Source organism: Natator depressus, chromosome 1 (assembly GCF_965152275.1).
Source record: "Natator depressus isolate rNatDep1 chromosome 1, rNatDep2.hap1, whole genome shotgun sequence".
Classification (NCBI taxonomy): Eukaryota; Metazoa; Chordata; order Testudines; family Cheloniidae; genus Natator; species Natator depressus.
In genome coordinates, this window is record NC_134234.1 from 249,160,405 (window position 1) to 249,393,119 (window position 232,715).

Sequence of the window (232,715 nt, forward strand, 5' to 3'; positions counted from 1 at the left end):
CTGTCACCTGATTCACAGTGAAGCAGGAACTGGAGAAACAGTCAGTCCACAACACCCCTTAAACCCTCAGTTCAGCAGAGGCACAAGTACGAGACGGCACAGGTGCAGACCAACAAACACTGCTATTGAAAAAGCATCCAGTCTCAGGAACAGGGAGCACATGTACACCCACAGTGAATACTCTTGAGGACCACACATCTCAAAGAACTCTAGTTACTATATGGTAAGTAACCTCTATTTTCCAACCATTGGATCTCATGTCTTTTTCTGCTAGATTAAAGAGCTCTCAACTATTAGAAATTTCTTTCCTATATAGGTACTTGTAGACTGATCAGGTTACCTCTTAGACCGAAATTCTTAAACCTCTCAATATAAGGTATGTTTCCAGATCTCAAATCATTCTTGTAGCTCTTTGCTGAACCACTTCTAATTTTTCAACTTTTTTATTTTTTTAAAGTGTGGACACCAGAACTGAACACAGTATTCCAAAAATGGTCTCACTATGCTTTATACAGCGGAAATATCGCCTTCCTACTCCTACTTGATGTTTCCATGTACATATCCAAGAATCCCACTCTACTCCCTCTGACAGATGTCAGAAAGATTAGGTATTAAAACTGAGGTCACCATGTGCAACTGGAGCGTTAACTGAACCCAACAAGAAGTTGCACAATCCTAAGTGTGACTGACACTCAGACCAACCGTGTGGAAAGGATCCTCCCCATCCCAGGGTTAAGAAGATAAGAAGAAATTGAAAAGAAATCTCACCAAGATTATATTTCCACTTCTATTTCTTTAATATAGTAACTATAGATTTTCTTGCTAAGTTTATACATTCTAGTGAGACCTCAAGTAACCATATTTTAGATTGTAACTCCTTTATAAATCCAAGCAAATTAGCCAAAGAGAGACTGAAAACAATACCTTTAAGCAATTGTTTTTAGTAGTCTACAATTGTCCCTTTTCAACCAATTCATTTGAACAAGAGTAACCAAACTTTTAAAGTGCCTTAAAAACAAGTGCATCCTTGAAAGTGGGATAAATGAGTTAGATACTAAAGAATTTACGAATCGATGATCATAAGTAAACATAGTAAGAAACCTTGATAATTTGCATCATTCCTTGATATAACTGTTGAGCCTCATATCTGATAATTGCTTGCAAGGCTGTATCGTGTATGTATAGTACACACCTACAACATTGGTTTGGTTACACGAGTGGTCAACAGTTGATTGTATACTAATGTGCTTCTGGGTGGATTAATAAGTTATTGATTAGATAAGAATAGGCAAGTGTCCTGATTTGAGAATAATGTTCAAGTTAAAAGTTGATCTGAAAAGAACCCAGTATTACTGTTAGTTAGCTAACACTCCCAGGACTCAGTAAAAAAGGGTTATTCTATTAAATTCCATTCTGCATTGGCTATAACACTTATTCAATTGACAAACCTAGTTTGTTAGATTTCAGCAAATAAATAAAAATGGACCTCCTTTCACGCTTACATAATTTTGCAGAAAGGAGGACTAGTATACATTGTGACTCCTTGTTACTGGCCATCAGGGCACAGTATTACTACCAACTTTAGGACAGTGTACACCCATTGATTCGTTTACCTCCTGAAGGAATAGAAGTCAGTAGCAGAAAGATTTTGCAGAGGGTCACACAGGTTTCAGGCATGATCTCCATGCTTCATAGGAAGTGTCAGAAGGGGGTAAGAAATCACATCCATGATACTATTTGTTATAATTAAATATATATGACTTATTAGTGTAAGTTTGGCTAGAAGTTATGTTTGTTCTGGACGTTCACAACAGTAAGATGTACAACTTTTTGAGAAACCTTCATTAAAGTAAGTTTTTCTTTCTGTCTTTTATACTTATTAAATCATCTTAGTGCTTTTATTTTTACTCTTCCCTTCTTTACATTTTGAGAGAGATTTCTTAAAGCAGCCCATACTGAGATGTTCCACTGTTCAGCCAAAAAAAACCTGCAAGCACACACACCAACAGGACACTCAAATCCACAGTGTTTCTGCCTTTCCCGTCCATACAAGAACAGCAGCTACACTGAATTATACATATACATAAACAGCATTATGAAAAAAGATGATTTGCTGACAAAATTTCTGATGAGAAATCTAGCATAACTGCTCATAAAAGCAATAGTAAGCAAAGTTATATTTAACCTCGTCTGCAGATACCTTGTATATATGCACATACAACTAGAGAAAATATTTAAAGCATAACTCTGTAGTATTAAATGTCCACTTAAATAAAATTTTTTTTTAAAAAAGCTAATTAATTCAATGTGGTGGTGCTACAGAAAATGTAAAGCCACTGTACTAAAGAGGACTTCTGAGTCTGCAGAGCATTCTGTAATTGTAATAATTTTTATTACATTAATCTTAATAAAATCTTATTAATTTTCAAATTCCTAATAACATTTCTTTAGACAGGGAGCCAATATGAATTATACTTTCAATAGATTTTAAAAATTCTTACAGAGTAATCAAAATAAAACATTTATATTTGTTTGAAAACAAAAATACAAGGAGTTTTAACGAATAACTGGCTGGATTTCTGATAAACAGTATTTCTCAATTATTTCTTACATACAAGTTTTTTTTTGTTTTAAATAAATAGAAATAGATTTACAGGACTACAGCATTTCATATATGGACTTTGGGTACAATTTTCAGAAGTGCATAAGTCCGAGTGACTTGGCTTCCTAAATCACTTAGGAAAAGGAGACTCAGGATCCTAAGTTATTTAGGCACTTCTGAAAACTCTACCCTTCATGACTTCAATATTCTATGGTCATTGTTGTGAAGTATGAACTTCGCTTGATGTTTGTTTTAGACCCAAGAGTTCCGTTTTCAGTTCTCCAGGCTTAGGCGGCATTTCAGGTATAGTCTATAAAATAAATAAAACAAAGAGGTGTCAGTGCTCAAAATCTGTGACTGATATATAGAAAACTGAGCTAAACAAAACCGAAAATTAGACATCCCCTGAGAGGCAAAAAAGAACACTACATTCAAGTTACAATTTTGTCTCCCTCTTTCTTGAGCTAATTGTAAACTGATCTCTAGCATCAACCAAATTTCTTTCTAATTCAACTTCAACTTCTTGCATCTGGCAATTTGACTTTAGTCCTTTGGAATAACTTGATCTTGGGGGAGGTGGAGAATACCTTTTCTTTTCCAAGGAACCCTTCCCACAGTACTAAATTCCATTCCAGGGATGGAGAAGAGCCACTGAAACCTGGTTATTTTATAGAACATTAGAAGTGTGGATGGCATTTTAGTTACTAGAGATCTCGAGTGGACTGTTTTTTCACCATCTCCCTTAAGAATAAAGCTCAAACTGATGTATCCTTCCCTTAATCGTCATGTATTGCCACATGGTTTCCTGATAAGCAGCTGTCTCACTTCAATTAAGTCATCCACCTTTGTAACTGCCATTCCAGTTTACCAGATCAGGGTGCATGTGCACAAGGACTCCCAAAGATACAATTTGAAAATGGTGGGAGAATATGGGAAGTGCTTGGCCACAGGAACAAGAGCCTCTTCTACTCTTCAGAAGAGGAATGTATCTGTATTATGTGGCCAGTATATATTTAAATTGCCAAAGGGAGCTTCAGATTATACTCCAAACCTGCATGGGTGATTGTGGAAATTCTCAACCTCACCAGCCCTCACACTGGTCTTGAAGATGAAACACCTACACTGGGGGTGGGGAAAAAAAAAATCAACCCTTCACATTATTTAACCTTTGCTGCTTTTAAAGCTATAAGCTTTTAGAGTCTTCACTAGTTTAAATAACTACAGATGAGCATTTTGTACAGCTATACATTTTGTCATTATATGTCAAATAAACCATTTCATAAAATTACTATATACTTCCTAATTACTAATCTACTGGTAGGAAAAGTATCACTCTAAAACTGTGGAAAGATTCTTTAAGAATAATTTTTCTTTTTAAAGAATTCCTATTTTGAAAAGGGCATTGTGAAACCGGTCTTTTGTTTCCTCTACTAGAGGGCAGATCTACCCCACCACTTTTTGAAATAAAGTTACACAAGTTTAAACAACAAAAGCTCTAATACAGATGGAGTGGGATGGCTTATAGGTTGCAGAAGCTCTAGGGCATTGGTTCAAATTTAAACCTGGTCACCAGTTACCATCCGATGGCTGTTGGATTAAAACAATCGGTTCAAATGAAACCCCCCTGTACCTAGTGATTGCAATGTGGACGCATCTTCTATCACTGCAACTGGTACTTTTATCAGCAGCCTTATGAGAGAAGCCAAAGTTCTAATAGGCATGGAAACAGAAGTTACCCCCTCTCCCCTCAAAGGATTGCCTCCAGATCAGGGAGAAGACATATGGGTGGGACACTGTGGGGTACCTTGTGCTGGTATTGCCATAATTTCTATTCTGTGGAGATAACATCACTCTTCAGGACTGCAGATTTTTTTTTTTAGGTATTAAATTCAGTTTCTTTTTAACAGATTTGTTCTTAACAGCAAAATTTTGATTCTATTTCCTCTACATTTTTGGGAAAGATGGAAGAATAAATAAAAAGAGAGTGTACAATAGCTCCATCTGAGAAGATAATAAAAGCTCAGTTACCACTGCGTTAATAAGACAGCAACTGTTTACAGCGGAGCCACATAAAATACTTTACGCTCTATGCAGCCACACTTTGCATCTGCACAGGTATAGTAATAGTAGATTATGCTAGTGTATAAATAAGGCAACAAAGCCATGTTAATTTCAGCTCCATTTTTTGAAGCGAAGGAATATTGTGGGAAGAGAGAATGGTTTTCCTAATGTAAAAGGGACAAACTAAGAAAAAAAAAGGTTGTAAGAGTCAACAGCTTGGGAAAATATGGAAGGTAAAAAGCAAGCTGTAAGACTCAGATGTCAAACCATTACAATACTTTTTTCAACATTTGATTTGCATGGATTTTCACCCCTTGAATTTCTAGACAAAGTGAACTACAAATCTCTACCAAGACTGGTTTCAAAGTAGCAGCCATGTTAGTCTGCATCCGTAAAAAGAAAAGGAGTACCTGTGGCACCTTAGAGACTAACAAATTTATTAGAAGCATTTCACCTGGTTTAGGATTGAATTCACAAAAATGTCACATGCTTTCCACTCAAATCATAAGTAGATCCAACTTTGCCCAGAAGTTCACTTCTGAGCTTTAGGCCTTAATAAAACAAGTTAACTTTTTCCTGGTTCTGTGTCCAATTCCTTTAAAAACAAAGGTTTATTATATACTTTCAGGTCCTGGAAAAATTACTACCTCCGCATGTGGTGTTGTGTTACTACTACAATCTGCTTCCCAACCAAGCTGTGAAAGCAACTAACTGCTGACTCTGATTTAAGAAAAAGAAGAAAACAAAATATATCTTGTAGATATTACCGACTTGGGATTCTAGCTCTTCTAGTCTAGAGCTGAAGAGAATCTTTTAACTCCAGAGAAAAGGTAACTTTGACAAAAATACGCTTAGAAGAGTGCCAATTTTCATTGCACTCTAATACACATTGTCCTTCAAAACTGAGGGAAAATCCCAAGACATGACTTTCTAGCAGCTTCACATATTTGCCTCTTTTTCCTTATTATTGTACTTACAAACAAGCATATCAACCTTTTGAAATGGAAGTGTTTTGGTATTTTTGCCACAGTGACCTTAACTATGTCCACTGAACAGCATTCCTATAGGAGAAATTTCAAAACGCATATTACTTAGCAGTTATATAAGTGAAATGAAAATCAAAACCTTAAATCACTTACAAGATCAGGTCTGTAATATCTATGCACAACTTCTGCACCTGCAAACATAGCCAATGTACTTGCACTGAGCATTTTCAAGTAGCGAGGCCAAGATACCCCAGCGGGCATGATGAAGAGCAGACGGCACGTGAGATTGGAATACTCCAACTAACTGAGTGAAGAATTAGGGGAAAAAAAGTTGCAATAAATTAGTATGCCAACTAGCCCACTCTGAAACACAATTCGCCCTATTGGAATCTGTTAACAAGAAACTACATCCACCTTCGGTAGGAAATAGAGATGGGGTGGGGAAGCCTTTTGCAATGGAGCCTCACTTAAAAAGTTTAAAAGCAAGTAAACAAGAAACCGTGCTTTTAAAATGTTCAAACCGCTTAAACACACTATAGAGGTAACAGCTCCCCCCGTGGACATCAGCCGACGGGATTCTTTGTCCTTACCCCAAAGGCACCTCCACAAACTCTGGAGAGAACCCCACTGCCCAACCATGCTACACACATCATCCTTTGCCGGTGATTAAGGCATGGAAAATGCACCTACCTGCATGCAGCAAAGCTCCACTACGCTGGTCTGACAGCGCTTGTGCTCTGTCCCGGACACTGAACATTAGGAGGAGGTCCCGGATGACAGGCTGTCCGCTCAGAACAGCCCCAAGGCCCCTGGGACAAGCTGGCCGAGCCGGCCTTCCGCAGAAAAGGAGGAGCCGAGCGCCTCTCATCACATCATGTGACTCAGGGCAGGCCGGTCATATCTCACGTGAGTATAGCGGCTGCTACGGAACTACGTCCATTGCCCGTCTGCCCTCGCCTCCCCGCAAATGGGAGACCCCCATAGGGAGCCGCTGCTGCGAGGCCCCCTTCCAAACTGGCTGGGGAGAGAGGATGCTGCGGTGATTAGGGAGGCACCCTCACTGTTCCCTTGTTTGGCTCAGTAAGTCTGTGTTCATTCATATCCCTGAATGGCCTAACGCATCCGTCAGAGACTCTCTGCTGTATCCGTAGTACACGGCAGTGGCCTAAAGGCTTAGCCCACTGTAACAACCCACCCCCCCGAGGTAAGAGTAGCATTAACTGAGTGATTGCCTTAACAGTAAAATGCTGTCGTAATAGGATAGTAACTCCTAACGCTAGGAACTGTAGTTATGTTAACAGTCCGGGAACAGTATTAGGACTTGCCAAGGGTCAGAATGTTTGGTGTTTTTCATTAGTTGTCCCCGGTTCTTGGCGTTGTGCGCTTATGTGAGCGTCTCAGCTTTTGGGGTTGTTGGGTTTTTTTAGGTTTCTAGCCCTCGTGATTGTGGGAAGAAAGTTTGGAAATGTGACAACTACAGGCTCAAAGATAAGGCAAATATTCTTATGTCTGTCTCATATTTGGGGCCCGATTAATGATTTTTGGCATTTTGTGGTAGCAGAATTGTAGTTCTATGGTAACACTAGTTGCCTTGTTACAATATAGGCCCTACTCTTGCAAACATTTACATGCCTTCTTAACTTTATACGTGTGAACCATGATCTAGCAAGGCACTTTTGCATGTGCTTAACTTTAAGCATAAATAGCCCTGTTGGCTTCAATGGGCCTAGTCACATGCATATAGGAAGGCATGGGTATAAGTGTTTGCATGATCAGAGCTGCAGTAGCCATATGGAAATATACTAGTCCTCTGTTGTAACTCTATAGTAAGCTGCAGCGTTAAGAACTGTTACTGTGGAATACAGTGGTAGTTTCTTTTAAAGGCTTTGGAATGCCCTTTAACAGTTACTAGAGACTGCTTATTGGATTTCTTCCCTCCCTTGTGTTATGTTACTTTTCGGGCATGCACTTGCATTGATGTGCACAGAGCAACCAGTAGTATGGGCAGGTTTGATGGACTGTCTGGCAAACACTGATCACATTCTGTCTTTAGTCTCCCCAGTAAGAAGTACATAGGCGCTTTTTAACGTCTTATGGTCAGCGATGCCTTACCTGTGACCAAAGCCCAGCCTCTCATCGGCGTCCGACTTCACTGTGGCTCAGTGCGAGAGCCACGCTTCCTAGGAATGTCAATGAGCAGATTGCGGATCCCCTCTCTCCAGCCCCAGGAATCTCAGAGCGTCCCGCGTTCTGGGCTGGGAACCTGTCTAGCGTGGACCCAGTCGCGAATGTTGCCCAGTGACCAGCCCCCCTTGCACTGCCAAGAGAAAAAGCCGGAAAGTGGGAGGGAGTCAGAGAAAACTGGAGCCATGAAACAACCCCGGCGCATGGCAAACGTCCTGGGTCTGTCTGTCTGTCATCTAACAGGCGGCGGGGTGGAGGCAGTCATCCAACAGGCTGCTGTGGTCCCTGGTGGTGGTGGGAGCAGGGAGACCCCCGCCCCCTTTCACCCGATTTCGCCTCTTCTGCCTTCTCCCCACCTCCGCAAGCCTCGTGGTCATGGCTTGGCGGGTGCCTGATCCGGATTGGCTGCCGTTCCCCACGTGACCGCTCGCTCGGCGGGCAGGTCGGCGGCGCTGTGTGCTTGAGGCGGAAGGGGCCGGGCAGGGGGGGGCTGCGCGGGGAGGGGGAAGCGGACGGGTTCTGCTGCTGGCGCTCGCGGAAGCCCGCTAGGCCGGACGCACCAGCGCCCGGGGATGGAAGCCGAGGAGCCGGGCAGGTACACGGGACAGCCGGGCCTGGGCCTAGGCCTGGCGCGGGGAAGGCCCCTGCCCTCCCCATATCCCCCCGCCCCACCCCAGAGCCGGCTCCCCGGCTCCCAACGGCCGGGCCCGGCGCATGGTGACGTAGGCGGGGCGGGGCCTGGGGGCCGCCGCCGCGGGGATGGTGCCCAGGGGGTGCTCGGCCAGTCTGTCCGCGCGTGGCAGGGTGTGAAGGGGGGTAGAGCGGGCGGGGACTGTGGATGTCGTCGCGGTGGGGGGGGGGGTGTATGGAGCAGGGAGCTGTGTGTGCGGATGGGGGGGGGGGGTGTCTCTAAGGTGCCACAAGTACTCCTTTTCTTTTTGTGTATACTAAGGGTGTGTGGAGCGGGGGGAGGGGAGTCTCTCTGTCTGTCTCTTCAGTTGCATCTGAAGAGTTGGGTTATTTTACCCCCGAAAGCTTATGTCCAAATAAATCTGTTCGTCTTTAAAACGTCACCGGACTCCTCGTTGTTTCTCTGTTTATACTAAGGGCGTATGGATCAGGGACCTGTGTCTGTGTGGGAGTTTGTGCCCATAGATGGGGGTTGTATTGAGCAGAGACCCTATGTTGGGTGGGTCTATGAGTATATATGGGGAGGCATATCTGGAGTAGGCGCCTCTGGTGTGCGTGGGTACGGGTTGCAGGAGTGTCTCTGATGTCACTCGCCAGTGTTTGGTACAGTATTGCTTAAAGATACAAAACAGTGTGCGCTATGCCTCAAATCACCTAGGCACCTATAACATCTTGCAACCCAGAGTGCTTCACGCACTCTGTATGTGTTAGATAAAGTTAAATAATTTGCCAACTTTGAATTTACTTAATCTTCCTTCAAAAGTCAGGTAATTCTAATTGTTTTATGCAGTGTTGTTGTAGCCATGTCGGTCCCAGGATACAATGTAGTAAGGTAATACCTTTTACTGAGCCAACTTCTGTTGGTGAGAGAGACAAGCTTTCAAGCCCACCTAGAGCTCTACTTCGGGTCAGAGTTCTGTACAGACGCTCCCCGACTTACGCAATCGTTCCGTTCCAGAAAGCCTTGCATAACTCAAATTTTGTGCAAGTCGGAAATGTATACCCGAACATTATGCAAAAAAACAACCCAAAACCCTCTCCTATGTCTAGCTTACGGAACTTTTTCCGTAAGTGCGAATTTGCGTAAATCGGGTCTTGCGTAACCCGGGGAGTGTCTGTATAAGCTTGAAAGCTTGTCTCTCTCACCAGCAGAAATTGGTCCAATAACAGACGTTAGCTCATCCACCTTGTATCAAATAATTCTAAGGCTTGGTCTGCAATACAGAGTTAGGTCGTTGTAAGGCAGCTTACATCAAGCTAACTCTGTAAGTGTCTACACTACAATGTTGCTCCCAATGATGTGGGTCCACCACTACACTGACCTAATAATTCTACCTCTGCGAGAGGCATAGCACTTAGGTTGATGTAGTTAGAGTGACACAGTGTCTGTGTAAACGCTGCGTTACTTAAATTTCCCGTAGGTTGTCAGCTCTGCACAGGACTCACCGCTGTCAGTGCCCCGCACAGGTAAGCTGGTGGAAGCGCTCCTGGTAAGGATGTGCACCACAGACTTAGGGGGCGTAGTGTGGACATGAACCACCGCAGTAACTACTGACTTAGGTCGACTTAATTTGGTAGCATAGGCAAAGCCAAAGTTAGTTGGATAATAGCTTTAACTTACCTAGATTGCCCACATTCTGTGTATTTGACGGTATACTTTTAAGAACATAAAGTGTAATGTGTTATAATTAAGGCTAAGATTTAGTCACAGGTATTTTTGGTAAAAGTCATGGACAGGTCACAGGCAATAAATACAAATTCACGGCCCATAACTTTTTACCAAAAATACCCGTGACTAAATCTCTACTTCTGGGGTCCCACTGCCCCCGGGGGGGCCTGCTGGGGAGGTGGGGAGCTCTGCTTCAGTGCTGGGGGTTGACCTCCCCCCAAACCCTTCTGGCTGCTGCTCCCGGGGACCGCTCTCTGGACTGCTGCTGCTCAGGCAGTCCCCAGGGCACCCCCAGGACCGCTGCTCGGGCACTCCCCGGGGAGTCAGCCACACCGGCTGTTGTTCCAGTGGTCCCCGGAGCCAGCTGCCCAGGGCCGCCCAAGCAGCAGGTGGTGTGACTAGCCCCGGGACCTCTGCTCAGGCGTTCAGCGGGGCTGCCCCCAGGACCGCTGCTTGGACGGTCCGCGGGACCAGCCCCACTGGCTGCTACTTGTGTGGTCCCAGGAGCCAGCTGCCTCCCAAGCCAGGGCCTCCCGAGCAGTGGCTGGAGCAGCTGGCCCTGGGTCACTCCAGCAGCAGCCAATGCGACTGGCTGTGGGGTGCCCAAGCAGCTGGCCCCAGCTGCTGCGAAAGTCATGGGGGTCTTGGAAAGTCATGGAATCTCTGACTTCCGTGTTGTCCGTGAAAGAATCACAACCTTTAGTTATAATTGTGTTATAGAAAAGTGGAAGAAAATAAGGCATATATTTAACATGACTGTAATAATCTGAATATTCTGATTCTTGTGTGCTTAATATTAAATTAATTAAAAAGAAGATGGGGTGTTCAGCAATGCTTCTGATCACATTGACCATTTATTTAATGGAATTGGATATTCTACGTGTTGCTGTAATAGACTGTAACTGGAGAATGTAACATGCAGTGTATGCCAACCCTGGTTAAGAATGTCATGATTTTATTTTGATTAATGTACTGAACAGGTTATAAACTTAAGAAAATTCTGAAAGATTAATGTTATATGGCTAACAATACTAACTTTTTTTCTTTTTAAGATATTATTCTCCTCTTCAGCAAGCTCAAGCATTTTATACATTTCCATTCCATCAAATGATGACTGCAGCTCCTAACATGGAAATTATGAATGAACAACAGACTGTAGAGGGCATTCCAGATCCAGACTTTGCTCAAGAACCTATTCAAGGTAGTGTGACCAATTAATATAACTTAATAAAATTTAAAATCTTGATTAACAAGGCTGAAAATGAAATTGATACTTAGTAGTTGATTTTCAAGGATGATTTGTCTTAATAATTTGCTTCTCTAGTCTCCTGGTTTTTCTCTTTTTGGCACTCTTTGAACAAGTGTTCAGAAACTTGTTTTTTGTAACATATTTCTAAAAGAATAATGAAAATATTGCTGCATGCATATAGGAAAATACAAAGCAAACCCTGGTTGTAGTTTTGACATTGGTCAGTGTTAGGGGCTTATTCCTTCACCCGCTTACTTCCCTGGTCCTTCTTGCATGAACAGAGAGCAACAATTGATGTTTATTGGGGTGAACTTCCAGCAAGCATGATTTCAAAGAGCCCAATAGCACCTTATTTCAGTGTAACTAGTTTAAAATGTAAAAATGTGACCGTTCGCTTCCCAGCTTATGGCTGCCTCTGCTGCTTAAGAACCTAAGAACAGGGCCTCAAAACTGTCACAGTAAAAAAAAAAAAAAAAAAAAAAAAAAAAAAAGGCCCTTACACCAGCAAACAGTAATTTTAATTCTTTCTTTTATACCTCTATAACTAGCTAAGTAATAAAAATACACCTAAATTCTTAAAGTATAGGCCTTTACAAACAGGCCTAAATATCTATATTCTAACACTCAGCCTTGCCAAATTCTGATCTTTCATGATGAATGAAAATTTTCATAGGTGAGTAAACTACGATTAGTTGATTTTGTGTTGTGGTTTTTCTAAATCAGTCATTGTGGTAAAAGGCCGGCAGCTAGACTTTTTTTGCTTCAGCTAGTAAATGTTCATAGCAATTTTGTAAAATTAGCATAGTAGGATCTTGTTTTACTGAAAGTCTTTATTAGGGATACATATTTAATTACTGTGTTTTTGTGGTGCATTATAATCATCTGAATTTTTAATTACTACTTTAAAAACGAACTTTAACCCACCTACAAATATGAGAAGGCTAGAAAACACGTCTTGAGATACATTCAGTTGGGTGCTCTGAGCATTTCTAGGTAGCCCCTATTATCTTCTTTCTTTAACCTTCGTATATATCTTCCCTTTATTAGTTTTGGTGCTAAGTATGCCAGAATGGGAGCCTGTGTAATATTGTCACCTTATTGCTTACTACTTGTAATGTCTGCCATACTTGAATGCTAGTTCTAAATCATTAGTAACTGCACTTTTCCACTATTTCACAATTAATCCTTTATCCATATTTTGAATATAAGTGTCTCTCTGTATTAACATAATGCAAGAATGTTAAATCTGGGATGATGGTATCCCAGGCCTAATTGTGTGCCACATCTACATAAATATTTACTTTCACAATAGTTGCTGTAACCCTTGGCAAGATTAAATTGTATAGTTCTCCATCTTCTAGTTCAAGCAGTAAATGCTCTGGTCACTCTAACAGAGACACTATATTATTCACTACAGTTAGTGCACAACTGTAGTATTGTATTTAGTACAGTTAGGCGTCTCGTGTTGTGTTAGGTGTTGTGATGAGGAAACAGTGTCTTTTAATTACACTTCCATTTTGCTTTAGGTATTCCAGTAGTGTTCTGTTGAGCTATTCCAAGTCTTGCTGTAAACACTGAGAACTAGGTGAAGTCTCCTCAGGCTCATTAGCAGGGCTTGAAAAACTAACCAGACACCTACTAACAAGAAGACTAAACCTACTCTCCGGAGATAGATATGAAAGATCAGGGTGGTGTGACTCCACTGGTGACAAGCCCATCAACTCCCAGCCTTGGGAAGGGAGAGGTTGTTGGGATTTCCTGTTAGGATGCTGTCCCTGGACCCTGTTTGGGAGCTCCATCTGTAGTGATAGTCTGGGTAGTAGGTGTCTGATAAATTTGAAAATCAACCCTGTTTTTGCTGCTGGGATTGGGAAAGACCTTGCTCTTCTCCCTTGAGAGTCTGCCTACTGGGAGTAGGGGTGGGTCTCTTCCATTCTGTGACTACTGGCAAAGATTTCTTGCTCCTGCAAGGAGAGGAAGAGGGAGGGAGATCTGTTGTTCTGTCACTGCTACAGACTTCAATTTTTTGGGTCCTCCTTCCTTATGAAATAACTCAGTGCCTGACTGCTGTTGCTTTTAGCTTTCCTAAATAGCAGCAACAAGAGTGTGAAATTAACATGATTCTTGACAGTTTTGCTGTTGCCCTCTGCAGTTCTGCATAGCAGCAGTGAAACAGATTACGGTGGTGCTAACTTTGTTATGCTACTGCTTGGCAAAGTGCCACAGATGCATCATGGATGTCTGCAGACTCAGGAAGGCAGTGAGTCTCTATTATATTTTTCTCATCTCCAAGATTATTCTCATGCTGCAAGTTTTTAAAAAATAAAATAAAAGCTTAAATTTTGCATTAGTTGATGGGGTTAGGCTTATCGCTTGCCATTGTTAAATGGGCATTTGAGTTTTTCGAGCCCTGTTCATTAGTGTCACAATGTTAGGATGTCAAGAATCAGAGGGGTAGCCATGTCTGTATCCACAAAAACAACAAGGAGTTTGGTGGCACCTTAACGACTAACAGATTTATTTGGGCATAAGCTTTTGTGGGTAAAAAATCCCACTTCTTCAGACATTTTTTACCCACGGAAGCTTATGCCCAAATAAATCTGTTAGTCTTTAAAGTGCCACCGGACTCCTCAGTATTAGGATGGTGGGTAGAAAGTCGTCACTAGGATCACATGTCATGACCAAAGTAGTGTCAGAACTGATAGTAAGTATAGAAATTCTATGCTAAAGTTTATAAAGATTTTTTTTTTTCCTCAACTGCATGAATTACTTTCTATTCATATATATCCTGGATAACAAATTCCCTTCTGGTCTCACTTTGTCAAATGGAAAGGATAATGGTGCACTCAAGTTTTAAGTTATGCCTCACTGGGGGATGTCTATTCAGAGAAGGATAAACTCTAAATAGATTGTGCAGTTTTATTTAAATTTCCTATATATGCTGTATGGCTGGGTTTGTGGTATAGGCAAGCTTATATCTTACATCGTATGTTATTTATCTTCCCTCTTTCTTTTGATACACCATTCACCCAGCACCCTGAAGTATGCTAGGTGCTGAGAAACTGATCTCTAGTCATCAGCCTTTGCATGTATATATAAGCTGAAGTCCCCTATAGCAGAGTAGAACTTGCAGTATTATTCATTTGAATTTAGACTTTACTGCTTCTGCCTCCACCCACAAAACAAAAGAAAAGCTTATGAAATTTTCTTGCCTCTTGAAGTGTTTCCATATATGGTGTACTGTATATGGCATATTAGCCTAAATTATCTGTGTGACTACTGCCATCTTGATTTGTGTTCTGTAGCCACAACATTGTAGTTTCTTCCACCGTGAGAACTGAAGTAGTGGTAGTTTTGTTCAGAGTGGTTGTTTCTTTTTTTTTTTCAATTTATATTGACTCCCCCCCCACCCCCCAAAAGAACTGGAGGGAGACAAAAAGAACAGGAAAGGAAGGAGGGCATGGTGGGGAAAGGAGAGCAACATCTCAGTTTCCATCTGCTTGGAATTACTAAAGATTTTTAGAAAGTCGGACCAAATATTTTCAAATTTATTTGAGATCCCTCTTCTCTGAAATATTACCTGCTGCTGGTCAGCAAACCGTGGAGGCTGTCTGCTCTGCTGTCTAAGCAATATGAGTTGGTGGCCTTTTTTGTTTTTTAAATAAATTACTATGCATTCATAGTGGCTACTCTGATTATATGTGCATGTAGTTTTTGCTCTGCATGTATTTTCAAAATCGAAGAACTTTTTAAAGGTTTGGTTTTGTGTGTTTGAACAATTCTCAAATAGTGAGACAAGATAGGGGCAGCTAAGCATATAAGGAAATAGGAAAAACTCCCAGTATTTACTGTGGCTATCAAGCATGTAACTCTTCAAGTCAGTTATAATTTATAGCTGAACTCTGACATGTGCCTATAAAGGGTTATCTGCAAAACTTAAATTCTCTAGTAAAGTCCCAGATGGCCAAAGAATTAGCAATAAACATAGTTAATTAGGAGGTATGGTAGGGAACTTTGTATATGGACTTTTCTTGAGCACATCTTAAATTTTCTATAAAGTAACCATTTTTGTGTGTGATGTTCATTAAGCCAGAACCATGGTTTTGATTTAGGTGATCCTGTCAAGTGATATTCCCAGTGAGATAAAGTAGCATTCCATTGGACAATGAGTCTAATTTTCATCACTAGCAAATGAAACCAAATGCTCCCCTTTTACGTGTCCAGCAACTGTCAAAGCAAAATATGCCAGTACTGTCTGTCTGTCAGTATGAACCTAAACCTCCACAACATCACTTTCTGACATGGGCTAGTGCTGTTCACAGACCAAACCTGGAATTCAGAGCTTCAGCTGAAGGGTGTTTTATGTAAGGATTATTTTGCATGAATATTTTGAAGATGAGAACAGTTTTTAGTACACAAGTTTAAAATTTGAGCAGCATATTTTTGTATTAATGTTTGACATCGATATTATTAAAAAGAGTTCTACTACACTTTTAGAAAAGCCATGCAAAAAGGAAACTATTACTATGTGTTTCAGAAGTTACAAAGGGAAGGAAGAGAAAAACCAGATCAACAGAGCCAAAAACACCAGCTGCTAAAGCAGCTAAATCAACTAAATCAAAAGGCAAACAAGAGAAGATCACAGATACATTCAAAGTGAAAAGAAAAGTGGACCGTTTTAATGGTGTATCCGAAGCTGAACTTTTGACCAAGACTCTTCCTGATATTTTGACCTTCAATCTGGATATTGTAATTGTAAGTCATACATTTTAAGTAACATTTTGAAGTCCGTAACTCATGAATTATGATTTACTTTATTGTTTATCTAGCATTTTCATGATGAGGTTTCACAGGATAAAGTAACATCCAAGTTGTTGTTTGTGTACAGTAGTTTCACGCTTTCTGCCAAGGATTATAGTAACTGCATTCTAGTTTATGGAAAAAATCTTAAATTTAAATATGAGGGAAGGTGGAAACTGTTCATGCTATTATTCAGTGTTCTTTCCTAATTGTTTTCCCCCTAAGTGCTACACCTAACTGTTGTAAAATACATGTTGCGGTAATGCTGTAAAGTTACACCTATAAACTGAGATCTTGTCTTAAATTTTTAAAATCTTGAAATAATTGAAAATTGTTAATTGAGCTCTGATTAATAGGTTTGACAAATGTATTATTATGCATTTCCAAGTAATTAGATCAGTTTGATAAACGTATTCCCTTTTCCCTTCATTATTTTAATCTGTTTTTGAAGCTACAATTTACTAATGCTTTGCTCTGTAGATTGGCATAAACCCGGGTTTAATGGCAGCCTACAAAGGGCATCATTACCCTGGACCTGGAAACCACTTTTGTAAGTTTATTGTTCTTTTCTTTTTATTGGGATTTGCAGAAATCTGTCATAAGATGACAATTCAAATGAGGCTGTTTGTATTTTTTAAACACTCTCAGCATTGTCTGTAATTTAATGACAAGCACATACTACTATATTCTATCATGTAAAGCCACACACACAAAACAAAGATGGATCGTCAGTGATTCCTCTGGTCTTGTTTATAAATGCGGGTTCAGAATTATGTAAACATAGTTACGGATTATATAATTGAAAAAATGACTTTGTTTAGTCTTAGTTTATTACAGCATATAATTAAATCAAAATCAAATTACAAGTATTTGTGTTTTCATGGTTTTTTTTAATAAGTCAGCGGTCACCAACTTTCAGAATAAAAACAGACCATCTTTCCCAAATACAATTTTCTGAATGCCCTACCAAGTCTGTAAAAAGAACAGGAGTACTTGTGGCATCTTAGAGACTAACAGATTTATTTGAGCATAAACTTTCATGGGCTATAGCCCACTTCTCAGAAACTGCTGAGCTTGAATTAATATGCAAACTAGATACCATTAACTTGGGTTTGAATAAAGACTGGGAGGGGCTGGGTCATTACACATATTGAATCTATTTCCCCATGTTAAGTATCCTCACACCTTCTTGTCAACTGTCTAAATGGGCCATCTTGATTATCACTACAAAAGTTTTTTTTCTCCTGCTGATAGTAGCTCATCTTAATTAATTAGTCTCTTACTCCACTTTTTCATGTTCTCTGTATGTGCTCTTATTGTATGTTCCATTCTATGCATCCAATGAAGTGAGCTGTAGTCCACGAAAGCTTATGCTCAAATCAACTTGTTAGTCTCTAAGGTGCCACAAGTAGTCCTGTTCTTTTTGCGGATACAGATTAACACGGCTGCTACTCTGAAACCTACCAATTCTGTATTTACCTCTTTATTAACAAACCTCCTAGATGTCTGAATAAAACACAAACCCCTTCCCCCCCACCTTCCAATCCCTCAAACTGGTAGTTTCTAACATTAATGGTACACCATATTTGAGGTTTTAAAAAAAAAAATACTGCTATATCTTTACAACTGCCTCATATTTATTTTAATAATTCTGGACACTTTTTTTCATTTTTCATCTGAATGTTGCTATTGGGGTAGAAGGGAGAAGTACAAAATTTGACTTAATTTGTGATTCACTGTAAACAAACTAGGGCTCATTTACCACTTTCTGTTGTAGGTAGGTGCATAGCTTGTTTTCTGGGTTCTTTATAAAAGACTGTCCGCCCTTGATCTGTGTGAGCACCTGTTAACATCAACAGGAGTGACAAGTCCAGATTAAAGGCTGTGTATGAGACACAAGTCTGGTGCCCACATCTTGTATTGGGTTTTTGTGTTAATGGATTTTTCATTTATTTTCCTCTGAAATGAGTGTGACACTGTCTAGAATGGCTCACAACTTTGAGTGCCTACCTCAGGGCAGACACCCCAAACTGGCCATGTGTTCTATAATTAGACTTCACCAAGCCAGTAACAAATGTGAACTCCTGGATTATTACAACAATCTTAACACTTAGTCACAGACGGTCCCCTTAGACTCTCCAGCCTATTTTGCCACCCAGACAAACTGGACTTAGTGAAAAATGGTCACTTATCAAAAAAATCACACCACATTCAGGTTGCTTCCAGTCGCATGAGACCAGTCACTTATCCCAGATTGATTGGTACCCTAGCTCTCACACCAAAGACAATGCCTGTAGCCAATCCTGTAATAAACTGTCTAAACGTTTATTAACTAAGAAAAAAGAAAGAAGCATTATTTACAGGTTAAAGCAAGCAAATGTACACACAAATGAGTTTCCATCTAAATCTTAAGAGTGACAGAATTGTAGTGATCTGTCTATTCAAATTGTCTTTCAGGGCAGACCCTGGAGGATCTCTGGGGATGTCTGGCTTCAATTTAGAGTCTCTGGGCCCTTCAGAGTTCAAAAAGCCAAAAAGATAGTTTCTTCTTGACAGGGATTTGTATTCCTTTCCCCCAGAGTACAAGATGTTGGGATGAGTTTAGGTGGAGGGGGAGCAATAAACAGTCTTTTGTCCTCTGATGTTCCACAGTGGTTTGTCCGGTATCTATGGGCCTTCTTTGGTTGGCAGGCGACAACACCTCCTGTGACAATCTAGTATTTCACACTCGATAATGGTTTTTCTCCTGACTAGGGAGATTTACATTTCAGAGCAAACACTTAAATACTAACTTGATAATATGGGCTATAGATATTATAAGTGAGATTAATGCATGCAGCAACATACAAGCATTTCATAGAGCCTAAACACATTCTTTTAAGACTAATACCTGTTCTGAGCAAAACAAACATACAGGTGACCTGGTCTAGTCCCCAACTATGAGGTTGTCAGTTCTTAGCTAATGCATGCAGCCTGGGCAAGAACTGGCATCTAACCTGCCAGCATCACAATGAGCATTTTACTTAATGTGTATTTTATCATGAATCAGTCCAAATGTGTGCATGCTGATAAAACCATTTCGTAGTATGAAGATGCTTCTTTACAGTGAGACAAACTAAACTTGTCATTTTAAACTTTTCATGCTACATCAAAAATTGGGGAGAGGTAGAAATAGTACTAAAATACGTAAGATAAGAACTTAAGTACAAAAAAAGTAAGTGTGCTTACTTTATGCCAAAGAGCTCCGTGGCAGTATATAGCACATAACTCAAATAAATAAAATGTTAATCTACTTATTAAAATTCAAACAATCCATGTCCAATACAAAAAGACAAGTGATGACAGGATAAGGTAGTATATTAGACTAACAGGCATACCAAAAAATATAAGGGAAAAAACAACTCTGAAATGGTGGTAATTGGTGTGGGTTTTTAAGTAGGGGGAGAATAACAGATGAACATCAAGGGGAGTAGCTTTCATAGTAAAGATATGATTGGTTGCTGACTGAAGACATGATATCGAGATCTGTAAAAGTCAGGGGATGTGTTGAACATGCGTAGCAGTTCAGAGGAGCCTTGAGGAGATCTCATACTTAGTCAGGGCTTGCACCATTTTGGGTTCCTAACATGAACAGTGTCAACTTGCTTAATATTGGAACAGCCTAGATTTTTGAAGACTTTCATTATAAAGTTAACTAACCTTTCAACTTCGTTTGTTTTGCTTGACCAATATTACTTTCTTTTCATGCTCTTTGTTTTGAACCTCTGGTAGTCTGTAGTGGTCTGTCGTCTGGGTTTTTTTTGTTGTTGTTGTTGCTTTTTGTTTTGGGAGCCTTTTTTTTGTTTTGTTTTTTTTTTTTTTATAGCCCTTGCTGAAAATGTGTTCTCTCCAGCACCACAATGAATTCTCCATATCTAGGATAATGTTTCTAATGCTAATTTTGTGGTCCTGAGCTTCACAAGAGGAACCAAATAGAATAATGTGGAAATAGATATTGATCAAAGTTGTTCCATTTTTACTTAAGTCATAAAATTTAAAGCTACAAATTTAACTTTTTTAGGAACAAAGCCCTGTTTATGGAAACAAGGAATCCCGTGGTGGCATTACATTTTTCAACAGGGATTTTCTGTCTTGAATCAGTATAGAAACAATGCTCACTATAAGCAGTCTTTAAAATAAATAAACATAGACAAGGCAATCATCTTCTGAAATAAATGTTTGCTTAACATGGAGTATTTCTTTAGCATTCCAATACTATATACTGGGCAGTCCCTTTTTTTAAATAGCTTTCATATTTTTCTTCATTTTAGTATCTCCTTAGAAATAAATACTTCATTATAGTATTTTGGCATCTTGAAGTATTTCAGAATGCAGATGAGTAAACTTGTATCTTCTCTCTTCACAGGGAAGTGTCTCTTTATGTCTGGGCTGAGTGAGGAACAATTGAACCATATGGATGACCACACTTTACCCCAAAAATATGGTATTGGATTTACAAACATGGTGGAAAGAACAACACCAGGTAGCAAAGACCTCTCCAGGTAGGAAAATGCAGGATAGTACCATATTTAAACAAGGATTGGTAGCCAAGGTCTTAATCTCAAATGCAATTGTTTTTTTCTCATTTAGCAAAGAGTTTCGAGAAGGAGGACGAATTCTGATGCAGAAATTGCAAAAGTATAAACCTCGCATAGCAGCTTTTAATGGAAAATGTGAGAATCTTAATTTTGAATCATTCTTTTTCCAGCAGCCTTCTATGTGGCGTATAATGATCTATCTTCATTTCACTTTAGGTATTTATGAAATTTTTAGTAAAGAAGTTTTTGGAGTAAAGGTTAAAAAATTGGAATTTGGATTGCAGCCCCACAAAGTCCCAGACACAGAAACTGTAAGTTCTTGCAAAGTTATTTCAACACTAGTGAAACCAACGAAACCCACTTACACCGGTGGTGAATTATTCCCAAAATGTGTGTGGGAAAGTGAAGGGGTCTTATTTAAACAGAAAAGAATGGGATTGGGCAAATATAATCCTTTCCTCAGCCAGACTTCTGTAGGGGTTTATAGGTTTGCTTTTGGAAATGGTGTATTATTGTCAGCAGGATAGATACATGCTGAAAAGGCATCTATAGTCTGAATAAAAAAATTATGTACCATCATGAATATCCCTAATTCACCCACAAATAGGATATTAAAACTTGACAAGAAGTATACCATTCAGAAACTCAAAAATCCAATCTAAATACTACGGTAACAAACCCACCCACCCCCCCCACACACACACCACCTTCTCTGTTAACAAGGAGGTACTTGAGCATAGGCGCAGACTCCATGGGTGCTTCAGGGGTGGAGCACCCACTGAGAAAAATTAGCGGGTGTTTAGCACCCGCCGGCAGTCAAGCTCTCCCTGCAGCACCTCTCCCCTGCCAGCGGCTCCACTGGTCACTCCTCCTGCTCCCTCCCAGTGCCTCCTGCCTGCCACAAACAGCTGTTTCGCAGCATGTAGGAAGGTGGGGGAGGAGCGGGGACAGGGCATGCTTGGGGGAGGAAGCAGGGAAGGGACAGAGCCGGGGTGGGAAGAAGCGGGGGCTTGGGGGAAGGGGTGGAGTGAGGGGTAGGGCCTGGGGCGGAGGGGGGTGTCGAGCACCCCCTGGCTAGAGGGGAAGTCAGTGCCTGTGGACTCAAGGATGACCATGACACTAGCCCAAGCATGGGGGAGGGAACATGTAGTCAGGCACTGTGCTATTAGTGGTAATAACAAAACTGCTGTATCTGGGCATGCAAGGGGAGCAGTAGTCTTAAATGCAGCCTTCTAAAGGTGACTTTCAGTTGCACTCTGTTGAATTTTGATGTTTCAATACAATTCTTTGAGAAAGAGTGTTCATGGTGGACTGTAAGTAATGAGTGGACCATAAAGTACTAGCATGGATGGAATATACATAGACTTGATCCACAAACTGTTCTTAAAATACCCCTTCGATGGACACCTTGAATTTTAATATTGTAACATATTGGTTGTGTTCTAATTCATAAATATTGCAATAAATACATAAACTCAAATACTGTATTATTCATAAATAAATATTGTAATACTTTATTGGACAAGTCACTTAATTTTTCTGATTTCAGAGTAGCAACCGTGTTAGTCTGTATTCGCAAAAAGAAAAGGAGTACTTGTGGCACCTTAGAGACTAGCCAATTTATTTGAGCATGAAGTGAGCTGTAGCTCACGAAAGCTTATGCTCAAATAAATTGGCTAGTCTCTAAGGTGCCACAAGTACTCCTTTTCTTTTTAATTTTTCTGAGTTAGTTTTAAATCTTAGTTTTTCTAGGGCAGATCCTCAGGTGGTGTAAGTTGTCATAGCTCTGTCAGCTGATGATCTTACCTCTCTGTCCGAGGTAAGATCCTCAGCAGGTAAGCGAAAACAAGAACGTAAGTATTAGCCAGTCTCATGAGGATTAATAAATGTTTGTACAAAAGCTTAAAAATATAAAGGTGGTTAAGTGCTTAGTTATTCTTGAGGTTTTTACATATTGTATGCTTTACTGACCTCTAATTTAGCATTGCTTGCTTTTTGTTGTCTCTTTTGTAAAGCTCTGCTATGTTATGCCATCATCCAGTGCAAGATGTGCTCAGTTTCCACGTGCACAGGATAAAGTTCATTATTACATAAAGCTTAAAGATTTAAGGGATCAACTGAAAGGCATTACGCCAAACACAGAGGTGCAGGAGGTGCACTATACGTTTGACTTACAGCTTGCACAAGGTATAGTGCTTTTGGTAATCTTTTTCTTAAAATTTATATGGTAGCCATATCATCAGGTTTGATATGAGACAGATAATATATAGAACCAGCAGTTATCAGGGTAGAAGGAAATTAAGAATTATAGGAAACACATAACTATATATTCTCTCTAATTTACAACAGACTGTGTAGAACTAAGCATGTTACTTATGTCATCTTTTCTTAATCTTAATCACCCATTATCTCATGGAAGGTGGGATAAGAACTTTGTTTAAAGTAAAAATACATGTATACAGTGTTGTGTTGTGTGATGTAATGTTCATGGTTTACTATTATCCTGAAGATTAAGATATTTGAGGCCTTTTTCTCCAGAGGATGCTAAAAAGATGGCAGTTAAAGAAGAAAAATATGATCCAGGTTACGAAGCGGCGTATGGTGGTGCTTATAGTGAGAAAACCCCCTATGAGCATGAACAGTGTAACTTTGCTTCAAATGGAACAGGTAAAAAGTGATGCTTGTGGCTTTTAATCCCCAAGTCGTTACATACTAGGATTATTTTTCTGCATTTCTACCATTTCAGGCAGCTTCCACACTTTTTGTTTAAAGTTTTGAAGAACAACATTTAAACTGTTAAATTTATAATTTCTTTTATATCATTATATCAGGACATTAGGGCCCCCTTTTCTGTTTGGGGGGGAAAGAGGGGAGACTTTTTTTCTTTTTTCCTGGACACTCATTTGTATTTAAATAAAATATCTTCTGTAACTTCAGCAACTTTCCCAAAATCAGATTTTAGGGATTCTTACACAAATCTGTTGTGTAAAAATAACTAACCATTTACAAGTCATATATGGAATCAACCTAGTAGAGCATCATAATTATCATTTTTTGCCATAAATTTACATAGGGCTTTTCAGTACAAAAGAAATGGTCATTACCTCTGAATTTATACTCTAAGAATAGCAAGACCTGACAAGTGATAAAAAAAGAGAGAAATAAGGTTATCCCGTTCATCTTGCTACTGGTGACGGAGGATGTATTCAAATGTATTTTTCCTGTATCAGGATGGTTTGTGGTTCCCATATAACTTCATAAATTGATTTGAAGGCTAGTGTAAATGCACATTTTTGTATTAATACACTGTTAAGACTGAGAAATAAAAAAAAAAACCCCACCAAAACCACAGACTGTGTAGTGTATCCCATTTAATGTTGTGTAGGAAACCTTAACTTTTGGTATTCCCCAACTTTGAGAACATTGTCTTAACTTTACATCAAAACTAGGTTTTGCACTTAACTTTTTTGTGGATTTCTAATTGTAAAGAGATATTGGGTGTTGGGGAGAAAAAAAGAAACATAGAGCTTATGTATGCTGTGGAGCCTGAACGTTTCTTGACCTGGGACAGAGCTGCTATCTTGCAGATCTTTCACAAAATACACAATTTCAGCCCCAAGTGAATTTGAGAAAACTATTAGCAACAGAAAAAACTCAAGGGGAGAATAGAATGAGAGTTGGAACTCTGACTGTAGCAGAATAGCCATTATTAGGAATTATGGTTGTCATTTCAAACCAAAAATGGAGGAAGTCCCATTGGTCACAACTGAAGAACAGGTTTAAATTCTATATAGGTGAACTAATGAATAATTACCAACTTCTGATAATGGTCTTTAAATTTCATGTCCTAGTCTTGTGCTCTGATGTAGATTGCTTCCTATATTGCTTCCTGTTCATGATCTTTCGAGTTCGTTTCTTATTCTCATATAATAGCTGAAACACAATGGGGTTTGGTGTGGTGTTATGAAGACTGGGTAGGCAGGATCCAAACAAAATTGAGGATTTTTACATGTGTTTTCTGTGTGTTCATTGCTAATGAAACAACTAATTTCTGCTCAGACTTGCTCAGTCACAATTCAAATAAACATAAGTTATTTTTTAGGAAGTTAACATGGATTACAGAGTAATCAAAAGAAAATATTGAAAAGGAGTTAATGTAAAAACTGAAAACATGTCTCCGCACCACAGCTAGCAGAGCGAATAGAAAAATGGGGGACGGGGGGAGAAATGCTTGGAAAAATTTTTCATCAAAAGCATCTTTTCTGAAACTTTCCTACAGGTATGATGCCAGCTAAACTATTGTTTGTTTTTTCTAGAAGTGAACAATCTAGACTACAGTGGGGGGTCATCCTTCGGTGACGTTCCTAATGGACAGTGGATGATGCAGTCCTTCACAGACCAGATTCCAGAATTCAGTAACAGTGGGGCACAAGAGCAAGAAGAAAGCAGTGTGTAAAAGCTGCCTCTTTGGCAGCTATGCATAAATGCTGCAGTTTTAATGCAGTTATCAAGAACGGTACCTCAGTTCTCTAACTGAAGCATTTTAATAGTATTTTACTTGTTATTTTATTATAGTCCAAACCAATTGTGTGGTAGATTTAATCCTATGAAGTAAGTAATTTTTAAGGGAATGTCCAACATTTAAAAAAAAAAAAAAAGTAGCCCTTTTTGTATATGAGTTTTATATTTAACTTACACCATTTCTTGCAGTTTGACAAACTGCTTGCTTTCTTGTATGTGAAGACTGATTTCTTTTGGGGTTACTTTAATTCTGTAATTTGTAGTGCAGTAGTTTGTGGAATTCTACTTTTTACTGATTCCTTCATATGGGGGGATATTTTAACCCTTTTATATGCAGAGAGGAAAATGGGAACATAAAAGCCACTTGCTGATTAAGATTATCACTGTTGCTTGACAGTGTAGCCCTGCTCTCACAGGGAATAGGGTTTTAAAGTCAGTGTAGTTACATGAATTGTGCATTTTCAAGGCCTGCCTTCTGTTCTCTGCCACAAGTGAGAGTTTCCCACTTTGCTTTCCAAGCTCCATCCCCATTTAGCTCATTTGCCATTTGGCACCTGGAGCTCTAAGAGACTTGAGACCTCATCTCCCCCACCTTGTAAAAGGGGGGAGGAGAATCCAGTTTGTTGAGTGGGGGCAGGGCTTGAAGACTCCTGCTTAGTTGTCTTGAATAAGGCTGCCTAGTATCAACTTCACCCTCTAAGAAATGAGGTGGAGCCGGTTGGGCTCTGTGGAGCTGAAGTGCCCTCCCTCTCCTCCATGGCTGGTCTCTGACTTCCCACTTGGCTTACACTGAGCAGCTCCTTATAGTGCAACAGTAGCACTAAATGGGGAGAGAGCACACCTTGGTACTGGCCAGCTTAGAGAGCATGCTTTCAGACAATGGGGAGGCCATACTCCCTGTAAAATATAAAAGCAGACACCTTATTTGCACATGTCACCAAGAGGGAAAACTAGCGTGGGGTTGGAACAGGGGTTAGGGGGGTTTCTCCTCCTTGCTTCCTCTTCCCCCCCCCCCCCCCCAAATAATTATGGTATGAAGTTAAAGCCACGGGCAGCTGCTATGTGAATATAAAGTCAACCCTGGAAAATAGTCTTCTAAAGTACTTTAATAGTTTGTGTTTCTAGACAAACTTTGACTTATGTGGCCAATGTAATATTCAGGGAGTGAAATGAGTTTTCCATGCTTGTGTATAAAATATCACTCTCTTTCCCTCTTTTGAATAGAGAGGGGAAGATATGTCTTGAAGTAAAAGCAATAAGCTGATCAAAACATTTAATGTTTTGGTGATCTTATGAGAGTAGGTGCTTTGTATACTTGAAATATGCACAAACTGTATCTTCTTAATCCAAACTGGTCAGACATTACACTACCAGAGATTTTATCCTTTCTTCCACACTTTGGCAGTTGCTGTCATGGATTGAATGGAACCAGGCAATGTAGAACCTAAGCCTGCTAACAACTTTGGATCTCACACACCCAGGTAGCACACTGCCAGCTCAGTGGGAGGCAGGCATGATGTTTACAATTCTCTTCCCCAGTTGTGTGTCTTAATCCTAAGAGAAATTTTTAAATCAAGACAAAATGTGCATTGTGGTTCTGATCATGTTTGTTAGCCTCAGTGTAAAGCTGTTCATTGTATGGTCAAAGATATATGGAAATTGTTCGTTTGTTATTTAAAATGTACTGTATCATGTATCGCTGTTTACATGGACATGTTCCTGCAGGTGCTCAAAAGTGCCTTGCATCAGGGATTTGTAACAATTCGATTTATTTTTCAACAAAAGTATGTGAAGCATGTAACTACTATTGCTGAGTAGATAGTGCAATAGTACATAAATTCTGTAAAGGTGGCTTTTTAATTTGAAGGGAAAGTTCTGTTCTTTGACAGAGGTGCCTACTAGATTATGTAGGGATAAAGTAGAGTTAAATGTACAATGACAGTTTCATTAAATATGGCAAGTAATGTGTGTGTTCTCTCAAATTGGTGCTGTAACATGGAGGTTTTAAACCCATCTTGAAAATCTACCGGTGTTTCACAATAAAATCAGGAATTGTACTGGAATATCTTATTGCGTTAAAGTGTGATATTTTGCCCTCTGACTAGTGATGGGATCTGATTATGGTGCATGTAAACAGCTGCTGAATGGCTTCACTGTAGTGTTTTGAAAAGAGGCACTAAGTGGCTGCACTGAAAAAGAAAATTAGACCTATTGAAATGTTTTTCATTCATTTTGGTTTAATGCTGCTTAAAAAAACAGGACTAGAAAGCTAAAACATCTTGTACTCAGCACTAAGTACTGCTCGTATAGATTCAGCAAGCAACTGGAATCTTCTTTAGAGGATACAAAACATTGCATGAAAACCCATTCTGTTTAGTCCTGATTTTCATATTTGTAAACATTTTAAAATGTCTTTAATCAAGTAAACATATCTCACAATATTACTAGAAACTCAAGCTAATCTGAAGTTTGTATGTGTGTTTTACCCCCTATACCAGTACATTAACTCAACATTTATTTTTAGGGTGAAGCTTAAATACTTAGGGTTAGTTTTGTAAAATCAGTTACACATACAGTTTTACACAATAGTTATATTACACAGAAGATCAACTGTATTGCAAAGTATGGTATAGAAATAGAATAATCCATTACGATCTTGCTGGAAAGGGATTTATTTTTAAAAGCATAAGCATTTTAGATGTCTTTCAGTATCAGCTATTGGGACGAATCATTTTGAACTTCCCTGATGGGTCAGGGATAAACCAGTTTTCCCATAGGTCATTATGAACACTAGGGTAATCCCAAGGTTTATACCTTCCATTCCAATGAAGTAATTTAGCTTCTTGAAGAAAATGCTCTGAATACCTGGCATCGGGACTCCACCCTGTGTGGTTTTAAACATAAATAAATCTCTAGCTTTCATAAAGATCAGTATTGGAAGATACTATGCAATTAAACAAAGTACAACTTTTATTAAAACTGATTTAAAGAAACAATACACTAATTAGTATACTTTTTACTAGTACTAAACATGATGGGCTATTTTGTAAAAGAGTGTTGATAAACTTACTTCTGCGCTGCCTTCAGAGCTGGGTGGCTGCTGATCAAAGGCCCAGCTCTGAAGGCAGCAGCACGGAAGTAAGGGTGGCAATACCACACCAGGCCATCTTTACTTCTGAGCTGCTGCTGACAGGCGCTCTGCCTTCAGAGCTGGGCTCCTGGCCAGCAGCTGCCACTCTAGCTGCCCAGCACTGAAGGCAGTGCTGCCGCCAGCAGCAGGGCAGAAGTACCACAACCCCCTCCTACAATAACCTTGCGACCCTCCCACAACTCCTTGTGGGTCAGGACCCCTACAGTTACAACACGTTTCCGATTTAAATGGCTGAAATCATGAAATTTACGATTTTTAAACTCTCATGAAATTGATCAAAATGGACCATGAATTTGGTAGGGCCACACAAATGATATGCTGCTTTACAAACAGGAGGAGGTGGCCCCCTATTGCCAATAAGATCTGGCTAGCTCTTTGTGTAAAATAGCTATTCCACCTTTAACCCCAGCCCAAGGGCTGTTATAGGTGATTTAGCCTGCAACTGCTTCTCAGCCCCTGACTTTGTAGAGCTTAATACCAGAAGGACCCATCAGATCACCCAGCCTGACCTCCTGCATGTCATTGGTGGTTACATTTCACCCCTGTATTGAGCCCAATAACTTGTGTGGTTAAAGAATATCTTCCAGGAATGTGGTTAATTTGAAGATGGGGAGGGAGGAGAAGCTTCAAGTAAATAGCTATAGTAGGACAAGGAAAGCGATAAAGGGCTAATTTTGAATCTGGAAGGAAGGGGAATGAGTGTAGAGCAATGATGTGGGATCTGAGGCATAAAGTAGTGTACTGAGGATGAGCAAAATCATCCGTAGGGTCCTTAAATCTTATTTGTATTTTGTTCCAGCCCAGAGTGTTTTGAAATGAAACATACTTACCAAGATGTCGCACATGCCACAAGGGATTAATAGTGGAATATTTTCCATGGAATACAATGAGCATTGGAGAAGTGGCCACACCACCCCCAAGGGTGCTGCTGTAGAGGTTTTCTCTGTGAAAAGGCAAAAAAGAGCAGCTCAAAGTTCTGAAAGGAAAAGGAACTTTACTACAAAACCAGAAGGCAAAAGCAATAGTAATGCTCTACCTAATTTACTATTAAAATCTGCCTTGTATAGATTGAAACGCTACTTCTTCACCTAATTTGAAATATGCACCTTTTCACTGGCATTCCAACACTTACAGATTATTTTTCTTCTAATTGTGGACAATGTTTGGTGCTGTATAAGAAATCTTGCCAAAGTCTACCACTCTTACTCATGCTGAGTCGTACCTTACTCTGTAAGTAGTCCCAGCAAAATCAATGGGTTGCCTCAGGGTGGCAGAAATGTAATCACTGGGATTCCGCTCAGAATGAGGGGCTACTCAGTCGGAGCATGGCAGAACCTGACCTAAAATGAAGCCAACCCCTGTTCAGAAGTGCCTAAAGTTTAAATGACTGGCACAGCATTTACAGATACAAAAGGTAGTCCACGTGAGACCTGGAAGTGGTGTTTTTATTGGGGGCTCAAACTCCAGGTACAGAGAATGTGTGGGCACTTTAAAATGTAAAAACTCTTTGTTATATCTTTACAGCAATTTGCTTTAGTGTTCATGGGTATTTTTCTAAGCATTAAAAAGGGATAAAAAAATCAAGTGTTAGGCCAAATAAGACATGCAGAATAAGTGAGAGAGGAAGGAGGGAACTGGGGAAGGCTTCTGTTCATATGCAGTGTAGTTGTAGCTGTTGGTCCCAGGATATTATTCTTCCTCCCCTGGTTCTCTGTGCTTCCTTCCCCGGCTTTCATTTGCTTTCCCAGGGTAGCAGAAAACTGACAAGTGATCAACACTGTGATCCATTTTCATTTCAGCTCTGCTTTACTGCAGTTTGACTTACCTGCTGTACTCCACACAGGGTGACATTCAAGTTACCAATACACACTGACAATGGATTGATACCACAAATACTTTGTGAATAGACTCGTGTCATTGACCATACATTGGTTTTTAAAGAGAATGCCATAGTCGTCCCTCACCCCCACCACTTCTCATAGTGGAATTGCCACTTTTTACAGCTTCTTAGGGTTGGGTCTTTTTCTGATTTTCAGCAGTTTATGTAAATTATGGCTTATCTTTTTAGGAAGAAAAATGGGCTTTTCTTTGTGTTTAAGAAACGGTTCTTGGGTTGTGTAAAAAAAACTGTCCCCTTTCCAGTATTGCTGACATTGCAGTTTATAGGGCCCACTGCAAGAAGGAGAGATCAGCCCTGCCCCTAAGCAGCCTGATCCTGAATGGGGCTGATCATCCACAATGAAAACTACAGGTGCTCAGCACCTCTCAGGATTAGGCCTGGCTTGCTGAGTCAGCACAAGACTGCAGAGTCCCAAGTGGTCACTTTATGTTGTTCGTGACTGCACTTGGATTAGAACAGGTGGAAATTGTGCAACATAAGGTTATCTTGCCTTACGATCTGTGAAAGGAAGCACATCTTAAGTAATGGACCTTTGAAAAACGAACAGAAAATTCAACTTTAAACAGCACATTCAGTCAGGATAAAGTGAAGACTTTGATATCTGTACATACTCTACATTTCTTTGCATCCATTTTTCTAATTGCTTTGTAATCCGCTGGTGCTTCCATTCTGTCATATTAGCCACAATTACACCAGGGTTAAAGGAGCAAGTGCTGGGGCTGATGCCAAGGTCTCTAATTGTTTGCTTCCGGTAGTCCAGATATCCCATGTATGTGTTCTAGAGAGAAGGAAAATTATATATATCACTACTGTAAATCTAATTTTTGTCTAGATATACTTTGATGCAGCTGTATCTATCTCACGCACATGCAGAATACATAGGCATTGAACAATAAGCTCTGAGAACTTGATTTCTAGATGATTATTACCTGTCTTGACTTTAGTGTGAGGCACAAGGCTAAAGGACAGGATATTCTAATCATTATGTGTTAGCAATATTTCCATGGGAGTCCTACAGGGCTTTGTCTTTTGGCCCACTCCTCTTCTCCCTTTACACCTTACTCTAGGTGATCTAGCGTAAGACCAGTGTGGTTATCGTAAGGCTACTGGACTTTAATGGCAGTTGCAGATGCTCCGTACCACTCAGGATTTGGTTTTCAAACGATATCTTTTGAGCAGCCCACAAAGTTCAACCCTCACTCCCTCTCAGTTATCAGAAAGTCTAATATCAATCCTATCAATACTCTCTTCTAAATATGTTGCACATGTGACCTACCAAAACAAGAAGAAGAGTTTAGTAAAATACAAAACATACTGCAAAAGAATCAGGAGACAGCACATCTTAAGATGATTACTGGAAACAATTCCCCTTACTAAACTATGTATCTAAATCCAAATACTACACTTTACCCTGAGAAAACTTTCATTTTGGGATGAAGAAAATCATGTTAAATCTGTAGGTAAAAAATCCATCAACAATCTGAATTTAAAACTAACATCTTACCTGCATTCCTACACTTCTCACCATTTCATGAGTAGAAGGCAAATCACAGTCGTCTGAAAAAGCTGCAGCATGGCCTGGATCTAGCTTTGTGTCATACAGTTCCTGGATGTCACCTGATAATATAGAATTGGGAGTCTAAGAATGGTTTTGTTTCATTGCCATGTATCTATCCTTTGAGCTGTTTAGGACAATATCTGTTCTCAGTTACACTGGTACAACCCTATCAATTTCAAGGGATTGCTTGGATGTAAGGCAGGCAGAATTTTGCTCTGTGGGCATTGGTTTCAAACATAGGTCCTGTAACTGGAAGTCAAAATCCTATATTTGCATGTATTCATCTATACTTAATGTGCCTACATGCGGATTTGAAGGTCCAAACATGAGCTGTAGCCTGGGTGCACAGATGTGCATGTCTGTACCTTGCCTCTGGATGGGGGACTGTGTTCCTTTCCCCTTACATCCCACTTTGGTCCCCTGCACAATGCCCTTTTACCTGGGATTTTGTTCAGGGGAGCAGATTTTCTTCTTAGGGCATTATTTCGCTATATCTTATTAAGATACTAGGCCTCGCTGCTTGAAAAGTGGGCTCACAATATCCATAGACTAACACCAGCAGCTAAAATGTTCATAGTGCTCCTGGCTATACCAATGATGAAGTAAATCTGTTTTCATTTGCTAGGAAACCCAAATAGAGCAATATTAGCATGAGGTAATAAAAATCCTGGAAATGAGCAGGAACTACATCATCTTGTAGGGGCAACTCACCAGTTTGTTTGAAAACCTGAAATAGGATTCATGTCCCACAATGGGACGGTGTTTGAATTAAAGGGACACTGTTAACCTATTTATGGTTCAAAATTGACCTACCTTAAAATTGTTATGCTCTGGGAAGGAATTTCCTCTAGATTCTAAACAGCTTCTGTTTTGTGAGATGTAAAACAAAACAACAAGAAAATCAAAAGCAATGCTTTTGGTGTGACACACCAAAATTCAGTGTGTGAACCTCTTGTTGCTTTGCAGAAGGCACGTAACTAACAAATACTATTTCTATAGAGCTAAATCCTGAAATCCATAGTCAGTGTTTCCTCTGCAAAACTCCTATTAATTTCAAAGGGAGATTGGACTAGGCAAAGACTTCAGAATTTGTTCCACAGTTTAATATTCCTGCTAATATTATTGATAATAAAAAAGGCAGAGAGGTTGACTCCATTGGAAAGGTGTATGCAAGTGAGGGGGAAATCTATTTTTTCCCCAAATAGTATAAGGTGGAAGAAATTGCATTATCAAGCTTATCGAAAGGGAAGGGAAGGCAAAGAAAACAAATCCAACTTTAAAAAGTGATCAACAGTGCCCTTTTAAGTACTGCTGCTCTGAAATCTACATCTGAAGGCAAGAAAAACTGCACAAAAGCTGTTGGAAACAAAATGAACCAAAAACTCTTTGCTGTTGTAATTCCATTGACTTCAAAGGTGTTACTCCAGGGATTAATTTGACCCAATGTCCTTGGACGCTCTACTGCATATGGGTTTCATAAGGCTTAATTAATTAACATTTGCAAAGTTGCTTCCGAGATCCTTGCATGAAAGGTGCTATAAAATAACAGGGATGTGGAAGAATGCTGAAGGGGAAAAAAAGACAAAGCAAGAGAAGACATCAACACTAGCAGGAAGAAAGAACAGAGAAAGTGGCAAAGAAAGGAATGAACAGACTGAGAAATCCACCTGAAGAAGATAACTCTGCCTCTACTTAGCTTTTGCTGTATGGATGTGGAGGAATTTTCCAGCATTTGAATTGTTTCCTGATTTGTCTTTATTAACCATAAGATACAGTATCAATGAGCCTGATTCTGTGAGGTGCTGAGTGCCCTTAGCTTCCATGGATATAAATAGGAATTGAGGGTGCTCAGAGCAACAGGATCCAGGGTCTTTTACAACCTGATCTGAGTAAATTCTTCTCTCTCAAGAATAAGCAGTTATTTGGGGTAAGGATGGGGGGATTGAAGGTCATCTTCACATCTACCAAATAAAATAGGAAACGTCAAGTCCTTCTATTTAGATAGGAGTATCGCGGCCTGTTCTAGTGAAACCACGCTTCTTGAAATTGCCTTGTACACTCATGCACAGCAACTGATCAGATGCAATAAACACTGAAAGTCACCCACACACCGACGATCAGGATCAAATATCCAAAAGTAGAAATTGGCCCTTTGCTTTTCCTTTGTTAAATACTATGTAAGGGGGAGTGTGAAGCTGTCATAAGTGCAGCACTCCAGACAACATCCTCAATTTCCTGGTGAGCATTAAAGCAGCTGAATTTCCTGCGGCAAACTTCTGCTCCATTCCAAGAATTTTTGGATGACAGCTTACCTTGCACAATCACATCATCATCCAAATATATGACTTTCTCGTGTTTGTGGATAAGCAGGGGGAGATAATATCGAACGAAGTTCAGCTGTTAAAAAAAAAACAATCAAAATGACAGACTGTAAGTGGCACAATGGCTTAATGCAGTCATCTTGAATGTCTTTTTCAGGATTCAAATGTGACTTAGTCACCTCATCACTGTATATTGTCCAACGACCATTTACTGATTGCCACAATTTTGAACTTGCCTCCATATTTTCTTTAAGACAATGTCGTCCTGGCCCCACTGAAGTCAATGGGAAATTCCGCCCAATGACTTCAGAGGGGCCAGGCTTTCACTCAACAACTTTGTAAATATGAACGACAGATTCTCTGTCCAATGTTGGGATTATGCTAAACCACATGGGTCCATATTCTTCCTTAGTATAACTCAGATGAAGTCAATGGTGACACAACAGGCATGCATCTGACCCACAATGCCACAAGATAATGTTAGAGACGCCCCAGGAGATCACCTTTCTCCCTGTCTCAGACTTAGTCTGCTTACATTCAGAGATTTATCCTGCCACTTTAACTTTAAAAATGCAATAGGCCCAGTGGTCGGTATTTATTCACAATGGCCCAGATCTAGGTTTGCCAACTTTCTAATCACACAAAACTGAACACCTGTGCCCCACTCCTTCACTGAGGCTCCATCCCCACTCGCTCCATCCCTCCTCCTTCTGTTGCTCACTTTCACTGGGCTGGGGCAGGGGGTTGGGGTGTGGGAGGCGGTGAGGGCTCTGTCTGGGGGGTCAAGAGGTTCAGAGCGTGAGAGGGGGTGTGGGCTCTAGCTAGGGGTGGAGCTGTGGATGAGGGGTTTGGGGCACAGGAGGGGGCTCCAGGGGGTGAGGGCTGGGGAGGAGGGTTTTGGGGTGCAGGAGGGGGCTCTAGACTGGAGCAGGGGGCTGGGGTGCAGGGTGCGTGTGCGGGAGGGGGTGAGGGCTCCAGCTGGGGGTGCAGCTCTGTGGTGGGGTTGGGGTAGAGGGGGGTCCCAGCGGTGCTTACCGTGGCGCCGAGGAAGCCTGCCTTAGCCCTGGGCCCCTGGTGTGCCACCAACCGGACTTTTAACGGCCTGGTCGGCAATGCCGATCAAAGCCACCAGGGTCACTTTTTGACCAGGCGTTCTGGTCGAAAACCAGACACATGGCAACCCTACCCAGATCTTCCACTGCAGGGTAGCAGCTTTTCACAGCACTCTCAGTACAAAGCGTTCCTAAAGGCAACATAGCCAACCACAGGAGAATCACCCCAGCATAAGGGACTCCTCCCACAGTGGCACAGGCTTGGCATAGCAAATCCTACACTACACACAGTACCTACTGTGGGAGCAGGGGGCATTGCAGAGGAAAAGAGCGTAGCGAGGGTTGCCAGTTTTGGCTGGAGGTTTCTTTACACGACATAATCTTTAATTGAAGATTGATCTTTAATTCCTGGAAACTCCAGGACAATCCTGGAGGGTTGGCAACACTAGAAAGGGGACAAGTTTGCCGCTTCCTTGCATTTTAGCAGTTCTTGTCTTCCACATTAGTCGCTAGCAGTTGCAGGCAGCCAGTGGAATTTAGAGTAGCCTTCAGGCTCTAAATTATGCTGCGAGGGAGTCAGTAGCCCACAACATAGTCAGCTCAGGGTTGCAGCTGAGTTTAAGTTCTTAAAGTTACAATAATAAGCCCCAGGGTTAAGCTCCCAAACCAACAACATCCCCATGCAAGAAGATGGGCAAATTAGCAGGGACTTTGCTGCAATGATCTCCTCTCTTTGAGTAATGTGTCAACATTTAATTGTTGGTTCCTTCTCTGAGTGATGTGTAAGAAAAAAAATGTAATCCTCTGTTAGGAGTTACGGTCTCGGAGGGCAAGGCAGTAAGAGTGATTATTTTGATTACATCTCTACAAAAGTGTTATTTTTATGGATCTCTAAAGTGCTAGTTAAGCTTGGTCTCCCCGCTGGCCAGCCCAAGTATATGGCCTGGCCAAGATTTAACCCAGGTCAGACCAGGGATTAATCAAGTCAGGTCATCCACAAGGAAGGATGTCGTACAGCATATAAAGGGGGTTGTACCTCAGGAGATAGAGCAGGAGAGCAACAATGTGGAGTAGAAGCACTTGCCACAGGAGGAATGCTAGTCTAATAAGAAAACCATCCAACATTATTACCAACTGGTGTGGCGCCTCTAATACCCCTGTGGTTCTGTATAAAGGAGCAGAGCACAAAGAAGATTTGAAGTCTTCAATGTGCATTAAAATCTTGGAGACTATGACAGCTCTGTTTTGGTGATATGTGTGGTATGTGCTTACTCACAGGCTGGAGTAACTCAGGGCGTGATGCATCTGGTCTTATTTTTCCTTTTAGTACCATAGGGTTGAACTCCACAATTTTATACTTTATTTCTTTCAATTTGGTATTTTCAATCCATCTTCTGAGATGAAAGAGAAATGACAAAAGTGTGTTACAGAAAACCACAGAGATCTTCAGTATCAAATGTCAGAGTGCTTAATGGCACATGCCCTGACTATATTTAAGACTACTGGTTTTAAAACAAAACACAAAAAACTTTCAATGAAAAAAAATACAATTTTTTGTATTTTTTTCACAACTTTTTACTTCATTCTGTGACCAGCTCTATACGAGATTCTCTTCTTGAGCCTCATCTTGACAGGTATTTGCACCTTTTAATGATCTTCCAGACCTGGGTTCGAGTCCCTGCTCCACCACAGACTTCCTGAGTCATCCTGGGCAAGCCACTTATTCTCTCTGGCCCAGTTCCTCCAAGGTACTTAGCCTTGGTCTACACTGCGGGGGGAGGAAATCGATCTAAGTTACGCACCTTCAGCTATATGAATAACGTAGCTGAAGTCAACATACTTAGATCTACTTACTGTGGTGTCTTCGCTGCAGTAGGTTGACTGCTGATGCTCCCCCATCAACTCTGCCTGCGCTTCTCGCTCCGGTGGAGTACCAGAGTTGATGGGAGGGCACTAGGTGGTCGATTTATCACTTCTTCACTAGACACGATAAATCAACCCCCGCTGGATCGATCGCTCTGGAGGTAAGTGTACACATGCCCTCTGACTGCTACCTTCCATTGATTTAAAAGGAAGTTAGAAGCTCAAATACTTTTGAGGCTCTGGACTGCAGTTCCTTATGTGTAAAATGGTGTTAACAGGGCTTTTCTACCTAACAGATGTGTTGGGAGCACAAATACATTAAAGAATGTAAAGAAACTATAGTAATGAAGGCTATATAAAAGTGCTAAAGAGAGAGACTGCTGAATGAGTTTGTTTCTTCATTGAGATGGCCCCTACATTGATGGACTCATTCCTCCTTGGTATGCACCTGGGTTCAATCCACCCCACTTTAAACAATATCTGCAACTTTGTATGACCATGGTTGGACCCCATATCTATAACCTTTACCTCTCCTTTTTTCTGTGTTAGCCCCACTCTCTCTGTTGTTCGCCTCTGAAGTTGAAGGCGCAGCCCTAAATACGGAGCGGTGCAAAGCCACATTTTCCCAGAGGGAGCTTCAGGAAGGATTGTGCAGGAGAAACACACACACTGTACCATCTTGCAGCATGGCCTCCCTTTTACCACTAGTTGGTGCAGGGCAGTGGCCATCACCTGGCTTAGATTAGTCCCCTTTTGGGGTGGCTGGTGCCCCTAGCAGGCAGCAGTCCCTGTACCCAGGGGACTGCAGGATCTGTGACTGTGATGGCCTTTGCACAGCAGGGAGGAATGACTCCCTGGGCCCTGCCCCAATCCCTGTGCACCAATGCAAAGCCCAGTAACAATCTGGCCCTAACTAAGTAGCAGAATGAATCGGTTTTGGTAAATCCCGTTACCGGATATGTGGAATTGTGTTCTTTAGGCCAACAATGTAGAACAAAACATTAGCATCCGTGTTGCTGTAGATGCTGCTGATTGCTGCTATGGCTGCGCCCATTCTACCCGTAGCAGCACATATCACCACTGGAATTTCTTCTTCCAGCTCCTCGGGACTCTCCAAATCAACTGCATGTAGCAAAAACCCAAATTATTGTACGGTATTCAGCACCATCTTATAACAGACCTAGTCTCTGAATTGTGTAAACTAGAAACAGAGCAAAAGTGTTACAACACTCAGGAAGCTGCTAAGGGGTGAAGAGTTGGGGAACGCGATTAACAGTACTGCGATTGGTGCACATAAATACCAAAATAAACACCAAGGCTAAGTCTACACTAAAAGAGCTCTACTGATATAGGAATGCACCGAGATACTACACCATCAAAGCTCTTCTTGTGTGGATGCAGCTGTGCATTGTACATTATAATCACCTCCCACCAGTTAAACAAGCTATACTTCTAAAAACACGGGTTTCCCAATATAACTGTGTCCACACTAGGGGCTTCTGCCAACACACCTATGTTGCTCAAGAATCACACCTTTTCACACCCTGACTTATGCCAGCAGAAGTCTGTAGTTTAGACCTGGATTAAGATCTGAAGCCTTTCACCCCTAACGTCTGGTCTGCACTTAAAAGTTTTACTGGTATAATGATGTCATTTAGGAGTGTGATTTTTTTAATCAACATAGTTATACTAGTAAAATCCCTAGTGTGAAAGCAGTTATACCCTATAAAAGTGAATTATACTGGTACAGTTTATTCCCTACATTTTACACCAGGATAACTGCACTCAGTACAGTTAAAGCAGAAAAACTTTCTAGTGTAGACAAGTCCTTAGTCAGTGGTTGGCTGGCTCAGGTTGGTTATTACCTGTTGCCGCTGTTTGATAGCCTGTTGGAAATGAACTAGTGGTCTCAGTCTATTCCCAAGCAGGCAGATTCCCATCATTAAAAAACATCCTCACGGTTGTTACCAATAGACTTCTCCGTTAGTCTCTGTAAAAGTTGAGAATGTGACCCAACTCCCATTGATGTCAATGGAAGAATTCTCATTGGCCTCAAGGAGAGTTGGATCAAGCCCTGAATCACAATGGATATTCTTAGCCACTACTGACCTGGTATTATTCAAATCAGCTGATCTAGAAATGAACAGTTCTGGGTCCTAGATTACATCAAAATAACACAAGCGATTCTGTTATAAATTCCTATTTATCCTACAGCAGGAACAGAAACCAGTGCTCAGTTACCATGAAACCTGAATAGAATAAAATAATGAGCTACTTACTTGTTTCATTATTTAATGTAGATGGCACCTTGTGAACTTTATTATACAGAATGACACAGATGGTCAAAACAAGTAGGAATAATAAGATCTGATTAACTGAAATAAAGAGGACAAAGGTTAGTATAAAAATTAATGCTAATTGTTCATATATCTGTATTTTTATTTTACCAGCTACATGACTGCCATTTACTGTATTTCTGTATTTGTTTTGAAAATCTCATCTCATTTGCCATTTGACTGAATTAAAAACAGAAACTGCTTGTAACATTTATTTAGAAATTTGCACTGTAGCCTGTGTCCAGTATAATCAGGACTCTGTAGTCAGTTCTTTCCAGATGTTTTGGTTTTCAAGGATGTTCTGATTGCAAGTACTTCCAAAATAGGACAACTGTGAAATCGTTAAGCCTCTTATTCAAGGGCTACTTACCCTAGGAAAATTGCCTGTTGCTGAAAATGGTTGGCAGCCATAGGTTCTATCCCGATTTTCTCCTTAACTATTGTTGAAAATGATTTTAACTGCTTTTGTAGATGAGACAAATCCATTTTCATCATAGTTACAGAAAGCAAGATACAGGCTTGGTGGGGAATGGTCTCAAACACACTTTCTATAGTGGTGCTGCAAACTGTTTCCATCCCCAGAGTGGGATATTATCTACTTCATACCAATATGAGTATCCTCTGTCCCACACAGAATGCTGGTTCAGCCACCTTTGTGATTCTGACCTCACAGTTCTTCTACCCCTCAAAAAATACAGTCTATGGCCCAAACATGGGTGGGACTAGGTGGGCAGAGGGAGCAGTGGGCAGGTGGGGGACAGGATGCTGTCCATCATCCCCAGCGGACATTGCTTGGAAAAGGTAATACAGCCTGCCGTATATGTGGTAATAAGTACTATATTCAGTAATAACTCCTTGCAGAATCAGGTCCTAAGCTAAGGAGGAACTGACAACACAGGGAGGGGGATGAAAGTGGAAGGACGAGGAAGAGAACGTGATTATGAGGTCACTTGGAAGTCTAATACACATATCTAGAGGGTAACGAAAAAGTGCACCATTTTTCTTTGTTCGTATAACTGAATGTACTGATTTTAAAATGTGTAAAAGACGTATAAAAAGACGAACTGATTTTGGAACTTTTTTTCTGGCTACCCTGTGGTCCTCCAGTTGCCATAGGATTTCAGAATTAACACTACCTGTCCCTTTCCTTTACCTCAAACCTCTTTGGGTAGACCTTCAAACAGTGAAGCATTTTAGATCCTTTCAGTGAACTAGTTCAGCTATTCAAGGTCTATTTGAGGATAATTCTAAAAGCGTTACAAAAATAAACTCGGCATGCCACAGAAACTGTGCATGTTCCAAATATTTGTAAAGGTATAAATATTTTGATTCAAGTACTTTACTTAGCAAAATCAAAGCATGCAAAAAGCAAATGCCTTACTCTATATTTGGATTTTTCAGCTTCTACCAGAGTCTGTCTTGGACTGAATGCTTAAGCAATCTAACATAAATCACCCCTGACTGAGTAGGATGTTACTGGAAAGGCTAAAGGTAAATAATCATCATCATCATCAATGAACTTGCTGAACGTCATCTTCAATTCTATTTTGTTAGTTATGTAGCATCATAAATGTTCTCAGAATGGGCAAAATATACAAAAAACATAGAACACAGAATTCTGCCCTCAGTTACACCTGTAAAAATCTTTTGAGCAGGATCGTCAGCTGGTGTAAATTAGCATAGCTCAAGAATGTCAGTGGAGGTATCCTTGTTTACACCAGCTGAGGATCTCACCCATTGACTTCAGTGGGGTTGCATGGATCTAGTGAGGGCACAGTCTGACCCACTTTAGCTTGATCCTGAGGGGTATTGAGAACCCTGAATCCCATTGGGCCAAATCCTAACTATGGTGCTGAGCATCCACCAGAGCTCTGCAGGAAAGCTAAGCTCAGCACACGAAGGCACTAATCGTGTCTTGAATATGGAGCCCTCCTCCTCAGTAGTGGCCACAGAGCTGCTCCATAGCCAAAAAGATCCATCCATTCCCCCAGAGGCAGAATTCCAGGAATCCATCCCCTCTGCTATATTGGTAAGTGATGTCAAGTGGGAGGCAGTGCCTCTCAAGATGTTCCTGCATGGGGGATGGAGAGCAGGTGCTCTCCAGCTGACTGACAACAAGGGAAGCAAGTGGCCTATGGAAACAACTGATAGCATCACAACAGAGCTGTTAGCCAAGCAAGCAAAGGACTTGTCCACATTGAGGGTCGCCATGTTTCAAGAAAACTGGAATTTGGGAGCTAGCATAGCCCCTTCAAACTCCCAACCATCCACTTTTTGGAAGGCTCAGAGTGAGCCCCAGTCCCTGGATTGCTCTGTCTCACTCTTGCATACTGCTTTATGCGGTTTAATATTGCCTCAACACTGCAGTAGCTTCCATGGCTCCTCCATGGGGAAGACAGAAGGATCAGGTTCTGCAAACAGGTATAGGAGGAGGTGGAATTGCTTACATGCAAGAGCTTCTATAACTCCACCGGACCTAACTGTGAACCTGATGAGAAGCCATTCTACAGCCTCACTGTTCTCAGTGTCAGTCAGGCCAACACAGAGTGGCACCTCTCAAGATTTTCTCCATTGATTCAAATTCAGAACGGATGTGCAAGATGATGCAAGTTACACATCGATGAGCAGATATAAGACAGTCTACATTTGTATAATTTCCACACCGAAGACTGGGAGAGAGGCAGGTCATAGGAAAACACATAAAAGGAAAATGTAAGAAAGGTGTATGTTAAACTAGCCTCTTCCACACATTTTAATTTACTCCCCCTGAGATCTATTACCAGATACTCAGTATATAAATTACATCAGTTTAGACTCACCCACTTTTACTAACTTCTAATTTACACCACATTACACTTCATTTATGAATCTGGCCTTTTAACTTCAATGGAATGTGCAGGTGCTAAGCATGTGTCAGGATTAGATGCTGTCATTATAGCCTTTAATACAGCAAAGCACATGAGTATTCCCATTGACTTCAATGGGGTTAAGCACACGCTTAAGTGCTTTGCTGATCAGGGAAGGGGTTACTCATCATAAAATTAGGAATGGTTTAAGTGCTTTGCAGAACTGGAGTAATAAATTAGCATGCAACCCTCCTATACAATCTCCTGTAAAATTTTTACATGATCTTTATCTAGCTGTTCAAAAAAATATGTGAATCAAATTGATACTGAAATGTTCTGAATCTTTCTTACTTTTCCTTAACAGAGCCATATGTTCCTTTGGTTAAGAACTGTGATCTGTAATCAAAAAAAAAAAAAAAAAAGAGAGAGAGAGAAAGAGAGAAGTTATAAACACAGTGATGAATATTTCTTTAGTATTTTATGGGTTCAGTTTTGCACCATTAGTTTTGCCTTTGACTTGAATGGAAGCAAGATTGGATCCTAACGTTGAAAAGCTTTTCATGGAAACATATTACATTTGCAATGTTTTGAGCAACAATTTATGACTTTATATAATCCAGAAATTAAAACGCAAAAATGTTTTAAATACGTGAACCAGTTTCAAAGCTATATAACTATAGTGAAACAAGTAATGTTTTGATAAACTCAGTACAGTCACTTATACCAGCAATACATACATTTTATAACACAGATTTTTTTCTTAATGTAAAACAGAAAATAAAACACATGCAAATATACATGTTTACAAAATGCATCTGTAGGTATTTTAATCTGTTGAAATTATCCTTGACTCCTCATACAGCAGAACAACAAATGTAAACACCATAATGTCATTTCTAGATCTTGTTATAATCAAACACACAGCAACATAGATATTGCCATATTAAATCAGATAAAGGATCTATCTAGCCTAGAATCCTGTCTCTGTCTTGGGCTGTGTCTGCACTGACAATTTTAGGGAACTCTTCCACCACTGCGATAACATCAGTGTAATTTCACAGGTAGCAGCAACCAGGGGACAGCATAATTCAACAGGTCATAGCAACAAGGGAGAGCGTTGGTGTGGACTGGCCACGAGCGTTTTAACCACATCATCTATAGCACTGGAGCAACTAGAAGTTTCCTTAAAACTGTCATTGTCGTCAAGAGCTGAAAGTGGTCAGTATCAGATGCCTCTGAGGAAAGTATTAAATCCCCTTAATGGACATTTATGGAAAAATCCCACATTTACTTATATTTTGGAAGCCAAATTACCTTTTTCTTTGTACTTTAGGGGGTACAAATTTAGAAAATCTTAATAGTAAAAATCAGATTATGATTTATTTTTAAATTTATGGGTCCAAATTCATACTTGTCACAACTCCCACTGATTTTAATGATGGGCTCATCATACAAATGTTGTGTTGCATCATTTAAAAAACATAATATTACTTATTTTGTTTCTTCTCTGGACATAGGCCTTTAAAAAAATCCTTTGTAAATCGTTCTTTTTAAAAATAAAATACCCCACTAGGCACACATTTGGAAACAAAAAGGATGAATTAGTTTGACACTCCTGCAAGGGCTCTGATGACAACAGTTTGTTGTGTACCAGGAGCACAGCCAAGGCCTTTCTCCTGCCCCTAGTAAGAGCTGCCTTTGGTGCTAGCCAGCCCACATTCCTCGTGCTCCCAAGCACAGCTAGCCTTCTGGCCCCTCAACTACACCTATGGAGGGTCAGTCATAACCTGGAGCAATATGTTTAAGGGGAATTTCTTTTTACATTCCAATCTCCTGAGGCTGGTAAACCTATGAAAGCAAACTGAAACGTCAGGAAACAAGTTATTGAAGACATGAGATGAGATATCAAAAATTAAAACCAACAAGAACTACACAGCACCACAGGCTAAAAAGAAAACAATGTAGGCTTGTGACATTTCTCCCTCTAGCAATGTAGCTATTCATGGCATCTCAACCCCCTTTTTCCATATTTTCATGCCTGGAGATACAGATATTATGTTTGTTTTTTTTAAATATAATTCATTTTGATTAATTGAGAAGGGAGAGGAGGCTAGAGTGGTATGAATTCTTGAAAGCTGAGTCACAAAATACAGTTATGTCTTATTGGTTAATTCTGAGTTTACGGAAAGATCTCGAGTCAGTCTCCAATTTTGATTGACAAGTTAAATTCTAAACAGAACACATAAACAGAACAGTCTGTATGCATGTAAATATTGTGACTGGTTTGAAAAAAAAACAGGTTAATAAACATAGTGTAAGGTAATCGTTATCTTATCAGATCTGCACGGTTTATCTAGACTCCGATATTCTGCTCTCTCCATATGCACAGAACCCCCTTGATTTACATATGTAAGTAGATCAGGCAATCAGTCAAGAGAAGAGCTTTGCCTTTAGAAATCTCCTCTCTTGTGCACAGAACACAAAATATTTTTTCCTTTCTAGTCTGGAAATTTGAATCAGTAATTTTTGTAAGTGGACAAAATTCTCACTCCTGGGGTGAAATCCTGGCCTCACTGAAATCAATGGCAGTTTTGACATTGATTTCAATAGGACCAGGATGTCACTCTTGCAATTAGAATTTGTCCCAAACTGTAAATGTAACTTGCAGTCACTACGATGTGCAGCTGGCCTGTCAGAACCCTACACTAGCTCCAGAAATCATTAAAGCACTCCGAATCACTCCAAGTTTTTAATCTTTAAAATCCAAACCTAGAAAGACTCACATATAATAAAAGTTTTAGTTCAATATTTGAAAAGATTCTTAATATCAGTGGCCTGCATTCTGTAGCTTTTGAAGAAAGAAATGAACACGACTTGTTACTCTGCAAACATTTACCCCTAGTTTTCCTAAACGCGGATTACTGGAATCTGACGTCTTTAGACACAATTGCCAGATCATATAACAAAATGAGGGGCGGCAGCAGGGAAAGCTGCACATGAAACAGTGACATTACTGTTTAGATATTTCCTGCTTAATTAGTCTTTACCTTTCAAACGCAGCACAGCACTCACGGCTTCTTTCTCCAGAAGAATTACAAGGCGACAACACTCGGTTCCTAGCTCACCCAAAACTGCAAGTACTCATGCCAAAACTGCCGTGCCCATGACTCCCCTTGGAAATCCTAGGTACATGAGCCTTAAAGGGCCACAGTAATGCTTTTAAATTGGGAATCCTTTTTCAAATCCTTCAAGTGTACTTTGGTGCTGGTTTTTCTTTCCTTTTTCTGCCTCTGAGAAGCTGCTCAGAATCCAGACATTGCACTGACGGAGTGAAAGAGCCCCATAAACCACTTCCAGATGTGCTGAGTGATGCAGCCCCAGATCTGGCAAACTCCCCTCAGATCCTCCTCCGGCAGATTGCAAATAAATCCCATAGGAAACAAAAGTCCAGATGGGGGAAAAAGCAAATACCTCCAGAAGCAACTTCAACAATCACATGGTCTCGAGTTACATCTTTATTTAATTGTTATTTTTGGTAATCATGAAGAGATAACTACTGGTAAGCAAGAATCAAGTAAGAAGAATGGGCACAAATCCAATGTATTAACATAATACATGACTATTGTGAACACTAATATGACATCAATAAGTATATTAATTCTTAGAAAATACTCACAATTAAGGACAGCATGACATGTGTCTTTAACAATCGCTGTGGATTAAAGGTATTAGGCTGGCTTTTTTCTTAGCATCCTTATTGACAGGTTACATTTAAAAAGAAAAATAAACCAATTGTAATCTCAATAACAGCAAAGTCTGAACATTTGCAGTGAAATCTCTCCCCCGCCTCCCGCCAATGAAATCAATGGCAAAAATCTTATTGACTTCAACAGCGCCAGGCTTTTACCCTTGGAATTTTGCTGGAATCTTTAGTACTGATACTTTGCCACTGGACTACTGTAACAGAAATAATTTATTTTTATTTTTTGGATTACGGATTTTTTTCTATTGTTTTATCACAGTTTCTATTACAGTCAAGCTCAAGATGTAAAAATGTAATGTGGATTTCAAACGTGCTAACATTTTCAAAAGTGTTCACATCCATGATGTTGGTTTGTCCCTTTATAAAACTAGGGGACATTTACAAAATTCAGCTCTGAATGAGGGTTGTGATTTTGAACTCTGTCCCTCCCAAATCTTGGGGAAGTTATGGAATGGGGGTTTGGTTTGAACAAAAAGGGAATTTGGAATGTCAAAAGTGATTACTCTATGTGGATAGACCTTCCCTCCTGACACTCTCTTTGAACCTTTTCCTACTCTTTTTTCCATGTCTATTTCCATGCCACCTCTTGTGCTTGGAATTTCCTCTCTCCCCTTGTACCAGTCAAATGCCCTTTCCCCATTAAAATATTTTCTTTACAATAAAACCATGGGGCTTTCAGGAGGAAGTACTGAAAGAAGTATCATACTATACTACTATTCTATAGCAGTAGCATCATACTGTACATACTATTCTAAACTCTTTTTAAAGTATTAATACAGCTTGAGACAAAATGCAAGATTTTAGGGAGCCTCTGAAGATAGAATTTTTTAATTTCCAGGCAACAAACTAAAGGTATATGTAAACTTAAAGCACTACAGAGGCACTGCTGTAGCCCGTAGATGTAGACGCTACCTATGCTGATGGGAGAGGTTCTCCAGTCAGTGTAGATAACCCAGATCCCAGAGAGGCAGTAGCTAGGTCAACGGAAGAATTCAACCTAGTGCTGTCTACATCGGGGGTTAGGTTGGCTTAACTACACTTCTCAGGGGAGTGGATTTTTCACACCCCTGAGAGAGGTAGCTATGCCCCTATAAATTTCTCTTGTAGATCAGCCCTAGGTGGCTGATTGCCCATGAAGTGAGCACATTGGGTAGCAGGGCAGGAAGGCTGGGCCCTGCTCTGCTTCAAGCATCTGTCCTGACCTGGAAGTTTTTTGAGGAAATGTATCCGGAGTGGCTGAAAAGCTTCAGCCATTTGGGCCAAACAGCAGAGGGTCATGAGCTCAGGCACTTGGGCCAGTGACATTTCCCATGGGAGGGCAGAGCATGGCAGAGCCAGAGGGGACCAGTCCATGCCACAGAGAAGCTGGTCTCTGAGCCCCTTCCCCACTCACCAGAAGCGCTTGCAGTTGGGGACAGAATATTCCCCTAACTCAAAACACCCCTTCCTGCCCCGACTGATCTGTGGCCAGGCTCCTTCCCAGGCGGGGCGAGGGAGCTGAGCACACAGGTAAAAGCCTCCCCCGACACTGCCTGCAAGGGGAACAGCAGCCGGGAGCTCTGCCCCACACCTGGGGACAGCAGGCAGCTGGGGAGTCCCAGGCCCCCTCCTCCCAATGACCAAGTGTTCAGGTCCCCCCTGTGGTGTCTGACCCTCACTTGGTGGGAGGGGCTGCTGAGGAGCCCTCAGGATCACGTCACCCATATCCCCTCATGGCCAGTGTAGTATCCCCCCAAAAAACCCACATGTCAGAATTTGCTACCTCTCCACCAAGGAGAAAGGCAAGATGTAGCAAATTGTGACAGAGCAGCAAAAGAACATCTCTACTGGTAGCACAATCCGTCAGACAGCAATTTAGCGCAGGGGTGGCCGACCAGTGGCTCCAGAGCCACATGCGGCTCTTCAGAAGTTAATATGCGGCTCCTTGTATAGGCACCGACTCCGGGCTGGAGCTACAGGTGCCAACTTTCCAATGTGCCGGGGATGCTCACTACTCAACCCTTGGCTCTGCCACGGGCCCTACCCCCACTCCACCCCTTCCCACCCCCTCCCGAGCCTGCCATGCCCTCGCTCCTCCCCCCCAGAGCCTCCTGCATGCCACAAAACAGCTGATCAGGAGGTGTGGGGAGGGAGGGGGAGGCGATGATCGGGTGGGAGGTGCTGGGAGCGGGGGTGGGTGGGAGCTGATGGAGGGCTGCTGACGTATTACTGTTGCTTTTCGGCAATGTACATTGGTAAATTCTAGCTCCTTCTCAGGCTCAGGTTGGCCACCGCAGGTTTAGTATAATGTTACAAACTGCTACAGTCATAATTTGCTACTTCCCACCTTTCCCATCCTCAAATCCAGTGGTAGCAAATTAATGGATGTGGTTACACTTGGCACAATTTGCTACCTCTCACCCTTCCCTGTCCTTTGGTCCATGGGTAGAAAATTATGATGGACAGGGGTATACTTGTCAGAAATTGCTCTCTCTATCTTTGCCCATCCTCTGCTCTAGAGGTAGAAAATTGTGATGAATGGGGATATACCTGATACAATTTGCTAACTCTTACCCTTCCCCATCTCCTGATCGGGGGTAGTAAATTGCGATGGTTGTGGGGACACCCATCACAATTTACTGCCATTGTGAAATCTCTATTTTACATTTGGACACAAATAAAGAAAGGTATTTTTATAATTTGGAAAAGCATTCTACAGAGTTAAACCACAGGTCTATTATATGTAAAACCTTGAATGAAGGTATTGTATTTTCTTTATTAGTCTCTTTCCCCAGTGTAGATTAGAAACTGAATGGCCTACAGTAAACAAACATTTAATGTACACAAAACATTTAAACTATTGTAAAACATTGTGAACAGTATTTGAAATACTTAACGAATACATTTTAAACACAAGCTATCAGGTGGAAAATCCACTATTGTTCCTTATACAAACTTCGCCTCTGCCCCCATTGTCACTGTTACACACATTGATCAAGTTTTCAGAACAAAATTTGCACTTCTCTACTTTGGCACAAACATATAAGCATATTGCCCCCTGATTTTATTCTGTTTTCTTATGCCTTTTCCTCACTGCTCTAAAATCAAAGTGCCCTGCCCTCACTGTGTTTTTAACCTCAATAGAGATCCACACATTAGTGTTAGCCCATACTGAACAAAACAAATTTCACCTTTCTTAGCAGGGAGAAAAAAGCCTAAGGGCTAGATTCACAAAGGGACTTAGGCATTGCAATGCCCAGTTTCATAATGCCTAGCTTTTAAGCACCAGGAAAGTCACAGGAACACCCCTGTGATTCACAAATCGTGAGTTAGGTACCTAAGCTCCCTATACAATGAATGTGGAGAGAGAGAGAGAGAGAGAGAGACCTCAGAGTTGGATCCACAAAAGCCAACACTCTAGGTGGGGAGCTGCCTAAGCCAGCCAATTGGAGATGCTGACTAGAGAGGTGTGTGCTAAGCCCCACCACCTCACAGAGTTTGGTGTCTAAGTCCCCAATGAAGCAAAAGTATGAAGCTAATGCACCCTAAAGTCTCAGAAACAAAAAGACAAATTAAAAGATCCCCCCAATGTATTCATTTATTTATTTATTTTAATTTCATTACTTTCAGGTGTGAAATTCATGATTTTTGAATACTGGTGGTTATCAATCTATTGCAGGGTTGTATACCTATATTCAATAAAAATTACAGTAGAAATTTGCCTTTGAGAAGGATTTCATACAAGATAGTATAGCGCCCTTTGGCAGGGATGCTGGAACAATTTGTATAGTGGGGGTGCTGAGAGCCATTGAACCACACTGTAAACCCTGGATATGATGGAAAACACTTCAAGTCAGGGGGTGCCACAGTACCCGCAGCACCCCTAGTTCCAGCACCTATGCCCTTTGCCCCAGATTTTTAAAGGTATTTAGGCAACTAGTGGGATTTTCAAAAGCATCTAGGTGTTTTCACCCATTAAAAATCTGGCCTGTGGTGAATATTTGGGAACCAAGTTCTACACATAAGTGACTGTGTGAAAATTAGCACTAGGGTCCTGGATAAAGAGGCAAAATAATGGTTGACAAAGGCAATCCCATTGGTGGGTCAAAGGAAACGGAAGAAATTTTTACACGAAACCAGAAAATCAGTCAGCCTTAAAGTCACGTGATCCCAAAGAATAAACTTGTGATTTAAAAAGAAAAAAGAACAAAAATTTAGAATAAAAAACTAATGTTGCAGTACAAACAGGAAGCATTGCACTAGAAACACTGGGAGATGTGATTGCTGAAGCTACTAGCAACGATCAATATTTTCAATGATTATTTGCTATTAAAATATCAATTCAATAGCAAGACATCCATCTGCACAATGTTAATGATGAAGTGCTAAGAGTAATAAAAAATAACATTTTGAAAGGCAAATAATGTAAAGAAGTGTGTCAAGGTTCCTTCCCCACTCTGAACTCTAGGTTACAGATGTGGGGACCTGCATGAAAACCCCTAAACTTATTTTTACAAGCTTAGGTTAAAACTTCCCCAAGGTACAAACTATTTTACCTTTTGCCCTTGGACTTTATTGCTGCTGCCACCAAGCGTCTAACAAATATATAACAGGGAAAGAGCCCACTTGGAAACGTCTTTCTCCCCAAACCCTACACCCCCTTTCCTGGGGAAGGCTCGATAAAAATCCTCACCAATGTGCATAGGTGAACACAGACCCAAACCCTTGGATCTTAAGAACAATGAAAAAGCAATCAAGTTCTTAAAAGAAGAATTTTAATTGAAGAAAAAGTAAAAAGAATCACCTCTGTAAAATCAGGATGGTAAATACCTTACAGGGTAATCAGATTCAAAACACAGAGAATCCCTCTAGGCAAAACCTTAAGTTACAAAAAGACACAAAAACAGGAATATCCATTCCATTCAGCACAGCTTATTTTCTCAGCCATTTAAAGGAATCAGAATCTAACGCATATCTAACTAGATTACTTACTAAGTTCTAAGACTCCATTCCTTTTCTGTTCCTGGCAAAACAACACACAGACAGAAAGAACCTTTGTTTCTCCCCCCTCCAGCTTTGAAAGCATCTTGTCTCCTCATTGGTCATTTTGGTCAGGTGCCAGCAAGGTTATTCCAGCTTCTTAACCCTTTACAGGTGAAAGGGTTTTTCCTCTGGCCAGGAGGGATTTTAAAGGTGTTTACCCTTCCCTTTATATTTATGACAGAGTGAAACAACATTTACAGTGAATTACAAGAAAAAGACACCCCAATTCAGGTAACCAAAGCAGCTCAGACAATTTTGTGAACAGCTGCCAGACGTATCCAGACATAGAAATGGAGAAGGGATTCTTTTAAACACTAAAACATGGATGACAATTAGAATTTTTGGAGGGATGCAGTGCATGGTCATAAACTATTCCACACTGATTCAATAGTACATCAGGTGAGATAGGGAAGAGATGCCTTGCCTAGGCCTTTAACAGCACAGCCTTGGGAAGAGAGTACTAAGAGAGGTACCGTCCTACAGGGAGAGGGGTAAGAGGGAGCCCCTCTGCCCCTCACATCCTATTTTTGCAGCCATGACAGCTGGGTCTCCCCACTGGAGATAACTGTCACCCCCTCCCCCTGACTGGCAGTGTCCATGCCCAACCCCTGCTTCCGCCCATCCCTGATTCAGCCCCTCTCTGCCCCCTGCCTCCAGCTGTTTGTCCCTCCTGGGTGGTCAGCTTCCCCAACACAAACTCAGCCCACCCCCACTCCCCAAATCTGCTCCCAGCCTTCCAACCCTTGTGAGCAGCAGGGAGCAGATTGTCTGTCCAAGTGACTGTGAGGTCAGAGTCAGGGCAGCAGCTTCAGCAGATGTTACTGAGCATGCTCAGCACATCCGCGCTGCTGAGCAGCACGCTCAGTTAGTAGGCGTATGCTTAGCACCAGCACAGCTGCAAATTCTGACGGGCAGGCACCGGGCAGGGGTCGCAGGCTAGTCCCATCTCTCTCCCGGCTGCCCACTGCTCTGGGCTTGCACTGTGCCCTATAGCGCCCATGGGGTGGTAGCCGCATTCCCCTGAGAGGACAGAGAGGGCAGAGAGAAGGGGTGGCCAGATGTGGATCTGGCAGCTCTGGCCAGCTGAGGATCTCGCGCTGCAGCCGCTCATCCTGGTTTTAAAGCTGATTTTTTGGTACATAGGTGTATATGCAAATACGTTACCTTGCATATAGTGATTGAACAAGAGTAAGTGTCCTTATTTCCCTAATCCCCTCTCCCATACCGTCCTCTCTTTGCACAGATAGCTTGTCACAGACAGTGATCTCCCTCACTTCCTCAGGGAGCTGCTTCTGCTTGGCTTGTTCCTGCAGGTTACAGTAGCCTTTTCCCACTGTCATTTCCCCAGCAGTCTGTTATACAGTGGGCCTATTAAGAACTGAAATGTGAGCCACAAGTGGCGGTGACTGTAAAATGTATTAGAGTTAGGGAAAAGCTGCAGTGTGTGCAGTCTCAAAAGCATTGTGGTGGGGAATGAGAATGGGAAATGTGCTGCCTTGTGGTTAATGTCACGGGGGAGAGAGGGAAGGAAGGGAGGAGGGGAAGGAGTTGTTGCCCTAAGCAAATACCAAAGACGAGCTGTGTGTAAAACTAATGTTTCCATGCTTATTTAAACTGTCTGTTATGGCAGGATTGTTTGTACCAGTACAAACTAGACACATACACTATAGAAGAGCTAGATATTATGATTATTACAATACAAGCCATATCTGAGTAAGATTTGTGGAAAATGGGGGAGACATTTGTGTTACTAATGCCATATTCTCTGCCTTTTTAACTTCATTTGGGTTGTTCAGGATCCAGTAAGCAAAGACAGAAGTATATGTGATTACTGATTATCACAGACAGTGCTCCTCCATGTCACACTTCTATATTCTCCTTAATACTACTATTATTTAGACGAGGGTTGCTCAAACTTCATTGCATCACGACGCCCTTCTGACAACAAAAAATACTACATGACCCCAGGAAGGGGGAATCAAAGCCCAAGCCTCACCGCCCGGGCAGGGGGGCCAAAGCCCGAGCCCTGCCACATGGGGGGCAAAGCTAAAGCCCAAGCCCCGCCACCCTGTGGGGAGGGGAAGGGCAAAGCCGAAGCTTGAGGGCTTCAGCCCTGGGCAAGGGGGCTATAACCTGAGCCCCACCGCCCAGGGCTGAAGCTGAAACCTGATTGCCACTGCCCAGGACTGAAGCCCTCAGGCTTCGGCTTCAGCCCTGGGCAGTGGGGCTCTGACTTTGGCTTCAGCCCTGGGCCACAACAAGTCATGCTTCACAGTGGAGAGGGATTATAAGGTACATCTTCAGTGCCAGAGCATTCCCTGTTCCTGAAACCACCACTTCAGATACTCCTCCTCCTCTCAGTCCTGGCTGGGAGTCTCTGCTCTGTTATCCAGACTTCTGCATTATCCCAATCCCTTCCTTGTCCCCCAGCATGAGATGCATGTACCTCAGGCTGAGGAACAAGGAAAGGATTGGGATAATGCAGATATTAGGATAACAGGGTTTCGGATAAACAGGCGTATACTGTATCTCATTTCATCATTTCTCTACGATTGTGGGGACTTTGGGCAGTGGTGCACCTCAGTCCCTCCTATTCTCTGCCTATGGCACATAATAATTTAAACTCCTGTGGGCTATAATACTTTTGTCTAATTTCAGTTGTTGGGTTTAGTATGTGGGTGCTGGTGGCCTGTGATATACAGAAGGTCAGACTAGATGATCTGACTCTAATATGCTTTTCACCCCAAATTAGAAGCTGCACATTTGTGTGTCTTGTGAATCAGATAAACTGTCTTTCTACATGTGAATAATGTCTCTTTTTCTATTGTAAGCCTTACAGAAGGTAGAATGCTTATACAATCAAAATGTATCGACTAAATCCACTAGATTTAAAAGACAACATGGGATTTATTTTGTTGTTTTTTTTCTAAATCAGGGGTTCTCAAACTTCATTGCATTACGACCCCTTTCTGACAAGAAAAATTATTACATGAGCCCAGGAGTGGGGACTGAAGCCTGAATCTGCCCGAGCCCCACTGCCCTGAGTGGGGGGCCAAAGCAGAAGCCTAAGAGTTTAAGCCCCAGGTTGGGATCTGTAACCTGAGCCCCACCAACCAGGGCTCTTTGGCAAGCAAGTCTAATGCCAGCCCCAGTGACCCCATTAAAAAGGAGTGGCGACCCACTTTGGGGTCCCAACCCACAGTTTGAGAACCGCTGTTCTAAATGATGGTTGCACTATAGAAGTAGTAGGAGTCTCATGCAGGGATCCTAGAAATCTGTTTGTCATGGGAAAATGTGGAAAAACCATCCTGTGACACCCCCACAGGCTCACTGCTGGCATTGGCGATCTATCAGCAGCATGGATCTCTGGCCGAGTCCCCAGTGCATCCCAGCAGTGGGCCAGAGCACCTTCCCCTGGCTTGGGGTGGAGTGAGCTAGTGAGAGGCAACTGACCCCAGTGCTCTGCCAAACTCAGCTTCACCACAAAAAAAGTGACAGAACGGCATTCTGGAACATTCTGGCACGACTCAAGCCCTGGTGTCTCCTCATTTTCATGGTTGAAAAATTGCTTATATCTGGAATACAGAATCATTGACCTGAGGTTATAGAAAGTGGTATTTACCCTAAAGGAACAAATCCCACAGCATTCTAAGCTTCCTGCATGAATGATTTTTTCATGTCCCGCATTTTGGGTTGTTGTAGGTTGAGCTATATGGATTCCACAATCTAATTACAGATGGTTGCCTGTTTATTTATAGACATTCCTATGGCACTCATCAACTGTAGTATTTGAGTGCTTCACAGCCATGTCTGACCTAAGCCTCACAACACTCCTGTGAGGTAGGGAAGTATCATTACCCGAGGTTTCAGAGTAGTAGCCATGTTAGTTATCATTATCCCAGTTTCAGGTATCAGGAAACTATGGCAGAGAGAGACCCAAGGCTATACAGGAAATCAGTGTCATAGCCAGGATGAGAAGCCAGATCTCTAGCTCCCGATTCTTAGATCTCACCTCAAGACCTCCCTGAAACAAATAGCCTGTGTACTTTGGCTATTTGAGTCAAATAAAAAGTTAGAGGTCCTGCACAGCAAATTTAAATGGAGTTATGCTCAAACAAAGGGGAAATGTTTATTGGCAGGCCTTGCAAAGGGAGGGGATGGGTAGAAACAGATAGTGCCCCAAGGAGCTTGTGAGGGGGAAGAAAAATTATGTAATATACAATTCAATTTTCCTGTACAAGCCAGGGAGGTGGAAGGTGCCTGGGTGGTTACCAGTGCTGCTGCTGCTTGGAAAGGGGCTTGGGAAAATATAGTATTAAGAATGTGATGTTGGCTAGACCAATAGTTCTACAAAGATGCTGTAGGAGACATTAACCTGAAGACTCTTAGCTTGGGTAGCTAGGCTTTGGCAGAGGTTCCACCTTCAGCCAAGATTTTTTAACTTTTTATTTTTTCTCTCCGTTGTACATTACATCAGTGGTTCCCAACCTTTTCTCTGCCTTGGCATACCTCGATCTCCAGGGGCTCTTCCCCTCACCTCTGGCTGGCAGCTGCAGGAGGGAAAGGGAGGGGCAGAGGAGGTGACCCATTGCTCTGCCCCTGGACGTTGAGGGGCAGTGAGGCAGATGGCCAATCAGAAGGCGGCCTTTCCAATCAGAAGGTGGCCAATCAGAACTACTTGTTCTCATGTCGTTTTTAAAAAAATTCCATGCACAGCTGTTTGGGCCTGACCGCACACCGGTTGGGAATCACTGCATTACATACACATTTAGGGATTCTCCTGTGGGAGACTAGCTCAAGGGAAAAGAGAAGTTCAGTCTCGGGCCTATTTAGTCTTTTAGCCTCAAATCTTACATTGTGCCCGAAGTATTGCATTTGATGTAACAGTGCTCCTTGCCCTATTTTTACCAAGCTTTTGTTGGGACCAGGGAGGGGATTTCAATCCAGTGAGACCCTCTCCACAGTTGGAAACTCCATGGTGGCTTTCTCACAGACCCATTTGTTGGGGTTGAAACAGCTCTCAGCCAGAATCTCGTTCACTCCGCAAACAACACAGCTATGGCTGTCGCTGCTGCCAGTAACATGAAGCCTAATGGAAGAGAGTGTCAGAGACGTAGATTTTACTCCAGTGATGTGCTATTTGGGCATGTTAACAGCTTTCACTAAGAGAGCTTTCCTCGCAACCATTTGAGTTAAATAGATATTAACAGAAGCAAGCAGTTTTAAAAAGTCTGGCTAAGGATTTCCTGCTCTGCCCTGCCCTCACCTCAGTTATTCAAGTTTCACTCCTTTGGTATTTGTGATGTCATAAACCTACTAGTTCTCCCATTGTGCATGGAGTCTCTCAGTTAAGAGAGGGTAGACAAGACCTGAATTTCTAATGTAGGGGTGGAAATTTAAAATAAAATACAAAACAAAACCGGAACCCTTTCAGGCCACTTTTGGCAAGGGCCCAATATGTTGTTTTCTTTGCAGGTTATCTAGAACAAACCCAAGCACCTCTACACAACAGGTTAGGGAAGGAAAGGAAGAATCCTGTTTTCAAGTCAAACTACAGGAGGAATTTTAAGACTTTAAGCACTATGGGGCAGGGACCGCCTTTTTGTTCAGTGTTTGTCCAGTGCTAGCACTGTGGGGCCCTGGTCCATGACTAGGGCTCCTAGGTGCTATGATACTACACATAATAAGTGGGCAGAAAGTACTGATCCCAACTGGCATAATCTTGAGATGGACGAGAGTAAGATGGGAATGCAATATCAACTGATGCAACCATGGACATTACTAAAATGTCAAAATGCCTACAAGAGATCAGCTCTTGGATGAAGAGCAATTGGCTTAAGCTGAATGCAGGCAAGACCCAAATGATGCTGGCTGGGGAGGGAAAATGCTTTGAAGAACTAGATGAGACATTGTTATGACCTTCTACTGAAGGCACACAGCCCCCATTCTTCAAAGTGGTAAAAAAAGCTCGGGGGCCGGTTGGACTCCTTACTCAGCTCCTTGGATCCAAGGAGCATTAGTATCTGAAACTACCCTCTTTCACTGTTAGCTTGCTAGGAAACCTAGTTCCTTCCTTCCAGATGAGGACCTGGCAATAGTGATCCATGCATTTGTTGCATTGAGTCCGGGTTACTGTAATTCACTGTATCTATAGCTGAATGTGAAAAAAAATGCACAGGCTGCAGTTGGTACAGAAAGTGGCTGCCTCCCCTCTCCATGGTTTAGGCAGTTGTGAGTACATCAGGCCTGTATTCAAGCCCCTCCCTGGCTTCTAGTCAGCTGTCAGTTTAAGGCCTTGGTTACTATTTCTCAAAGCAATTAGTGAATTAAGCCCTAGCTTCCATTGAAGATCAAATTTTGGTCTATGAACTGCTGAGATCGCTGTCCACCTCTGGGACAATGCAGTCACAAATCCCAGAACTGCCCACATGACAGCTGGGCACAAAGTATTCTGAGCCAACGGGATGTGGCTGTGGAACAATTTTCCAGAGGAGACCTGGCAAATCAAGAGTCTGGCTGTCTTAAGGAAATGCTGCAAAACTTTCCTCTTTAAAAAAGCCTTTCTACAGTAAGAATGACACTCAAAACACTGACCCCTTAAGCCCCCACCTACTGACCAACCAAAATTAGGAAATTAACAAAATGTAAAACAAAACCCATTCCCCAGAAGTTTTAACCCCCAGAAGGGAGAAGTGCCAACAACTCCATGAAGTCCACAAGGGACTTTGCACTTGGTATAGGTCTTACAAGGAAGGCACTGATGGTCAGATTTCTAAAGGTATTTGGCACCTAAAGATGCAAATAGGTGCTTCTGAAAATCCCACTAGGCATCTATGCACCCAATTTCATTCACATCAATGAGAAGTAGGTGCCTAGGCACTTTTGAAATTCTGACTAGGTGCCTACCCACATCTTTAAGCACCTACATGCCTTTAAAAATCTGGCCCCAGATACTACAGTGGTGGGCAGCAGTATAAAACAGATCTATTTAATTAATTAAATAGAGGTGTTCCTCAAAAGGAATGGTAGAGGTGGTCACTCAGGTACTCCTAATTGCCATCCCCTTCCCTAATAACTCAAGAACACAGGAAAACACAGCAAATTACAAATGGATAAAATGAATTTTTGTTACACAAGACAGTTAACCTGGGGCACTCACTGCTGCAGGAGGTGAGAGCCTACTACTGTAGCTGGTTTTAAAAGAGGTAGCATAATTGCATGAGCAGTAACAGTAGTTGTAGCTCAGTATCTTGTTTCAGGGCATGAAATGATCACCTGTATGGGACAGAAGGAATTTCTCCTATGCACCGACCCCTGCTCCAATTGTGCAATGTTGAACATAGGATTGCATTCTGGGGGACTTTCACCTTCTTCAAAAGCATCAAGCACTGCTTTCTGCCACCAGGGCTGTCCTTAGGGTCTTAGTGTCCACCCTCCCACCACTTCCTATCCCTGTTCTAATTTGACCCTTCCTGCAGGCTCCCACCACAGCTGGCTGCTGTAGCCTGGCAAGTCTTCCTCCGGAGGGGATCTAGTACTTAAAAGTGAAAAAGCCTTCCAGCCTGCCAGACCTATTAGCACCACACTGAAACTGTTAAAGAGCCATTCAAGTGGTAAGGAAGCCATTTAACAGGCATTTGCCAACCCCCAGGTATACACTGTCAGTTTTACAAAAAACAGTTGTCCATTACTGTAATATTTATTCAGAACATGTTAGTCTACAGGACCTTAGTTTAAAATTTGCTTTAAAAATATTTCATTAGTGTGTTGCTGAAGATTATAAAATCAGATCTCTAAAAAATCCTTGCATAGATTTTTAGATGCACAATCTGAGTATTCATCTTTAGCCTTAAATGCTTGGATTGTCATACATATCATTTTTTAAATAAATCCTTCAAAAGACCACCCTTATCTAAAATACACATGTGAACCCCAGCTGCAGTTGGGCATAAGGGCACCAGTTTAAAAATACTGTATAGGGCCCCATAAATCCTAAGGATGGCCCTGTCTGCCACAGACAGGATACCAGACTAGATGGGCCAGGGGTCTCTTCAGTCCTATGATCTTTTCGTTTAGTGCAGTAAGGACATTGCATAAACAATAGAATCCTTATTTGATCCAAATAGTTTAAAATTAATAATAATAAAAGGGAATGGATTCAACATACTTCTCTGCTGGTAACCCAGCACCAGTCACCCACAGCCATCCGTCCTTCCCCTTACTGAGTCCAACCCAATAGTAGCCTTTTTCCATCTTCATCCTGTTCATAATAAAGGTCTGGAAGATACAAGACCAAAACTGTTTCAGATTGACAGGATAATATTAATTAAGGCAAAAGAAAGAAAGACGTGTAACCAGTTGTCCCAATGCTCTTATGGGAAATAATCCATAAATAAAATAATAATAATGTGCAGTTTCATGACACCTTCCATTCTAGAGCTCTTTATGAATATCAGCTAAGTCTTATTAACCCCATTTTAAAAATGGGGAAATTAAGGTACAAAGAGTGAAATTCACCCCTGTGCAGCAGGCCAATGAATGCCACTAAGTGGTGCTTAGACACTGTTTTTGACCTTCTGAACATAGGTGAATTTGACCCAAAGAGTTTAGGTAATTTGAAAAGTCATACAAGCTTGTGACAAGAGTAGGAATGGAATCCAGGTCTCCTGACTCCCAGACCTGCGTGTTAACTGCAAGACTATTCTTTCTGAGCCCATATTAATTGAGTGCAACACTCACTTCCCCTTGTAAAAAGAAAAGGAGGACTTGTGGCACCTTAGAGACTAACAAGTTTATTTGAGCATAAGCTTTCGTGAGATGCATTCGATGAAGTGAGCTGTAGCTCACGAAAGCTTATGCTCAAATAAATTTGTTAGTCTCTAAGCCCTGGTCTACACTAGGACTTTAGGTCGAATTTAGCAGCATTAAATCGATGTAAATCTGCACCCGTCCACACGATGAAGCCCTTTATTTCGACTTAAAGGGCTCTTAAAATCGATTTCCTTACTCCACCCCTGACAAGTGGATTAGCGCTTAAATCGGCCTTGCCGGGTCGAATTTGGGGTACTGTGGACACAATTCGACGGTATTGGCCTCCGGGAGCTATCCCAGAGTGCTCCATTTTGACCGCTCTGGACAGCACTCTCAACTCAGATGCACTGGCCAGGTAGACAGGAAAAGAACCGCGAACTTTTGAATCTCATTTCCTGTTTGGCCAGCGTGGCAAGCTGCAGGTGACCGTGCAGAGCTCATCAGCAGAGGTGACCATGATGGAGTCCCAGAATCGCAAAAGAGCTCCAGCATGGACCGAACGGGAGGTACGGGATCTGATCGCTGTATGGGGAGAGGAATCCGTGCTATCAGAACTCCGTTCCAGTTTTCGAAATGCCAAAACCTTTGTCAAAATCTCCCAGGGCATGAAGGACAGAGGCTATAACAGGGACCCGAAGCAGTGCCGTGTGAAACTGAAGGAGCTGAGGCAAGCCTACCAGAAAACCAGAGAGGCGAATGGCTGCTCCGGGTCAGAGCCCCAAACATGCCGCTTCTATGATGAGCTGCATGCCATTTTAGGGGGTTCAGCCACCACTACCCCAGCCGTGTTGTTTGACTCCTTCAATGGAGATGGAGGCAATACGGAAGCAGGTTTTGGGGACGAAGAAGATGATGATGATGATGAGGTTGTAGATAGCTCACAGCAAGCAAGCGGAGAAACCGGTTTTCCCGACAGCCAGGAACTGTTTCTCACCCTGGACCTGGAGCCAGTACCCCCCAAACCCACCCAAGGCTGCCTCCTGGACCCAGCAGGCGGAGAAGGGACCTCCGGTGAGTGTACCTTTTAAAATACTATACATGGTTTAAAAGCAAGCATGTGAAAGGATTACTTTGCCCTGGCATTCGCGGCTCTCCTGGATATACTCCCAAAGCCTTTGCAAAAGGCTTCTGGGGAGGGCAGACTTATTGCGTCCTTCATGGTAGGACACTTTACCACTCCAGGCCAGTAACACGTACTCGGGAATCATTGTACAACAAAGCATTGCAGTGTATGTTTGCTGGCGTTCAAACAACATCCGTTCTTTATCTCTGTGTTATCCTCAGGAGAGTGAGATATAATCCATGGTCACCTGGTTGAAATAGGGTGCTTTTCTTCAGGGGACACTCAGAGGAGCCCATTCCTGCTGGGCTGTTTGCCTGCGGCTGAACAGAAATGTTCCCCGCTGTTAGCCACAGGGAGGGGGGAGGGTTGAGGAGGTAGCCACGCGGTGGGGGGAGGCAAAATGCGACCTTGTAACAAAAGCACATGTGCTATGTATGTAATGTTAACAGCAAGGTTTACCCTGAAAGAGTGTAGCCAGTGTTTTATAAAATGTGTCTTTTTAAATACCGCTGTCCCTTTTTTTTTCTCCACCAGCTGCATGTGTTTCAATAATCACAGGATCTTCTCCTTCCCAGAGGCTAGTGAAGATTAGAAAGAAAAAAAAACGCACTCGAGATGAAATGTTCTCCGAGCTCATGCTGTCCTCCCACACTGACAGAGCACAGACGAATGCATGGAGGCAAATAATGTCAGAATGCAGGAAAGCACAAAATGACTGGGAGGAGAGGTGGCGGGCTGAAGAGAGTAAGTGGCGGGCTGAAGAGAGGGCTGAAGCTCAAATGTGGCGGCAGCGTGATGAGAGGAGGCAGGATTCAATGCTGAGGCTGCTGGAGGACCAAACCAGTATGCTCCAGTGTATGGCTGAGCTGCAGCAAAGGCAGCTGGAGCACAGACTGCCACTACAGCCCCTGTGTAACCAACCGCCCTCCTCCCCAAGTTCCATAGCCTCCACACCCAGACGCCCAAGAACGCGGTGGGGGGGCCACCGGCCAACCAGCCACTCCGCCACAGAGGATTGCCCAAAAAAAAGAAGGCTGTCATTCAATAAATTTTAAAGTTGTAAACTTTTAAAGTGCTGTGTGGCATTTTCCTTCCCTCCTCCACCACCCCTCCTGGGCTACCTTGGTGGTCATTCCCCTATTTGTGTGATGAATGAATAAAGAATGCATGAATGTGAAGCAACAATGACTATTGCCTCTGCAAGCGGTGATCGAAGGGAGGAGGAGAGGGTGGTTAGCTTACAGGGAAGTAGAGTGAACCAAGGGGCGGGGGGTTTCATCAAGGAGAAACAAACAGAACTTTCACACCGTAGCCTGGCCAGTCATGAAACTGGTTTTCAAAGCTTCTCTGATGCGTACCGCGCCCTCCTGTGCTCTTCTAACCGCCCTGGTGTCTGGCTGCGTGTAACCAGCAGCCAGGCGATTTGCCTCAACCTCCCACCCCGCCATAAACGTCTCCCCCTTACTCTCACAGATATTGTGGAGCACACAGCAAGCAGTAATAACAGTGGGAATATTGGTTTCGCTGAGGTCTAAGCGAGTCAGTAAACTGTGCCAGCGCGCCTTTAAACGTCCAAATGAACATTCTACCACCATTCTGCACTTGCTCAGCCTGTAGTTGAACAGCTCCTGACTGCTGTCCAGGCTGCCTGTGTACGGCTTCATGAGCCATGGCATTAAGGGGTAGGCTGGGTCCCCAAGGATACATATAGGCATTTCAACATCCCCAACAGTTATTTTCTGGTCTGGGAATAAAGTCCCTTCTTGCAGCTTTTGAAACAGACCAGAGTTCCTGAAGATGCGAGCGTCATGTACCTTTCCCGGCCATCCCACGTTGATGTTGGTGAAACGTCCCTTGTGATCCACCGGAGCTTGCAGCACTATTGAAAAGTACCCCTTGCGGTTTATGTTCTCAGCGGCTTGGTGCTCCGGTGCCAAGATAGGGATATGGGTTCCGTCTATGGCCCCACCACAGTTAGGGAATCCCATTGCAGCAAAGCCATCCACTATGACCTGCACATTTCCCAGGGTCACTACCCTTGATATCAGCAGATCTTTGATTGCGTGGGCTACTTGCATCACAGCAGCCCCAACAGTAGATTTGCCCACTCCAAATTGATTCCCAACTGACCGGTAGCTGTCTGGCGTTGCAAGCTTCCACAGGGCTATCGCCACTCGCTTCTCAACTGTGAGGGCTGCTCTCATCTTGGTATTCATGCGCTTCAGGGCAGGGGAAAGCAAGTCACAAAGTTCCATGAAAGTGCCCTTACGCATGCGAAAGTTTCGCAGCCACTGGGAATCGTCCCAGACCTGCAACACTATGCGGTCCCACCAGTCTGTGCTTGTTTCCCGAGCCCAGAATCGGCGTTCCACAGCATGAACCTGCCCCATTAGCACCATGATGCATGCATTGGCAGGGCCCATGCTTTCAGAGAAATCTGTGTCCATGTCCTGATCACTCACGTGAACGCGCTGACGTCGCCTCCTCGCCCGGTATCGCTTTGCCAGGTTCTGGTGCTGCATATACTGCTGGATAATGCATGTGGTGTTTAATGTGCTCCTAATTGCCAAAGTGAGCTGAGCGGCCTCCATGCTTGCCTTGGTATGGCGTCCGCACAGAAAAAAGGCGCGGAATGATTGTCTGCCGTTGCTCTGACGGAGGGAGGGGCGACTGACGACACGGCTTACAGGGTTGGCTTCAGGGAGCTAAAATCAACAAAGGGGGTGGCTTTACATCAAGGAGTATTTCAGGCAGGACTTCACGGAGGGTTCCAATAAGAAATGGAGCACCTAAGTTATTGTTCTTATTGGAACAAGGAGGTTAGCCTGGCCTCTGATTGATATATGGCTAGATTTACCTCGCTGCGCCTTCTCTGTGAGTGACTGCAGTGTGACCTAGAGAAATGAGTCCCCTAGATGGGGGAGGAGGCAAATGAGTACAAAACAAATCTGGTCTATTTCTTGTTTTGATCCACTCCATCTATCTTTTACATCTTTGGCTGGCAGCAGACGGTGCAGAAGGACTGCATGCCATCCACATCTCATGGCTGCTCGGCAGAAGACGGTGCAGTAGGACTGCTAGCAATCCGTATCGCCTGCCTGCTCACCATAAGACGGTTCAATAGGACTGACTGCAGGACTAAAGAGAATGACCTGGTAAAGTCACTCCAAATTTAGTCCCTGCGCCCATGTCTGCCCAGGCGCTCCCAGCCGACGCGGCCAGGAGCACCTTGGACATGACGAGGACGGCTACCAGTCCTATTGCACCGTCTGCTGCCAGAAGGCAATGGGTTGCTGCTACTGTGTAGCAATGCAGTACCGCGTGTGCCAGCATCCAGGAGACATACGGTGACGGTTACCTGAGCGGGCTCCATGCTTGCGGTGGTATGGCGTCTGCACAGGTAACTCAGGAAAAAAGGCGCGAAACGATTGTCTGCCCTTGCTTTCACGGAGGGAGGGAGGGAAGGGGGGCCTGACGATATGTACCCAGAACCACCCGCGACAATGTTTTAGCTCCATCAGGCATTGGGATCTCAACCCAGAATTCCAATGGGCAGCGGAGACTGCGGGAACTGTGGTATAGCTACCCACAGTGCAACGCTCCGGAAGTCGATGCTAGCCTCGGTACTGTGGAAGCACTCTGCCGAGTTAATGCACTTAATGCACTTAGAGCATTTTCTGTGGGGACACACACACTCGAATATATAAAACCGATTTCTAAAAAAACCGACTTCTATAAATTCGACCTTATTCCGTAGTGTAGACATACCCTAAGGTGCCACAAGTACTCCTTTTCTTTTTGCAGATACAGATTAACATGGCTGCTACTCTGAAACTTCCCCTTGTGAATACATAATAGTCCCCTGGGGAAGTGGTTAAAACACCATATCTAGAAACTTCTAAAGAAATGAGTTAGATAAAGAACAGTGAGCATATTTTGCAAGGAACAATACTGAACTGGCTAGTGGGGTGCGGGCACTGGACTAAGTGCAGCCTAAAAATAAAATAATAATAATAATAATAATAAGGCCTTTCCAGGATTCTCTGATGTTAGTATACTTTGGATAGAAATTGACAGGTTTCAGAGTAACAGCCGTGTTAGTCTGTATTCGCAAAAAGAAAAGGAGTACTTGTTACACCTTAGCTGTAGCTCACGAAAGCTTATGCTCAAATAAATTGGTTAGTCTCTAAGGTGCCACAAGTACTCCTTTTCTTTTTGGATAGAAAGATCTCTATTACTGTACTTTGTCCTTAGACAGAAGTAGGATACTTTGAAGGGACTCTGGTTAGCTTGTGAAGTGACATGGGGCCTTATTGGCATAATCTCACTTCCCCACACAGGAAGCTGCCTCAGACTGGTGGGACTTGGCCTGTGGGGCTAAAAATCACTCTGTAGATGTTTGGGCTCAGGCTGGAGCCTGTGCCCTGGGACTCTCCACCCTCACAGGGCCCCAGAGCTTAGGCTTCAGACTGAGCCCAAACATCTACACAGTCATTTGTCAACCCTGGAGCGCTGACCCAGGTCAGCTGACCCAGGTCAGCAGGTCAGCCGTGGGTTTTTATCCCTGTGCAAGCATACTCTCAGGTTAGAATAGTGAAGGCCCACAGATCCCAGGAGGTGGTGGGGGTGGCAGCCATGATGGTGAAACTCAGTCCTCCCCCGAAGTCTTTTTCTTTAAGGACTCACAAAAGGAATGGTGGGTGGGATAGTCCGTCCCTCATTGTTTTGTTCAGCAATTAGGCCTAATAACTGACATACCACTTTTAATTCATTAATATCTGGCTCCACATAATGTTTTAACAAGCATAATTTCGACAGTCCTTGGATTATATCAATGTGGTCTTTTTGGTTTAGGCTAATCCAGTCTCTCTGATTCTTTTGCACCCGCTTATAACATTTTTTTTTATTGAAAATAACTTAGCCTACTTTCCATGGTAATTTTCTAAGCAGGGAAAAGTTATAGACCAGTTGTCACAACAGGACCCCTAGCGAAAAAATCAGAGAAGACAGAGTTTCAAGGAAGCAATTCCACCATCCCCCAGTATAATAATAGGGCATTGTGGATATACATCCCACCAGCATCTCGCATTGACCATGTCAGAGACACGATACAGGGCTAGATGAGCCTTTGGTTTGTTCCACTATGGCAAAAGCTGAGAGAGAATAATGGATTAGATGCACAATTGATCTGATCCAGTAGTGATGCAGTAGATAAAGGACCCTGGACAAATGGACTCCTGGTCATGTCTGGTGTGCCAGGAGCTTGATACAGACCATACAATGGTCTGACCCTCTGTGGCAGGAAGTGAGCTACATTTGACTTCCTTCTGGTATGGTATTTCTTATGTTCCTTTGTTGGATCGCTCCCCCTTTCTCCATTAGAACTGTGAACGAGGTGTTTTCTCACCTTCTCCTCCTCATTGTCAATCACAGCGAGGCTGGCTGCCTGTGAGCTGCAGTACCACTTGCTATCACTCCAGTTTTTTTTCTTCTCCGAGAAATAGTAGCATTTCCCATGGTGCAGAACCCATCCAAGTGGGCAGTACTCACACTGGGCATGTTCTACAGGGTAAAGAAAGAGTCCTATAAAGAGATCAATGGAGTATCTCCACCCTCCTTTTTCCTCTCATTATCCAGCTCCCTCTCTCTTTCACAGACCATCCTTTCTTCTCAGATGTGGAGCTTGACATGGCAATCCCTGCCTTTGTCTACTCAAGGCTAGACTGCAGGAACACACACTACCTGGGGACTCCCTTAAAAACCAGCCAGATGCTTCACCTAATATGGAATGCAGCTGCCCGCTTTTTCTAAGTGGTGCAGAGCAACAGCAGCTTATTATACCCATGCTCCTTTCTCTTCCCGAGGTGCCAAGTCATCGATAGGTGATAATCAAAGCACTGATCATCACCTATAAGACCCTGTTTCTAGGCCCCAGCTCTCTCTCTCTATCTCTATCCAGTCATTGCACCTACGCTCAGCAGGAATGCTCCTGCCGCCTGCCTGAGCGGGGCTACTCATGGGCACCATAGACAGGATGTTCCAGTCCTCACCTCTGGAATTCGCTTCTGCTGGAAAAAATATCTGATCTGATCCTGGCTCCATTTGAAGTGTGATGTAAGATCCATCTCTCTGTTCAGACTTTATAGTAAGTGCAGGTTGTGGGAATGCCATTCAGACCACTAGGTGGTCCACCCCATGTCCTTTTTGGGTAGCCAGTTTGGTGCTGCAGAGGGCGATGGTGTATTTACTGTCTATTTGGGGGGAGGGGGAAATGTTTCTAAACCTGCTCTAAATTATTCAAAGTGCACCAAGATACTACAGTGATTGGGGCTTTATAAATGCCTACAGTCATAAAACTATGAACTATTATTAATAAAGATACAGGTTTCTGCATGCTTCAGTGATGCATAGGAAGGAGAATATCACATGAGGCTGTTACCTGCTTTCCCGCTCTCTAACTCCCCACAAAAATGTTCCCTTAATTTGCCCAGCATCATCACAGTACTTCTGTGAAGGTCATCGGACGTATTCTGGGTATTTCCACTGAGTTCCTCAGACAAATTCTGGGCACTGTTGAGGCAGCTGAGACTAGAGCCTTGAAAGACTTAAATAGAAAACACATAGATATATAAATACATGTAATGGATTAAGCAAAATGAGTAGCTGTGTCACACAGCAACCTTGCTTGGAGTGCCCTTCTACAGCAAGCCATAGCATGAGAGGCACATCTGCCTCAGTTTCCCCTTTCTCAGAGTCCCCAGTGAATAGCCCAAACTATCTTTGAGTACAACCATAGCCCTTGCAGGGTTAATTACCAAAGTCCCATGCATACAACCCATAACCCAAGTCCCATAATCATATTCCCAACATCAAATCAATCAGCGTCCTTCACCACAGGCTCTGGCATCCCTCACCATGCCTCTCTCCCAGTCTTCCGCCCCCTCTGTCCCTTCGGCTTCAGGTCTCTGGCTCCACGAGCCAGCAAGCATCTCCCTCTGCTGCTCTCAGTCTTAAGCTCTCTCCTGGCTTGTCTGTCTGGCTCAGGAAGGTCAGCTAGCCAGCCACTCCACTGCTTTCCTAATAATTCCCACCTCTTTCCAGGGAAGGCCTGCAGAGAGGCATCTGCTCCCTATAGGCTCTACCAGACAACTCCTCCCATCTCCTGCTCTCTGGAAGCTCTGACTGGCCAGGTTTCTCTCCCTCTCAGCCCAGGTGCCCTCTTTTGGGATGGTGTCCCTAACCCCTGTTTGCCAGAAGCTGGGAATGGGCCACAGAGGATGGATCACAGTCACTTGATGATTATTTGTTCTGTTCATTCCCTCTGAAGCATCTGGCATTGGCCACAGTCAGAAGACAGGATACTGGGCTAGATGGACCTTTGGTCTGACCCAGTATGGCTGTTCAGAGGTTCTTTTAAAACAACTGGGAGACAGCTGATGAGTCACAGAGGCACTGGCCCTGCTCACTCCTAAGGGCAGTGTCACCCTGTGATGAGCTATTAGAGGAAAAATGAGGCCCATCTAATATTGTCCTTTTTTTGCCACAGATGGCCTGATTGTCTCTCCGAATTGCCTGTGGCAGAGGTTTGCTTTTATGCCTCAGTCATTGCTTTACACTTGTCTCATCCTGCCAAATGGACAAGTAGCAGGAGCAGTGAATGAAAATGCCAAGCTTTTCTAAATGCAAACTCTTTCCCTCTTCAATGGGCTCTCTTTTCCTTCCATCAATTAAAATGGCTGAGCGCTAGAAATCTCTAGCTGTTGTGTTTCCAGTGTAATATTCAGGGCAGATGGATTAGGGATGGAAGATATGATCATGAAAATGGAGGTCCTATGGCATGTCTAACCCATTATTGAACTAACCCTCCCCTTCTTGTGACTTCTTGGCTTTGAAACAAGGAGCCAGAACTTACTCAGAACAGTCAAACCCGTCACAGTCCCAAGCAGAATGGTCACCGCTACTCCTAGGGATATGGTAAATGGATGGCAAAATGGAGAAGACCTGGAAGAAGCTGCAAGTACAGAAGGAGCTGTTAGCATAGTTTAGAATCAGGGGTTGGCAACCTTCGGCATGCAGCCCATCAGGGTAATCCACTGGCGGGCCACAAGGCAGTTTGTTTACATTAATCGTCCACAAGCACAGCCTCCCACAGCTCCCAGTGTCCACGGTTTGCCGTTCCCGGCCAATGAGAGCTTCAGGAAGCAGCGGGCTGCCACTTCCTGCACATCCCATTGGCCAGGAACGACAAACTGCAGACGCTGGGAGCTGCGGGGGCTGTGCCTGCAGACGGTCAACGTAAACAAAATGTCTAGCGGCCCGCCAGCAGATTACGCTGATGGGCCACGTGCCGAAGGTTGCCGACCCCTGGTTAGAAACAGGAAGACACCCACCAAGGCAAAGGCCAGCTGGGCACTTTTATTCATCCTAACCCATAACAGAAGGCAAGGGGGGCACTTAAAAGGAAAGAAAGTTAGAATTGCCCAACAGACGGCACTGATCTGGGTTACTACTGAGGCAAATAACTCTGTAGGAATTAAAATATAAGAATAGCATCTGCAGTGACTCTACAAGGGTTACATATTTCCCCCATTCCTAATGCTTCAGGGCATAAACTACTCTCTGGAGGTCAGGAAGAAATTTCCTTTCATGGTATATATGGTGCAATGGTGCTTCATATGGGGCATTGTGGATGTTTCGATCTCCTCTTTAGCTCAAACAGGAATTCATTTAGGGAAGTTCTATGGCCTGCGTTATACAGGTCAGACCAGATGATCCCAATGGACCCTTCTAGCTTTATAATCTATGAATCTAGGGACTAAGTATTTTGAACTATGAACCTATATACCATCAAGCCTCCCGTAGTCAATGAGCTTGTACCAGCCTCCTGGTTGGAGGAAGAGGACATTTCTATCTCTATTCTGTTCTTTGGTGGTTTACTTTCCGTGAATACAGTGTTGGTGAAAGGTGCTGGGTTGTGAGTCCAGGAACCTGAAGCTCTTTGTATATCTCTCCAAACAGGTATAGTATAAGCAGTGGCAGTACAAGTTTCCAACACACACATCAGCCCCCCATCAAAGTGACTTGATCATGATCTGAAGATCCCTCTTCCAGGGCTGAGTAGGGAATTCGGTCTCTGTAACCCATTCATTCCTTGGGTTGAATTAAGGGTAAGCAATCCCAGCCATGGAAGTGGGTTTTGTGATGTGGACAATTGTCCAATCAGAAATTAGACTGCAATCCTAAATAATTTCACACAACGCACTGAACAGCTGGCAGATGGGAATGATTTCTGATCACTCCCTACTGACCTGCATAGAACAGATAGGAACTGATGGCACCTAAAGCTTCCAGCCCCCCTGAATTATTCAATCTCCACATGCATAGGGCAAGATTGGAAAAGGTGACTTCTGCAGAGGTGAAGGCTCTATTTAACCCATTCCCCATGACCTGAGAGTGGATGTAAACTGTGCCTTAGAGATAAAAGGTTCTGTATGTGATCTCCTTGAGTCATTCAATCCATTGAGGTGGAGCTGCATGGCAACCCATTTCCCACTACTCCCAAATCATTCAGTCACACCTCACCCTCTAAATTCTTACTCTACATTCTCTAGGTCCATGATACAAATATACTTGCTTCCATTTTACTCAGAGATCAGATAAGTTACAGCTGCGGTTCTCAACCAGGGGTATGCAGAGGTCTTCCAGGGGGTACATCAACTCATCTAGATATTTGCCTATTTTTACAGTAGGCTACATAAAAAGCACTAGCGAAGTCAGTACAAATTTAAATTTCATCCAGACAAATGACTTGTTTATACTGCTCTATATACTATATACTGAAATGGAAGTACAATATTTATATTCCAATTGATTTATTTTATAATTATATAGTAAAAATAAGAAAGTAAGCAATTTGTCAGTAATAGCGTGCTGTAACACTTTTGTATTATTATGCCTGATTTTGTAAGCAAGTAGTTTTTAAGTGAGGTGAAACTTGGAGATATGCAAGACAGATCAGACTCCTGAAAGGGGTACAGTAATCTGGAAAGGTTGAGAGCAGCTGAGTTGCAGTCCTTTCCTTCTGTAAACTCCTCTCCAAATATATGCTAGATGACCACTCTCCTAAGAGAGCAGCGAAAGATGTAATTAGCTTTGGGTTATTCATTGCCCTAAAGCAGAGGTGGGCAAACTACGACCCACGGGCCCCATAGAGGGCAGGGGAGTTGTGGGGGTGGCCAGGGGGCAGGGATGTGGATAGAGGGCGGAGCAGTCAGAGGGCGGGGAACAGGGGGGTTGGATGGGGCAGGGGTCCCGGGGGGGCAGTCAGGAAGGAGAAGGGGGGTTGGATGGGGTGGCGGGGGACAGTCAGGGGCAGGGGTTCCGGGGGCAGTCAGGGGACAGGGAAAAGGGGTGGCTGGATGGGGCAGGGGTCCTGGGGGGGCAAGTCAGGAATGAGAGGGGGTGGTTGGATGGGGCAGCAGGGGGCAGTCGGGGGGGGGGGTCCAGGGGTTGTCAGGGGACAGGGAGCAGGGGGTGGTGGATGGGGTAGGAGTCCCGGGGGGGCCGTCAGGGGATGGGGGGGTTGGATGGGTCAGGAGTCCCGGGGGAGCCGTCAGGGTGTGAGAAGTGACGGGGTCGGATAAGAGGCCCCTAACTGGCTCTCCATACAATTTTGGAAACCCAATGTGGCCCTCAGGCCAAAAAGTTTGCCCACTCCTGCCCTAAAGTGATTTTTTTCTCTTTTTTTAAGGATCACATTTCTGTTTTGCTGCACTGGGATAGCACATGCCCACATGGTCGCTCGCTCTGTGGAGCTTTAGCTGATGTTTACATAAATGGGCAGGAACCTGTGGGTTAAGGCACCATTTTGTGATGACTTCCGGATATAATTACTTTATAAATAACGTATTAATTTCGCTAAAGAGTAACCCATAGAAGAGTGACAAATCCTATCAGTGGCTTCAGTAGTGCCAGGGAAAAGCTGTTACCCAGTCACTCTCTTCAAAAGTGTTTACAAAAGCAGCCGGTATAGGCTAGGCATATTAGACATTATCTCATGTGCAAATGGGGCTCCTGTAAGTCTGTTAAGACTCTTGGCCTGATTCTCCTCTCACTTATGCTGGTGTAAATCAAGAGTAACTCCACTGACATATGAGTGAAAGAGGAATCATGCCCTCTCTGTTCAACGTATTCTAATCTATCTGTGGTTATGGCATTATAAAATCTCATTAAAGAAAAATATAATGAAAATAAACATGCCTATGCACCCTTATAGTACTTTTCATTGAAGGGTCTCAAAACGTTTTATAAATATTAAGCTTCACCACATCCAGAAACAAGTACATTTTACAGACGGGGAAACTGAGATACAGGAAGTTTAAATAGCATGCTTAATTGGAGGTCATGCAGCAAGCAAATGGCAGAATTGGATAAAGACCGAAGAGGTACGTCTATATGGCAAGCAGAAATATGCGGCAGCAAGTCTCAGAGCCTGGGTCTGTGAACTCTGGCTCACACTACAGTGCTAAAAATAGCCTGAGCTCCAGCCCAAGCCTGAACATCTACAAAGCTATTTTTGCACTGTGTCATGAGCCCTGTGAACCCAAGTCTTTAGAGCCAGACTCGCTGCTGTGGGTTTCTGCTTGCCATGTGGATGTACTCAAGGAGTCCCGACTAGAGCTGGACAAATAACTGATCTTTTAGTTTGATGGCAGTTAAAAAAAAAAAAAAAAAAAACAACGGGGGGGAAAAATTGGTTCAGGTTGAACTGAACCTGATTTGATTTTTAAAATTTTTGATGACTCAATAAAGGGTGTTCAGGCTCTGTTCCAGAGCATGGATTCAAAGCCAGATCACCTGCATCCCACCCCTGGACTAAAGGTTGGGGGGCTAGCAGCAGCACCACCACCTCCGCTATTTTGTGACTAGTCAATATTATTTGTACCAAATTTGCACATACTGTTGGGTCAGTCAAAACTGTATTTTTCATCAAATAAAGCGTGCAGAAATTTTTGCCCAGCTCTAGTCGTGATTCCTGCTCTAGCCACTAAATCACAGGTTCTCAACCTTTTTCTTTCTGAGGTCCCCCCAACATGCTATAAAAACTCCACAGCCCACCTGTGCCACAACATCTGGTTTTCTGCATATAAAAGCCAGGGCTGGCATTAGGGCGTAGCAAGCAGGGCATTTGCCTGGGGCCCCACGCCACAGGAGCCCCCATGAAGCTACAGTGTTTAGGCTTCAGCTTCAGCTCGCCAGTGGTGGGGCTCAGGGCCCCGAGCTTGAGTCCCATGCAGTGGCTGTGGGGCTTCGGCTTTCTGCCCTGAGCCCCAGTGAGTCTAATGCTAGCCCTGCTTGGCAGGCCAGACCCCTGAAACCTGCTTGCAGCCCCCCACAGGGCCCCAGACCCCTAGCTGAGAACCACTGCACTAAATCAAACTATCTGGTGGTACATGGAACAGAAATAAACTCTGGAAATGTTATTCTTACTTCCATTCGATCTTTTCCTTCTTCCGTTGAAGCGTAGGGCTGTGTAACCATCCTCCCCCTCTTCCATCTCTAGCCTCTTTTGCAGAGTGAAACCAAGAGAAACAAACAACCCTTCCTGTCACAGCAAAAGCAACCATGGAAAGTTAGTAGGAAGGAAGGGGCAGTGAGAGGCTGGTCACTTATGAACTTTAACCAAAGTAAACCGCACAGGATGCTTGTATTTGAGTTCAGAGGACACAGCTTAGTGCATGCCTGAAAGGTAGGGCTTGTTTTTATAACCAAAAAAGAAAGAAGAAAGGATTTTCATGTAATGTGATTATGTTGCATTCTGTCACAGGAAAACTGCAATGAATGAAGGAACCCTACAGCTCCCGCTTGAGGTAGGAAAAATGAGGCCACTGTTAGAAGTGGAAACAGACCCTAGGCCTGCTGCTGCCTAGGCCTGCCCCTTAGGCACAAAACCATCCTTCTTGGCAGGTGGCCGAACCATTCAAGACAAGGCGTTCTAAAGCTGGGGCGAGCGTGCGGGAGAAGGCGCCTTTCGGCAAGGAGCTGAAGAACAGGTTGAGGCTGCAGTGCCACAGACTTTACGGTAGCTCTCCCCCTGGGGAGAATTACAGTACCGCGCGAGGAGGGGGTGAGCTCGCAAGCTCCTGGCCGCGATCTTGCTCGCGCGCGCCCTGGGGCATTGTCTGCCTAGAGTCAGCGCTGGGCGGTCGCGCGGCGCGCGCTGCAGCTGCGGTTGCTGAGCGGTCTGTGCGCGGGGTGCTCGGGCCGCAGTTCCGCAGGGAGCTGCTGCGTGGGATGCGGGGCCGGCTGTGAGCTGGAGAGTCTGCAGCCCACAGATCACCGACATAGCGAATGTGTGAAAGGCAGCGGGCGGGGCGGCTCGGCTGCCTTGCATTTTGATGTGGCCTGCTTGAGTGGGTGGTTTCTTTGCTTCAAATGAGCCTCCGCTTCCAAATCCAATCACTGTGAACTCCTGTGCACGCGTTCAGAGGTTGGCTGCTGCCTGACCAACTTCTGTTGTGTGCGTGCGGGCTTCAGCTATTTAAGTACAGCCTTAAGACAGGTTTCAGAGTGGCAGCCGTGTTAGTCTGTATTCGCAAAAAGAAAAGGAGGACTTGTGGCACCTTAGAGACTGACCAATTTATTTGAGCATAAGGTTTTGTGAGCTACAGCTCACTTCATCGGATGCATTCAGTGGCAAATACAATGGGGAGACTTATATACACAGAGAACATGAAAGAATGGATGTTACCATACACACTGTAAGGAAAGTGGTCACTTAAGATGAGCTAATACCAGCAGGAGGGGGGAGGAAGAAAACCTTTTGTAGTGATACTCAAGGTGGGCCATATCCAGCAGTTGACAAGAACTTCTGAGGAACAGTGGGAGGGGGGAATAAACATGGGGAAATAGTTTTACTTTGTGTAATGATACTCAAGGTGGGCCATTTCGTTGTAATAGGTGCAGTAGACAGAGAGATGGATTTCCATTTAGGCACAGGAGGCATGTGCCTAGGGGTATCTAAAAGTTAAAAGGGGTAAAAAGTGAGAACCTCAGAGTTACAGATACCTCGGGAATGGAGGTTGTCTGTAACTCTGAAATGTTCTGTAACTTTGAAGAAGAGGTTATGGACTTCAGCCACGTGGGGGGGGGGTGGAGAAACAGAACTGGGGCTTCTGACTCTTGGAGCACTTGGGCTCAGGGCAGGGGGCTCAGGGCTTCTGCCCTGTGGGAGCACTGGGGCTCAGCACTTTAGATGTCAGGGGACAAATATCCCTATGTCTGACCTAACTGATTACACATATCATAAAGGAGACCTGCCGAAAAGGGAAAATAAATGTGTGCTTTTATTTTGTGTTTTATGATATATAAAGGAGACCTGGAAAAGTGCTTTTCGTTATATTTTTAGTTAAAAATATTAAGATTACCAAGTCTAGTCTTTCCTGTTTGGCTGGAGGACTAGAGGGAGCTTTCTGAACCTGCAATTTAAGGGGCAAAGTGTTTAATCTTTCAGAGTTCTCTCCCAACTGTGTGAGTTAAATTAATGTTAACTAAAAATCTCTTCAACTGCTCAGGTTTCAGTCTATCAGAGGTGGTGTCATAATCCCACTCATTTTCCAATCATTCATATAGAGTTCCAGGCAAACAGAGAAGACAAGATCTAATATTTCTAATCTATCCAAGCAGGAAATGGTCTGGGGGAAAAAAAAAGCTTTCAAGCCTTCATGGTATTTTATGGGAAGTTTTTTTTTAGTACAGCATCTGCAACCCGCTCTTGTCTCTCTCAGATCACATTTAAAGGATAGATATTACATGAAACAAATATAATAATTATACTGAATTATGTGAGACCCAAGGAAAATGTGTTCTTAGGACCTCTTTAAGAGGGGAATCTTTATTAGAAGCACCTTTCATGGTATGGGCCTCATGGGAGGTGTCCTCGGGACAGCAGAAGTCTTCTGCGAGTTCTGACTCCAGCAGCAGGCTGGAAGCATCTGCCTCCTTTGGTGGCTCCTGCCCAACTGAGCTGCAGGGCCCACCTCTTATACTTCCTGTCCCTGTCCTGCCATTCCACTTCTGGCATGGTGGCATAAGCCTTCTGGGTTCCGCACACCAGGGGACGTCTGGCTCTCCCTTGCTGTCAGTCTCTGAGGGAGGGCACTCCCCTTTGCTCCAGCACCCCAAATACAGCTCCCAGAAATTTTTTCCTCAGTGGTAGCCGTTGGGTCAGCTCTGGTGCACACTCATAGCACATTTCCACATTCAGTGGAAAATACAGTGGGGAGATTTATATACACAGAGAACATGAAACAATGGGTGTTACCATACACACTGTAACAAGAGAGTGATCACTTAAGGTGAGCTATTACCAGCAGGAGAGTGGGGAAACTTTTGTAGTGATAATCAAGGTGGGCCATATCCAGCAGTTGACAAGAACTTCTGAGGAACAGTGGGAGGGGGAAATAAACATGGGGAAATAGTTTTACTTTGTGTAATGACCCATCCACTCCCAGTCTTTATTCAAGCCTAAGTTAATTGTATTCAGTATTCAAATTAATTCTAATTCAGCAGTCTCTCACTGGAGGCTGTTTTTGAAGTTTTTTTTGTTGAAGAATTGCAACTTTTAGGTCTGTAATCGAGTGACCAAAGAGATTGAAGTGTTCTCCAACTCATGAAAAATCTTGGAGTTATTGTGGACAGTTCTCTGAAAACATCCACTTGATGTGCAGCGGCAGTCAAAAAAGCAAACAATGTTGGGAATCATTAAAAAAGGGATAGATAATATCATATTGCTTCTATATAAATCCATGGTATGCCCACATCTTGAATACTGTGTGCAGATGTGGTCGCCCCATCTCAAAAAAGATATATTGGAATTGGAAAAGGTTCAGAAAAGGGCAACAAAAATGATTAGGAGCATCAAACAGCTTCCGTTGAGGAGAGATTAATAAGACTGGGACTTTTCAGCTTGGAAAAGAGACGACTAAGGGGGGATATGATAGAGGTCTATAAAATAACAACTGGTGTGGAGAAAGTAAATAAGGAAGTGTTATTTACTTCTTCTCATAACACAAGAACTAGGGGTCTTTGATGTTCCCCTGGTGTTATCTGGATCAGTGATCTGCTAGGTCACTCCAATCCTTTACTCTGGGAGCCAGCTTACCCTGCTCTGCTGTGACAGCCTCTACTCCTGGGCTGCTTGGATTGTGCAACTGAATGACACTAGCCAATATCTCCGATCCCAGACACAACCCTAGGAACCTCTGTCTTCCAGTGTCCAGTTATTCAGGCTGGACACTGCAAGCTTTTATGAGTTTGTCAGTTTATTAAATAAATTTATATGTACCAGGCTTGTTATCACAAAGGGAATCTCTAACACACTTCAAACCAAACGCACCGCTTCAGGTAGAATGAACAAATTTATTAACTACAAAGATAGATTTTAAGTGATTATAAATCAAAGCATAACAAGTTGAATTTGGTCAAATGAAATAAAAGCAAAACACATTCTACGCTGATCTTAACACTTTCAGTGCTCTTACAAACTTAGATGCTTCTCACCACACCCAGCCAGGCTCTCCCCTTTGGCATTCCCCTCCCCCCCCCCATTCATGGTCAGGTGGGCATTACCTCATCATAGTCCCTGACTGACCAAGGGAAGAGGGGTGACTCACTGGAGACTCCAACAGATCCTTTGTTGCTGCCTAGGCCAGTGTCCTTTGTTCTTGTGAGGTTGGGCTGGGTTTGTCCCATACATGCCCTGATGAGGTGTGAACTGCTCCTCTGTTCCTGGAGTTTTGCCTGTGCTTGTTTTAAGCCATGAGGACATTTTCAGCCCCATAACTATATACATGAAATTACAACCTATAACATTACTATAACAATGCTCAGTGCATCATGAGCCTTCCGAAGACACCTGACATGACAAGCTTTGCATTGGATACCACACAATCATCTTATAAGGATGAACATGGGAGTGCAGGGTATTCCCACGAGGTACAGAACATCACAGGGTCACCAAATGAAATTAATAGGCAGCAGGTTTAAAACAAACAAAAGGAAGTATTTCTTCACACAATGCACAGTCAACCTGTGGAACTCTTTGCCAGAGGATGTTGTGAAGGCCAAGACTATAACAGGGTTCAAAAAAGGACTTGATAAATTCATGGAGGATAGGTCCATCAATGGCTATTAGCCAGGTTGGGCAGTGATGGTGTCCCTAGCCTCTGTTTGCCAGAAGCTGGGAATGGATCATTTGATTACCACCTGTTTGGTTCATTCCCTCTGGGGCACCTGGCATTGGCCACTGTCAGAAGACAGGATACTGGACAAGATGGACCTTTGGTCTGACCCAGTATGGCCATTCTTATGTTCTTAATCCCAGGCCTACTGGTCCTATGGAGCATACAGCAGTTAGTTGGTCTGGACTCATAGAATTAAGCTTGTCAGAACTGATTAGCCATCTACACTGGAGTATGCCCAGCTCAGGCTGCAAGCTTTGGTGACTTTGCACTCTTATGAAAAGGTCACATTAAGTTTTGAGCCCCAGCTACTGTAATGTTTTTATAATTTGTTTTTTAAAAATAAGAGCCTGAAGTTAGGTTACATCCATATTTAGGCACTTGTCTGATTTTCGAGTGTGTTAAAACATGCGAGCTATTCGGTGCTTAGACCATTGGCATCAGATGCAGCTGTTTACAATATCTTTGCATCACCACTGTACCCTTCCATAAACACTGCCATGTAGTAATCCATACCCCGCAAGAAAGCATGAATAGGATCAGAATAATTGCAGGAGATATTTGTGTTAATTCTCAATTTCTCAGTCAGTTATGATAAAACAAATAAAGAGAGCAAGAGACAAGACACAGACAGACAAAAAAATATATACAAAGACATCATATAGCTGAGTTTTACATACAACTACTTGTTGGTAAATATTAATCTTTTTAGTCCTCTTTCTTGTATATTAAATTCATTTTCATATTAACTATTACCCCAGAATCTTTTATATTAGCAAAGACAGTCTTTGAATTTTAAGTCCCAGAGTATTGGTTCTTAGCCTGTGAGTGACTTGTGCTCAGGAATTTCCCGTATTGGGCTGTATCTCATTATTGCTGGTGTCTTCAAGCTTATGGGAATCTGAATGTCTAAGGAAAAGACCCCTCAAACTAATAGGTGTCTACAAAAGTATGTTACAAATAAGACTGGGTGATTGATAAGGGATGCCTATGCTCTAATTATGTTCTGTGATTAATAAGAGGTACTTGTTAGAGCAAATGTTTTTTGTAATGACTGAAATTAAGGACCCATTAAAAGATGTTTAACTCATTAAGAACTGTCAGTTGTCACAGATGTTATTAATTATGAGCACATTAGAACTCTTTTAGCTTATCTATTGTGTAGTACAGGAGGTGGTAAAATATGTCTTCTTTCCTGTATTAATCTGATTGATAATCTTTGATTAAAATAATTCCATTTGAATCTGTTATTTGATAATCTCAAATCATTATTAAATTCAAATATGCTGAACTTCTATACACAGGTTTTCTATGGATGTATCTCTGAAATTTACATTTTTTCCCAGACCATTATAAAAAAAGTGATCTAGGGTCTTTGATTAGATTTTTATGATAATAATTATTTCTGATAAGATGGTCAACTGAACTATATTCACCATACAGTTTGGAAAACAAGATATTTTAAAAACATGTATGGATCAGATTTTCAAAAGCACTCGGGTGCCTAAAGATGCAGATAAACACCTAGTGGGATTTTCAAAAGCACCTAAGAAGGTTAAGATGGGACTGAGTCAGAATTAGGCACCCAACCTACTCATGTGTTTTCTAAAATCCCACTAGGCGCCTACCTGCATCTTTAGGTGCCTAAAGGACTTTGAAATTTGGCCCCATGTCCAATTCTTTCCCAGGATGAGCAAACACTGTAGATACATAAAACAGAAGCCAAATGCCACCCTTTCTTTGCTACTTCTATACATTTTTGTCCCTCCCTGTTCTGAAAGATGCTTCACATTCTGAATTAAAAATAATGAATACATTGAGAAAAGCGTACATGATCAAGTTTAAAAAATAGTTATTGGTAAAAGGGTTGTGTTAAAAATATACAAACTTCAAGTATCCAACTGTTTAAAAGTGTCTAATACTGTCAGGTACCTTCAGTGGGACATGAGGATCCTAAACACCATACTACATCTATTCTCACATGGCCTTAATAGGCAATTTGGGTTTCTAGGCAGGTTAGAGTTGTAGGCTTTGCAGGTTTAGAATTGATTTTCCAGCTTGTCAGAGGAGCGTGATCCTAGCTTCCGAAGCATGTCTGGCAAATAACCCAGAAATCTAAAGCTGAACAAACAATTAGTAAAAATTATAACAATAGATTCAAGATATGGCACTGGAACTCACCCCTGGCTACACAGATTGATAACGGCAGATACCTGAGATAACGGGTTTTCAACCTGGGAGCTGTGACCCTTGTCAGGTCACAAACAAGTTTCAGGAAGTTGCAACCACCTTTCCCTTCTTTATAGCTAGATAGAAGGAGGATCTTGAAAATTGTTTCTGTTTTCACATAGGATCACTGTATAGAAGACGTTTAGAACCATTGCCTTAAAACAGCCATGATATAGCACTTAAGTTATAATTGGCTTTCTAGAGCATTTTATGTTAAGGAAGGCCCAGCAAGTGGGAGCTGAATTCTGCAACAAAACTCTTGTGTCTGTGGTAAATTGGAAATCCTGTTATAGATTCAAGTACATTTATAAAACAAACACACACACACACACCCCCAAATCACTGAAATGGACTGAATTGAAGTGGGTAACATGAACTTGAAATCTAGTCAATTTAAAAAAAAAGTGTAAAAGTTTTTCTCCCTGTTGTGTTGGGAAAATCCACACAAATTGCTGGGAAAAGAGTGAACATTAATTTACATAAAATGCTGTTCACAAAACAAAAGTTATTTTTCCCCTTAATCCCTTGTCAGTGTTAGAAATTAAGAAAAAAATCCAGACAGACTTTTTTCTGTTAACAACAAAATGAGGGTTTCAAGGGGTGAGTGATGTAGTTGAAGCACGGGGAGGAGGTGGTAGGAGCATTTGGGAAGAGCAGGGAAAGGTTATAAAGTCATATAACCAAGGAGCCAAAGGTTCTAGTAGGGTAAATGGTGAGGAAAGGGGAGAATTCCTAAGAAAAAATTAAAGATTACCAAAATTCCTAGTATGTAACTGTTGCCTAGCTTCTTAGAAATAATATCACTGACCAAGAGGCAAATGGCGTGAGATAAAAACTAAAAAAGTGACATGGACAATGGCTAAAAACAAAACAACAGGCAAGACAGAGAAGAGAAAATATAAATGGCGGGGAAAGGCTTATGCTGAGACTCTCTCTCCCCCCACATTGTGGGTTTTTTTTGTATTTTTTTTTAAACAATGTAATCTTTTTATGTGTCTGTAAATTACCTAAGTGTTAGACCTGTAATAGAGGTCTCCCTACGAGATGGGGAGCAAGCAGATACCGGACACAGTGTTGGTATATAATACTCTAAATGCTCTTCACTGATTACAAAACAAACCTTACTCACTCCACATTCACAACCCAAACACGCTATACCGGAGTCCAAAAGTCAGAATTCTCCCAATGGCCAGTCGAGGTTTCTTCCATCAGGATAAGATCATAAGATGCGGGGAGCTGGTGAAAATCACATCTATATCCACATGGTTCTCTGGATCAATGAACGACTCCGATTTGCAAAAAAAAAAGGCACCCATTCATAGTCCATTCCGTCGTGTCATCGGTCCTTTGCCTTTGTTTATTAGGCCTTCTACCCACACAACTCCAAAGAGAGAATCCTGGGTGGGCTGCCATGATCCAAGACATGCCATTTCCTCCAATTCTTATACAATTTTATATCAGTCCAGCTGGTGTTATTTCCTTTTCTGATGATTTTCAGTATTTTTCCTCGGAGCATAAGATTGTTTTTGCACAAAGAGTTCTAATAGTCCTTGACCTTAAGTTCTTGCTTCAGTTGCTAACTTGCAACACACGCATTCATGTCAAGCACGCGTCATTCGTACCAGGGCTCAATGACCTATAACGTATTACATGGACATATGAATCACAGTGTGTATGTATACACACACACACACACACACACACCAACAAAAGTACACTTTTGGGTGCTGACTCTTCAGGACAATGTCTTCATTGAGTTTGTACAGCATCTGGCATAATCCAGATCTTGACTTTGAACACTATCATAATACATATGTACGTATATATACACACGTACAAATAAATAAGTGCAGATGTCTACAGGAGCTGGATTTTGCTTGTGATGGCACATCAGCTACAGGCATACCCCAGTGCACCTTGCAACAGGCCTCCAATCACAGCACTTTAGATCTTATGTTCAGGAGAGTTCTATCTACTACATTTCTCTAAAAACTCTTGTTAGAATTTAGAAGTTGTAATAAACTCCACTGGAAAAAATCAGATTATGTTTGTACCTTGCACTACTAACAAACCCTTCACTGGAGATGAATACTACTCATTTGGATTCTTTGACACAGATCCAGCGTCTTGAAGATGTGCAATCTACAGTAACAATTTTGTCACTGTTTAGGAAAGAACACTTCAGCTTCGTGTCTTCATTTTCCAATTGGATGCTAGGGAGAAGAAAAAAAATAAATGGGAATGAATCACTTCTGTTCTGAAGATAAAATGTTTGTGAAAAGCCAGGATCACCAATCATTTCTACAGCTCCAGATTTATGCAACTAAAGACAGAAGGAATCAGCAAACAACCTATTTGTTGTTGTTGCAGAAGTTAAGTGTCTTGATGAATTACAAATAATTACATACAATGTCTCTCAACTCTGCTTTGACAGCAACTCATTTTCTTTCTGGTTTCAGTCAGACATATGCCAATACCCCCCACCAAGTTTCTAGTCACAGCTGAAAAAACATACACATCATTAGTAAATGGAGATCCATCATCCCACTGCCATTCTGCTGCTTCCTTTCTTAGCCCAATCCAGTAGTAATGGTTCTGTCTCAAGCGTTCGATGTTCTCCTGTAATTGAGAATAGCAGAATTTTTTTTTCCTTTGTGGCCCATCCTAAATTGAACCTCCCCTCTTATGCAATTTGTTCTACACAGGACAGGAATAGAAGCTTTCACTATTGATTTGAATTTTAAAAAAATACTTACCCATTACCACCAAAACAATTATTCCTTTGGGTAAAAGGGACCTCAGGCCTCAATACATGAATATATTTAAGAAAACTAGATTCCAGGCAGATGACAAAAAGACGTGCATGAACATTTACAAAGCAGGAGTCAACCAATACCAACTTAAGTCTCTGCATTTCCCTGCATAAGCTGCTAATAAACTTACTATTTTTACTGGGTATCGGGGTTGGGGGGGGTCAACTAAGGCAGCAAAAAAACCCACTGGATGCTATTCTATCATTCAAGAAGCCACTGTCAACATGAACATTTTTTCTTTGAGTGATTGCTCATATTGATTCCAATTAGGTGTGCACACGCCGTATGCACAGCCGTTGGAAATTTTCTCCCCTAGCAGCATCCATCGGGTTAGCTGCGGAGCCCCCTTGAGTGGCACTTCCATAGTGCTCAAAAAATGACCCTGCTGACCTGGCACCCCCTCAGTTCCGTGACGGTTGTTGGAACTGTGGCATCTTGCTTAGCAAGTTCTCCATGTTTTCCCTAGCTTGTTTCATAGTGGTTCTGTTAGTACACCTCTACCCCGATGTAACGCAGTCCTCGGGAGACAAAAAAAGGTCACCGCCTTATAGGTGAGACCGCGTTATATCGAACTTGCTTTGGCCCCCCCCGTTCCTTGTTCCCTGACCGCCCACTCCAGAGACCCCCATCCCTAATCACCCCCAAGACCCCACCCCCTACCCAACCCCCCTGCTCACAGTCCCCTGACTGCTCTGACCCCTATACACATCTCCCACCCCCTGGCAGCGGTGGGAAGTGGAGACCAACCCGCTCCACTCCGCCACCTCCCAGCCGCGGCGCTCCGCTTCCCGCCACCAGTGAGTGCGGGGAGGTTGGGGAAAGGAGGCCCTCCCCACACTCACCTGCGGCGGGAAGCAGAGCGCCATGGCTGGGAGCTGGCAGAGTGAAGCGGGCTGGGGCCAGGCTGCTCCGCTTCCCACTGCTGGTGAGTGCAGGGAGGTTGGGGAAAGGATGCCCTCAGCACTCACCGGCGGCGGGAAGTGGAACGATGCGACCCCAGCCCGCTCTGCTTTCCTTGCCCCGGCCCCAGCAGTGTTGCTGAGGGGGGGGGTGTTGGGGAAAGGTCCCGCACTCACCTGCGGCAGGAAGCAGAGCGGGCTGGGGCTGGGCTGCTTCCGCCGCTGCCGGTGGGTGTGGGGGGATCCCTTCCCCCAAACCCCCTTCCGCAAGCGACACGGCTGGGGCCGGGGCGAGGGAAGCGGAGTGGGCTGCTCCCGGCCCGCCGCTAATCCCCCCAGCCACTCTGGGACTGTGGGGCCCCCAAAAGTGCCCCCCAACAGCTCCTGTCTCCCAGACCCTGGGGGCGCGGGAGCGCCTGACTGCCCCCGAGACCCTCTGCCCCTTATCCAACTCCTTGGCCCCGGCCCGGCCCAGCACCCTTAACACGCTGCCCAGAGCAGCGTGTCGGAGCTTTACCACGTTGTATGCGAACCTGTGTTATATCGGGTCGCGTTGTATCGGGGTAGAGGTGTAGTAGTTCTTGTTTTCTTACTTATATAGTTAGTGGCAGTTGGGTTGCGGGGCTGGGGGTTACCCTCCACCCGACTGCTTTTCCTTGAGAGGGCTCTCATGCCCAAGTCCCCGGGATTCAAGCCCTGCAAGTCCTGCTCCAAGCCCATGCCAACAGGCGACCCCCATGACTCTTGTCTGAAGCGTCTGGGGGAGGCTCACCAAGCCGAAAAGTGCAGGACCTGCAAAGGGTTTTGTCCTAGGACCAAAAAGGAGTGGGACTTTCGCCTTAAGCACCTCCCAGCCTCCTTTGGTGTGGCAGGATCCAGCACCAAGTTCTTTGGTGCGCAGCGCCCCGGCAGCAGTAGCGGAAGCAGCACCATGGATGGACTCTGGCCAAGACCCGCAGCACTGCTATTCCCAGCACCAAAGCCGGTGGCATCTACCTGGCACCGCTCCCACTCCCCGGCACTGAAGCGGCACTGGAAGCAGGAGAAAAGTGGCTCTCCGTCCCAGAGACCCATCCCTCTGGAGCCGGCCGCTGTGGTGCGTCCCAGAGAGGAGCACCCAGGGGCAGTCTGTGGCCACGGCATTATCGACTTCGGCCCCACAGGGGAGCCATAGAGTCTGGTGCCCTTGGACTCCCCAACCCAGAGCACTGTGGATGTCCACCTGCCGTCCACCCCGGACACCTTTGCGACTGCGAGGGACCTCATTGCCATGACGGCACCAGGGTCTCCTCTGCTCCATGCCAAGCCTCCAGCGCCTCAGTATATGGCACCGTCTTGAGGTAAGCCAGCATTGATCCGACGGTCAGTACTGTTGGTCGAGCCTCAGCACCACTCAAGATCTCGGCACTGCTAGGAGTCCCTGCAGCGCTCCGCACGCCGGTTGCGTCAATGCTACCGGTCATGGCGCCGCTCCGCACACCAGTCGCCTTTGCGGAACAGGTCCCAGTACCGGTCCCGGCACAGCTCCCAGTCCTGGCACAGCTCCCCAGCCTTGCGGCGCTGCCCTGGTTCTCGCGGTCCCAATCCTGTTCCTCAGGGTTGGAGAGAGCGTCTCAGTACTCAGAGCAGGACCGGCGCCGGTTGGACCGTGGGTACCCTGATGTGGGAGCAGGGCCATAGCAGGGGCCAACTCAGTGGCCATTCTGGACTCCGTGGGCATACCACCAGACACAGCTTCCCGGTCGCCTGCCTCTGAACAGAGGGTGCCGGAAGCCTCAACCAGTCGGCCCATCTCTAGGGGTGCAGAGGAGGCATCATGCCTCCTTCCCCCCTTGGAACCACTTCCAACTCCGGGTCCTGAGCCGGAGGTGGTCAGCGACGCAGGGCATTGAGCTCCCAAAGAGCAGGAAGATTGGGATGACCCTCTCCTCCCCCTTGGCCTCTTTGTCCTCCTCCCCTGAAGAGGCTGTAGCAGGCACCCTCTGTCTCTGGGCCACCCCTCATAGACAGCTGCGCCCACCAGGACCTTCTGCGCAGGGTGGTGCGCAATATGGGCCTGCAGGCCGAGGAGGTGGTAGAATTGGAGGATCCGCTGGTAGACATTTTGGCTCCGGAAGGTCCGCCCTGCCCCCCATCAAAACCATTCAGGCCAATGCCAAAACCATCTGGCAGACCCCGGCCTCCATCCCCCCCTACGGCCAAGGGGGTCAAACACAAGTACTTCATGCCCTTGAAGGGGTATAATTATCTCTTTACGCACCCGCAGTCCTGCTTCCTGGTGGTTGCAGCCATGAATGAGAAAGAGAGGCAGGGTCAGCAGGCCCCGGCGCCCAAGTCGAAAGAGACTAAGCGGCTGGACTTGTTTGGCCGCAAGCTGTACTCCACGTGGGGGGCTCCAGCTCAGGATTGCCAGCCAGCAGGCATGCCTGAGCCGTTATAACTTCAACTCCTGGAACTCAATGCTCAAGTTCAAGGAGCTTGTGCCACTTGAGTCCAGGGAGGAGTTTGGGGCCCTTGTTGATGAATGCAAAACGGTGGCACAGATCTCTTTGCAGTCCTCACTGGATGCTGCGGACTCAGCAGCGCATACTTTGTCCTCTGGAGTTGCCATGAGGCGTGCCTCTTGGTTGCAAGCCTCGGGCCTGCTGCCTGAGGTTCAGCAGACTCTACAGGACATGCCAGGCTCCGGCTCAGGCCATTGCAGGCATGGCTCACCTTGGCCTACCGTCCGGGGCACAACAGCTTGAATTCAGTGGTCACTGTGCCGGGACAGGTGTTCACCTCCCTTCGCTGGTAGCTCAACCCCTGAGCGGTGTGCAATGGAGTCCCCTTCCACAGCCCCCAGCCTTCCTTGTCCCTGGTTACGGATGCGTCAGCTATGGGGTGGGGACCACATCTGGGGAACCTTCAGACTCAGGGCCTATGGTCACAGACTGAGCTCTTCCTCCATATCAACGTCAGGGAGCTAATGGCGGTGCACCTTGCTTGCTAAGCCTTCCAGGCCTAACTGCATGGTCACTGCGTGGCGGTTCTAACGGACAACATCACGGCCATGTTTTACATCACCAAGCAAGGGTGCGGCGTTCGTCCCCCCTCTGCCAGGAAGCCATCTGACTATGGGAGTTCTGCATAGCCCACTCCGTTCACTTGGTAGCGTCCTTTCTTCCTGGGATCCAGAACATGCTGGTGGACTGCCTCAGCAGATCCTTCCACTTGCACGAATGGTCTCTCCGACCGGATGTTGTACACCCCATCTTCCAAAGATGGAGGTTTCCCCAGTCAACCTGTTTGCCACCCGATGCAACAGGAAGTGCCCAGCATTCCGCTCCTTCCAGGGTTGCAGCCCAGGCTCCCTCACGGATGCATTCCTGCTACCTTGGACAGGTCGCCTGCTCTGCGCCTTTCCTCCGTTCCCTCTCGTGCACAAAGTCCTGCTGAAAATCCACAGGGAGAGGGCAAAGGTGATTCTGATAGCTCCAGCATGGCCTCGCCAGCACTGGTACACCATGCTGCTGGAGCTGTCTGTGGACATACTGGTCATGTTGCCTCTCCTTCCCGATCTACTCACTGAGGACCATGCTTGCCTATGTCTTCCTGACCTGCGGTCCCTCCACCTCACAGCTTGGACACTGCGTGGCTGAACCTCATGGAGCTTCTGTGTTTGGACCAAGTAAAGCAGGTCCTGCTAGGCAGCAGGAAGCCCTCTACTAGAGCCATCACATATTTTGTGTTGGTGTGACCAGTGCTGCACACCCTCACTGGTACCCCTCATTTTAGAGTACTGCCTGCACCTGAAACAGCAAAGCCTGGCAGTGTCGTCTGTAAGGGTTCACCTCGCTGCCATCTCGGCCTTCCACCTGGGCACATCTGGCCACTCTGTCTTCGCCTACCCTATGGTTGGTCGCTTTCTCAAAGGCTTGGACTATCTATACCCTCAGATCTGTTAGCCTATCCCTGCGTGGGATCTTAACCTGGCCCTTTCAAGGCACATGGGGCCCCTGTTCAAACCACTGGCCATGTGCTCCCTCCTGTATCTTTCTTGGTCTCCATTATGTCCACGAGACATGTCTCCAAGCTAAAGGCCCTCACCTCAGCACCGCCTTACACGGTCTCCACAGGGATAAGGTGCAACTCAGACCGCACCCAGCCTTCCTCCCCAAGGTGGTGTCGAACTTTCACACCAGCGAGGACATTTTCCTACCCGTCTTTTCCCCAAAACCTCATGCTCGTCCCCGGGAACAGGGGCTGCATTCCCTTGATGTCCGCAGAGCCCTAGCTTTCTACACAGAGTGCACTAAGCCGTTCAGAAAATTGACCCAGCTATTCGTAGCAGTGGCGGACCGGATGAAAGGCCTCCCGGTCTCCTCTCAAGGAATATCCTCCTGGATCATGTCCTGCATCCGCACTTGCTATGAGCTGGCTGAGGTGCTGACCCCAGGTCTTACCGCACACTCCACTAGGGCCGAGACCTCGTCAGCGGCGTTCCTGGCCCAAATACCGATCCAAGAACTCTGCAGGGCAGCAACTTGGTCCTTGGTGCATACCTTCACCTCGCACTACGCCATTGTCCAGCACGCCAGGGATGACACGGCTTTCGGTAGAGTGGTACTACAATCAGCATTCCTTACCTCCGACCCCACCGCTTAGGTAAGGCTTGGGAATCATCTAATTGGAATCGATATGAGCAATCACTCGAAGAAGAAAAAACGGTTACTCACCTCTTGTAACTGTTGTTCTTCAAGATGTGTTGCTCATATCCATTCCAAACCTGCCCCCCCTTCCCCTCTGTTGGAGTAGCCGGCAAGAAGGAACTGAGGGGGTGCCAAGTCGTCAGGGTCATATATTGAGAGCCATGGAGGCGCCACTCCAGGGGGCTCCACAGCTGACCCAACGGATGCTGCTAGGTGAAAAACTTTCTGACGGCCGTGCACGCAGCGCGCACACACCTAATTGGAATGGCTATGAGCAACACATCTCGAACAGTTAAAAAAGGTGACTGTTTTTCCCCACTCATTGCTATGGATCCCTGGGGGAATGACACTCCCTCACAAATCCTACTCTAGGTTCATGAGTAAGGCTAAGATTTAGTCATGGGTATTTTTAGTAAAAGTCATGGACAGATCAAAGACAGTAAACAAAAATTAATGGCCTGTAACCTGTCCATGACTTTTACTATAAATACCCATGACTACTGTAGCTGCTCTGGAGGGCACTGACCACCAGCCACCCACTGCTCCGAGGCCCCTGGGGCCACTGTTCAGGCAGTCCCTGAGGCCAGCCGCTGCTCGGGGCCAGCAGCTCAGGGGTCAGCCCCACCGGTCACTGTGGAAGCCATGGAGGTCCCAGAAATTCATGGAATCTGTGACCTCCGTGAAAGACTCACAGCCTTATTCAGGAGTATTGATTATTGGCATTATGACTTGAGTAAGTGGTATTTCAAACAAAGTAGTCTACTTATTAAAAAAGACAGGGGATTAATTTCTTCCTGTTCCTAATATTGTGTCCACGGAGATTTCTATTGAAATCCATTTGCTTCCTCCTTACTCTTTTCAGTATTTTATAGGGCTTGTAGATAAAAACGTAGGGATAAATGCAGTCTTGGAAGGCCGCCATTGTCTCCACAGATGGAATTAAAAAGATCTATTTTGAAGGGGAAGACTTGCACAACATAGAACTAACTTCCACTGTAATTTACAAAAAAAAAATCGTCATTTCCATCAACAGCAGAGGCTAATGAGATTGTTTCCACATAGTCACCACTTTATTCTAAAAGTCCTCAGAAAGCCCCAGATCCAGGGCTCTTACTACCATTCTTTCCTGCACATCTCCACAAATTTCTCTTACCCAACTGCCATTATTCCTAAATTTGCATCCCATTGCCCATACTTAGCTCTTGTCTGCGCTATAAACTTTGATTGTCATTTTATCACCCATGCATGGGAAAGAGATAGCCACTGGGCTTTTCCATGTAAGGATTATTTAAGAACAGTTTTTCAGCAGGCACTCACCCTTTAAATAACAGAGTTTCTTGGTTGACTGATCCCAAAAACACTATTAGGTCATTTACTGCATCTCCAAAGGGCCAGTGAAGGACTATTCCCTGTAGTTCATTTTCTAGTGTTCTGTCAGCTCTAGTTTTGAGGTTCTGAAGCAATGGGGTTGCCATCATTTCCCTTGGGGAAAAACTATTTCATATCCTATTATACCCCATACCCAAACATTCAGTCTCCACTTTCTTATGTTCATGCCATTACTATTGGCTCCACTCTGAGCCCCAATTATCCCAAGAGACATAAGTCATTGATTTCAACTGGAATTATTCATATCCTGCAGTGGAAGAATAGGGCCCCAGCTTAGCATGTTTTCTCCTCTGAATATTTGTTCCACTATTTTACAAGTGACTGTGAAGATAAGTCACCTATTAGTCCCAAATACCTATTAATCCTCTCTCTCACCTGCCACCACACTGACCTTCTGTTTTGACTTCCTGGAACATTCCCCACCTGCTCTATTTCTAGAGGATGATAATGCAATATTTTACTTTTAGACTGTGGGTGCAGCATTGTCTTGTCTATAATTCTCCCACAGACATTTATATTGCTGTACAAATAATCAATACAGGAAACCTCCAGAATGGACTTCATTAGGTACATAAGATAAGTCAGTAATGGGATGTTTGTTAAAACAGGTAAAATAGTTTCACATTCTCACCAGTTGCAGTTTCTCTTTTATCACAGGAAGTGTTGCATCATGTGAGGCACAGTACTCCTTACTGGCATCCCAGCTCTTTGTATCAGTGGAAAAATAATAACAGTTCCCTCCAAAACATATCCAGTCTTCTGGACACTGCCTGACCTGTGGAGAGAAGGTTCCTGGGAGACATAAGGCAAACAGCATAGTCACATTCTAAGACATGTTATTTTCTCCTTAACCATATTACAGGCTGCTGAGATAGAACAGAACACCTGAATATCACTAAACCTCAGTCTGAATATCATTGAAATTCCAGCTGAAATTCTAGAGTGCCAGTGGTCCTGGACAAACTAAATTTGAATAAGTACCTAGTGCAACCACCCTACCTGTGTCTTGCAATTTCAAAAGGGCACAATGTTCTTCACTAGGGGCTCTGCTACCCCAGTGATAAGCTGTGGTATGAAAGCCATAAAAAGATAGACCCACTTTCTGTCCCAAATTTTCTGCAATGTTGCTGTGTATTGTTAAACAGCTGCCACATAGCACTTACAGTGATAGCTGCATTTCACTGGTGGGAGAAATGATTCCTCTCTCTATAGGCTGTAAAGCACTAGTGTGTGATAGCTTCAAAAATCCAAATAAGAGCTTGTCTTCACAGGGAGTTATTCCAAAATAGCTGTTCCTGATTAACTCCATGTGTGGATGTTCTTATGCCAGAATAAGAGTGCCTGATTTTTCAGAATACTTAGCAGTTTTTTTTTTTATAAATAGTGCTTTATATGTTCAAAGCACTATACAGCTATTAATTAATCCTCACAACCCTAGGCAGGTGGGTGAATATTATCTCCATTTTGTAGATGGGGAAATTGAGACAGAAGAGCAAGTCATTTTCCCAAAGACCAGAAGACAGCAAGTCAGTGGCATAGTGCTCCCTCTTCTCCTTCTGAAGCTAGTAGCAGTGCTGCTCTCTGCAGGCAATTGAAGTGACCGTCATTCCCTCTGTGCTGCACACAGGATGCAGAAAGAACAAAATGCTGCATTTGGCAATCTGGAGCTGCAGTTAAGTCTTGACTTGTCTCCTCACAGACTAAAGGAGAAGGAAAGCAGCTTTTGGTTTTCCTCTGAACACATCTGGAGTTAAGGAGGAAGAGGGAGCATGGAGTGAGGAAGAAAGGACAGGAACGGAGGAAAAAAGGACAGGAAAAACTGGTTAAAGGTGACACGCAAAGAAAAGGGTGGGGAAGTTGTCTTTAGTTTCTTATGACATATAAAAACCCAGAAAAAAACAAACATACATTTTTTAAAGTTATTCCTCTGGCAACTTATCTTATGCATAGAGCGCACAGTATTTTTCCGAGAAAGCAAGAACTGAAGTTTTCATTTAAAAAACCAAGCAGAACAAACCCCTTCATTTAAAAATAATCTCATAGTCCTTCTCTATAAATCATAATGCAGCAGGGAATAAAGTGCCCATACCCCTTATTTTTCTTTTGCAGTTTACCTCTAAAGCTAAAAGGAAAAAAAAAGTGAAGAAGCAGAGTGGAGAGTAAAGCGTAATGTGAGAGAGAGAAAGAAAGCAGCTAATGAAAGGGAAAGAAAAGGAACAAAGAGATACAAAAGAAAGCATCAGATGGGACAGAAAAGTGAATACACTGAAGAAAATGAAGCAAGAGACAGGAACCAAATTCCAATCTCACTCATACCCATGTACTCCCACTGCAATTCCCAGTTGCTTTCATGTAGCATAAAGCTTTGGCTACCAGCTCCAATAATTTGACACAGCAACTACCAAAATCAGTTCAGAATTGAGAACTAGGAAGAAAAGGGATGATATTAATGAATTGTGTGATTTAAAGGCTTGTATCTACAGTGATGGCACACAACATTTGTTTCCGGCTTTCCATTGGCATATGCTGTTTATATAGTACAGCGATGTAGCTCTCTGCTACTCAGTTGGAGAATATAGTATTGTACAGGGAGAGCTTAACCACACCAAAGCACAACGCTAGTTGATGTGCAATTGAATCAGACAATGAGAACAACAAGGGCTATGAGACCAACCAGCACAGAGCGGCTGCCAGTCCTTTCAAATATCTCATCACCTAATTCAGGCATTATATTGCAGCAAAAAACCTAACACCACAATTGCCACTTTTCAAAGATATGTACAAGGCACCTCGCCACAACTCATCAGCAGAAGACCAATCTTGTACTACATTACCAACCATCTCCACAACAGATGCGATCACACTGTGTTGAGCAGAATGGGAACAAGTTGCTCCCTTTGTAAGAAACTCCTTCTACATCACTCATGCAGATCAGAGACTGCCTGGCTTTGAGCTGCCATGCTATCGCTGGGGCAAGCTCAACCAGTTCAGATGCAGGGTGAAGTGCAGGAAATGACCACACCTCGGGACTCAGAACAGCCATCTGTGTAGCTGACGTGCACCTGGAGACACCATACATCTACTGAATGGCTGCTCACCTTCTGCTGGTCTACCAGGAGACCTTTTCATACTCCATACTGCTGACCCTGAAGCTATCGAATGGCTAAAATATGTGTCATATCTACCTAGCTCTTTTGACTTTTTTATTTATACATTTCTGTTTTATTTCTCTGCTTTATATTTTGAACCTTTTCCCATCTTTATTGTACCACTTGTGCATTTGCTAATAATGGGCACTACCCTAAAATACATAGCAGAACTCTCTAGTCCTGCTGGTTTTCTAAGGTATCAGACCTCAGAACTGTGACTTGATTGTTTTCTAGACATTGATTCAGGATTTATATATCAGTTACCAGTCCTTGTAACTTTGTAGTTTTCAATCCTTTCTGGTTAGCTGCACGCAGAACACTATAAAACAGTTTGAGGGGACAAAACAACTACTGAATCCAATTAAGCTGATGAGGGGAATTTCAGAGAAAGAAAATATAGTAATTCAAGTTGGAACTAGAATGCTTTAAGTATTTTGGATCATGAACTGATAAACCAATTTGAATTCTGCTGCTGTTTAGAAAGGAGTATACAAAAGAAAAGAAAATGCCAAATTTGAACTCTCCTGAGAGTGAGCACACAATACAAATTAACAGGGAGCTGCTACAGTAAGAATTTAGCGGTCTCAAAAATCAACATTGTTTAGTGAATGGAGTATGGGGTGGAACAAACTAAGGTTGGGAAGCTTGAATAAAATGGAAATACCGATACTTAACCTGAGATAGGTGTTCAGATTTTAAATGTGTATCCGATAACCATGAAGTGTCATGCAAGTGCTATATATTACTTAATGTACCATCAGGAGTTTTGGCCAGGGATGCAAGGGAGAATCTAAGCCTTCTTCATATTGTGGGCATTTGCATTAGTTTCACTCTCACAGTTCTAGAAACAAGCCAGAAGATGAAAATGTCCAAGGAGATGTTCTCCCCTTATTCTAAAGCCCTTACCTGTCAGAAGCAACACCAAAATAACCACAGTCTGTACACCAGCTATTACTTTCCAGAGGATGTTGGAGTACTGACCTGAAATCAGAAGAGTCAGCACCAAGTCTTATTATTCTGAATATAATGCTTATGAATGCCTTGTCTTTTTACATTACTTTCCATTGGAGGTTCTCAAAGCACTTAAGGAATTAAAATGACTACATCTACTTTAAACAGTGACATTATTGTCTGAACATTGTAACAAGTAATCCCAATGATGATGATAAGTGAAAAATTAAAGAAAAATTTAGTTACTTCTATTTTTCAATATATTTTATTTATGTGATAGCACTCTTCATTGTCAGTCAGTCTCTGTGTTACTTTCAGACAGCAAGAGAAAAGAAAACATTTTAAAAACAGAAAACTATAACGGTAAAGTTAGATACAGTATCATGGGGACTCAAGATTAAGTATGGGACCAGGAACTACTTTTAAAGTCTTTTTTTTTTTTTTTTTTTTGAAACTGACTAAGTTTCAGGTTGGCAGTATCTCTGTAAGGCCTACAACATCCTTGTGAAGCAAATATGGGTAAACAGAGATATGGAGATTTAAATATATGGGAGGTGCCTCGCGACAACACATCAGCAGAAGACCAATCTGCACTATGTTACCAACCATCTGCATGGCAGATGATACATGCTGCAATGTGCAGAATGGGAACAAGCTGCTCCCTCTGTAAGAAACTTCTTCCGTATCACTCATCCAGATCAGAGACTACTTGGCTTTGAGTTGCCATGCTATTGCATTGTAGCTAGATCAAAGCTAGCTTGTGTAAGAAGTGCTGCAATCACATCTCCTGATTGCAGTGTAGACATAGCCTTGACATACCCATAGTCACTTTCCCAAGATCACTATCATGAGGTCAGGTCTACACTATAAGGTTTTGTCAGCCTAGCTATGAGGTCAGGGATGTGAATCCTCCTCCCCAGCAGACACAACTGTGCCAGCAAAACCCCCATCATAGACCCAGCTGTGTTGACAGAAGAGAGCTAACATCATGCAGGGAGGTGCCACTATGGTAGTGACAAAAAAATCTTCTTTTGGCATATCCTGCATCTACACTACCAGGCTCTGCCAGTCTATACCAGAACAGTTATGTTGGCAAAGCATTTGCAGTATAGACAAGGCCTCACAGTCAGTGGCAGAGCCAGGTACAGAACATGGGCCTTGTAAGGATAAATTCCCAGACTGAAGCACTAAACCAGTCTTTTTGTTGTTTAAAAAGGGACACCATTAGTTGAAATCTAGTCATTTCAAAAAGTTAAAAAGCAGATTCAGCTATTACAGGGGTTCTCAAACTGGGGGTCGTGAGGTTATTATGTGGGGGTCGTGAGCTGTCAGCCTCCACCCCCAAATCTTGTTTCGCCTGCAGCATTTTTAACTGTTAAATATAAAAAATGTGTTTTTAATATATAAGGGGGTGGTCACACTCAAAGGCTTGCTGTGTGAAAGGAGTCACCAATACAAAAGTTTGAGAACCACTGAGCTATTAGTTACTAGTTGTCCAAGTTCCATGCTTGCATGGAACAATTTACAGGACTGGAGTTTCATACATCTCTGAATTATTTTGTCTATTAGAATTACTAGAATTGAGAGATTAGAAGAAAAAAACCCTATTTTTTCAGATTTTTTGTGCATTTGCAATAACTTTGTACATATCTCCTTTGACAGTCTGTTTCTCCCTTGCTGATGGGACCACACACACACACACACACACAGAGTAACCCCTCAATTAAAGTCATCCCAGTTAATGTTGTTTCGTTGCTGATCAATTAGGGAACATGCTCATTTAAAGTTGTGCAATGCTCCCTTAAAACGTTGTTTGGCAGCTGCCTGCTTCGTCCACTGCTTGAAGAAAGAGCAGCCTGCTGGAGCTAGCTGGTGCGGGCTTGGAACCAGGGTGAACTGGCAGCCCCCCTATCAGCTCCCCACTCCCCTAATTTCCCTGTGCAGCAGCTGCCCAGCAGGCTATCAATTGCTGGCAGTTCAGTTGTCCCTCCCACCACTGCCATGTGCTGCTCCTGCCCTCTTCCTTGGAGCTGCTCTCCAGAGCCTCCTGCTTGCTGTGCAAGGGAGGGGGGAAGAGGGGGATTAATGTCAGGATGTCCCCCTCCCCCCTACTTCTGCCCCCTGCTTACACCTTCTCCATATAGAGCAGGATGGGGACAGGACAGGGGGAGTTTGGTGGCGGCAGCTGCTGTCTCAACTTCCTGATCGTTTTAAAGGCAAGGTACTTAGAATGGTGTCAGAATACTTAACGGGGCAATGTGTCTCTCTCTCACACAGACAGGGTGTGTGTCTCTGTCTGCCATGCTGTATCCCCTCCCTCCATTCGTGCCCCCTTGTAGAGTGTGAGGCTACATTAACAACGTTTTAACCCTTGAGGGCTCAGCCGAGTGCTAGTTCATCATTCAGCAGTAAGACATTTCCTGGGAAATATCCTACCCTCTAACTTAACTACCTTATCCAAGCTTCACAATCATCATTGCTGTGTACAGTATTAAATTGTTTAAAACTTATACTGTGTGTGTGATATATATAATATAGTTTTTTGTCTGGTGAAAAAAATTTCCCTGGAACCTAACCCCCCCATTTACATTAATTCTTATGGGGAAATTGGATTTGCTTAACTTCGTTTTGCTTAAAGTCGTATTTTTCAGGAACATAACTACAATGTTAAGCGAGGAGTTACTCTGTGTGTGTATACATACATACACACACACACACACATATATATATACACACATTCCACTGTAAACCAGAGTGCAAACTCAGATTTGAACCCAAACCTCCCTACCATCTATACACACACCTGTCTGACTCACCACAGCAAGCACTCAGGACCTGAGTCCTAGGACTTGCCCAGGGGGTGATTTGTAGCCCAAGTCCCACTATGACTTGGGTTCAGGCCCAGTCATTTTGCAGTGGGGATACAGGACAAGCCATGGACCTGAGTCAGAAGGTCTGTGTGGGTACATCTACACAGCAAAAAATAAAATAAAATAAAAAATCCATGGCAGCAAGGCTAAGAGCCTGGGTCAACTGACTGGGGCTTGTCCTGTGGGGCTAAAAATAGCAGTGTAGACATTTGGGCTCAGGCTGAAACCCAGCAAGTGGGGAGGGTCTGGGAGCCAAGAATCTAGCCCCACTAGCTATGCTGCTATTTTTAGCCCCACACTGTGAGCTGAGCAAGATTGAGTTAGTTGACTGGAGCTCTAAGAATAGCTGCTGAGGGGTGGGGGTGGCGTTTCTGTGTAGCTTTACCCATAGTGCGGTAGGCTCCAAGCCAGGAGCAGAAAAACCCCTTGTTTGAAGTAGAAAAGATTTAAAGGCATTTCAAGGGGCAGCTCCTCCTAGAATTAGATTTTTTAAAGCTACTGAACTCCCAGCCATTTAACCTGGGACCAGGGCCGGCTCTAGGCACCAGCAACACAAGCAAGTGCTTGGGGCGGCACATTTCTAGGGGCAGCATCCCGGTGCTGGCTATGCCGCCCCTAGAAATGTGCCCCCAGCTCGCCTCCGCCTGCTCCCCTGGGCACCCCCCCGGCCACGCTGCTTCTCCTCCCTCCCTCCCAGGCTTGCCCCTTTGGCGCGGCAAGCCTGGGAGGGGGGGAGGAGAAGTTGAGGATCCCCGGAAGCCATGGGGAAAGAATGCGGCACGCCCAGGGGAGAAGGCGGTGGGTCTGGGGATTGGGGAAGGAGCGGGGGGGGCACGAAAAAAAAAATAGGGGCATCCAAAAATTGTTTTGCTTGGGGCAGCAAAAATCCTAGAGCTGGCCCTGCCTGGGACAGTCCTCAAGGGGGACCCTGTAGGGATCCCCCTGCCCTCCCCAGGCGGGACACCCTCCCACAGGCCCGCCAGCACCAGGAGCGGGAAAGTGACCCCACGGAGCTGCCCTGCTGCCTTCGGTCTCCCCTCACCACAAGGGCGCTTCAGCGGCAGGCGCCGGGGGCTCGGAGTCTGTCCTTGCCCGTCGCTGCCCCGGGGGAGCCGCCCGCCGCCGTCGCCGAGCGGGGAGCAGCTGCCGCACGCAGGCGGCTCGGCCTTCGCCTGGAGGCTGCAGCCGGAGGGGTCTGCGCGTCCCTCCGCATCCAAGGCGGCGGCTGCGGGGCTACTGGGGCCGGAATCGCACTCGGCTCCGGAGAGCGAGAACTTTCCCACCACAGCCTCGGGCGAGTCCTGCCGGCGCTGCGGACGCCAGCGGATGCTGGAGTCATAACCGGAGTCCAAACCGGAGTCCGGGCTCGGCCTTTCCGCTGTCTTCTGTCCTTGCACAGGCGTCCGCAGCTGCAGCTCCGGAACCGCCTCCATCAGCACGGCCGCCTGCTCAGGAAAGGGAAAAATAAAAATTCAAATTTGGCGCAGGCGCCACGGCGGGGAAACTCCCCCTCGTGGCCTTGTGCCGCTTGTGGTTTACAGAGCAGGCTCAGTAACCCCCGCGGGAGTCGCCGCCCTTCTCCCTGCCCTTGTTAGCTCTAAGAGTCTGCGGACTGCTTTTTACAAGGCTGGCAAAGGGGGCAAATCGGAGGGGGGCGGCAGGGACTGAACAGGGGGCGGAAATTGACCGGTTGGGGGGGCTCAAGTAGCTGGAAGTAGGGTTAGGATAGTGGCTGAAGGCAAAATCAGGGATGAGGGGGGGAAAGAAGACGGAGTTAAACCCTGGGGTGAGGCGCTGCCAGAGGGTAAAACCCCAGCACAAGGAGGGGCAGAGGGGGTAACAGCTCCCCTTCTGGAGTGAGACACCAGTGTTTGTTTAAAAAAAAAATAGGTGTGTGGAGCAGAGGGGCTTTTTTGCACGGTCACACAAATTGAACATGCTCAGAAACATCTGCTGAAGCCACTACTCTTCACCCTGCCCTTGTTAGTCATAAGATTCTGCTGACTGCTTTTTACAGGGCTTGTAAAGGGGGCAAATCAGAGGAGGGGGGTGGCCAAGGTCTGAGCAGGTGGTGAAAATTGACTGGGGGGGGTGTCAAGCAGCTGGAAGCAGGGTTAGGATAGGGACTGAAGGCAAAATAAGGGGTGAGGGAGGAAAGGAGATGGAGTTAAGCCCCAGGGTGAGGTGCTGCCAGGGGATGTCAGAGGGCAAAACCCCGGCAGAGGGGGTAACAGTTACCCCAGTGGACTGAGACACCAGTGTTTGGCAAAAAATAGGGTAGGGGGAGCAGAGGGGCTTTTTTAGTTCCCCTCCCACAGACAGTACCTCTCAACATGGGCTTCCTAGGGCTGGGTTCTTAAAGCACAGGCAACTGAATGCCTAGTCACTGCAGCTCCTCTTTGATGTAACCTACTGAGGTGCTGCAGCAGAAGACTTAACTCAGTGAAACTGGGCCTTCCCTATACCCCCCCCAACCCCCCAGTGAGTTTCCACAATATGCTATGCATCCGATGAAGTGAGCTGTAGCTCACGAAAGCTCATGCTCAAATAAACTGGTTAGTCTCTAAGGTGCCACAAGTACTCCTTTTCTTTTTTCTTTTTACGAATACAGACTAACACGGCTGTTACTCTGAAACCTGTAGTTACAACAGTGTCGCCAATTTTGTCATTGGTTGGAAATTTGAATTGAAATTGAAACATTAATACATACTTTAAAAGCCAATACAACATATGATAAAATACTTGTACCTGAAAAAGTATAATAGGTTTGAAAAGTATGAAGAAAGACTAGCTTCCTCACATAGCTGTTGTTTTTTCTGACAATGTTGGTGCATTGGTTTCGGCAAATTGGCCAACCTTATCATTTAAAATTATGATTTGTAAGCAAGGTCTGAATGAACTCTCCCCTGACAGCTAATGATGAGCCAGGGTGGGGGGAAGGCTTCAGGACCAGATTGTATTTCCATGAACTCACCTACCTTTCCTAGGTATCCAGCAGGAAGAGTTGTGTTGCCCAAGTGATCAATTTTGGCTGGTGTTGGGAATTTCTGTACTAAACATTTTTATTATATTATAATTAATTTTTACATAAGAATATAAGAATGGCCATATTGGGTCAGACCAATGGTCCATCTAGCCCAGTATTCTGTCTTCCAACAGTGGCCAGTGCCACATGCTTCAAAAGGAATTAACAGAACAGGGCAATTATTGAGTGATCCATCCCCTGTCGTCTACTCCCAGCTTCGGGCAAACAGATGCTCTCAGAGCATGGTGTTGCATCCCTGCCCATCCTGGCTAATAGACATTGATGGACATACCCTCCATGAACTTATCTAGTTCTTTTTTGAATCCTTCTTTAGTTTTGGCCTTCACAACAGCCCCTGGCAAAAAGTTCCACAGGTTGACTCTATGTTGTGTGAAAAAGTACTTCCTTTTGTTTGTTTTAAACCTGCTGCCTATTAATGTCATTGGGTGACCCCTAATTCTTGTGTTATGTGAGGGAGCTTTTCACTTTCTCCACACCAGTCAAGATTTTATATCCCCCACATAGTAGTCTCTTGTCCAAGCCGGAAAGTCCCCCAGTCTTTTTAATCTTTCCTCATATGGAAGCTCTTCCATACGCCTAATCATTTTAATTGCCCTTCTCTGTACCTTTTCCAACTCCACTATTTTTTTTTTTTTGAGATGAGGCAATTAGGACTGCACAGTATTCAAGATGTGAGCATACCATGGATTTATATAGTAAAAGTGGAGGAGCTTGGTTTGCCAGACTGATCAGCAAATCCAGTGCTGACAAACTATGTGAAAAGGCTGCAAAACACCAGTCCTCTGGACTGCATCGACATGCAGAAAGCCTTATAAGCCAGGTTTCAGAGTAGCAGCCGTGTCATTGTTAAAGCCAATTTTAGAAGTACTTAATGAGGCTGTTAAGAATGCTGGAGACACAACAGTTTATGTGAACAAACATGGCTGTCACATCATACTTTCTCTTTAAGCAAGAGATACCACACTCTACAAACTGGAGGACAATGTTAAGTGCATTGTCATTTGTTAATCCAGAAGTTGGACACTGTTTCCGACCAAGACCAGCAAATGCTCACTATCTTTCTACAAGAAACTCAACTGACTGGTTAGAAGCATGCAGTGCCACAGTGACTCAGCAGTTGAAAAAGTGAAGAATTTCTCACTGCATTCAGAAAATGTGCATACATTGCTGATGAATGCACTGATGCAAACGGGTGTCAAGTATTAAGTCACTGCCTATGTTATCTTGATATCAGTGGTAGGTCAGTAGATGAATTTCTAGATGTTCAGGTTATAGAAGACACATCGGCTGCATCTCTAAAACCCACATCTTAGAAGAGTTAAATGCTTGTCAATTGAACGCCAAACAGATGGCTGCTTGTGCATTTGATTGAGCTGCAAACCTCCCTGGAAGACATAGTGGAGTACAAGCTTTGCTCGGGTAACTCTAATCTCTCCAATACACACTGCAGGGGGCCATCTATTCCAGCTAGCACTAGTACAAGCTGCAGAATCTTCAAAAGGCATTTCAAAAGATATAAATTTAATGTCATCATTATACTCTTTTTCAGAAAGGTTTCAGGGTGGTAGCCGTGTTAGTCTGTATGAGTGGGTTTTAGCCCACGAAAGCTTATGCACAAATAAATTTGTTAGTCTGTAAGGTGCCACAAGTATTTCTCGTTCTTTTTCAGAAAGAGTCCAAAAGGACTGAATGACTTGGAAAACATAGACGATACATTGGGACAGAAGTTCAAATGAGTCCAACCTGGGAAAATCCACTGGCTTTCTCATGAGCGATCCTTGGCTGTTGTCTTAAAATTACTGTAGACATTATTATTGGCTTTGGAAAGTATTGATCGAGACGGGACAGATCTAAGTAGTGAGGCTGGTGGACTACTTTTGCTACTAAGTTCAGAGAACACAATCGCCAGTCTCTCTTGTAAGTCTACTGTTGAAACCACTCGCATCATTAAACAATGCCATCCAGGCATCTGCTACAACAATAGTAGATCTCTGTCCAGCAATGGAAGTTACACTTGGATCAATCAGAGAGATATCCATTGAAAACATACTGGAAAAAGCAAAGACTTCAGTTCAGAAGTTGACTAATTAGGGCACTTGTATGAACTCCTTCAATGAAGAAGAAAAGAAATGTTTTTGTTAAGACAGCTGAAAAAGTAAAGTACACTGACTTGATTCTTACAACAACTTTTGGATTCCATCAACCTCTATGTAGCTTTTACAGATGCCTGTCTTATAAAACACTGAGAATTGAGTGGAGTGGGGCACTACCAGCAATGGGGCTGCCATGTGATCAGGACAGAATAGAACATTTGAACACAGACTGGAATATCATACGATGAACCAATGTAGATTTGATTTCAACTTCTTCTTTATCATCACTAATGGTTCAACCCAATTTTGTGCTATGTTTCCTGGAATGAAAGAAGTAGGAATTCATTCTTTCTACTCCCAGTCACAACAGCTACAGTTGAGCATTCTTTTTCCTCATTGAATATAATTTTGTATTCTGAAAGAAGTCGCCTTCTGCCCGATCACGAGCATATCATAAAGGATTGGAAGTATCTGACACATGATAAGCCACCAAAAATGAATGCACTGCATGCGAGAAGTTCATTAACAGAGTTGTGCAAAATTACAACAAGAAACCAAGAAGGATGTACATATAGTGCTTCATAGTAGGCTTGCATAGCCAACTTTAATTTGTGTGATGATTTAAAAACATGAGTTAAATCTAATAAAATGGTTGTGAAACATTTTTCAGTGTTTACTATGGTGCCATACAGCCCACCTTTACCCTAACAGTCTCACCTCTCATCAGTCCTCACCCCTCCCCCTTGTATTTTTGAACACCCCCCCACCCCATCTCAATTTCTGTGGAAAACACTGCAGTGAAATATTTTTTCTGTGCGATACTTGTTTACATCACATTCTGCCAACTGTAGTATTCAGCATCAATTATCCTCCTAATGTAAATAGCAGGGTAGGTTTGTTTATTTTGCTAGGCTGCTTGGCTGGCTCATTTGTTCGTGGGAGAAGCCTGAACCTCTAAAGAGCTATTCATCTCACATCAGTTTTTCAATAGAACTCTTTGCCTCCCCACTAAGGTTTCTCTGAGTTTGAGATCCTCAGTAGCAACAGTTATAATCAACCTATGTCATGTTTTACAGAGATCATGAGCACTTTACCAACTGCAGGCTCAGTTATGGCTCTAAAGCTTGAGCAATGTTGAGGAAGACGAGAAGGTGGTACATCTTCAAGCAATGGTGGTAGGAGAGGTGTTTGTGCTGGTGGAAGCCAGGGGAAGCCCTGGGGCCACCAGGAGCAGTGGGGAGTGCAGGTTGCCCTCACCAGTACAGAATAAGTGTAGCAGCATACACTTCAGACAGTGCATGGCTCCTCTGGGGTGCTCAGTATAACTGGCAGTGCCTTCTGCCCCTACCCATTCGCCATCAGGGTATTTAGGCAGTAGCAACATTATGGCTTCCACATGCATGGGAGTGTTTGGGGGAGAGAAAGGACTTTTTGGCCCTCTTCTCACCTCTGCCACCACTAATGCCTCTGTGTGATGGCAGCCATATTTTGACCCTGTAATAAATAGATAGGAACTGCTTCTGCCAGGAAAAATTTCAGGTGAGCATAGATGCTCCTCAGTAAGGGAAATAGGAAATCCAAAATACTTGTCTCTCCTTTCTACCCAGCCACCAGAGAATAAAATATAGCGGCATGGGGACAAACCCATCTGGCTCATATTTACCCTACAGACTTCAAAATCTCTTTCTGAACAAGCCCTTTCATCTCCAATGAGATGTTATCCCGGGAGCTTGCTGGAATCTACACTCCCTTTGATCAGAAACCTTTCTCAGTCAAGGCAACAGGACAAGTGACTTACTGTCTGTGCCTGCCTGCTGAGTTGATGAACTGAAATGGTCAGAGATCACACCAGCATAGAAGTATATTGAAGGTGAACCCTAATAAAATTAAGAGTTTAAATTATCCTCCACATGTCCCATGTCCCACTAACATGAATCCAGGCAGGGTCGTTTGGAAGCTGAACGGTTTATGCTTCCATCCCACACCACTGTCAAGTTTTAGCAAATTAGGACAAGTCAGCATGTAAGAACAATCATATGTATCAGTAACTACTAATGGTAACAATTCACTCCCTCTCCCTGCTACAGGTAGCAAATTCCTACCAATAGCAGTTTCACACATCCCCGAGTGTGAGAAACTACATCAGATAGCAGTTTTTAGTGAAGTAGGACCTGTTGCTACTATAGGTAGCACATTCCTACAGAGAGCAGTTTCACACACGCTATGGTGTGCGAAACTGCTCTCTGTAGGAATTAGCTACATCAGCTGGCAGTTTTTAGCAAATTAGGACAAGTCAGCAAATAAGAACAACCTTATGTTCTTGGTGGTGTTGGGGGACTTTAACTACCCAGACATCTGTTGGGAAAATAACACAGCAGGGCACAGATTATCCAACAGGTTCTTGGAATGTATTGGAGACAATTTTTTATTTCAGAAGGTGGAGAAAGCTACTAGAGGAGAGGTTTCAGAGTAGCAGCCATGTTAGTCTGTATCCGCAAAAAGAACAGGAGTACTTGTGGCACCTTAGAGACTAACAAATTTATTTGAGCATAAGCTTTCATGGGCTACAGCCCACTTCATCGGATGCATAGAATGGAACATATAGTAAGAAGATATATATACACATACAGAGAAGGTGGAAGTTGCCATACAAACTGTAAGAGGCTAATTAATTAAGATGAGCTATTATCAGCAGGAGAAAAAAACTTTTATAGTGATAATCAAGATGGTCCATTTAGACAGTTGACAAGAAGGTGTGAGGATACTTAACATGGGGAAATAGATTCAATATGTGTAATGACCCAGCCACTCCCAGTCTCTATTCAAACCCAAGTTAATGGTATCTAGTTTGCATATTAATTCAAGCTCAGCAGTTTCTCGTTGCAGTCTGTTTTTGAAGCTTTTCTGTTGCAAAATTGCCACCCTTAAGTCTTTTACTGAGTGGCCAGAGAGGTTGAAGTGTTCTCCTACCGGTTTTTGAATGTTATGATTCCTGATGTCTGATTTGTGTCCATTTATTCTTTTGCGTAGAGACTGTCCATTTTGGCCAAGGTACATGGCAGAGGGGCATTGCTTGCACACGATGGCATATATCACATTGGTAGATGTGCAGGTGAACGAGCCCCTGATGGTGTAGCTGATGTGGTTAGGTCCTATGATGGTGTCACTTGAATAAATATGTGGACAGAGTTGGCATCGGGCTTTGTTGCATGGATAGGTTCCTGGGTTAGTGTTTTTGTTGTGTGGTTGCTGGAGAATATTTGCTTCAGGTTGGGGGGCTGTCTGTAAGCGAGGACTGGTCTGTCTCCCAAGATCTGTGAGAGTGAGGGATCGTTTTTCAGGATAGGTTGTAAATCTTTGATGATGTGCTGGAGAGGTTTTAGTTGGGGGCTGAAAATGACAGCTAGTGGCGTTCTGTTATTTTCTTTGTTGGGCCTGTCCTGTAGTAGGTCACTTCTGGGTACTCTTCTGGATCTGTCAATCTGTTTTTTTCACTTCAGCAGGTAGGTATTGTAGTTTTAAGAATGCTTGATAGAGATCTTGTAGGTGTTTTTCTCTGTCCGAGGGATTGGAGCAAATGCAGTTGTATCTTAGAGCTTCGCTGTAGACAATGGATCATGTGGTGTGTCCTGGATGGAAGCTGGAGGCATGTAGGTAAGTATAGCGGTCAGTAGGTTTCCGGTATAGGGTGGTGTTTATGTGACCATCGCTTATTAGCACAGTAGTGTCCAGGAAATGGACCGCTTGTGTGGATTGGTCTAGGTTGAAGTTGATGGTGGGATGGAAAGGCTGCTCTAGATTTGATTTTGACAAATAGGGAGGAACTGGTTGAGAATTTGAAAGTGGAAGGCAACTTTGGTGGAAGTGATCATGAAATGATAGAGTCATGAGTCAGGAGTCAAAGGAATAGTAGGAAGAAGAACAGCAAAATAAAGATAAAGGATTTCAAGAAGGCAGACTTTAGCAAACTGAGGGAGTTGGTAGGTAACATCTCATGGGAAGCAAGTCTAAGGGGAAAAGCAATTGAAGACAATTGACAGTTTTTCAGAGCGACATTAACAGCACAAGAGCAAACTATACCACTGCGTAGGAAAGATAGGAAGTACGGTAAGAGACCATGCTGGCTTAACCAGGAGATCTTCAATGATCTAAAAATCAAGAATGAGTCCTTCAAAAAGTGGAAACTAGGTCAAATTACAAAGGATTAATATAAACAAATAATACAAAAACGTAGGGACAAAATTATAAAGGCCAAGGCACAAAATGAGATCAAACTAGCTAGAGACATAAAGGGTAACAAGAAAACATTCTACAAATACATTAGAAGCAAGAGGAAGACCAAGGACAGCAAGGTCCATTACTCAACGAAGGGGGGAAAAGAATAACAGAAAATGTGGAAATGGAAGAGGTGCTTAATGACTTCTTTGTTTTGGTTTTCACCAAAAGAGTTGGTGGTGATTGCATGTCTAACATAGTGAACGCCAATGAAAATGAGGTAAGATTAGAGGCAAAAATAAGAAAAGAACAAGTTAAAAATTACTTAGACAAATTAGATGTCTTCTGATGAAATGTGTCCTAGAATATTCAAGGAGCTGACTAAGGAGATATCTGAGCCATTAGCAATTATCTTTGAAAAGTCATGGAAGACGGGAGAGATTCCAGAAGACTGGAAAAAGGCAATTATAGTGCCAATCTATAAAAAGGGAAATAAGGACAATCTGGGAAATTACAGACCAGTCAGCTTAACTTGTGTACCCAGAAAGATAATGGAGCAAATAATAAAGCAATCAAGTTTGCAAACATCTAGAAGAAAATAAGGTGGTAAGTAACAATCAGCATGAATTTGTCAAGAACATATCATGTCAAGCCAACCTGATAGCTTTCTTTGACAGGGTAGATAGGGGGGAAGTGGTCGACGTGGTATAACTTGACTTTGGTAAAGTTTTGATACTGTGTTGCATGACCGTCTCATAAACAAACTAGGGAAATGCAACGTAGATGGAGCTGCAATAACATGGGTGCAAAACTGGTTGGAAAACCATTCCCAGAGAGTAGTTATCAGTAGTTCACAGTCATGCTGGAAAGGCATAACCAGTGGGGTCCTGCAGGAATCGGTTCTGGATACATTTCTGTTCAATATCTTCATCAATGATTTAGATAATCACATAGAGAGTACACTTATAAAGTTTGCGGACGATACTAAGCTGGGAGGGGTTTCAAGTGTTTTGGAGGATAGGGTTAAAATTCAAAATGATCTGGAGAAATGGTCTGAAGTAAATAGGATGAAATTCAATAAGGACAAATGCAAAGTACTCCATTTAGGAAGGAAATGACTTCCTAGGAAGGAGTACTGCGGAAAGGAATGGGGGGTCACAGTGGATGACAAGCTAAATATGAGTTAACAGCGTAACACTGCTGCAAAAAAAGGGAACATAATGCTGGGATGTATTAGCAGGAGTGTCATAAGCAAGACATGAGAAGTAATTCTTCCGCTCTGTTCCGCACTGATTAGGCCTCAAAATGGAGTACTGTGTCCAGTTCTGGATGCCACAATTCAGGAAAGATGTGGACAAATTGGAGAAAGTTCAGCGAAGAGCATCAAAAATTATTAAAGGTCTAGAAAACATGACCTGTGAGGGAAGACTGACAAAATTGGGTTTGTTTAGTCTGGAGAAGAGAAGACTGAGAGGGGACGTGATAACAATTTTCAAGTACATAAAAGGTTGTTACAAGGAGGAGGGAGAGAGATTGTTCTTCATAACCTCTGAGGATAGGACAAGAAGCAATGGGCTTAAATTGCAGCAAGGGCTGTTTAGGTTGGACATTAGGAAAAACTGCCCAACTGTCAGGGTGGTTAAACTCTGGAATAAATTGCCTCGGGAGGTTGTGGAATCTCCATCATTGGGGATATTTAAGAGCAGGTTGGACAAACACCTGTCAGGGATGGTCTAGTCTAGATAATACTTAGTCCTGCCTTGAGTGCAGGGGACTGGACTAGATGACTTCTCGGAGATCCCTATGATTCTGTGATGATACTTTGTCCTACCCTGAGTGCAGGGGACACATTGCTATCTCTAGGCATTTGCTACCTCAGGTAAAAGCTGTTTACAATAGCAGTTTCTTACACTCTGTTACCCATCAGTAACCGCTACAGGCAGCACAGGTTTCAGAGTAGCGGCCCTGTTAGCCTGTATTGGCAAAAAGAAAAGGACGACTTGTGGCACCTGAGAGACTAACATATTTATTTGAGCATAAGCTTTCGTGAGCTACAGCTCACCTCATCGGATGCTTTCCTATGAAGTGAGCTGTAGCTCACGAAAGCTTATGCTCAAATAAATTTGCTCGTCTCTCTCACGTGCCACAAGTCCTCCTTTTCTTTTACAGGCAGCACCGTCCAGCAGGGAGCACTTTCCCGCCCCACACTCTACGCTGGCGTGTGTCTGACGCAACTGAAGGGACGTTCCCTCGCTGCCGCTGCTGCGCGCGCAGCCCAAACTCCTCCTCTTCTCGCCCCCGCCGCGGCCACCCCTCGCCCGCGCGGTGCATTGTGGGAGTGGCGGCAAGATGGCGGCGGCCGCCGCCGCTGCTGGCCTAAGCTGGAGGCGGGTCCCTTCATCCACCGGGCCGGTGCCCCGCTCCCGCCACGGACACCGCGCCGTGGCCATCCGCGAGCTGGTGATCATCTTCGGGGGCGGCAACGAGGGCATCGCGGACGAGCTGCACGTCTACAACACGGGTACGGGGCGCGGCCCGCGACGGGCGGGCGGGGAGGCGGGTCAGGAGCCGCCGCCACGGCCGGGCTGGGCGCGCTGGGGCTGAGCGGATCTCCCAAGGGAGCCATGAGTGCGGGTGCATATGGGGGGGGGGAGGTGCACGGGGGTGAGGGCTCGGGAGGGATGTTTTCTGTCCCTGCTCCGCTGATTTCTGTGGGACGTGGGCTTCCAGCCCTGGGTGTCTGGCGGCAGCTGCTGTTTGTGCTGCAGGCCGCTGAGAGAAAAATCTGCCCTAGATTTGGGTCCTGCTGGCGTTGTGCCAGCATTTGAATGCCGAGGCTGGATTTACTGCCTCTTCTAAGGCAAAGGAAGTTACGTCCCTAGGTGTGAATCTGTCATAGCCTCCTCTTTAGCTCGGAAGGATTGGATGGAATTGACTGAGAAGGTGCCTGTTGAGCAACTGGAGACCAGTTTATTGCTTTTGTCTCTCCTTCATCCGCCAAATCCCACTTGTTCCTTCTGGTGGCAACTCAAGGCATTGAATATGAAGAGAAGTAGATCTGGGTTAGCAAAGTGAATGTGGCTGCATTGGGAGTTTTATCAGACAGCAACTCCTGAAGACTAATTTTATTCATGAAAGATTAGATGCTGAAACACTTACTGCACAGAATCCCCTCCGACTGGGATAGTTGTGTAGAATTTCAATGTGTGACCTGAGATGGGGACTAGGTAGGCTGTTCTGTACAAATCAGTTTTTGCTGCTGCTGGTTGGGATAAGAATTAAAGGACACCCAAGTTGAGAAAATGAGAGCTAGACCATCATTTTCCCTCTCCAAATTTAAGTACTATAGAAACGTATATAAATAGCAAAGAAATGGTTGTATGATTTTTGTGACTGCATTTTAGCTGAAGTCAGGATTGTGAAAATATTTTGAAGGTAGTTCATTCAGAGGAGAAATGTTAGATTTTCTTCTGAGCAAAATTTTGCCATACCAGCTTGCAGATATGACTTTGCTACACTTAAACAGGTGCAGTCAGTTTAAAAACCCCACTTTTTAAAATGTCCTAATCTACCGTATTGTTATAAATAACATGTGATTGGGGAAAGCGTTGTTTACATTTTTCTTTGTGTATTTACACTATTTCTTGTAGAATTAGTTTAATAGTTTCCCCTATTGTTTGTGAGTGTGTGTGGAATCTAACAGCCAAAGGGGAGAAAAGTGTTTACAATAAGAAAATTTAAATGTACATGTATTACTGGTTGGGGTAAATATAATGAAACTTTTTAACGCTGACTAGATGTCAAATTGATAGTGTCCCTTTAAAACACTGCATGGTAGTAAAAGGGTATGTGACTTTGACCTTTATTTCATTGTGACAGTAGAAAGATGTCTTTTCTTTGGAAAGAGTCAGTGTGGAAGTTAGTGAGTATGAGCAGTGTGAGAGACTTTTACTAGTTACCTGGGCCATGTCTTCACTAGGGATAATTGTGAAGAATTCCCTGCAGTTGTTAACATTAATTCAATTTCTGCACCAATCTAGCAAGACTTTGTCATAGCAGGGCTAGATGACATAGCGCTAAAGACAGTGTTAGTAATGGAAACCACATCTGCACTAAAACTCTGAATGTTGCTAAATTCGATTAATCTGAACTGGTGTTGGCAATAATGGAAATTTTTTCAAAAGGTTCTCTAGTGTTGACAGGGGCAGAGAGAGTGTGATCTAGAACTTAGTATAACTGTAGAGTAGCAGCCGTGTTAGTCTCTAAGGTGCCACAAGTACTCCTTTTCTTTTGCGAATACAGACTAACAGCCACCTTGTGGCTTCCTCTACAGTTATAAAAGAAAAGGAGTACTTGTGGCACCTTAGAGACTAACAAATTTATTTGAGCATAAGCTCACGAAAGCTTATGCTCAAATAAATTTGTTAGTCTCTAAGGTGCCACAAGTACTCCTTTTCTTTTATAACTGTAGAGGAAGCCAGAACTACTACTGTTGACTCTGCCAGTGGCTCATTGTGAGAGCTTGGGCAGGACAGTTACCCACTTTGACCTTGTATGCTTTGTCTGGGACAGTTCCACATATTTGTCATCTAAAAAGAATGTCTCGGGTATGAGAATCTCCCTCACATCCTCTGCAGTGAAGACTGATATAAACAATTCATTTAACTTCTCTGCAATGGCCTTGTCTTCCTTGAGTGCTTCTTTAGCACCTTGATCGTCCAGTAGCCCCACTGATTGTTTGGCAGGCTTCCTGTTTCTGATGTGCTTAAAAAATTTTAGTGTTAGATTTTTATGTCTTTTGCTAGTTGCTGTGCAGATTCTTTTTTGGCCTGACTAATTACACTTGACTTGCCAGAGTTTATGTTCAGTAACACCTGTTTCACAGAGCAGTGATCAATGTGGTGGTGTTTCCGTCGATTGACTTGCTTTTTATTTTATAACCTCTTTATTGTTATCCTGTCCTATTGAGAGCCACCTACAGTCAGTAAAGAAGAAAAAGTGTCTCTTGTGTGTCCCTCTTTTGATGGCAGAGTTGTTAAAGGAGCATCAATTCCCTCTGGGTGTTAAAAATTTTTTTTTTATACTATAGCTACAAATCAGTGGTTTCTTCCTGCTGTTAGAGGAGATATTCCTCCAGGCTGTGCAGCCCATGGATTTGTCTGCGATGGCACCAGAATACTAGTGTTCGGAGGAATGGTTGAATATGGAAGATACAGTAATGATTTATATGAATTACAGGTAAGAAACTCAATAAAGACCTTTCAGTTTTAAAGATTGCTGCATTTATCCATTTTGCTAAAAGACTGCTTCTATTTAAGTGAAATAATACATTGAGTTTGGAATGATCTGACAGGCTGCGGCTCTCAGAAAGCTGGTATGGATGAGCATTGTGTGTTCTGTTGAGGAGAGAAGAACTAAATCTTGAAAATGGAACATAAAATGAAAATGTTTAATGTCATTAGGTTTTACTTCATTAATTTATTATCAGTTGTTACTCAACTTTATTCCTGTTTGATTTAGGAGGGTATCGGGAAATATTCAATAAATTAATACTCAACTAAAGATTATACAGAAAATATGCAAAGAATAGTCCATGATGTTATCTTGATTCTCAAATTACACTTTATTGATAGTATGTGAGCAGATTTGATCTGAAGTTGTCTTTTTTTCCCTCCCCCTGCCCCCTTTAAGGCAAGTCGATGGCTGTGGAAAAAAGTAAAGCCTCAGTCTCCGTCTGTTGGTTCACCACCTTGTCCTCGACTTGGCCACAGCTTTTCTTTATATGGTAACAAGTGTTATTTATTTGGTGGCCTGGCAAATGAAAGTGAAGATTCAAACAATAACATTCCCAGGTATGCTGATTGTGTTTGATCAAAATATGTAAATAATAGATGTAACAAGACACAAACCAAAAAAGCTTCTAAACTGTTAGAAGAAGAAATTTTTTTTCATGTCCCAGATGATAGTGATGGAATTACTAGAAATGCATGTTAGGTAGTCTTTGCGCAATAAAGGGGCTTTGCTATAGTCTTCCCATTAGGCTTGTTGCAGGGATAACTGGCTAGAAGCTCTGACATATTTGCAGTGGAAGCTAAATAGAGTGCTGTTTTGCAGAACTCCAGGATTAGCTACTAAATTTCTGAACAGTAGTCTCTCTTTCCTTCGATCTCCTGTTACCCAAAAAGGTCATCTGATGTTTCTCTATGTCTACACTGCAATTAAACACTTGCTGCTGAACATGTCAACTGACTGGGACTCAGGCTCAGGGCTGTTTAATTGTGATATGGCTCAGACTGGAGCTTGGGCTCTGGCACCTTGCAGGCTGGGAGGGTTCCAGAGCCTGGGCTCCAGCCCAGGCCTGAACTTCTACACTGCAATTAAACAACCCCTTAGCCAGAGACCCACAAGCACGATTCAGCTGATATGGACCAGCCACAGGTGTTTAATTACAATGTAGCTATACCCTTACATATCTTTATACAGTGCTTTGGCATGCGAGTAGTATTTTTTAATTTAAATTACTTTAATGGAAGTTCCCATGAGTCTTCCTGCTTCAGTGGATTTGGGTTGGAAGATTTTGTTCACAAAATGTTGCGGAGAACCATGGAATGTGCTGCATATACAAACACTTCAAAGTACAGTTAATTTTAAATCAACACACATAGGATACCAAAGCTGAAAATACTTTTTCCCCCACAGTGAATGGCAGTTAAGACCACTTGCAACTGGCTAGCTGCAATAATGTGTCAAAACTCTCTTCTCCCTATTAAACAAGATTTGACTGAAACAAGTATCAGAACTCAGACCGTTCTCTAAAAGTAACTTGCAATAAGTGGATTTCATTTAATTCAACAATAAATGGTGAATTCTCTCTTCACTGGCCAACCTGAGGGCATTCTGCTCATATTCTGCTGATGCACCATATCATAGGGTATTTATCATTTACAGCTTAGCAAGCCGCTCTTCAGTTGCTGAGGAAATTTGAATCATGCTAAGAATCTTGGTGTCACTTTTGAATATGGCTTTTTTGTGGAATGCCAGATGTCAAAAATGGAATGAAAGCAGACTTTCTTCGATGTACAGTTTGTGCCTGAAATCTGCCCATACTTTGTCCCTCCTTACATTTAAATATCATCTCAGTATTTTTAAAACCTACTTTTTAAAATGAATACTGGCCCTGTGTTTAGCTTCCTTTTTATAAATTGGACCTTCCTCCTTTTTGCTTGTGTTTAAAAAGGATGCTATTTTGTGGAGTTTGTTTTTATTCTGTTTGTACAGCCCCTACCATCAAACGTTTGATGGGTACTGTAAAAATAAAATCATTATAGCCATCTGCTATGATAACCTTTTGAAAAAACAAGTTAAAGTGCTGGGGGAGGGGGTCTAAAATTCACCAATGTTCCCTTTTATAATCCTTCAGTTATATTTTTCAATATCTTCCTAATTTTACACTAGATATTTAAATGATTTCTATGAACTGGAGCTGCAACATGGTTCTGGAGTCATAGGCTGGAACATTCCAATGACCAAAGGGATCTTGCCTTCTCCTCGAGAATCCCACACAGCCATTGTGTATTGCAGAAAAGATTTGGGAAATCCAAAGATGTATATTTTTGGAGGGATGTGTGGCTGTCGACTTAATGACCTTTGGGAGCTTGACATAGGTGAGTTCAGTCAGTGTGTGAATCAGCTGAAGTGCATGTCTGGTGTTGAGGAAAAGTGAAACCCTCTGACAATTAGTGATCTGATATATAATTGTAATTAACACATGATTTAATGACATCCAGTGTATAGTCTTAATGCCATTTTATTCAGTGGGACAAAATGTGTCAGATTTCTATGACTATTACTTTTACCACTAACATGCTGCAACGTTCACTTGCACACCGAGATCATTGGTTTTACTAGGATATCTTAAATATTCTTACCAAAATAATTAAAAATTGAGTAGCCTTAGTGAAATTGGGATTATAATCTCAATTTCAAATTGGTAAACAGGTTTGTCAACCTATTATATAAATCTGAAACGGACAGTTAACATAAAAATCATCTTAGTGTGAAGTTACTAAAAAACTATAAATATGAAGATAGAGATTAGCTTGAAAGGGGCTACCTTCTTGCTTTGTTAAAATCTAATTAATAGTAGGTACATGCACAGTATTTCCTGAAATCTAGGAAATGATATGCACAAATAGCTGTATAGAATATATTTATTACTCTACTGAAATGCTGCTATCTTTTTTTTTTTTTTTTTTCCCCCAGAAACAATGACCTGGTCAAGACCAGAAACTAAGGGGACGGTGCCACTTCCTCGCAGTCTCCATACAGCCAATGTAATAGGAAACAAGTATGTCTGTTGTTAAAAGCTCAACTATAGAAAGGTACACCTAGTAGGAGAATGACGATATAGTGTTTCTGTGTTGGATTACCCTTACCCACCACTGTACAACATAAACAGCTTTGGCCTTGTGGAATGCTCCTCTGGATGTTGTGCTTTTGTGGAATCTATGGAGATAGCAATATGCCATCATCTAAATTAAGGCTGTTAGTGAATTTTAGTAGTATTACTACTATTATTACATCCTTCTCACGCCAGTGTTGGCGCACAGGGCAAAAATTAGTCTCTTCCATTCCTCTCTGTCATTAGCTGCTGCTTCTATCTGCTCTGTGGTGTTGAAATCAACTCTTCTGCTAAAGGGTGGTCTTAAGGTTTCTTTTGGCCACCCTCATTTCCTCACACCAGTTGGCTTCCACTTAACAGCATCATGTGGGAGCCTGCATATTGGCATCCGGAGTACATGTCCCAATTATGCCCAACGCATCCTTCTAATTCTAGTGGAGACGAGCTGCTGGTTGGTAATTTCTCGGATCTGTTTATTGGTAGACTGTAGTTTTAAAGCTCTGTCAGTAGTAGGCACATAGTCTGCTGTATTAACTTCACAGCTTTTTACCTCAAGCCATAACATTTAACAAATTTCAAAAACTCATGAAAATAGAGACTGCTTTTAATACATGTAAATAACCACCCATGCGCTTTTGCAATTGCAGAATGATAATCCATAAAACAGGGTAGTGTGATATTTGAACATATGGTAACACATACAATCATCTGAAAGATGGGTCATTCTATTACTTTGTAGGAACTTCAATGTTGTAGTATACTGGAGCTGAAGAAAGAAGTGAGAGAGAAACATTCCAGATACTGAATGAGAGTAGGGAGTCGGGGGGGGAGGGGGGGGAGTGTACGTTGAAATGCTAAACTTTAGAGTGATATTTTAAAAAAAGACTGATGTTACTTAGTAGTATAAATAACATTTAGCTTGAATAGATTTTTCCAGGCAATACTGCTGATAACAATTTAGGGGGAGAGGTAGAGCTTGATCATTACCCTTTCGTTTCGTAGACCATCAAAGTGCTGTGGAAATATATACGCACAGGAGTGTGCATGTGTGCGCGCACACACGCAACCCCATAAACTTCCATCAACAAAACTGAATTCTGTATTCTGAATCATGTAATCAGACTGAGTCATGCATGTATCTAATTCTTTCCCTGGTCCCTTTGTATAACTATACAAAATAGTACTTAAAACATGGAAAATTGCTGTATGTTCTTTTACTCTCTAGATCAGTGGCTCTCAACCTTTCCGAACTACTGTGCCCCTTTCAGGAGTCTGATTTGTCTTGCATACCCCATTTCATCTTACTTAAAAACTACTTGCTTACAAAATCAGACATAAAAATACAAAAGTGTCACAACACACTCTTACTGAAAAATTGCTTACATTCTCATGTTTACCATAAAATTATAAAATAAATCAATTGGAATATAAATATTTTACTTAATTTCAGTGCATAGTATATAGAGCAGTATAAGCAAGTTGTATGAAATTTTAGTTTGAACTGATTTTGCCAGCGCTTTTTATGTAGCCTGTTGTAAAACTAGGCAAATATATAGATGAGTTGATGTACCTCCGGAAGACTTCTGAGTACTCCCGGTGGTATGTGTACCCCTGATTGAGAACCACTGCCCTAGATTACTCTTCTACCAAGTAGCATAACTCAGTCCGTCAGATAGCTTTATCAAAGTAAATGTATTTGCTTCCAATTTATATCACCTTACAGGTTGTATATATGGGGTGGGGGAAGAAGAGTGCCCTCTGAGACAAGATCACAGCTTTTGATTTTTTTATTCCTAAAAAACGTTATCAGATTGTATTTCATACAACGCATTTCTAATTCTGATATCTGATAGTCTTTTTTAAAATGGTCTGTTGTGAACAATACATGGAAGGGCTGTAGAAGTTTAACTTCTAAATATCTAGCAGTTTCAGTTGCCTTTATTGAGATAAGAAATATACCAGAGATGTATTCATTTTGTAAGTGTCCTAGTGCATAATGTGGAATATTTCTCGTAGTTATTTTGCTCAACACTTTTGATATCTATAGACCTGTAACAGCACCAATTAGAAAGAGATTGTGGGGCATAAACAAACTCTTGTAAACTACGATTGAGACGCTAAAGTCCTGTAAATATTCTGTTTTGTCATAGAGTATATAATGAGATGGAACGATGCAACAGGCCTGGGAACATTGTTAATTAGCTTTGTCTTTTTTTTTTTTTTTCCCCCCATCCTTCTTCCCTTATTTTTAGAATGTATGTTTTTGGTGGATGGGTTCCACAGACAGTGGAGGATGAGATTTCTGCTTGTGATGGTGAATGGAAGTGTACCAGTTCATTTTCTTATCTAAATTTGGGTTAGTGTTTCTGCCCTTTTTGATGATAATGATAAATTGAACACTTGTTTTAACAGATGTAAACCTATGAGTAAAGTCTTAAAAAATATTCTTAGGCGACTTTAGAACTAGACACCAGTTTCACATCCCACCTGGCACATGTTTTACTCTCAAGCTCTCCATTGATCTGGGTGTACATTTAATTCATGAAAAATACTTTCTGGATAACAGATGTCATGTTGTAAATAGGGCTGTCGAGCAATTAAAAAAATTAATTGTGATTAAATGTGTGATTAATCACTCTGTTAAACAATAGAATACCATTTATTTACATATTTTTGGATGTTTTCTACATTTTCAAATATACTGATTTCAATCACAACACAGAATACAAAGTGTACAGTGCTCACTTAATATTTATTTTTGATTACAAGTATTTGCACTGTAAAAAAACAAAAGAAATAGTGGTTTTTCAATTCACCTAATATGAGTACTGTAGTGCAATCTCTTTATCATGAACGTTGAACTTACAAATATAGAATTATGTACAAAAAAACTTGCATTCAAAAATAAAACAATGTAAAATATAGAGCCTGTAAGTCCACTCAGTCCTACTTCTTGCTCAGCCAATCACTCAGACAAACAAATTTGTTTACATTTGCAGGAGATAATGCTACCCGCTTCTCATTTACAGTGTCAGAAAGTGAGAACAGATGTTCTCATGTTACTATTGTAGCTGGCATCGCAAGATATTTACGTGCCAGATATGCTAAAGATTCACATGTCCCTTCACGTGTCAACCACCATTCCAGAAGATATGCATCCATGGTGATGACGGGTTCTTCTCGATAATAATCCAAAGCAGTGTGGACCAACACATGTTCATTTTCATTAGCTGAGTCAGATGCTACCAGCAGAAGATTGATTTTCTCTTTTGGTGGTTTGGGGTCTGTAGTTTCCACATTGGAGTGTTAGTTCTGAAAGCAAGCTGAACACCTCGTCCCTCTCAGATTTTGGAAGGCACTTCAGATTTTTAAACCGTGCTGTAGCTATCTTTAGAAATCTCATATTGGTACCTTTGCATTTTGTGTAATCTGTAGTGAATTTGTTCTTAAAATGGACAACATGCTGGGTCATCATCCGAGACTGCTATTACAGGAAATACATGGCAGAATGTGAGTAAAACAGAGCAGGGGACATACAATTCTCCCCTAAGGCATTCAGTCGCAAATTTAATTAACACTTTTTTCTTTTTAATGAGCATCAGCATGGAAGCATGTCCTCAGGAATCGTGCTGAAGCATGAAGGGGCATACGAATGTTTAGCATATCTGGCATGTAAATACCTTGCAATGCTGGCTACAAAAGTGCCATGCAAATGCCTGTTCTTATTTACAACATCACCAGAAAGTGAGAAGAGGGCAGCATTATCTCCCTTAAATGTAAACAAACTTGTTTGTCTTAATGATTGGCTGAACAAGAAGTAGGACTGAGTGGACTTGTAGGCGCTGAAGTTTTACGTTGTTTTGTTTTTGAGTGCAGTCATGTAACAAAAAAAAATCTACATTTGTAAGTTGCACTTTCACGACAAAGAGATTGCACTACAGTACTTGTATAAAGTGAATTGAAAAATACTATTTCTTTTATCATTTTCACAGTGCAAATATTTATAAGCAAAAATAACGTACACTTTGATTTCAGTTACAACACAGAATACAATATATATAAAAATGAAGAAGAACATCCAAAATATTTAATAAATTTCAATTGGCATTCTATTATTTAACAGTGCAGTTAAAACTGCGATTAATCACGATTAATTTTTTTAAGTTAATTGCATGAGTTAACTGCGATTAATCGGCAGCCCTAGTTGTAAAAAGTCAGCAGCATTGTAAATACAGAACAATGCTGGGGTAACTCCCCAATAGGTTCTGTATTCTGTTATATTCCTGTACTATAAGACACGGTTGTTGCCTTTTAGTTATGCACACTGAACTACCTTAGGACCCATACCTTTTTACTGTACATTTCCACATGATGCAACCAAAGATCAGGAAAATGGCTTCAATTATATTTGTTTGCCAGGAGACACATTTGTAGATCATATATGATACAAATCAATTGGAGTGGAGGCTCAAATGACTTGTCTGCAATGTAGCTGATATCTGGTCTAACTTCAGAGGTTAGAGAATATTCGAACCATTAATGATTCAAATGAGTAAATATAAACACACACATAGTCTCATAGACAATCACTTTCTCTTTGACTAGTTAGATGGATTATTATCTGTATTTCTTGTTTTGAAAACACTTATTGAATGGTACTGATTATTTCAAGTTTCACTTACTAGATACCACGGAATGGATCGGTCTAATCTCAGATTGTCAGGAAGACAAAAAGAACTTGTTACCCAGGCCAAGAGCTGGACACTGTGCTGTGGCAGTCGGCACTCGTCTGTACATCTGGAGCGGTAGAGATGGTTACAGAAAAGCTTGGAATAATCAAGTTTGCTGCAAGGATCTTTGGTATTTAGATACAGGTGAGTAAGAACATAATAAAAGTACTATAATATGTTGTACATCTTGCAACAATATAGAAACTTGGCATCATACCTGCTCGGAAGTTTTAATCTATAGCAAGTTTAGTGAACTTTTAAATCTCAGGTTTTTCTAGTAAAATATTGTTTCAGTGTTGATGCATTTAAAGATTATTGTTATGGCTTTCTGCGGAAAAACAATGATCTGTTTCACAGGCCTCAAATCCCACAGGTGTGCAAAGATGTTTTATGAGGCTAAATTCAATAAAACCCCTCTAAGATTCTTGAGTACAAGATGCTAAAGAGCATATTATCTAAACATTTTGTAAGTTTTTTCCTGATGTGCACTTTTAAATTTTCCTTAATTTCACTTTATTGTTGCGCCTACCTCTTTCACCACACTAAACAATTGCTATATTTGGTGTTTGCACACTTCAGGTACTTGTAAAAGGTTGTGTTCCACTCTTAGTTGCTTAATGAAGCAATAATATTCTCACACTTTTTTTCATAGGTCGTCTTCTGCTGCTTAGCCATTTTTGTTGAATTCTGTCCAATTGCATTCAGTGCTAGAGATACTTAGACCAGTCTTTTGGGGGCATTGTCAATAAAGCTATCTAGGGAGCCTCTGTTCTCCATGATCTTTGAAGTGATGCCTCTGCATATGCAGCCTAGAACCTCATTGATTTTTCTGCTGGCATGAGACTTCAAAAAATGTGCCTTGTATGACACTCGAGAGACAATTTAATATTTTCTGGCTTTATTTTATAACTTGTTTGAAAAATGCTTTTTTGTCGCGTGGCCTATGCCATATGTATTTGGAGAAATGAGAACCGTTGATGTACTGTCATTACAGAAATATCATTTGAACTGCAATGAAAGAGCAGCTTTAAATATTCCAATTGTATTTAATTGGTGTCTTTTAGAGAAACCATCAGCACCATCGCAGGTACAGCTGATCAGAGCTACAACTAATTCTTTTCAAGTAAAATGGGATGAAGTTCCTACAGTTGAAGGATATCTTCTTCAGTTAAATGCTGATTCCCCAGCCCCTATGGTGACTGGTGGAACTGTGGTTCCTGAGACTGCACTGCTGAGTTCACAAGGTAGTACTGCAATATTTCCCTTAGATGAAACTACATTTCTACAAAGGTTCCTGTAGATATTTACATAGATACATATTTAACTATCCATTTTAAAATTAATGTAAGATAAAGACCCAAATCCTTGGCTGTGCCTAGGGAGTGCACACACTGCAACTCAAGAGTTGAAAATCTGGTTTTTAAACTACCCTTGTGCTTCCTGACCCCGAGTTGGCTGAATGATGGAGTGGTTCCTTGATGTAAGCTAGAATTTCATGAGCCTGGAAGTGCCTTACAGAGTGAAACATTTAATATGAGGCAGGAAAATACAATCCATGCTCAGAATGGATTTTGTACTTTGCTATATGATAGCCTGAAATCTGGCTGCGACTTTGGCCAGTACATGAAGTAGTGGGGAATGAGTTCAAAGGTAAGTTTAACATCCTATTTGTATGTGACTTTGAAGGAGAAGGTATTGGGAAAAGGATTTCCATTGATTTTGTTTGCTCTTACAGTTTCATTTCAGACTTAGTGCTACTGTAAGTAGAAACAGAGATTTTGACAATAAGACAAAGGGCCTGATTCTCATTTACACAAAAGCGCCTTCATACTGCTCTGGCGCTCACTCACTGGGATAAAATAGACTCCATATAAAGCATTTTAATGCTTCATAGAATCAATGGGTGTTTGTTTTTGTTTACCTGTAAGGTGGTTCTACTCAGCAGCAAAGTCTATAATCAATGACTATCATCCTTCCTCCAGGAATCAAGCTGGATCTTCACAGCCAAACAAATCACATGGTTCCTAATAATGTAAGTGTAAACTGAAAATTCTCAAATCAGGACAATGTTTTAGTGATGGTCTCGCTTCCCACCCTAATTTGCCAATTTTAAAAAGTCTGAAATATTTTTAAGCTAAAAAATTAACTGCTTAATTACATTACTTCTGTTCTAATGATGCTACCTCACTTCCTGATTGAATGGAGGGTCTTGAAAAGCCATTGTTGCTGATACAAGAGGGAAGCTGCAGTTGCACTGAGTACTTTATGGTAGCTGGGAGCCTGATACCAAGAAGAAAATCTCCTTCGTCCTCAAAGCCCCAGCAAAATGGGTACAGAGAGGCAGAGAGGATATGCTACTTTATTAGAGCCTTGGTGAAATTCCTTTCTTTGTAGCAGGCTCCTAATATGGTGTTTGGAAGCCTGTTAGTAGCAGTTGACTTCTAATATGGCCTTTGGAAACCTGTGAATAGGAGTGTGTGTACAGTTGACTTCCCTTCTGCCCTGTTACCAGTAAAAGAAGGGTCATTAAAAGAGAGATTCTGGTTAAAAAGGCTTAAACTTTCAAAAAATCTAGATTAGGTCATAACTGTTTAAGGCCTCTGAAAACAGGCGAACTTGTGTGGAATCAAAAATTGAAGACACTTAAAGACTACAACTTATTCCTCAAGACTAATTGGGGATCTTAATGAAATACAAGTTTTCTTTAATACAACTATATGTTGATATGAGTATGGAGGGGGGATTTCTAATAAAATGTCTTAATCTTTTTTGGAATATAGTTGAGCCTACATAATTGTACTTTATGTGATTATTTGCAAATAAACTGTACATGTACAGTAAATGTACATGATAACTTTTAATTTGCACTTCCATTTAAGAATACTAGTGGTCTCCAAAATAGAGCTTTGAATGTTACAAGGACACTATCAGATCAAATTTAGACTTTGTGAAAAGCTTGTTTTACAAGTTTAATTACTTTCTTCTTTATTTGAAATTCCAGTGGAAAGATTTTATGAAACATTTCCTTGCAATGTTTGCAGCTCAAATTGTAAACTCTAACAATTATTGTAAACAAACAATTGCTTTCTTTTTGGATAGGTACAAGTTACATCTAATTCATTATTAAAACTAGAAGCTAAAGAAAATATTACTGAACCTGAAAACATGGTTACACAAGAAGCTACAAAGAGAAACTATCTAGATTCTAGAGGATTCAAAGAGTCAAATGCCCCCTCACTTTTGCCAGCGTGCACTTTAGGTAAGAGTTTATTCAGTAGAGACTAAAGAAAAGTTAGAGTTAAAATCTTGCAAATATAGCAAAGTAAGAATATTTGTGAGGTTTCTTTTTAAGTTAAGCCTTTCACAAAGTATCTATTACTGTACATATTTATAACAGTGGGGAAAGATGAAACCATAATTTGTCCCTAGTTTATTGTGCTTTAAGAGGAATAAAGTGTTCACTTCTGTCATTATGATGACAAATACTTGGCTATAAATAGCTCTCTACAAGAGAAAAGTCTGTTGCTACAGGTTGAAAATTGGCATAGAAAGTATCAACTGAGAAACTAATTTCTACAGTTTTATAATATTCCTAGTCACTTAAATTGCATGGACTGGCAAAAATTTAGGATTTCAAGGTTGCAGATGTTTTTGCTACTAAGAATTGCTTTTAGATCAGTGTTTAAATTTTTACCTCCCAGATTTAATGCTTAGCAGAATAACAGAAGTTAATCAGATGGGCCGATTTTATCAGTCGAGGAACTAAGAAGCATCTTATGTACCTGTCCATAGTTAGGTGTTTTTGTGTTTTGTGTAAATATATCAACTGGTAGGGGGGAGAAATTGATATTAATTAAATTACACCAAAGTTGGTGTATGGCAGGGATCTAACCAGACTTATTCTAGTGTGGATCTGGCTAGCATCGATTCCTATAGCAGACTAAAAAACAACTAGATTAGGCTGATATTTATCAGTTGACATCAATATTGAAGTTGAGTTAATATTTTTCATATTGCAGGTCCTCAGACTTCAGCAAATGTAGCTGAATTACGTGACTTGGACATACGAACTGTAAATCCTGATGCTTCTGTATCCAGTACTGTCTCCAGCACACAAACTATGGTAACCCAGCAGGCTGTTAAAACTGAGTCATCAAGTACAAATGGGGCAGTTGTTAAAGATGAAACTTCACTAACAACATTCAGTTCAAAATCTGAAGGTTTGAAATGTGTTTCACATACTGTATTTTGAGCCATATTTATCTAAGGCCATCCAACTTCTAGTGTGGTGGGAAATTTTGTAATCTTTGAATAGTGGCTGGGATTGAAATAATGGTTGAGGCATTGATGATACTGAGCAAGCTGAAAGATCTCTGCCCTGGTCTCACTTTAAAATGAGGATAATCCTTACACACCTTTGTAAACCATTTTGATTTGTGTGGGTGAAAAGTGCTACAGATATTCATTACTAGTTGACAAAAATCCATCTTTTAGATAATGGTAGCCACGAACTTTGGTGCCTGTGCACGTTTGCGCGCTCCAATGTTTTTCTGGCTAAAAATGCAATATATTCAAATGGTGACCTCAGATCATATTAATTTCTTTCCGAATTGGAAGCCTCATACCGCAAATGAAATTAAATTAATCACATTTATTATTTTAGACTGACCACCTCCTAATGTATGATTGAAATGTCTGAAATGAGCAGGTTATGTAAACTCAATGTATAAACAATGCAAATACAAAATTTCTAGATGGAAGCGAATATGAACTATTTGCCATTGCCTGAGAGCAGTAACTACTGGTTGACCCTCTGCTGGTGATGTCTTGCATACACAAGCACTATTCTAACAATTTGACATGTAAGCACAGAATACAGATGGAGTAATTAGAGTTGTCTGAATCTTGAATACAATTATTATATAATGTAATGAATTAGTTATTTTTTCTCTTCCAATTGGTGGGTTATTTAAAAAATGTATTTTCTATATTCCTTGTTTAGAGTTCTCACATGATCTGTACTGATATGAATGAGTAAGGCTCAGGTTGTATGACTTCCAGAGACCTCTGTGACATTTTCCACTTCAGCCCTGAGGTGGCAGCTAGAGCTGTCAGACGGTGGGGGGCACTCCAGCACTCTCAGCCAGCCTGGGGGAACCCTGGCGCTCTCAGGAGCAGAGGGGGTGGGAAGCCATGGGTGCTGGACCTCCCTCCCCATTTTGTTACAGTGAGTAAAAGTCAGGGACAAGTCACGGGCAATAAATATTTACGGAAGCCGTAACCTGTCCCTGACTTTTACTAAAAATAACCGTGACACAACTTTAGCCTTATGCATGAGCAATACATTTAAAATTATTCATTGCCTAGGTTTAACATTTAGATTGTTCGTACTGGGTGGGCAATTTCTGCCCCAGTCTGATTTGTTTGTGTATAGTCCAATATTGTTGTAAACAGAATTTATATATGACTCTAGGCCATAACTATTAATAATGCCACTGCCTTCGAATTGTGTCTAGTCTAGTCTCCGTTGATGCTACCATTTTAACTGCAATGGCATGCAACGCCGGACACCCTTAGAGTTGTTCTGTACATTTAAAACCAACAGTTGGTTTAAAAAAGCTATTAAAATTGTCAGGTTGTAAATAGCACTGCATGTAAAACATACCAAACTATGTCTGAAATACTGAATAGACTTTTGCAAGAGACACTTGTCACTGAAATCCATTTACAAATTTTATAAGCTATGGAATTTGTCTTTACATGTCAATTGTTTTATGTGAACTAATGTTTTTAATATAATTCTTGTTTCTAGATGCTGAAACTACTTTTATAATACCTTCAACCAAAGTCAGCACTGGTCAAACAAATAACTTGACTGTGCACTTATCTGTAAGTATGTGATATTGCATAGTAATGAATGATGATCTCTGTTCTTAGTCTCAGGCCCCTCCAGATAGTTACATTTTGTTTGAAAGAAAAACATGATGCATTGCTTAGTAGGTTGCGGTGAATGGTACAGATGATAATTATACGTTGTATCCAGTCTCTCAAAAAATAACTTCTGTGTTGCAAACAATTTGGTTTGAGAGAGTGTAAATGAAACAACTACTCAGGAAAGGTGGGAGGAAACTGAACTACATTTCAACTCTAGGACCACATTTCTTATCACTCAGTATAGTACAACTATGTGTATATAGCTGGTATGCGTAATAGGGTCATAAATGCATCCTGTAATTAGTACTTTGATTAAAATAGAAGTATGTAGTCTTGCATACTTTAGATCAGGCATACTGCACAGTTTCAAACCTATAGGTAATTTAATTAAGTTCCTTTTGAACTGCAAGATGAGCTAATATAGAACTACTTGCCCCTTTAGAGGTGACAAAAAATCTAATGTCCTTCCTAGAAGAACCTCTTTTCTGGGGCAGTACTCTTAGAAATGGCATCAGAACATCAGTCTATTTGTATTTCTAATATGTTAGTAAAATATCTGTCTTGGCACATACTATCTGCATACCTTCCACCTCATGTGTTTGGAAATACCAGTGTTTTTAACAAGTTTAACCATTCAATACTTTAACTGCATTTGAGTAATGAATGTATATTTGTTCTTTGTAAGTACAACAAAGTGTAACTTACTGGAGTGACTGGGAGTTCTTTTTTCATATATTTTAGTTTTATGAACTGTGACTCTTTTATGTTAAAGTATGGGTGGTCTATATAATGTGTTCCTCAAACATTAGAAAACTACTCCACTAAGACAGATGGCAACAGTGAAAACAAGAGAACGACAGTGGTATGATGTGGGAATTTTTAAGAGCAGTAGTGCTTTGGTGAGCCAGTACTATTTGTTGCCAGAAGAAAAATCAAGCATCTCCAACAAGGTAAGTGCTATTCCTGTGTTCTTAATTTTGGAATGTGTTGCCCATGTGTATTAACTGGTTGAGACTAAAGGTTTGGGAATTTCCTGGTTTGGCACACTGTGGAAGGAGCTAGTGCTAATAGGAGTTCTGGACCCACAGTTAAAAAACCTAATTCAGGATGCTGGCAGATATCTTGCTTGCTTACGTTCTTTTTCTGAGGCTAAATCTTCAACCAGCCAAACAAAATGCATGACTGTAGGGAAGGCGCACTTAAGTTTTTACTAGTTTTATGCCAGTGTTACATAGGCAATAGCTCTCAAACTGGTCAATTTTCAAACCAGTAAGAACTTTTTGTGTGTGATCACTGGAGGTATGAAAACGTAGAAACCTGCAACTGGATTTCAAAATTAAGAAATTGTGTGGGTTACCTATACAGTTTTTAATATAGTATCTGTTTTTAAATACAACCTTGAAACTTATTCACTGAGGTCTCTTCTCCTTTAAATGTGTCTCTTTAATACTCATTAACATTGTTCGACATTACACATGTCCTTACTTAAACAAATGAATGAATTCTGTATTGGTTAGCAGCATAGTGACTTTTAAGATTTATTCAGCTTTATTTTTATGTCAATTCAAAGTTATAGCTCATGACTATAAACAGCAACTTCTGAAATAAAAAAAAGTTAATGGACAAAATATAATAGCTTGGGCATAAGATTGTTCCTTTTTTCAAATGCATAACTTAAAAAGCTTGCTTGTGCCATTCCCTTCACTGTCCAAAAAATAAAATTAAATTAAAAAAATCACTTACACTAATGCTAGAAAGCAATCAAAAAGCATTTTTCAGGAAGTGAAAATAGGGATTACAGTTTTAACTGTTTTTTACCTTATCTGTCATTCCTCTGCAGTAGGTCAGTGCTTTAATTAGTATAATTTTTGTAAATTACTGAAATAAAAAAATATATTTAGTTTGTTTAAAGAAAACTAATAGAATTGTGACACTAATACAAAGCAACGTATGGCAACTCCTGTGTTCCCTACCAAAGCAAATAATTTCTGTTTAGTCCAGTATCGTGCCTTTATCACTGACCATAATCAGATGAAAAAACAAACAAGCCATAATATGCTGTATTCAGTGTAACAGAGCAGACTTCACAGTGAAACTGTAGCTGAGGATTTCTTTATTCTTATGGGGATTATAAATTTCTCTTAAATGCTTCTGTTATAAGGGCTACTCTTAGCCCTTATAACAGTTTGACCTAACTTCTGGGGTCCACTGTGTATATACTGTTCACGCACACTTCTAAAATCACTTTAAATTTAGTTTTTTTCTTAAGCTGATCCTGCCACCTGCTAATTCATTAGGTTAGGTGTGATTTTTAGTGTTTTATAGGTAAACTTATTTACTTGAATTTTGCATTATTTAAATTTTCAGGTGGAAAATACAGATGTCCCAGACTACAGTTTACTTAAGAAACAGGATCTCTTTCCAGGCACTGTGTACAGGTTCAGGGTTGCTGCAATTAATGGCTGTGGTGTAGGCCCTTTCAGTAAAGTCAATGAATTTAAAACCTGCATTCCTGGTTTTCCTGGGGCACCTTCAACCGTCAGAATCACCAAGGTGAGAAAGCTGATTAGGATTTCACTTTGTGTAGTGTTGTTGACTCCCAAACCTAATCTGGTAATTTCTGGGATTTTTACTTTAAAAAACAAAACAAAACACAAAAACAAACAAAAAAAAACTGTCCTAGTATATAGTGTCAAAAGTTGATGGGTAAATTCTACTTGCGGTAACCTTTTTTTTTTTTTTTTGGTGCGGCCTTTTTGTTAAGAACCACATTCAGACACTTAACACTGAGATAGAGGTGTTGATAGAAAATATTATTACCAGGTAACACTTACTTTTCAGTTCTCTGATCAGTACAGACTTTGTTTAGTGTTGTGTTAAACTGTCTCTGTCCTAAGGTGCTTGCAGCCTAAAAGAAAAGGCCTGACAACACGTTAAAAGATCCAAAGAATGGTGATGTTTTAGAATGTTTTTTTATAAATCAGGCAGTAATCCTGTTAAAATGTTGGTCACTCTGAAAAGTTCTTAAAATGACATTGAAATTTAATATTTGTGTCTCAATGACTTATTAAATTTGTTCATTTACAAATAAAAAGATGGGTTTTTTGTTTTTTTAATGGCCAGCCCAACAAATTCAACTTGGAATCTGAAAATCAGTCTCTGCTTTTTCTGACTCATGTTATCTTACCAATAATACATTTTAAATAGTTTCTTCCATTATTTACACTTACACAACCTCATTCCCGCCAAAATATCCCCTTATTTGTACATCTGGAATCACGGTGTTTGTGTTGCTCTTTGTTTGTTTTGCATAAGCCAGAGTAGAAGTTTTCTGTTTTCCATACCTGTTTTAGCTCAGAATTGCTATCAAGAGTAAAAGGTAGTAAATGCTTGTGTATAGGTAAAGTAAGCAGATGTGACTCAGAACAAACATAAGGACCGGTGGTCTGAGTAAGACTGTGCCTTTTCACTCTCCATAGAGTATAACCACACTTAAATGGTAATGGAACTTTATGTAATGTACTTAATTGACAGTTGAGTTTCAACACATTGTGATACTATGCAGATAATGTTTCAAATTTTTCTCCAGAGTGTAGACTGCATTCATCTTTCATGGGAGCCACCTGTTTCACCTTCTGGAAATATCTTGGAATATTCAGCTTACTTAGCTATTCGTACCACACAAGTACACGAAAACCCAAATCAGCTTGTATTTATGAAAATATACTGTGGTCTTAAAACATCATGTGTAGTGACTGCTGCACAGCTTTCAAATGCCCATGTTGATTACACCTCCAGACCTGCTATAGTGTTCAGGATTTCTGCAAAGAATGAGAGAGGATATGGACCAGCTACACAAGTTCGATGGCTTCAAGGTAAAGTGGATACCAAATGTTGTGTTAAATGGGATTTATCTGCACTATGAGAAAACTATTTATCAAACCATTTTTCTGTTGTTGAGTCCATTTTTCCTCAGCAGCATGCATGAGGAAACTTCTTCTCCGTGAATGATCTGTACAGTTTTTAGAAACATTTGGTCTTTAAGTTCAGCTTAAAACTTTCAGACAACTTGTTCTATTAATTTGGATGCAAGTAAAAACTGAAAAGTGGAAAAAAAACTTAATCAATGTATTGGTTCACCCCACAGGTATACATTAACAGAAAAAACCCAAACTTTAGATTCTAATTAGCTTCATTTCAACTTCAAAATTTTTGTCTTGCTGACACTACCAACTAACTAGTATCATCCACTGTTTTGATTGGTTCCTTCTGTCCTTTTTCCTCTTTAGTCAGAGAGTAATTTGTTGCCCCTGTATGAGGTGCCCTGATTTTGTTCACCCAGTAAGGGCAGTGAAATCACTGCTTTCTCTTAAGGTTTCTAAAATTGTGTTAGTGTCTTGGCTTATTAGGACAGTGAGCCACTCATTACTACTTTCTAGCTTTTACATTTAAACCAGTAAAACAATTGCAGGGCTCAAACCAAAGGTGAACTATAAGAAAACTCTGTCTTCCCCCATATTAGAGAAACAGTTTTCAAGTGTGGACAACAATGTAGAAGAGTTCAGTTTGGTGTTTTACTGTTTCAGCCCTGCTTTGAGGGTTTTGGCAATAATCTATATACTGAAATCTCTAGATACAAACTTCAAGAATATGGTCTGTTTGAATGTGTCAGACCACTTAAATGTTCCATGACTTCATATAGATAATAGTGTGTCTCCTTCTTTTCACAGAAATGAAAACATCAAGTTCAAAATAGAAGCACCATAATAAAATTCAAGTTATAAATGTAGTGTTTAACATTTGTAATATTTTGTAAATGCCCCAAATATTTTATTTTTGCATTGTTTTTATCTTAAATTTATATGAACACTTTTTTTTACATTTTAAACATCAGCATTATGCAGCCTTGCTCAGGTTGAACTATCATATACAGAAATTCTTATAGTGAAGGTAAATAATTAGATACTGACTATCTTCTGTCAACAACCATTTTGATGATTAAAATTTTAACTATCACTGTCTTTTAAATCTGAAATTGACACTTGAAGCAGAATTTAAATTTGTTACAACTGCAGGTGCACAAGATTATCTGCCACTTGTGCCAGTTTTCAAAGATTTTGTAGATTGCCCGTGTCGAAATGTCATTGCACAGATAATGAGGCTTTACAAAGTTTTCTCTGTTCAGTAGAAGTTCTTATACCACAGTGATGAATGTGGTATCCGAGTGCAAGGCGAACATTTCCATTTATTATAGTATCTTAAAATGTATAGAATATTTTAATATATGTACTTTTTGTAAAGAAATGATTTTTCTACTATTTGTAACAAATATTTTAATCTTTAAAGGCATTCCCTGAAGATATGCAAATACTAGGAAACTGTCACTTCTGTTTTGAAAAATATAAATGTAATGTAAATGCACTACTATTACTTGGGTTATCCTTTTGAAGTTGTACAAATCTTAAATCTGTAAATATTCTTAATGTTTACAAAGAGACCTCTCTGGTCTAATATTAAACCCTTCATGAGGATTCATCCATTTTTTAAATCCATATGCTTTGCTTCCAGCATATGCTTGCTTTTTGCACTAATAAGAATTTAATGTACCTCATTCTTATGTTTGTAATCGCTTGTGTTGCTTCCATAACATTTCTGAAATATTTTAGTCTAAAAATTTAACCAAAGTCAAAATACATGGTAAGCAGTTTTGCACATATTATATGCTAATTCTTATGACATATTTATTCCAGTTAGTCTTCATAACTGCTTGTTTGGTAGAATATACAAGTAAAGCAATCAGTTCAATACTCCCATTTACTTATCAGTAATTTTTCATTAATTAGATAGCTATTTAGCTCAAAAAGCACTGCTGTTAGGAATAGGTTGATCCATTCCTGTGCTAAAGAAAATGTTTGTTCACAGTAATAGAACAAATGTAAACATTTCAATGCTATTTATTTTAAAAAAAATAATTTGTTTACCAAAGTGTAGAGTATAATGACTGAATTGTGTGAGGCCACTAGGTGAATAGATTTTGAGGCATCTAATAATTTTTATAAAATGAGTTACTGCACATGTGCAATGAAGTTTTATACTTGTGCACTTTAAATTTTTCCTTCAATGCCAAAATAATATACATCAAGGTGGAATTACTTGCCTTTTCCCCTAACATTTGTGTTAAGAACATGTACTGTAAATATGTAATCTTAAAAATTAAGAATGGACTTACCTGTTTTGTTTTGGTTTTGGTTTGGTTTGGTTTTTAATGGGGGCATAGATATTTGGCAAAAGATTCTCAATAAAAGATTGGATAACCCAAATATGCTGAAGTAAATTTTATGGCCAAACTTTAGACTTCTAAAAGTCAGGGTTTATAATGGAAGTGCTGGTACAGCCTTTTTAACACTGCCACAATCTGTGATGCCATGTAAAAGCACTGGGGACCTTACAAATCTTCATTGTAGAACCGATTGTGACATAAGAGTAGTAAAAATAGTTCTACTCATAACAATAGAAAACCTGACAAGAAAAAAAACTTGTGCATATAGTGTTGATTTCAACAGATTTGTTTGAAGCTGAGTATTCACATCATGAATTTTTATATAGGGTTTTTTCCTGCAGACAAAGTTAAATGGGCTTAAAAACATTAGTATAATGGTCTACTTCATCAGTTATGACCTTGACACTACCCAGTAACTAAAATCTCCACTTACACGCAGGCTGTAACTAGAAAAGTATAACTTTGCTTTTCTTATTAGTACTGTGAAAGATGCCTTTAGAAAACATTTATGGCTTTGATTTTTGTTGGTTGGTAGCTGTGATTTTTAGTGATATTATTTAAGAATAAAATCTGTTGGGTACGTCCATGGATGGAGTTTTTGCACTTGGTTTCATATACTTTGCACATTTTATTTTTTAAAGGATGTGTCACGATGACCAAAGGTAGAACTGTGGTATTTTTAATCAAAATATGATTTCTGTGTAAGTGTACTTACAGCTGGCTTTATGTAAGTTTTCACTCTCTTCCGTTATCCCAGTTGGGTAATGTTTGAATAGTGAACAAATGCAAATCTCCTGTTCCGTGCTTCGCAGTTTTACTTTAAAATTAAATTACGTTATATACACTGTGAAAATGCACATTGAGGTCTGCTTCTCAGAACTGTACTTGCAAAATGTCTAAATCCCACCTAAGTGTCATCTTAGAGAAACATTTTATTTGCTTATAAGCTAGATGTTGCACAAATATACTGAGATGTCTGTTCCAGTTTTTAAATTTATTTGATATGATTGCAATTAGCTGTTTGAGAAACTGCATCAGAAGTTCTCATTATTCCATATTTGTTGTTGTTAAAATACATGTAAACAAAACATCCACATTGATCAGAGTACAATATCAAATTTGTAGAAATTTCAAGGGGTTTGATAGACTTTTCATGAAAGTTCTGACTATATAAGTAGAAAAGTTATGCTAGCTGTGGCAGATATTGCAACAACTTAAGAATGTTTTTGTGAAATTTGAAATAAAATGAATGAGAACCTACATTTTGTGTTTTAAAGTAATTATAGCAATATCTTTGAATTTAGTTTGAAGTAGACCACGTGATGACCAAGCCAGAAACTTTGGAGATGTAGTTAACGATACTATTGTTAACTGGTATTTCAAGATGGTTGATTTGAGATGGTTATAGTTTTATGGCCTGTTACTGCAGTGATCTCTACAAAAAAAAATGGACGTTTTGTACAATGAAAAAATAATTGAATATATCTTATTTCAAAGCATTGTTTATTCTTTGTAATAAAGTGGTTGTCCTATAAAATGAGTTGTATGTCGGTACTTTAAATTGAGAACTATTTGTGTACAAATTTCAAAGGTCAGAGTCCTTTGAATGATTTGGTCTTTTAGGTTTTAAACTTAAGAATTTGCTTTAAGAGGTACAAGGAAGGAGGGCATGATCATGATACAGACATGAATGTCAACAGTACCTTTCTCCAGAACAATTTTAGATTTTGAAATTTCTGGACTATTCAAATGCATCTCTTCTGCCTGTCCCAAAGAAAATTAGTTGGATAAGGAAAGACAGATCGAATGTGAGTAAATTAAAGTGTCTTTTGTTTCTTCTTCCTAGTCCTGACTGAAATAACCTTCTTTTTAAAAAAGGCAGGTTGTCATTTATTGAAAGCAAAAGAGTTCAAAAAATACTTCCAAATTTGAATTCTTCTTTCTAGTGTAAGAAATATTTGTTTCCCAACGAACAGCAGATGTTCTGTCAATGCACATTTTGCAGTTAAGATTAAAATACCTTTGTTTTTGCTTATTAACAAACCTCAGGTGTTATGGTCAAAAATAGGGAATGATTCCCAAGGTCATCTCATTCTGACTTGGAAGCACTAGCAGCAGGGTCCTTTTTAAAATATTTTTTCAGTGGTAAAAATATCTACAATTTTTTTGCCAGACTTGAGCTGTTTGTTTCAGTTCACTTGACAGTACTAATCTGTCAAATCAGCCTTGTTTTGATGTGCCACAAGAGTATCTTAGTATTGCCAGTTATTCAAGATTGTTCGACTTTGAAGACTGTGTAGAAAAGTTGTTTTGACACTGACATTTAGAGGTGGTTTGAACTGCATATTTTAACGGCCTCTTTATAAATAAACAACAAAACACTGAAAGATTGACACATCACAGTGAGAAAAGATGTTAGTGAGGGACTCATCCCAATAATTGCATTGACCATGTGTATATGATTCAGTACTACTCACTAGATGTTCTCCAAACCCATGAGTGGTTAGGTTATCACTGAACTTAATTTTTCCTGGTCAATACCCATTATGAGTTTTTGTTTTTTTAGTGCTTATTGCCTTAGACCTTAGTCCATCCCGTCCTTTGCTGCACATTGGGCTCCCCACATTTGCCATCCTTGCCCGTCAACTGCCCTTCTCTCCAGATCTTCCCATTTCATGTTGAGGTGCTTGATGTCGTTCAGAACTGTTTGTTTCCATGTTATTTGCGGTCTTCCTCTCTTCTTGCGTTTTTTCTGGCTTCCATTCAAGGGCAGTATTTGGTAAGCGTCATTTACCAGTCTACTGGGGGGAGTTGAATGAGGAGAAAAGCTGCTAAAAATTACCAGGTAAGAAGTTTCTTGGTCTGTTGCACAACTTCTCTCCTCATTCATCATTAATGGGAAGTAGCCAGCAGTGAATCACAGAAGTAGGGGGAAAGGATAAGCAGGTTTAATTATAGCAGAATAATAGGCAGGAATGGAAGATCTCCCCTCCCTCTATATAAAGTAAGGAATTGTGGTAACCAGCCCAGAAGCATGTTCCTACCAAAGGCAGCTGCTGCTGCAGAGGAATGAAAATGTACTCATTCTGCAGGTGAGGTTACTACGCTTTCCTCAGTGCTACTAGGGCAGAGGTGGGCAAACTATGGCCCGCGGGACCGTCCTGCCTGGCCCTTAAGCTCCCTGCCGGGGAGGTTAGCCACCCAGCCCCTCCCCTGGAGCCTCAGCTCACCATGCTGCCAGTGGTCTGGGCGGCAGGGCTGTGAGCTCCTGCCGGGCAGCACGGCTGTGAGAGCCGCCAGGTGTAGTGCATTAAATTGCTCCCTGTATGAATGTGCTACTTTATGGAGCACCAGGACTGGCAGTTGTGAGTAGTACACCGTAAGTAGCACATTCTTACAGGTAGCAATTTAATACACTACACCCGGGTAGGGAAGGCGGTGCCTCCCCAAACAGCCTGTCCCCTATCCGCCCCCTCCCACTTCCTACTCCCCTTAGAACCTCTGACCTATCCAAACCCCCCTCCCCCCCGCTCCCTGTCCTTTGACTACCCTGACCTATATCCACACCCCAACTCCCTGACAGGCTCCATGGGACTCCCATGCCTATCCAACCGTCCCTGTCCCCTGACTGCCCCCTGGGACCTCCTGCCCCTTATCCAACCCTCCCCACCCCCTTACCATGCTGCTCGGAGCACCAGGAGTGGCAGCCGTTAAGTAATACACTGTAAGTAGTACATTCCTACGGGGAGGAATTTAATATACTACACTGGCCCTCTATACAGTTTTGGAACCCCGACGTGGCCCTCAGGCCAAAAAGTTTACCCAACTCTGCCCTAGGGACTCTTGTGAATAATTTCGCAGATGCTTAGCATGCCAACCGGTGGAGATTTTAACATCTTGTCTGCAACAACTTTTCAGCTATCAGGCCTTGGTATTTTGGATGGAATGAGATGAAGGCTCAGTGCCTCACTGATAGCCTTAAGTAAATGAAACAGCTAGAACTGGGCTGTAGTTCTCCCTCCCATTATGTAATAATGAATGCCTATGGATGAGCAAATCAGCAGGTATGTCACTATCTTGAGTAAATGAGGACCTGGCTGTTCCTGACTCAGTCTACCTAAAGAAAATGAGGCAATAGCATAAGCAGTCCATATGAAGTCATTAAATAATAATAGCTGGTATGCTTCTTAATGAAAGTGGTTGCTCAGGCTGAAACCCTAAGAGCAAGAACTGGGATATTAATTGGAGAAAATAGGGTTCTTGCCCTCCATGACTTAACCAGGCAACCTGACTCAGATCTACAAGAATGTGGACATTTACCCCCAAATTAGTGATGTTCTCAATAGTTGGAGATATGAAGGTGACTCCTGCATTGTACATTCCCAGAAAACTTGGAGATGATGAAAGTCTCTACCTATTCATTTCCAATCAGAAATTCAAGTACTGGATTATTACTGTCTTGTGGCTGCAAGTACTGAAACATATACCACTGGGGTATGTGAGAGGGGAAACAAGTTTATATGCAAAACAAAATTGTAAGCTTTCAACTGTTAATACTTTACCAACAGTAATCTAAAATCTGATATTTTGTGTGGGATGGCCCAGAGCGATTACCAGGGATGCAAGGGTTAAATTGTCAATGTTCAAGCGGTTTCCTTTTGAAAAATAGACTTTAGCCTCCTGAGAGTATTGTCTCATACAAAGGCAAAGCAGATAACATCACTTCTGATAAATGTAACGTACAGCCTGCTGTACTGTAAGAGGATATTCCAGAAATTGACCCTGGCAATGTGCCTGGAAGGGTTTCTGAGAGAGTGCATAGCAGAATCACTCTAAACACTGATGTCTTTTTTCTTTTAACTGCACTGCAGCCACAAGTTGGAGACAGTAGTTTAGTTTGTATGTACTGGGCACCAAATTTCAAAACTACCGTATGTGGAGGAGCAACTATGCTGCCTACCTAGGGACCACAGCTTTAGACAGCTGGGCATTGAACTAGCACTGATCTTTCCATTAGCTTTACAATTATCTTTACCTGCCACTGATGAAATATAACATGCCATTCAGTTTCATGCTGGCCTTGCAATTAACAAGTAAGTTGATCAACAGGCAGTTGCCTAAGATGTATAATTTACAAGTCTCTTGCAGTGTGCAAGTTCTGAATGGTTGCACCTGCCAATAAAAATGCAAGCTATTTCTGAAAAAAAACCTTTCGCTTTGGAAGGGAAAAGAAAACAGGCACTCTTCTACTGTAACAGTATGCCTATACTGTGAGTTGCAGTGGTTCTGATGTGTGCAATTCTGACTTTACTAGTCTAGTTGCATCCATCCTGGTTCACTTTACCTAGCTAGTCTAACAGTAGGGGTGAGGAGAACCTATTTTTCCCCCTGGAGTGGAAATATTAAAACTCTATTTTATTAAGTGTTTGGGCCTTAAACTAAAGACTGCATCTAAATGTATTTTTAAGATGAAAGTAATACAGAGAATAGGAAGAGAGATTAACAGTTATTCATTTATTTCTCCTCTTTCCTTTTTTCATTATTCATGCTAGAAATTTACTTAATATTTTCCATCTACAGTAAAGAGACCTCTACTATTCAAGTAAACTGAAATCTATTAAGAAAAGCCATCCCCTTCTTGCCTGCATTTTACCCTGCACAAAAAGAGCCTTAGGGATTCAACAGTCTAAAAACAGATACCTGATCACTTTAAAAAAAAAAAAAATCCAAGTCTGCTCAGATGAAATGGAACATTATTCCCTTCTAAAGTTGCTAGCATGCAAAGAATTCCACAACCCTAAATGAGGATAATGCTAGATGTTAGTGAAATAAGTTATTTCCCTGGTGGTGTTATGCATCAGCCTCTGTTGAGGTATCCCTCTGCAAGCCACTTGTACTGTATATGCTGCACTGCTTAGGTACAATGAACCATATACTCCACTCCACTGGAGAAAGGGGAGCAAAAATGAGTAAGATCATGCAGAAATTAAGGTGGCGCGCTTGGAAGAGAAAAGCCACTGTGTTTTCAGTTGCTAGCTGCCATTTGCCTGTCCACGTAGTTGACAAGTCACCCTATTTCCCCCTCCCTCCCACAGCACTTATTTGCCTAAACTATGTTAATACTATGCAGAGCGGTATTAATTACTTGCCCTACACTCTGTGAATCCCAGCTACTGAGGAAGCAGGGAGACCTGTAAACCTCAAGGAAGCTTGAGTGGAGACTGACTAATCCATACTGCATGCAGACACATAAGCACAGGTCAGTGACATTCTATAATCTGTTTCCATACATACCAAAAGTCCACTCTACACACTTTGACTACACCACATAATTCAATACACAGCAGAGACCAGACCAGGGGGAGCAAAGGCACAAGCTGAAACTATCAAAACACAAGTACTTAATGTTTGGCACCTAAATAAGTGGGGTGATGTGTGAAAGTGCTGAGCACCAGTAATGAAAATGGGAGTTAGAGGGGCCCAACAAGTCAGATCCCTTTTGGGTGGGGGAGGAGACTTAATCACCCTTATTTAACAACTTTGGCCACAGTAGTTTAACTCTCTTCCCCTTTTATATGTGGAAAGGGCCTAAAAGACCAAGTAAAGCAGAAATTTTAACCAAGAATTCCATTATTGGGTGGATTGATATTAGGCTGCCATTACATGCTTTCAGCTACAATAAGAAACTACTCTGCAAGCTGCATGAAGTGATCTTTCATACACTAGTGCTATTTTGAGTTAACATTAAAATGTGAAACAAGGTACCAAGCTCGATGTCTCTGGAAAGAATCAGGGTTACATTACTTCAGAAAAAAACAGTCAAACACAGGTTTATTACAGAACTGCACTTGGGATAAAGCATCAGATGACATGACCAAGTTGATGGCATTTTAGGGTTTTTGTTTGTTTGTTTTTTTTAATGGAAGGGAGCTGGGGAAGAGAGAAAACATACCTATCTAGGTTGTACTTTCTATCTGTAGGGACCCATGTAATTCAATACCATTGAATTCATCCCTTGCCAGAGCTGTGTTCTAGAATCTAAGCTTTAATTTAAAATAAATAAAATCTATCCCTCATGTTTGAGGACGTAACCCTGAAATGATGCAGCTTGTGTGTAATGCTGCAGTGTTGTCTTCCTGACTTCAGAAAGAATAGCACACTCCTCCATCTCAAAGAGACTTAACTCTGAAACCTAAAATGATGAGTTAAAGAGATTAAGTATCAGCATTAAAATATGTAATCACACTATCCAACTAATGAGCTTTTCCTGTAAGTCCAAGATCCCTTCTGTGCACTCAACAAGTGCCAAAACCTCTGGTTTGTCCCGCACACTTTAAATGTTACCCTTTTTCAGTACCAAATTCTGCACATCAGGAACTGGAAATATGGGACTGGTCTAAAATAAATTGAACATAAAACATTCAGGGCTCCTGTACTGCTTGCGTTGTTAATCTCATATTTAATGAAAAACTTGTTGCTGCAAAAATGACACCAGACTGCCAGAGCACCTGAGAACACTGCTACAGAAGATACGTCCATCTTGCCACAGAATACAGTGGACTTGTCCAGGGGCTTACCTTGACATATTGTTAACCTACATATAAATTATGACATTTCAGTTACCAAAGAAAGATACACCAAGACTTCTGGCCACATACAGCCCTTAATTCTGAAATTTCATTCTTTTGGTTGTTTTGTTTTAACCCAATTATCTAGTCCATTAAGGATTTAAACATCACATTTGCAAAATAGCCTCCAGGAAAATTACGGCACCAGGTCAAAGGTTTGTTTTTGTTTTTAAGTTAAAAAAAAAAAAAAAAAAGAGATGGGTGGCAGAGTGAGGGTTATACTAACTTTCAGCTCACTGAAATGCAAATAGAAATATTAAAAGTCTCCAAACTCAGCCTGAATAACAGGGATGCTAGTACACAACCACCCTTACACCAACACAGTCTAGGACACTGAAGTATCTAACAAGATTACTCACCCAATTATTTAAAAAACAAACCAAACCAGCAACATTACTAAGAAATAGCTCACTAAATATACAAAATTACATTATCTAGGTACAGTTTATTGCAAAATCAGGAAGGAGACAGCAAACTAGAAGTCTGAGTCTTTCCTTTCAGATTTTTATCACCTATTCACATTTCAGTCACTCACACATGCATATGCATGTATGCACGCGTGTGCGTGTGCACACACATGTACACACACCTTGTACACACTATTTCTGAAACATCTGAGCGTTCCCACACTCTTACAGGAAACCAAACCTTATAACATTTCCGTTTAAAAAGTTAAATTGAGGTCATTTATCACAGGACTATAAAATCCTCCTAGAACACTTGAGGAAACAGTTAAATTTTGGGATTTGGCTTTCCAAAAACCATGCATAAAAGGAAAGCGTATAATTTCAATAGCTCTAAGACTACTTTTAAATTTAACAAATTACTCTTCAGGAGTCTGTACAGAGTTATTAAGTTAATAGAATTGTAAAAGTAGCCTAATGAATGCCTGTAGTAGCTATCTCAAATAAAAACTATTGTACTATAGTAAACGCTGTTGATGGGCACCAAATCTCTAAATTTAAACAGATCTAACAATTGTTTGCTTCTGGATTAACATTAAATTCTAAAGTTACATTAAAAAACAATTGTAAATTCTTTTGAGCTGCTAGAGTTTCATGAAAAAAATCCCTTTCAAATTTTCAATAAATATATCAACATTAAAAATCTAGTTAAGACATGCAAGACAATTTACATAACCAATAACAATTCAAATTTTATAATAAAGGCAACTTGCATTCAAAATGAACTTTACCCTTATTTTATTCAAAGGGTAAACATGAATTAAACTCAGCTGTTTACTTGAATTACAAAAGTAACATGATTCAATATGAAAATAAGAAACTGTCTACAAATCTCTGACAGTAATAAATTGCAATATACAATGCATACAGGAGTTATACAGAGCAACAAACTCTTGTACAAAACAAAAATACTTTAATACCCTTAAAATCCAATTTTTTTTAAAATTCATGAAAAAAGATTTGAGTCAGAATTCACACCTCCATTAGTCAAGCCTCAGGTAGCTACATTACAGCTATTTAATGTACAAAGAGACAACTCTCTCCTCTGTCATTTTAAACTAATGTCTCTTCTCACAAGTTGTACAGCTTTCTTGTCTCTCTCTTCCATTCCCAAATCCAAAGCCTTCTTCAAATCATGAGAACTGAATTTGCTGAACACCAGAGATCTAGAGAGACGGGGGAGGAAGGGGGGAGGGAGGAAGAACGTAAGCTTAGTTTCAAGTTTCCATCCTCGAAAGATGTATCACATTTAGTAATCTTGCATGGTCGTAGTGTCAGAAAGGCATGACAAAGGTCTAAATACAAGTTATTCTCATCTCTTTCAGACTGGGGGATGCTGAAATAGGGCTTTCAATTTTAGCGACAGAAGGAAGAGAGTGGATGAGAGGATACTGTACCTGTTGATAAGATGTTGTATAAACCATAACATTTTGCTGTTGGCCATCTGTAGTTATTAAACCTGCTGGCAACTGGTTAGCTAAAAGAAAGAGCATTTTAGTTAAGGAAGTTAGACAAAACTGCAGGAGACTTAGAACCTTGTTTAAAAGTATATATTATCATTCACAACAGAAAGTTCAGTTATGGTCAGAGGGACTATGGCCATAACTTTCCTCATCATATCTACTCCTGGAGTACTATAAACTCACATCAGTTTACTTTACTAACAAAAACAAGTTAACTGCCATTAGCACTGCAGAGTTGAAACTGATTTTATTCTGCATCAAATCATTATCTGAAATCAGCTTGCAAAATTTTTACAGCTGATGATGTATGAAGGCAAAAACCAGCTGTACTTTCCAATCTGAAGTGGACTTTACCATACTGGCCGCTTGAATTCTAAAAAAAATTCTTAGAGCATTGAGCACATAGTCCATGCTTTACAAGACATGACAGGAGAGTAGGATTTGTTAGTGGAGAAAATGGGGCAGTGGTAAGGGTAATGGTAGCAATTAGAGCTGTGATGTAGGCTTGGATGGAATTGTGCAGTGTTCTGAAGGACATGACAAAGAGCTTGGACTTAACACACAGTGACCTACAGAAAGCCAGTTAAATGAATAAAAAAGTTTTTGACAAGCAAACTGACGAAATGTGGTGTGGAAGTCAAGAAAATAAATGGAGAACCTGTTAGGTAAACATTATTGTAATTGTGGGTCTAAGCCCTGTGATAATCAAAGAGTAGAATTATTATAGAAGTCATTAGGAAAGCAAAAGGTAGAACTCTGATATTCTGCATTTGGAGAGAATAAGGGGCTGGTTTGGAAAGTCCAGCCATTTCTATATAAGGATAAGAGACAAAAACAGAAAAACCTCAAGAGAACCCTAAATCAGTTTCCCATGTAAAAAAAGTTTAACCAAACTTATGACAGAGCTGAACAGCTTACATTTGAGAGATTAAATTTGGTCTCTACCATATTTGGTTAAAAAAAATTGACTTTTATTGAATTAAGCTGTGCCCAAACTAAAAGTTACATGCAAAAGACACATTAAGTCTGAAGTTAAACTCCTCAGGCAAGATAATCCTGCACATATAAAAACTGTGCTTTGCAAGTCATGTAAGTAAGAGATAGTGATTCTGTCTCCTAGTTCTGCCTCTGCTGGCTCTTAGCCAGGGCCTCCTGCTCCCTGCCAAGTCCTACTATTCTCCTCCAAAACTGCCATTTTTTAATGCTGGCATTAAAATGACATGTGTGAAGTAACTTTCCCAATCTCTCAAGCTTTGCATCATAGAATGTACTGAAGCCTCCAGAGCCTAGGAAATTTGAAATATGATTGGTGACCAGGTGTCAAGGCACTTCTTCAGCCTTCTGCTTCCAGATTAGGGAGCATCTCCCAGAGACCAAACTTGGGAAGCAGACAGCAGACTCACACAGTTGATGGGGGTATCCTGTCTTCACACCAGTTCTTGAAAGTGCTATACTATTCCTTCTAGTAAGCACACACACAAATGGTGCTGTTAGGAGCACATGCTTCCTAGAAGCATAGGAATGTTTCCTGTGAGTACTACATCAGTGCCTGCATAAAGGGGTCATTCATGCGGTTGAGTTAGCTTTCTCTCCTCCACCCATTTTTCTTTACATGAGTCCTTGGTAAATTACATACGACCCCTGGGTCATTGAGTTCAGTCTCCTGCTACTGCAAGCAACAGAGGTAGGATTAAAAATCCTAAAGGTTAGATCCAAACAATCAGGACCTGCAAGAGTTGAGGTTTCTCTAGCAATGTTAAGTCATTACGCACACAGTATTTTCTATTCCTGTTTACCTTGCTAAATGTATAGGACATACATTACTGTTTGTCTTTAAATGTCTGACAGAAAATATACAGAAGGCACAGCATGGCAGAGTTAATGTTGCTGTTGGAAAGTTACCCTGTACATTTGCTGACCTCTGACTTTAAACTGTGAATGTCAATGTTTCATTAACTGTGGGGGTTTTGCATTTTATTAAAATAACTTGTAAAATTCCACTGCAATGTCCCCATTTAAATTCTCAGAATCACGAGGCCTGCTGGAAACTACCTTTCTGGCCACAAGAGCCTCCAGAGGTTTTTCTACATTCTGTAGAGCCAAAATGGGATTGTATAGGAGTGCAAAGTGCATCTCATTGCTTCAGCAGGTCACCACCTGGTCAAGTCTATAGCTCATCTCTAACGCATTAGTTTAACAATAATTTTAATAGAGGCATTTACCAGGTATTTTTAAACTGGTCTGACTCTTGAAAGTGGTGAGAGCTCTCCCTCAACTTCTCTGCAACCACTTTACCACCACTACCCACAGGTACTTAAAGCAAGAACAGAAGACTCCACTGTTATTAAGACCTTAGTTCCAAATTTAAAAAAAAAATTGAGGTACCCCTATGAACCTTCAGGCCCCATTGCATGATATGGGGAAGTACGCTACAATGGAGCCATAAAGGAAAAGAATAGTTTCACAAGATTCTTCTTCCCTCGACCACAGCTGCCTTTTTTCCCCACGTCCACAAAGTCTGTGCATTCTATTTACAGCAAGAGAAAATAAGTGTTTTAGATGGACAGGAGCCAGAGAGGAGCCTCAATTTCATTTTGGCAGACTCTATGGCTCCACGCCACAAAATGTGATTTACTTTCTTTCCTCCCGTGCATTTTTGTAGGAAGATTGCATATGGGCTTGAATGGTTAGCTACTAAGGAAATAAGAAAACTTTAAAAACTGCATCCAATGAAGTGAGCTGTAGCTCACGAAAGCTTATGCTCAAATAAATTGGTCAGTCTCTAAGGTGCCACAAGTCCTCCTCTTCTTTTTGCGGATACAGACTAACATGGCTGCTACTCTGAAACTTTTAAAAACTATGTTCTTTAAAATCTAATGAAAAATTACAGCACTAGTTCATGCTCTCAAAGCACTTCACATCAGGACTAGAATGTAAACCTAGTGCCATCCGATAGGATTACCAACAGCAAAATTAATATCAAACGACTGATGAATAAATTCTAACCCTAGGCGCACAAAGCTTCCGTTGACTCCAATGAGTGCATCTAAATGCAGGTTATCACCAACACATCCCAAATGAAAATTCTGGTTATTTTAGATCCCACCCAGCTAGTCTGACCCAGGCTCAGTTACGAAGAAGAAAATTCTGATGATTAACATTTCCTCAAATCTGAAACCTTAGAGGATCTACAAATAAAGTAGTAATGAGATCTGAATTAGCAATTTAAAAGTTTACTTACTAAATGCTTCTTCTGTGAGCTCCTCACTAAGACCGTCTGCAGTTGTAACTGTTCCTCCAATCCCTTTCTCTCCTTTCATTGCCTTTAATGAAATACAGAAAATGTTTGCATTATAATAGTTACCTTAGATTGCTCATGATCCTAGTTTCCTAAAATGGGAACTTTTACAACTGCTAACAGAGCCTGTATGCAGCAAGGAGAAGTGTGACACTAACATCCAAGGACTGCAATGATACTGTTTCTTTAAAACACACACAGTATGTGAGCAAAGTACAAAGACTGCACTTTTATAGGAGATCCTTCAAATTCTGCAGAAGTAAGAGTTCTGTGGTAACTCACAAGAAATAGTTAGGTCTACATTTTGTACCTATAATCCACAGCAGACTGCAGAATTCCAGGAGTACTAAAAATGTGGCAAACGTATGTTGGTTACATAAGCTTATTGGTTGCATTTTATACATGGATATATACACTTTCTAGTATGGTTCTTGGGATATGAAGTCGGAAAGAGAAGATGTGGTGTTGGGTTGTTCCACTAATTTGTATGCTATAGCTTTAATGCCTTTTCTAATAGCTGTGGGAAGTAATTATGTACAGTGTCAATATCATACAATAGGAAGGTCACATTTAAACACAAGATAATGAATTTCTTCCCCATAGTATCCAATATAACCAGAACCTGGGGTCAGCATGATGAGTTAAGGCACCCAATGAACTGTGTGCTGTTTCATCAGCCAGGCTTTTTGTGAAAACATCAAGGCAAGTACTAACGTAATGACAAACTGTCCATACATTTAAGAAAAAAAAAGTTGAAGCAATTTCCTTTGTATAGTACTCTGAAGACAAGACTGGGAACATCATTTATAGCGGACAGGCAAAACCAGAGCCAACAAATCCAGATATTAAATGCTAGCTCCATTAGCCTATTGACACAGTTGGTAGTGTAACCTATGTCACTGTAAAGAAGAGGTACGTTTGAAGCCAAATGGGCTTAAACATTTTCTGAAGAGCTACTGCAACATACAAGCTGCAATTTGCCGTTTTGATGCAAGCTAACCTAGCATTCAGACACTGCTACATGAACACAGGGAAGAGGGTTAGCGTATAGGGTGTTCTGTGTACGGCGTGGGTGTGCGGGAAGAATGGAGGGATGTTGAGGAGGGGAGAAGCAGCTTATTAGCTGAAAGTTCCTCTAACTTGTTTGGACAGACTCAGTTCTTGAGTCAACGTCTCATGCCACTGTCTCATAGGAAAACTCCGACTCTTTGGCATAAATTGCCACAGAGGGATGGTGGGTGAAGGAACAGAATATACATTAATCTCTTCAGCCCCCCAAAGTGGAAAAAAGCAGAGGACAGCTCTATTTTGCATGAAATGAAAGTTGCTGGAAGGAAGGAAGAAAGTTCATGCTAAATTCTGAGAAGACTAGAGGATATGCTAAATCTTGAAGTATCTTCTGCAATAAGAAATGCAAATGTTAATGCCAAAACAGGGTATTGGAAAGTACTTGACAACCAAAGCAAAATATGCTCAAACAAGCATGTAGCTGACAAGTTTTCATGTCACCAAAGTAATGTGTTAAAAATATACCTTTCCCCTTCACAGATTAGAAATGCAATCTGATAGAACGTAGTGGGCTGGCTCCTCAGCTTGTGTGAGTAAGTGTAGCTGCATTGAATGTCGCTGAGGATCTGGCTGAGTTCTTAACAGGAGCACAAAAACTAATTTTTACCATAATGTTAGAAAGGTTCTTCAAAAAAATCAGTTGGACAATTTAGCTACTTTGGAACAGCGAATTTGCCAATACTCTTAATTATGTTTAAGTGTTTTTTATCCCATGTCATGTTCTATTCTGATGTAGACATGGATGTTACATCAGTCACTGGATAGTAGATTCTGGGGTACGGTGCAAATGAACCATTTTCAGCTGTATATGGAGATAATAAAAAAGAGCCAACACTGAACACAGTAAGTTTGTCTAAACCTGTGTGGAAAGATAGGCTACCAACCTCTCTGAATTTTTGGAGATACAGCTTCAAAGGTTCAACATAACTATCAAATCCCAAGGTAGACATGGCAAAGAGAATATCCTCTCCATTGATAGTCTTTCGTTTCTCTTGATGACACCTCTCACTTGCTTCAGATGTTATAAAGCTGATGAATTCACTTACACACTCTTGCACACACTCCTTTGCATCTTTAGCAATCTGGTAAGAAAAACCATTACTAAAGTCACCTGAAGTTTGCTTAAGCTTCACTGTGTTAATAAACTGCAAATTAAAGTTCTACTTACTAAGCCTGTTCCCAAAGCTCAGTTCAGAGATCTGATCCTGAAAGGTGCCAGCCAGCCACAACTCCCCTTGACTTCACTAGAAGTTAGAGGTGCCAAGCCCCTCTCAGGATCAGGCTTGTGGGTTAAAGCCCTTAGGCCCACTAGTTAGGAGAGTCTTGCAACATTACACTAAAAACTTGTAGAACCCCAATTCTTAGTACGGGAATAATAAACTAGAAGATATGGGGATGTCCCCACAATAATTATCCACAAGTAATATGCATATATGAACAAACTAGTGTGCATACGCAAAACAGTCACTGGATGTCACCACTGTTCCAGGTAAAATGCAGATAAAATAGCATTTTAAATAAACTAAGACTATTATGTTACTATTTCAGGTGACACTGCAGACCTCTACAATTTCTGTAATATTTCACAGCTGCATTTTGTACAAGCTGTTATATATGCACACAGTTTAGAGACACTAGTGGGTTGCATGCTTCCCTTTCTTCTCTTTGGACACAAGCCATTATATTCACAGTCAGATCTGAATTCATAAGTTGTAAGTGTAAGTGAATCTCACGGTACTATAACCTTCTGGAAATGGAAACTAAGAAAGGTACGGAATTGGAGTCATCATGATGAATCTGACTGGACAGCACTTTATAATGTCTTGTGGGACAAAGCATCTTCATGAATTTCTATTCTCCTTTAATTTGCTCAATCTGCTATGGAGCCTGTATCTCAGGCCTTCCAGAACTAAATTTCTGCAGTTCAGCCAGGGATATTTTATCCTGATCAGATTCATAACTAGTGCTTACTCGGTTTGCCCAGCAGTGGTTTTTAATATTCTAAGTTTTCTAAACAAGCATTCAAGTGAATAAACAGATGTGCTCCTGCCAAGAATAAATTAGGTGAGTTAAATTAAAGTTTTTATCCCGTTAAAAATAAATTAGGTGATTTAGAATAGCAGAGGGGTGCTACAGCTGAGTATTTTAGGAAAGTAAATAAACAGGAATCCACTGAAGCATTATCCTTATTTGATGCTTGTTCATATGTGGCAAATCTATTCCAGTTGGAATATGAAGAAGGAACCTTTGTATCTCAGAGTAATAGCAATCTTTATTCAGAACCCCATATTCTCTCAGACATAATTTTCAAGCATCCAGACACTTAGGGTAGCAACTCCCATTGTGATATTTGTGGCCAGATTTTCAAGACAACTTAGCACCCAATGTGCCAACTTCTTTGGAAAACCTGACCTCAATTGTGGGTGCTGAACACATTTGAAAATCTGGCGTAAAGGAAAGATTAATGAATCTAACAATCCTACACTGAAACACTCAGGGGTTTTGAAAGCATCCATGACTGCCATGGCTTGCCTATGTCAGGTGATATTTTAACGTCTTGCTAGCTGTCTGATTATTTTGTAAGCTGTACTCCAAATCCTATGTAATATTAGAGAGGACTCAGATGACAATGACTGTTTGGTTAAGATAAGTAGCTTAGAGGGTTCCAATACTTAATCAAATCTCAAGTCTGCAGAAGTGGAGTACAAGTCTCATGAGAACAAGCTCTCACAAGCCTTCTCATATCTTGTACTTCTAGTAAGGCCAGAAATTAAAGCCATTAGAACAGCCTATTTCATGGCATTTTGGCATCTTGCTTCTGGAAATACAGAAGTTCAAAGATGAATAACTAGATTTTTTCCTCAGATGATTGAGAAGGAAGTTCTTATTTCATCCAAACTGGCTCATTCATTCCAATTTCCCTGCACTCCAATCCAAAAACGTAAAAAGAAGAAGAAGAAATCTCTTTCCTACAAGTTTAACAGTTGTCAATATTTGATTGCCACCATGCCTGATAACTTTTATGAGTGAACGTCTGGTGGCTATTTTGAAAACATTCTTTGTCTACGTAAAGCATTGTAGACACTAGATAAACACAAAACCTACTTTGGACCCGGCTTTTACATTTGTCATAAAAATTTAGCAATCTCATTAGCCTGTTTAAGTGTGTCCACTCACGGGTTTGCATCAGTTTAAATTGATTTAAAAACAGTTTTAGTTAAACTGCTGCAAACTTTGTGTTTAGATAAGGTCTAAGCAAGCCAGCTCAAATATTAGCCTCTATTTTTGACCAAATAAGTCCGCTTTTATGTGGCAGTTATGCATAATCTGCATGTCTAGAAAAATACTACCGATCACCACAGCTACAGACTCCATAATATGAATGAATAAATAAATAAGTAGTTTATATTTTTTATGAAAAGAGCAGTTTAATCTTTTAATTGTTGGATTCCTGTAACTCAAATATAGTTCAAAATAAATTTTGGGAAAACCTGGCCAAAAAAAAATTGCTCCCAAAGAGCAAGCATGCAGTTTCAGCAACTGAAGATAGGGATGTTGTACTGGAACCCAACTTTGCCTAACCGAAGAATGAATGTAATACGTGAATATGTTCTCATTAGCAGAACAGCCCTGTTGGATTTAACCATGGATATTACCTTTCCTGTCTGGGGTATGGCATTTTTCATTATCCTTGCCACATTTGCAATTGGAAGATATATATCTTGTTCTCTAAAACTCTCTTTTGAGCCATTTGTGTCTTCATGATCATTCATACTGTCCTCAGTGTCTAGCAAAATAAAGAAAAGTTAGCATTGGGTGCATTTGCCAAGCACCTTCAATCACCTTACTTGTAGTCTACTTATTAACCAGGACTACTAACATTCCAAACCTCTGATCAACTTCATATAGCTGCCATTAAAAAAAACTTGCCACAGAAGTGCCCCTTCTTATCATCCCCTAAATGTAAAATTTCAAACCCCACCCGCAACAGCAAAAGAAAATGATACTGGTCTGAAATAAACCTCACTGAATACTGCCAGTCGTCTAAGATTTAATAACAAGGGTGGAAATGGGAGATTCCCAACTTCCATGTGAGTACCACACTTGCTTACAGCCCTGGAAGGCCCAGAGTTGTTAAAAATTAACACATGCGCCCATGACCTTATGGTGCCTAGGAAAGTTGTTTTCTATCACACCTCACCAATATGTATTCTTTTTATATATTACATATTGACACATCCAATATTGTACTTCCCGACACCAGCTTCTCAAATATTAAGATTTAATTTGTTTATTGAACAATGTTATAATTTTATTTATTTATTTTTAAAAAAGAGACATGCCTCTTCCAGCAAAGAGGCAAGCAACATCCTTTGATATTTAACACACACCACCCCATTACAGGTCAACATAGAGCATATTAGTGTGGATTACTTCTTTTTCCCAAAACACTAGATAGCATCGGAGCCCCTTTGAAAGCAAACACTAAAAGCTACAAACCCATTTTCAAATTGATCAAAACTGAATTGTATGCAGGGAGTCATTATGAATGCAGATAAATACCAATTCTTAGCTTCATGAATGATGGAAAATTAGTGGAAGAGCTAGACAAGAAGGTACAGGACATAGCATAATACTATTAAGTATGATAAAGTAAGACAAACTTCCACTTTAACTGGTAGGTTTCTTACCATCATGAGGCTGTATTACAAAGTGACTACCACCAATGTACTCTCCAGCAATTCCTAACTGAGAAGCATCTGTTGTAGAACTGTCACCATCCATCTATAACAAAACAAAACAAAATCATGCACTCCAGTATACCACAAATGCTACTGCTTAGCAGTAGATTCATTTAAGTTACCTTGAAGTAAGGGGCCAAATTCAGCTAGCATAAACAAGCACCTTCCTATTAAAAACAGTGTCCATTGCTCTTCAGTTAAGGCTGAATTTGAACTGAGATGCTTTGGCTTCAGTAGCTCCTTCACATTTAAATTTATAGGAAAGTACTTTTAGTGTAATACAGTACTGTTCATGAAAAATATTAAACCAAGGAAACATCCTTTATCATTCAAAGGTTTGCTTAATGTAGTCTATGAAAATGAAAGCTAACAATCCCTCTCTCCAGTCCCCATACAGGCAGAAAACAAGCCACAACACTCTCTCAGATTACAACCGGAGACTGTATATTCTCCTTTTAGATTATTAAGCAAAACACAGGCAGCCACAGGTTAAACTACAAGACCATGCTAAAAAGCTGAGTATTTAAAAAGAATTACACTGTTTATTTTGAAAAGTAACCAGGTGTGCTCTTATAAAAGAGTAGTATTTATGTCAATATAATTTTACATTTAGCTAGTGAGCCTTATATTAGTAGCCTCAGACTACCCATAACCCCATTTTCAATTGGTTATAACTTTTAAACTTTTAACTGCATGGGCTGAAGTTTTCCATGTTTGGCCTCTGCCTCAGACTGAGTTTCTGGAAGAAAGCTTCTCAAATGGTTGCAGAGTTTTTGCTGAATGAGAATAGGGAAACATAGGTAATTTTGCCAATTTTTAAAAAGAAATTCTAAAGCAGTGGTTCTTGATCCTTTGAGCTCAGGACCCATTTGTAAATCTTTATGGCCTGTCATGACCCAGTAAATAGTTTTAGTGCAAAAAACAAATGTTTTAGTAAGCCAGATCTTACCCACAATATATAGTATACATATTAAGTACTAAATAAGTACACTGTGTATACCACAGCAGTAGCTCCTGTCCTGCAGAGCTGTCTGGGCTCAGCTCCCTGCTCTGGGCATTGCAATCTCTGAGGCTGCAGTGCTATTCAGGTCTAGCCAGGCCAAATTTGTGAATGGTGCAAAGGATCACAGCACCACTTGCTCAAATTTGGCCTGGCTGACCAGTCAGCGTGGTGGAGGGATAGCTGGGTCAAACCTGAGTGATGCTGTGGCCCTGCATACCAGGTAGCAACATTCAATGCTAGGACCTGAGCTCAGCTGGCCCCGCAAGACCAGAGCTGTAGGATGCACCCCTACAGGGTAAGAGCAGTGCAAAAATCTGCAACTGCCTAGCCCACCACCTCCCAAACACTTCCTAACCCCAGAAGCAGGACCTGGCCCCCTCGCCATCCTTTGACACATACTGGCAACCCGGTTTTGGGCTGCAACCCACTGGTTGAGAAACCCTGTAAAAGCCTCATTGGTTAGGAGCAAGAACTCAAAATCTGATTGGGAGTTAGTCCTGGGGCTACAGAGGTGCCTTTTGCTGTCCCTATGAAAATATGTCCAGATTTGGCCAAGTCACACTGAAAATTGCCATTTGCTTATAATTTTCTGGATGTTCTGTCTGCACTATGTATGCGTCTTGGTCAATGACCCTCTGGCTTAATTCTGAAGCAGGCACACAGACCAGCAGCTCTGGGTTGTATGCAGACCAAATGGTTTCACCTCAATTTCTGTCATGAGCTTACCAAAAAAAGTAATTGAAATTTCTGCAAATTCAGAAGCATCTTTCATTCTGTTCGTTGTAATGGTTTGATTTTTCTGCAGAACTATTTTTAAATTGATTTTTTGATGATTTTTCAATTTTGGGGGGGAAAAAAAAACCCATCATGCAATTAAACTTTGCCTGGGAAACACTAGTGATTCCCTCCCCTCTTCCCCCCAGAGACAACATGCCAAAACTGAAAAAAAGATTTCTCAAAAACAAACAAAGTCTTTTCACTTAAAGTTTCCATCAGAAGCTTTTTTAAAAAATGGAACATTTTGAAAGTTTTTTTTCCATGAAAATATGCTCTTTGCATAAAAGGCTGAATTTCAATAAAAAATGTATTTGAAAAATGTCAAGCAGCTCTGGCTGTTAGTATGTGCTAGCAGCCATGACAGTAAGATTACATCTGTAATATGACTTACACTGCAAACAATGTAGGGTAATTTTAATCAGTATTAATAAAATGTATGAAATTCTAAAATTTAATTTGGCATTATTTCAAGAAATCCACTTTAGTAGAGTGCACAAGTGGTCAATTGAGTAACATTATTATTATACTAGGACTTCTCCATTGCTTTCATAGTAGGGAAGCGGCGACACTCATCTGTCATTACTCTGTTATTGAGGAATAGCGGAGTTCAAGGCAACCATTTTAGATAAAGTGTGATAGCAGCGATAGAGTCTATCATATTCACTTAAAAATTAATTCCAGTTATTTAATGTTCAGCAAGACACATGCTGTATCACCATTTCCATATCTGGGAATTAAAGTAAATGTTTCCTACCTTCAGGAGTTGAATTAACCTTGTTTACTGTGGTTTTGTGTGTTGTTTCTTGTTTAATCTTACATAGTCATTGGCTAACAAAACCCCAACCAGTCACATCTGGATTTCTCCTTAATGAGAGAATGAAAAGCAGTCTTACACCTGATCCTACAAAGGGATCCACCTCATGGATCTTTACAACCACAGAAAGGGTTTTCTTCAAGAGCATAGTCTATACCAGATTGAGTACCCACTGCAACCACCAGCAATACTGCAGATACTTGGTTGCTGTCACTAGTGTGAGTTATCAGGATGAAAATGCTTGAGACCTGTCTACATCAGCAGCTTAGAAGAGGTCAAACTGCACCAGTGTTGGCTGTTACAGTAACAAGGGTGCTAGTATATCTACTGTGGATGAATCCAAGATGAACTGAAGAAGCAACCTTGTAACTATGTTGATAGGAATTACAAGATTAATAATGTTGCTAGTTTAACCACATGAACCTGGCCTAGTCCCCCTCTCTGGGCAGACAACATTCTGTTGTGAGTGAACACAACTACTGGATACCACATGTTTCTAAGCCCTTTGGGTCTGGACAGTGACTGATCACTATTCCTAGCCCTGGGTCTTTAGACACTCCAAGGTGAAGATACTTGTCTGACACCTCTCTTGGGCACTTGGCCCCCACAGTCCAGTCACCTCACACTCCAGCCCACCTAAGCCTCAAGTGCTTATATATGCTCCCTCAGAGTTCCACGACACTGTGTTAACCGTTTCCAAGACAATGTTGTAGGCAAGCAAGGAATACGGGCTTAGTAAAGGAATTTTTTAACCGCAGACACTTTACTCTTAAAAAATCACTTGAGTTACAGATCTCTGAAAAATAACAGTCCTGAACACATTCTCCTCATCCCTGATCCCATCCCTCCTGCGACTCCTGGGTTTGATCAGCATCCTTAGGCTGAGCAGCCCTTCTTGCCTCTTCTCTCCTTAGCTTAGTCTTCTTGAGTGTGGCATTAGTCTGACATCCCCCACCCCTTTCACAGAGAGCATTCCCTCTTGAATAAAGTCTGACCCCTTTGGCCATGTGTCTAGGTTGGGATCATCAGCTACTTTTCCAGCTCGGTTTCTGTGTAGAGTTCATTGGTCTTCTGGATGGGCTGGTTGTTGAAGATTGCTCTGTGCCCTCTTCAGAGACAGTCATTCAATTTGTGTCAAGCCGGGACTACCAATGTTGATGCTCTAGTCCACACAGGAGGATGCAATACCACATGAAGGTCACACTCCAAAGTGAAGGTAGCAATAAAAAGTGGAGTCCCTGAAAAGTGGCAATCACACAAAACAAGATGGAGTTTATGATGACAGACTCTCTTCTCCTCCCCCTCCCCCCATCTGCACTGGGGAATTTTAGGGGAACCCCCCCCACACACCTTACTCTTGCTACCACCTGTATGACCCCTCTTGTGATAACAATGATGCAAGCATTCATATAGAGTGCACTAGACAGCCATCAGCATTTGAGGCAGTGTTGCCTAACCCTGCTCAGAACAAGTCTATTGGACACAGTGGGTAAAATGTCAGTGCCTATATGAGTGATTTTACTGATTATATGATTGGTACAACTGACTTTTGGTGGTGGTGGGGGGGGGGGGGGGAAGAGGAATTTCTGGGAAAAAATGCAAGCACAGATCAGACCCAAGAAGAGAATTTATTCCATTGTTGGAACTGGTGGAATTTGGACTTTTAAATTAGATGTTCTACCCAAAGACATCAAGAGTGCTCCTCATAGTCTTCTTACTTCGACAGAAAAATGATAAAGAATATTCCTTATTCATGGATGAACTTTTATGCTTAGGGTCTTGTATCTTCATTTTTATAAGAGTTAGATTAACAGCAGACATAGGCTCTGGAATTTTCCCTCATAGTTCAACTGGGACTTTCATTATCCTGTCTTAATCCAATCCCAAACCTTTCTGGAGTAAACACTATTTGTTCCATGGTTTTGAGGTGTAGAGGGAAAGAAATAAACTAAATTTCAATTGTTCCTTAAGCCATCTGGAGCCAGGTATCCAGAGAAGAGATACCACACTAACATGACACCCTACTAATGTTTCTTTAGGTTCTGTTTCTGGTATTAACATGAGCCTGTTTAAAGATCGCTGTTACTAACAGTTCTGTCACAGTGGATAGTCATAATAAAATACTGGAGTTTTAAATTCAGACTTGTTTAAAATTAACATTTACAATAATCTGTCATGGGGATTAAGATCACCATAAGTGTTTACTTAACATGCTCAAAGTCAGCTCAGTACAAGGCTCATACCCTATATAGCATGACCTGATTTATGCAACAATAAAGCACTGCGGTATACAGCTATGTTAACTGGCTACAAAATGATTCAAAAGCATCCAGTTTTAAACTGAAATTATTCTAAAAATGCACCAAAGTTCAATGTACCAGAGAAATACCCCCAGCATACAGTAATCTGACTCACTGACAAAGTGTGAGGGAGAAGGGCAGAGAGTCCTGTCAGACTGATACTTCTGGTAACAACAGTGCAACTAAGCCATTGCTGCAAGTGGGTACTAATTTTCAGAACATCAATGAGCCTCTAGAGGGAGAACTAGACCTTGGTTAATAATTTCAAGAGTGCCTATGCAAGTCAAGAGCCTATATCCCACTTTCAAAGATTACGTATGCATTTAAATTCTTTTTGAAAATGGGACTTGGCATCTTTGAAAACTCTGTCTTGACTTGAAGGACTCAAATCCTGCACAAGGGGAACTCTACTGTGTTCCTATTGAGGTGGGATTATATGATATAATTTTTAATAAAAAGGAGCATATTTCCCCATTTGCGTGGTCACATAATGGCATCATACATGGAGCCTCGAACACACTGAATAAGTATAATGGATTGCATACCTATCCAATCAAAATACAACTACATTCTACATTTCTGTTTGAAAAATGATTTGAAAAAACAGATTGGCTTGGACAGCAACACAAGCAAATGGAGTGAGCACAAATAAAGATAATATGGGGTAATGTATCAAATTGAGAGTCATGAATTGGGAATTTGAAGTGGTCAGGTTAATTCCATTCTTATTTGATATTGTCAATGATTTGGAAGTAAACAGCACAGTAATTCGCATGTAAATAGTCAGGGAAGTATTGCAAACACCACTGAAGACAGAGAAATATTGCAAAGAGATCTTGAGGAGTTAGAACTGGCAGGAAATACAGTGAAATTGCTGGGGGAAATGGAGATTAAAACACTTGAAGACAATTCAAGAAAGGGAGGTAGAGAGGAAGGCAGGCATTCAGAATTGTACTAAATGAGCCTCATGGGTAATAGTGGACAGCAAATTAGTTTAGATGTGAATTTACACTATCATATTGCATTTAAAAAAAATGAGGTTCTGGGCTGCACATAAAGATGTTCTGGAGCAGTATGCATTATTTCCTTGTCAGCAATGCCCTGTTGAGACTGCACCTAGAATACTAAACTCAGTTCAGAACACCTCAACACCATAAAAACTTAAATGGGATATAGGATTTACTTGGAAGGAAAAAGTAAGGCATATCTGTGGCTTGGCTCAGTGACAACTATGGAAGGACATAAGCCTACAAACTTCTGAGAAGTGTGAATACCAAGGAGAGGAGAGGAAATTTAGCACAGTACAATAAAAAGTCCATAACTAACAATAACAGGAAATGAAAAATTTGCCTTAAGAACAGGGAAAACTCCCTAGCAATGTGATTTGTAAGACTGGAATGATCTCCCACAGGAAGTTAAGCAGCAGGCCTTGTATGACATTTAAAACTAAACTAGAAAAAAATAAAACAAACAACATAGGCAATAATCCTGCACTGGCAGGGAAGGGACTAGAATAAGTTTGTTGAGCTTTCTGTATCCTCTTCAGTTGCTGCACTTGATTTAACCCAAATCCTGAGGTTCCCCCTTCATCTTTATTCATTGAATTTTGAAAATCCTAGAGTCTTAGTAATATAACCACTAGACAAAAGCTTGAATAGTCCACTCCATCAATTTAGATAAGAAACTTTGCCTAACGAGCATGTGCATGGGATGAGGACAGAGGATGTCATTCCATCAATTTCTACAGAATTACTTTATTAAAATGTTTAAAGTCTTTATACATTTGCAACCTGTGAATGGATGCCCTGTGTTCTTCCTGCATCTGAAGCATCTCTATTTGCTTACATGCTCAATGCCTTCCCTAAGAGCTGTAGAGTGACATTGACAAGACTGGACAGTTTTACTGCTGCTATTCAGCATCTAGGCTGTAAGGGGTTCCCTCCATGTAGGCCAGAGGTGGACAAACTACGGCCCACGGGACCGTCCTGCCCAGCCCTGAGCTCCTGGCCCAGGAGGCTTGCCCCCGGCCCCTCCCCTGCTGTTCCCCCTCCCATGCAGCCACGCGGGCAGCAGGGCTGCGAGCTCCTGCTGCTCTGAGCGGCATGGTAAGGTGGCGGCGGCGGCGCCACGCGCGGCAGTGAACGGGTTGGGTAGCGGGTCCCCGGGGGCAGTCAGGGGACAGGGAGCGGTTGGATGGGGTGGAGATTCTGGGGCGGTCAGGGGTCAGGGAACAGGGGGGTGGGAGTCCCGGGGGGCCTGTCAGGGGGTGGTGTGGATAGGTCGGGGCAGTCAGGATACAGGGGGGGGGTTGGATAGGGGGTGGGATCCCGGGGGGGTGAGGGTTTAGGGCAGGGGGTCCCAAGAGTGGGCAGTCAGGGGACAGGAAGTGGGAGGGGGCAAATAAGGGGCAGGGGCCAGGCTGTTTGGGGGGCACAGCCTTCCCTACCCGGCCCTCCATACAGTTTCACACCCCAATGTGGCCCTCGGGCCAAAAAGTTTGCCTACCCCTGATGTAGGCTCCTCCACACTATACATAAAAAGTGTTCTAACAGAAGCCCCTTATGCCAGTTAACTTGTACACTAGCATGGTTACAGTTGCAGTATGGACAGGCTCTAACAACAAATTTGTTGTTGAAACAGCCACTAAACTGAGTGGCTTGGTCTGAGTGTGGTGGGGGACACCAGGAAGAATTGGGCACAGTTTCCGTGATTTCTCTTGTGGGTTTTTGGATTTTTTTGGTGGGGGGAGGGAGGGCGAGGGAGCGAGCATGGGGGGAGGAGAGATGTGAACTGGAAAGAATCAGAGCTTATATAGGCTATTTAAGAAAGTTTGTGCAGTTCCACTACTTTCGCAGAGACTGAAACGGATAAGCAGTGCTCTGTCCTATCTATTCCATCAGCACAAGCACGAAGACACAGTCTGAAATGTTTTAAAGACACTCAATTAATATTTTAATAACTGTCCTAGTACCTTTACTTAAATAAAAATATCCTTCATTTTCTACTCTGATCCATTATTTTTGGCTTCCCCCCCATAGATTAGTTACAATTTTAAGTCAGGGCAGAGGCTATTTGTCCTTCCTTTATCATATTTAAAAATATTTCACATGCTTATGAAAAATAATTTCTTCACCTCAAGCAAAGAGCAAGTAGAATTTTACCAGACTAATTCAGGATAGTTTTATTTTCAACCAATACTTGATACTCGAACATGCTGAGCTATTCAGTTTAATTCTCACATTGTGGCTTATACATTGTGATGAACTCTATTTAGTAAATAAATTTTAACTTTCATCTGTTTACTTGGCACTAATCCTAAGAAGATAGACACTTTCTAAATAACATAGTTACAAAAGGTAATTAAAAATAAAGAGTCTGAATAAGGCAATAACCTCATTGCTTAATCACAGAAAGATTTCAGATCTGATACCCAACAATTAATTTTAAGATTAAATAAAAATTAGATTAGCAATTTTATCCCTTTTAAAATCCTGATTAAAACAGTTAAATTATCTTGATTAAAGTCAGGGATTAAAGCTATTTCTATACCACAGCCCACATCTTAGTCGAGTCTCATGGACCACTGTCCTCTTGCCAGCCACAGATCTGTAGAACAGCTTCCCCTATCCACAATCACACAGTCTCCTCTCCCACTGGCGATCAGATATCATTTATGTGGCAACTACTGCAATTATTTATATTGAAGGGTAATACCAGGATACTTATTTTTAGCTTTTTTTAGTCTAGTTAGCAGCTCAAAATGCCAACAGGCAACACTACATAACCAGCCAGCTCTCTTCAGACCATCAACAAGTGGTTGATATACCATCTTGGGAATTAATGATTTAGGATCAGACCACCCTGGATTTTCCTGAGCATTACAAATAGTATTTTTCCTAACATGTTAAAACAGATGCAATACAGACTATACAGAAGAGATAATTATATAGCAGAGTTTGGCTGGCACAGTGATAAAGTGTATACACTGTTCAGGAAATCTATTCTAACAGCTGCACATGAAAACAGTTCTTGCACATATAACTACAACTATACTGTGGGTAGTACCCCAAGCTGCTCCTTGCTTGCCTTTTGGCTACTGCTTCTTGTGTCAGGTAAGGCATAAATAAGCAAGATTTAAAAAAAAAAACCACTACATTTTTCATCCTAATTAACTTTTTAAAATATGTTTTCCTGTCAGCAAGGCAAAAGTCATTATGAATAAAATGATAAGACATTCAAGGATGAAGGGCAGCCTTCATTTATCTGATACAGTCTTGTAATCCATGACTGAATAAACCAGAATACCCCTAAAGAATCAATACAACCCTGCCAGTCCTACAGCCTTCTACACTGAATCTTATTTACAGAAGCAAGGACTTGCATTTAAGTGAGACTTGGCCACAAAAAAGGGCAGTAGTAGAATCTGATTAAATTTCTTTGCAGTTTTACACTTTTGGAGTGGCCTACAAAATGTACAAGCTTGAAGAGTCACATACAGTATTAGTCTTTTGATATGTTACTAGAACTTTAAGTTTGTTTTCTTTTCCAAGTTATTCTTAGGCAGTCTACAGCACTTTGCTCTCTCAGTGTCAACAGCCTGGATTTTGTTGCAAGATGGCAGCAAAGGCTAGCACATAAGAGGGGATAATGCATCTTAAATTTTAAGTGTGTAAAACAATTTACAGCGATTATTAAAATGGAGTGTTGTAGCCATGTTGGTCCCAGGCTATTAGAGAACGCTTTTGAGCTTACACAGAGCAAGAGCTCCGTATAAATTTGAGCACTTGTCTCTCTCACCAACAGAAGTTGGTCCAACAAAATATATTACTTCACCCACCTTGTCTCTCTCTTAAAATGGAAATGTTTTCAGATTTAGGTTACTAGTCACCATTTGTTACTGGTTACTTTTGCACTTCACTCAGATTTGTCAGCCTAATAAATTTCATTTCCCTCTTCTTATGCACTTGAATACAGCTGTGCCTGAGTTACAACACAAAAGGAAAATCTTTACATTTAAATAAGCTTTGTGAATTAAACTTAATGAAAACACTGTAATATTAAGTTTTGTAACGCATTCCCTACACCCACAGCCAAAATTCCCTAAACCAAGATCAAACCTGCTTCACCAGACACCCTTTTTTGTCTGTTGGTTGAAGTTCACATCAAGTTTCTAAACACCTAGAAAAGTTTATTTTTATCAGCTTGTTCAGAAGGCTAGCTGTCATTTCCGTATTAACTGTAGCTGCTGGAAGGCACACCTATGGGAAGGGAAAGTCCCCTCTCCCCATCACTTACTTTCTGGTCCTCAGGGGAAGGTTTACCCACAGACTCAAGATACACAACTCTCAGAGATAAAATGATGGCATGTTTTTTTTTTTAAAAAAAAGAGAGAGAGAGACTAAAATCCATTATTTCCTGTCTAAAACTGAAGTGCCACTGCCTACCTACTGTGGTACCAGATGCTCCTGCCTGGTTACTCAGATCCTCTCACCACATCCTGGTGTTTTAGGGCCTCACCCTACGCTCCTCACTCATGCGGAGCGCTTTCAAGGGTTTTTTGCTGGTGAGAGGACTGCAAGGTTAACTCCGGGGTGCCGATGTAGAGGAGACTAGCTGTCCTAGCTCTGACCCCAGGATCACCGAGATGCTGCACCACACCAGCACCGCCATCCTCCCAGCCCACAGCACTGACAGCCACAAACTCGGAACTGCGCGGGGGAGCTGGAGGACGGGGAGCAGCTTTGGCTGCACCAGGGGCTCGCACTTCCCGCACGCTCAGCGGAGGTGGCCGGGACTGCCCGGGGGTGGGCAGAAAAGGTCGCCCCCGCCTAAGATCCCACAAGCGGCTCCCAATCCGCAGAGACCCAAGTCGCTCCGCTACAGGGCGGGGGAAGGAGCGAAGCGGACGCGACCGGGGGGCGGAGGGAGGGAAGGCTCCCCGCTGCTGGGCACCGCGGCCAGGGGATCCCGGAGGCGGGCAAAGGGGGATCGCGGCTGCCAGCCCCGCTGTGACCGGGACGGCGCAGGGTCCCTCCCCCGCGTGTGGCCGGGCGCGGGACAGGAACAGCCCGGGGAGCCGCGCTCCCGCCGCCCGGGCCCACAAAATGGAGCCAGAGCAGGGGCCACGGGCCCCAAAGCCCAGGCCCAGCGGGAGCCGGTGGGGGGCGGGGAGAGGGCTCCGCTCCGGTCCCATCTCCCCCCGCCGGCTCCGTCCCCGCCCGTCCGGGCTCCGGCCGCACAAAGAGGCGAGCGGGCGCTGGCGGGGCCCGGGCTCCTCTCCCCACTTCCTGGTCCCCTCGGCGGCGGCGCGGCGGCGGCGCCGGGGCCCGGGGAGGGAGACGGACATTTCATTCGAGCCTGCAGTGGAACCGGTTACCAATCATTGGCCGGAGCCAGGCACAAACCTCCAGTGCGGCCCTGGTTGGCTCCCTCCGCAAATCGGCTGTTTGGTTGGACAGAAAATGGCTGCGAAGGAACCAGTCCCAGCGCGGAGCCCCGCTTCCCGCAGCCGGCCTGCCCTCCCTCCGCGCCGCCTCCCCTCCAGCCCCGCCACACTCGGCTCTTCCCGCCGCGCGGACTCCCTCCCGCCGCCGCCGCCCGCCAGAACCTTTATACGCGGGGCCAGAGCCGGGGGAGGTTGTTGATCCTTCAGGCGCACTGACCTCACCTCGGACAGGGGTCGCCCTGATAGGGGGTTTCGGTTGGGGGCGGTGGGGTAGATCCTGTACAGCTCTCCCCACCACCATTCACACACAGATGTGGGGGGGGGGGGGCGGTTCTCTGATGGGAGGTTTCATTGCGGGCAGTTGGGGTAGACCCGTGCAACTCTCTCCCATATCAATTTAAACACACGGCTGTTGTAAACCGAATTGTCTGGGCATGGAGTATCTATGTAAGAGGAGGGATGTGTTGGACACTCCATTTCTAAGATGGAGATAGTATTTATTTATTAAATAAAAAGAAAAGGAGGACTTGTGGCACCTTAGAGACGAACACATTTATTTGAGCATAAGCTTTCGTGAGCTACAGCTCACTTCATTGGATGCATTCAGTGAAAAATACAGTGGGGCGATTTATATACACAGAGAACATGAAACAATGGGTGTTACCATACACACTGTAACCAGAGTGGTCACTTAATATGAGCTATTACCAGCAGGAGAGAGGAGGGGGGAAGGGGGAACCTTCTGTAGTGATCATCAAGGTGGGCCATTTCCAGCAGTTGATAAGAACGTCTGAGGAACAGTGGGGGGGGGGGGGGAATAAACATGGGGAAATAGTTTTAGTTTGTGTAATGACCCATCACGAAAGCTTATGCTCAAATAAATTTGTTACTCTCTAAGGTGCCACAAGTACTCCTTTTCTTTTTGCGAATACAGACTAACACGGCTGCTACTCAAACCATTTATTAAGTTTCAGACTAACAGCTGTGTTACTCTGTATTTGCAAAAAGAAAAGGAGTACTTGTGGCACCTTAGAGACTAACCAATTTATTTGAGCATAAGCTTTCCTGAGCTAAATTGGTTAGTCTCTAAGGTGCCACAAGTACTCCTTTTCTTTTTTCATTTATTAAGTGTTGATCACTAAGAATTACATTACCTAAAGTTGTGTGAAACTCGTGTTATACCTTACAAGGGCTTTTGTTAACATTTTCTTTTGCATCAGTCATGAGAAAATTCATACATACGAAGGCATGCAAAACCTCAAAGTAAAACTCAACCAAATCCACAAATTTCTACTTGGAAAAAACATGAATTGTATGTGTATATATACACATAACAGAAGGACTCAGATTCACTCAAAAGGTTCATGGGTTTGGTCTGAGTTCAAATTTTAATGAAAAATGAAACCAGACAAATTTTGCATGGCTTCATGTTTCATTGCAAACATTTTGTGCAGCTTGAACTTTATTTTAACTGCTGGGTGTTGTGAGAATTAATTCATTAATTTTTGGAAAGCTTTTTGCAAGTATTATCTAAACAATCAATATCTTTCCAGCCCTCAGGAATGTATTTTTCCTCTCCATTTATTTTGAAGCTTGTTTTATCACTTGCTACCTTATTACTATAAGGATGCACTATTAACCTTGCTCTGCAGCTTTAAGAGGGTTGTGTGGATTCTGTCACCCCAACCAGGAATTTCACAAATAAATCAGTGAGCACACATTGAGTAAGGTACAGAGCTTCTCAAATCTTTGATACTAAAGTTAGGGCCAGATCCCACTACCATTTAAGTCAATGGCAAAACTAATTTTTAATTTAATGGCAACAGGATTGGGACCTGTGACACCTAAATTATGGTCAAGTCACAGCAGGAAAGCTTCAGTGAGGAAGTAGTTAACTATAAAATGAATGATATTGAAAGAATAAAGTGCTTTAAAAGACAGCTCAAATATTTTCTACTCTGAACATGAGAATATTTTGCATGAAATCCTACTGTCTTTTAAAAAAATACTACACTATTCTGTAGAAATGACCCAAAGCTTTTTCTAGGAGCACTACAGTGTTTTGTACTATTAATATAGCATTATATATATATTATACACACACAACCATGTTAAAAGAACATTATTAAGGTTGCAAAGTCAAGCCTTCAGAAGTTAGGAAATGCTGCAATTAAATTTGCCTGTGCAACCTTAATTCGTCCCCCTTGTGTGCATGCATTATGATACATCTTTTAATTACACAATCACATACTATTTTTTCCATAGGACCCATTTCTCATTCAGTGCCTGGATTGGACGGTGTTCCCTTAATAAGAAGCTATTCAATATTTTGTTTTCTCCCTGTTGTTCAGTGATTAGCCCCAAGCATTATTTACTGCACACTATTCAAACCCTGCTCTGAAAACAGAATTATTAATTTCCTAATTAACTTTTCTATGGTGTTTATCACTATAATATCTGAGTGCTTCACACACAATAATGAATTTATTACCACAACCCCCAGTAAGGTAAGGAGGTGGTTGTGAGTGTGACATTACCCAGAGTACAGTCTGGACTGATAGACACCTGTGTCCGTTCAATTCTCCAACATGGAGTGCCTTTTACACTGCTTTACTGTGAGAGCAACCACTCCTGGTCTACTCACACAGCTCCAGCATGTAAATCGCTCCCAGCTATATTGTAAGAGTGCTATAGCCAGTCACTCATGAATTACACTGTAGGGCCACACCAGCATGGGAGTGTGCCTGAGAGACCCAGAGCTAGGAACCGTTGACCAGTCACTACCCAGATCCAGGGGACTACCTCCTTTCTCTATCACTGTGGACAACACCACCATCCTGCTTGTCACTCAGGCCCAACACCTTGGTGTGAATTTTGACTTGGACCTCTCTCTAGGTCCTCACATCCAGGCTATGTCTAAGGATATGTCCATGCTAGAAATGCTGCACCAGCCAGCTGTGGCTGAACCACTGCAGTTTAGACACTTACTACAGTGATGGAAGGGGTTCTTCTGTTGCTATTGTAAACTCACCGCTTCAAGAGGGGGTCAATCTAGTGGTGTAATAGGCATAACTATGGCTCTCAGGAGGGGTACATTTTTCACACCCCTGAGCAAAGTAGCTAGGTCAAACTAACTCTGTAGCATAGACCAGTCCTTGTCTTGCAGCTTGTTTCTGCATAACAGCTCTAAAATATTGCCTTTCCTTCCATCCACACATCCAAAACTCTCAGGTAGGTTCTCATCAGTTCACATCTTAATTACTGCAACATCCTTCTTTCTGACCTTGGCAAATGCAATCTTGCTCCAAGTGTCTTCATTCAGAATGTAACGCTGCTGCAAAGATCATTTTCCTAGCCCATCACTTCAACCATGGGTGAAGGGGTCTCCAGTGATCCCCACACAAAGCACAGACAGGAAGGGGTTAAGAACCTTCCTGGCCCACAGATAGCAAAAGCAACCCCAGCTGCTCAGCTGTAAAAACGGTCAATTATGGAAAGACACGCCCACAACTGCTGCAGCTAATGAGGGCAAGCCCAAGTGTAAAGATGGGGAACAGCATGAGAAAGGGTGGAAGAGTTTTCTCCTTCTACAAGCTCCCTCTTCTCTAGCACATCAAACATAAATTGTTTGTCTTTGCTTTCAAGGCCCTTCATAGCCTATTCTGCTTCCACCTATTATCTCCTTCAGTATCAAAAGATTGACTCCTGCTTCTGATTGGTCCAAGATGGTTCCAATGCCCATTCCATTCCGCTGTTAAAGTTTCAAACAGCCACTTTTGTGCATTCTCCCAGCCTGTGCCTATGTGGGGGAGAAACTCCCTGTAAACATCTGCAAAACTAACTCATTATTCTCTTTCAAAACCCTCCTTCAAACTGTCCTTTGCCATAAGGCCTATACAAAATTGAGAATGGGTAGGCTGCTGGAGTGCTGAGACCACTGCCTATCGTGCTGACCAATATCATCTTGTTGTTTCCTAGTACTCCCATCTGTCTGTATTCATCAGTTATCTCTCATCTTACACTTAGATTGTAAGACCTTGGGGGCAGGGACTGTTCTTCTCCTGAACTTGTATATTTACTAGCACAATGCGGTTCTGGTCCATGACTGGGGCTCCTAGGCCCTAGGATAATACAAATAATAAAACATGGGGATCCAGCAGTTGGGTTTATTTGCAACAGACTGTTGTCTTTCCAGAGAGAGAGACTGGGCAGGTTGTGAAATTGAGATGACCATAACTCATCTGAGAGGAAGGGTGGCCCCGTGGCTACGGTGCAAACTGGAGGTTTGAGGGATCTGCGTTCAATTATTGGTTCCACCTTAGACTTATTGTGTGACCTTGGGCAAAGTCGCTTTGAGCTGGATTCTCAAAGGTATGTAAGGCTTCTAACTTCATTTGAAATAAATGGAAGTTAGAAGCCTAAATACGTGTGATGATCTGGACCTTTGTCGCTCTGTGTCTCAGTTTCCCCTTTGTAAAATGGGTATGAGTACCTCTATAGTCTTAGGAGTGTTGTGGGGATAAATACTCTAAAAGATTGTGCAGTGCCAGATATTACGGTAATACAGGCTGTATAAAAGTACCATAGATCGAAATGGTAATTAATCTTGGTTTCACCAATGGAACAGCTAGCTAGCTCAGCAGCACCAAGGGTATGTTTACACTTGAAACTTAGTCATGTTTTAACATGTATTAATTAAACCTAGGCTGCCCAGGGTTAAACATGGGTAGCAACAAATGCTTTGTGTTGTGTCTGCCCTAGAACTGACTTATTTGGGTTAATTAATATGTTAAAAGATGACTAAAAAGTCTAGTTTAGACCTACCACAAGAGTGATAGGGAACTTTAAAGGACATCTGCAGGAAGAAGGTCCAGGTGTAGAGAGATTAGTTTGAGAGACTATATTAATGGAGCCCGTCCACTCTGCCCAAGAACAAAACAGCAACAGTTGGAGGTGGTGCAGTAACGATGTCCTCACCATCTTTTATTCAGCAGAGTAGTGTTGCGATTTTACTGATGCACATTCTGACAGGAGCCCTGCTTTGTGACTGTGTGGGAGCCTACAATTGTAGCATAATAATTTGAAAAAATCATTTGAACAAAATAACTTATGTTAGTCTTAGCTCCATTTTAAATACAGAAAAAAATCAATGCTGATCTTAAATGGAAAAAGATAAAAGCATCTTTATTTTCAAGCATTGTGCGAATATAACAAACAATGACTATGAAATTAGAAACTGATAGTACTTTTAACTGTTAATTTTTATAACTATGCTTATTATGCACTTGCTAATAAAGATCTCTTACCATGTAGAAATTTTTTGTTGTTGTGGTTAGTTTCTAATTCTCTGTATTCCATTGGCTTTTTGGACATTCTCAGCTGCACTTGAGTGAAAGTTATCTAACAGCATAAGAATTGTGAAAAGCTTATGCTGTACTGCTCTGGAGGATGGACAGTTGCTTAATGGCAGTGCAGAGAACTCTATGTTCCCTGCATGTGGTGGAACTGGGTTCCAGACCAGCTCTACTTAGGCCAGTGTGGAGGAAGTACTGGGGGTTGGACAGGTGAGGAAGGGGGCATGGACTGTGATCTGGGTCAGGAATTACAAAGATCCTATGATCACAGAACTCTACACATGTGGTGCAATGGAGTTGTGGAGTAATAGCCATGGAGGGCAGCAGAGCTGTCCCACATCCTGCTTGTGGGTTAAGTGGGGATTCCATCTCCTTCCAGTCCCTGCATAGTTTCCTTGCCCAAAGCCAATTTTCTCAGACTTTGTGGATGGTGTTGAATTTCATCCTTGTCATGGATTGAGGACTTTATTTTGTTCATGCCATTGAAGGAATTCAGAACTTGCTACAAAATGACAGAGCTGTCCAGATCCTCTGGTGTTGGTCATCTTTTGTAATATACATCCCGCGCAGGTTACTGTGTGGGACACTGGGATACAAGGAATTCAGGGTCTGTCTGCACAAGTACAACCATGTTAGCAACATAGTAAAAACAAAGTTGTCCCCTAAACCAGCTACAAATATGATTCCAATTAGTAGCATCAACTGGATCTGAACTGTCTCCCCTAAGTAGGTTGGTTCTTTGACATGGTTGTATCTGTAGTGTAGACAGAGCCATAGATTACAGTATGTTCTTATTTTCTCCGGTGATCCTAGACACAAATCTTGCAAAATTGACAGCCTATTTTAATGAAATTAAAATCCAGGACATCCATGAACTGTGTAGGTTTTAATAGTGCTAAGATATAGATGCTTTTGCATTCAGGGCTGAGAGTTCAAACCTTAAAGCAGTTGGCATTACAGGATCTTGACATTACTGAGACAAGCTTTTCTCTTCTAGTTTACACACAGGAGAGATCTTAATTTCACCGATAGAAATTGTTAAAAGATAGGTAACAAAGGGTAGGAATAAATAGTCAGATTTCACAGCTGAGAGGGGTAAATAGTGGGGTCTCCCAAGGATCTGTACTGGGACCTGTGCTGTTCAACATGTTCATATATGATCTGGAAAAAGGGATAAACAGGGAGATGGCAAAGTTTGCAGACAATACAAAACTACTCAAGATAGTTAAGTCCAAAACTAACTGTGAAGAGTTGCACTGGGATCTCACAGAACTGGGTGACTGGGCAACAAAAGGGCAGATGGAAATTCAATATAGATAAATGCAAAGTAATGCACATGGGAAAAACATAATCCCAACTATACATACAAAATGATGGGATCTAAATTAGCTCTTACCACTAAAGAAAGATCTTGGAGACACTGTGGATAGTTCTCTGAAAACATCTGTTCAATGTGTAGCAGCAGTCAAAAAAGCCAACAGAATATTAGGAAAGGGATAGATAATAAAACAAAAAATATCATAATCCCACTATGTAAACAGTGGTATGCCCACACCTTGAATACTGTATGCAGTTTTGGTCATCCAATCTAATATAAAGATATATTAGAACTGGAAAAAGGACAGAGAAGGGCAACAAAAATGATTAGGGGTATGGAAAGCTTCCATAAGAGGAAAGGTTAAAAAGACTGGGACTGTTCATTTTAGAAAGGAGATGACTAAGGGGAGGAGATATGATAGAGGTCTATAAAATCATGAAAGGTGTGGAGAAAGTGAATAAGGAAATGTTTCAGAGTAACAGCCGTATTAGTCTGTATTCGCAAAAAGAAAAGGAGTACTTGTGGCACCTTAGAGACTAACCAATTTATTTGAGCATAAGCTTTCGTGAGCTACAGCTCACTTCAATGGATGCATCCGATGAAGTGAGCTGTAGCTCACGAAAGCTTATGCTCAAATAAATTGGTTAGTCTCTAAGGTACCACAAGTTTTCCTTTTCTTTTTGTGAATAAGGACATGTTATTTATCCCCTCCCATAACACAAGGAACAGGGGTCACCCAATGAAATTAATAGGCAACAAGTTTAAAACAAACATAAGGAACAGAGGTGAAAGTAAGCCTGTATGGTCCGGTACGGCGTACTGGCAAGAGCCGGTACACGGTCCTGGACTGGACCGGCTTCCCCAGGCTGGCGATTTAAAGGGCCCATGGCTCCCTGCAGCGGCTGGAGCCCCGGGCCCTTTGAATCGCCTCCCGAGCCCTGCTGCTGGAGCCCTGGGGTAACGCTGGCAGGGCTCCGGCGGTGATTTAAAGGGCCCGGGACTCCCACCGCTGCAGGGAGCCCTGGCCCCATTAAAGCACCGCCCGAGCCCTGCCGCTGCTACCCCGGGGGTCTGGCAGCTGGGCTCGGGCGGCAATTTAAAGGACCCGGGGCTCCGCTGTGGTAGCGGTGTTATACCAATAAAATAAAAACCAGCAGGATCTTATTAAAGGGGAAAAGGCAAAATACCACATTTATTGTGAATATATAAAGAATTATAGTAAGCAGTTAGTTATAGCTATAACATTCCATTCAATCTCATATTTATTCATACATTCATTCATACACACACACACACACAGGTTCTGCAACGTTGTTATCATAGTTACCAGCCTTAGAGTTGCTCATGCCAAGCCACTGGCCAGGTGGCCTGGACATGAGGAGGGAGCAGGGCCTTGTCAGATGCTCATCTGATGCTCCTGGAAGTTGGTTTGCAGAATCAGACCCCCAAAGTTCTCACTTTCTAGAGTCCATTTTTATGGGAATTTCTTCCTATGCCAGTCTATGGGAATTGCTTCATCATGCTGTTGCTGCATCAATCAGCAGATAGCACATTCCTGACGGCTCCATGCTGCTAGATGTTATCTTGTTCTTTGGTTCTCCCATTCTTGAGGCTGTTGGGTGGATTCCAGTCTGCCCTCCAGGGGTCCTCTGGTTATTTCCACTTGACGCCTTCTTCAGCCGATGGACACTGGATTCTTAGGCTGGCACCTCCCTGATCATTCAGTTATTATCCACACCAAGCATCCATCCACATACATCCTCTATCTCTATTTTAATCACAATTGTTAACAAAGCAAGATGAATACAACAAAAGGGCAGGGAGTCTCTGGGTGCTGTTTCTGTTGTTACAGAGTATTGCTTTGAGTCTCTCTCTGTGTGAGAAGTTGTTATTACAAAGAATTGCTTTGAGAACAGACTCTGTCTTAGAATGTACTAACACAATTAGCAGCTTGCGAGTTTCACACATAGAGGGAGAGAAACAGTACCAAAAACCAAGAGACCTCTTAATTAGTAATACCCTGGAATTTAAACTATGGGGAATCAAACTCATTTTTGATTTTAATACAGAACTTCTTTAATATGATCCAACAGCGGTGGCTGAAGCCCCGGGCCCTTTAAATTGCCCTTGAGCCCCGGGGCTCCCAGCCACCTCTGCAGCTGGGAGCTCGGGGGTGATTTAAAGGCCCCAGGGCTCCCAGCCGCAGCCGGAGCCCCTGGTCCTTTAAATCTTTAAAGGCCCTGCCTCTTCCGGTTGAGGCCATGCCTCTTCCAATTGAGGTAACGCCCTCACTCAGGACTCCAGCGTACCAGTAAGTCCTTTAAGTTACTTTCACCCCTGAACACTCAACCTGTAGAACTCATTGCCAGGGGATGTTCTGAAGGCCAAAAGTATAACTGGATAAAAAAAGAATTAGTTAATTTCATGAAGGATAGGTCTATCAATGGATATTGGCTGAGATGGTCAGGGATGCAACCCTATGCTCTGGGTGTCCCTAAACCAGTGCTGAATTTGTAATGAAAGAGATGCCAGGGCACAAGCAATTATTTTACACTCATAAATGATGCAGCAAGCCCAGAGGTGCCAGGGCTATGAACTGTCAAGCCTCGAGGTGCCAGGCCTCAGCCCTGGCACAAATTAAGCACTGCCCTAAACCTTTGTCAGAAGCTGGGACTGGACAACAAGGGGTTGATTGCTCGACTGCCTGTTCTATTAATTTCCTCTGAAGCATCTGGCACTAGCCACTGTCAGAAGACAGGCTACTGGGCTAGATGAACCATTGGTCTGATCCAGGATGGCCATTCTTACGTTCTTAATGAGATACTTGGTGGGAAAAAGGATTCTAATATTATTTTAATGATCCCACTAGCTCAGTCACTGGTTTGGGAGTCAATCATCTTAAAAAACATTGAGATAGCATTGTGGTGGGCTCAGAGCCACAAAGGTATTTAGGCTCCTCATTTCCACTGCAATCAGTGAAAGTTGGGAGCCTAAATACTTTGTGGATCTGGGCCATATAGCTTAGATGATTGCAACTCTTTTATTAGGGTCCTTCAGCAGGGATCATACATTGGGTAAAATTACTTGAAAATACCTTCACCAAGATTTCAACATAGAGTGAAATGCCTTCTTATATTTCACCTTTATAGAAGCTGAGTTTTTTATTAGTGACTAGGACACTTCATAGACTTACTACACGTTACTGAATTTATTCCCCCCCCCCCATCTCCCTCCTTTGTTTTCATGATGCTGGTGCAATCTGTGTAATGTAATAGCCCAAAATACCAACCAGTATGATGCATTTGCAACCTTTCTTTTTGCTTTACAGAAATTCCGAAGGATACAACCTCCTGTCCTGCTCCTTTGAGAGTGCTGTGGCATCACAGAAAAAAAGAGAGCAATATATATAATGGTTTTATACTGCTGCCTATTACTGTAATATGAGTGCCTTCCATGTAAAAGTGGTTAGCAATAATGAAGATCCTAGTGGACTTCATGGAGCCTCTGATTCTTCTCCCTTTTCTGCAGAATGCTATCTGATGTTCAAAATAAGAGATTGCTTGTTGTTGCACAGCAGTCCTCAACATCTGGACAAGTTTTTCACACTGATAAAAATTAAGGATGACTCCAAAGCATATTTAAGTCAATGAAAAGACTTCTAGTTTTCCATTGACTTCAATAAGCAAGGTTTGGATCAGGGCCTTAAATTAGAGTCTGTGTCCAGGAAAAGCTCCAGGATCCAACTGGTTCTCCTTTGACTTTTATAATACCCATGCAATGCTCTCCTGTGCCTATTTTATTATTTAAAAGAGACACGATCAATTATTATTTATTATGCAGATTGAAGTAGAGCTCATAATGTGCTAGACATTTTCCAGACACAGAGAAAGAAACCAGTCCCTTTCCTGAAGAGCGTACAGTTTAGGCAAAGATGAGCAAAGGCTGGGAGAAACAGATACAACATACAGTCAAAGGGATCAAGATGGTGATAGTCACATAGATTATTAGTTACATGATTGTAGTTTAAAAAAAAATAAGTTTCGCACACCACATTTTCTTCCCCTCACTCTCCCTCCACAATTCAGCTCTCTCATTTTTATCCCACAATTCCAGTGTTCTTAAATTCCAATGTTCACATGCATCATCTCAACATTTGACCCCTTACCTTCATGAAAATGAGCAGTTCATTCATGCAAAGAACAACTTAAATAGGTAAGTAGGTGCCTTTAGTCTGCTTTATTATAGATATCACAGAAAAAATAGTTTTTTTCTGGAGTGATTTAAATGAGGAGAGTACAGTGGCTTTGGGCACCAGCTCAGAAGTATTTGATGTGTAGGGGATGGTCTGAAAAAAGCATTGAGACACTTATGGGAAAAACAGACAAACAAGGTGATGAGACTGGCCTAACTGGCAGAATAGAGAGGATGACAGGACAGCAAGATAAGAGTCAAGGATAGATAAGTAGGGAGGAGCAGAGTTATGTAGCGCCTTGGAGTTGACCACAATGAATTTGCTGTGATAGAGACGGGAAGACAGTGACAGGATTCAAATTTGGGGCATGAGATGATCAAAACCATAAAGAACATGACCTCGGAAGCTGCATTTTGTATGGACTAGAGGGGACAGGGGAGCAATGTGAAGTCAGGGAGGCTAGGGAGGGGGCTACGATAGTCAAAACGGGAGATAGGGTGGTCCCAAAAAAATGTTTTAGAAGTTGGGACAGAGGAGGGAAGAGGGGAAAAGCTGTTTTAGGAATATTGTGTAGGAAAAAGCAGCAGATTTGGACAACCCATGGATGTGTGGGGAGAGAGAGAAGTCGAAGATGACCAGTAGCTTATTTGGCTGTACTGACAGGGTTCTTCTATTCAGTAGCAGCAGGAACTTTTGTTTAAATTTACTTACCTACTCTTGTGGCATGTAACATCTACAATAAATATAACTGAAAGACATTAGGAAAATATATTTTCAGTTTTCTTATTTTGTGCACTAGACAGTGTATAGTTCCCTTTCACTGTCCCCCCTTTACAGTCAGATGCAGCCACATTTTCATTGATTTTGGGCACCTCTGTTTTTGGGTGTCTTAAGTTGGGCTCCCAAAATCATTGGCCACTTTCAAAAATGTTGATCTTTGTTTCCCCTTTTGTTCCTGTGGGTCTTTCACACAGCAACCTAGGAGATATTTTTCTTTTTCTAATAAAGGAATGTGATTGTGAAACCACAAAAATTGTCAAGAGATACCAGGGCAGGTGCAGTATCTTATGCTACTTTTACCTTATTTGTTTTCAAACTGACAAAATGTCCATTTGATGGTGTCCCTTTGAAGACTTTGTGGGGCTTGGTGGAGTAGAATGTCTTCCCACAGCCTATCCTGAGAATGATTTTATATCCCTAAGTCTGAAACCGTAGTCCCTGAATGACTGTTCTAGTTATTACCCTCTATTATAATAATTATTGCTATATAGATGAGTGAATGCAGATATTAACTGCAAAATCTCGGTGATCATTCTCATTGCTAGATCAGGAGCACTGCTTCATTTATAAGTGCACTGTAATAAAGTCATCTTAATTAAATGAAGATAGCAGTTTATGCATTTATAGATTTAATTATCTTAACTCCAAATTATTATTCTTTTGCCTTAGAAGTCATTTAACAGGGTGGGCCAGAGGTTTCCATTTAAAAAATATGGCTTTGGTAAAAATATTTTGCCTGTTGGTTTATCCACTTTGTACAAAATGAAATGGCTTAACCCCTTGGGGTTTTAAATTAGATAGAGGTCAGTATACTTACATACCAGATTTAGGTCCCAATCCTGCAAACTCCTATGCACGTGAACATCTTTATGCATGTGAATACTGATGAGTTCAATGGGACTACTCACATGTGACGTTATTTGTATGCATATCTGTTCGCAGGATCATGGCCTTAGTCAACAAAAGTGTTTCAGAAATTCAAGTGTAATTTTTTGGTACTTGAAACTCCAATTAATGGTGGAGATTGGATTGTAGGATGGGAGCACTGTACAGCATTTGTAATGGAACTGGCACAAGTCATCCGTGCAAACAGAACGGGTTTCTGGGAGGTTATACCCCTTGAGCATGGAGGCTATTCCACCACCACTGTGAGAGTAGAGAAAGAGGTTTCCTTTCCATAGAGATCCCTCGTGTTGTTTGTTATTTGTATTATGGTAGTGCATAGAAGCCCCAAGTGAGATCAGGGTAGGGTGACCAGATGTCCCGATTTTATAGGGACAGTCCCGATATTTGGGGCTTTTTTTTTTTACATAGGCTCCGATTACACCCCACCCCCATCCCGATTTTTCACATTTGCTATCTGGTCACCCTAGATCAGTGTCTCATTGTGCTAGGTGCTGTACAAACACATAGCGAGAGAGTGTCCCTGCCCCAGAGAGGTTACAATCTAAGTAGACAAGACAGGTATAAAGGTGGGGAAAAAAAGAAGGATAATTATCTCCATTTTACAGCTGGGGAACTGAGATATGGATAACAAGAATGATTTTCCCATGATCACTTAAAGTCTATGACCAAGCTACAGAATGAACCTAGATCTCCTGAATCCCAGTCTAATGCTTTAACCACAAGGTCATTCTTCCTCTCAGCATGTATCCTTCTTTTCATTCTCCCCACCCCCAGCATATAATCAACCTGCATAATGGAAGAGATGATTTGTTCACAAAGACAAGAATTTTTTTTTTAAACATCAGGTATTGGCCATAAGCAAGAATAGGATACCAGCTTTGATGGACTTATTGTCTGAGCTGGTTTGGCCAATCACATATTTCCATACAAAGAGAAAGGAAATGCACAATTTCAATGAAACAGTAAGAAAACCACATCACATGTATGCTGTTGTTTTCCTTTTATAGATTCATAGACTTTCTCTCCCATCTTTTGCCTTGTCTCTTTACACTGTAAATTCTGTACCTTCAACATCTACCTTCATGTGTACCTTCAACATCTATCATAAGGGTATCTCAATTTTGGTTGGGGCTTCTAAGCAGAACTGTAGTAGCTTATAATTTAAGACCAGAAGAAACCCATTATCATCATCTAGTCTGACTTCCTCCATAGCTAAGGCCACTGAATTTCAGTGAGACACATACAAAGTCAAATGTTTTCTTTCTTTAATACTTTCTAAGTTGGAAATTATTGGTTTTGGAAAAAAAAGACATGCTGAAAATTGTCCCATATGTAGATCTTTACTTTCAGAGTCCATCCTTGGTTTTTTTTTTTTAATCCAAATGTTTCCAAAAGCTAGACAGCATATGCGGACACGTGCTACTGTCTGTGATTTACTTATAGTTAAAGTTGTCCTCTTTTACCCCTTTTTAATATTTTTGAAATCAGAAATGAAAAAGATAAATATAATAATTATATCTAGCTCTTATGTAGTGCTTTTCACCTGTAGATCTTAAAGCATTTTACAAAGGAGACAAGTATCATCTCCGCTTCACACATGGGAAACTGAGGCACTGATAGGTGAAATGATTTGTCCAAGGTCAGCCCTCAGGCCAGCAACAGAGCAGGGAATAGAACCAGGTCACCTGATTCCACTCCACTGTTCTATCCACTAGGCCACATTGCATTCCCATATGGGTGGATGGTTGCAAGTAGGATTACAATAAGGACAGGTCATATTTTTAATTTTTCACTTAACCTCTTTGTAGTGTCCCTTTGAGCATGGTTCCAAAATAAAAAAAAATTCAAAAAAAAAAAAGTAGGGATATTTAACTTTTAAAATATGTTTTGCCATGTGCTCTGTTCTAATTCCATGTCAGTTTGCAATATGCTTCTTGAGCTGACCTGCTAAAGCTCCAGTTTTAGTAGGTAGTTTCTGCATATTTTTATATTGAAGAAAATCCCCCCCACCTTTACTCAATGCCTTATTTTAGCTGCATTGGTCTTCCAAGGAAATCGAGTAATATCTTTTACTTCTAAGACACCTCATCTGTTGTGTCTATGGTATGTACAGTAGTTTGAGGTATGCTTGTCTAAAAGTTAGGGCTGTCGATTAATCATAGTTAAATCACGCAATTAACTCAAAAAATAATAGCAATTAATCACAGTTTTAATCACATTGTTAAACAACAGAATACCAATTGAAATATTTTTGATGTTTTTCTACATTTTCAAATATATTGATTTAAATTACAACACAGAATACAAAGTGTACTATGCTCACTTGATATTATTATTTTTGATTACAAATATTTGCACTGTAAAAATGATAAACAAAAGACATAGTATTTTTCAATTCACCTCATACAAGCACTGTAGTGCAATCTCTTGATGGTGAAAGCACAACTTACAAATGGAGATTTTTTTTGTCACATGACTGCACTCAAAACCAAAACAATGTAAAACTTTACAGCCCAGAAGTCCACTCAGGCCTACTTCTTGTTCAGCCAATCGCTAAGACATTAATTAATCATTAATTAATAAAGTCACAAGGGAGCTGCCCCTCATCAGCTCCTCAAGACTGCGGATTTGGGCACAGGCCAATTCACTAAACAGCTGCTGTGATTCCCCCTCCACATTTCTCCTTCCAGGGGCAGCTCAGTTTGTTAAACAGCCTGGTGTAAAAAAGAATCAATTGGGAGCCAAGAGGCGGTCCAGCATCGTCTGCAGCACGCAGTAGCTGAGGCGCGTCCGCCGGCAGGGGTCGCCCCAGGCCCTGGAAACCAGTTCCAGCGCTGCAAGCACGTGGGGCGGGGTTTGCCGGCGGCCCTATTGCTATTGCGAGCGGAGCTTCGCCTCGCAGGAGAGGGGGGCGCAGCTCCGTTCGCTGGAGCTCGGGCTTCCCTTGCGTCCTTGTCTGGGGCTGGCCTGACAGAGGGCGCTGCGCGGCCCCTCCCTGGGAGCCGCTGGAGGAGGATGCGCTCAGACCCGCGCCATGGGGAGCTCGGTGAGGAAGGGCAAAGCGGTGCTGCCGGCCGAACAGGCTGCCCGCCCCAGTAGCCCCCGCCGGGAGCAGCCCCACCGAGCAGGTAGGCATCCCGCCCCTCGGGCGGGGACCAGGCGGCAGCCGGGCAGGAAGGTGGGAGCAGGGAGCGGGGCTCGGCTCCCGCAGCAGCAGAAAGTTCGCTCTGCCCGTGCCAGGTGGCAGCCGCTCCCCAGCGCCTCCCCACCTCCTCACGTCTCTCCCTGCCGGGGGCCTGCCTGCCAAGCGCGGGGGCTTCCGCAGTGGAAGCCTGCGATTTTTCTTCTGTGTGGGTATCGGCCAAGATGTGCAGCCCTGCCACTGGCTAGTGATTTGGGGTGCCCAACTTCATAGATTGGGGCCTGATTTGCAGAAGGTGCCAAGTGCCTGCCCCATGAAAATCAAGCCCGTTTAAGGTGCCCGAACTAAGCTAGGTGCCCCAAAATAAAAGCACCCCAAATCACTAGTTGCTTTTGAAAATCTCGGGCTCCTACGTTGATCAGGTGTGAGTCTCTGCAGCGAAATAGCTAACTGTATAGACCATCTTTCTACATATCTGCCTAAAAATACACAGTACTTGCAGCCCTTACTCAAAGTACTTGACAAATGCCAATTAATCGATAGCTCTGGTCCATAAACTGACAATGAAACATTTAGATTTTCTGGTAAAAGAATTCATAAGTCTCAGACACTGAAGCTAAAAATTGTGTGTGTGTGTGTGTGGGGGGGGCAACATAAAATTGAGAGCTCTGTAGCTATCTTTCTGCTTCATTTCCCTCTTCTAACCCTAACTCAGGACTTCTTATACTGGGACTTTTTAGGTACCTGTGTATGTAATTTTGGAAAAGATAGACCTGTTTAATGAAGTAAATGTGTGACTGCAGACAAGGCTTCAGTAATAATATGTTTCTAAAATTCAACTTGAGAAATCGAATTGTTTTCTGTGATTGCTTATACTTATCAAAATCTTGATCTGGTTTATATGAAACAAAGATGATGTGGTTGATTCAGTTCCTATCTATTTATGGCCAGATTCTGATAACCTGTCGTTTTGTTCTGTGTTTGTACAGCACCTGGCACAATAGGGACCTGGTCCATGAGTGGGACTTCTAGGTACTTTGATAATACAAGTAATTAATGATGATGATGTTCAGTAGTACTTTACTCCATTAATAAACTAACTTAAATGAGTGGGGCTAGTCAGGGAGTACAATGCCAATGAATAAGGACATCAAAATCTAGCGATTAGTATTTACCAGCATGGTAGCCCTAGTCACTGAGTGCAAGATTCCTTGAGTAGGTGTCCATATCACAGAAGTTCTTATCATCATAAATGGCACCCTGGTAGCATTCACAGCAGAGATGGCAAATTTTGAAGTGACATGAAGACTGAATTGTCCTCTCACCCATAGAGAGGGTCCCTACAGTCCAGGTTAGGACTAAGGCAGCTAGCAGTACCGTGTGAAGAAGCTTGCACTTCAGCTGTCTGTTTTGCATTTGTTCTATGGATAAATCAATGTCAGGACGTCCATCTCCAGTGCTATCAGCTTGGCACTTAGCATGAAGAATACATTCACTAAAAAACTGTAAAAAGTGATTTAAAAATGTAAAGGGTTTGAAATGCTGAATGGCTGAGATTTAAAACAAAAAACAAAAAACTAAGTATCTAGAGTAAACCATAAGCCATTTTAAATATGTAATATTTTAATAGGGCATTCAAGGCTGAAGGAAACTTTAAAAACATTACATATTTTTGGATTATGGAAAGTTTTTAATACACAGCCCTCACTCCCTCAAATTTGGATATGGGTTGGTTGTTTTTTGTTTTGTTGTTGCCATAGAGCATTTTTGTATATATGATACTTGAAGAATCGTCAGGGCTAAAACACTTTTGTAGTTCTGTAAGATAATGTAAACCACTTTACATCTGTTTTATATACAGCTTCCCCAGAAATACAATGCAGAGAGGAGCCGCCCCTCCAGAGCAGCAGCTTTGCTCCTGGAACCCCCCCAGAGCACCCAAGATTTAGTCAGGGGTATATAGTACAGGTTATGGGCAGGTCACAGGGCCGTGAACTTTTGTTTATTGCCCGTGACCTGTCCATGAATTTTACTAAAAATACCCATGATTAAATCTTAGCTTTACACATGATCACATACTATATAGTCCATAGAATCTCCCCTCCCCTCCCCCAGCTCCATGTCCTCATCTCCCCCAACTCCACACCTCGGTCCAAATTTGTGAGGTGCTGAGTGCCTTATACTTCCGATGACTTCAGTAGGAGTTGAGGGTTGGGCTCTTGAGACGCAATTCCTTGTCACTGGCATGTATGGAAAGATTCTAACTGGAATCTTGGAGTGAGTTCGGTATTAGGCCCTTCGAGGGTAGAGATGTAAAATATTGTTACTATTAAAAATCACTTTTGCACATTTTCTTTTACTAATAATAGCTGGCAGAGCCCCAAAATCCAACACAACTTCATGGTATGAAGAGAAGGGGCCCAAATCACTGCTGTGTTACTCTACATTAATGCCAGCGTAACTGTACTGAAATCAGTGAAATTACATCAGCGTGAAACTGGGGTAATGCAGTGACGAATTAGGCCCAAACTCATTTTATTTCTCTTTGTGCTGTTTCCTGTAAACGTTTCTGCCATATTATTGTGCGTGTGGACTTTCAAAATATAACAAACAATGCTTCATAGCTGTGGTCACATAGCATTACTGTTGACGGATGCGAGCTTGCAGACTCTGGGCTCAATTTTGTCCTCGCTTACATCAGTGCAATCTTAGGCCTAGTCTGCACCTAAAATTTAGCTTGATTTGGCTATGTCACTCAAGGGTGTGAAAAATCGACACCCCGAGAGACATAATTGAGCCAATCTAAGCCCCAGTGGAGACACCACTAGGTTGACCTGGCTACCGCCTCTCGAGGGGGGAGATTTTCTACAAAAGAAAAATCCCTTCCATTGCTGTACCAAGTGTCTACACTACTGTGCTACCGTTGCATAGCTGCAGCAACACAGCTGCAGCACTTGTAGTGTAGGCATACCCTTAATGACCTCAGTAGTAACTGAGAGCAGGACTTATCCCTTAGCATATGAACTGCCAGTACATTTCCTTGCCAGCCTAATGCTCATTCAATATGCATTTTTTTTATTTCTATGTGTTTTTCTATATCCCCTAGTTCCCCACAAGCATAACACCATCAAATGGACATTTTGTCAGTTTGAAAATAAATAAGTTAAAAGTAGCATAAGATCCTGCACCTGCCCTGATGTCTCTTGACAGTTTTTGTGGTTTCACAATCATATTCCTTTATTAGAAAAAGAAAAAAATCTCCCGGGTTGCTGTGAGAGAGACCCACAGGAACAAAAGGGGAAACAAAGATCAACATTTTTGAAAGTGGCCAATGATTTTGGGAGCCCAACTTAAGACACCCAAAAACAAATGTGAAATAACCGAAATTCTTGAGGAACTTTAACAAGACTGAACAAAACACGTAGGAATAAAAACAAGCATAACATCTGTACACAGTCCAGGGTATTCCCTCATTCTTTGAGCTATTAGGTCTTATCCCATTGCCTTCTCTCCCTGGTTCCCAAAGGTCCTTTTTGGCCTCAGCTCTCTTTCGGCATCCCTCCTCCCCAACATAGTCCTACCCAAACTTTCTGAGGTCTGGGCCTTTAGGACTGAGACTGGCTTCATCATCTGGCACATCTTTGATCACCTGAGAAAGCTTTCTGGCCATTAAGTGCCTCTCTATGAGGGTGACTAAATCATCATAAGAGGAAGGGTCGTTTTGGCCAGCCTACCCTCAGAGGTCTCGTGGTAGTCTTCTCAGGAATCTGTCCAAACCCAAGAGTTCCGTGATTTTTTTCCATGCTGTTGGTCCCGGAAGGCAGCCACTCCTGTCTCAGATGGATCAGGTTGAACAGTTGTGATCTTGGTGCTTTGTCTCTGGGTATCTCCACTAGTGGAATCTCTGGGCCCCTATGGCTGTAGTTGTCTGGAAGTAGTCTTTAGCAGTTTCTGTTGGCATGTCATAGTATGCCTTCTGAGTCGCCCAATATGGGAAAGGAACCAGAAGTGAGGATACTGGCCCACTGGTCTCGGAGCCAGGCCTCCTATAGGGCTGTTCTTTCAAATGTGAGGAGATACGCCTTGATGTCATGCCTCTGTCATTTTTTATAGATAACTGTTAGCCTTCAGGGATTAAGTTCCCTTGTGGCCACCTCCCATCTGAGTCAGGGCTTTTAGTTGTCTCACTACTTTGCATAGAGTGACTTGGTCTTGTGTTGCCTGGTTTATCAGCAGTTGACTGTCTCCTGCTGTGTTCACACCCTCACCACTTCCTCCATTCTCCAAAATGGTTTCCCTCTCTCTGGGAAAAGTCAGCTGTGCCAAATCCCATCCCTAATACCATGTGTGACAATACACCTCTTTCATCATGTCAGGGCGCAGCGTTTCTCCCAATGGTATTGGGCGCGTGTGAGGTAAATCAGTCCTACTCTAGAAGTTTAGTTCTTCCTGTTGGTGTAATTAGAGGAGGCCCTAGGTTTGGTCCAAGAGCTTCCTTAAACAAACAAGAGTCCATTTCCTACCTCTCACTGGAGTATGCCTCTTCATATGCTGGCTACCAATTGCCAGCCACCCTCTAACCCACTCTGTGCCCAGCTATGCTGGGAACCAAGGCCCGCTCCCAAAACAGAAATAAACACATTTCTCTTATTAAGAAAAACAGCTCTTTATTTGGAAAAACCTTCCCTCCTCACTGCACACAGCCCTTTTGCTGCCTGCTCCTCTCCTCTCTCCCTCACTCTAACTGGAAGAGGTTTCTAAAGGTCACAGGCTGTCCTTAATTAGACTCAGGTGTTTATAATTAACCTGAGGTAACCTTTTCCAGGTCATATTAGAAGGTCTTTAAACATTCTAAGACTGATATACCTGCCTTCAACCACATATTTATCCTTTTAAAGATAAGCACAAGAAAAGAGGTGCTCATTAATGGAGCATTACTATAATGCTCTCCTTCTAATAGAAATGCACAAGCTGTTTACAGTTCAAATTGCTGAATGAGATATTTGAGCTATTTTAAAGTTTACTTTTGTGTTTTAGTACAAACTAAATGAAGGTGAAATACATGCTATAGAAATTCACTGATATTTCTGCGTCATGTGTACAGTATTGAACGAAAGGATTTTATTCACTTTGTTTTATTTTGAATAGTGTCATGTCTTGAATTTAATAAAGTTATAATATACCACCCTTCTAGAACTGTCAGGTCTACCTTTGTCATGCTGCTAACACCTGAGAGCTTCCAGACTGCAAATCTCTAGGATCTGGACTCTCTTCTACTGCCCACTCATTCTACACTTAGCCTCAAAACACTTTCAGAGATGCTGGGACGCTGCTTAGGAAAGCTTGGTTTCCTTTGACCACGTTCACTTTTGATACTTGGTTGATGGTACTCTTCCTTTAATGCAAGGTACTTCCCTGTGTTTGGTTGTGATGTTCTGTGTCACTAAAATGCAGACCTGATAGTAAATAATAGATAGAGATGGTTCAGAAAGGAATAGTTTTACTGGTGTGCATCAGGCAGTGTTGTTTGTTAGAGCAGTGGACTAGGACTCAGGATTCTATTCCCAGCTCTGCTGCGTGACCTTGGACAAGTCAATTCAGTCCTCTGTGCCTTGGTTTCCCCACCTGTAAAATGAGGAGGATGATACCGAATTCCTAAGCACTTGGTGCTAGATTCACAAAAAGTTTTTAGATGCCTAAGTCCCAGTTTTAGGCTCTTTAGTGATCCACAAAACTATTGAACTCTGTAGGCGTCTAAACTAATTTGACACCAAGATTTTCAGGGTACAAGTTCCCTTGGTACCTAAATTTCTGCCTCTGAACAAGCACGCTGCTGCCTCCCTCTAGGCATCTGGATGCCTGTCTCCTGCCTAAGCCACAGAAGGATTGATAAACGGGAAAGATAGGCACCTATCTTGCATGCAGGGCCTGATCTTGTAAGTGTGCTGAGGGGCTGCTTATTAGATTGGGTCCCATTTAAAATCTGGCCAATGGTGGTGTCCACCTTATAACTTTTAGCCCAGTGGCAGGAGTACTTGCTTGGGATGTGGGAGACAGGTTCAGTTCCCTCCCCTGCCTGAAAGGGAGAAAAGATTTGAACAAGGTTCTTCCACAGCCTAGGCAAGTGTTCTAACCACTAGGCTAAAAGTTATAAGGTGGGCACCACCACCCATGGGTGCCAGAAGGACTGCAAAAAGGCTAATATTCTGGGGGGTATTAACAGGAGTGTCATGGAAAACGTGGAAATAATTGTCACGCTTTACTCGGCACTGGTGAGGTCTTATCTGGAGTACTGTCTGGGCACCACACTTTAAGAAAGATGGGGGCAAATTGGAGAGAGTCCAGAGAAGAGCATCAAAAATTTTATATAAGGTTTAGAAAAGCTGACCTATGAGGAAAGGTTAAAAAAAACCTGGGGAAGCTTAGTTTTGAGAAAAGAAGACTGAGGGGGGACCTGATAAGAATCCGCAAATATGTTAAGGGCTTGTTATAAAAAGGAAAGTGATCAATTGTTCTCCATGTCCACTGAAGGTAGGAGAAGTAATTGGCTTAATCTGCAGCAAGGGAGATTTAGGTCAGATATTAGAAAGTTTTTTCTAATTATAAAGGTAGTTAAGCTCTGAAACGGCTTCCCAGGGAGGTTGTGGAATCCCCATCACTGTAGATTTCTAAGAACAGTTTGGACAAACACCAATCAGAGATGATCTAGGTTTACTTGGCCCTGCTACAGTGCAGGGGACTGGACTAGATGACCTCTTGAGGTCCCTTCCAGCCCTACATTTCTGTGATTCTATGAGAAGGGTGTGCATGCGTGAGGGGGTGGGAGTGGGCCAACCAACCAAAACAGTTCCTTCCCAGAGCCGTGGAGGGAATACCCTCCCCCCGCCACCCCCAAGCCTGACCCTCCTCTTCCCCTCTCACACTCACCCTCACCAGCTTGACCATCTCTGGCGCCTATGAACCAGAACCAGTTCACCAATCTTTAAGCCTATTTATATTTTCACCATGATGAGAAAATCTCTGTTCACAAGAGATTGCCCACTAAACAGTGTATTTAGAGATTATAAATATTGCAGGATTTTTCTTGATAGGACCAAGATAGCAGTTAAGAATGGGGGCAGAGGGAACAAGATGACTAAGGGTAGATAAAGGTCTGCAAAAGAGTTAAGGGGGTAACAGATCCATAGATTTCAAGGCCAGAAGGGACCATTGTGATCATCTAGTCTGGCCATAGAAATTCTCCAAAATAGTTCCTAGAGCAGATTTTTTAGAAAAACATCCAATCTTGATTTTAAAATTGCCAGTGATGGAGAATCCACCACATCCCTTTGGTCTAGTGGTTAATTACTCTCACTTTTAAAAAATTTACACCTTATTTCCAGGCTGAATTTGTCTAGCTTCAACTTCAAGCCATTGGGTTGTGTTATGTATTTATTTCTCTGCTAGTTTGAAGAGCTCTTTATTAAATATAGTTCCTCAGGTAAATACTTATAGACTGTAATCAAGTCACCCCTTAACCTTCTTTTCGTTGAGCTAAATAGACTGAACTCTTTGAGTCTATCACTACAAGGCATGTTGTCTAATCCTTTAATTATTCTCATGGCTCTTCCCTGAGCCCTTTCCAATTTATCAACCTCCTTTTTGAACTGTGGGCACCAGAACTGGACACAGTATTCAAGCAGCAGTTGCACCAGTAACCTCTCAACTCCTACTCAAGATTCTCATTTCTGCATTCCAAGATTGCATTAGCTCTTTTGGCTACAGCGTCACACTGAGATCTTATGTTCAGTTGATTATCTAACGTAGCCCCCAAATCTTTTTCAGAGTCACTACTTCCCAGATTAGTCATCCATCCTGTAAGTATGGCCTACATTTTTTGGCCCTAGATATTTACATTAGGGATGTAAATAACCTGTAAAAAACTGTAACCAATTAAAATTCTATCAGTTACACGGTTAAACATTTACCCGGGAAACTAGCGAAGCAGAGGGTGCTGCAGCACCCCCACATTTTACGTGGGGCTCTGCTGTCACCCCTGGGGATCCCCACTGCTGGGAGGGACCACCAGCGTGGGGCCGGGAGCCCGGAGGGACCCCAGGCATGCTGGGGTGCCGGGTAGCAGCAGAGCCCTGGCATGGGGCGGGAGCTGGGATGCCAGCCATGCAGGGATGCCAGGATGGTGGATAGCAGCAGAGCCCCGGGTGTGGGGCTAGCAGCCTGGAGGGACCGCGGGCGTGTGGGGCAGCAGCTGGGTCCCTGGGCGGAGTTTAATCGTTAACAGAAACCGATAAGCATCAAGCTTATCGGTTAACCAGTTTACCGGTTAAACTTTTACATCCCTAATTTACATTTAGTCATATTAAAACACATGCTGTTTGCTTGTACTCAGTTTACTAAGCAGTCCAGATCACTCTCAATTGGTGACCTGTCCTCTTCATTATTTGCCACTTCCTCAATTTTTTTGCCACTTCCTGCAGACTTTTTCAGTGATGATTTTATATTTTCTTCCATGTCACTGATAAGAATGTTAAATAGCACAGGGCCAAGAACCAATTCCTGCAGGACCCCACTGGAAACACACCCGCTTGATGATGATGATTCCTCATTTAGCCAGTTTTTAATCCATTAAATGTCTGCCATAAGAGCTAGTTGTTGTTGTTGTGGTTGCCCCAGATTTGTGTTGACCACAATAACTATGAGCATCAAGGCAGGAAGCCCAGATATGCAGGTCATCTCAAACAAGTGACAATAGAGACTTTATAGAGACTAGTCACATAGTGTGTTTATGCCACTTACAGTATGCTGCATCTTATTAGTCATGTTAAAATGATATTCCACTGTTCAGTAATTGATATGGGTATGTCCAAAAGATCATGAAATGTTAGATTATATAATGGTTTGAATTTTATTAAATGTGAAATATATTTATATTTTAACTATTATTTGTATCCGTATGATGTATACAGTAGCAGCCATGTTAGTCTGTTTTCTGTTACATTGTACATGGGTGTGGTGCTTTACAAATAACTAAAAAACACAGTTCTAACCATGAGGAGTTCACAATTTCAGGACCTGATCCTGGAAACCCTTACTCATTTATGCAGTTCTTACACAGAAAAGTAATCCCATTTAGTTTGTGGGATTTTTGTTCTAAATTCAAACATGACATGACAAGGAAAAATAAAAAATATTAGGGAGGTAATGGAGAAACAGGAAAAATGATATCATTAGTTAATGTTAGTCTATTTTTAGACTATTTTCATACAATGTCCCAGATCCACAAGGGTATTTAGGCTCCTAATTGCTACTGAAATTGATTAATCAGAGCCTAATTGCTAAGAATTATTGTTGGTCTTATAGGATGGTTCTTATAAGTTATAACTAAATGTGTCATATAAAGCTTTTTATGAGACCTATTATTGACATTTGTTATACTACAAAGCTACAGTAGTTTTATATTTGTTTATTTTAACCAGTTTTATTTACTTTAAAATAAAATGGGAGATGGAAATGTTCAGATACTGGAGTAAATCAGTATTAGTAAATAATTAGTAGTAAATTCTGTCATTAAGAGGGGTATTATTAAAGTTTAGGAGCTATTGAATTAATTGCTACAACCTTGTTCTATACTAGGCTTGTGTAATTTATATTGTGAATGCTCTGGAAACATTTAAGATTAGCACATAATCTATTTACCCTGATGTAAAACATCTCCATTAACATTAATTAGAGCCTCATGACTAAATCCCTATATGCTTTACTGAAAACGTGCCACAGTCACGTGGGAAAAGAATATGATAAAGGTTTGAGCCTCTCTTGGAACACTGATGCTCAGCTGACGATGCTGAAGGCTCCAATTCTGAAATGAGATCTGAATAGGTGGACCCCAGTAATTAGGTTCTATAAGGATTCAGGGATCTTCCTGCATGGATCCGATTGCAGGAACAGAGCCAAATCCTGAAAGCTTGCCTCAGTTATGATTTCTAGAGCAAAAAATGTGAATGGTAAGGCGTTTTCATAAAATGTCATGCAATGAAATCCTGGCCTCATTGAAGTCAGTGGGAGTTTTGCCATTGGCTTCCGTGAGTTCAGCATTTCATGCTCTTATGCTGCGTCTACACTTGGAGTTGGGGGGGGGGTGAGTCCCCCCAGCTCGTGTAGACATACTCATGCTAGCTCTCTTTTGAGGCAGCACATTAAAACAGTAGCTGCGGTAGCATGGGCAGCCGTGAGTGGCAGCACCTGCTAGCCATGCTAAGTATGTGCTCATGGGGTTTAGGTGGGTTGGTACTCAGGGCAGCTATCCCACGCTGCCACTTGCCGCTGCCCTTGCTACTGCGGCTACACGGCTATTTTTAGCACACTAACTTGATGCGAGCTAGCACAAGTATGTCTATGTGAGCTGGGAATCAACCCCCCAACTCCAAGTATAATCATACCCTTAGACTTTGCCTGCTGGTGTGTGAGCGGGGACAGAGACAGAACAATGGAACCAGGTGACTAAAATTAGGGAATTGTTTTAAAAAACCCTTTGAAATAAATTATTAATATTTTAATTTCATCTGAACCTATTCTCAGCATGTCATCTTTGTCATAAACCATTTTACAGTCTGGTTTTTGGTTACTCCACTTTGTTTTAATTTCTTATAGCAGCAGAAGATTATCACCATGCAACTCAGAATGCAAGCAATGGACAAGCCATTACAGCTTCCTGCAAAAATAAAGATACAGACCTGCAGTTTAAAATACAGGCCTACATAGATAAAAACACTGTTATGATCTTCAGTAACACAGCATGCAGTCTCTCTGCTAAGGTAATGTGTTAATTTTCACACAGAGATATACAGGATTTGTCATATCTTACAAGTTCAGTGTCCTTCATTTCACTAACGTAATTGAGTTGCCAGATCCCATTGACTTCAGCATGGCTCCACATGGGCACAGGAGTCTGTCCATGTGAAGTCATTTTCAGGATCAAGGTCTTGGTTGCTGTCTCCTCTACTTTTCCTAGTCCAGCCATGGCCAGAACCGTCTTTCTATTTTCCCCCCTAAAAAGTGTATGTCTGGTCTCTCATCCTAGCTGCAGACTGCTCCTGCATCTGGCACCCATCCCACTGTCCCTGACAAATATCTGGTCCTCACCTTCCAGCTCACAGGCCTCAATCCAGAAAAGTACTTAAGCATGTGCCTAACATATGTTTACTTCAGTGGGACATATTTAAGCATGTGCTGAAACCTAAGCATATGCTGAAGTGCTTTGCTGAGTGAGGGCCATAGAATGTTCTGTTTCCGGATGTTCTCCACCTGGAAATTAAGTTGCAAGGGCTAAATTTTGGCTCTTCATCCCAGCCCATTCATTCCGGGCCTGATCCTAAATTAGAGTTTTCCTATTGACTTCAAGGCTTTGGGTCAGGTTCTCAGATAGATGACCCAGATGAGATTTCTTATTAATTCTGGTGCAGAATTTATCATCCCTTTGTCAATGCCAATTCTTGAGTTACCTTGCTGCTGTAATACCCTTGCTCTGCTATTTAGAGATTTCTTGAAAAGTTATTAATTTATCTAGTTTGTCCTTTTGGAGAAACAGAACTGTGAAGAGTAGTTTCTGCCTTTTTCACGTATTTATTGGGTTTGATTAACTAAGGATGATCTTTCTGTTAAAAGATGACCACTTTTTCTTTCTGTTATGGATAACGTGTTTAACTCTTATTCAGGTTGAGAAGTTCCCAGAAGGAAATTCACATCTACATAAAGATATTTTCCCACTTATTATGTAACTACCTGCATATGCCTCTACACATTAATTGTACATTTGTACTCTAATGGATGTAATTTAAAAATAATTTACATTTTCTCAAAGGGGAACAGAAGTTTTATTTCAAGTTAATACATCATTTTTAAAAACGATGGGCAATTGGAATAAGATTTTATACATTAGCAGAGGGATCTATGTTAGAGCACAGCCCCATTGTTCCTGTTATTAGGGCTTCTGTTTTGCAGGATTTATTTTTAGCAATTTTTGATTCATTATTTATTTTTAATTTAGCAATTTTATGTAGATGTCCAAAAATCAGGGCACTAAGGGGCTTTCTCTTTGTATATACTGTAATAAATAATCACTTCATAATGTTCCCTAGTGTACTTCAATGTAGTACTGTTTCAAACAGCACTACGTTAAAGCACACTATGGAATCTAAGGGTTTACACGAACCAATTAATGCACAACACATTAGAGTGCATTAGAAATCACCGCCGTAGTGTGCATTACTGCTCCATGTAGACAAGCCCTTAAATACAAATAACCATTTCCAGAGTTTTTCCAGTGTTTATTGAATAAGCACCAATTTAATTTTTTTTAAGTTGGTAGTGTTTTATTGGTATTATCAGTTAAAACTTAAAACCAGAAGCCCTACTGTTAATGTAAAGTATTTTTAACTGAATTCTAGCTCAAATCATCCGACATCTTGCTCTCACTCAAATCAAGCTTAACTTTGGATGGAAGCAAGATTGGGCCCTAAGACTAAAAGCCACAGAGCAGAACGACCACAGCACAACTAAGATTAAATCATTCTAGTTCTTGTGTCAGTAGTAAAATAAAACTTGTAATGGATAGATAAGATAGTGTGAGTGTCTGATTTTCTCAGGGCATTGATTATAAGGACAGAGTGGCAAAAATGGAGGAAAATATAAGACATTTTGAACTTTGGTGTTCACCTCTATTTTTAAGGCATCAGAATTAATGAATTCCTTGCCCGGCTAACTTCTAATATGGCAGAACAATCTACCTCACTCCTGATTTACCAGTTATGAGGCTAACATAACTCCTTTTTAATGGATTTTAGAGGGCTTGTCAAAATTAAATTGATAACAAAAACTCAAGGGTAGATTTGACTCTGCATCTGAGTTCTGCTTGGCTTAGGGAGGTGAGTGTAATGGAGGAAGGGCTTTGGGTAGCCAGTTCCAGCTCCTTGATCCTGTGGGCCAGTTTACAGCGGTCTAAGCAGTGGTGACCTGGAGCTGGTTCGCACCGGTTTGCTAGAACCGGTTGTTAAATTTAGAAGCCCTTTTAGAACCGGTTGTTCCGCGAGGGACAACCAGCTCTAAAAGGGTTTCTAAATTTAACCGGCCAAAAATGGTGCCTTAGGCACCGACTCCGTGGGTGTTCCAGCCCTGGAGCACCCAAGGGGAAAATTTGGTGGGTGCAGAGCACCCACCAGCAGCTCCCTGCCCCCGCCCCAGCTCACCTGCACTCCGCCTCCACCTCCTCCCCTGAACACACCACCCAGCTCTGCTTCGCCGCCCCCCTCAGGCTTCCCGCGAATCAGCTGTTCACATGAGAAACTGGGGCGGGCTGAGAATCAGGTGGCGGCTTCGCACTCAGGCCCAGGGAGGCAGAGGTGAGCTGGGGCAGGGGGGCGTGAGGAGGGCCACCCGTGTCACAGCAGATAACCGGGGGGAGAGGGGGAGAGGGCGCAGGGGAACCACTCCCCACCCCAGCTTACCTCTGCCCCCCTCGGCCTGAGCGGGAAGCTGCTGCCTGCTTCTCAGCCCTCCCTGGCTTCCCGCCGAACAGCTGATTCGCGGGATGCTGGGGGTGGGGGGAGTGGAGAAGCAGAACGGGGCGGCGCGTTCAGGGGCGGAGGCAGAGTGGAGGTGAGCTGGGGCTGGGCGCAGGGCGGGGAGCTGCCAGTGGGTGCTCTGCACCCACCAAATTTTCCCCGTGGGTGCTCCAGCCCCAGAGCACCCATGGAGTCGGCGCCTAAGGTGCCACTTTTGATGTGATCAGTGGGGGGAGCAGCCGTTCCCCCTGCTCCCCACCCAGCTACGCTCCCCCACCCCTAGGAGCCAGAGGGACCTGCTGGATGCTTCCTGGGAGCTGCCCCAGGTAAGCACTGCCGGGACTCCCAACCTGGCCCCCTGCAGGTCCCTCTGGCTCTTAGGGGTGGGGTGGGGTGGGCACCCACTACGGTGGCCCACATGACCCTCCTGCCTGGTTCTGGGGGCAGTCAGGGGATGGGGCAGGGATCCTGGGGGGGGGGCGTCAAGGAACGCGGGGGGTTGGATGGGGCAGGAGTCCCGGGGGGCGGGGGTGGGCAACGACCCCCTCGTGGGGTGAGGAGGGAACCAGTTGTTAAGATTTTGGCAGCTCATCACTAGGTCTAAGCCTCTGGTTGAATTAGAGCAGTTTCAAGGCTGCTCTAACTTATACCACTGGCCTCTGGCCCCTAAGAGAACTCATTGGAATTTCTTGTGCAAGACAGTGACGCTCACCATTGGGAGTAAGGCCCAGTGTTTCCCAGAGACTGGCTAAGTGACTTGCGCAAGGACACAGTGAGGCAGTGGCAGAGCCAGGAAGAGAACCTATGACCTCTGAGGTTCTTCCCTAGCCATTCATCTACACGCCTCTCAGTGGGAGGATTCTTATGGGCTAAATGTAGATAGCAGATAGGAGGATAAATGGGTGGCCTAGTAGAGGGAAGAATGGAAAATTTCGGTGTTCAGTGCTTTGTGTTAATGTCAATATTTATACACTGTGCTTTATGCAGGTGAAGGAGCTGTTCAAATCCATGAGCGTTCCCTATTGTTCACTTGAACTAGACAAGACAGGTAAGGCTCTTTTGCAGTTGAGTTTCTTGTATGCTAATAAATATACTCACAGTCTGTGAGCACCAGTCTTTCTTAATATTTCCTGTGACTACTTCCTCGTTGGCTGTATCTGCAAACAATGAGACTGCAGTTCTTCCTTGTAGTCTAAAAATAAAAAATTTTTTGCATCTCTTCCTCATGAAGAGCATAGATATTCTTGTAAAACAGGTGAAACATTTCCTCACCTGCCTCCTCAGAACAACTATTGAGAGTAACCTCTGCCTGACCTGTTAAAACTACAGTACCAAATGGAAGAACAACGAGGAGTCCTTGTGGCACCTTAGAGACTAACAAATTTATTTGGGCATAAGCTTTTGTGGGCTAGAACCCACTTCATCAGATGCATGGAGTGGAAAATACAAGAGCAGGTATAAATACATGAAAAGATGTGAGTTGCCTTACCAAGTGTGAGATTGGTCTAGCGACTGTACCAAATGGGATTCACTGCTGTTGTGTTTCATTCTGCTATAGCTATGGCTGGGATTTGCATGATGGTATCTGAAAATGATAGTGATGCTTCCTTCATCCTATATTGCTTTTATTTTATTTAATGTTTTAGCCCCTATGAGAGAAGGTGAGATTGTAGTGAAGTTGCTTTTATATGTACGATGCTTCTCAAACACATTAAACGCAAGTAGCTAAATTGAGAGGTGAGGCTAGTGAGACTGTAAGTTCATGTAACATACGCCTTCATCCATACCTATAGGGCTTGCTTCTGATCTCACTTACGACATTACAGTAATGTAACTCCTCTGTCTTCAATGGGTCATTCCTGGCTTATGCTGATGTCAGTGAGAGGCGTAGAAAGTCCCTTGTGTGTACATTATACCCATTTAGATTATCTTTGACTGACCAACTTGCTCACTTTGGCACAGCCAATGATTGAACCCTGACTGTGAAGGCAAATGTGGCTCTAAACCACCTTCATGTTTCCTCTGATCTCAGCAGGGCCAGGGGTTGGGTCATCCCCTGAGACAGACTATCCACAGGGCTGCTTTAATTTTTATGGTAATTTAGGCTACAATGGTCCTTTGGCCAGGGATCAGTGCAGTGTCACCCAAGCCAGCCCTGATACATCTCTTGCAATGGGGTTGAGAGGTGGCAGAAGCCACAGGCATAAAGCCAACATAGCTGCCCTCTGCAAGATCACAAAGAGAAATTGTTGGGGCAAAGATCTAGTCTTATGATTTACACCCACTCATCACCCTGCAAAAGAGCCTTATGCACATTACCTTTGAATTTGGCCCACTGAACCTGAGTCTGTTGAACTGTAAACTAATGTAACTCATATTGCTGAGGGTCTAGGTGATAGGAGTAAAGCAACTGGCACATCATTGTTAAAACGAGGCATTTGTTTTTAAGTTGTCTCTTCCAGATTGTTAAAGTAGTAATGACAGCTAATTTTTCAATCAAATTCATTCTTGTGTAAAGGTTCTCTTGCTGGTGCACGCCAATGTCAATCAGCAGAAAGTTTCTGCTTTGTGATATGGAGAGCAAATTCTTACTTAAATCAACAAAGACCTTCGTCTTGAAGTGCAGTTCTTAGATCTGCATGGCGAGTACTTTAAGGGTTTACACCTACCACACTTTCTTATGTAAGCAACAGTTGCTTTTTTTTTTCCTTACAGCACTAGAAGTTACACAAACATTAGTCTGAAGTTCTCAGGTGGGGCCTTAGAGTAAATGAGAATCAGGCCCTCCATTTTACTCTTGCACTTAATATTGAATTTTGTTTGGCTTTTTAATGCTGTAAAGAGTTTCTTGTTTTTTTTTTATAGTATCAGATTGTTAATGGACCCTGTGCAGGGGGCACAAGGGCTGGGGTCAAAGCTCTTTGTGCTTTTCTCCCCTTATCCTGCTCCACTGAGCTATCACAGGGTGCTTTCTTCCACAAAGGGGGCAGGCACGGGGGGTAGAGTCTGTGCGTGGGCCAGCAGGTGAGCCCAGACGTGAGGAGAGCACACACTGCATCCATTTCAAGGGTGGCAGAGCTGCAGTGTGCACTTCCTGGAAACCCTAGAAAGAATTCCTCCTGGGCTACCATTGCAGCATAGTCCCTCCTTACACATTCAGTGCAGGGTTGTGCCTTTAAGACACAATCCATCTCATAGTGCTGTTAACATTAATGTATATTTAGTGATGGGGCGGGGGAGTTTCATATTTTCTTTAATGTTACAGTGTGCCAGATGTAGTCCAATATCATGGTCCAACCAGCTTTTTATGGGTTTTCCTAGTGTTATGGGCCATATATTCACCTGGTGTAAATTAGCACAGCTCCACTGAAGTTAGGGTGACCAGACAGCAAATGTGAAAAATCAGGACAGGGGTTGGGGTGGGGGGTAATAGGAGCCTATATAAGAAAAAGACCCAAAAATCTGGACTGTCCCTATTAAATCGGGATGTCTGGTCACCCTCACTGAAGTCATAACTTCATTAGAGCGATGCTAATTTACACCAACTATGAGAGTGGCCCTAAATGCCCTCTGTCTCAGAGAAGGATCTAGATGTGAGATCCAAGACCTGCTTGTGGATGTTACCCTGAGGAATATGCTAGTTTATCTGAGGGAAAATATAGATTCACCAACTCTCTGCATTATTGTAATGATCATTAATGGAAGAGATCCTACTGAGTGTTTGCCAGAACAAACAGGATATGAAAAGCGCTTCTTTGCTTTGTCATTCATCTCTGGCTGTTTGCCCAGTGCAACAAGGGAGTGGCCAAGAAGCTATGAATTCATGAATAAGTTCTCCTGGTAGATACTTGGGGTGACTAGAGTTATTTGTGTACAATTTGCCTTCTCCAACCAACATATTTTTATCTCATTTCAGAGGATAGTTTTACATGAACATTCTTGAAGCTGTTTAAACTTGTTATAGGAATACAACATAAACAAATGAACCTTAAGGTCCATAGAACTGACTTTTCGTAGGGTTTTTTTTATATTTTTTTGGCAGGGGGGATGTTCTCCCTCAATACAAATCCTGGGAGGTATTCAAAAACTGTGTCCCAGTATTCCTCAGCATGTATTGGGGTAGGCTGCTGTCCTGTCCCCTCCGCTCAGGAAGGATTAAACACCACACTCGGCGTCTGTTCAGTCCCTTTCCTTAGGGCACCATTTATTGTTTGCACTGACAATTTTTAGCAAACCCCAAAATCAAACAGTTCAACATAAATCCAGCAGCCACCCTTCCCACAACCCGAGGGCTTTCTTGCCAGAGCCTCTGTGCACCTGGCAGCACCTGGTGCTGTGCTGGGAGTGCTGTCTCACCCTCTGTCCTGAAGTGGTTTCCATCATGTACAGGGTTTACCATTTGGTTCAGTGGCTCTCAGCATCCTCACTATACAAATTGTTCCAGTGCACCTGCCAGGCAACTCTTCCCCAGTCTTCCTGTGGACCAGAAGCTGCCAAAGTTACTGACCCTCTAAGCCACATATAACAATCTTCAGAAGTTCAAGAGCTAGGGCACAGCTGCCAGGGCCTGGGGCTTATGCCCTGCTGGAGGCACCTGCCGGGCACAAGGCTTCAGCCCAGCTCTTGTTGAAGCCCCGGCAGGTGCACCCCATGGGGCTGAAGCCCGGCTGGGCAGAAGGCCCTACTCCACCACCCTGCTGTAAGGCCCGGTCACCCTTCCTCTTCCCCCCGCTGAGTCTGGTAGGTGGAGAATGGGGGAGGGGTCGTGCGGTCCTCCAAGAGCCACACTTTAACTGTAAAAGAGCCTCATGCGGCTCGTGAGCCACAGTTTGGCCACCCCTACTACAGACTGTCTTCCTGGGAGTCCCCCTGCCACATGAGCCAACCTACTGCCTGGAGTGTTCCCTTTGAGTAGAGCTCTTTCAGCCTTGATTGGAATCGGGTGCTCATCAGGCAATTACCTGACTCTTTCCTTCCCAGGGGCGGGGCAGGAAGAGGTGTGGCAGGGGCGAGAAGAAGTTGGGTGGGGCCTTGGGGGAAGGGTTGCAGTGGGGGCAGGAGCGGGGGTTGAGCACTCCCAGGGAAATTAGAAAGTCAGAGTCTCGGGTGAGTATTATCCCTAAGTTACGGAGTAGGAAATGGAAATAATAAAGTTAAGGGCTAATTTTCAGTAAGTTGGTCTGTCTGTATTTGAGTGCACAATTGCATTTCTCCTTTGTGTGCTCACTACCAGATATGTATGCACATATCCAGGACAGGTGTGTATCTAACCATGTGAATGTGCAAACCAGAATTTGCACTGCGCATCCTGTAGTAAGCAGAAGTATGCGCACAACTAAATACACACAAGTGCGTGCTGACCAACATACTGAAAATCAATCCCGACGTGACTTGACCAAAGTTACATGGAGATTCAGGAGCAGAGCTGGTCATAGAACCTGTCATGTGTGCAAAGCTTGCCTCTCTTCCTCATTCAGTGCTGTGCCAGATCATAAATCATCAGGCTTGGAGAATGTTAGTTGTTGTTTTCTACTAATTTGTTATACAAACCTCTCTGAACATAAGTGGGTAGATTTTTTTTTTTCCACATTGATAAAGTACTCCACAGAACTGGCTTTCAATCAGTCACATTATCTGTGTCTTTAGTTGGGCATTCTAAGATTTCACATATAACGTGCCGCATATAATAATTTTGGCATTTGAGTTCTATGAAGTCAAAAATTTCTGTCATATTTAGGGTTATCATACATCTGGGTTTTCCCGGACATGACCTCTTTTTTGGTAGTCTGCTTTCCATCTGGGAGGATTTTTCAAATAAGAGGAAATGTCTGGGGGGTAGTGGAGCAGATGCTGCAGCTCAGAAAGAGCGGTCTATGTGCTCCGATCAGTCCCTCCCCTGCATCCGCAGCTGCTGGATCCCACCCACCCCACCCCGGCCTGCCAGGTAAGCGGAGCTGCCAAGTGCCTCTCAGCCATGCCGCCTGCCATTTTGTGGCGCTTTCGAGCCTGGCCAGGAGGGTGACCGGGCCAGGCTGAGGCTCCCTGCCCTGGGTATGGGGAAAAGCCTGCAAGCACTGACTGATGTGCTGGTGCCATGTCGCAGGCCTGCCACTGTGACAGGGAGTGTGACATTGACCCCCACCTTGAGTGTGGGGCCACAGGTACTCCCTCCAGCACAGCCCAGGTACCTCCTCCAGCACCCCCAAATACCTCTCCCAGGAAACCCCACGCCCTAAATACCCCTCCAGCATCCCCAACTTAACCTCCCCTCTTACTCTTTCCCCCCCCCCCCCCCCGCTTGGCAGTGTCATCTATTTGGGAACTTGAAATATGGTAACCCTAGTCATGGTAACAGATGCAATTGAAGGCAGAGTTCTGAAGAAACTAACCAAAAGAGAACCATCCCGAACTTTTAATAAATTTTCATAAGATATTAGCATGGAAAACTAATGGTTGATGAGGGGTTTTTTTCTGGAGAGCTGAGTGAAAAATATTGGTAGTTATTTTCTTTAGAACTGTTAAAAACTTAACCGAAGAAAATCTAATTTCCCTATTTTTTTCTAAATATATTGTAAAACTGGCAGGAACCCTAGCCAATCAGTTTATTGGATTTCAGCTGACTAAAATATAGCAAGTCATTCTACCTTTGCATGTGACTCATCATTGCCTTAGGAAACAGGTTGCATTGAAGTGTAATCCAGTTCATGGGGAAGTGAGTGATCTTTCTTGAGAAACAGAAAGCCACACCCCTCTGTTATTTCACTTCACATAGTAGCCTTCATAAAGGAAGACTTGAGACTGTATTCTTTTGTACTTTATTTCACAGAGGATGGGCAGAAGCTGCAAGACGCACTGTATGAACTAACCATGGAAACTTCAGTACCAATTGTATTTGTGCAACAGAAGCAAATAGGAGATTATGACAAAATTTTAAAGGTAGGAAAAGAAACAATATGAGCAGACCTTTATAACTTTTTAGGTTTGAAGGTAAGAATCAGTACAGATGCAGCCTTCCTTTTAACAGTATGTCGTTCGGGGGGTTGTTTCAGCCTCGAGTCACTGTCACCCTTTTCCCATATTACTGAATGGGAAGCAGGTCCTGGCAAGATCCCAGCTAAATCAGAGCAGTGCTCTGAAGGGGGGCTGGGAAGGGGGAGAGGGGAAGGATCTTGATATGGAAAAAGTTGAGAACTACTGATGTATTAAAGACTCTAAACAGTTTCATAACTTGTGTGATGCAAAGTAAAACATTCTTTTTTTAAAATTTTCAAAGCATGACTTACAAAGTATCGTCTCCTCTCCAGATACACTATAAGTAAGTTTTGTAGTCTCTTCTTATGATGTGTGCTTCATCAAGGTATCTTTTCTCACTAATTATGTTTGATGGTTATCTGGTAGTTATTTTGTGACGGCTGTCTATTCTCAGACAGGGCTGTCGCCATCAGGCAAACAAAAGGATGTGTTTTGGGGAGGAAGAGAGGTGGAGAGAAACAGCACACTTTCTTTTTAAACTTATTTCTATAAACTTGAACAATATGAGTGGTATTTCACAGAGTACAATAAATGCTTCCTTCCTAAGCTCTTCTAACAGAAATAGAACTTGAACCTAGCCATAGGGCAAAGGCCATGTTGCAAAAGAGGAACCGAATCCAAAGTTTTAGATGCAATATTCTTTTTTCTGTGGGTTGTGTGTGTGTGTGTGTGTGGTTACATGTTCCCAGCTACTGATGTCTCTGATGCTTTCAGGGTTTTGTTTCCATTTTTAAAAAGCAGTCTGTGATTAATGCTTCTGATTTAGCTTTCTACAGCCAAGTCTGTACTACTGACTTTTGCTAATATAGCTGTGTTGGTCAGGGGTGTGGATGAGGTGTGATCTGTGACTTAAAGAGCTGTGCTGGAAAAAGCCCCCTCGTGTAGATGGTATAGCTTTCATAATATAGCTTATTTCGCTTGGGGTGACTGGAATGATAAAAGTTCAGCTTTGCCAGTATAAGCTGTGTCCACCCAAAGAGCACTTTGCTAGTATAGCTATTCTGGCAAAGCCTTCAAAGTGCAGACCTGGTCTAAATAATGAGATGTTGCATGTGGAATTTCAGTGAGGTTGACTTGTGCTGGGGCTAGGAGGTTGAAAAATCTAGCTTAAAATCAGAAGCTACTGTGAACCTTCGCAATGGAAGCATCATCATCCTTCCTTAATGCACTACACATGATATCTGTTTGGTGTGAGAGTCACAGTACATCGTATGTGGTAGAATATTGACTCTTTGGAAGATATGATATACTCATTGAATGAAACTCCAAATAGAGAGAAATTTGTAGTGATTTCAGTGCGGCTTTAGGGCAAAAGGATGCTTTTGCTAATTTATCGTATGTGTGATTTGTGATATAAATAACAGCACCATAATTTAAGATGTTGTTTGCTTAGTGTGGGTTTTTTTCGGGGGGCGGAGAGATGGGTGGAGTATTGCCCGATCTGTTCATTCTTTACTTCCTGATTTTGTTCTGTGAATTAGCATTTTCTTAATACGTTCCTTTATCTGACGCATTTGTTCTCTTCATGTACTTTCACACCTTGATCCATGGGGATAATAACCTCGCAGTGCAGTGCAAACAGCTAAATCAACAAAAATGTGCTTGGCATGTAATTATAATAGATGCTTGAAGGGGTCTTGAAATTTAGTCAGCTCAATGAAGTGAGTTAAAGGTATTTTCAAGTGCTTTTCTTGTTCCCCGAATCCCCCTGCCAATTTGGGGGGGTTTTGCAATCAAATTTTCCTGTGTTCTTTCTTTCTTTGTTTTTCAATGATTTTCTCTCCTTGCTGTCTGAAAGAAACAGAACAACAAAAGAAGACAGCAACAGACAGTGAGCTACGTCTTCTCCTTTCTCTCCACTCCACCCTGATCCACACATGGCTCTCAATACCTTTGTGCTGAAGAGGGATTTGTGCACTTTCCCCTGCTCTGGACACTGCAGAGGCTTCTCTGCTCAGTCTGGGGGTCCATGCAGAAGTATACAATGGGATAGGACAGGGGTGGCTAACCTGAACCTGAGAAGGAGCCAGAATTTACCAATGTACATTGCCAGAGAGCCACAGTAATACGTCAGCAGCCCCCCCATCAGCTCCGCCGGTGTCCCACTACCTCCCAGCACCTCCTGCCCACCGGCAGCCACTCCCCCTCCTCCCTGTGCCTCCCGATCAGCTGTTTGGTGGCATGCAGAAGGCTGGGGCGGGGGGGGGTGGAGCGAGGGCATAGCAGGCTCATGGGAGGGGGAGAGGGTGGGAAGGGGTGGAGTGGGGGCAGGGCCTGTGGCAGGGGCACGGCCAGGGGTTGAGCAGTGAGCACCCCCCGGCACGTTGGAAAGTTGATGCCTGTAGCTCCAGTCCCGGAGTTGGTGCCTATACAAGGAGCTGCATATTAACTTCTGAAGAGCCGCATGTGGCTCCGGAGCCACAGGTTGGCCACCCCTGGGATAGGAGGATGCCTGTCATTCCCCCTCCGACCTTGCAGAATTTATCTGGAGAAAGTAATTCAGCCCCAGCCCCTGGCTGTGTTACCTCTTCCATGGAGGTCCACATTCTGAAATGAAGTTTCAGAATTACAAGATGCAAATTTTCTGAAAACATTTTTTTTTTTTGTTTCAAACATTTTTTTTCTGTGGGAATGTCTGTCGAAATAATACATTTTTTCTAAATGCTTTGGTTTCAACAAAAATTCTGTCAAAAGTTTTGATGAAAAATTTCCTTCCAGCTTCCTTCCACTAGCTGACAAGCTCTCAGAGAGTTGTGTGGTTTCAAAGGTGGCTGTGTCCCTTTAACATACGGGGATGTTTATTTAGTATGGAAAGTCATTTGGAGCTGTGCCCATGGACACCAGCTGAGGATCTGGTCCTTGCTCACTAGAGGACTTATCTTGTGCCGTTGGGGTCAATGGAAGTTTTGCCTACAACATCAAGTATCAGGCCTCAAGGGAAAAATCCTTCATTGGGATTTAGACTGAGTAAAAAATGAAGTGGGGCCCCACACATTTAATACAATGGCTGATTTTGGACAGAGGGATATGAAGATTAATGGAATGTGCTTTATAGACTACAACTGTCCAAATGCATGACTATTAGAGCAGAATAACAACAGCTAATCCACAAAAAGAGAGCAGAGGCAAATTCATCTCTGGTGCAACTCCATTGACTTCATTTGACTTTCTTTCATTTGGTCTTATGATTCTGGAATGAAAGCTAAAACTATTATGTAAGACCTCAGGGAAAGCCACATGCAAAAAACATTAAGTATAGTTTTGTTTTCTAAGAGGGACTAGTTTATGTAAAGTGGTAAATGAAGTTTGTTTAAAAACTTTAGGGGATGTTTTCAGGGAATATGGCATTGCTGAATTTTCCTGCTCAGACATGCTGTGGAAAAAACAATTCTAGAAAAGGGTGGTGGCTGGTGGGGGAATAATTATTTTAAAAACCCCAACAGATTATAGACCTGTTGCATTCACTGTGTCAGCATATTGTATAGTATGAACAGGGACTAGGGCTGATTTAATACAGTACATTGAACTGTTCAGAGCAAACCTGCACAAAAGCAGCAGGTTCATATTTTTGTGTCTATACAGGAAGCTGAGCTATTGGAGTAAGGATTACAAAGATACAACTCTAAGAAGCTAATGGGGAACAGTGTTTGCAAACTCCGAAAACACCCATTTCCCCCTCCCCCAGCAACTGTTTCGCATTGGAAGTGTTCATTTTGTCATTGATTCAGATTTGAGAGCTATGGATAATACTTTTCTTTGAATAAATTTGTCTCTTTGTTTTCTTCTTTCAGGCACATAAGGAAGGAAAGATTCAAAAACTACTTGAAACAAAGGGACATGATCACATGCAGGATTCCTATGACTATGATCTAATTGTCATTGGAGGGGGTTCTGGAGGTCTGGCTGCTTCCAAGGTATGAGTGACAAAATGCAAATGTATGAGCCACTGATAATTGAGCAGAATACATCCTGAACGTTTCAGGTCTGAATATCTCTAATATTGTAGAGGCATCAAATTAATTCTTGTTCTTTTGTGGCTCTTTGGGTGCTAGTCCCAGTGGCATGGTATCCTCATTTAAAGAGTTGCTCTGAAGATGAAAAGTGTGAAAATGTAACAAAGTGAATATAAAATAAAACTTGACCTTTTCCTCCCACCTCCCTTCAAGAGATATTGTTAGAAAACACTGGGAAAATATCTCAAGAGGTTTTCTTAGCATTTGGATTAAATTGCTGAGAGTATGTTAAAAACTATCCTGAAATTATTATAAACAAGTTTTTATTTTTGTCTGAGATTAATAGCCACCTGGGAATCTTTGTGTGTATGTGTGTGTATGTACATACGTACGTACATACACGCGCCTGCGCGCACATTTTTTAAAAAAAATTCGGGATCAGTCATTTTATTTTTAATGGAAGAAGTTGTATAACTTCAAAGTTTCATAGAATGAAATCCTGGCCTCACTGAAGTCAGTGGGAGTTTTGCTTAACTAGCTGTGAGCCCTTCATATGATGGAATATAATTAATAACGCATGAGCCAGTTGTGGTCATTCAAGATATCAGGTTTACTAGTTTGAAAAACAAATGCCACTCTTGACATCTACAGATCGTGGGCTAAATTCTGTATTCATGTATACCAGCATGACCACACTGAAATGCAGGGGATGTGCAGAGATGTAACTGAGGGCAGAATTTGGTGCCAGGTGCCTTTATGCTGTTACGGGACATGTCAGATCAATGCAGTAGAAACACATTGTTAAAGGGAGAACCAGATAAATAACGTTGTTAGAAGGATTTTAAAACAAATGGAATGCTGAGAAATTATTTAAGCAATATGACTGGCTGAAGTGGAGAGCATCAGTTCTTTAGCAGTGCCCTCAACCTACCAAGTGGAACTGTATCACTTGTAGAAATCTGTATGCCCGTTTTCCCCCCCTCTTTTCCGTCTTGAGCATGCAGATTAATCCTGAAGATTAATGACCGTCTGGCCATGCCCTTGCAACTCAATTGTTATTACATAATTAAAATGGCATTGATTTTCAGCAGTGTATGATGCTATCATGTAGTATGGATAGAAGTTCTAATATTTCTATATTTGTGTTTAATTTGTTCTCTAGGAGGCTGCCAAGTATGGCAAGAAAGTGATGGTGCTGGACTACGTTACTCCTACTCCTCAGGGAACTAGATGGGGTAAATTTCTGATGACTACAGTCATGTTGTTATAAAGGGGCATTTCTTATTAAACTCAGATTCTATTTTAGGACAGAGCACATTCATACGTAAAACATTCTGTTCCTCTCTTAGGTCTTGGAGGGACGTGTGTAAATGTGGGTTGTATACCTAAAAAACTGATGCACCAGGCAGCTTTGCTAGGACAAGCCTTACAAGATTCACGCAAGTTTGGATGGCAGTTTGAGGAGAAAGGTATAGAAATTTAAAAAAATATATATCTTTTTAATTTTCATGAACCTCATTCAGAACTCTATCCTGCAAGGTGCTGAGCACTTCAGGACCTCTGCCGCAAAGCAATTCAGATTGTGCTAGCTTTAAGAACATAAGTGGTACCATTGAGTTCAGTGGGATGACACACATGCTTAAGTGCATTGCAGGATCAGGACTGGAGTACTCGGCATCAGGTCCTCAGTGGTGTAGTGTGCATTTTTATAGCCCATTGATTCCTTCCAGCGTTTAATATCATGAACCCTACATGTCCATATATGTGGGTCTGGATTTGGTGCAGGCATGCTCCTCTAAGTGGGAATATGCAGAGGCAATTCTCAAAGAGATGTAACCCGTTCATGTTTTAACAGACACCTGCTCACAGTTGTCAACAGAATAATACTGATACTGAGATAAAGCTACAAGCTTCAAGGGTTAAAAAAATAGGAAATGACAAGATCTTGAATGGCTTGGTCGGAGCCCACTGATAACAAAATGCTTGCCTGCCACTGTTGTTGCAGCCATGTGGTAAGCACTGTAGGTCAGACTACCTTATTCCAGCTTTTTGCTGCTGTAACTCATTAGATTTCAGGGGGTACACGAGGGTGAAACAGGAGCAACACAGTGGTGAATCGGGCCCTGTGTGACTACTGTGAGGTGAGAATCTCGCTGGAAGGCTGGGGAAAATGAGGAATAGACAGGTTAAAAGCTGGACATCTTTTTGTTTCAACAGTCAAACACAGCTGGGAGACTATGACAGAAGCTGTTCAGAATTATATTGGCTCTCTCAACTGGGGCTACAGGGTGTCTTTGAGAGAGAAGGAGGTCACGTACGAGAATGCTTACGGAGAATTTGTTGGGCCACACACAATTAAGGTACCAAATAGCAATGTGTCCTCTATCTCTTCTTTACTCTTTTTGGACAAAGATGCTTTTCTGACACAACAATCTTCTTGTTGATAAGAGCGTGAAATACAAACTATGTCCTGTTGCTTTGCATATAGGCAACAAATAACAAAGGAAAAGAGAAATTTTACACAGCGGAGAAATTTCTGATTGCCACCGGTGAAAGGCCGCGCTACCTGGGTGTCCCTGGAGACAAGGAATACTGCATTAGCAGGTAAACATAGGCAGGAATGCAGAATAATCCACTATGTCTATTTTAAAATGGTCTCTTATGGCATGAGTTCTGCAGGTTGTAAGAGAGTAGGGGTGCTGAGCATGGTGCTTTATTACTCATGGCCCTGTAAAGTAACACAAGAGGAGGAGAATGGCCATGGCAGAATAATGGACCAGCAAGAACACCAGACCTAGCATACATCACGAGGCTGTGAGCACTTAGCTATGAGACATGTTTCATGCGATCCTTTAGTAGTACTCATCAGGGTGACAGCACCAGTAATTGAGAATGCCATAAATGAGAATACCAGAAAGGCCTGATGAATTAATGCAAATTCTGGGCAATCTCCATGCCCGTTGCATTCATTTCCTCCTTATTCGCCTGCGACCGGTTCAATGCAGCTGTGGTGGTTTGTTCAAGTTGAGGAGCACTGTGCACTTTGAGGAAGTCTCTCTGCACAAGTGCTGAGGAAATCCTGAGTCTGAAAGCATTTCCACTTCCACAAGTCAGCAGTCTGTATAAACACATGCAGCGAGCTGAAGTACTGTTGACCCAAGAAATACTAGAGTTTTTGTTGTGAAACCACATGAAATTTGCCTGTCTTGTCTTGTTACAACTTTGAAACTCAATCCAGGTTCCCAAAGAAGTTCATAAAATTTCATGAATCTTATGGGTATACACGAACTGATTTATGACTCCATGAAAGCCATACAAAACTTGTGGCTTTGCAAGTTTTTAACACATATCCAGGTGAAATGCAGTGGTTTCAACTGAGTTTAACTTTTAGGTTCTTTGGAGCATGGAACCGAAGGCAAAAATTATGGGCATGCAAACCTATATGAGTCAAAACAAATAAAAGGTTTGAATAAACTCCTATGAATGGAAACAGCCAAATTTCACACTTCTCTACTAACAGGAAGTGGTGAGCATGGACATATGTTATATATATAAATTAACACACAAAAAACTGTTAAAAGTACATTAAGATTGCAAAGTCAAGCAAGTACTCAGAAGTTAGGAAATGCCGGAATAGTTTGTCTGTCAATCTCAATTCGGTCCCTTTGTGTGCATGCATTATAATACCGACTTTAATTACATGATCATATTCTGTTCTTTCTACAGTAGCTTTTTCAGGGAGAATCCTGCTGAGCCTCTGCAGTCCTGGGCTGGAGCATGCTTATTATAGATGGAATCTTTGGAAAATTCAGCTGCCAAACTTTAACAAATCTCTACTAAGCACGTGAAATGCACCCATTGCCAGATTTCAAGCCATTGCTCTAACGCAGGGGTTCTTAAACTTCATTGCACCATGACCCCCTTCTGACAATAAAAATTACTACATGACCCCAGGAGTGGGGACTGAAGCCTGAACCCATCCTAGCCCAGCTGCCTGGAGAGCCGGGGGGCAGTTCCAAAGCCTGGTGGGGCCAACACTGAAGCCCAAGGGCTTCTGTCCCAGTCAGGGGGCCTGTAACCTGAGCCCCGCCACCCAGGGCTGAAGCCCTTGGGCTTTGGCTTTGATCCCAGGTAGTTGGGCTTGGGCTTTGGCCCTGGGTGGTGGGTCTCAAGCTTTGGCTTTGGCCACAGGCCTCAGCAAGTCTGATGCCAGCCCTGGCAACCCCATAAAACGGGATCACGACCCACTTTGGGGTCCCACTCCATAGTTTGAGAACCGCTGCTCTAAAGTATGGTGGAGCTAAAGCCGCTCCACAAAACAGTTGAAAGAAGTTGTTTTGCCCATGTTAAAAATTTATTTTTTCCTACTCTCCTTCTTGGAAACAGTTGAACTGTATTTGCTGAAACATTTAAAAAAAAATCCAGCCTGAAGCAGACACTCATGTTGGAAAACTTCAGCCCAAACAGTTAAAGCTTAGTAAAGTTATATATAATTGTAAATAGGGGCTTTTAACAGGAAGCATCAGGAAACCTTAATTACGTGTGGACCTAATAGCCCCACCGATAGTTATGTTTTGTGCACATTTGTTATATTGTTTGTTTGTATTTTTAATATTTCGTACAACACTGATTAAAATAAAATCTTCAAAAAAGTCAAGATGGTACATTTATCTACATACTGACCCCTCTTCCTTGCGAAGAGTTAACTCATTACAACACCATTTGCAATGAGATTCAAATTTAAGAAAAGCAGGCACTAAGATCTGCGCAGCTGCTTATACTTTATTGTAGAAAATCCATAATTTTTTTTGGTAATTTGGACAAACTGAAAGGCAAATTAGAGTATTCCACATTCATTTTTGATGCTCCTAGTTAGAACTTCTCTGCCATGTGTTGACCTAAGATGCCAATTATGTATATAGTGTATTCCTAGTTCTAAAGATTTCCTATTTCCTCTATAGAAAAATAGCTGTCAATTGTAAAGAATTGTATTAAATAGTCTAATTTAATTTTTTTTTTTCAGTGACGATCTCTTCTCTCTGCCTTACTGTCCTGGAAAGACCCTGGTGGTTGGAGCTTCCTATGTTGCCCTTGAATGTGCTGGATTTCTTGCAGGTCTTGGTTTAGACGTAACTGTAATGGTGCGATCCATCCTTTTAAGAGGATTTGATCAGGATATGGCGAACAAAATTGGGGAACATATGGAAGAACATGGAGTCAAGTTTATTAAACAGTTTGTTCCAACTAAGGTAAGCCTTTTCATTGGAACAACTGAAAGTGGTACATAAACATAAATGAAAGCAATCTTCAGATTATAGTATTTTAAGAAACATGAATTATCTATCTTAGTGGCAACAAAAAGTTGAATCCATATTATTGGATCTGCTAAAATGTAGGGAAGGTTAATTTTTTATTGCCTTGTAACAGTCTGATTTTATAAACTTTGTCTAATTGAAAACTACAGTCTAGTTTTATTATTTAAGTTGCCTGAGGTTTTATTATAAAATGAGAAAGGAATTACAAAACAACTTCCATTAGGCGCTAAGCCAATACATTATAATGTTTTAGGGATTCAAGGATTAAAAATAAATAAAATGCATTCCATTCTTTTCACTCTTAGCACACTGGAGGTAGGCTTAAAAAACTGTGTGTGTATGTAGGGGGGGATTGCTAATTTCTATTGTGTAAACTCACTCTGTTCTCATAAAGGATAAAAGATTTATCCCGAAAGTTTAGAGTGGAGATTGCAAGGAATTTTCTGTTCTTATTCATGCAAAAACTGTAGCAATCCCAATGCATATGAAAAAGAGAGAGCTGAATGTTTAGCTTCTAATTGCTCCATATTTAGTGCAGCAGGTTTTTATTGGACCCAATCCTACAAGATGCTGAGCCTTCCTACGAAGTGCTGAGTACTCTCCACTCCCATTGAAGTCAGCAGGTGCTGAGGATGCTCAGCACCTCACAAGTGCTTAGCACACTGCAGGATTGAGCCCATTCTGCATTACTTGCAGAATATGCTTTTGACTTGCATACTGTGTCTCTGCTACCTTGCCATTGACTTCAATAGGAGCAGGATTCAGCCCTGTATCCATTCAGGAATTTACTTGAACGTTAAGTCTCAGATGGCTGGGCAGGTTTTCAGCAGCTATCTTCCTTGTTTTTCTTTTTGGCACTGGGTTTGAAGTTACGTACATTCCATTTTAGTATCAAGCCTTGTGTTGAATGTTGTGAGACAGCAGATGCATCAACCTAAATCAGTGGTTTTCAAACTGTGGGTCGCGACTCAGTACTGGGTTGCGGAATGTAAGGCACTGGGTCGCGGCGGCTCTGGTCAGCACCACTGACCGGGCCATTAAAAGTCCCATCGGCAGTGCTGCCCGGCTAAGGCAGGCTAGTCCCGACCTGTTCCGAGACTGTGCTGCACCCCAGAAGCGGCCAGCAGCAGGTCTGGCTCGTAGGTGGGGGGGCTACAGGGCTTCGTGCGTTACCCCTGCCCTGAGCACCAGCTCCGCACTCCCATTGTCTGGTTCCTGGCCAATGGGAGCTGGGGGTGGCAGTGCCTGCAGGCGAGAGCCACACAGAGCAGCTTGCGCGCCTCTGCCTAGGAGCCGGACCTGCTGCTGGCCGCTTCCGGGGTGCAGCATGGTCCATGGTGCCAGGACAGGACAGCGTGGTCCATGGTGCCAGGACATGGTGACAGGACTGCCTTAGCACCCCCACTGCATCGCTGACCGGAAGCCGCCCAAGGTAAGCCCGTGCCCCAACCCCCTGCCCCAGCCCTGACCCCCCCCAACCTAGAGCCCCCTCCTGCACCCCAAATCCCTCATCTCCGGCCCCAGCCCAGAGCATGCACCCCCAGCCCAGAGCCCTGACTCTCTCCCACACCCTCACCCCCAGCCTAGAGCCCTCGCCCACACCCTGAACCCCTCATTCCTGGCCCCACCCTGAAGCCCTCACCCCTGCACCCCAACCCTCTGCCCCAGTCCTGAGCCCCTCCCACACTCCAAGCCCCTCATCCCCAGCTCTGTTGGGTTGCAGGCATCAACAGTTTTCTTCAACTGGATCGCCAGAAAAAAAGTTTGAAAACCATTGCCTTAAATAACACTGTGCTGATTCAATGCAACTTGTAAAATGGGTCCAGTGGCACAAAGATTTTAAGAAATTGTTACGAAAAAATCACAAGAACAGTTGTTACAGTTTATTATTTTGGGTTGCTTAGTAATTATGCAGTAAAACTGTCCCTGAAAATTTCATACCATGATAAACTTACTTGTAAAGGGCTAGATTGTGTTTTATACACCGCCCCAGGTCAGAGGCAGCATGGAGCCTCATGCCTCTGGGGAAGCACAGTAAGGGATTGTACTTTAGGAGGCATAGTCTCATTCACATGGCTCAGTGAAAAGGAGGTGTGGCACTACAGAGAACCGACTGCATGGATTTGCAACCTAAATAGATTCAGAGTCTGTTCTTTAATTTTGTTTGATTAAATGTTAGTTTCCCTTTGGTGAGAGCAGATCCTGTGTATTCATCAAAGGAAATAAAATTCCATGGAAAAGATTGTGGTATATCTTGTTTTCGAAGTGTCCGTAGGAGCGTTTTCAGTATGAAGACCTAGCTGCAGTTAGATACAAAATTTGTGTCTTTCACTCTGTTATGCTCGGCTGAAAACAGCTGCAGCCTTAGTATTTTACTCCTGCATATCTCCCATTCGGAAAGTAAAGCTTCATTTTCAAATATTGTAGATCGAACAGCTTGAGGAAGGAACTCCTGGCAAATTGAAAGTCATAGCCCAGTCCACAGACGGCAGGGAAATAATTGAAGGGGAATACAACACTGTAAGTAATTCATAATGGTGCCTTCACATTGATAAAGAAGAGCATGGAAAAACCTTTGAGTGAACATTAAGATTTAGTGCTGCTGGAGAGATCTTCTGGAGATTGAAGTGGTTTTTGTTATTCAGGCCTTGTCTACACTACCGCGGTAAGTTGACTGAGTCATGTAGCTGGAGTTGATGTAGCTTACGTCAACTTACCGCGGTGTCTACACTCTCCCATCAGTTTACCTATTCTCATTCCAGTGGAGTACCCGAGTCGACTGGAGAGCGCTTTGCGGCCGATTTTAGTGGATCTTTACTAGACCCGCTAAATCGATTGCAGCAGCGTCGATCCCCAGTAAATGTAGACATGGCCTCAATGTCAAGATGTGTTTCTTGTATATCTGCAACAGATAATGAGTAAAATTTGCAAAAGCACATAAATGACATAAGAGCATGAGTCCTACTGACTTTCAAGGGAACTTAGGCTCCTTGAGCCACTTATGTGCTTTGAAAACTTTACTCATTAGGGAATACAGGGGTCTGCACGTATGGAGCCATTTGCAGGATTTGGCCCTAAGGAGTTACCCACGATAAACTATTGGCAAAGGAGGATACATAATGGCTTCTACTACAGCTGCAGCATGCTACTGCAATATTAGCATACAACAGATGGACTCTCTAAAAACCAGACACAAATAAAGGTGATCCCTTCTCAAGACCAACTGGTGAAACAACACTTGCATGAAATCACCCGATGCCTAATTCAGTGGTCCCCAAACTTTTTACCTCACACGTCCCCCTTGCGCCTGTCCATGTTTTCACCCCCCACATGGGACTGGGAGCAGAGCTGCGATAGGGAGGGACAACGTGGACAGGAGTAAGGGGGCCAAGGCTGGGGCCAAAGCTCGGGGTGGGGCCAAGAGTGGAGCCCTGGGCGCAGGGCCTGCAGCCAGAACCGCGGGCACGGGGCCGGCAGTGGGGCGCGGAGCCAGAAGCTGGTGCTGGGGTCAGGAGTGGAGGTGGATGGTGCTCCCTCCTCTCCCCCTGTGGAGGACTGACCCCGGGCCCCAGCCACACCCCCCCGAACTTTCCTCTCCACCCCCCTGGGGGGCATGCTCCACACTTTGGGGACCTCTGGCTTAATGGCTAGGCTGAAGGACAGCTAGGGAAAGCTATACTTATTTTTAATGACAAAACTAAAATGGTATATTTTGTGTGTGTGTGTGTGTGTGTGTGTATTATATATATTTGATTGTTGCCCTTTTCAATTCACCGTTTTGCATGCCACTCATTTTCTTTCGCCCTGATCCTGACAAGACTTATGCACACAAAGTCAGTGAGACTACTTACAGTGCGTAAAGTTAAGCCTTGTGAGATCAGGGCCTTTGATTGTAAGTGCTTGGAGGAACGGACTTATCCACCTCAATGTATGCATAGAGCCTCTGTGTATCTCAGTGTATCACACCAGGGCCTCTGGGTACTACCATAATATAAATGTTTAATAATAATTGTGTTGTGTGACATTAATTACATACTACCCTTTTTTCTGACTTATGCTAGTGGGAGGCCCCAGGTCTCAAAACCTGAGCCATCTCTTCATAAAGAAAGCTGCTGATTTCCCACCACCAATACCCCTCCTCTGACTATATCACCTTGACCTCGCCTTCCCAAGGGCTGTCATCCCATTTAGGACCAATGAGCTGATGAGTCGGCTCAGTTAAGAATGTAATCAGTTACTCTTCTGGAGAACTAAATTTAGCTGAACCATCTGGTAGTATTACAGCTCTGAAGTGCTCAGTCACCCAGCAGGGATGAGAGGGAGTTTTTGAACATATCTTCAACAGTTCTTAGTGGTTGGATGTGTGGCATTGTGAGGGCTGAAGCAACTCCTTGACCATAATTGCAGATCTTGAGGGACCCTTTTTTGGGAATCTACCATGCTCAAAAAGGTGGCCAATTGGTGGGATAGGTGAAGAATTTCGCCTGGCCTGGCCAATGTTCTGAGCAAATGCTTGTGTGGAGATAAGTCCTCTTTGACCATCATCTTGCTTAGGGGACATATCCAGACATATCCAACTTGAGGTTCCAGAGCTAAAACAAAAAGAGGTGACCGTTTTGCATTCTTCTTATTTGCCAATGCCTTTGAGTTTCCTAATTAAGGAAGCCTTTCATTAAAGAACTGTTGCAGACTCACGTCTTGCTTTTTTAAAAAAAGTGTCGTAATACTTCTGTGTCACAGATGAGAGAGTGGAGAGACAGGATCTGATCTGCATTTGGGGATGTTTTCTTGAGGGAAAATGTTTAACTGGGCTTAATGGTAAAAATATCAACCGGCACCATTAGCTCATGGAAGAGGCAGGGATTGTCTCTAATGATGTGCTTGCGCAGTGCTTTGCACAGTGGGATTCTGATTGGGCCTCTGGCTGCTACCATAATACAAATAGTGTAATAACGTATAATAACAGATAAGTATGCAAATGCCCTTCCATGCTCTTAGGAAATCACTAATACCATGCGCTGATGTTTTTCAGGTGTTGTTAGCAGTAGGAAGGGATGCATGCACAAGAACAATCGGCTTAGACAAAGTCGGAGTGAAGATCAATGAAAGGTAAGGACAAACTTCTTTGCAGCTCTAATGATTGTGTAGATATGATTTACTATTGCAACATTAGTTATATAAGACATAAAATTTAATTTTTGAGACCTTTATTTTTCTTTCCATTTCACTTATATGGCAGTAGAAAACCTCTTAGCAGATAGCCACTCTTTATTAAATACACGAAAAGGACAAACACGACAGTAATGCAAACATAGTCTGTTTCACCTAGGTTCTTATACTGCCCTTGTCACCATGGTATCTCTCACTGGCTTCCAGCAATTCATTAAGCAGCATGACTAGCATCTGTCACATGGTTCATTCTTCCTCTCATCCTCTCCCCGGGGGGAGAATTGTGTCTGCACTGTCGTGTTTTAGTAGGGATGTGTTTATTAGGTTTTTTGTTTCTTTTTTAAAGTACATGCTACTGTGTGTTTAAGTGAGAAAGCAAGGTTGAAGAAATGCACCTTGCACTTCAGGTGGAAGATAATGAGGTGTGTGATGGTCCTTAGTTCTTGGGGGAGTTCATTCCACAGTCTGGGACCGCCCCCAGCCCTTCAGTATTCTTTCTCCTGCACAGACAAGCTTCTCCCTCACTGTAGGGAGCATGTTGTGCCAGAGGAGTGGTGGTGTTGGCCATAGTATTCATCCTGAAGCTTTAGTTGATCTTTTAGATAGTCTGGGCTCAGGCTATGGATCGCCTTGAAGAGAAGGGCCGCAACCTAGAACTTGACCAATATTCTACTGAAATCCAGTGAGCAGAAAACAGCTCTGATGTGCTCACAGTAGCCCAGGTTGCTGAGGAGATGTTCTGAACTGGTTGGAGTCTCTCTACACCTATAGTGTCTCCATTTGTTGTTTTTCTTGGGAACAGCAAAAGACACTTACCTGACACCAGGACCTTCCCCAGCCACATTCTAAAGTCCCTGTGTAAGTCATGGAGGGTGGTAGAGTTCTTAAAATAAAAAGTTGCAGAATTTTTGTAATGGGAAGTGTGAAGTGACCTTTGTATAGGAGTCTATAGTGGTCCCACTATAATTCCTTCAGTCAATGCTGTTGGTTGTTACCATGAGATGAACATCTGTGCAGAATTCCTTGTTATCTACCTTTTCCCCTCCTTGTAATGCCAACTGCGCTATTGACTTATTAGCAACCTGAGAATTATTAATATTGTAATAACTCATTAAATATAACATTTAAAAAAATTCTTGTTAGTTGCCCTTAGATGGGATGTTCTAGAACTCTGGTGGGCAACCTGCGGCCTACGGGCTGCACACGGCCTGTCAGGGTAATCTGCTGGCGGGCCACCAGACAGTTTGTTTACATTTGCACGGTTGCCCACAGCTCCTAGTGGCTGTGGTTTGCCATTCCCAGCAAATGGGAGCTGTGGGAAGCGGCGGCCAGCACGTCCCTGTGGCCCACGCCATTTCCCACAGCTCCCATTGGCTGGGACTGGCGAACCGCAGCCACTGGGAGTTGCGGGTGGCTGTGCAAATGTAAACAAAGTGTCTGGCTGCCCACCAGCGGATTACCCTAATGGGCCGCGTGCGGGCCGCAGGTTGCCCACCACTGGTCTAGAAGCTTGAACTGAATGTCTGGCACTTAAAGTGGAAGACCGAGGGTTAGGGCCGCAGTAGCAGGTTGGATTATCAGCAATAGAGAAGCTCTGCTTCTGCTCCAAAGCTTGTGTGGGAGAATATCTCCTGTTTTGGGTCCTGGAGATTCTCTGTACCCAATGGGGGTGGGTGCTGAGAAGAGGATCTGGGTCCTGCCCTATGACTCTGTAATTCAGAAGCCTGACTACTGCTTCAAGAGCCCAGGTCCTTATCTGGTGTGTAAATTGGTGTAGCTTTGGTTGGAGAGATGCTGGTTTGCCAAGACTGTAACACAGGGTTGTCTGGCTACTTGAGGTGTCCGAGAGAAATTCAGTATGTATCCTTCTGATAGAGCTAGAGGGCTTTACTTCTACAGGTTATTAATATTTTACTCCTCCAATCTCCTATATTGAGTTACTTCATGCCTTGTCTCTTGTTAATCTAACTTGTAGATCAGGAAAAATTCCTGTCAGTGATGAGGAACAAACTAATGTGCCTTATATTTATGCCATTGGGGATGTGTTGGAGGGCAAGCTGGAGCTCACACCAGTGGCAATCCAAGCAGGTAGATTGTTGGCTCGAAGGCTTTATGCTGGAACAACCTTAAAGGTAAGCAAGCAATTAGCATGAAGCACTGTCATTGTTCAAACCTTTAAATGCAGCATATTGGACTATATACTCATAGCATGTTTTTTAAGCATTAGCTTGCTTTCTTCTTCAGTCTCCCTCCTTTGCAAAGATGTTACTGCAGACGTGTTCTGCCTTTAGTGCAGGACAAAATTAATACTTTAAGAATGCAATAAAGGTCTGATTTTTATCTAGTGTAAGTGGCTTTTTTCTTTCTCTCAGAGTGTAATAAGAAAGTGAACTGAGTCCATTTTGACTAAATTTTAGTGCTATCTTATAAATGTCAGCAATAGCCATAGTTTCATTAAACTAACTCTCATTCACAGGCAATTTAGTAAATCTGCTTATTGTCCCTAACAAGACAATAATAGGGTTTCAGGATCCTAGGTGATGCTGTTTGGACTAATATTTTTAACTTCCCATCTTTGTGTTTTCATTATAATACATAACTCTAAGTTCTTTGGCATTTTAAAATATATATAGAACAAAGGTCTGATACATTAGTGGAGCAACATATTTTCACTTATAGGGTCTGGATCACCACTGCGTATTTCCATTTTACATCAGTGTAACTCTGCTGAAGCCAGTGGTGTTACTCTAGAGCAACACCCTTAGGTCTTGTTGCTTTCAAAGTGATACCTTCAGAGTTATGAATTTCCCATCTTTTCTTCCTGTGTTCCAAATCTACCTGAAATGTTAACAATGCACTGATTTATAACTGGTATATTGATGATACTAAACATGCTGACATAAAATAAATAAATTTTTAATCCCATACAGTGCGACTATGTGAATGTTCCAACCACAGTGTTCACTCCACTGGAATACGGAGCCTGTGGATTCTCAGAAGAGACAGCGCTGGAGAAGTTTGGGGAGGAAAATATTGAGGTAAACTGTTTAGTTCTTCTTTTTCATTAAAAGAAAGATTTTTGAATTAAAATTTAACTTCCTACCCTCTATCAGAAAGAGGGAATGTTTACACAGCAAGTAGACACCCACAGCCGGCCTGTTCCAGCCAACCCAGGCTTGCAGGGGTTGGGTTGTGGGGCCGTTCCATTGCTGTGTAGACTTTCAGGCTCAGGCTAGAGCCTGGGCCCTAGGACCCTGCAAGGTGGGAGGGTCCCACAGCTCGGGCTCCACCCTGAGCCCGGAAGTCTATACAGCTATGAAACAGTCCTGTGAGCCCAAGTCAGCTGGCACAGGCCAGGCATGGGTTTTTCTTTGCTGTGTAGACCTACCCTTAAGGGCAACAGGATACTAAGAATATTTTTATCGCTTTGGTTAGATCCTAAAACCTGGTGTAAACCTTAGTCGGCAATTCTGGTAAACCTAGCTGCAGATGTGTTTTCTTGTTGGCAAATGGGGCTTGTGCATGAAATACTTGTAAAAATGTGATCTTTGTCTCTAGATGTAATAAGGGGATCAATTAGTGGAGGAGCATTGAAAGGCAGTAAATCGTTTTTAGTGCCAAAGCTGAACTACTGGTGTAATCACAAAGTATGGCAATATACTCCTCTGCCATGGTTATTATTCCTGTTAGGCTGTTTGGACTTATCTACACAAACACGTAGTTCATGGCAAGCTGGAGTGTAAGTCTGCCTTGCACTAGCCTGCCACCCACTGTCAGTGTGGACCCTGCTGCTATGCACTATTAGTTGTTTAGTGCACTTTGATCTACCCTGCTTTGAAATGGCATCAGGGTCAGCATGGACACTTAGGGCAGATCTATACTATGGGGTTAAGTCAACCTAAGTTACGCAACTCCAGCTACGTGACTAACTTAGTTGGAGTCGACGTACCTTAGGTCGACTTATTGGGGTGTCTACACTGTACTGGGTCCATGGGAGAAATTCTCCCGTCAACTTAACTTACACTTCTCGTTCCAATGGAGTACTGGAGTCGACGGGAGAGCGATCTGCGGTTCATTTAGCGGATCTTCACTAGACCTCGCTAAATCGACCCCCGGTGGATCAATAGCCACAGCATCGATCAGCAGTAAGTGTACATACCCTTAGTGTAGAAGGCTGATCAGAGGTGGATTTACACCTCAGCTTGCTGTAAGCTAGATGGTTCCGTAGACAAGCCCTAGGGCCCTGATTGTACAAACACACACATACTTAATTTTACTCAGGGGAGTAGTCCCACTGAGATTGCTCATGGGAGTGAAATTGAACATGTGTAAGAATTTGTAGGATTGGGCCCTAAAACAGTAAAATATTCTACAAAGCACAGAGTAAAAAAAAAAAAAAAAAATCTTTGCAAGAATCTGGCAGTGAATGGTGTCTTCTCATTGATATCGTTTTGGGAGCAAGACCTGGGTGAATGATTATGTAAGGACTGGTTCATAAATTAGCAAACTTTTAATAGAATAAAGCTAAGAAGATTTTTTTTTTTTTAAGAGAGCTGTGTGTGTCAAATCATATCATTCTTTTTCCACAATGCCCCCCCACCTTTTTTTTTTTTTTTTTTTTTTTTTTTTTTACATGGACTTACTTCTGGCCACTAGAAGATGGCTGAAATTCTCATTTGCACACACACCTTCAGTTTATGTTCACAAAACCCAGTCTGTGCAAGCCCCCAAACTGGATGTGGAATCTTGGACCCTTAACTGTGAAAAATGCACTTGCGGTTTTAGAAGACTTTTTTTTTTTTTTTTTTTTTTTTGAAAATTTGATCGAAGGAGGCAAAAAGAATTTCAATGTCATTTGTAACCTGGCTGACTTCTAATTTGGATAATTACAATTTCCTTAGCACTTAGTTGCACCTGTACTCTCCTTTTCTTTGTCCTCTAAACATTTTTTAGTGGTGGTCTTGAGCTGCCTTTCACCCCTGAAATGGCTAAATTTCAGTGTTGGGTGACAACATCTTTCTATATATGTAGTTTATAAAGTGCCTTAGAACCTTACTTATGTGAAATGCATTAAATCAGTTCTCTCCTGATTTGTGAGGGGCATATGTTCAGTTTTTCTCAGTAAGCTGCAGTTAATTAACAACTCTTCTCATCTAATAATTCATTTACAGTTAGCTGATGGTAGAGCTGCACTGCTCCACAGAGAACTCCAGGAGGGAACCACTCCCAGAGTTTCCAGGGGACTGGGAAACCTGATCCCCTCTTAGAACTCAACCAGCAGTTCAGACAGTTGTAGAGGAGGGACAGGATCATGGCCCATTCTGCCCCCCATCCTTCCCACTTCAGGTTGATGTGCACCCAGATGACTCGGAAGGTGCATTCCCCAAGCACAGGACTCTGAATATTCCTTTCCCTTGTACCTGGTGTGCCTCCCCTCAGACCTTTTGTTAGGGGAAGTCTTGTCTCTATATGACTTAAAGTATTCCAAGTTTTGTGTGCTTGGATAATTGTCAGTTAACATATTAGTAAATGATTTATGCTTGCATTGCATCACAGTTTGTACTCCTTTTTAAGAACTATAAGGGTGAGAATTTCAAAAGTGCCCCTTGTCAGCCTAACTCTGCTCCTGCTGAAGTCAGCAGTAAAACTCCCCATTGACTTCAGTGGGTGCAGAGTTAGTTCAATGCTGAGCGCTTTTGAAAAGCCTACCTAGCACCATAAACTTATAAAACTTGTTTACAGTCCTTATTGTATTTCTAGGTTTACCATAGTTATTTCTGGCCACTGGAGTGGACTGTCCCATCTAGAGACAACAACAAATGCTATGCAAAGATAATCTGCAATATTCAAGATAATGTAAGTGCATTTTTTTCCTCATGGGGAAACAGGAACTGGCTAGTCATTTTAGGGGCCACAGTGAAAGGGATAAGTAGTTGTTTTTCCTATTTGTTAAAAATAAATATCCTTCAGTTTGTCACTAATCTACCTTTTGAATATTATTAAACATTTCTAATAATATGTACCAAAGATTTATGTTTTATAGAAAAATGGCCCTTTAACAGACTGTATGACTGACATTTGTACATAGTAGTTTTCAATAAGGATAAAAATATTGGTAGTTATCACTAGAAATGTTCATTATATTTCAAAAGTAGGTATATAAACTATTAGTAATGCTACATAGCTCTTACACTTTTTAAAAAAGTCATCCTGTTCTTCCTCTAGGAGATGCATCTCCCTTAAATCAAGGTCAGCCAGAATCCATCAAATTTCTTCCCCTTACAAATCCATGGGTTAGTTTTGAACCCTCGAGATGACTATAACAGGATTTCTCTGTCTTGCCCTCACAAATCTTATTTTAAATGATAATGCTAAGATTAACCTGCCATAGTAGGGATAAAACTACCACCCTTCGCATCTACAGACCTCTACAGAAGCTGTTAAACCATTAAGTAGATTATAAACCATTTAGAAGAATCAGCATTCCCAGCTGTAAGTGAGCAAGATCTGTTTAATAAGGGCTGAGTTGGACTTTAATTATTAACAAGTCTCTCCCTCGCCTTTAACTTTTTCTACTGTGACAGTATCTTTGTTACTAGATATTGGCATCTAGCAACCAATATGAGCAAATGTCTATAAAATCTATTTTATCTAGTTACTCTTATCCATGTTGTCTAATGTACCTATGGTAATTTTAAGGATCCTACCACAAACTTATGGTGTCTAAATAACTATCTCATTTCTAAAGTGTCCATCACCATAGTATTTAGGCTCCACTTTTTGGAGATCACCTTTACACCCATATGGATCCTGTGGTAGAACTGGGGCTATAGGGCCTGATCCAAAGTCCATTGAAATAAATAGAAAGACTCCCATTAACTTCAGTGGACTTTGAATCAGGTCCTTAATTTGTTCACGTTTTATTGTCCTGAAAATTGTAAATGAGTTTAAATATCTGTAGGGTTAGAGGTTATCCAGGATGAAAATTGAGTGCATTAAATATTTAAGTTTGTACGTGAAACTCTTATTAATACAATGTCATAAAAAAAAAGATAATTGAAAATAGATATACTTTAGGTTTTACTCATTATCTTATCCTTGAAATAGCTCATAGGTAACTAGCCCATAGGTGCTCACTAATGAGGAAAAATAATCTTAAACTCAAATCACAAATTGTGTGTCCTGTAGTTAGCCTTTGATGTCCAACAGGATTGCTATGGCATGAAAACAAAGAGACAGAACCTTAGCTAGCATAAATCACTTAACTCCATCAAAGTCCATGGAGCTGTGGCAATTTACACCAGCTCAGGATGTAAAATATTTTATAAATCAGATTTGTTGTTCTCTCGGTAGAACGGAAAGGAGCTATACTAAAATGTTACTAGATATTTTTCATTTGGACACTAGCGTATGCTAGAGAAACGGAGTATGCAGTGATAGTTGTTTTCTTGTGACTGTGTGCCTTGTCTGTTTCAGCAGTCACCAGAGATGTTATCTATTGGTCGTAGTTAAGGCTAAGATTTTGGCACGGGTATTTTTATTAAAAGTCATGGACAGGGCATGGGCAATAAACAATAAAATCACAGAAATGAACACAGGGCTGGCATTAGCGGGTAGCAAGTAGGGCAATTGCCCTGGGCCCCCATGCCACAGGGGGCCCCACGAAGCTAAGGGGCAGAAGGGCTCAGGCTTCAGCCCTGGGCAGCAGGGCTTCGGGCTTTTGGCTCGGGCTTTGGGCCTGGGTGGCGAGGCTCAGGCTTCAGTCTCCTAGGAACCCAACAGCACATCCATGAGCCCATTTTTTGATTTATGACCTTTTGCACAGAATATGTATTACTTGTCGGTGAATATATTTGCTCAGCAGTAATCATTCAATTACATCAATCCAATTAGAAAAGATAAATAGAAGTATATATAAGCGTTTCTTGTGTTGTTACACTTAATGTTACTTAACTGCTAAACTGGGAGTTTGTAAAATTTAATTTTTATTGAGATGATTCAGAACAAACACACAGTAAATGAACAACTAACACTGGCCCTGGTATTGCAATGTGCTTGATATACACATATGCTTATCTTCACTTTGGTGAGTAGCCCATTGAAGTCAGTGGAACAACTCATCTGAGTAAAAGTTAAACATACTGTCTTTAATAAGAAGAAAATCTTCAAGACTATCTGAAGAGAATAAATGTACAAGGCTACTTAAATTGATTTTCTTTATTTAGGAGCGAGTTATTGGTTTCCATGTGCTTGGTCCAAATGCTGGAGAAGTTACCCAGGGGTTTTCAGCAGCCATCAAATGTGGACTGACAAAAGCGCAGTTGGACAACACAATAGGAATTCATCCAGTTTGTGCAGAGGTGTGTATGTGATGTCAGAGTTTTCACAGTCTATTATTGTGTGGTATCGCTAAACAAAAAATACATAAGGCTAGATTTTCTTATGCAGTGCAGCCCCTTTGCACTGCAGTGCCAGATGATGTGATCGTAAAGCTAGCACATCCAGCCCCAGGGGGATCACAGCAGATTATGCCAGTTTGCTTTAGCCAGCACAAGGGGATCTTCCGATAGAGGAGAGCAGGCATCTCCCTTCTTCCTGCTGCCAGCACATGAGGGGAAAGAGTACTAATGTAAGAGCTCCCATACCTGCTGTACTCCACCAGAAGATCCCTCTTTCTGATCCTCAACCTTGTGGACATTAACAGCCGTCATAAATCAAAGCATCTCTAAGATGCTCTAACTCAGAGCACAGGGACCAGTCTAATATAGTGTCAGCAGGATCAGGGATAGTTCAAGAGTGAACTTTAAGCCTGCCCATAGCTACTTCCACCCTTACACTCCCCAGCTTGCACAAGGCACATTTTGGCCGTACCTGAGAATGTGTCTCACAGCCTTTTATTTTGGGGTCTCAGGGGAAGAGGTTGGAAATCTTCAAATAATTAGAGTTTATAAAAATGAATTTTGGTTTCTACACAGTTTTGATTTGAATTTTGGATGACCAGGAGTTCCAGATACTAAAGTTTTGACTTTATATAAAGACTCAGGGTTTTTCTTCATATGTTTAATTCTTTAACTATTTAATGTCAGTGGTCTGCCATGATGTAGTGTCTTCTCTGTCTGAGAGTAGAGAATTCTCCTCACACGCTGACTCTCAGAAATCTGTATATGGAGGCTTCAGATATTTATTTCTGCTAATTGGTTATCAAGGCTAACATTTCAGGTTGATCTAAAATAGGCTTATAAAGTGGTATTCTAGAGAGAGAGCAACTACTTAATGATTTTTCTCTTAAATTCTGCCTCTCCGGAGATTTTTTCTTTACTCAGTTCATGTGTCTGACTCCAAGTAAAGAAGCATGAAAAGGAGCAAAATCATTTGCTGGTGTAAATCAGTGACATTCCATTGGAGAGTGCCTATTTACACCAGCTGAGGATTTCCTCTAAGGCTAGACATACGCTGCAATTAAAACTCTGTGCCTGGCCTGTGCCAGCTGACTTGGGCTCGGGCTAAGGAGCTGCTTAATTGCGGCGTAGACGTTTGGGCCCGGGCTGCAGCCTGGGCTCTGAAACCCGAGAATCCTGATCATGAACATCTACGCACGAGCAGCTATAGGTGTCTAATTGCAGTGTAGACATACCCTAAGCCATTTTAACTCTTGAATCTGTCAGTGGGTCTTGGACTGAATCTGTGTCCTTCAGTACGTATTTTAGCTACAAGCTGTAATATTATAAAATACCAGAGATCTGCAAAAGTAGCCCCATCCACTTGTCTGTGCTATTTGTATGTTGTGTTTTCAGCATAATGCAAGGTAGGTCAAGATGACAGCCTTTGTGAATGTAACAGATTGGCAGATACCCGAGTGATTTCAAAGCATCCACAGGAAAGGTTTTACCTTTCTCTGTAACATCATGTTACAATGGGGTTCTTATAAACCCTCAAAGAAAGGAAAACAAGTTCTCATTTTATCAGAGGCCTTTTCCTGGTAGACGGCTGAGTGGGAGTCTTCACACCTGTGAATTCAAATGGAGCATTAGCATATGCAGTGTGAAGATAGAATGATAATCATAATGTATTTTGGACATCTGAGCTGCTAAAATTGAAAATGAATTAGAATGATTAGACATAATTTGGTGTGGTAATTTCAGCTAATCATGTTTATTTGGAGAGGAGTGGGGGAGAGAATCGTCTGAGGAGGAACATGCAAATTAAAAGCTCCAGAGGGTTGTGATAATTTTGTAGTCAAAAGGTTTTTGCTCCTTTTACTTAATCTCATCTCTTATTCAGCTGCCAACAACAACAAAAAAATAAAAAATTTGTTGGCATTTTGTAGGTACTGAGTGCATTGGGACAAATAGAACAATGAATGACCTCAGCATGCTTTCTAAGTTATATATTTATAAACATGCTAAAGGAAAGGAAATTACTATCACTTTCCTGCACAGATGTATCACATCTTTATTTAGGACCAGATACTGCCACTCTCAGTGACTTCCAGTAGTATCTCATTTCACAAGCGGTCTTCTGACAAGTACAGTGGTATTCAGCATGAATATTTTGCTTTTATAAATTAGAGCCAGATTTTGCTTCTCTTACTCACTCTACAAAACAGGCTCTTGAAATCAATGAGACTGTTTGCAGAGACAAGTGCTCCTCAGTGTGAGTATAGGTGGCAGAAACTGGGTCTTAATGAGACCTGGTTTTAAGAGAGACTGAATTGTAGTAATTAAAAATGTTGGTATTTACAATTCAGGCAAATCTTCCTTTTAAAAACTGGCATGACTCAGCTAGTTCACTAATGAGTGCTTTCCATTTATTGGATCTATAGCCTTGTCTTCACTTGTACAGCTAACAAGCTCTCAATCGAAAAATCATATTTCCAGTAACTCTCAGATAGATCCCAGCTGGGTTGCTTTAGTCAAGAAGCTATGCAGGGACTGCACAGCAGCTAGAGCTGGCCGATACACATAGAAGCTGGGGTCAAGACCAAGAAGGAAAAACAGATAAAGCCAGCACATTTTAATCTTTATTTTCATTTCAAAGTGACTTCAACAATGCAGTGCAATCAAAGTCCACTTGAAATGAAAATGAAGATTAAGATGCGCACATATTGCATTGGAGAATTAGAAGCCCTATTTCAAACCCAGTCCCTTAGCTTAAATATATCCTCTTTCTTTTCACTATACATGAAGGTAGTTTCTTGCATGTATCTGAATTCCTTATTGGTATGTAGTGTTTTATTTGCTTACAGAGGGAGGAGGTTGTGTATCATTTTATTGATGCTATTCTCCAAAGAGCTGTTTGCAGTCTGTATACAGCAAGGCTTCAACTTACTGAACTTTAAGGCTTTCAGATCTCGATTAACTGCAGACATTTCAATCTTATTTGCATGGCTGAAATGTGCAGCTACTCTGTTCTGTTCTCAGTTTATTCTTCCTCAGAGATGACTTTGATGCCAGCTAATTACTGTAGCTTTGAACCATTTAGATAGAAGTGGTTTTGATTTCCTGTAATCTTTCCTGTATTATATGTGTGTAAAACAACACCATCAGTTGTGTAGTAAACCTTAACTACTAACTGAGATAATTTGTTGGATTTCATGCAACTTAATTTTCTTCTAGAATTTCAGTATTTTTTCATTTTACAAAAACTACTCTTGAACATCTTTATTTTTAATGTAAGTTTCAGGAAAGCACCAAGAGTCCTCACTTTGTAGACTAGATCTACAAAGGTTTCTTTAGCAATTGTCTGGGGGGAAGAAAGAAAACCTTTACAAAGTGCATTAAGAATATTTTTCCTTCAGCCTCATGTTAGAGCAGCTTGAATCCAAGAGAACTACATTGGAAGAGTTGTGCTCATGGATTTTTCATTTTTGGGGGAACTGTTTGAGCTCCTTCAGTCAAAGATATAGTTAAAAAGAGCCTGGTCCTGAAATGTGAGGTTGGGTACCTCCATTAAAGTCAATTATTATTATTTTATTTGTATTACAGTAGCATGTAAGGGGCCCAATGTGCTAGGCACTATATAAACCCATAGTAAGAGATAGTCCCTGCCCCACAGTGCTTGTAGTCTTGTAGATAAGACAGACAAGAAGTGTGAGAAAGGGACACACAAAAGCAGAAGATTGTAAACTGAGGCATGGAGAGGTTAAGTGACTTGCCCAAGGTCACAGAGGAAAAGTGTGTCAGAGTAGGGAATGGAACACAGGTTTCCTGGAGTCCTTGTCCAGTGCCAGGATCATTCTTGGCCTTCAACAGGCAAGTTGCTGGGGAAGAATTTCCTCCTTGCAGGTACTATGTTGGGCCACGATAGGTGTCCCTGTACTGGCCCTTCCCCAGACAAACCTTTGTGCCATGGGCAGTAGACGTTGAGGCCTTAGTGTATATTCCCATGGCCATTCTGGCTTGTACCGCAAATGATAGGAACCCCAAGGTATGCTGCCATAATTTAAAGCAGCCTCCAGGGCTGTTCTAAATTATGCTGGTTGGCATTTTAGCCCCAGAACCAGGCAGACACAAAATTAGCTTAAAACCATCATTCTCTTCCCCTTGCCCAGGACTTCTGGAGACATAGCACAGAATTCCAGTGTATGTGTTGGAATGGTAGCCACATCTTCTCCACGCTTCCTAAAGCAGGAGTTCCAATCACCAGATCCTGGTCAGCACAAGTGCTGTAAATCCGAATCCATAATATCCAGAGCTGGAATTGGTTCCAGAATTATATTTGATGTGATATCAACGTGATATCTTAATTAAAGTGATATCTTAATTTACCATATTAAGATAAAAGTGATAGCCACGTGACTTTCCCTCAGTCATTTCTTCTTGACCACAAAAATAAAAACCCTAAGAAAAGTGGTGATGACAAGAGGTGTGCACTATGAAGCAATGAGGATGTTAAATGAATCTTTGCCATTACAGTATACTACTTTGAATAAGAAATGCTATTGTTGTAGCATTATTCTTTAGATATCTGAGTGCCATCCTCCTTGGGATTCATTTCAATATACTGAAAACATTCTTGCTTCCTTCCTCTCAGATATTCACCACGCTGTCAGAGACTAAGCGTTCTGGTGGAAATGTCCTTCAGTCTGGCTGCTGAGGTTAATCACCCCCATTGTTGCTGCATTTGCCAGAGACTGACTTTCATCACCACGGTTGACTTGTGCAAGGCAGAAGAAAACATCTCCAAACAAGCCGTCATCATCATCCTCAGCAGCAGTGGGCGCCCCCTTGACCAAAGCGTTCACTTAACTGAATGAGAAAAGCAGACTGGGAGTTGTTAGTCATTCGTGATGATTGGATGGCAATCGGCAAAACAGTGGGAGTATTTAACATCAAGCTGCTGCATGGCAAGGCATCTACAGGATGCTTCCATGATGTCGCAGCCTAAACCCAGAGTTTTCTGGTAGGCAGCGATGGAAGAACTGCTGGCACAGTTTGAGAATAACCCTTTTCCCCTAAATGAAGAGCTTCCTAATTTAAATGTGTTACCACAAGTACTGATAGTTCTATGGTATCTCCGATATATTGCATTATAAAACAGTACGATGGTGACTCTTCCTCGGTGAGCCTGCATATCATCATCGGATCACAGTAATGCAGCAGGTAAAGTATGAGTATAGAGGAGTGATCTTATCTCATGTTTCATTCTGAGTTGCAAAATAGCCTGTCACGTACATTTAGCCATAATTAGCAATATCCAGAATAGCAAGTCTTTTTTCGCTTCCAAAAATCCTAACACCAAAATTAATCCCTCATAATTTGTTATTCTAGAGATGACTACTTGTTACCACAGTTGCCCCTTGTACTAGCTTCTGAGAAAGGAAAATGTTTATCTCAGAAAGGCCTTGTCTACCTGGGAAAGCTTTTTTGGGGTATTTTTAGTTTTTTGGCATAAACTGCTTTCCATCCAGACTCAAATGACCTTATGGGGCATTATCTTGCATCTTATCCCTCTGTAATTAACCCACTTGGGAAGTGACATAATTCTGTTTTGGAACGTGTTATACCGCTGTAAGATTGGTGTGGACATATCCCTGTTTTGAAATAGCTGTATCGCATCAGGTAGTCCTCCCACTGCTATCCCACACTGCATTACTTTGTATCTGGATTGGCTTGTCTGGTTACGTGTGCACTCTCCACTAGAACTGGGACTAAAACTACTTTTTTTGTCCAAAAAATGCAGATTTGGGTCAACCGAAACATTTTGCTAATTCATGTTGAATTCGCTGAATTGTTTTGGTCGGGAGCAAAAAAATTCTAAAATAATCAAAACACTTTGTTTCAACATTTTCTGAATGAGGTGTTTCATTTTTTTTTATTCAAGATTATTTTGCAGTTTGAATTTTACCTCAAAATTAGTTAAAAATTTTGGGGAAAAAACCCCAGACCACATCCTCAAACAAAACATTTCATTCAACCTGAAACAATTTCCCCCCCTGACTTTACGGTTCACCCACAAAACTAAAAAATGACTTATTTGCACAGCCCTATCCTCCTCTGTATCTGGTATTTAAAGTGTATGTGCTTGGTGAGGGAGTGGAGGGGAGACATGGTGGTCTAAGGGGTTGCAGACCTGGGGGGAAAAAAGAAAAATTAAAAAACCCGAGCTAGGTTGCTGAGGGGCACACCTCAAGCACCGTTTTACCAAAGCTGCTGTTCCCAGATTATGATGGACCCCCACACACACACTCTCTTTCAGACCAATTTAAGCACTGACTGCATCTTGATTGGACATCCCTATCTCTTGTATACTGGCAGACACACAAGCGCATCTGTGTGTCTCCAGTTCGGGGCAAGTTCACAGACCCTGAGTCCATTGCACCCTCATGTGGTTGCATCAGGAGATTGAGGAATTCCTGGCCTTGCAGGGAGAAAAGTACATTCAGTCTCATCTTTTCAGGAGTCACTAGAATGCCAAGATTTACCAGCAGCTAGCAGAGCAAATGCGGGCTAAAGGGGTATTCCCAGTGTGGCACCAAAACCAAGGAGCAGTGGCAGAATTACAAAAACAAAGATCTCTGTTAATGCCCCCAGCACATGTGCATGCTATGAGGAGCTGGACTGAAGTAACTGCTGTTTTATCCTCTTGCTCTAGAAGCATCCGTGTGGTGTCACAATTGTGGTGATCCTTCATCTCTTCCAACACCACCTGCCTACGCAATTAACACACATGGAGCACCCTGTTTGTATTAATGATGGTCAGGATTGCTGTACTCAGCAGGGCTTCCTCCATGCTGCCTGACAGCAGTTTGAAAACTTGTTTGAAACTGAAACAGTTTGAAAATCGTATTGGCTAGTGAAAAACAAGCAAATTATAGGTTACAGTGGAAGGAGTCAACTACCATGTTCCAGTAGTCCCGTAGATTCCCATAGGTATCCCACCATCCAAAACAATAAACAACCCACAGTGTATTGAGCCTAGCAACAGAACACTCTACCCTGGGGCACCTGCTCAGACAGGTGCTACGTGGGCATTGTGATTCACAAAGGAAGTTGCTTAAGCCACTTTAGACAAAGCAGTGTGAATGCACTCTTTCAAGTTAGTTATATTTGTATAGTTGAGTAAAGAAAAAGAAAAAAAACACACCCTGTCAATCTTTCCTGTGTAGACAAGACCTAAAACTGTCCTCATTTCCATATGTGCATTGTTTATATCTGATTAAGAAAATTATATATTTAAAACAGACTATATAAGTGGTGCACTGGGCTTCTGCACAGGGTGAATATCACCATTTTCTATTGAGAAGCTTCCAATAGTGTTGTAAATTATTTTTATAAACTCATATACTTAACTGAAGGATTTTTTTATGCTTTATACCATATAAAACAATGTGTATTTTTCCCTGGCCAGTTTATTGCAGCAAATAGAATGTTTGCGTGAAGTGCTACTCCTTTTGATGCACTCCTGAGTGAAGAAACCATAGCTTAGCAAGACATACATTTTTAAGACCAGAAAAGGCGACTTTGATCATAAACCTTTGTGTCATTTATTTCAGTCTTTTGATTTTTGAGTAGTATGTTAGATATTTTCAGAAAAATGTAGGTTTTTTTTCCCCAGTGCATATCAAACAAATAAGGACAAGTTTTTAAAATGTAAGGAATGAAAAATTAGGGGCCTACTTTTCACTAACATTAGGAGCATTTGTGTTCCTAATGCTCTAGATGTCACGTGCATAAGACCAGGAAATACAGTGAGTAGAGTTTCACACTAGGTAGGCCCTCAAACTCAAACATTTAAACACACAGGCAACTACTTAATGCATTGTCTCCCTGAAGACAGAAATTTAAGTATATGAGTAAGTTCCATGTGTACTCAAGCATTTGCAGGACTGGGCTATAGATTATACATCCTTCTTTACTGATTAATGTGCTAAATAATAATTTTTGGTGTACATTTTCAAAGCTGCTGATTTTTATATTTTAAATAAGACAACTGAACTGTGAAAACATTAGTACTTTCTCCATATTTTTCTCTCCAATATTATTTTTCTTGTGGGTCTGTGCATGGTGAAAGAGGCATATAATTTATGAAGACATCATATAAGACTACATTAAAGGCCAAAACAAAATCCTTTGAATTCATATAAAATTAAATGTACATTTTATTATGAAATCATGGACATATACTAGAAAATGTAATAAATTAAACTATTTATATTCCACTCATGTCCAGCTCTTTATTTTATCAGTCATTAACATTTTTGGATCTCCTACATGAATACAAGCCAAATTTCTCCAAAGGTATTTCATATCAAAAATGTAGAGATTCAGCATTTTGTAAAGTTTCAGTGCTTAATTAGCAGGCTTTATCTAATGAGATTAAAATTTTTACTGTTTAATTCTCTTCCACTTATCTTTATTCATCCTGGTGTGACCTGTTAGAACAATCCTAACCTGTACATGATTGTGGTATTCAGAGAGATTTGCTGATGGGGATGCCTCCCTCTTTCAGATCAAAACACTACAGTTTTCTTCTGTAATCAGAAGGTTGCGTTCTTGGGCTTAATTGTCAGATGCCCTGTGACCTCTCTTAGCCCCCTGTACGGACTCTCACATTTTCTGGAGTTGGGGTGGGAAGCAGCTGCTGCTGGCAGAGCTACTACTGTCTCACTCACGCATATGGGCAAGGAGTGTACAAACAAGAGGGGGGAATGGACAGAGTATTGGCTCCACATTCCCATTCACGAGCCAGCACAGCTGGGCTGGTGAAGAGGGAAATTAGGCAGTGCCAGATATAGTGCTGGTGCAGTTTACTTATCTTATAAAACAAGGAATAAGCAAGGACCCTCGGGTATCTGAGCTACACGCTGCCCCATACTAAGGGCTTTTGATCACTCCCAATCTAGCTCACAGTGTCAGTTGAAAGTTTGGCAGTTGCAGGTAGCTATTGCCTGAGTAGAACACTATTGCCGGTTGGCACTGTCTGAAATGGCAGAGCACCTCTTAACTTAAAAGGACAACGTGTAAAACCATAGAAATCTATTCAGTTAGGGCCAGGTCCACTCCCATTAAAGTCACTCACAGGACTCCCCTCAATTTTTACTAAGCGTTGAATTGGGCCCGTGAGAGCCACTGACAAGCCCACTCAATTAAAAGTGTAACATACTACAATCTAGTGTTAGTTTAATATTCTTTTAGCACTATATTTTTTGTCTTTTAAGCAGGACTTACACTAGGCTGCATGTAGTGTAATCAAGCTGTACCTGCTGCTGGCTTAAAAGAGTAAACTGTGCATAACATTTTTAGCCTAAAAACATCAGTGTAAATAAGGCACTCACTGAACAACATTACCCATGTTGAGAACTGATGTATGCCACACAGTGTGACACAGAAAGAAGAATGATGAATTGTGCCTGGTTTTAGATGAGGTTGGCCTTCACTCTCTGAGACTCTTACTCCATTTGGTTCTTTGGCCATGGTTTTTATTGCACTTTGTGAATTGTGGCATAGATGAGCTAAAGGTTTTTCCAGTTAAATTCTTCATTCAAGTCAGCTTGTGGCCTATAAGTAATTCGAGCAAAACAAACAAAGACCCAAAACAATAATGACAACCACATACACTGTGTTCCATAGCCAAAAGTTATTTAGTATTCTCCAGTTCATGTTCTTTGTGCATATTTATCAACATGGTCATTACAAAACCACCTGCATAGTTGAGTGTAATTGCACAATTGGCAGTATCTGCAAATCCGCGCAGAGGACTGAGGTGCTCTGCCAGAGTTGATGTGGGGAGGCCAAGAGTGGTGTAGCAGAGGGTATTGAAAGTCAGAATTCAGATGACAGTGACAAAGCTGTGGGTGGGAAGCTTACACAGCTCTCATTTGTATTTTTCCTGGCTCTGCCCAGCATCATCTGTCCCTTAGAACATAAGTGATCTCTCTCCTGCCATCCATTTCCACCCTCTGACAAACAGAGGCTAGGGACACCATTCCTACCCTATCCTGGCAAATAGCCATTAATGGACTTAACCTCCATGAATTTTTCCAGTTCTCTTTTAAACCCTGTTATAGTCCTAGCCTTCACAACCTCCTCAGGCAAGGAGTTCCACAGGTTGACTGTGCGCTGAGTGAAGAACTACTTCCTTTTATTGGTTTTAAACCTGCTGCCCATTAATTTCATTTGGTGGCCCCTAGTTCTTATATTATGGGAACAAGTAAATAACTTTTCCTTATTCACTTTCTCCACACCACTCATGATTTTATAGACCTCTATCATATCCCCTCTTAGTCTCCTCTTTTCCAAGCTGAAAAGTCCTAGCCTCTTTAATCTCTCCTCATATGGGACCTGTTCCAAACCCCTAATCATTTTAGTTGCCCTTTTCTGAACCTTTTCTAATTCCAGTATATCTCTTTTGAGGTGAGGGGACCACATCTGTTCGCAGTATTCAAGATGTGGTTGTACCATGGATTTATATAAGGGCAATAAGATATTCTCCGTCTTATTTTCTATCCCTTTTTTAATGATTCCTAACATCCCGTTTGCTTTTTTGACTGCCGCTGCTCACTGCGTGGATGTCTTCAGAGAACTATCCACGATGACTCCAAGATCTCTTTCCTGATTAATTGTAGCTAAATTAGCCCCCATCATATTGTATGTATAGTTGGGGTTATTTTTTCCCAATATGTATTACTTTACATTTATCCACATTAAATTTCATTTGCCATTTTGTTGCCCAATCACTTAGTTTTGTGAGATCTTTTTGAAGTTCTTCACAGTCTGCTTTGGTCTTAACTATCTTGAGCAGTTTAGTATCGTCTGCAAACTTTGCCACCTCACTGTTTACCCCTTTCTCCAGATCATTTATGAATAAGTTGAATAGGATTGGTCCTAGGACTGACCCTTGGGGAACACCATTAGTTACCCCTCTCCATTCTGAAAATTTACCATTTATTCCTACCCTTTGTTCCCTGTCTTTTAACCAGTTCTCAATCCATGAAAGGATCTTCCCTCTTATCCCATGACAATTTAATTTACGTAAGAGCCTTTGGTGCGGGACCTTGTCAAAGGCTTTCTGGAAATCTAAGTACACTATGTCCACTGGATCCCCCTTGTCCCCATGTTTGTTGACCCCCCTCAAAGAACTCTAATAGATTAGTAAGACATGATCTCCCTTTACAGAAACCATGTTGACTTTTGTGCAACAATTTATGTTCTTCTATGTGTCTGACAATTTTATTCTTTACTATTGTTTCAACTAATTTGCCTGGTACTGACGTTAGACTTACCAGTTGCCTCTCCCCTTGTGGGTTCCTGTACCAGCTGCTCCAAGAAGCAGTCATTTAAAGTATTGAGAAATTTTGTCTCTGCATTTAGTCCTGAGGTGACATGTACCCAATCAATATGGGGATAATTGAAATCCCCCATTATTATTAAGTTCCTTATTTTGATAGCCTCTCTAATCTCCCTTAGCATTTCATCATCACTATCACTGTCTTGGTCAGGTGGTCGATAATAGGTCCCTACTGTTATATTCTTATTAGAGCATGGAGTTACTATCCATAGAGATTCTATGGAACATGTGGATTCATTTAAGATTTTTA

At 42.1% G+C, this 232,715-nt stretch overlaps 8 protein-coding genes across 25 annotated transcripts; 3 read left to right on the plus strand and 5 right to left on the minus strand.

Moving 5' to 3' along the window:
- Positions 1 to 532: 532 nt before the first annotated feature.
- Positions 533 to 8,184, minus strand: UQCC6 (ubiquinol-cytochrome c reductase complex assembly factor 6). 3 transcript variants are annotated; one of them, XM_074940789.1, is made up of 3 exons: positions 7,762 to 8,184; positions 5,803 to 5,953; positions 533 to 2,912 (listed from the first exon to the last, which is right to left on the minus strand). In XM_074940789.1, the coding sequence occupies exons 2-3, from the start codon at positions 5,908 to 5,910 to the stop codon at positions 2,817 to 2,819; spliced, it is 204 nt and encodes a 67-aa protein (XP_074796890.1). In that variant the 5' UTR covers positions 5,911 to 5,953; positions 7,762 to 8,184; the 3' UTR covers positions 533 to 2,816. The 3 variants fall into 3 exon arrangements, with proteins under 3 accessions (XP_074796890.1, XP_074796876.1, XP_074796884.1); XM_074940775.1 differs by lacking the exon at positions 7,762 to 8,184 and adding an exon at positions 6,340 to 6,530 and having other exon boundaries at positions 5,803 to 5,949; XM_074940783.1 differs by lacking the exon at positions 7,762 to 8,184 and adding an exon at positions 6,340 to 6,529.
- Positions 5,345 to 26,318, plus strand: TDG (thymine DNA glycosylase). Of its 10 annotated transcripts, none has more exons than XM_074940712.1 (11): positions 8,331 to 8,428; positions 9,945 to 9,990; positions 11,245 to 11,393; positions 15,979 to 16,196; positions 16,722 to 16,791; positions 20,647 to 20,782; positions 20,871 to 20,953; positions 21,035 to 21,129; positions 22,834 to 23,005; positions 23,357 to 23,485; positions 25,135 to 26,318. In XM_074940712.1, the coding sequence occupies exons 3-11, from the start codon at positions 11,300 to 11,302 to the stop codon at positions 25,272 to 25,274; spliced, it is 1,137 nt and encodes a 378-aa protein (XP_074796813.1). In that variant the 5' UTR covers positions 8,331 to 8,428; positions 9,945 to 9,990; positions 11,245 to 11,299; the 3' UTR covers positions 25,275 to 26,318. The 10 variants fall into 10 exon arrangements, with proteins under 10 accessions (XP_074796828.1, XP_074796846.1, XP_074796776.1 ...); XM_074940683.1 differs by having other exon boundaries at positions 8,391 to 8,424; XM_074940720.1 differs by lacking the exon at positions 8,331 to 8,428 and adding an exon at positions 8,583 to 8,637.
- A 1,682-nt stretch (positions 26,319 to 28,000) lies between these two features.
- Positions 28,001 to 45,631, minus strand: GLT8D2 (glycosyltransferase 8 domain containing 2). Its single transcript, XM_074940766.1, has 10 exons — positions 45,414 to 45,631; positions 42,718 to 42,762; positions 39,464 to 39,559; positions 38,138 to 38,306; positions 36,598 to 36,715; positions 34,261 to 34,345; positions 31,895 to 32,007; positions 31,002 to 31,168; positions 29,321 to 29,433; positions 28,001 to 28,223 (listed from the first exon to the last, which is right to left on the minus strand). Exons 2-10 carry the CDS (start codon positions 42,734 to 42,736, stop codon positions 28,051 to 28,053), a joined length of 1,053 nt encoding a protein of 350 aa, XP_074796867.1. The 5' UTR covers positions 42,737 to 42,762; positions 45,414 to 45,631; the 3' UTR covers positions 28,001 to 28,050.
- Positions 45,632 to 55,932: 10,301 nt separating this feature from the next.
- LOC141985546 (natural killer cells antigen CD94-like) lies at positions 55,933 to 73,581 on the minus strand. Its single transcript, XM_074949778.1, has 6 exons — positions 73,515 to 73,581; positions 68,938 to 69,036; positions 67,465 to 67,629; positions 66,433 to 66,587; positions 59,319 to 59,428; positions 55,933 to 56,240 (listed from the first exon to the last, which is right to left on the minus strand). The coding sequence occupies exons 1-6, from the start codon at positions 73,579 to 73,581 to the stop codon at positions 56,090 to 56,092; spliced, it is 747 nt and encodes a 248-aa protein (XP_074805879.1). The 3' UTR covers positions 55,933 to 56,089.
- Positions 73,582 to 77,456: 3,875 nt separating this feature from the next.
- Positions 77,457 to 98,689, minus strand: LOC141988099 (natural killer cells antigen CD94-like). Its single transcript, XM_074953967.1, has 5 exons — positions 98,299 to 98,689; positions 94,342 to 94,416; positions 90,918 to 91,078; positions 83,010 to 83,113; positions 77,457 to 82,707 (listed from the first exon to the last, which is right to left on the minus strand). Exons 1-5 carry the CDS (start codon positions 98,687 to 98,689, stop codon positions 82,590 to 82,592), a joined length of 849 nt encoding a protein of 282 aa, XP_074810068.1. The 3' UTR covers positions 77,457 to 82,589.
- A 10,243-nt stretch (positions 98,690 to 108,932) lies between these two features.
- On the plus strand, positions 108,933 to 131,091 carry HCFC2 (host cell factor C2). Of its 2 annotated transcripts, XM_074940811.1 has the most exons (16): positions 108,933 to 109,131; positions 111,700 to 111,848; positions 112,302 to 112,462; positions 114,066 to 114,274; positions 114,873 to 114,957; positions 117,264 to 117,367; positions 119,697 to 119,885; positions 120,806 to 120,985; positions 121,724 to 121,773; positions 122,841 to 123,000; positions 123,761 to 123,961; positions 125,554 to 125,630; positions 126,485 to 126,625; positions 128,043 to 128,228; positions 129,265 to 129,550; positions 130,406 to 131,091. In XM_074940811.1, exons 1-16 carry the CDS (start codon positions 108,960 to 108,962, stop codon positions 130,429 to 130,431), a joined length of 2,376 nt encoding a protein of 791 aa, XP_074796912.1. In that variant the 5' UTR covers positions 108,933 to 108,959; the 3' UTR covers positions 130,432 to 131,091. The 2 variants fall into 2 exon arrangements, with proteins under 2 accessions (XP_074796912.1, XP_074796904.1); XM_074940803.1 differs by having other exon boundaries at positions 129,265 to 131,091.
- Positions 131,092 to 139,761: 8,670 nt separating this feature from the next.
- On the minus strand, positions 139,762 to 162,014 carry NFYB (nuclear transcription factor Y subunit beta). Of its 5 annotated transcripts, none has more exons than XM_074940831.1 (7): positions 161,889 to 162,014; positions 150,568 to 150,661; positions 149,533 to 149,663; positions 146,761 to 146,958; positions 144,752 to 144,833; positions 141,445 to 141,524; positions 139,762 to 141,213 (listed from the first exon to the last, which is right to left on the minus strand). In XM_074940831.1, exons 2-7 carry the CDS (start codon positions 150,659 to 150,661, stop codon positions 141,181 to 141,183), a joined length of 618 nt encoding a protein of 205 aa, XP_074796932.1. In that variant the 5' UTR covers positions 161,889 to 162,014; the 3' UTR covers positions 139,762 to 141,180. The 5 variants fall into 5 exon arrangements, with proteins under 5 accessions (XP_074796932.1, XP_074796955.1, XP_074796938.1 ...); XM_074940854.1 differs by having other exon boundaries at positions 161,917 to 161,980; XM_074940837.1 differs by lacking the exon at positions 161,889 to 162,014 and adding an exon at positions 160,350 to 160,373.
- Positions 162,015 to 177,348: 15,334 nt separating this feature from the next.
- TXNRD1 (thioredoxin reductase 1) lies at positions 177,349 to 229,284 on the plus strand. 2 transcript variants are annotated; one of them, XM_074940871.1, is made up of 17 exons: positions 177,349 to 177,635; positions 188,300 to 188,463; positions 192,196 to 192,256; positions 198,035 to 198,144; positions 202,032 to 202,154; positions 203,356 to 203,428; positions 203,543 to 203,662; positions 204,411 to 204,553; positions 204,682 to 204,797; positions 207,217 to 207,442; positions 209,936 to 210,028; positions 212,541 to 212,617; positions 214,653 to 214,809; positions 215,608 to 215,715; positions 218,438 to 218,533; positions 220,903 to 221,037; positions 225,710 to 229,284. In XM_074940871.1, exons 1-17 carry the CDS (start codon positions 177,542 to 177,544, stop codon positions 225,770 to 225,772), a joined length of 1,959 nt encoding a protein of 652 aa, XP_074796972.1. In that variant the 5' UTR covers positions 177,349 to 177,541; the 3' UTR covers positions 225,773 to 229,284. The 2 variants fall into 2 exon arrangements, with proteins under 2 accessions (XP_074796972.1, XP_074796983.1); XM_074940882.1 differs by having other exon boundaries at positions 188,303 to 188,463.
- The last annotated feature ends 3,431 nt before the right edge of the window (positions 229,285 to 232,715 follow it).

Excerpts from the sequence above, each read along its gene's own strand:
- UQCC6 (XM_074940775.1), bottom strand. Across the intron at positions 2,913-5,802 it reads GATATTACAGACCTGATCTT|ACTATACCTGAAATGCCGCC; the intron begins GTAAGTGATTTA and ends TTTATTTTATAG.
- TDG (XM_074940675.1), top strand. The coding sequence starts at position 6,617 with ATGGGAGACCCCCATAGGGAGCCGCTGCTGCGAGGCCCCCTTCCAAAC. Across the intron at positions 23,006-23,356 it reads TGACTTACAGCTTGCACAAG|AGGATGCTAAAAAGATGGCA; the intron begins GTATAGTGCTTT and ends CTTTTTCTCCAG. Across the intron at positions 23,486-25,134 it reads CTTTGCTTCAAATGGAACAG|AAGTGAACAATCTAGACTAC; the intron begins GTAAAAAGTGAT and ends TGTTTTTTCTAG.
- GLT8D2 (XM_074940766.1), bottom strand. Across the intron at positions 32,008-34,260 it reads TGATGATGTGATTGTGCAAG|GTGACATCCAGGAACTGTAT; the intron begins GTAAGCTGTCAT and ends CTATATTATCAG. Across the intron at positions 28,224-29,320 it reads GTGGCATGTGCGACATCTTG|GGTGGAGTCCCGATGCCAGG; the intron begins GTAAGTATGTTT and ends AAAACCACACAG.
- LOC141985546 (XM_074949778.1), bottom strand. The coding sequence starts at position 73,581 with ATGGAAGAGGGGGAGGATGGTTACACAGCCCTACGCTTCAACGGAAGA. Across the intron at positions 69,037-73,514 it reads AAGGAAAAGATCGAATGGAA|CTTCTTCCAGGTCTTCTCCA; the intron begins GTAAGAATAACA and ends CTGTACTTGCAG. Across the intron at positions 66,588-67,464 it reads GTTAGAGAGCGGGAAAGCAG|AACATGCCCAGTGTGAGTAC; the intron begins GTAACAGCCTCA and ends TTTACCCTGTAG.
- LOC141988099 (XM_074953967.1), bottom strand. The coding sequence starts at position 98,689 with ATGGAGGCGGTTCCGGAGCTGCAGCTGCGGACGCCTGTGCAAGGACAG. Across the intron at positions 94,417-98,298 it reads GCCGCTGAAGCGCCCTTGTG|GTCAGTACTCCAACATCCTC; the intron begins GTGAGGGGAGAC and ends TTCTGATTTCAG. Across the intron at positions 82,708-83,009 it reads TCTCCATTTACTAATGATGT|CATCCAATTGGAAAATGAAG; the intron begins GTATGTTTTTTC and ends TCTTCTCCCTAG.
- HCFC2 (XM_074940803.1), top strand. The coding sequence starts at position 108,960 with ATGGCGGCGGCCGCCGCCGCTGCTGGCCTAAGCTGGAGGCGGGTCCCT. Across the intron at positions 109,132-111,699 it reads GCTGCACGTCTACAACACGG|CTACAAATCAGTGGTTTCTT; the intron begins GTACGGGGCGCG and ends TTTATACTATAG. Across the intron at positions 123,962-125,553 it reads ATTCAGTTCAAAATCTGAAG|ATGCTGAAACTACTTTTATA; the intron begins GTTTGAAATGTG and ends TCTTGTTTCTAG.
- NFYB (XM_074940823.1), bottom strand. Across the intron at positions 149,664-150,567 it reads TGTAATACAGCCTCATGATG|ACACTGAGGACAGTATGAAT; the intron begins GTAAGAAACCTA and ends TTATTTTGCTAG. Across the intron at positions 141,214-141,444 it reads ATACAACATCTTATCAACAG|ATCTCTGGTGTTCAGCAAAT; the intron begins GTACAGTATCCT and ends CCGTCTCTCTAG.
- TXNRD1 (XM_074940871.1), top strand. The coding sequence starts at position 177,542 with ATGGGGAGCTCGGTGAGGAAGGGCAAAGCGGTGCTGCCGGCCGAACAG. Across the intron at positions 212,618-214,652 it reads GGAGTGAAGATCAATGAAAG|ATCAGGAAAAATTCCTGTCA; the intron begins GTAAGGACAAAC and ends TCTAACTTGTAG. Across the intron at positions 218,534-220,902 it reads TCTGCAATATTCAAGATAAT|GAGCGAGTTATTGGTTTCCA; the intron begins GTAAGTGCATTT and ends TTCTTTATTTAG.